Source organism: Heteronotia binoei, chromosome 6, assembly GCF_032191835.1.
Source record: "Heteronotia binoei isolate CCM8104 ecotype False Entrance Well chromosome 6, APGP_CSIRO_Hbin_v1, whole genome shotgun sequence".
NCBI classification, from domain to species: Eukaryota; Metazoa; Chordata; class Lepidosauria; order Squamata; family Gekkonidae; genus Heteronotia; species Heteronotia binoei.
The window spans coordinates 94,491,591-94,779,948 of NC_083228.1; the positions used below are offsets into that span (position 1 = coordinate 94,491,591).

A 288,358-nucleotide genomic window follows, 5' to 3' on the forward strand; every position below is an offset into this window, starting at 1 on the left:
AAATGTGGTAACATCTGTAGACCGAATATATAGATCTTTTACTTTTTAAAACAAGGCCTCTTCCTTAAGGACAGAGTTCAACTTGCAAAATCTAGCAGAAACCAATCTAGTAGCTGAAAGCATTCCTGGTTGCCTTAAAAAAAATTGAAGGACAGACCATCATGCTGTATCCTTACTCAACAGACATCAACACTGTCAATTTTAACAGCACTGATTGTCAGCTTAAAATAAGTTAATGGCTTCCCCCATTGCCTCTCTCCAGACTCAGGAGCTATGCAGTTAACTTTCAGTGAAATCCTAAACAGAATTCCACTCAAGAGGGACCTTATAGAGTGGAATTCTGTTTAGGATTTCACTGAAAGTGAAATAAGAGATTTGCGGGATTGCCGTCCCCCATGACAGTTTAATTCATCTGAACACAGTCTTCGCAGGTGCCAAACTTGCCAGTGGGCAAAATCAATTATTGCCTGTCCATGTGCTTTCTCTGTTGTGATTCCACCTTATAGAACGGCCTGCCCAAAGAGATCAGGAAGGTCCCCACTTTCCCACAATTGATGCAAAACTGATTCAAGAGGGACTTTTTGCACAAGTTACTGTGTTGCATTGTACAAAATGGTTTACATACTTAATTAGATGAATAATTAAGGACATGGGTCTATAATGCTATAACAGCTTGCTGTAATTATGTAATTTTGTACGACTTAATGTGTCATGTTAATACTTACCCTATGCTTCAGTTCTATCTTTTAGATTTCTGATGGTTCCTGACTTCTACAATCCTAGTGCATTGTTCATTGAATGTCCCTTTTGTTGACTGTACTGACTCACTCTGAGTAATCCACCTTGATTCCCTATGAGAAAGAAAGGGTATAAATAGTGTCAATACATAAATAAATACAATTAATTAATTAAAGTCAATAGGCTTAGAAGGGTGTGGCTATGTTTAGGCTCACATTGTTTGTATGATGGCTGCAGAGACCCTGTTGGCATCTGGTTCACAGAAAATGTCCACCCTTGTGGTTAATTCTCGGAGTCAAATAGCTAAGACAAATATCATGGATCTCCAAGTGTCTTTTAGATGTAAATTTTAGGCTATGCAGTCCCAATTTGAATTTGAAACAGACATGGAGAAGAGGAAAGAAGACATTTTTTCTCCTTTATACAGTTTGGCTATAAAAACTGCTGCAGGTAGATCTAGCTGGGGAAGATCACTCATCTGTCTTTTTTGTTTGATGATTAATAGAATGGAGGTCAGTTTCCATGAATGAAATCACATGAGGCATAGGATGTCCCACCCCCCTTCCCTCCTGAATGATCTAAATCGAAATAGGGCCCCAATGCATATTCTATTAACATTTTTAATACACTGAAAGCATATTGTTTGTTTCAACCTCAGTATCCAAATGAGGAGCTACATGGGATTCCATATTAATTAAAAGTATGAAAATCTGGTTTCCAAAATTTCACTAGATATGTCCATATAGTCTGCATAAGTATCTAACTCAGTATACTGCAAAAAAAAAAATCTAAAATCTAAAACATGAGTGTCAAACATACGGCCCGCGGGCCAGAACCATACCATGAAGGGCTTATATGTAGCTCGTGAGCACCTTCCTTCCTTCTCCAGAGCTGCTGCTGTCAGCTGTCTCCTCCACCTTCTTTGGGGAGGAAGGGAGAGGGGAGGGAAAGAGAGATGTACAGGCCTGGGAGGGAAAGAGAGACAGAGCAAAGCCCAATTAGTTCCAGAGCACCTTTAGGAGCCCAATGAAGTTTTCTGCCAGGTATGTGTTTGTATGCATGCACACTGCTTCTCTGGAGTAGCAGCTGAGTTGCAGTCTGCCTCTGTCAGCTGCTGAAGAGGGGGGAAACTATTTCCCTTTGCTCTTTCGACTGCCTCCTCCCTGAAGGGGAAAGGGAAAGAGAGACAGGATGTTTTTATGACAGAGCAAAGCCCAAGTCATCCTGGAGCATCTTTAGGAGCCAAATGAAGTTTTCTTCCAGTATAAGCATTTGTGTGCGCACACACTGCTTCTCTGGGGCGGCTGCTCTGTTGCAGGATGCCTCTCTCAGTCCTGAGGAGAGGAGGGAAGTTCCCTTTGCTCTGTTGGCTGTCTCTTTCCCCCACTTTAGGGAGGGGTAAAGGAAAGAAAGACAGAACAGGCATTAGATAGCAAAGCCCTAGTTTTCCCTGAGTCCAAGAAAGTTTTCTTCCAGGTTTAAGCATTTGTGAGCATGCACACTGCTTCTCTGGGGCAGCTGCTCCATTGCAGGCTGCCTCTCTCAGTCCCTGAGGAAAGAGGAGAAAAAAACAAGTCCTAACTGACTCTTCAATGCCTAGCCCAAACCCCTGGACCTAGAAACCCAAGATTTGGGGAATGCATTCCTTCCATGAGTAAGCACCCACTAAGAAGGGATTTTTAGAAATTCCACCCCTTGAATGTGTTTTTGCATAGAAGTAAAGCTGTGCTGTACGGCTGGCAGGCTACTGCCTAATTGCAACCGCCCCTCCCCAAATTGATCAATTATGGAGCTCGGTGTTCTGAGTAAAGATCAGTTAATGAAGATGGCAGACAGTTGAACAGGTGTCCTGACTGAGTCATCAAAGCCCAGCCCAAACCCCTAGACCTAGAAACCCAAAATGTGAGGAGTACATTCCTTCCATGGTTGGCTGGTTGTTGTTTTTTTAATTTATTTATTTATTCATTCATTCATTTAATTTATATCCCACCCTCCCCACCAAAGGCAGGCTCAGGGCGGCTCACAAACCAAGAGTCGACACAAACACATTAGTGTTACCAATACAATACACAACAATAAAAACATAAAACATAAAAACAATTTAAAACTTTGCATGTGCTACTATCATAATTTCAGGCAGCGATTTAAATTCTGGTGGTTAGCTATACCCAAAGGTCTCAGAATCGCCATAGCGTAGTGAAGTAGGACATTGGTGGTGTTCTTATGGATCAGTCCCATTGCTGCAGATGTTACCATTCATGTAAATGCCTGGTGGAAGAGTGCCGTTTTGCAGGCCATGCGGAACTTAAGAGCTCTTGCAAGGCCCTAACCTCCTCCGGCAACTCATTCCACCAGCTAGGGGCAGCAACGGAAAAGGCCCTGGCTCTCATTGTTTTGAGCTTCGCTTATGCTGGGAACTGTCAACAGGTTTTGAGACCCGGACTGAAGTGCTTGCTGGGGCATGTGCAGGGAAAGGCGGTCCCTAAGGTATGCCAGACCCTGGCCATATAGGACATTAAAGGTAATGACCAGAACCTTGAAGCGAATCCTGTACCCTATCGGTAGCCAGTGCAGCGCTTTCAGCACAGGCTGGATGTGTTCCTATAAAGGAACTCCCATTAACAGCCTGGCTGCAGTATTCTGCACTAGTTGAAATTGTCGAATTTGGGACAAGGGCAGCCCCATGTAGAGAGCATTGCAGTAATCCAGTCTCAAGGTGACCGTCGCATGGATCACTGTTGCCAAGTCGTCATGTTTGAGAAAGGGTACCAACTGCTTTGCCATCCACAGATGGTAAAAGGCTGACTTGGCAGTGGCAGCTACTTGGGCCTCCATTGTTAAAGAGGGATCCAAGAGCACCCCTAAGCTTTTAACTTTGGGCACCAGCATGAGCTGGGCTCTGTCGAAGGTTGGTAAATGGACCTCCAGTCCTGAACAGTGGCGACTCAGATACAGGACCTCTGTCTTCGTCAGATTTAATTTCAGCCTGCTCAGCCTGAGCCACCCCGCCACAGCTTGCAATGCTGCAGACAGATCTTCTGGGGTGAAGTCGGACTGGCCACCCATCAGCAGATAGAGCTGGATGTTATCCGCATACTGGTGACAACCCAGACCATACTTCGGGGCAACCTGGGCAAGGGGGCGCATATAGATGTTGAATAACATCGGAGAAAGAACCGCTCCCTGCGGCACACCCTTATAAGTGGGTATCATTGCGATAGTTCATCTCCTAGCTCCACCCTCTGTCCCCGACCCTGGAGGAAGGAGGAAAGCCAGTTCAAGGCCAACCCCTGAATCCCAGCGTCAGTGAGGCGACAGGTCAGTAGCTGATGGTCGACCGTGTCGAATGCCACTGACAGGTCTAACAACATCAGCACTGCTGAGCCACCTCTGTCCAGGTGCCTCTGGAGGTCATATGTGAGGGTGACCAGAACCATCTCCATCCCGTGACCCAGACGAAAACCAGATTGATGTGGGTTAAGCACGGAAGCATCATCCAGAAAACTCTGAAGTTGCACTGCCACAGCCCTTTCAATGATCTTGCCTAAGAATGGCAATTTAGACACTGGCCGGTAATTAGCCAATTCAGCCAGGTCCAAGGATGGTTTTTTAAAAAGGGGTGAACCACTGCCTCTTTTAGAGGCTGGGGGAAGATTCCTTCAAGAAGGGACCTGTTGACAATTTCCCTTAGGGGAACCCATAGCTTCTCTCAGCCAGCTTTTATTAGCCAAGAGGGGCACGGGTCCAGCCTACAGGTGGTTGGGCGCACAGTAAAGAGTACTCTATCAATTTCCTCTAGGCTGAGTGGAGTGAAAGAATCCAATACCTGACTGGAAGACGTACTCGGGGCCTCGAGTTCATTTACTGTTTCCAAGGTGGCAGGGAGGTCACAACGGAGTGACAAAACTTTATCAGCAAAGAAACTTGTAAATGCCTCACAGCCAATATCCATTTGGTATGCCCTGTGGTAGGGTAGTTAAAGACCGAATTGTCCTAAATAATTGTGCTGGGCGTGAGTTCGCAGATGCAATCATGGTCATAAGATATATTTTCTTAGTGGCCTTGACTGACACCTCATAGGTTCTCATATACAACCTATAAGCTGTTCTTCTCACTTCGTCGCGGGCTTGACACCGCTCTCTAGCCGTCTGAATCTCCGATTCATCTGCTGTAGCCCCGGCGTATACCAGGGCACCAGCTTTGTACGGGGGTGCAGAGGGCATCTGGGAGTGATTTCATTGATTGCCATGGTGAGCCTGCTATGCCAGGTCTCCACAAGTTCATCTAGAGAATCACCAGGGAGCCAAGGATCCCAAAGAGCCATCTGGAACTGCGTAGGGTCCATTTGGCTCCATGGGTGGGCTAAAATACACCCACCACCCAAACAGGGTTGGAGCGGGATATTCAAGCAGGCCTTCAGAGCATAGCGGTCCAACATGGCACTGCATCAGCAGTAATACGGTCCACTGTCATTCCCGCTGCAAAGATCAAATCTAGAATGTGTCCAGCCTGATGGGTGAGAGTTGTTACATATTGATAAAGTCCAAGTGCTGCCATGGATGACACCATGGTCCGACATCAATGTGGAGCCCATGTCATCAGCATGGACACTGAAGTCACCCAGGACCAGAAGTCTAGGGTACTCCAACGCCCAGCCTGCTATGGCCTCCACAAGGGCATTGGCCGGTGCAGAAGGCGGCCAGTACAGCAGCCAAATCGCCAAACTCTCTTGCGCCTCAGCCATCAGACCAGTACATTCAACACTGGTTGATGAGTGGCTGGGAAGGAGATAGGATTGCCAACTCCTAGTTGGAAAATTCCTAGAGATTTGGGGGGTGGAGCCTGGAGGTGTGGCCTTTGAGACCTCAGGCAGATACAATGAAGAAGATGAAGAAGATATTGGATTTATATCCCACCCTCCACTCCAAAGAGTCTCAGAGCGGCTCACAATCTCCTTTACCTTCCTCCCCCACAACAGACACTCTGTGAGGTGGGTGGGGCTGGAGAGGGCTCTCACAGCAGCTGCCCTTTCAAGGACAACCTCTGCCAGAGCTATGGCTGACCCAAGGCCATGCTAGCAAGTGCAAGTGGAGGAGTGGGGAATCAAACCCAGTTCTCCCAGATAGGAGTCCGCACACTTAACCACTACACCAAACTGGCTCTCCCCAATGCCATAGACTCCACCCTCCAAACCAACCACTTCCTCCTGGGGAACCATTGTGACCACTCTCCAGGTGAGGGCTGAAGATCACTCAAAATTACAACTGCTTTCCAGATGGCAGAGATCAGCTCCCCTGGAGAAAATGGTTGCTTTGCAGGTTGGATTCTCTGTCATTATACCCTACTAAGACTGGATCCCTCCTGCTTTGGTCCACATTGCGATTTCAGACCGCTCACAGACTTTCAGCCTTATCTGCCTCACAGGGTTGTTGTGCAGACCAAAAGGGGAAGTCAGCTCTAAACCAAAATAGGCATTTTTCATTACAATCTGTATGGTGATTGAGTTTATTAGTCTTCTAAAAACAAAACACCCTTCCTACCTAAAACATTTTAAAGGTGATTAAATATAGTGAGGCATGGATTTCAGGCTAGTTCTAAGATAAAGTTCTGATTCATCTGTTGAGCCATTTCCACATGCAAAATGATTATGTGATAGGAAAAGACTGGAAGTATGCAGTTTCCATGTATGCACAGATGAGTCTATAGGAAAAGTTCAAAGATTGCTGTTCTGGGACTCTAGTGCCTTCTTAATTAATGAGCCAATTCCATCTGATTTGTTTAATTAATCTATGGAATAATAAAGAGGCTTTCTTTTTCTGCTACCGTACCTTAGCACACTGGGAGGCAACTGGCTGAATGGTTTCTACACTGATGTAGATAGGCATGATTATGTAGTTGTGACACATCAGCTTGGCTTGCACCCAGAGATTATAGCTGACACCAGTGAGGAAAATTCTGTTTGGGTCCCTAACTATCCTTGCTATAAATGAAGCAGTGGATCTCTATCAGTGCAGCTGCATGCTTGATTTGGCACACAAAAAAATCTATTCCTGCTTGGCAATATGTTGAAATGGCAAGAAAAGGTCACGCTTCCCTTATGCTTTATTATATTTGTTTTTCTAACAAGGAAGCAGGAGTTGAAGGGGAACAACATCTATTGTACTTACATTGCCACCTGGTGCTCAAAACTTGCAAAGCATGCAGGTGCAATCCCAGATTAAAAATAACAAGGATGCTGTACAGGTGCAGCAAGGAAAGCAAACCAGATGGGTTCCACATCCCAAATTATACCAAATATAGAGAAACTGAAAAAAAGAGTAATTACAACATAGCTATCAACAGAGCTTGATTAAAATGGGAGCATGAGTGGGAAACTGATTAGATATTCTCATTTTCATTATCACAATTTCTTTAAGCATGTTTCTTACTGCACTAAATGAACACAAAGACTATACCCACAGAGTCACACACAAATTACACAAAGCACTGATCACCACTTTTCTTTGCAGAGTTACTCCAGTTAAAGCCTATTGATTTCAATGGCTTTAATCCTGAATAACTCTGCATAGGATCACTCTGCAACACTGTTAATTCAAACATGTGATCCCTCTGTCTGAGGCATGTTCTGCGATAACCTAGGCTCAAGCTTTTTCAGTGGTTGATCCATGCTTGTGGAACAGTCTCCTAGAAGAAGTCAAGGGAACTCCTAGCTTTCTGGCAAAGCTGTAAAACAGAATTGCTTTGGGGGCAGCTTTGGCCTGAGAAGAGGCCTATCATTATAGTGAGGGATTCTCTGTTTTCTGTTTGGTGCTTTAATTTAATTTAATTGAGTACTAGATCCACTTCAAGGAGGATCTAGTACTTTAAAGCCAGTTGTGGCCTGCGACCCACATATCTGATCCCCATATGTGCCCCAGAGACTTATGCTTGGCTAATTGACACCTGCTGGCTGTCCCTGGCCCAAAGTACATCCACTTAGCCTCAATTAGGGCCAGCCAGGGCATTTTCTGCCTTGGCCCCAGCCTGGTGGAACATGCTCCCATTTGAGATCAGGGCCCTGCCAGACCTGCTGTTTCACAAGATCTGTAAAATGAAGCTGTTCCACCTAGGGTTTCCAGGTCTGTGTTGGAAAATACCTGGAGACTTTGGAGGTGGAGCTTGGAGAGGGTGGGGTTTGAGGAGGGGAGGGACCTTAGCATAGTACAATGGCATAGAGGCCACCCTTCAAAGCAGCTATTTTCTCCAGGGGATATAATCATCACACCAAAGTGTGTACAGACATATGTTTTAGTGACAAAGACTTAACAACATTTAAACATACATTAATGCTTCCAGAATAGCAGCTAGTTACAAAACGCAATCACAGAAAAAGTCTAACAGTGAAAAAGGCCGCACAACTCCATATACAGGGCAATGCCCACTTCATGTACATGTCTCTATGTCCTGTCTTCTTCCATGCCGTTACCAAGGAATCCAAAAAATTCCACTGGAGAAATTCTGGTTTTGTTTCTTGTCCCTTCATCAGCCTGATCTCTCCACAACTATCATTCTACGGAGCCACAGAGCTTTTGGATCAACACATTTCTTTTTTTGCTCTGCACCTGGCTGGCAGGCATCCAATTAAGTCAGCTTCCCTTGCTGAAGTCTTCTATCTTGTGTGGCCCAGTTCAAGCAGTTTTAATGCTCAGTGGCCCTAATTTCGGAAGTTTGCACTTATTTATAGTGCTGCCTGTTTAATTTATACTGTTTTAAACTGTTTTTATTGTTGTATTTTGTTGTTGTGATCTGCCCTGAGCCCATTTGTGGGGAGGGAGGAAAAAATCAAAACAAACAATAAATACTGTAGGTCCAATGCATTTCGTATTTGTGGTTTTAAAGCCTGCTTTTATTCAATTGTCTCATATATTTATATTCAGATAGCTATCTTGGGTCCTGACTAAGGATAGGCATGAACCTCAACATGAACTTAAATTTGTCACAAAAATCATCCAGTTTGTGGTTCATGAGATGGGTCATGTGATCACATCTGCAACAAACCTCTCATGAATCTCCATGGTTTTCATAGTGTTGGCAGTTCATGCAACAGACATGCTGGCACTGATCATGTAATTGGGGATTGGACTTCTGCAGTCCTTCTGCAACCCTGGAAATATCAATAGTGACCTCCAAAGCTCAATAGACAGTGCTGGCTGCCAACAAGAGAGCTTTGATTCTGCTTTATGGGAGCAGAATGGATATATGTACCCCCAGCTCACACAGAGATGTTTTTACTTTGCAACAGGCAGTTAAGGCCGAGAGGGAGTTAAAGGCAGAGAGCAAAGAGAACCCGAAGTCATTCCTTAGTGTGAAAACAGTGGGGTTGGGGGTGTTTGGTGCTTACTCAGGGTGTATGTATTTGTATGTGTAAAGTGCTGTCGAGTCACAGCCACAGGGTTTTCAAGGCAAGAGATTAACAGAGGCAGTTTGCCATTGCCTGCCTCTGTGTAGCAATTGTAGCCTTCTTTGGTGGTCTCCTATCCAAGTCCTAACCAGGTCCAGTTCTGCTTAGCTTCTGATATCTAAGAAGCCATGCAGGTCAGGGGATAAGATGATGTATAAATAAAGTAAAAGAAATAAATACATGCATAGATGCTGTGCTTATGCACTTTAAGAGGAAGAAGAAGAGAAGCGGAGATTGGATTGATACCCCACCCTTCACTCAGAGTGGTTTACAATCTCCTTTCCCTTTCAGTCCCCACAACAGACACCCTGTGTGGTAGGTGGGGCTCAAGAGGAGCTCTTTCAAGAACTGTGACTGACCCAAGGTCACTTAGCAGGTGCATGTGGAGGAGTGGGGAATCAAACCCGGTTCACCCAGATTAGAGTCCATGCAATTAACCACTACACCAAATAGGCAAATTAGTGAGGTCAGTGCCCGTGTGGCCAGTTGCATACAGCAGTGGAGCCACTGTTATTTCTCCTCTTTCTGTACATGCATTGACCATGTAGGCAATATCTTGTGAGCACAGGGCTAGTGTCTACCGATCTTTCATCATATCCTCTTTCCTTATCCTTCCTTCTGTCTTTCTATAGCTGTCCATAGGCAAAGAAAGACAGAGTTCCTGCACCTTTAATAAGAGCACACAAAAGATAATATAATATGCAACCCATTTTCTCAACTTTGCATGGTTTGGCATCAGCAAGTGTAACATTATGCACATTGGGGTAAAAAGTCCTGCGGTAACTCACTTGGAAAGCAACACTTGAGTAACTTCAATAGTAATGAAATTTTAACTGATAAGAAGATAGGTTAAAATTGGTTAAATAATAGGAAGCAGAGAGAAGGAATAAATGGACTGTCCTTGAAATAGAAGGAAGTGAACCATGGTGTCCCACAAGTGCTATTTAAATTCCAGATCTGGAATTAGGCATGAGCAGTGTAGCTGCCAAGTTTGCAGATATCCCAAATTGTTCAGGATAATTATAAACAAGGTGGATTGTGAAAAGCTCCAGGATGCTCTCTCCAAATTGGGTGAGTGGGAAACAAGGCAAATTAAGTTCAATGTAGTCAGGTATATGGTGATAACACTAGAATAACAAATTGTAACTTCAAATACATGTTGTTGGGGTCTGAACTAGTCAAGACAGAGTGAAAGATCTGGTGCTATAATGGACAGCTCAGGTGATCCCTATCTTGTTAGATCTTGGAAATGAAACAAGGCCCTGGTCTGTGTTTGGATGGAGACTGCCAAGGAAGTTTAGAGTTGCTATGCAGAGGCAGACAATGGAAAACTACCTCTGAACATCTCTTGCCTGGAAATCCTTAAGCCATCACCATAAGTCAGCTGCAGCTTGATAACATTTTCCATTACCACCCATGGATAGCGTAATGAAAATGTTGGTTCAGTGTGTGGCAGTGTTTAAAAAAAGACATACTCCATGGGGATTATTAGGAAATAAACTGGAAATACAATGGGTGATATTAGACTTGTATTTTTTTTTATTGTTAATTACAATAGTTACAAGATGGAGTGTATGTAAGTATTGTCATCAATATGAAATGGGGGGGAGGGAAATCTAAATTGCCGATAACAAAATACTATTATGTTCTATTTCTTTCATTATTGTACCAGTTTGCTATAGTAGTTAAGAGCACAGACTCTAATCTGGGAGCACTGGGTTTGATTCCCCACTCTTTCACACACAGCCAGTTGGGTGGCCTTGGGCAAGCCACAGTTTTCTTAGAGCTGTACTCACAAGAGCAGTTCTTGAAGAGTTCTCAGCCCCATCTACCTCACAGGGTATCTGTTGTGGGGAGAGGAAGGGAAGGAGATTGTAAGCCACTCTGAGACTCCGAGTGAATGGCAGCATATAAATCCGATCTCCTCCTCCTCCTTTTACTCCTCCTCCTCCTCCTCTTCTTTTACCTCCCTAAATCTACTTTTCCAAGACAGCCAGAATTTTCCTGACAAGGGCATAAATTGTGCTCTTTAGGGGGACTGGGAGAGAGAGGCTCTGGGCTTTTATGATTGACTGAAAGCTGTAGCCATTATTATTATATTCATGTATGAGATATTTCAGCCTTGAAGGATATAGGGTGGGACTTTGCTTTCCACTCTCCTTCCCATGCCTGTCCTTCTGTGCCAAATTCCCCCTTTCAGTCTGTGCTCCCCTGCTTGCCTGTGGGAGGTCTTCAATTAAAATGAATAGGAAAAAATAATAAAATAGAGTTCTGATTGCTGTATATTAATGAAGATATTGCAGAAATAGAAAACTATGTAAGCAGGCAACTAAGATGATTAAGGGGTTGAAACATCATTCAAGTGTGCAAGACTCTGGGGCTTTTCATTTTAGGAAAAAAGACACTAAGGAGAGACATGATACAGGTTAATAAAATTATGCATGGGGTGGAGAAAATGGATTGAGAGATAATTTTTTTTCTTCCTGCCCAAAATATTAGAAGTTGGGGGCACTGAATGAATCATAGAATCATAGAGTTGGAAGATACCTCTAGGTCATCTAGTCCAACCCCTGCACAATGCAGGAAACTCACAAACACCTCCCCCTAAATTCACAGAATCTTCATTGCTGTCAGATGTCATCCAGCCTCTGTTTAAAAACCTCCAAGAAAGGAGAACCCACCACCTCCCGAGAAAGCCTGTTCCACTGAAGAACCACTTTAATGGTCAAGAAGTTCTTCCTAATGTTGAGCCAGAAACTCTTTTGATTTAATTTCAACCCACTGGTTTTGGTCCTACCTTCTGGGGCCACAGAAAACAATTCCACACCATCCTCTATATGACAGCCCTTCAAGTACTTGAAGATGGTGATCATATCACCTCTCAGCCGCCTCCTCTCCAGATTAAACATGCCCAGCTCCTTCAACCTTTCTTCATAGAACTTGGTCTCCAGACCCCTCACTATCTTCGTTGCCCTCCTCTGGACCCATTCCAGCTTGTCTATATCCTTCTTAAAATGTGGCGCCCCAAACTGAAGACAATACTCCAGGTCTTAGCAGAGCAGAGTAAAGCAATACCATCACTTCACGTGATCTGGATACTATACTTCTGTTGATACAGTCCAAAATTGCATTTGCCTTTTTAGCCACTGCATCACACTGTTGACTCATGTTCAGCGTATGATCCACTAAGACCCCTAGATCCTTTTCACACAGACTACTGCTAAGACAAGTCTCCCCCTTCCTATAACCATGCATTGGATTTTTCCTCCCTAAATGCAGAACTTTACATTTATCCCTGTTAAAATTCATTTTATTGGATTTAGCCCAGTTTTCCAGCCTGTCAAAGTCATCCTGTATCCTATTTCTTTCTTCTACTGTATTTGCAACCCCTCCCAATTTAGTATCGTAGGCAAATTTAATAAGCATTTCCTCTATTCCTTCATCCAAATCATTTATAAAGAAGTTGAACAAAACAGGCCCTAGGACAGATCCTTGAGGAACTCCAGTTGTCATTCCTCTTCAAGATGAGGAACCATTCACAAGCACTCTTTGGGTGCAATCTGTCAACCGGTTACAGATTCACCTAATGGTAACAGGATCCAAACCACATTTTACCAACTTGTCAACAAGAATAGTATGTGGAACCTTATCAAAAGCCTTACTGAAATCAAGATAAACGATGTCTGCAGCATTCCCCTGATCCAGCAAGGTAGTCATTTTCTCAAAAAAAGAGATCAGGTTAGTCTGACATGACTTGTTCTTGAGAAACCCATGCTGGCTCTTAGTAATCACAGCCATTCTTTCTAAATGTTCCAGAATCGAAATGTTCCAGACTATCTGATGATTTGTTCTAAAACTTTTCCAGGTATGGACATCAAACTGACGGGTCGGTAGTTACCCGGATCCTCCTTTTTCCCCTTCTTGAAGATGGGGACAACATTCATCCACCTCCAATCTTCCAGCACCTCTCCTGTTCTCCAAGAATTCTCAAAAATAATAGCCAGAGGCTCAGAAATAACATCTGCACGCTCTTTTAGAACCTTTGGATGCAGTTCATCTGGCCCTGAGGACTTAGTTTCATTTAAAGAAACTAGGTGTTTATGTACTACCCCTATGCTGATCCTAGGTTGGAACTCCATACCCTCATTGTATGTTCTGTTTTTGCCATGTTGAGCACTGTTTCCCTCAGAAGTGAAGACTGAGGAAAAGTAGGAATTGAGCAGTTCTGCCCTCTCTTTACTACCTGTTACAATTTCAGTTTTCTGCCCTCTCAATGAGTCTACCATGTCCTTGCTCTTTTTCTTACTCTGAACATTGAATGAATGCATACTCTGAAAGAAAAAAGAACCCTTTTTGTTGTTTTTAGCATCTTTGGCCAGCCTAAGCTCATATTGAGCTTTAGCTTTCCTAACTTTTTCTCTACAAGCACTGGTGATTTGTTTATGGAGAGCCAGTTTGGTGTAGTGGTTAAGTGTGCGGACTCTTATCTGGGAGAACTGGGTTTGATTCCCCACTCCTCCACTTGCACCTGTTGGAATGGCCTTGGGTCAGCCATAGCCCTGGCAGAGGTTGTCCTTGAAAGGGCAGCTGCTGTGAGAGCCCTCTCCAGCCCCACCCACCTCACAGGGTGTTTGTTGTGGGGGAGGAAGGTAAAGGAGATTGTGAGCTGCTCTGAGACTCTTCGGAGTGGAGGGCAGGATATAAATCCAATATCTTCTTCTTATATTCATCCTTAATCATAAGGCCTTCCTTCGATTTCCTAAAGGAGTCTTTTTTATTTCTCAAGTCTTTAAAGAGCTGTTGGATAATAGGTTCAGGCTGATTATAAGGAACAAACTTAATGTGTAATTATATTTTGGAATTCACTGCCAGATGACATAATGATGCTATCCTATTATCACCATGTACTATTGTATTCTATGGGCCATAGTTATATCAATTGGCAGAATGTGCCCAATTGAAATTGCTGCCTATGGTGAATATAGCAGTAGACAAGTGCACCTTTAAAACCAACTAAGTTTTAATGTAAGTCTGATGAAGTCTGCTTAAGAGCATATGAAAGCTTACATTCTAAATAAAACTTAGTTGATCTTAAAGATGCATTTGTCTACTACTTTGTTATAGTGCTTCAGACCAACACGGCTGCCTATTGGGATCTATATATATGGTGAATATTATTGTTTTATGGTTTTATTGTATAGTTATATGGTTTTTAATCTGTGAGTTTTAATTGTGACCTAATCTATGTTGTTATCCACCCTGAAACTGCTTGCAGGAAAGGGCAGAATACACCATCATAAATAAATAAATAGTGATGTCCACAAGTATAAATGTTTAAAAAGGGTCAAGGCCAGTCCTGCCACTAGGAAACTAGGCAATTGCCTAGGGTGCTGGCTTTCTGGGGTACTCCCATGTGACTCAGTTAAATTATCAGTGCAGAGGGGACACCAGAAGTTAGCCTTGCCTAGAGTGCCAGACAGTTTAGGGCCAGCCCTGAAAATAATTTAGACTAATTCATGGAGTACCAGTCCATCAAGTGCACTAGCATCAAAATCTGGATTCATCATCTAAACCCAGAATTAGGACACTTCAGATTTGGAAAATCTGGAATTTCTGAATATCTGGAATGCTATTAAAATCAGTAGGAATTGCCATTTTTTAGTTTCAAAAGGCAAACCACCTTTAAAAGGTTTCTCTCAGCCTTCCCACCCATTCCCAGTGCTTGTGCCCAAAAGTTGAGAATACAGCAACAGTTACTATTGCCCTGTCAAAAGTGCCAAGCATTTGAAATGATTGCGATCTGAGCATGTACCCTGAACAATGCTGATACCACCAGGGCAGCATTAGGCATGGCATAGATAAACAGAGGTCAGCTGATGTGGAGGAGTGGGCTAATACTTTGGGCAGCACTGACAGGCAGTTTGGAGCAACAGATGGATCAACAGACATACAGTGGTGTGTAGGTGGAAACTAATCCAACAGCATTGAGTACAGCACAGCTGAATGAGTCATCACAATCCTGTAATAACAACTGGAAGAAACGAAGGTGCATCAGCAGGAAGCAGCAGTATGGCATACCCTGTGCTGTGGATTGGAGTGTGCCATTCTGTCTTACACAAAGGAACCCCAGAAATGGGAGATTGACCTTAAGGGAAACCAGTTTTTCCCCCACAGATCCAGGTTCCAGTATGGCTTGAAAATATCCTCTGCCCAAGAGAACCCCTGCTTACTGAACAAACTGGTTAGTGGGCAAAACATTACTGCCACTGGCACCTCTGCCAGAACTTCTAAAACAGCCCCCTAAACCAAAGGTTCAGTCTTTTTTGGATTGCATGTCTTCCCTGTAGCAAAACCATGGCAACACCAAACAGGAGACAGCTCTCTGCTCTCTCCATCCTTGGTCCTGAGTTGCCTGGGCAATGTTTTGGTTTCCTTTCTCAAGCAACCAGGCTAAGTTGTCTGAGGAACAGGTTTATCTTCCTCATTCTGCAAGCAGTCTAGCCTGCTTTTTATAGGAGTCAGTGGGCCTCCACATGGTAGAGATTATTCTGAATATCCAGAACAATAAAATTTGGTTTCAGGAATATCTGCAACTATTCCAAATATAGTATTATTTGCCAACTTTCTGAACCCAAAACATTTATTTAAAAAAAAAATGCTCATATGTATACTCTCAGCACAACAGACTGAGTAAGGCATCCAAAGCAAAAGTATAAACACACAATTTCTCTATCCTTTCCTCTGAACATACCCTAACAGATGTCAATCTGAAGCCTGCTCCTTAGTAAAAGTTACACTGGTTCTAAAGTGCTCTCATTACCTTGAAGTCTCTGCTCAGACCTTTAGTCCTCCATATTGCAGTGACCACCTTCAGCAGGTCCCAGGTGCCAGTGGCAGTAATGTTTTGCTCCATTTGACCTGATGGAATCAGTACAAAATTCCTTCCTTCCTTTCTTGTCTCAAACTTTCATGTCTTGCAACTCCTACACTAAGCAAGTTTGGCTGCCCCTGTTAGAAGGACTGCATCCACTTGTCCCAGATGGAATGACATTGGATTTTTCAGAGCAAGTTAAGAGCTTGTGTGTGCTCATGGACCCTTCCTTGTTTTTTGAAAAATATGTTAGCATGGTGGCTAGGAGTGCCATCTATCAGCTGCATCTGATTTGCCAGCTTTCTCATTACCTAGATGCAGAGCATCTGGCCATGCTGATTGGTGTTTCTGTAGCCTCATGGGTGGATTACTGAAACACTGTCTATGTGGGTCTGCCTTTGAAGATAATCTGGAAAGTACAACTGGTCTAGAATGCAACAGACTGACTGCTCTCTCCATCCATCATCTATCTATCTATCTATCTATCTATCTATCTATCTATCTATCTATCTATCTATCTATCTATCTATCTATCTATCTATCATCTATCTATCTATCTATCTATCTATCTATCTATCTATCTATCTATCTATCTATCTATCTATCTATCTATCTATCTATCTATCTATCTATCTATCTATCTAAATTTCTAGCCCACCCTTCCCTGCATGGAATGGCTTAAGGCAGGTTACAACAGTAAAAAATATGCAGTAAGTTAAAACAGTTAAAATACAGTCTGCACAATATTTAAAAACCTATGCAGCATCGACTAATATATAAGATGGCAGTCAAGGACAGTTAGAAAGGACCCTCAGAGATGTATGCATGCCCAAAGATTGAACCAGGTATTGGGCAGGTGGCAGAAAAGAACAAACAGACAGCACCATATGGATGGCACACCACCTCAACCATAGGCCTGGTAGAATATCTCCATTTTACACGCCCTGATGAATTGTAACTAGTCCTGCAGAGCCCTGGTCTCGCTTGGCCAGAGCCAGAGTCAAAAAGGACCACCAGTAGATGTTGATCTGTGGAGTTCTTCAAAGGACATGTGGGAAGAGCAGTCCTGCAGAGATGTTGGTTGCAGACGACACAAGGCTTTAAAAGTTAATACTATAGCCCCAAACTTGATCCAATATTCTACTGGGATCCAATGCAGCTAGTGAAGTGCTGGTTGTATATGCATTCTTTATTGGGTTGGCAAGTCTAATTCAGAAAACGACCAGTGGTACTTACTGTGAGGGGTCATTCTCCTCTGAGGACAGGAGGACATCTTGAGTGTTTCCCACCTTCGTGTCAGTGAGGCAGGACTAAAATCTGCTTCTTCTTCCTGTGGCACTGGAACACCCATCGCTTCAGTTCTGGTAACTCTGAGAAGCAATTCAAAACTAATAACCTTACTCAGAAAAAACAAACAATAACAAAATTATTATTATTATTATTATTATTATTATTATTATTATTATTATTATTATTATTATTATTAATTTTATTTATATCCCGCCCTCCCCGCCTAGGCAGGCTCAGGGCGGCTAACAACATTCAGTAAAACATGGTATAAATACAGTAGTTAAATTACATTAAATACATTAAACATATAAACATATTAAAATTATAAAACAGCATAAAAACTGATAAACTCAAGTAAATACAAACAGATAGAACTGTACAGCAGCAGACAGAAAAGTATATCAGAAACAGCAAGTGAGATATAAGAGCGATACAGAGAGGCGGGCAAGATGTCCTCCTTTCCTCAGAGGAGATCACCCAAGAGGGTGATCCTTAGTGACGCAGGAATGAAGGTTGCACACAGTAGTTGTAAAACCACTATATACATTTATTTACACACCAATCACCCTCCACTCCGACAATATGCTCCGCTGCACTCCAACTTCATTAACCCCACACACACCAAAGTGTCTTTGTACATTTATACCTTGAGTAGCCAATCAGCATCTTGCTATGTCATGCTGACTGTGCTGGCTGATGCAATATCCCTGGCACCCAGCCACTTACTGTCATCTAGATGATCTAGCCTCCAGCATTAGTTTCACTCCAGCATGTGCTATAAGCTGTCACTTCTCTCATATACAAGCGACACCCCTCCTCAGATTATAGGCCCATGCTGCAATATAACACACAATATTCCATATTCATATTGTTCATATTACCATTAATACATTCAGTTACATTTCTTTCCATATTTACAATTGTCACAGTTCAATATTTCAGTCTTTGATTCTCTGTGCTAACACACACACATTTCGCTCTGCTTGCTAATTACCCTGCAAGCACATTCTTATCAGTTGGCTCACTTCCCAGACTGACCATATCTTATCAGTTGGCTCACTTCCCAGACTGAGCACTCCCCTTATCTCTGCTGGCTCAGTCTGTTAGAACGGTACCTTATGTCAGAACTTGTAACTTTCTCTCTGCCTGCTTTGGCCAAACCGACTCCATGCTGTAACCTAACACTAACACAGAGTCCATAGCCTGAGCAATTAACCCTGCCCTCATAGCTATTCCAAATATTTAGGGCTCCGAGATGGGCGACAGATAGTCTCTGTTCAACATCCACAGGTGCCCTTTTGAAGCCAGGCCGTTTGGCCTTCACCACAGGGAGGCATCCTCCCTTCTGATAACGAAGCCTGGGAAAAGAAACACTTGTCTGTAACCCGTGTGAATGATAGCTTTATTGTACTTTACTGATGGCATAAAATGTAACCAAATGCCAGGAACCGGCATTACTGTTATCTCGTTGCTCTAGCACTGTAGTTCTTTAATAAAGATCCTAACTTTGTAACAAGTATTGGAATCGTCTGAAGTTTGTTCCAGTTCTGACATTATAACAGTAATCTCTATTTTGGGACTTATCTGGACTGGCAACCTGGCCCAATGGCGGCAAAGGCTCCAGACAACGGAGAGCCCAACATTCCGCCGGAGGAGGAACCTTTAGACCCGAAGGTAACGGGGGTGAGAAGCAAACTCAAAGTCCCCGCACCCTTCTCCGTCGACGCCTTCCCCCCGCGGACCTGGAGCCCGAGGAAATCCACGGCCGCTATGGACGCCGCGGAGCAGCGATACCGGGTCCTAGCCACAGGCGGAGGGGAAGGAGAGGAGGACGAGGCCAGAGACGAGGGACTCGGCACCTACGGCGGTGGGGACCCGATCCGAACGCTGCGCAACAAGCTGTTCGATTGGGTGAAAGAGATCCACGACGAGGTCCACGCGTCCCGAGTGCTGATGGCCGAGGAGATGCAACAGAACATAGGCGCGATCCGCGACCAGATACAAGCGCTCCAGGGCGGCGTGCCCGCAGCGCCGGTTCTGCCACCCCCGGGCCCTGCAGGTGGAGGAGGGGGTGGTCCCACGGGGCCACCGCCGGCCGCTCCTCCGGCCCCGCCACCGGGCGGACTAGCACCCCCCGTGCCGCCCGCGGCTCCAGTGGCCCCGGCCGCCCCGGCAGCGCCGGCGCCGCCCACCCCCGCCGCCCCGGCGCCGCCCACCCCCGCCGCCCCGGCAGCCCCAGCCGCACCGGCGGCACCGGCTCCCGCCGCCCCGGCCGGGGCGGATGGCGGAGGGGCCAGAGAACTAAAGATTACATTCGACGGGGACAGGGACGAAGTCGAGTACTTCACCATTCAGTGCAACACGTTTTTTACGCACTGGGGAGCGGGCTACCCCACGGAGGCGAGCCGGGTCGACCACATTGCGTCCAAGTTGAGGGGGCCGGCGCGGAAATGGTACGTGGGGCTATACACGGGAAGGAAACCCGAGCTGGCCACAGTAGCCGACTTCCTGCAAGCGATGCTCCGTCAGTACGGGGATCCCTTGAGGGAAGAAAAAGCCATCGAAGCGCTGCAGAGGATCGAGCAAGGGAACCGGACAACGCGCGAGTACGCCACCGAGTTCATGGGCCACTGCGCGGCGGCCCGGGGTTGGAACGAGGTGATGAAGTACACCGCGTTCAAGAATGGACTGAACGCGAACATCCTTGACCAATGCTACCACCAAGGGAGGCCTGACACCCTGGTGGGATGGATCCAGCTGGCGGGGGAAGTGGAAACCGACCTCCAACACGTCGGGATGCGGCGTCAGCAGCAAGGGAAAAAGGGGGGAAAGCCGAGTCCTGCGTCTGGCAAACCCGAAGGGAAGCGAGTCCCCGCAACCTCGACCCCTACCGCCGCGGCCCGCAAGTGCTTTAGGTGTGGGGATCCGAACCACCTAGCCGCTAACTGTCCGGTGAGACAGACACCCACCCCTACTCAACCCAAGCCGGCACCCACCGCGCAGGAGAAGAAAGGCAGTCGTTCCAAGGAGCCCAGTCGGGGCGCCGTCGCCACCTCCTTGGCGATTGACGAGGATGTTACCACCATCGAGGAGTCCAGTGAGGAGTCCTGGGACCAGGAGTCGGCGGGAAACGACAGCGACCTGCTTTAATCGGTGCCGCAAAGCAGGTCCAGGAAACGCCGGCACTACTGACGGTGAGAATTACCGGGGGGCTATTGTTCATGGCGGTCACCCTCCTGAACCCCAACCTTAAACGGTTTATGCACGCCCGCGCCCTGATTGACTCAGGGTGCACCCAAGACATTATCACCCCGCGCCTAGTAGAGGCGTTAGGACTGGCCACGTCCCCCCTACCCCACCCCATCCAATTCGAACAGATGGATGGGTTGACCATGAGGGGGGAGCCGTGCACCTTGGAGACCCAGGCGACCCCTGTAGGGACGGAGGATCACTGGGGGATTGAGACTTTCGTGATAGCCCCGTCATCGTCTTTTGACATGGTGGTGGGGGCAGGGTGGCTCGCCCGACACCAACCGGACATTCGATGGGCTGAACAGATTGTACGATTCCCTGACTGGCGGTGTGAGCACCACCACTGGAGAACTGAGTGGGGCCCTAAAGCCCCTCCCCAGAAGGAAAGACTCTGCCTCACCCTTGAGGAAATAGGGGCGATCCCCAAGGAATACAGAGACTTGAAAAAAGCTTTTAGTGAGCGGGAGGCGGACGAACTTCCTCCGCACCGCCCCACTGATTGTGCCATCGAACTGATCCCAGGGCAGGAGCTGCCCAAGGCAAAACTTTACTCAATGGGTTGGGCGGAGAAAGCAGAACTGAGAAGATTCATTGACAAAAACTTGAAACGGGGGTTCATCCGACCGGCCACGGCCCCCCACGCAGCCCCGGTCCTATTCCGCAAGAAAAAGGACGGGAGCCTGAGGCTTTGCACAGATTTTCGTGGGATAAACGGGATTTCTATGTCAAATGCCTACCCGATCCCGTTGATAAAAGATCTGTTAAACACAGTGGCCGAGGGTAAAATCCTCACCAAACTCGACCTCCGCGACGCGTACTTTTGTGTGCGGATTAAAGAGGGGGATGAGTGGAAAACGGCATTCAACATGCCTATGGGTCAATTCGAATACTTAGTGATGCCCTTTGGGCTTCAGGGGGCGCCGGGGGTGTTCATGAATTTTATCAATGAAGTGTTGAGAGAATTTCTGTACAAGGGGGTGGTGGTGTATCTGGATGACATCATTATTTACTCAAAAGACCTTGAATCGCATGTACCATTAGTGAGAAAAGTGTTAGCAACCCTATGCCAAAACAAATTGTATGCTAAACTGTCTAAATGTGAGTTCCACAAGACGGAACTAGACTACCTGGGGTTCAGGGTGTCCGGGGAGGGACTAGCGATGGACCCCGCGAAAATCCAAGCGGTTCTAGACTGGGAACCCCCTCGAACCCGACGGCAGCTCCAATCATTTCTCGGGTTCGCAATTTTTTACCGCGGGTTCATTAAGGGGTTCGCCCGGGTAATGCTCCCCCTCACTGAGCTCCTCAAAACCAAGGGGAAAGGTGACGAGGCAAAAAAGCCCGGTGCGCGCCTAACATGGACGCCGGAGTGCCACCAAGCTTTCAAGGAGCTCAAACAACTTTTCACCTCCGAACCGATACTAGCTCACCCTAATGAATTGAAGCCCTTTGTTGTGCAATGTGACGCCTCCGACGTCACCGTAGGAGCCATATTAATGCAGAGAAATGACGGGGGGGAACTTCGTCCTTGCGCCTATATCTCCCACAAATTCTCCAATGAACAAAGGAACTGGTCGGTGTGGGACAAAGAGGCTTTTGCGGTCATGTTTGCTCTCAAAACATGGAGATCCTGGCTAGAGGGGGCTCGAGTCCCTTTCGAAATCTGGACCGATCACAAAAACCTGGAGGCCCTCACCGGCCGCCACAAACTGACCGCAAAACAAATCAGGTGGGCGGGATTCTTCGCCAAATTTGACTTTGTGCTAAATCACATCCCCGGCACCAAAAACTTTTTGGCCGACGCGCTATCGCGCATGCCCCAGCACGAGAGCCAGAGGGAGGAAGTAATCGACTCTCTCATTCCCCCCTCTGCCATCGCGGGGGGGGGGGGTGTGACCACCCGTTCGGGAAAGCAAACCGGGGGCCCCAACCCACAGCAGAAGGAACGCTTCGCGATAGAAGCGGAGTTAGAGGGACCAAAGCGACCCGATGGGCTCGAAAAGGGGGAAGGGGGGCTCTGGCTTCACAAAGGGAAAATTTATGTGCCCAAATCTCTGAGAAAAGAAGTCCTTGAACGGAGCCACTCCAGCCGCCTTGCTGGTCACTTCGGGTACGTAAAGACTCTCAATCTAATTACCCGACAGTTTTGGTGGCCCAAACTAAAGAGGGATGTCTCTGAATTCGTGCTCGCCTGCCCCACATGCATCATGTCCAAGCGCAGAGGGGGGAAACCACCTGGCCATTTAGTCCCCCTTCCAACAGCAAGCCGCCCCTGGGCAGTAGTCTCCATGGACTTCATTGTGGAGCTCCCTCCTTCCCAAGGGAAAACGGTGATATTAGTGGTAATGGACACGTTCTCCAAACAAGCCCACTTCATCCCTTGCAAAAAACTCCCCACTGCCAAAAAACTAGCCCAGCTGTTCTTTAATCACGTGGTCCGCCTTCACTTGTTCCCCGACAAGGTCATTAGTGACCGCGGGCCACAGTTCGTTGCCAACTTCTGGCGGGAGTTTTGCAAACTAGCCGGTATTGAACAGGGGCTTAGCTCCGCCTACCATCCGCAAACGGACGGACAGACGGAGAGGGTTAACGGGCTTCTTGAGCAATACCTAAGGTGCTATATCAACTACCAACAAACAAACTGGGTGGAATTGCTCCCCTTCGCAGAATATGGGTACAACAACAGCCTCCATAGCTCGACCAAAACCTCACCCTTCCAGATAGTCAACGGCTACGAAGGGAAACCCTTCCCCAACCTCCCCCTGCCATCCGGGTCTCCGGAACCCACTTCTTGTCAACAATGGTGGGAGGGGATACGGGGGGGGGGGGGGTGGAAGGTGTTCCAGGAAAACCTGGAAGAGGCGAAGGAGGAGTACAAACGCCACTTTGACAAAAAGCACGCCCCCCAATGGCAATTGAAAGAGGGGGAGATGGTCTTCCTGTCCACCAAGAACTTGCCCCTCCCGCAGGGGTGTCGCAAGCTCGCTTTGAAATACTTGGGATAAGATAAAAAAGGTTATTAATAAGGTGACCGTAGAGCTTGAGCTTCCTAAATCATTGGGCGTTTTCGCACTGACCTTCAAGTGGTGCGACCACCCTCCTCACGCCGGTGGATCTGCAGGGATTTCGCACCAGAAGCGCCGGCGCACCCAAAAGAGCCGGCGACTTCCGTCGCGAAACCAGCTCAAACGTTTTCCTGCTTCTTGGCGGTTTCCGTTTGAGCTGGTTTCGCGACGGAAGTCGCCGGCTCTTTTGGGTGCGCCGGCGCTTCTGGTGCGAAATCCCTGCAGATCCGCCGGCGTGAGGAGGGTGGTCGCACCACTTGAAGGTCTGTGCGAAAACGCCCATTGAGTAAGATCCACCCTGTTTTTCATTGCAGCCTTCTTCGCAAAGACCCTGGAGCTACGTCCTTTCACCCTCGCCCTCCGGAACCGCCTTCGACGCTAGTGAGGGGGCAGAGTCACCATGAGGTGCAGGAAATTTTGGATTCCAAAATCCAACGGGGTGTGTTGTACTACCTTATCAGGTGGAAATACTTCCCCCTGAGCTGTGATGAGTGGGTGAAGGCTAGCGATGTGTCCGCTCCGCAACTGCTGAAAAGGTTTCACCTACTGTACCCACACAAGCCCAAGGTGAAGAGCTAAGGGGGGGCAGTATGTCAGAACTTGTAACTTTCTCTCTGCCTGCTTTGGCCAAACCGACTCCATGCTGTAACCTAACACTAACACAGAGTCCATAGCCTGAGCAATCAACCCTGCCCTCATAACTATTCCAAATATTTAGGGCTCCGAGACGGTCTCTGTTCAACATCCACAGGTGCCCTTTTGAAGCCAGGCCGTTTGGCCTTCACCACAGGGAGGCATCCTCCCTTCTGATAACGAAGCCTGGGAAAAGAGACACTTGTCTGTAACCCGTGTGAATGATAGCTTTATTGTACTTTACTGATGGCATAAAATGTAACCAAATGCCAGGAACCGGCATTACTGTTATCTCGTTGCTCTAGCACTGTAGTTCTTCAATAAAGATCCTAACTTTGTAACAAGTATTGGAATCGTCTGAAGTTCGTTCCAGTTCTGACACCGTATAGTTTAGTACAGAGGCACATTCTTTTTCAATACACATTTTTACAACTTTCAGTTTTTACATTTAGTTTTAACAGTTACAGTTTGGAATTTCATTACATTTCAGCTTAGCAGTTACATTTTACAGTTACAGCTTAGTATATTCTGGAGCCACTTGTGTGTTGATGTTACATCATTCCTTTTTGCATTCCAGCACATATATTTGCTTACACATTGAACCCTTTTCATTTAGTTACTGTTTAAAGCCTCTCTTTCCAGGCTGTTGCTTATGTCTCTCCCTCTTCTTTAAGAGACTTGTCATACAGTAATTCTAGCACACTGGGATAATTTTTAGGCTCATCATCATATATATAACCTCCTTCCCCCACGTTGGGAGAGGTACCAAAGTTTAAATCCAGTGCACTCTGATAACACCTGGGCTCTCCATTAGGCAGATAACCCCCATTGCCCAGATAATGGATTTCATTATCATATCCATACCTCTTTGGCGGTACTCCTTTATTTCCTCTTGCAGAGACCCTGATTTTAGCTTGCTCACCCTTTACAGCCTCAGAGCTCTGCACTTTTACACTGGCTGAACCGCCAGCAGCCTCTTCCTCCTGTTTCAGTGAGGGAACCTGCTTACTTTCTGGCTTTTGCCCCTCCTCACTCTTCAGAGACAGCTGCACTTCAGCTTCCTTGGGCATTTTATTGGCATGTATCTCAGACCAATTATCATCCTCGCAAAATGAGGCAGATCTGCTCAGTTTTATTACATCCTGCCCGTCCACAAATCTGTAGGACTTCATGCCGTTTTGGTAGCCCACAAAGACTAGTTTCCTGGCTTTAGCACCACCCTTCCTCCTTTTGTCTAGAGGAATGTTTACCCATGCCTTAGACCCAAAGATTCTAAGGTAGTCCAGGGTTGGCTTTCTCCCATATAGGACCCTGTAGGGTATATCATTTAGAGCCTCAGTCCACAACCGATTAGAAATATAACAGGATGTTTTCAAGGCTTCTCCCCAATATGCCAGCCTCAAACCACTGTCTTCTAGTAAAGCGTGGCACATATTCTGGAGTACACCTGCTCTGCGTTCAACGACCCCGTTTTCCCATGGAGAGGAGACGTTGGCAACCCTGTGGGCTATGCCCTCTTGCCTCAGATAGCTGGCAAAGTCTTTGCTTAAGAATTCACCTCCCTGATCCGTTTGGATCGCAGCTATCTTGACATTCAGTTGCTTCTGTACTCTTTTAGCCCAGTACTTGAATGTAGCAAACACATCGCTTTTATGTTTAATAGCATACACCCACGCAAATCTGCTGTGGTCATCGACTAGAACCAAACCAAATCTATTTTTAGAAACACTGGGTGCATAAGGCCCCACAACGTCTGCATGTATTAATTGGAGCGGTCTCTCTGACACATGTTCACTCCTTTTAGATGCTGGAAATGATTTTGACTTGGCTTCCTTACAGACATTACAGTCTAGAAATACATTGCATTTATCAACCTTTTCCCCCTGCAATATCTCCAGGGTTTTATTTATGGTGTTGTAGCTGGCGTGACCGAGCCTTCTATGCAACCGGTGGATGCACCTGCTGTGTGGCTGTTTATTCCACACCGTCTGTGCCTTCCCCACTGTCTGCACAAGCTCATAAACATTTGCTTTTAATACACCCTTAGCCAGCCTTTTACCCTTCTTTAAGATTTCACAGCCCTTATCATCAAACATTACTGTGAACCCAGCTGTTGCCAGGACGGAGACACTCAACAAATTAGTCTCTAACTCTGGCACACACAGCACATTACAGAAAGTATGATTAAGTCCAGGAAAATGGACCATGCCTTGGCAAAGCACTTCTGCCTCCCGGCCATCAGCTAAGCTTACGGTTTTTTGGTTAGCTGGTTTGCTGTCCTGCAGTTGGTCTTGCTTGCAGCAAAAGATCTGTGTAGCCCCAGAGTCAACAATCCACGGCACACTCTGCAGCCCCGGGCCAGTTCTCACCAGAGTTGCCTGTGTCCTTGAAGACTGCTGGCGTCTCTTCCTCTGCTGCTGCTGAGGACACCTTCTTTGCAAATGCCCGAGTTGATTACACAAATAACAGCGCTTCCTCCGCACTTGCAAGGCTCTTTCCTCCTCCTTGGCTTGCCAGCTTCCCACAGACTTCTGCTTGTCTTCTTTGCGGTCAGTCTGCTTCTTCTTGCTTTCCAGCTGCCTTTGTTCCTCTGCTAGGAGTTTGCCGGTCACGTAACGCAAAGTCAGCTTGTCAGCATCTTGCCCTTCAAACGCTATCACCAGCTTATCATATCTCTCGTCCAGAGAGCTCAATATTATGTAGACTTTATCTTCCTCAGCCACCGCTTTCCCTCTCGCCTCTAGCTCTTGGAAACAAATAGACATACCGTCGAGGTGGTCCCTCATCGACTCCCCGGCCAGCATACGTTTCCTGTAGAGCCTTCGAGCAAGGGATATCAGCGAACCTGCTGACTTCTGCACATACACAGCCTTGAGAGCTTCCCAAGCCTCATTTGCTGTCTGGTGCCCCCGGACATGCACCTGCTGGTCATCTGAGACGCTTAGTATGATAGTGGCTAGAGCCTTTTGGTCCTGAACGGCCTCTGCCGGTGTGGGATCAGCAGGAGGAGCTGACACACAGTCCCAAAGCCCCTCTCTCTTCAGGAAATGCTCTAACCTTAACGACCAGACGTTGTAATTGGTAGTGGTGAGTTTCTCCACCAGCACGGTAGCTGCTGCTGTAGCCATCCTGCTCAGCCTCCTTCTTTCAGCCACTGCAGTTCTCACCTCCTAGGCAGCCTCTGGAGCAACTCAGCGTCCTTTCTTCACCACCTCTCTCAGGATTTCTAGGCGCAGCGGAAGCGTGCTGGGCCCATAACCCTGTCGATGCGCTTAGAGCCCAAGAGGGTGATCCTTAGTGACGCAGGAATGAAGGTTGCACACAGTAGTTGTAAAACCACTATATACATTTATTTACACACCAATCACCCTCCACTCCGACAATATGCTCCGCTGCACTCCAACTTCATTAACCCCACACACACCAAAGTGTCTTTGTACATTTATACCTTGAGCAGCCAATCAGCAGCTTGCTGTGTCATGCTGACTGTGCTGGCTGATGCAATATCCCTGGCACCCAGCCACCTACTGTCATCTAGATGATCTAGCCTCCAGCATTAGTTTCACTCCAGCATGTGCTATAAGCTGTCACTTCTTTCATATACAAGTGACACTCTCATGGTAAGTACCACTGGTCATTCTCCCTCTGAGATGGAGGACATCTTGGGTTTTCCTATAGCAGTAGCCTAATGGTTGGGTGGGAGATCGCTCTCTTCTGAAAACACATGCTGCAAGACTTTTCTGCCAAATGCTACTTCTGCCGAACTGTAGGTGTTAAGTTTGTAGTGGTGTACGAATGTTGATATAGAAGACCACGTTGCGGCTCTGCATACTTCGTCTATTGACGCGTGATTGTTGAGTGCTGCATTAGTTGCTGCGCTTCTAACCGAGTAAGCGGTGATTCCCATTGGAATCTCAATTTTCATTGCTTTATAAGCCTCAGAAATGCATTGCCTAATGGCATAACTAACAGCAGAGGTTGACATCTTTAAGCCCATCTTTGGAGGGGCAATGTTAATAAACATAGAGTCTGTTTTTCGGATTGCCTGAGTCCTAATCAGATAAGCTTTGAGATCAGCAGACATCCAATGTATGCCACGACTGTTGTCTGGGATGTTTTGGGTCTGGACAAAACAATGGTAAATGAATTTCCTGGGACTTATGGAATCTCGATGCTATCTTTGGTTGGAAGGTAGGGTCCATACGAAGCACGACTTTATCCTTGTGAAAAATGCAAAGTTCCTTTTTCACGGATAGTGCATTGATTTCGGGAACCCTTCTTGCTGAAGTTACAGCTATTAAAAATATAGTCTTTAAACGTAACCACTTCAGCGATATTTCAATAATGGGCTCAAGGGGCGGCTTAGTAAGGGTACAGGACTGTGATGACTCATTCAGCTGTGCTATACCCAATACTGTGTGCAGCCACCAAGTTGGAAACCTGTGCACCAGTGGGGGACACTTATGAGAAGCTCCCTGCAGAAATCTTTAGATGTGTGCATGTTTAGCAATGTCTACATCTTATATCAGACCGAACACTGATGACAATGCTGCAATCTGCCGTCGTAACGTTGCTGGTTTTAAACCAGACTGTAGACTGTCCTGTAAGAATTCCAAAATATAACTAATGGATGGAACCAACGGGTCTTTGGACTTTCTGCGACACCATCTGTGGTAAGCTTTCCAGGTGGTGTTATATATCCTGGTTATAGAAGCTTTCCTGGAAGCCAATAATGTGTTCGTAATCTCTGTAGAATAACCCATAATTAGGAAAGTCGATCGTTCAATCTCCACACAGTCAATTGAAGCCAATCTGGATGAGGATGCCAAATTGGGCCCTGTGACAGCATATCCGGAGAAATTTCTACGTGGAACGGTGGAGATATCGCTAGCCTCTGAATGGTAGAAAACCAAGGACGCCGAGGATACCAAGGAGCTCCTTGCAGAATTTGAGCACCCTGGTGCTGCACCTGTCGAAGAAACCTCATCAATACTGAAATTGGTGAAAAAGCATACAGTAGACCCTGAGGCCGCCCTACCGATAGGCCATCCACCGCTGCTGCTTCCCGATGGAAGAATCTGGTGCAAAACCTGGGAATCTGGAAATTGACCGGAGATGCAAACAGGCCCATGACTGCTTGCCCAAATCTGTTGACTATTTGTTGAAATAAGGATGTCTTTAATTTCCATTCTCCCGACTGGATGACCGTTCTGCTGAGCCAGTCTGCTTGAACATTGGTTGTGCTCTTGATGTGTTCTGCCCTGATGGACAACACGTGATGTTCCACCCAACTGAATAGTATCTTCGCTTCTTTGGATAGAGTGGAAGATTTCGATCCCGCCTGGTGATTCAAATATGTCTTGGCAGCTACATTGTCTGTTCGAATCAGAATGTGTTGCTTTCTCACCTGTTTGGTAAAGAACAGCAAGGCTAGATGTATGGCCCTCAATTCCAGAACATTGATCAGGAGTTGTGACTCCACCCGCGACCACCGGACCAGAGTCGGTATGTTGTCGAGAGTGGCTTCCCAGCCCATTAAACTGGCATCTGTGAAGATCTGAATTTCTCTGGGTAGATAATAGATTTTCCCTTGGAGAAGACTGGATTCCCTGGTCCACCATTTCAGAGAGTGTTTGACTGCAATGGGAACCCTGATGTGCAGGTTTTGCTTCTGCATAATTTGGAACTGATACGATCGAAGTAGGAGTTGCAGTGGTCTGGAGTGTAATCTGCCCCATTGGACTGTGTTGATGCATGAGACGAATAGACCCATTAATCTGACTAACGTCAAAAGGAGGGTGAGATGTTCCTGGATGACTATCCCTGCTTGGTGTTTGGTCTTCTGAATTTTCTCTGTAGTAAGAAAGAGAGAGTTCCTTCTGGTGTCTATGATCATCCCAAGATGTTCCAGCCGTTGAACTGGTTCTAGAGAACTCTTGGGCAGGTTGATGAGAAAACCGTGACTCTGAAAGACACGTGATCGTCCCATGAAAACCTGAATAGGATTTCTGCTTGGATGGGGACCGAATTAAGAGGTTGTCTAGATACGGGTGTATGTGAACTCCCTGTTGTCGGAGATGAGCTATGACATTGACCATTACTTTTGTGAAGACTCTCAGGGCTGTGGCTAACCCAAAAGGGAGTGCCCTGAACTGGTAATGTTTGTTTCCTACACAGAAGCAAAGGAACCGACAATGTGACAGAAGGATCAGGATATGTAGGTATGCTTCTGTTAGAGCCAATGACGTGAGGAACTCCCCTGGTTGAAGCGCCTCTGTAATCATCCTGAAAGTCTCCATGCGAAAGTGTCGTAGTTGTATGAACCTGTTGGGAAACTTGAGGTCGAGTATTGCTCTCCAGTCCCCGTTTTTCTTGGGGACCATGGAGAAGAAGGAGTATACCCCTTGACCCCTCTGGCTCACTGGGGCAGCTTCAATGGCCAAAATTTTAAGTAAATGTTTTATAGCTCTGTCCGTTATGGCTCTTTTGGTAGAACTGTGTCGGAGAGGGGACACTAAAAAATGTTCTGGTGGGATTCTTTTGAATTCTATGGCATAGCCTTGTGAGACTATTTCTAATGTCCAGCAATCTGCCTTGGATTCTATCCAGGCCTTTTGGAAATGATGTAGTTGTCCCCCCCACCGGAATTTAAAGGCAGTCACGCCTTGTTGGGCTTGGACTCTCTGTCCTGTTTGTCTGATCGGTTCATGTTTTGTCTGGAGAATCTGGAATTGTTGAATCCCTTTCTGAAAGGTTGTCTGGGTTGATTCCAGGTTGACTTTCTGTTGTCATGTCTAGATCTAGCCAATGTGTGTGAGGAACAAAAAGGCTGCTAGGAAAAACCCCTCCGATCTGAACGACGAATGTTTTTGGGCATGGCCTTTTTCTTATTTTTAGTTTCCACTAATATCTTTTCTAATGAGCTGCCAAATAATATATCTCCTTGGAATGGATAAGAAATCACTATATGTTTTGAGTGATTGTCTGCAGGCCATGCCCTGAGCCAAACCCCTCTTCTAGCTACAGCCCCAGAAGCCAAACTCCTGGAGCAGAAAGTGAGGGCATCTAGGGATGCATCAGCAGAGAATTCTGCAGCCTTAAGCAACCTAGTGGTCCCGTCCAGAAGTTTTTTATTATTTTCTGGTAATAACTGGGTAAGCCTTCTGGCCCAAGCTATCGCTGCTCTGGATACTATAGAAGAAGCTGCATAGGCCTTTATTGCCATGGCAACTGCCTCATGGGATCTTTTTAGTGCTAAGTCAATTTTTCTATCCCAATTGTCCTTGAGTGAACTGTGGCCATCTTCAGATACCAATCCTGGTGACTGAAGTGCTGTTACTGGGGCGTCCACCATTGGTACCTGCATCATTTCATTTGCAAGCCCGGGTAACATATAATTTGCAAAACCTGGAAATTGCCTATTAGAATAAGACTTCACCCATTCAGCCTTAAGCTGTCTTTCAAAGAACTGGGGAACAGGGTCGTCCACCTTTGCTGAGGTGGACGACCCTGTAAAAAATTCCCTATATCTGGTAGTCTTATTCCTAGGATTAGTCTCTGAGAGGCATCCTCCTCAGAAGAAGGATCTTGAAGGGCTAGGGCTGCCATAACTCTAGCTAATAGATACTGGTAATCATCAGATTTAAAGAAATGAACAAACTGTTCTGGAACACTGACATCCTCCACCTCCTCATCAGAGATAAAATCCCCCTGATCTTTGGACTGTGACTCAGAATCAGAGACCGCCTCATCTGATTCTTCCCCTGATTCTGGAGCCTGTTTTCTGGCTGCTTTAGTTGGCCAGTTGCCCTCTTTTGTATGCTGCTGTAAAAGGCAGCGTGGCAGAGGAGGAGGAGTAAGAAAAGGGGATCTGGACCCCACTGAACTTGCACCCATGGTCTCTGGCCAGCACATATTAAAAATCTCAGCCCTAATACACTGCTGCAGCATGTGCATAAATTCCCTAGGGAAGGGCCCTTTAATGCTCTGTACGTTACCGGACCATTGATTCTGCTCTGCATCATTTACGGAGGCTTGACCTGACAGGGGTTGCCCACCCGACACGTCTCCTACTCAGAGGTTGTCCACTGGAGCTGCCACCGTGGCTTGGGACTCATGGCATCTATCTGTCATAGTTCGCAGCAAAAAATCGCCCCTAAAATGGCTGCCATCATTAGCAATGCGCTGTGAAGGGAGGACTCTGTCATGCCCATTGGTGAGGCCGAAACGCTTCTGACTGCGGTGAACTGAGCCACTTTTGTGGGCTCCGTTGCCGGGAACCGAAACAAACTGGGAAGACATGTCGGTGCTGGTTTCTTCCTCCACGGCTTCAGCTTGAGAGCTGAGAGAAGGCGCGTCCTCCAGGAAGTCGTCCCTGAAACGATCCATTTGCGGCTTTGCGATAACGCGGCTACGTGGTTGTTTTAAAGAAGCCGTGGTAGCACTGTTCTCTCGTCCCCATTCAGGAAAGAAACTGAAGTGATGGGTGCCACAGGAAGATGAAGCAGATTTTAGTCCTGCCTCCCTGACACGAAGGTGGGGAACACCCAAGATGTCCTCCAACTCAGAGGGAGAATATGTGGGGACTTTGGGGGTGGAGCCAAGAGACTTTGGGGTGGAGCCAGAAGACTTTGGGGCAGAGCCTTTTCCATTCCCAAAATAAATACATAAAAATACAGCAGTGCAATTCACCTGAATAGTAATCATTTCCTCATCCCCTAATAGCTGCAATTCTAGTAAATGAAAGTGAACATAAGAACATAAGAGAAGCCATTTTGGATCAGGCCAATGGCCCATTCAGTCCAACACTCTGTGTCCAACAGTGGCCCAAAAAAAAATTATATACACACACACACACTGTGGCTAATAGCCACTGATGGACCTCTGCTCCTTATTTTTATCTAACCCCCTCTTGAAGGTGGCTATGCTTGTAGCCACCACCACCTCCTGTGGCAGTGAATTCCACATGTTAATCACCCTTTGGGTGAGGAAGTACTTCCTTTTATCCATTTTAACCTGACTGCTCAGCAATTTCATCGAATGCCCATGAGTTTTTGTATTGTGAGAAAGGGAGAAAAGTACTTCTTTCTCTACTTTCTCCATCCCATGTATTATCTTGTAAACATCTATCATGTCACCCCGCAGTCGACGTTTCTCCAAGCTAAAGAGCAACAAGCATTTTAATCTTTCTTTATAGGGAAAGTGTCCCAACCCTTTAATCATTCTAGTTGCCCTTTTCTGGACTTTTTCCAATGCTATAATATCCTTTTGAGGTGTGGTGACCAGAATTGCACACAGTATTCCAAATGAGACCACACCATCGATTTATACAGCGGCATTATGATACTGGCTGATTTGTTTTCAATTCCCTTCCTAATCGGGTGCCTGCAGTCCGCTGCACAGCGGCTGGGCTGCAAAGGCACAAGTTTGCCTCCCTGGACTGGGAGAGACAGAGGGCTCCCGTTCTGGCGAGCAGGCTGGGGAGCAAGTTCTGGTTATTTGACAGCCAGACCTGCGCTCCTCTCAGTCTGTGTCAGGCGTGTTTTCGGCCCTCCCTCCCACCCTGTATGTTATGTAGGCTTTTGCTGGTTGCTTCTTTGAGGAGCCGGGTAGGAATTTTTTCACACCCTGGCTGATTGGCACTGCTCAGGTTGTGTTTTTCGCCTACCCTACATAGCATTGCAGTGGACTGTGGATTTGGCTATTGGGAGGTGCTGTTAAATAGGCAGTCACTTTAGTGGTAGGTTTTTGGGGTTTAGGGCACTATGTGGCCAGGGGAGGACTGTGAAGCATCCCCCTTTCAGGGAATTTGGCATGATCAACCCTGGGGTTTGAAGACCCAGGTGGAAAATGCAGACTGCCAGGAGACTCGGCTAGAGGGTGCTTTCTGGCGAGACGTGCGTCTGGGTTTGGGCCCTCTGGTGCGGGCCTCCCTGCTGGGCCTGCCCGGAGGGAGCTGAGGCACTCAGCTCTAGCTGGGGGGCTGGGTCTCTCATCCGATATGGCAGGGAAGTGGTCGCGGTGACCCCTAGCCCTGGCCAGGCCGCCGCTGGTGGGGTACCCCTTGTTGTTTATGAAGTTAATTAATAAAGTGGCCCAATTTTATTCCAATACTTGGTGTCTGTCTCGTTAGTTCGTTCTTGGGGGGGCAATAATTCCCAGCATGGCGTTGGCCTTTTTTATTGCAATCGCACACTGTCTTGACATTTTCAGTGAGTTATCACAACCCCAAGATCTCTCTCTTCGTCAGTCTCTGCCAGTTCACACCCCATCAACTTGTATTTGTAGCTGGGGTTCTTGGCCCCAATGTGCATTACTTTGCACTCAGCCACATTGAACCTCGTCTGCCACGTTGACACCCACTCACCCAGCCTCAACAGATCCCTTTGGAGTGCCTCAGAATTCTCTCTGATTCTCCCCACCCTGAACAATTTAGTGTCAATTGCAAACTTGGCCACTTCACTGCTCACTCCCAACTCCAAATCATTTATGAACAAGTTAAAGAGCATGGGACCCAGTACTGAGCCCTGCGGCACCCCACTGCTTACTGTCCTCCACTGCGAAGACTGCCCATTTATACTCACCCTTTGCTTCCTATTAATTAGCCAGTTTTTGAACCACAAAAGGACCTGTCCTTTTACTCCATGACTCTCGAGCTTTCTAAGGAGCCTTTGATCAGGAACTTTATCAAAAGCTTTCTGGAAGCAGCTAAAATGCAGAGTTTTCAAGCACACATGTTTGTGATCTCACTGGGTCTTTACTCACAGGAACCGCTGTTGTTCAGGCTAACACTGGCAAATAAAAAGAGAGAGAGGTGGGACCTGGAGATTGGGAAGCCTAATTCTTAAAGGTGGCCTGGTAAAGACACATGTGGCTGCATTTTGGACCAGCTGAAATTTACAGGTCAAGGACAATCCTGCATAAAGTGAGTTAACTGGCTCAGACACAGGACCTCCACCTTTGATGAATTTAGTTTCAGTAGAGGGGCTAGCCACCAGAAACATGTCGCCCATTTTGAAACAGCTACATTGGTTGCCAGTCTGTTTCTAAGTTAAATTCAAGGTGACCTTTAAAGCCCTTCATAACGTGGGATCCACATAACTGAAGGACCCCATATGTCCCTATGCACCAGCTATGGGTGTCGGGCAGCCATTTGTTGGCTAACCCATTACTTAGGGTGGCCCATCTGGCACTGCCACAGTGCAGGCCTCTTCCATCTTGACTCCTTCCATCCATAGAACGGACTTCCTGATTGAGGTGAAAAGGGGGGGGGGGTGCTCCCTGGAGATTTTCAGGAGGCAGTGCATGAACAGCCTGTTTGGCAGGACTTTGGGAAAGGGGATTGAATTGGCAGGCATCTTTTAAAGGGGGAATGGGGCTTGCTATTTTATCTTTGGTTTTAGTTGGGGATGTTTTAACAATTATTGCAAGCCACCTTGAAGCAAGAGAAGGACAAGATTTATGTTTTAATTAATAAATGCAAACTAACAATACAAAAATACATTTTCATTAAATACTTTTACTTGCCATGCATTTAAAGGTTCTCGCCTGAGTATTCCTTGATTGTTTGTGTTTTTTTACAATCTAGGTCTTCTGAGTTTCTGAAATGAACACTAGATGGTGCCTTACGACATATTTTCATTTTGAAAAGAAATTTAAGCATTGCATTTGACGCCCATGCTCCTTCAGAACTTCAGAAGGAAAGTTGAGAGATACTTAGAAACCAAATGCTTTTTTTGTCTTTTGTAGCATTATTCTTCACACTTTCTGCTGCGCCTAGAAAATTTATGACAATCTGATGAGGTGAATGTTTTTAAGAATTACAATGTGCAGCTAATATTAGAAATGTTGGGTGTGCTTCTAGCAGTCAATTCTCTCATGTGAGAGATGTATGCAAAATGTTTTTTACTACTCAAATCCCACAGGCCTAGATGATCAGATTCCTTCTCACCTCATTCAAATTTCAGTTATCAGGAATGGTAACCCTGATTGTAAAGTCCATTCCAACTGCCACAGTCCACTCTAGAACTTCCACAATGTGAAACTTAAGTCATTTCATGCTGTGTCAGTACTTTTCAGAGTAGAACTATTATCAGTCAATAGTGTAGTCTGATAATATTGGACCAGGGACAACACCAACAAGGCCTTCTTTCCTTCTTCACAATTTTATCATATAGGCAATTTTTTTACATCTATGTGAAACCTCTGGGAGATGCCATTGAGAGATCTGAGTTGGGTTCCCACCAATATATGGAGGACACTCAGCTCTAACTTGCACTTCCAGCAGGCATCAGAGAGGGAGTAGAAACTGCACATCAGCAACACTGTGCAGCAGTGCTCTGCTTTTTGGGTAAAACTCTATGGTAAAATTGCCCTCTAACTATAGAGTTTTGCTCAAAAAGCGAAGCGTTACCACACAATGTTGCTGATGTGATTATGTCACTTCTGCGTGACATCAGCACATCCCATTTGGGCTGGGATTTCCCCCAGAAGCCTGAAAAAAATGGGGGATCCCCTGCCCCCAAGTGGGGAATGGCATCCCTAGAATAAAGGCTAACCAGCTGAAATTTAATCCTTACAAAATAGAGGTGCTACTGGTGGGGGGAAAGTTTAACCCAGGAAATGGGATGTCTCCTGTTCTGGATGAGATTGCATTCCCTCTAAAGGAGCAGGTTCATAGCTTGGGGTGCTAATGGCCCCGGCCGTCCAGTCGGATACATGGGTGGGAACAGTGACCAGGGACATCTTTCACTAGCTGTGAGTGATCTTGTCACTGTGAGTGTATGCCCTAGTAACATCTAGATTATACTAGTGCAGTGTGCTGTATGTAGGGTGCCTTTGAACACTGCCTGGAAGGTACAGTTGATGGAGAATTCTGAGTCCAGAACGTCGACTGTACTAGGTGGTAGGGACCATATTATTGCAATCTTTTCCCATCTACACTGGGACTCATTTTGCTTCTGGGACAATTCAGCTATTGGACTTTAAAGCCATATTGGTTGGGGCCATCATATCTTAAGGACTGCCTACATCCATATATACCTACCTGGCCACTCTGATCATCTTCAGAGGCCCAGTTTCAGGTGCCCCCACTGACTAAGGCTGGACAGGTGGTAACCCAAGAAAAGGCCAGAATTTTGGAACTTGTCTCCTGCCAGCATGTGAAGATTTTTTATTTGTTTGATGTCCCTTCACTAACGCTCATTAGCCCATCTCTATGTTTGTATGCCTATGTGCTTGTGTTTATGTCTAATTTAACTGTGTGTGTGTAAATGTTGCTTTAATTTTTGAAGTCTTTGTTGCCTTGGAGGCCATGAGTTGGGCAGAAAGGTGGCATTGAAATATTTACATAAATAATGAATAAATATAAGGAAGCTCTGGGAGTGGTACAAACATACACTTGCTCTGAACTCTATCGCCTCCTCTTACAGGCTGAGGAAGATGTGGCCAGGATGCTATGTGTTCTTTGTTTGGTGGGGCATCATGACAAGAGAGTTTGTCTGCTGGAAGCCATGCCGGATCCTCAAATTTCCTGTGGTAACAAAAACAGTGATGTGTGACCATAGCCTCTCCTAAGATCATGGGCAAGAAGTGAAGTAAATTAGTTTTTGTTTTCTCCCATGCCTACTAATGTTCTAAATCATAATTAAAATATTTCACTTTATAAATGTAATTGCTTTGAGATTATTCTAGAATAGTTAGCATTCTAACATGGCCCATAGCTTAGTCCAACCTCAGCTTGTCTGACCTGCTTAAGAAATTTAATAGAGTTTAGTGGTGGCAGTCCTAGCACAATTGTAGGGACTACGTGAGATGCAGGTTCGTAAAACATTTGGCTTTCAGTATATTATCTAAGCTACCTTTACCTTAACCCTGAACCTAAAAGTGTTGATAAGAAAAAGTTTTGGATGTTTTTCCATTCTCTATTATAGCCTGTGGGAATCCTTACAGTGAAAGGGCCCATAGGGTTGGGTTAAGGGTTAGGGTTATGGTTCAAGTAATAGGTTAGGGTTAGCGTTGCAATTTGGTTTAGGGTTAGGATAAAGGTAGCTTATATATCATCCTGAAAGTTATAGTGTTGATGAGAAGAAGTTTTGGATTTTTTTCTCATTCTCCGTTATAGCCTATGGGAATCATTACAGTGAATGGGCTCATAAGGTTAGGGTTACTGTTCAAATCACAGTTAAGTTAGGGTTAGAGGTACAGCTAGGTTTAGGGTTAGGTCATAAGTAGCTTACATATCATTCTAAAAGCTACAATGTTGATGGGAAATAGTTTTGGATGTTTTTCTGTTCTCCATTATAACCTATGGGAATCATTACAGTGAAAGGTTACATACTGTTAAGGCTAGGGTTCAAGTTCGAGTAATGGTTAGAATAGTGCTAGCATTACGGTTAGGTTTAGGGTGAGAGAAAAGGTAGCTTACATATGATCCTGAAAGGTATAGTATTGATGAGAAAAAGTTTTGGATGTTTTTCCATTCTCCGTTATAGCCTGTGGGAATCATTACAGTTAAAGGGCCCAGAGAGTTGGGTTTAAGGTTAGAGTTAGGCTTCGGGTTACGGTTTGAGTCACAGTTAGATTAGAGTTAGAGGTACGATTAGCTTTAGGGTTAGGTTAGAAGTAGCTTACTTCTAGTTTTGGATGTTTTTCCATTCTCCATTATAGCTGATGTAAATCTTTACAGTGAAGTTGCCCACAGGATTAGGGTTAGGGTAAGAGTTACAGTAAGAGTCACAGTTAGGTTAAGGTTAACGTTAGGGTTAGGGTTAGGGTTAGGGTAAAGGTAGCTTGCATATCATCCTGAAAGATATAGTGTGGATGGGAAAAGTTTCCCATTCTCCATTATAGCCTATGGGAATCATTATACTGAATGGGCCAATAGATTAGGGTAAGAGTCACCATTCGGTTACGGTTAGCGTTACGATTAAGTTTAGGGTTAGGGTGAAAATAGCTTACACATCATCCTGGAAGGTATAGCATTGATGAGAAAAAGTTTTGGCTGTTTTTTCATTCTCCATTATAGCCTATGGGAATCATTATTGTCAATGGGCCTGAAGCGTTAGGGTTATTGTTCTAGTCATAGTTACGTTTGGGTTAGAGGTACACTTAGGGTTAGGTTTAGTGTAGAAATAATTTACATATCATACTGAAAGGTATAGATGGGAAATAGTTTTGAATGTTTTTCCATTTTCCATTATAGCCTATGGGAATCATTATAGTGAATGGGCCCACAGGATTAAGGTTAGGGTTAGGGTTTGAGTCACAGTTAGGTTAGGGTTAGAGGTATTGTTAGGTTTAGGGTTAGGTTAGAAGTAGCTTACATATCATACTGAAAGGTATAGTGCTGATGAGAAAAAGTTTAGAATGCTTTTCCATTCTCCATTATAGCTTATGGGAGTCATTTAAATGAATGGGCCCATAGGGTTTGGGGTACAATTTGAGTCACAGTTAGGGGTACAGTTAGGTTTAAGATTAGGGTAAAGTTAGCTTACATGAGAAAAATTGCCCACCTAGCCCTCTAATGAAACACAACACAAGTTATGGGTTAAACCGGGAACTTTACACACAAAATTGTTGTAAGCCGCCCTGAGCCACTCGTGGGAAGGGCGGGATAGAAGTCACCAAATAAATAAATAAATAAATAAATAAATAAATAAATTATAAATAAAGGTCAGAGTATTTTATAATAAGTATGGGATATATTGTATTTGCACCACAACCAGATTTGGGGGCTGTTTTGGTGGGCTTCTGAGTCTGTTTTGAACATATGAATATATGAGAATGTTTCATGCCTAGAGGCTGCTTGTGTAGTGAAGAGGTCACTGCTTTTTTTAATGCAAACGGAGGATTGGCACATTTACGGATGTGCTCATGCAAAAGAATGGATCATAAATCTTCTTGGATCCCACAATCCATTTCTGAATTTGAGAAGATCAGAATGAATGTGTTCCATTCATTACCAAAACCTTTCATAGCACAACTAGGTAATTTTTCTTTCCCAGTTGTTATAGATGTATATCTTCCTGATCGTTATTGTATCCAGGCAATGTTACATTCTGGTTGCTTTAAACTTTTTATAGCCTAGTCCTATACATGTTTACTCAGAAACAAGTCAGTTAGGGTTTTTTTTCCCTGGTAAATGTGCATAGGGTTGCAACCTTAATCTCTCTAAACAGCAGTCTTCTATTTTCTGCCAAAACAAACAAACAAAACCATTATTTCTTTTTTCTTCTCTCAGCTACTCATCTTGATTAATTCTGCTTCTCATTTTCCCCCACTCGTTCCAATTTCCATCACATGTCAAAAGATTCCTTTTTTATTTCCCATATTTTCTCTTTTATTTTTCTTTAGAATTCTCTTTATCCCAACATTTGAACAACCTCTTCACTTTTAGTATTAAAACATGCTCTAAAATATCCCCATTTTCTCCCTGTGTTTTACTATCCTAGCCCCTTCTCCCCTACTCCCCTAGCCCCTCCCCCATTTTTAAAAGGAAGAGGCTGGGAAGCCTCTGGTTGGATGGTAAAGCATTGTAGGTGGGAATTGTCTTTCACACTACACTTGTAGGTGTTACACAAAGAACAACACCGTTAGTAATATTAATAACAACAATAATAGAGGCCCTTATTGTCTTAAAAGGGGGGCTGAAATGTTAAACAAAGAACAGCTTCTTACCCTAGCAGACAAGGCAAGTGAAGCCATGTTACGGCTATAGGGTTTGCTAGTTCCTGCCTGACTCACTGGAACCTTTAGGATTGAGCTTGGGGACTCAGAGACAATGGGAAGCAGGATCCAAGTCTTCACTTTTCTGGGCCAATAGCTAACGCCCTGCTGGTTCAAATGATCCAATGGTGTAGGAGCGTGGGGACTTGAATGGTATATAGTTGGCCTGGTTGGCCCAGTTGAGTAGTCTTAGTTTCAGTTTACCCTGCTGTAAACACAATAATGAATGCTGATCACTAAGCTGAATGTCTCCTCATGTATCAAACCCACAATTTAACAGCAAGCTGGCACAATTACCACACAGCAGGTCTTAAAATGAAATATTGTTTTCATATACTCAACATGTAGAGTGGACAATAGGCTGAAACTATGTCAAAAGAAGAAAGACAATAGCAGGTAAAATAATGAAAAATAAGAACATCAGATGCTTCTGCAGCAAGACTCAAAGTATGACCTGGAGACCATAACCCTATATTTGATTAGAAATAAGTCCATTGAATTCCATGGGAGTTACTTTCAAGTAAGCAGTCATAGGATCAAGGCGCAGTCATGCTTACTCAAAAGCAGTCAGTATTGAGACATACACCATTGTAGGCAGCGTGCTTTGGGTTGCAGCCTTAGTCAAGATAGTCTGGGCATCCCTATACCAATTGAATGAATGAAGCTTTGTATAGCAACAGTGCCCTACTGAGCCCCATAGCTTGTTAATAGTAAATTAGCAACACATTGCTATTAATAATTCAGTATCCCTAGTAAATGGCGAGGTTTCACTGATGAATAAAGGAGCTATTGTTCCACCAATTCATTTGTAAAAGTTAAGCAAACTAATATGTTAGTATAAATTGTGGTGCTATTTTTGTGCCATGCACTGCTATGTTCTTATTTATTATGTATCCAGTGGACGTACTATGGAAACTATAACTCACATATTATTAGCAATTAAACAGCTTAATATCTAGTTAAATGGTTATATAAAACTATGTTCTGCCAGCCCCGTATTTTGTTTTTGTTTATTTTTCCAGTAGGCAACCACCAATGAACAATGAACTAAATTATTTAACGGAGTATCACAGAGAATCTGTTAACTTATTAAAATGGTTCAGAAATATATATTAACACAATAAAATATTAATGGGAAGTTTGCATTTCTACAGCTGAAGTCAATTGATGTTTAAATAAGTCCTGGCAGTTGGGGTTCCATGCTTGGTAGAGGGGCTTGTTCAATCCCTGGCATTTCCAGTAAGGATCAAGTCATGGGTGATATGAAAGACCTCAGCCTGTGCTGCTGCCAGTCTGAGTAGCCAATACTGACTTTAAATGACCTATGGTCTGATTCAGTATGAAGTGCATTCATATGCTCAGCTGATAGGAAAAAATGGTCAGAAATCACTTTGCCTTCCTCAAAAATGTCTATGAAGATGTTCATCTCAGGAAACCAACCTTCACTTTTTATGGGTTTGATGTTTGTAGTCTGTTTGTTTTTTACTCCTTAGTCTCCTTACCATTCACAGACTATGGGTCTGAGCCAGCTCTAGTCACACTTTGCTGCATGTGCATCTTTATGTTAATCATAGCCATCATATTTAATGATAGATAAATGCACTTTGCAAATTTCATCCAGAGTTTAGATGAATACTTTGTCAACCATACATATGGTTTTACCTTGCTGGAATTATGTGTATGTGAATTTTTAAATGGATACATTAAATATAAATATGTACAGGTATGGGGAGGGTCTGCAAAAACTTTCAAAGAGCATTCAGAAAGTCAGACCAGAACCAATGGGTTAAAATTAAATCAAAAGAGTTTTTGGCTGAACATTAGAAAGAACTTCCTGCCAGTTAGAGTGGTTCCTCGGTGGAACAGGTTTCCTCAGGATGTGGTGGATGCTCCTTCTTTTGAATTTTTTTTTAAAAAGGCTAGATGGCCATTTGACAACAATGCTGATTCTGTGAACTTAGGCAGATCATGAGAAGAAAGGTAACATGGGTTGCATCAGTGCTTAGTTCTCATGGCCCATTTTTATACACCCAGGGAAATGCTGTTCGCCACTTTGGGGTCAGACAACAATTTTTCTCCAGGCCAGGGATCCTGGAGGCATCCCCACCTTTCCTCCCTCCTTTCCTCCCTTTCTTTCTTTCTTTCTTTCTTTCTTTCTTTCTTTCTTTCTTTCTTTCTTTCTTTCTTTCTTTCTGCCTGGACTTGGAGCAGGGGTCACTGGGTGTGTGTGTAGGGGAGAAGTACTTGTGAATTTCCTGTGTTCTCCAGGAGGTTGGACTGGATGACCACGGAGTCCCCTTCCAACTCTATTTCTATCTAATTCACTGCCACTATTTCCTCTTTCTGTTCCCCAAAAGCCCCTCTAGTTTCTCTTCTTTTCCTTCTTTTGTCATTCTTTCCCATTCACCAGTGAAATTACATGGTGGAAAGTGCCATCTAATCAAAGGGCTTTCAGAGGTGCAGAAATGTTCATAGGTGGTTTGCCATTGCCTGCTTTTTCATAGCAATCCTAGATGTCTTTGGTGGCCTTCCATCCCAGGACTAACCAGGGTCAACCCAGCTTAGCTTCCAAGATCTGATGAGATCAGGCTAGCCTGGGCCATCCAGGTCAGGGCAAACTAGCTTAAATTGCTCTGATGTCCAGCTTTCCTTTTTTTCCAACTGGGTCAGCGAAAACTATGGCCCATTTGTGTGGTGCCAGCCACCCAGCTCGTCCAAGTTGCATGGTGGGGAATACCCAAGATCTTGCGGGGAACCTCATTTTCCCATGTCCTCTTCCCTACACTATTTCTTCTTTCCTTCCTCTTGGTGACCCACTCTTGGTGACCTCACCCTTCTCTGTATTGATCTCTCCTTCCCACGCACCCACCCACCCACCCACCTGCCTTTTATCTGCCCCCCATCTTCAGCAATATATACTTCATTTATATCCCACATATCTCCCAAAGCAACTTATATTATGCTCATCTCCTCAATTTTGTCCTCACAAGAACACTGTGAGGCAGCATTAGAAAAGAGCAAGAATTCAGTTGCACCTTAAAGACTAAGAAAATTTGTATGAGCTTTCATGAGTCACTGCTCACTTCTTCAAATACTTCAGTGACTCATGAAAGCTCATATCTGGCTACAAATTTTCTTAGTCTTTAAGATGCAACTGGACTCTTCCTCTTTTCTACTGTTACAGGCAGACTAACCTGTGCAGTAGATTAGCCTGATAATGTGTCACAGGACCAAGGTCACCCAGCAAGATACCATCACAGAGCTGGGATTCAGTCCTGGGTCTCTCAGCTCATAGTCTGTAGCTGTATTCATTATATGACACTAGTGATTGCTGTTGAACAGTAGCAAACAGTCAGGCTTAGGTGATTTATGCAAGTCAGGTGGTAGCAAGTCACCTGGTAGTTCGTGGTGGGCCTGTCCCTAATGAAGCCCACCTCAAATGCTAAAAAAGACTTAGAAAGGTCCATCCCCTGCTTTTCACTACAGAAACCAAAGCTCAAAAGCTGACAATACTGTTGTGGTTGCCTCCAAATGGCCACTGAGAAGGCATTTCTTTTAGCTACTGGTGCTGCTTCTATTATTTGTGGTTCTAATGCTCCCAATGTTTTTAAGTTTAAGGGTTTTTTCAAGTTTTTAGAAAGATCTGTCTTGTCTGTCCATGCCTCCAGTCTCTGGATTTTAGGATGCACAGATTTGGCTATGTTAAGAACTAGATATGTTGACTATTATGGGTCATTTTGTAGAAAAATAAAAGATGGAGCTCATCCAGGGACTGTTATACAGCTGCACATACTATCCAATGGACAAGGAGGTGGAACTCTCAGAAGGAGGAGGTGGAACTCTCAGAAAGGTTCAAAAGCTGCGCTTCTGTGAGCTCCCACTGAATCTGAGGCCTGATTATATGTATGCATTAGATATGCACACATATAGATCCAATTCTTTGTAGACCTGTTATGCAATCTTTCAGGTTTTAATTGAAACCAAATTTTAGCCCTGATTAATGTTAATGTTTATAGAGAGTAACTTCTGTAAGGTGGATAGTAATGGTTGCTCTCTGTCCTTGGAAGAAGGTTTGATCTCTGATGCGGTAGGAATAATATAGTAACTTACACATATGTAACCGTTATATGTTTATGTAAATAATATTCTCAGACCAGAGATAAACTTTAGGAGATCCATATGCTAGTTATATGTAAAAAGCACATACACTGCAGCAAGTGATTGGATGGTCTGCTAAAGCTGACAGACATGGACAGACAAACCTATATATCTCAATGTAAGGAAAGTGTCACTGTTAAAGCAGCATGAACAGTGAAGGCTTTGCTGGGCACTGGGCTGTCTCATAATCCTCCCGCAAAACAACTATGTGCAATTACATCTATTTCCCACCTACTATTCCTACTCATATTTTCAGAATGTGAGCAAGGAAATGTGTGATCAAAGGGATGCATAGTGACCACATTTGGGGGGGTGAAGGTATTTTTTTGTTTGTTTATTTATATCCCACCCTCCCCCAAAGGGCTGAACAGTGAAGGCTTTGTTATGGACTGTTAAAGCAGCATGAACAGTGAAGGCTTTGCTGGGCCCATAATGGGCTGCATAAAAATCCATTCAGGTGCAATGACTTTGTGTAGTAAAAAATAAAATCAAATATCAAAATACTATCACTGGCAATCCTAAGAACATTAAAAAAAATAATAAATACAAAACAACACTTAAGCCTTCTTCCTATGTGACATTTTGTACTGAGGTGCAATAAACACACATTGCATTGGTTTGGAGGTACACAGATTACTGGTTTTCATTTTAACATACATACAAGTGGAAAAGATTCATGTGCACTTTGAAGGGAAATGTCATGAAGGCATCGTTGCTAACTTACTCAATATGTTCATATTCTGTATGCTTGTACATCTGATTTCTGGTAAGTTTCTTTTAAATTCTCCTGTTTCAGGGACTTTGGCAAATGAAAGCTTAGCCCATCTGTACAACAAGCTCATCTTTACATTCTCCTGCTTCAGCCCTTGACAGCTGGAGAAACATTCTTAAAGTACAGACACTGTATGGAGTGTGTTATGTTGTGGTTACAGTGGGATAGACTATAGTGTGGGAAATGTAATACTTCATATATTCTCACCCCATCAGGCTTGACAATGTTTTGACGGATCTTGGAGTTCAGTCTGGAAAACATTTCCATACTTGCAGCAAATATTTCAACACATGACTTTCTTACTAGAGCACCAACTATTCAATTTCTCTTTACTAATCCCTTGACAGAAACATCATGATATATTACTAATAACAAAGGCGCTTGGAATTCCAACTAAACATGCAAAGATGTTTATAATAATAAATGGCATCCAGGTATTTATCTGTTATTAGATCACAACAGATAAATATTGGCATAGTAAATATATTCTATGTACTGGCAAACAGAAGAAGAGTCACACTATGCCATGAAAACAATGCAGAAGGCAAGACCAAAACTGGGTACAAAAATGACTTAATATGCCATTATCTGGTTGGTTTTGAAATAGTACCTTTTTTTAGTGAACTGTTACAATATCCTATCTCCTTATTGGTTTAATTGTTGAGATATCCTCTGGGGAACTACAATAGATTGGAAATGCATCTGTAACTTGAACAGAGTTAAACATTGTTTAATTAACTTATGCCTGCCTTTCCCATCTTTTCTGTGTATATCAAACTATCTGGAATATACCTTTGTATCATATTTTGAGAGCTTTTCCTGATGAGTAAGATAGATACGACATTTTTCCACTTGTAGGTGTTATGTATTGTGGTATTTTTAACTATTGAAATTAATTCAGAGGATGTTTTTTGTAAATTGTTTAAACATTTCCAGACTGTAAAAACTAAACATTAGAATTACTATTTAACTTTGACTTGGTTGTCATTGCATTCCATAGAGCCAGTTTGGTGTAGTGGTTAAGTGTGCGGACTCTTATCTGGGAGAACCGGGTTTGATTCCCCACTCCTCCACTTGCACCTGCTGGAATGGCCTTGGGTCAGCCATAGCTCTGGCAGAGGTTGTCCTTGAAAGGGCAGCTGCTGTGAGAGCCCTCTCCAGCCCCACCCACCTCACAGGGTGTCTGTTGTGGGGGAGGAAGGTAAAGGAGATTGTGAGCCGCTCTGAGACTCTTCGGAGTGGAGGGCGGGATATAAATCCAATATCTTCTTCTTCTTCTTCTTCTTCATATCACATATGAGGCTCTTCATTTGGTGAAGGTTGGTAATAAAGTGCCTAGAGCACATATACATATATAGATGAGGCCCAATGATAGCATACCTGTTGCTCAGAACAGAGACCATGTCTTACTACAGTATCTGTTCTGGATTACTCCTGGTTCAAAGGTTTCTTTGGCCTGTGGAGCCCTACTCTGGCCAGAGTTTAGGGATGACACACAAGCTGATTTCCTATCAAGCAGGTGTCCCAAGGCTCCATGCTCCAGATCTTATGTGTGCCCAGTCTTTGCTTTATCATGTTCCTGACAATTACACAGCTGCTTTTACCATTTGCCAAATATCACACAGATCTATTCAATGCATTTTTTTTCATTGTGCTGACTTGGGCCTATTATGCACAGATGTTTTCCATCACTTTCACTGTGCATGTCCGTTGGGCTTTTTTTTTGTCATTCTGCATTGATTTTCCTCCCTTCAGTTTGCTTTCTGGTTGCTGTTTTCCTGAGCTTCCTAAGAGTGCTTTTGTACAGATTTTTCCCTTGTTTTGCTTCCAAGCTGAAGGCAATTCAAAAACGTGCAAATTCCCATGGATTCCCCCCACCCCACCTTTTGCCTCCTCGCCCACATCAAGGTTGTTCCACCCACTCTGCACCTTCTGCCATCCTCCCCTTCATCAGTGTACAAGCTCCATTTTCCCCTCATTTTATTTTTTTTACAAGCAGCATGAGTCTAGTGATATGAGACCATCACTAGTCTTGGGTTGCTGAATAAAAACCCTAAAATGACAAGAGGGAAATTTAAAAAGAGCTGTTTGAGGTCTAATTTCCTGTTGGTATTGACTTGAAAGGGAGATCATAGGCAAATGCCAGTGTTCCCACTGCAGGGGTGGGGGGAGATTTCAGTGCTGCATGCAAACAAAATAAAAGGGGGGGATTGTCAGCACAGAATGAAATGAGCATGTGATGTAAACAAAGAGAGAGAGAGACTAGGATGGGAAGACCAAAGCTTTGAAAACACTTTCCTTTTAATGATTTAGTAAATGCGGGGGGGGGGGGGTGTGCTTTGGATCAATCCATTTGGAGGAAGAATACAATCCACATAGGACAGGCTTTTAAAAACTGCCAAGATCCTCACCAGTGTGCAAGATCAAATTAGAGAATCACAAAGAGAAAACTACACAAATCTGCAAGGAAGGGCAGCAAATTAGCATTACTATGCAACTGTGCTAGGGTATCAGTGACAATACCCCTCCCCATTTTCTTTATTTTAGAAACATAGGACTAAAAATGCTCTTCAGAGCTTTTGTCAGAGGCTCCTGCCCCATCCAAATTGCTGTCATGTGCAAAGTGTGGTGGAGTTGCAGCTGTCTTCACACAGGTGTATGCATGCGTGCGCACACACATTGACAATAATCACAGCTTGCAATGCCAGTGTTAGTGGGTTCTACTGTGGATTCTGTACATTCAACATGTTCACCAGCATTATGAGATTGTGTGACTCTTCCTATTTTTCACAGTGGCCAATAACACAACAGAGAATCCCCTAGGCACTAGGGCTTGGCAATATGGAAAATGGGGCTTCATAGGTTCCTGTTAGTTTCAGAAAAATCTGTTCAGTTTCAACAGTTTGCTTGCATTCCGTTCTGTTCCCTTTCATTCAATGAACTAATACTAAAATGCATGTGCAAAACCTGTACCATGAGAATTTAAATGGAAGGATGTACTATGAAGCTGCAATAGGGCAATTGTGTAAATTTAAGTGATGCTCAACCTTAGATTAGAAAAGTGCATTTTTAAAAAATTAGCACTTCAGAATAAATACACAGAAGGAAAAAGAATGTGTGTAAGGTGGGCACAAGATCAAAGGCTTACTGAATCTTGATGAAATCAAGATTAAAGGCTTACTGTTCTGAAAATCTGCAGCAAGACATGTGTGCGTGTTATAGCCCCTGGTAGTATCAATTAGTTCTTAGTCCATAAAGAGGACAGCAGCAAGACTGAAGAAGATACCTAGGTTTGAAAGTTCTTATTAGTCACAAGACTGTGGTAGTTACAATTGTGTCCTCAACCTCTAGGGCTTGCAGGGTGTGCTAATCAATGAATTGCTAATACATTTAATACAAACAGCATACTACAAAAGGATATCACTTTAACACAGAAACCTTGACATATTTCCAATGTGAGATGCATCAGTGAGATCATTTTTAAATTTCTTCTAGCACACAAGTTCATCAGGTGAATGCCATAAGTATTAGAGGTGTACTTCACTTCTACAGATGCATGCTTCACTCATTTATCAGAACACTTTCTTTTATGGACTCAGTGCTCACAGTAGTAAGAATTCATGAACATTTGCCCTGCAGCATTTGATTTAGACAAAAAAGGTGAGCGTAGAATTCTAAAACTTATCGAGATCTCCTTATTTGATGCAGTCTGACATTATTCATACTTCATAAATGGTCACAAATTTATTCTAAAACATAACCAAAGCAACAGCATTTATCCCGCCCCCCAACTATAAGTCATCATGAAATTTAAAACAAAGATTTCCCAATATTCATATAGAGTACAAATTCTTCTCTCTCTCAGAGACACTACAGCCCACCATGTTGTCCTTAAGGGAAATGTACCATAACTATTCAAGCATGGAATCATACAGTTCTGGTATTTCAAACTGCAAGGGGGAAAACAAGATAAACTGATTTAAAAAAAAATCAATAAAGATTCTGAGTGAAATAGTCACCACCTTCAGTTGGGACAGAGTAGCAGGTAGAATCATAGAGTTGGAAGGGACCTCCAGGGTCATCTAGTCCAGGGGTCTCCAACCCCTGGGGCGGGCACCAATAACAGGCTGCGGCCTGTCTGCAAGTGGGCCATGAAGCCTGGTGGTCCCCCCCACCACCACAAAGTTTAGCTTCGTCACCCCCTGCCACTGCCCTCCCTTTTTCCCTGGTGCTGCAATGCAACGCGGTGCTGAATCGTTTCCTTCCCTCCCCCCTCTGATTGCGCTGAGCCTCACTGAAACGGGGCCTTACCAGTTTCAATGAGGCCAGAGCACTGTCTAACACTTTGAAGTACACGTGAAAAAAATGTTTCTCCCCCCCCCCTCCTTCCTGGAACCAGAAATGAGGGGAGAGAAGCATTCTCTTGCGTGTACTTCGAAGTGTTAGATGGCGTGCTGCCCCCATCAAAACTGGTAAGGCTCAGTTTTGACTCTGCTCTGCTCGATCTGAGGGAGGGGGGAGGGAGGGTGACGAGGCTATGCAGCGCTGTGAGGGGAGGGGGGCAGGGCAGTGAGGCTACACAGCACTGGGGGGGTGAGGCTGCGCAGCACCACAGGGGGTGGGGGAAAGTTCACTGCCTCCCACCCTGCCAGCCCTAGTGCTGGACTAGATCAGTGATCCCCACCCTGCCAGCCCTGGGGCCATGGTGGGTGGGTGGGCCAGCCCTAGTGCCGGTCCCCAGTACCATGAAGGTTGGGGATCACTGATCTAGTCCAACCCTCTGCACAATGCGGGAAACCCACAAATACCTACCCCAAATTCACAGGATCTTCATCGATGTCAGATGGCCATCTAGTCTCTGTTTAAAAACCTCCAAGGAAGGAGAGCCCACCACCACAGGGGCGGGGGGAAATTCAGTGCCCCCCACCCTGCCAGCCCTGGGTCTCCAGACCCCTCAACATCTTTGTCGCCCTCCTCTGGACCTATTCCAGCTTGTCTATATCTTTCTTAAAATGTGGTGCCCAAAACTGAACACAATACTCCAGGTGAGGTCTTACCAGAGCAGAGTAAAGCGATACCATCACATCAGATGATCTGGAGACTATACTTCTGTTGATACAGCCCAAAATTGCATTTGCCACCACATCACACTGTTGACTCATGTTCAGTGTATGATCCACTAAGACCCGTAGATTCTTTTTGCACATACTACTGCTAAGACAAGTCTCTACCATCCTGTAACTATGTATAGGATTTTTCATACTGAATTGCAGAACTTTACATTTATCCCTGTTAAAATTCATTTTATTGGGTTTAGCCCAGTTTTCCAGCCTATCAAGGTCATCCTGTATCCTGTTTCTGTCTTCTACTGTATTTGCAACCCCTCCTAATTTACTATCATCGGCAAATTTAATAAGCATTCCCTCTATTCCTTCATCCAAATCGTTTATAAAGATGTTGAACAAAGCAGGTCCCAGGACAGATCCTGGAGGCACTCCACTTGTCACTCCTCTCCAAGAGGATGAGGAACATTCACTAGCACTCTTTGGGTGCGATCTGTCAACCAGTTACAGATCCACCTAATGGTAACAGGATCCAAACACATTTTACCAACTTGTCAACAAGGATAGTATGTAGAACCTTATCAAATGCCTTACTGAAATCAAGATAAATGATGTCTAGAGCATTCTCCTGATCCAGCAAGGTAGTCACTTTCTCAAAAAAAAGAGTTCAGGTTAGTTTGACATGACTTGTTCTTGAGAAACCCATGCTGGTTCTTAGTAATCACATCCATTCTTTCTAAATGTTCCAAGACTGACTGTTTGATGATTTGTTCTAAAACTTTTCCAGGTATAGACGTCAAGCTGACGGGTCGGTAGTTACCCAGATCCTCTTTTTTCCCCTTCTTGAAGACAGGGATAGGTAGATTGAGGTGTTTGCCCCATGGGGATGGGCTTGTGTCACTTTCCAGTGCTGATGTGGTTTCCAACATGCCACACCAGAAAAACACAACTTCTGCAAGGTAGATTGCCCTGTATTTTCACTATCCAAGTCCCACACAGTAGCCATTTGGTCCTCCCCATATATATACTACCTGGAGCTGCTGAAGCTTTTAAAAATCAGCAATTGACATATCATTAAGTCATTATGATAGCACTACAACAATCTGGATGTCAGGTTCTTTGAACATCCAGCTTTTAATTTTTTAAAAAAATCCATAGCCTCTTTTGTGGAAGAGGTATAAAGGAAGAGGCATATTTCTACAGTAAAAAAATATCCTCTCTCTCTCTCCTTCCCTCTCTCTCTCTCTCCCTCCCTCCCTCTCTCTCTCTCTCTCAGAACTCAAAGAACCTGAAAGCCAGCCGGGTTGTTAATGGAGCTACCTGTATGGGAGCACATTCAACCTGTGCTGAAAGCATTACACTGGTTGCTTGTGGCGTTCCGGATTCGCTTCAAGGTGCTGGTTGTAATCATTAAAGCCCTATATGGCTGGGACCTGTCTACCTTTCAGACCGCCTTTCCCCATACGTACCCCAGAGAGCACTACTTTCAGAGTCTCAAAATCTCCTTAAGATCCCTGGATTGAAAGAAGCTCAACTGACCAGCACTAAAGCCAGAGCGTTCTCGGTAATAGCCCCCACTTTGTGGAATGCCCTCCCGGAAAACATCAAGGCCCTGTGGGACCTGCCACAGTTCCGCAGGGCCTTTAAGACCGAACTATTCAAACTCGCCTTTAATGGCTAGGGGTAGGTGGCTATTACCTTCAGCATCGACAATCTCACTGAACTAATATAATGGAAATCAGAAGCTTGCCATCTTGGATTTTTAATAGGTATGGAAATGTTTTTATATATTTAATTTTAATATGTTTGTAAATTGCTAATGTTTTTAAACTGTTGTTAGCTGCCCTGAGCCTGTCGGGGGAGGGCGGGATGTAAATCTGATAAATAAATAAACATTACAGCTCAACATGTGATACAGATCCTACATTTATCCAGGTACTGGTTCCTTATTTTCACTGCAAATTGAACACGTGATGGCTCTTTCTTACAAATGTGCATTCACTGTAACATGTTCATTCACTGCATCTAATCTAATCACTAGAATCCATACATTCCATGAGCTGAACATAAACTTATATATCTGCAAAGCATATCAGAAAAACAAATGGGACCCTGAGGAATGCTTTAGCAGTGCTTTTGGAATCTGATGCCTAGTGTCTTGTGTGTTTCTTGTTGTCTGCATTGGAAATGCATTTTAAGGGAACTTCTCCTGTGTTTGGTCTAGTGCTGATTCTGAAGTGTTGATTTGAGAATAGGAGAATTTCCACCACAGGCATACTCTTTGTGATTGGGAAATACATATGGTGCAGTAATTGCTTTGTTAAAAATTTAATAAAACATCTGTCTGCTTTCACAATTTTTTTTTGCTTCGTTTATTGGAAATAAGGCTATAATTTGAAAGAGATGGTGTATGTGAGGAGATCTGGAAATCTCAATTCCTGCCTTAAGACAGGCTAATCCTTTGCACCTGCTTTCCTGGATCATTTTCAAATTTGTTTCAGTTCTTCATTAAGCCTGGAAAATTTGTTAGCACTGGGGCACAAAGATGGTTTGCCTGAGTTCCTTTTCCAAGACTTTCAAAGGTTTGAATTCCACAAAGTTATATGAATGATTGATGAACAGGCAAAAAAACAGGGAGAACATTTATTTCCTATTGATTTTTCCACTCACAATTCCTTTAACCATGACCAACACAACTCTTATTTATTCTTCCCCAGCGGTTATTCTTCTGTCATAATCCCTCTGCTCTAAACATTGTGTATATATATATTATCCCATCACGAATTTTCTGAAACTGGCTGTTATCTACTTTACTCTTATAAAGAGGGAATACCATGCAGCATTAAACCAAAAGGGCAATCTGAAGTTATAATGCAAAAAGAACATGGTTTGAACATGCTAAGATCTATCATACCATTACAGCAAACTTTGGGAGAAGCTTTAGTCTTGCAATAAACTAAGCATACAGAAAGATCCATTAATAGAGATCTCTAGCATGAATTTTATTTCCACCCATAATACTTGATTGATCACCATAACTGTGGGACAGGCAGTTTCACACTCTTCTCTCTGTGTCATTTTCCTTACCTAAACTGCCCTTTGGAGCTATTTGCTCCACTGAAGGAAACATGAAGGCTGCATGTAGGTTGCCTGGATGTTTCCACCACATGGAGAAAATATTAGCCCACATGAGATGAAGAAGATTCCAATACTGGAGAAGATTCTAATACTACAGCCTCAGTCTGAGCTAAGACCTCCCAAAAACACACTTTCTGAAGGAACTATGAAGAATGGATGAAGGCCAATAAACTGAAGCTCAATCCCAGCAGCAGGGCCAGATCTACATATTTTTGAGAGGGGTGGGGCAAAAGTAAAAAATGGCGCCCCTTATATTTTTCTTTGTATATATGTATATGATCAATTTTTAGATATAGATATATAATAATTTTTTAAATATAGATATATAATAAACAACTCCAGAGGACATGAAATAACAAACTAATGAATTATTTGTTCTTTGGCTTTTTCAGTGATGATGGAATAACTGTATCAATTCTAAATGTATATATTTGTTATCTATTGTTGTACATTGCCCAGAGTCTGGCACTAGCTGAGATAGGGTGATTCATTAAGTTGAATCAATCAATCAACCAATAAATTAATGTAATGCTACTTATCCTTGTAAGTATGCACCGGACTATGTAATTAAACCACTGTAGAAAAATCTGTAGAAAAGCTCATGAATTGCTTCAGTTATGTAATGTGTTTCCTCCAAGCTGAGTTCGTGTGAGCTAGCTCACAGTTTTATAGCCTCCAGCTCAGACATTTTTCTGCTAGCTCAGGAAAAATGTCCCCAGAGCAAACTAATTTATGCAGTAGCTCACCACTTTATTGCTAGTAGTTTACAAAAATTGAATTTTTGCTCGCAAGACTCCACAGCTTAGAGGGAGTATTCTTCTGTTTGGGCAAGGCAGTTCTTTCAATGGGACCTTTGCAAAGAAATTGCCTGTCAGATGAGGGACAGGGTAAAAGTGGGAACTGGCCGGAACAGCCCAGAACGAGCATAAAACAATTATAGTTGCCACAAAAAACACTGGGATGCATCACAGACACTTGAGAACAATATTCTAGAACAGAAAAAGCGGAACTCACACGTTCTTATTACCCTGTTCCAGGCCAAAATCCCTCCAGAACACCCTGGAACTGGCCGGAACGGGCATCAAACAACCTGGGCTGCCACAAAAAAACACTGGCATGCATCACAGACACTTGAGAACAATATTCTAGAACAACAAAAGCAGAACTCACATGTCCTTACTACCCCTTTCCAGGCCAAAATGCCTCCGGAATAGGCTGGAACGGGCATCAAACAACCTGGGCTCCCACAAAAAACGCTGGGGTGCATCACAGACACTTGAGAAAGACAGGTTGCTTACCTGTAACTGTAGATCTTCGAGTGGTCATCTGTGCATTCACACTCATGGGATAGAATGCCTGCGCCGATCCCCGAATCGGTACCTAAAAAGTCTGGGATTTTTTTGCACTCTCTGGAAATATCTCTGGAATGTTCGTGCTGGTGGCCCCACCATGAACACTGCTTTGTGAACCACAAAGCGGCCAAAATTTGTCATGAACAAAAATTTGACATGAATCAGCTGGAGATTCTCTGTGAGTTTAGTCTATATAGCATGCTGGAGGGGATTCTACCACATCATGAACCTCATCAACTGATCTGGATTGTTTGTGTAAAAGTTCATTTATTTATTTATCAGATTTATATCCCGCCCTCCCCCAACAGGCTCAGGGCGGCTAACAGCAGTTTAAAAACATTAGCAATTTACAAACATATTAAAATTAAGTACATAAAAACATTTCCATACATATTAAAAATCCAAGATGGCAAAATTCTGATTTCCATCATATTAGTTCAGTGAGATTGTCGGTGCTGAAGGTAATAGCCACCTCCCCCTAATCATTAGAGGCGAGCTTGAATAGTTCAGTCTTACAGGCCCTGCGGAACTGTGGCAGGTCCTGCAGGGCCCTGATGTTTTCAGGGAGGGCATTCCACAATGTGGGAGCTATTACTAAGAACGCTCTGGCTCTAGTGCTGGTCATGACAGTTCCTGGTTTGTGAACTGGTCACACTATGGATCACAAACCAAATCACATTTTCCTGGTTCATGCCCATTTCTAATCTCTCTATCTAGAAAGATTTGTGAAAGGGGAATACTTTTATTAATACTTTTATTTAATACTTGAGGCTTTATGAGCACCAAATTAAAAAAAATGAGTTTAAGAATTGCTTCCTTTGGAATCAAGTCTGTCAAATAAACCATGTCTTTCCAGAAAGTTACACAATATTAATGAAAAGCAAAATCTACAGATAACAAATAAGTGGGATGAAGACTTAAACCACAAACAGCTAGCCGGTGAACATTTATCTGTAGTAAAAAAAAATCCGCAATATTGACCTTCCCCAAAAAAAGACTTTATAAAACCCTCCACTGAAGGCATGTTATGGATTATTCAGTTTGTAAACTGTGCATAGCATTTTCTCCTCTGCACCAGTCTTACACATGTACCTCTCAGTTATTTTTAAAATTATTTGTGGGATAGGATATAGATGTAGAGTTGCCAGGAACCCCTTCGGTGGGGAAGGGGGAGGTAAGGGTGCTAGATCCAGGTTGGGAAACTCCTGGAGATTTGAGCATGGAGCCTTGGGAGGACAAGGAACTCAGCAAGGTACAATGCCAAAGAGTTCACCCTCCAAAGCATCCATTTTCTCAGAGGGAACTGATCTTTGTGTTCTGGAGATGAGCTGTAATTCTGGGGGATTCCCAGAGCCTACATGGAAGCTGGCATCCCTATAGACTGGTTGTAGGCCTTGCTTGGGGAGTCCAAGTCACTTATCTGAAGTTGGTGCATCTAATATTCAAGGAATTTTTCCCCCCTCTAGAGCTGGGGAGATGGATAACAACATCAGAAGCAAAAACCCTGCTGGTTCACATGAGTGCCATAGCCCTAGTCAGTGTTTTACAACATCAATGCAATTGTTTGCCAGGAATGTATGACTGTGTGCCTGTGTGGGGTACTAAATTAAGTTTCCTATTCCCCATTAGGCAGATGCCTAATGTTGTTCTAACTTGACATGTTACTTATGCACAATCCTGATTGATGGATTTTATGCCTAGCAATTCATGTGGAAGTACAATTTTCATGAAACTAGGTTTCTGCACATGTAAACCTCTTGCTGGATGAAGTTATTGTGTAAGACACCAAATATCCCAAGGCAAGTTATTTGCCTATACATATGAACATTGTTTTATTAGCTCCAAAGTGTGAAGTAATAAACAGTTTAATCAATGAGGCATGACAGGGCATGAATAATACTGTCTGTTAAATTTATATAGTGTTGTGAAACATGAAGCCAAAGGAGAAGATGCTGAAAGGCTTATTATACAAGGAGTCTGTTCTTATTATAATGAAAAGTACTTGGTAGACTATTTTACTAGGTTGTCTAGATTTCTTACAGCTGAGGAGGTTCCAGATTTGATTGGTCTTCCCTTCTCCTATTAAATGAAGTTGTGGCCAGTTGCCAGACCACCTCAGGCTGTGATCACATAAGTCAAGCAGAAGCAATGTAGATGAGCATGGAATTATTTAAAATCAACTCAGCAGTCTACCGACAAAGAGTAACTGAAGAAGCCACTGTGAAATACTTTCAGAATTATGAGGGACTGGTATATTATAAATGGAACAAATCATACCTTGGATAGGACATCAAAGCTGCAGAGCATCAACTAGGGTAGCCAATTCCCAGCTGGGCAGAAGAAAAAAGGCATCACCTTTGTGTATATATCTTATAAGACCAAGCACAGTGTGGAACCATAGTTTAGAACCATATGGAAAGAATTGGAAGTTTTGGATCTGTGAGAAGTTTCTTTTGAATATGAAGCTTAGATGAAGCATTCAGCAAAAACGAGGTCCTAATTTTCCAGAGATGCTCATTTAGCTGCTTCTTGGAATCAAGTTGGACTTTCGTCCTTAGTGCAATCTTACTCTGCAGTTGGAAGTTTTGGATCTATGAGAAGTTTCTTTCTGAATATGAAGGTTAGATGAAGCTTTCAGAGAAAATGGGGTCCTAATATTCCAGAGATGCTCATTTAGCTGCTTCTTGGAATCAAGCTAGACTTTCATCCTTAGTGCAACCTTATTCTACAGTGGACAGAATGGAAGATGACCTCCTGGGGAGAAAAAGTGTGATTGTATCACAATTTTGAACTTTACCTGTTGGATTCTGTGGTTGGACTGTCTGTTCCATGCTGTACTTGTTCCATGTAATATTTCTATAACTTGTAAAGTTTTTGTATAGTCTTTAAATTTGATGTGTGAAGTGTCTGAAGTGTTGTTTATTCCTTGTAAGATAAGCGTTTGGACATATACACATGGAGGCAGTGCCTTTTTTCTTCTGTCTACTTATCTATGATTCTCACTTCTGTTGCCATAATCCCCGAAGGCCCTCCATCCCACTTCAGGGTCTCAGAAAGTGAGAAGGATGAAAATGTCCACTGAGCATTCCATTATACCCTATGGCCAGGCCCGGCGCTAGGCTTTTCTGGTCCCCAGGCTGAATAGCATTCTGCCGCCCCCCCCTCCATATCATATTCACACGTGTGAAGTGTGCGCACCCCGATGATGTCACTGATGATGTCACTGACAGGACGGGCAGCTCGCCCTCACCCCCCCCCCCCCTTCACCCAGGCTTCCTGAGGCTCAGGGAGCCTGGGCGAAGAGAGGATTTGGTGGCAGCAGCCAGGTGCCCGCCCTTGCCCCCCCACTTCACCCAGGCTTCCCAAGGCTCAGGGAGTCTGGGTGAAGAGAAGATGCGGTGGCAGCAGCTGGGCACTCACCCTCCCCCCCCCCACTTCGCCCAGGCTTCCTGAGGCTTGGGGAGCCTGGGCGAAGAGAGGACGCGGTGGCAGTGGCTGGGTGATTGCCCTCGCCACCCCCCACTTTGCCCAGGCTTCCCGAGGCTGCTGCCTAGTCAGCCTATTCCCATGCACCAGCCCTGCCTATGGGGACCGGTTCCCATAGGGTATAATGGAGAATAGATCCATGGGTATTTGAGGCTTAAGGAGGCTGTTTTTTGAGGTAGAGGCACCAAAGTTTCAGCATAGCATCTGATGCCTCTCCTCAAACCCCCCCCAATTTTTTTAGTCAAAAAGATTGGATCAGGGGGTCCAATTCTATGAGCCTCAAAGAAGCTGCCACCATCCTTCATTATTTCCAGTAGAAGGAAGGCATTTAAAAGGAACACAGTCACTTTAAATGTGATGGCCATAACTCCCTTCAGCATTCAATCATGCTTGCCACAGCCTTCCTCCTGGCTCCATCCCCGAAGTCTCCTGGCTCCACTTCCAAAGTCTCCAGATATTTTTTGAGTCAGACCTGGCAACCCTAGCACTAGCACTTCACAAAATTCTCCATCCTATATACATGTGTGTACATACACACTTTTAAAATATTATACTTAAAATCAATTTGGGGTGGGAGGAGGGTAGAATTTAACCAAATTCTCTCAGCTCAGTATTGGTCCATTTGTACCTTGCTAATTTGATTTTTCCTTAAAATTATTTATTATACATGCTGAGCACTCTAATCCACAAAGAAATTCTACATATAGAGAAGTAGGTTTCTACACATGTACAATCATAACAGATAAAAAGAAGCCATGTGCATGATTTCTTCCTATCCCATATGAATTACACCAATTGTTCAGTAAAGGAGGCTGAATGACATCTCCTATCCGCACCAGAGTTCCTAAAAACATGTACTCAGGACTTCAAAGTGTACCTGCAGCATCAGTATTTGCTGCATAAAGTTTGGAGTCAGTCATTCAGAATTATTTTTGATCACTCTGATTTATGCTGTGAGTACAGCATCTGTGATCTGATCCTATTTGTTGATTCAGCCTTCTTGGTATGGTGGTTAGAGTATCAAATTATGATCTGGGAGACTCAGGCTCAATCCAACTTTTGCCATGAAAACTTGCTGGGTGACCTTGGGCCAGACACACATTGTCTGCCTAACCTAATTTACAAAATTACTGTTAAGATAAAATGGAAGAGAGAAGAGCAATGTAAGCTTCTTTGGGTCCCCACTGAGAAGAAAAGAAGAATGAAGTAAATAAATATTTGTCCGAAGGCAACTTTTAAAAGACTGTATTCACCATCAAGTTGCATAAACTTTAGGGATGAATTCCTCATCTAGTTTAACAAAGAGACATGACCAAGAAAGAAAAGTTATAGCTAGATATTTTTAAAGCCAAAAACATAACCAACAGACTTTCTGTAAGACTTTAAAGCAGCACAAAATAAGGGAAATGCAGTAAAAATAATCCATTTAAAAAGAAAACAGCAATTGAATGAAGTTAAGATACAAAATTCCCTTGAAGAAACATCCACCTTGGATGTGTTATTTATTGCTTTAAAAATCCTTTTTCTAGAGTATTTCACTTTCTTAAACATACTGTACATGTAACTTTAAATGACCTTCCTTGGTATTTAAGATTCCAGCAGAAGTTGCTCATAATTTGGACAGCAAAAAGATCTGGCTTCTCATGTGTGGGATTACATTCCAAGAATATTTCCAGATAGGACAGTCAGTCTTTTTGAAAACTACAGACTTGCTCTGATTACATTTATGTTCTTATATTTTTCCAGACTGGATTTAGACAGTAACAGTATTAGCAAGGCAAAAGTATTTCATTGCAGTGAAGTTTTTTTAGGGGGGATTCACATTTATGGAGTCTGAATGTCTATGGTGTCCCATGGGTTTAGTAACCCAATGAAGATTTTTAAATACCTATCATCACCTGATCAACAAAAACCCAAAATAACATCTGTGACCTTGTAAAATCAGTAGATTTTACTGGCTACCTGCCCTGCTTCTGTTGTTTTAATGCAGACCAAGTGAGCACATTGGGTCAAGAGACACAAAAACCCTCAGTCAAAACAAGAACCTGGGCATTGCTCCAAGATGGCCATTGTCCTATCTAGAAGCAATATTTTTCTTAAGGAGGTGCTGAACGGATAGAAAGATGGTGCCAAACCATCTCAGACTGAGAACCACTGTGGTCAAATTCTACAAAAATGAATAGCATTAAAAAGCTTTCTGGATATTTGAGTGAGTTGAAGAAGCAGTCCACTAGGGGTGTGTATTTGGAAAAAAAATCAGTAAAAAGTCAGATTTGGATTGGGGGTAGGGCATTGAAATTGCAGTCCTCAATATTTGGGTATATTGGTACCAGCTTGGGTTTATTTTGGAGAAGAGATTTCTAGATTTTTGAGGTCACAGTATCCTGCTGGGGAATAGGGGATCTTTCCAGGGTGTTTTGAGAGTGGGCGTTTTGAGAAATCAGCAGCAAATCTGCAAGATTTGCAAACTAGAGAATTACAGAATCAAGGCAGCCACATCTACCAGGCCCAAATGAGCCAAAGTCAAACCACAAAATTCAAAGCCAGTCAGTTCTGGCAAGTCACACAGAACCAAGCAGCTAGACTCTTTATTTTAACTTTATTTTAAAATCTTCAGTCTAATTTAGCAGAGTGACTTCCAGTCCTGCCACAAGGAAAAGTACCCCGTAACTCAGACTGATCCTTCTAAGCTCCTTGATTTCAATGGGCTTAGAAGGATGCAGGAGGGAAAGCGACATGGTATAGCCCAATCTTGTCAGATCTTGAAAGCTAAGCAGGGTTGGTACTTGGAAGGGAGACTACAAAGGAAGACTTTGAGAGGAAGGCAATGGAAACCAGTCTCTGCTTCTCATTTGCCTTGATTTCCCTGTGCTGTGGTTGCTGTAAATTGGCTGTGGCTTGACCACAATTTACACACTTATGGATGGATGCAACTCTCTTTAGGATAATACTGTATGAGATTTATAAATTGCCACTGACCCTAAACTTCTCATGTAAATTATTTGTGTACAGATAAACTATATATAAATAATAATATCCTTAAACAAAAGTTCAGGATATATTATAGAATAAATTCAGGAACAAAATGTCAAAATAAATCCTACACAATGGTAAGTAATTGTAAAGTGTTAGTTTTACTGTTGTATAGGATTTCTTTTGTAATTTTAAGACTAACACTTTACAATTAGTTTCACAGCCACAAAATTAAAGCTCTCCTGTACAATCTATTCTACAGCCATTCTTCTGAATTCTAGCTCCTGCCCCACAAGATATCCTATGCATGCCAGGAGTCAGATGCAAAAGAAAGAGGTGGGTTTCAACTGCCGAATTTAAAATTATATCAGGAAGCAGTTTGTTTAGTGTGGATGAAAGAATGGATAACATTGTTAAACAAAAAACTTTTAGTGTTGGAAGGTCATGGAAATAAATTTGGCTGGCACGCGTATTTGTATTATGGAAAAAAGAAGATGGACGTTTTTTTCTCTCTCACCATTATATAAGAAATAATTTGCTGAATACATGGATTAAATACAAGAAATATGGAGATGAGAGAAGACCGTTATGGATAGTGCCAGCTGAAGTAATAAAAATAACGGCTGAGATAGGCAAAGAAAAGTGGTTGTCATATAATCAATTATTAAAAATACAAAGTGGCAAAATAGAACTGAAAACTGCTGAAGAGTTGAATCATAAATATGATTGGTTTCAAATGCAACAAATAAAGAGCTTGGTGGAGAATGATATTAAAACTGAAGGAATAAGGAAAGAGCAAACAGAATTGGAAAAAGTTCTGCTTGAAAACAATGATAAATTAATTTCAAAAGTATATAAATTACTTCTACAATGGTCTACAGAAGATGAAGTAGTGAAATCGCAAATGATTAAATGGGCAATTAATGTAAATAAAGAAATACAGATGGAAACTTGGGAATATTTGTGGAAGAACTCTATGAAACTTTCAACATGTCAAAATATTAAAGAAAACTGTTTTAAGATGATGTATAGATGGTATATAACTCCTAAAAAATTGGTAAAGATGAATAATAAGATGCCAGACAGATGTTGGAAATGTAAAAAGCATGAAGGTTCTTTCTACCATATGTGGTGGACTTGTGAAAGAGCTAAAATGTTTTGGCAGATGATTCAGCAAGAGATTTCTAAGATCTTGGGATATGAGTTTAACAAAGTTGCAGAGACTTTTCTGTTGGGACTACAAATGGAAAAATTTCCAAAAGAAGATAGAACTTTAATCTGGTACTTGCTCTCAGCCGCTAGGACATTGTATGCGCAGTTGTGGAAGCAAGAAAAAATATCAGAGAAATGGGATTGGATTATAAAAGTTATGACATGGAGTGAAATGGACAAATTAACAAGAATATTAAGAGATTATGATTTAGAAGTTTTTAAGACGGAATGGAAAAAGTTTAGAAGATATGTAGAAAAAGAGTGGAAAATAAAAGGACATTGGACAATCTTTGATAATGATTAAGTTTTAAAAAGAATATAAATTTTTGTTTTAATAGTTAAGGGTACCTTTAAATATTTGCATTTTAAGTAAATAACACCGGCGGGGGTCAAGGAGCGGGGGGAGGGTGGGTAGAAAGTAATATATGGGGTAGATAAAAGAAGGGGTTTTTTAAAAGATGTAAGATATAGACTTATTACCATATGTTACCAATAAAATTGTTTTAAACGTAAATAGCAAATACCCTGGGGTGTGACATGGAACTATACACACCAAGACTTTTGCTTGTTATTTCTGCTTGCACAAGAACTCTAGCAAAAGCAGTTTAGCATTAGATCCAACCCATTGTATTGTTCAAATAACCAATTTGCCAATTTAATCAGGCATCACTTAATCAGATGATGAAATTGGTTGTGAAAGATCTTGTTCAAGTGGAAATGCAAGAAGAGATATAATAAGTTTGAGTTACTGCAAGCATCACTTCTTGCACAAGAATTGTGGAACAAATGGAAGATTTTGCACTAGATCCAGCCCAAGATCTACACTTTCTTGTTGTAATTTATATTGTGAGTTCTTCTGTTTTCTTTTTTTCCTGCTTAGAAAGCAGTCCTACTGTTCAGAAGCTATCAAATCATCAATAGTTCATACCACCATGCCCCAAAGTGTTAGTAATACTTGAGTATTGTTCCTCAAAGTGAGAAATCTAAAATTTGCAAAGCTTGGCCTTTTTTCCTGCAAAATCTTGTCAAAAATGATGAGATGTAGTTTTTTTGCAAAATCACACAGAACCCACCTTTTTCCATCTTGCTGTCAGGTTTATGCATCCCTTGGAAGTTTCTTCTTCTTTTACTAACAAGCAAACATTACCAAAAAGCTCTACAAGAAACTGCTAGGCACCCATATGAAGATAAGGTTAATAGTTAAATGAATATCTTTTATGTCAGCTAGTGTATTTATTATTTTTATTTTTAAATGGTTATAAATGTATAAAAGTAAAGGTTAAAATTATCTGTAAAGTCCCATATTGCAACACCATAAAGCTAGAAGTAGATGGGGCTTTCTCAGGTTGCAGGCGCAAGTAACCCAGTGTTAAGAAATCAATACAAATAAACATTGTTAGCAATGGCTGATCTAACCTGGTAGTAAAAAAACTCCAGAGAAATGCATGGTGATTTATGGAGTTCAAAGGTAAGTGTACAAAACCTCACTGAGGAACCTATAGCACTATGCTTCTAAGCCATTAAGAGCCAGAGAGGCTCTAAAAAGTTTAAGAGAGCCACACTGACACATTAATCATTTCATTGGATCAATACATGTTGGTGCTGCATTTCTGCTAAGAGATGAAGCAGATCCTATATTCTGATCTCCATTTGTGGTTAGTAAGAGCAGATTCTGGCTTCCCTTTTAGGTATCTCTTCCCTCCTCCTTCCCCTCTCCAAGTTTGAGGGCACTACTGTAGCCAGAATCCACTACTAGCTATAGCTTATAGGCAGGACTTTTTTTGTGTTAAGGCCTGTATGCTTGCCCCCACAAGGCTGCAGGGACATTTTGATTCAGAAAAAGGCCACAGGAAAGTCTTAACTGTCCCTAAAAGCAGGGCTTTTTTTGTAGCAGGAACTCCTTTGCATATTAGGCCACACATCCCTGATGTAGCCAATCCTCCAAGAGCTTACAGGGCTCTTCTTACAGGGCCTACTGTAAGCTCCAGGAGAATTGGCTACATCAGGAGGGTGCTGCCGAATATGTAAAGGAGCTCCTGCTACAAAAAAAGCCCTGCTTTTAGGGACAGTTAAGACTTCCCTGTGGCCTTTTTCTGAATCAAAATGTCCCTGCAGCCTTGTGGAGGCAAGCATACAGGTCCTAACACACTTAGTATCCTTCTTTTTATTTTTTGTATTTTTGTATTGACGTGTGTGTGTGTGTGTGTGTGCATGTGTGTGTGCATCTGGAAGTCATGGTGATCTCTGATGACTGACTCCTACTGGGGACCTGGAGGGTATTCAGTGAGGAAGCTGAATAAAGCCTGCCTGGTTGTGGTAAAGACCTCCCAGCTGCAGGTAGAAGAAGAAGATATTAGATTTATATTCTACCCTTCACTCAAGAATCTCAGAGCGGCTCATAATCTCCTTTATCTCCCTCCCCCCCAACAGACACCCTGTGAGGTGGGTGGGGCTGAGAGGATTTTCACAGCAGCTGCCCTTTCAAGGATGACCTCTGCCAGAGTTATGGCTAATCCAAGGCCACTCAAGCAGTTGCAAGTGGCGGAGTGGGGAATCAAACCTGGTTCTCCCAGATAAGAGTCCACAGGCTTAACCACTACACCAAATTGACACATATATTGGTCACTGTATGACACAGAGTGTTGGACTGGATGGACCATTGTCCTGATCAAAAGGTAATGAGAACTGTTTGACAAATGCTTTGGCATTCTGGTGAAAATAACTATGACTGAGAAAGGGATCAATAAATAGAGAAGTAACACTGTTTAAGGTCTTATCAACATGTACATTGCCCTGAGCAATCAAGCTAGGAAGATTAGAATGGCTTCGAAAGTGAGCAATGAAAAAAGTAACTCACAGCAAGAAATTAAAAACTGCAAAATTAAAAATATAGCCAATCAAATTAGAGTCAATTTGGAGAGTGATACATGCACCAGGAAGTTGATGAATCAAATTTAATGCATATAAGGTGTCAACTATTAAGTTGAAAGACCTTTGTAAATAGAGCTGAAAGGCCATTCTTACAGCAGCAACTTCAGCCTGCTGCACTGAGCGCTTTTGCAAAGTAAAGTGTGTCTTTTACACTTTCCCCACAGCAAACTGGGTACTCATTTGACCAACCTAGGAAGGATGGAAGGCTGAGTAACCTTGAGGCAGCTACCTGAAATCAGCTTCCACCGGGATCAAACTCAGGCCGTAAGCAAAGCTCAAGACTGCAATACTGCAGCTTTAACACTCTGCGCCACGGGGCTCTTTTTGAATCCAAATTAGCATTTTCCTTGGCCAATTTCATCATCAATTCTCCTGCTGTGTCAGGATTATCAACCTGTCTTCTGATTGCTGCCTGAAGATGGTTGATAAAGTCTAAATAGGGCTCTTGTGGCTTTTGACAGACAGTTGCAAAACTATGGGCTGGCCGCCCTTTTGTAGGTACTTTGGCAAAGGCCTGTAAAGCACATTTAGATATTATAGCAAGGGTTGCAACAGGGAGCACAGCTTGTGCTTCAATAGTACTGAACTGTCCAGATCCATACAGTTGTTCAGCAGTATAAGTCCCATTGGGGCCGCACCCTTGAACATCAGCCAAATTACAATATTCACTGTCCCATATCTCATACATCATTCCCATCATATTTTTTCCAATCGCAGTGTATCCATTGGTGATTCCTTCTAAAAGAATTTGCACATCGGTTCCCCCTATGCCCGTGTCTCTGATAGTCTTTTGAATTTCACTCAAAACAGAGTGGGGCAACGCAGTATAGTTAACAACCTGTTGCCTGTTCTCATTCTGCGCATATGTTACTGGGCATACCGATAAAAGGTCAGGCAACTCTTCCCCTGTCAAATGTACAGGGCAAATAGACAACATTTCCGCCAATTCTGGAACATTTTCCAATTTAGCCTGACCAAGTTCCTTCTCCAAAACTTCACAGACCATGAGTCCCGGGGCGTTAGATGGTGGGCCCACGAGTGGATCCGTTGGTGGAGGAGGGGGAAAAGGAGGAGGAAGGAGAGGAGGGGCAGAGGGCACAAGTTGGACACCAGTGCATTTTAGGGGACAATCTTTGAAGAGCTGGCTTGTGTTAGAAACAGGCATAAATTTCTCTACTGCATACCTGCATTGATGCCAGGCCTGCAGCAGTTCAACAGAAGCTCGGGGCTCTGTATGAAAGGTCTTTTCCCAGTCCCGAAGTTTAAGAGAACCTCCCTCTGGGTACCAGGGGCATTGCTTACTAATCTCTTGTAACAGAGTCTTAAATTGGCCAGAAGTCACAGACCCGCCGGACTTTTGGATGAGGAACCGCAGCTCCTCCAAATGTTTGCTCTGGGTTTACGAGAACTGTCCTCCCATACTCACCAATGAAGGGGTCATTGAGAATGACGGAGTGCACTCAAGAGGCCTATGCCAGGCGTTGATGAGAGGGGTCCCTGTTTGCTGCGCCACTTGTAGGAATGTCACACAACTCAGGATTGAGGATCTCACACCAGTCTGTCTCTGCTTGTGTGACAGTGGTTGCGTTGCTTTATTTTTATACATTCTTCTTTACACAATCATTTACTAGAAGTATACAGAGTAAGGAAACAGATGTTTACCTTAACTGTTTATTCCAGGAATGAGGTGAAAGGGCAAAACATTCCGAGGCCCTCAGCATTTTTGCATAGGGCAAAGTACATAAAGGCTTAAGGCTGCCTTCTAAGTCTATAGATGAATTCAGGACAAGGTTGGTTTGCCAGACCTTTCTACCAACTTTCCCGGTATTGAAGTCAGACTGACTGGCCTGTAATTTCCCAGATCTCCTCTGGAACCCTTTTTAAAGATGGGGGTGACATTTGCTACCTTCCAGACCTCAGGAACGGAGGCAGATTTCAATGAAAGATTACAGATTTTTGTTAGAAGATCCACAAGTTCAACTTTGAGTTCTTTCAGAACTCTCAGATGTATGCCATCCGGACCCGGTGATTTATTAGTTTTTAATTTGTCTATCAGTTGTAGGACCTCCTGTTTTGTCACCTCAATCTGACTCAGGTCTTTCAACACCCCTTCCAAAATTAGTGATTCTGGGGCGGGCAAAAAGTTCTCATCTTCCACAATGAAGACGGAGGCAAAAAATGCATTCAGCTTCTCAGCCATTTCCCTATTCTCCTTCAGTAATCCTTTTACCCCATGGTCATCCAAGGGCCCCACTGCCTCCCTGGCTGGTTTCCTGCTTCTAATATATAATATATATTGAGATCATTTTTATTAGTTTTTAAGTTACTGCTGAATTCTTGTTTAATTGTATAGCAGCAGACCACCCCACTGGAATAATCACATCTTCTTGCTTTTTCATGAAAAGGTAAACTATTTAAATTGCATATAATCAAATTTACACTGTGTTAAAAACCAACAAGCATGTCATAAACCACAAAGTACACAAAAATTTGCAGGTACCAGGCCTGTAAGAAGAATATCCATTGCTCCTAATACTTCTTCATTACATGTTGAACATCCTTGCCTTGAAACTCATAATGACATGCATTTTGACCTGATAATCTGTCTCACAGCTGTGCAGTCAGCATTCAAGAACTGAGTCAGCTGAGGCTAGTTGCCATAATTGAGGTATGCTGAGGATCTTTATTAATTTAACCTCTTAACTCTGTCTTGATTATTAACTGTCCTTCCCTCCTAACAATTTTTTTAAATGTAATGCATAAAAAAGTAAATACAGAGATACAACAATATTTCTAGGAATAAAGTATGACAACCGTTCCTGTCAGGGATAAATACAGAAATGCTATAGGGAAAAGTTGGATACATAAATTAAAATAAAACTTAGTGATGAAATAATACATCAAGAGTTGAATTCACTCAGTCTTACCAATACTAGTAAACAGCATTAATCGCTTCTAATTGTGATGAAAATTGGCTGTGAGAGGCTAAGTACACCAGGAAGGGAACTGACAGTTGAAATTGACATGAGGGTTTTTCTTTTTTTTTTATGGTTCTGTAATTTATGGAACAATGGTCTGGATCCCTCTGCAATCTAATTATCAACACAAAAATTTCACAGACTTGCTTAGGCAATACACAGCTGTATGTTCCTTACAATTTCAAAGCAGCATTGCAAGAATGTGCATGTACCAAAACATTATAAACCACTTTTGAATTCTGGTGTGGGGGTGATCCTTTCCTCGATTGTTCAAAGACAGAGCTCATACTTAACGGCCTACATACCAATCAAACAAAATATGGGTTCATTTATATCACTATTATGTATTCTAGAATACTGAATGGTCTTTTTTGGTTTAAAGAATAGTACAACTTGTGCACAAATCTGATTCAAATTTGAATCCAAAAGTAGAATTATGGTTTGCATAATGCAATAATCCGTAAAGTGGTCCTCATGGGCACCAGAGTGCCCAGCAGTGCATTTCCTGGCATCAATGGCCTTCTTTCTCAATGAAAAGAGCAAATCCTGGTTATCTTTCATCTTAATGGTGCAGGAAATGCTGCAGAACAGCAAGGGGCACTGTTGTGTTTGCCTGGAGTATCCATTCTGAAAGAATCGTCTCCATCATGGGAGGTTAATTGGCTTGAAATTTTGAAATATTTTACAATTGGGTCCCATAGATGTTTTGCAGTTGGCCCTACCTTAAAAGGTACCCACAGGTTCCAAAAGGTTGGGACATGCAGGTAACATTTGACATCACTTCTCAACAAACAGGTGAATGTAGGTGCTATGCATCATTTGATCTAGAAACTTACAGATGAAATTCCTAAATTTCTGAATTCTGAACCTAATTCTTGTATGCAGAGTAATAGTACATAAATATTTGTTAATTGATAAATAATAGAATACCCCCCTTTCGGGCTGCAATTTAAACAAAAAAATCTCTTGAAATACATCCAAGCAAGTTATAATAAAATCCAGGCTCTGTGCTTTTAATGAAATCCATAATTTATCTCAATAAGGTTTTCATTTGCCTGTCTGAATCTTGAAGATGAAAGCTCCCTGACGTTAATACATGCATTCATTTCTTGCAGGTGTGTGAATGACAGAGTCATGCAACAGATTTCATTCACTGGAAGCATCTGAATTTTCATGTGAAACCTGACATTGGAACCATTTTTCTATCTAATACATCACCATTTCCCTTCTCATCCTTGCCCTTTGATGAAAAACTGTTTGATCCAGACAGATCATTGAACAGATGTTAACCCAAGCATAGGCTTCGATGACAAAGGTTCACAACAACTATTTGAAACAGACAGTGGAATTCATTGTACATTAATAATAATAAAAAAAACTTCGCACGTATTAGATCACTCTTTTCTTCTTAGCAGTGTAGATATCCTAGCACAATAGACTGACACTTCTTTTGTCTACAGAACATTTTCCACTTGGAACAGCTTGATCTTGTAAATGTAAGGCACCTTTGAAGTCTGTTAAAACGCACATAGAAAGTCTCAACAATACCACTGATCATTTTTAGCTTACGTATGAAAACCTAAATAGGTGGAAGCTGGATGTATTGCTGTAAAATTTACTTCAGTAAACACTGCCAGCATGCATCAAGAGTAAATCAATATAACAATTTATATGTGTGATCCAATGCCAAGGTCATGCTCAGATAAAATTAATTGTATGTGTGCTAGTTTTTCCAGCATAACCTTCACTATATCTTCTAAGCTCCTTTTTGCATGAAGCAGCACTTTAATCATCCCCCTTACATAATAATAATTTTTAAAAAGGTGATCAGCATCTCTTGCTCCACTGGGAATACAGTTTAACAAGTCAGCCACTCGGTGCCTGGGACCAGGGCTTTTTTTGAGCAGGAACGCAGTTCCAGCTGGCTTGGCGTCAGGGGGTGTGACCTAATATGCAAATGATTTCCTGCCAGGCCTTTTCTACAAAAAAAGCCCTGTGTGAAACAATGGTGGCAGAAGGGGTGTGTGGCCTAATATGCAATATTATTCCTCCTGGGCTTTTTCTACAAAAAAACCCCTCCTGGGACTAAGCTGCTTAAGTCTTTCCAACTGAAGGTGGACTACAGATTTACTTATATGCTAATTCATTGATCGGGACAAACATACTTTAAATTTAAATGGTCACAAAAGAGAAATGGGAGGATGATGTTTGAAGACATGTTGGATACCATAGTTAACCCTACAGTACGACAGCCATATGTTGCAATATAAGTTTATGTGGTTGTAGAACATAGCACTACATAAAACTATTAAATATTGAACAATTCAAGAATGGATGCTACCAGACATCACTGGGCACAAACACTATGTTGCTATGCTTGCATGCCCAACCCCGCTGTTCTATACATCTCTCATGCACAGAGGGATTTTCAATACAGGATGGCTTGTAAGGTAGATTCTATGGTTGTTAGTATTATAGTTGATGTTTGTTGGATTGTATTTTTGTTATTAATTAATAAAAAGTTTAAACTCCAAAAATAAATAAATAAATAAATGTCTTGAGGCCCCATGTCTGCAGCACATTATTTTTTCATGTATTCTAATTTAAGCATGTCCTGCTTCCATTTACTTGTGTCAGGAGTTATTTTTACTTTTTCAAACCAATACTATGCCTTTTACAGTCAACACAGCTGTTCAATGAAGTGCATTTTTTAGTAATTGTCTCACTCCCCAGAATACGACTTGGAACAAGTGCCTCAGAAGAGAAGCAGAAGTGTGTATTTTATAGAATTTGCCCCACTGATTTCTTGCCAGAGGTCAATTCTGAAATATGTGTTATATATGTTCCAGTAGTTTGCATCTTCAGCAGCACACACTGGCATCCATTTCCATTTTGGGAAATATTTTTTTTAATCTGATGCTCTCTTGGCATTGTCTTTTGTAAGATCAATATAAAGTGCAAGTCCAATGAGAATACAGAAATGGAAGAGAGAACCTTCTCATTGTTTGGGAAGAGTGTTTAAGTCAGATTCCATACTCCCATTTATTGTGGAAACAATATAAATCTAACTGGAAGACTTATTCAGTTGTGGGTACAAAAATGCTGAATACATTTAGAGCCTTTGCAAAAATGTTCATGACCAATAGCTTCTCCAAAGGAGCAAATCATGCCCAATTCATGTCTAACGAATATTTAAGTTTCTGATGATGAAACATACACAATCAGGTTTGAAATCCAAAGGAGAGATAAAATAAATTGCAGTCTTTATTAAAACAAGAGTTGAAATGCTAGATATCTCAACTAGAACTGGTATCTGGCTTTCTTAACTAGAAAACTGAAATGAAAGAAAAGAGTTGATATCTCAGGTTCAACATATATAAATTGCTGCATCCTACCCCTTTAGAAGATATTATATAGTATGATTATGGTGTATTATGATCATGATACAGCTCAACAATGTTTTATGGCCCTATTTTATTTAATTGATGGCTTAGTTTCTTTATTAATGCTTCTTTTTCACAGAATTGCTGACACTCAAAGCAGCTGTCCTCAGAAATTTAAATACCTAGAGGAGATTAAGTTAATAACAGATCGATCTAATCAGGAATCACACAGGAGTAGAAAGATGGGTTCTGCTTCTCTCTTGGATAAGTGGTCTTTTATAACTCATCATCATTTTCTATTTTTAAAGTTTTTTTTCTTTAAGGAGTACACGCAAAATATTATTATAAGTGTTGAAAGCAGCTACTTCAATGAACACTCTTCTGAGAATACCTTCAGTTAACACTTGGTTCTTATTCCCATTTGTACCCTGTCATACAAAAGTATATGAAGTTCAGGGACATACGAGATTATGAGATGCTGGGGACAAAGACGGACACACCTCCATTTTCATTTTCTGCTTTTGAACTGGCGGTTGTTGGAAGAATTCTTGATCTGATCTAAGAAGAAAGTTTTAATGCCCTTCAGTTGTGTGACCACATACAGTTAATATGAATGCCTCTTGAAAAGCAGTGTCCTAGAAAAAAATCCCAGATCACCAGAACACCTCATAGATACTATAGTGAAGATGTTGTTCCTGGCCTGCCTCTTGAGAACTGTATATAGAAACACCTAGTAAATAAAGTGGGGGGAGAAGCCTTGCTTGAGAAATCATTATAATCTTAGAGCTGCTTAGAATATTTATCAAATGCCAAGGGCAGAAAAAATATTCTGATAAGAGTAGGCAAATTATTCAGGGCAGTACATGTGCACAGTCATTATTCGGGCAAGATTATTTTTGTTTGCTAAAATTACTGTTACACTTAATGTCTCCTCCCAGATAAAGATTAGACAACAACAAAATGAAGTTGTATTATTAGCTTTGGGCTGTAATGGTAACAGTAAAACCAACCAACAAACAAAAAAAAATTGTTTTGTGGGGCAACTACATTTAACTAAGAAAAACAGGACATGAAGGTAAAAGCGCTCAATTTTGACACCATGTTGAAATAAGGACCTTGGTCGTAACTGGTTGACAAGAAACACTGCATAATGCAAGTTATTTGTATGAAGCCTGAAAAAAATACATTTTACCTTTTTGCTCATAACCAGCAAATCTCAGTACTGATTTTAAAAAATGTATATTCTAGAAAATGTTTCAACTTGATCATGTTATGGACTGAATATGGGCAGAACTTCAGGTTTCATGTGAAGCAATTTCAAACTTTAAATGGTCATTACACTTTTCTCTAACATTAATTAAATTACCAACATTACAGTGATTTGGGTTCCAAATAAAACTGCCATTTTTGCAGATGACTATGAACAACACTGAAACAAAACAGAGGCATTATATTTTTCCTAGCTAAAGACCTTTAAGCTTTATTTATACACCCAAGTGAATATTAACTTCTGTTGCTTTAGATTGCTATACACAAACCTATTGGTTTGGAAAGAACTAGTAGACAGAAGGTTAAATGGGTCATTTTGCAACCAGACAACAAGGCCCTTTTGAAATCTTGGGGAAAGAGAAACAGAAGATTCAATTAATGGTGAGGAATATGGATATTCATCTCACGCATATGTGTTTAAAAACATACATGCAAATCATTTCATTCCTACTAAGCACATCCTGAAGGATGGCAAGGTCATGCAGGTCTGGGGTTCAACTCCCAGCATCTCCAGTTAAAAGGATCAAGTAGGTGACATGAAAAACCTGAACTTGAGAAACCACTGCCAATCAGAATAAATAGTACTGACTCTGATAGACCAGTGTTCTGATTCAGTATAAGGCAGCTTCAGATATGCTCACAAGCATCCCTATAGCCTCTTCATTCCCTTGGACATTTCCTTCCATTTGCCATCTGTAACAGCAGAGCATCTGATTACAATATTGTCAGAATGGTACCTGAAAAATGCCAACCCCCTAGTTATTCGGTTAATGGGTAGCACTAAAAGAGAGTATTATTGATCTGAATCATTGCTGCTACTAATAATGGACACTGGTTTACACCGCAAAAAGCCATTATCTTTTGCATTAAAGCTAAAGAAGATTTGAGTGTGGGTTTATATGACTGAGAGAAAAGTATAAACAAAATTTGTCAAACAGAATGAATTCATGCCAAGGAGTCAATGGACTGACCCCATGGGTTCCCAGGGCAGTTGCACTCAAATAACCAGCCTAATGTTATTCTTAAATATATATATGTGTGTGTGTATATACTTTATTATGAAGACAGACAATTTAATGAAAATATAGCCAGCAGATTACCATAGATTGAACAACAAGCAAAGCAAAAGCTAGCTTTATCTAACACTTTTCAGGAGCTATGTTAGGTGGCACAAACTTACATCCAGATAAAGGTATCTAATAAGTGTGGTCTGCAATCTCAACAATTGAGAAGCATAGCAATAGGCCTGTAGTCCATGAACAGCTAGCTAACCTCTGGAGTCATATAGCAATTATAGTTTTTGGCACTCCAAGTCAGGTGCAGATGACATCCGGTCACGATGCATCTTTAGGAGAAAGTTCTGGAAAACACATCATTGCTCCTGGTCTTTCTCCTCCCATCACTGAAGATCTGCTCTAATAGGAAGTAAATGTGCACTTCCACTCTGATCTTGAAGATAATAATGTACCAGACAGGTGGAGAAACTAATCAGTAACACATGCAAGGAAGACCAAGTGTGTTATTCAACACATTAACCCCTGAGGGAAGGCAAGATGGCACTTTGTCTTACAATGTATATTAATAAATCAAAGGAAAAGTGAACATAAAGAATTTTCCTAAGTGTCACTGGTTCTATTTTTCTCAAATCACAAAGTTTCATTGTCATGTCTTGTGACAGGCAAATTAATGATTACTGTCACACACTCTGACATTTAAGTAACCTTGTATTTCCATTTTCCCCAAAACATACTATTCATTTTAGTATAAAATACTGATATAACTTCAGGAATTCTTTCTTGATGGTCATGAGAATGGTGAGCTTAGCTACTCCACCAAGAGATTTTGACCAACTACAAATTAATCATGTAAGTTTCAAGGCTGAAGTTCATGCCACAGACAAAACTTATTTTTTTTAGGGGGGGGGAGATTTTTTTTTTTTTAATGCAAGGGCAAAAAGTGCAATTTAGAGGACACAAGTCCCCAAGTGACAAGCAGAGCTTGGCACAAGATTTAAACATTAATCTTTCAAATAGGCAATTGACGTCTATGGAGGAAATGGTTCTCAATAGGGATTTGAGTTTTGTCCCAACTCCTAAATACAGTGCATTGAGAACTAGGGTTGATTTATGTTTCCTGATAAGACAACAGAAATTAACAACTATATTTGTTGACAAAGAAAAGCTTGTGTGGGCCTCCTTTAAATTCAAATCTGTGTTTAATCCTTCTGTAAATGAGCCCATGATTACAGCCTTTGAAAAACTTGTCATTAGGGACATTAAGACAGCAGAGTCCAAGGCCAAAATTTGGAAAAGGAACTTATCTAGAGAAGAGACTGATGTTATCAATGGTCTGGCTGGAGATAAGGAAATAGTTATTAACTCAGCAGATAAGGTGTTACCGCAACCAGCTTTTTATTGGGGAATATTACTTTTTCTTACCTCAAAATGGTAGGCTGCAAGAAGTGAGGTGACACAGGATCTCTGTCAGTGTTTATGGAGATAGACCACTGAAATCCTTTGGTTAAATTAAGGGATTTTATTATAGGAAATTTCAAATAGTTGCATCCCAATAAATGAATTTTCAAGCATACAAGAGGAATTACAGAGGTTAGCTGATAGGTAGGAAAGGTGGTGGTGGGGTTTGATACAATACCTAGTTCTTGCAGAGTAGGCTCAGTCAGAGAAGGCAAGAGACCTCTGGAGAGAGATTTCTCCTGAGAAGGGGTGGGTGGGAATGAAGGCAGGAAGGGATGGTTAGAGGGAAGGATGCAAGGATGGAGGGATGGATGGGAGGATACACACTCTTGACAGGTAGGGTGGCCTGTTACCTAGGGTAAGTTACATCACATCAAGAGATTCCAAATGTCCAATGAGAAAGCAGTGTGTCATACATGCAAACCCCCAAAGAGGAATTTTAATTACGTTGGGCAAATGGCTTTATGACTCTTTTATTACTGAGGCTGGTTCCCTTGAAGCTCACTGAGAGGTGATAGATCTCTCTCTATATGTCAGGATGGATGTCCATTAATCACGTGTTCAGGAGATGGCTTAACTTTGATAGCCTTTAGCAGTGATTAAGGAAAAATAGAGATTCTATAGAACCTAGATTCCCTGGTAGAAATGTGAGACCAGATTAGAGATATGCCACACATTCACACAAGATGGCATTTAGCTTTTAACCTTTGTGTTTCTGCTCTCTTTCCTGAAGGATAGCAGACCATACATATAGACCATTTGCTTAGAAGTTGCAAGAGGGTGTTTATGTCCCTCATGTTGTTTCTTCGTTTTGAAAACAGCACTTGAAAGAAGTTGCCACAAGTATGAAGGAATTTTTACAGTTTTGCCCACTATATCTTCTTATCTGGGCTTAAATTTCTCCATCTCCAGGATCAGAAAATGGATGCCTCTAGCCTTTCAGCACAGCCAAACGTTTGCCAAGCCTGTGAACCAGACTCAGTGCCATGTCAGCCTGCATAGGGGCCTAGAGATTGGACTGAGTTTGCCTCTCTTCTGTGCACATTGCAATATCACATTCCAGGGGTGCATTACTTGGGTGTCAGTCTGGGGCGTCTTGCTGGATATCAAAGGGGGGGTGCCCTAGTAATCATGAATAGAGCAGATTATGAAAAGATGATGCATCAATTACTGGAGAGTATTATAAACCTATACCCTACGATCCTACTTCACGTATTATGAATATTATTAAGGTAGCAGTGGAAGAGGCTCATATCCTGGGATACATTGATGATAATATCAAGAATTTCCTTATTAATAAATTTCCCAGGGTTCTGGTTATGCATGCCCTTCGTAAGATACATAAGGGTGGGATGCCACCTCCAGGCAGACCTATTTTATCTGGCAGTTCCTCCATTTTGGAACCTTTGTCCCAATATTTAGAATTTTTTCTGAAACTGGAGGCTATGAAGGTCCAGTCCTTCATCAGGGACACTAAACATTTTATCAATGTTATTGCAGATGAGATTACAGATCAGGCAATCTTAGTCACCATGGACATCAATGCCTTATATACAAACATCCCCATGGATGAGGCATGCCTAGTGATAAATGACGTTTTGGATCATAGGACAAATAGTAATCATTCCCCAACACACTTCTTATTAGATTTCCTTGACATTGTTCCAGAGCATAACCACTTCAGATATGACAATAATTTTTATTATCAGATCAGAGGAGTGGCCATCAGGAGGGGATCCCTGTGCGCCTGATATAGCAATTTTATTCATGGACAGTTTTGAACGTGTTTATATTTTCAATCAGGAGGTCAACCCCTTTTTTCAGGTTATAATTCATTATTATTGTTACATAGATAATTGTTTTCTGGTAATAAAAAAATCCTAATAAATGAGATGGTTTCAAACAATGGCTTAATCTCCTGCATCCTACTATCAAATTTACCATCAATGGGAATTCTGAGTATGTGAATTTTCTGGATGTTACTGACTATAGACACAATAATAAGTTAGCAGTAAGAGACTATAAGAAGCCTACCAACTGCAATTCACTTCTTCAGTTCCAATCATGTCACCCTAAGCATTTGAAACTCAACCTACCTAAGAGTCAGTTTATCAGATTAAAAAGAAACAACACAAGAGAGCAAGATTACAGGAAGGATGCCATAAGAAAGTGTGAATTAAAACTAAGACAGTATGCCATGGAACATGTGTATCATACATTTACAGAAGTAAATAATATTGAAAGATCCATGCTTCTGAAGGATCAACCCAAACGTTCCGGGGATAGATTAACTTGTTCTTTTGGTTTCTCACCGATGTCTAATAGCATCAAGAAGAGTATACACAGACATTGGCATTTGCTTAGAGAAGTTCCAGGTTGTAAGGAACTCCCAATAATAGGCTGGAAGAGGTCTAATATCACTGGAGAGTCTATCATTAGATCTGATATCAAGAACAAGATTTGCAGAATCAGTTCCCTTCCAGCTGGAGTCTACAGATGTGGCAGGTGCCAAGCTTGTGAGCTGTTGGTGGAAGGTGCCACCTTTGAGTGTAGGGAGCTCAATATTAAATGGACATCTACAATGTTTAATAATTGCAACTCCACTCACACTAGTTACTTGGCTTATTGTTCCTGCTTCAAACCCTACATTGGTTCCATGATTAGACCCATTAAAGCTAGAATACTGGAACACAAAAACAGCATTAAAATCAAATTCTTGAAGTCCCAATGGTTTCTCACTTTGTTGAAAAAGGCTACTAAGCAGATTAATTATGTTTTACTATTCTGAATAAGCTTCAGGCTGACCTCATGAACAGAGTGGATGTTCATAAGTTATTGCTTCAATTTTTTTTTTTTAATTTAAGACTTTGCATCCAAGAGGTCTTAATATGTCTTTGGACTTTTCAGTATTTTTATAATGGATAGTAAGCTTCTTTAAGAAATAATTTTCATATTCAGGATTTCACATCTAAATGGTTTCAATATGTCTTTGGACTATTTGCCATTGTTATTAATTTAATGTGTAAGTGTCTGTTGTAAACTATTGTGAAAACTGGAGGGCAAATTTGGAACATATATTGTTCTTAATATATTTTTGCATTATTTGGTGTAATACATGGTATGTTCCTTTAAGCAAGGGTCACCTGTAAGTAATTTGGAAGTCTGGAGGGCTATTTCAGTAGCACACAAGGAACATGCCACTCAGAGTTTAGCACACAAGGAACATGCCACTCAGAGTTTAGCACAGAGACATTTTGAATCTGACAAAGGGTAATCCTTAATGGAAGACTGTTGATCTCTGAGGGTAAGTGCTACTATTTGGAAGGGTTTTGAATGTATTTATTACATCAGAACATGAATACTAAGATTCAAGGGGTGAGAATATTTTCCAGTTTTCAGAATTGTGACCCTTCTGAGGGTTTTGATTCATATAATTGTTGTATTTTTTAATTTGCATATTTACAGCTTTACCTAGTGTACTGCAGCCTGGATAGTTAACTAGGCAATCCATTGCTGCTGACATTGCTATAACATCAACCCTGTATTGCAATTTTGCCAATGTTGTTAAAATCTGGCATCTAGTGTTTTTAGTTATCATGGATATAGCAAGAAATATAATTGCTAGGTTTGACCCAAAATAAAACAAACAAAAACAAAACAACCCCCCCACCCCACCCCTGATAATGCCAGAAGGGAAGTTTAGAGACCCAGAATCGAATAGTCTTGGAGAGGGACAAGAAACAAAGTAGTCATATGATTATATAGCTCTGTGTATGTTAGATATTGTTTGTTGAGGCCCAGGTGCAGAGAATGTCTAAGAATGACAGAAATGTCCAACTTAACAGAAGTGATCATTCAAAGATGGGCATGTTGGTTGAGTCATATGTATGAAAAACTTGTGATCGCTGCTTTTTGCATAGAGTTTCAAGATAAAAAGTAGCAAGAGTGAACTAAGTTTTTTATATTTTTTCAGAAAGCATTTAAAGTATAAATAACCTTATGTGATGTTTGAAATGACAAGCTAATGAGTTATCCAAGAATGTGTACCCTGAATCAAGTGGGACAGCTAACTACTGTTAGGAGAGGATGTTAAAATCCAGGAAGTAGGAAAAGTTGAATAGATCAAGAACTTCTTAAGTAGTTTTTTGCCTGTGACCTGCTTATTGGTGTGTGGTGGGGGGTGGTCCTTCCAAGAAATGTTTGAGCCTCCTTCAAGAAATATTTGTCTCATAGCTTGAGCACTGTTAGGCAAATTTTAATTTTAAACCATGTCATTATGAGCATTGATGCTCCTCTATGTATTAAGTACAAAGGTATTGATTAAAGATTTGGGGAAAAGCTCTTTTGGAACAAACATCATGCCTTAACAGGTTTCCATCTTTTCCCTCAAAAAGCTCCAGTAGTGGAATTCTGTGAAGACTTATTAGCAAGTGGAACATCCTCTCATCAGAAGTCTATAGGCTTTGATGTGACTGTGAACGCTGTTTCCTATGCACAATTCAAGGGCTTAAAGTACATGAACCACCAGACACTCAATGGGACAGTTGTTAAGTCCTTGAGATAAGAATCAGACATGAGTGGATTTGTGGTCTTCAGATTTACAGTGATATCTGAGCCCCTTTTACCATTCCCGCCCCCCCAGGGCAGCCATGTCTACTCTCATCAGCTGCCTCACCTTCCTACCCAGAAATTGCATGTGTCACAATGGTAAAAACAGGCTTGTCACACAATCCCAAGGGTGGTTGGTGACTTTAACACACAGCTAAGTTTCTGACAAAGGTAAAAAGAGAAACCAAATGTAGAGGTAGAAAAAGTGAGAAGATTAGACAGACCTGACCCAGAAGCTAAACTACAGTTATAATGGGAAACTACTGAAAAATCTAATATTAACTCACAGTCATTAAGACAAGGCATTGTTTAACGCAGATAAATTCTGCATGTTTCTTCCATGGCATCTTCATCAAAAACACTGGAATAGAAATGAGCAATAAAATAGAAGGTAAGGTAATGTATTAGTTGATTTAAAAATGAAATCGGTTCTGTTGCTACTAGGGGTGTGTGTTCGGCTAAATCTGAGTCCAAAAAAATCTGGAAAATACCTTATTGATATTTTCTGGATATTGTTTCACCCAAATACAGATTCCATTGTTTGCATAGTCACACTTAAAAGGCATTTAAAGGGAATGTAGACCCTTTAAAGGCTTTCTCCAAGCCGCACAACTCTATGGTGAGTGAACTCCAAAGGCATTTAAAGGGCTTGCAAGCCTTTTGAACGCCTTTGGAGTTCACTCATCAGAGAATTGCATGGCTTGAAGAAGGCATTAAAAGGAACCGCGATTCCTCTAAATGTCTTTTTTTCCTACCACTGAATGCATTGAAGGATGGGACATAGAATCACAGACTTGGAAGGGGCCATGTAGGCCATCTAGTCCAACACCTTGCTCAATGCAGGATCAACCTAGAGCATCCTTGACAAGTGTTTGTCCAGCCACTGCTTAAAGACTGCCAGTGAGGGGGAGCTCACCACCCTAGGATTCCAATGTTAAACAACTCTTACTGTTCTTCTTTGGGGGCTCAAGTCCAATATTTTTGAGACTTGCTGGGGGGTGGGTTAGTAGAGGCACCAGCAACTATGCTGCAAATTTGATGCCTCTACCTCAAAAAACAGCCCCCCTCATGGACCCATATACCCCCAAAGAAATTCTCCATTACACCTTATGGGGACCACTGCCTATAATGCCCCCATAGGCCATAATGGAGTAAAAAAAATCAGATTTCCTGAATATTTCCTAAATCCTATACCATACTGATATTGGGATTCAGGAGTAACAGGAAATATTGATTTTTCGGAGTTCAATATACCTGAAATTTAAAAAAAAAACTAGGGTTTTTTTTTGCATACCCCTGATTACTATAGTTTTGTGAAAATAATTCAGAAAGCAGACACCAGCAGCAAGTTGGACAGTAGACTTTATTAGAAACATTTTCTTCATTCTTTGATAAATTCACATTAAAATATGCCAAAGGCAGCTCAGTCTAAACATTTGACATCCTGCCATTACAACAACTTCCAGTTAAAAACTAGACAACTGATCAGGCAGATATCTTTGAACATGGTAAGAAACTTAAAAAAAAGCAGTGCTTTTAAAAAATAAATTCATCCTGAAGAATGAATACATCTTAAGCAGTGAAAGAGAACAACAGAAGGCCACCCTTCTCTGATGAGATAAAACAGATAAAAGGGAGACTCTTGGGGGGAAAGTAAATGCTGTTGTCACATACATGTTAAAAAAGAAAAACCAGTATTTGGAATTCATGGAGTAAAGATAATATTTGTTCAAAGTGAAAACACTGACATGATGTTTGGTCTTGGGAGGGAGTATTTGATAATACCCTCATAAATAATAAGCTAACTATAAATCAGTGATTTGAGCAAACCCAATCCCATTGAAGGAATAGGACAGAATTGAGCTAAAATTTAAGTATGCCAGCTCAGCTAGTTTATAGATTGGATTGAGTTGCTTCTGAAAAGAGGAAGCTTATGACACAGTGCTGCATAAAATAATTTAAAATATGGCAGGTGGTATACTACACCAACAGCATGGTTTTCTGAAAGGCAGGGCAACTAAAAAAAAAATAAAGGCCACAATTATAGCACTTCCAATGCAGCTTCAATGCTTCACATGTACAAGGGTTCCCTTGTACAGTGCACATGAGAATCTGGTTTGTACTGGACCATTTTTCTTCACAAGGAAGAACAAAAAAGCGCCTATGTGCAAAGGAGGTTTGGTTCACAGCTGATGTGTACATAATTGCAGTTAGCTTAATCTGTCCTCAGGAGCATTCAGGATTCTGACTTTTGAGAAACAGTGGTATTGATTTTACTAGCTGTGCAGTTGGTAACCTGTTTCTTTTGTGTACAGACTACACCTAGGCTTAGATCTTCATCTGGTGCATACTTGATGTCAGACCACATATACCCCACAATTTTGGAATTGACTAGTGAAGACATGCTTGGGATTCTGTGTTTCAATTACTTCACTGAAAGAACTAGACCAATTCAAAGAGTTTACATTCCTTAGTAGTCTCCACAATGTTCTGCCATGGATGATTAAAAAAAAAAGGTAAAAAATTAAATAACACTCAAAAAATCCATCACAAAGATTTATATTCTGATGTAAACAATTTCTACCATTTAGAGGTCTAGAATTTATCTTACTGATATTGTAAATAATTTTTCAGAGACTGAGGCAAAGGTAGAATTTCTATATCATGCAGGCGTTCTCTGCCCAGAGCAAAGCGGATTGATCTTCGGCACAGGTCCATTAAAGGCAGGGGTTCCGCTGAAAATGAAGAAGAAAATAACTGTCAACATTTTGTTTTCCTTTCTTCTTTAATTATAATTCTGTACATTAGGTTCCCTGGGCTAAGAGGAAATGCTTGACAAAGTTTTTAGAAATACATTTTGCAGGTTTCTTCAAAACCTGCATGAGAAAGAGAAACTGAATTTACCAACCAGAACACTAACATTAGCAGAAAATTTGTGTCACTATTCCTTCCTCTACACAACACAAAGTAATATTAACTATACATTTGATCAACATTTGTGTGACTCACTGTTCTTCTAATGTTCACCTCTGACTTCTTAAAAAAAGATTCTAAAATACTGAGAAATATCTTATGAGCTATCAGCTTTACTGTAAAATTTCTATGTAAGACCCAAGGCCCTTTAACTCAGTTTTATAACACAATATTCTTCACAGCTAAACTAGTAGATCCCTGACCTTTAAATGCCATAAGTTCTTCATTTTAAAAGATGAAAGAAATTGAAGAGTAATTGAACTTCTAAAGGAAGCCTTTCACTGTAGTGTGGCTTTCCCCTCAAAACATTGACGTAAACAAAAACAGGCAATTTCCCCTTTCCTTCTATGGCAATAAACAAGTTTTGGTCACTTCTCTGGAAAGGCAGTTTTCATTAAATAGCCTTAAAAATACATATCCAAGAATCTTGACTGCTGGAAGGGTCAAGGAATAAGATTAAAACACATGAATATGTTATCTCTCTCTCTCATACTGCTTCAACGCCTGTTCTCATAAGCTTCTTAATAAGTTTTACATTGTTTTACATTGACACAGTATTTGGACATGCAGAGACATTTCACCTGTTATAGTTTCTCAAAGTTTTTAAGGACTGTAGAAAAGTCTGCTTAAAAAAAGAGAAAATATATAGACTGCCTTCAGAAACATTACAGTTTTTTGTTTCTTTTTTTGGGGGGGGGGCATGGCTCTGTGGCATTCTACTCACAAGGAACTGGGAACACGATGTAGAAGAACAATTTGCTCAAATGTCAGAGAATGTTGGGCATAGTGAAACCCTTTTGTAATCACTGAGAGATCAGTACTGGAAGATCTGCAACTGTGTTCTGCTGATCATTGTTCTAAACACAGCACAGAAAACAAACAAATACAGACAGTGGTCAAAATTCCTGCTGGCCTCAGAATGTGCGTAAACCACTATTTCTTCAGGATTAGTAAACTTGTGTATGCATGAGCAATCTAGCAGGCAAACAACTCAGATACACACACAAAGTATGTTCCACAATTTAACATGCTAAAAACAAAAAAGGCAAAAAAAAAATTCAGTGAGATCTTGCAGCAGCTGGTAACCATCAATGCTTGAATATATTTTTCTAACTGAAATATTTTAAAAAATGTTTTCTTTTCTCCCTGACTCAGTCTCAGTCACTTTTTAAAAAGTGTTACAGCGTTAGCCATAATTAGGACCAAAATGTTAACCAGAAGACTGATATTGTTGGCAGTGGTGCACCTTTAAAAATAACTGAGATGAAAGCAGTACTTTAGCGGTGCAATTGGCCTATGCTGTTAATTGTCCCAGCTTAGCACAGTTTTAATGTAGCAGATATAAAATGCACCAAACTGTACATATTCACAGAGGAACCCTTTCATATACAGGGGAAAAAATGATTCTGCTTGCACTGAATATGACCTCTGCATGGAACAAATTGGATCTTCAACATTTCACTAAATCTCACCAATGGAATTATGCTGGGGGGGGGGGCATTATGTGCCAGTTTCATTTTGTTATAGGCTGTATTGGGTGTCTTGCAGGTTAAAAAGCATTCTAAAAGTTAAATACAAATAAATTAAATAAATAAAACCAGGGCTTTTTTTGTAGCAGGAACTCTTTTGCATATTAGGCAACACACCCCTGATGTAGCCAATCCTCCAAGAGCTTACAAGGCTCTTAGTACAGGGCCTACTGTAAGCTCCAGGAGGACTGGCTACATCAGGGGGTTGTGGCATAATATGCAAAGGAATTCCAGCTATAAAGAAAAGCCCTGAATAAAACTATCAGCACACAAAGAGGGAGCTGGTCCTCTATGAGGAAAAAGGGGTGTTTTTTAAAATTAAAAAGAGACATTGTATCTGGGTAGACAACTTTTTGGAGTCACAGTGCTGAGTCTTTTCTAATTTAACATTTCAGTTGCCAGTAATAAAGTAGCTTAGAATGAATACATTATAAAATTAAATTTAAATGCTGCCTTTTTATCATGTGTGAGCCCTGCTCGGTTCTGCTTCCTTCTCCTGTGTCCTCAGGAAAATGGTAAGACACCATCTGCTTCACCACTTCTGGCCAAATTTGACTACAAAGTTACCATTGCAAAGGCAACAATCCCTTCTGAAAGGTGGGTCTCTCTCTCTCTCTCTCCCCCTACAGTGCTATACAGCTGATGGTTGCAGCCAGTCTTTTCAGAGGGGGCTCTTGAATAGGGTTGCCAATCCTCAGGTGGGGGGCAAGGGATCCCCCAGTTTGGAGGCCCTCCCCCCGCTTCAGGGTCATCAGAAAGCGGGGGGAGGGGAGGGAAATGTCTGCTGGGAACTCTGTTATTCCCTATGGAGATTTATTCCCATAGAAAATCATGGAGAATTGATCCGCAGGTATCTGGGGCTCTGGATTGCTGTTTTTTGGGGTAGAGGCACCAAATTTTCAGTATAACAGCTAGTGTCTCTCCCAAAATACCTCCCAAGTTTCAAAAAGATTGGACCAGGGGGTCCAATTCCATGAGCCCCAAAAGAAGGTGCCCCTATCCTTCATTATTTCCTATGGAAGGAAGCCATTGAAAAGGTGATGGCCCTTTCAATGTGATGGCCAGAACTCCCTTTGGAGTTCAATGATGCTTGTCACAGCCTTGATCTTGGCTCCACCCCTAATGTCTCCTGGCTCCACCCCCAAAGTCCCCAGATATTTCTTAAATTGGACTTGGCAACCCTACTCTTGAATGCTACACAAAATCCACTCACATTCCACAGACCTAGCTAACCTACACATATGCTTATTTTTATTTATACCCCACTTTTCTCCCTGATGTGGACCCTAGTGGCTTAACTCATTATTCTTTCCTCTTCCACTTTATTCTCATAACATCCCTCCTGTAAGGTATGTCAGGTAGAGAGACTGTGATAGGCCCAGCATCACCTAGCAAGCTTCCATGGCAGAGCAGGAATTCAAATTTGGCTGTTCTAACATAACGCTTTGCTGTGAGCTGAAGGGAATGGGGGTGGGGTGCATCTTTCTTGATGGTAATTAAGACGAGAAGCTTAACTCTGTTCCTCTTGGAGTTCTACCAGTGTCAACAATGCTTTTGGCTGCACCTTCAGTGCAGGCACTAATTTACATTCCAGGTTTTGTCATCCACCTAGCAGTATTTGTGTGAAAAGTCTAGCTCCACAATAATGATGCTCATTTCTATTAAGTTGAAGGGGACAATTAGCGAAGTATACAAGAGAGAGTGCATTGTACAAATAGTGGCTGTCTATGGAGCTCATGATCCAAGACCAATAGCACCTTAAAGATCAACCAGATTTCCAGTTTATAAGCCTTCAGGAGTCAAAACTCCTCTTCTCAGATTATCCTACCCCACATTAAGACGTGATTAGTTTAAGAATTCTTACTGAAACAGCTACTCGTGGTGGGATTCGACTTTATGAGTTAGCCTCTTATAGGCAAGTTTTCATTCATGAAACCCTGGTCATGGGTCACACAATTCTCTTTCAGTTCCACTTTCTGGTATCACCAAGCAATTGTTACTTCATGACAGAGTGAACACAGAAACCTGATGTACCAGATCAAAGAGTGCGTTGGGACCCAGATAACCTGAGACAACTGTCATAGCAGCTATGAAGCTACCCCTGTCCCTGAGAAGTGACCCTTGGCATAAACGTTAAAGTTTCCAAAAACAAACCATCTCAAGCCAGCTCTAAGAGCCCAGGAAGGAGAACAGTACACGTGTGTATGGCTTTTGCTGCCTTGAGCCCATTTCTCAGAGAGCAATGCTAAAAGTATAATTAAGAGTTAGTTTAGAATTAGCATGATAGTCTCTATTTTTGTTTTTTAGTACTCTGCAACCATCTGAAGGCCAATCTCCTTTTTACAATTTTAATGAAATTAAATTTGTTCATGAATCACACCAACAGTTAAAATGTACTGACTGAACACTTCAGAAAATATGTAAGGTACTGAAATGCACATAATAAAGTGAATCACATATATAATTGTCAGGATCTATGGCCCTTGAACCCAGGATCCTGGGTCAAAGTTTCCAGGATCTTGCTCAAAAGATCACAGAGCTGCCTAGAAGTGTGCTGGTAAATGACCCCTGCTTTTATTTGACCCTGTGTCCTGCATTCTAGACTGATTTAGACTCTTGCCTGACTTCAAAATTACTCTCCCATGACAGGCTGGCATGTAGCCTGATGTGATCAGTGGTTCCTTGTGATCTTTGGTCCAGACTTAAGACTTCTGCACAATAATCCATTATTTCTAAGGATAGGCTGATATGGAGATATTTTAGAAGAATTCCCCATGACTGGAAAACACTACCATGACCCCACTTAAAAATACAGAAAAAACAATGCACACAATTGTTTCTACTTCATTACAGAAAGAAAAAAATATTTTATTTCTACCCTGCCTTTTTGATTCAAAAGGTTTCCACGAAACAGTTTACACAAAACAATGAAATGCAATTAACTTCAGTAATCAAACAGACTACAAGGTAGGACTTTTTGGATGATTCTGCTGACAGATAAATGTTGTGTCAATGCATTTCTACAGTTAACAAATGCTTAGTTAATTTTTGCAGTTGACTGAAAGACAGATTGTAGCAGAAAGACAGAGATGCTAGAACACATATCCAATCAACCAAATAAAATCGACCCAAATAAAATAATATATTAACATAATCTGCTGTGTTACTGGTATGGTAATGCTCAAGGTGCATTCTTAGTAATACTTGGGCCTTGGGGGGAAGTAAAAGGTGTAGTCAGGCTTTTCTGTTGCAGCAAAAATAAACAGGAGTCTTGTGATACTTCAAAAACTCACACATTTTTATTCTGACAAGCTCTGTGAAGTTATTGTAAAGCCTTCAGTTAAATTTTCTCCCAAGCTTATGGAAACTTTTGGGTGTACCAGCTAGGGCAATTCTTAGTTGGACAAAGCAGGAGTCAAGTCACGGCTGCCCACCTGGATCAATTCTTAGTTGGGTTAGAATTAGCTCTGAAAAGCTGAGTATAGCATAACAAGGAATGCTACTACCACTGCATTCACAGAAAAGTAATGCAAGTGACTACATTCAGAAATGGAAAGCATTTTTTTAGCCCCCTGGCATCTTCTTATTGTACTAGATTATTTACTAGACTGTGAGATAGTCCAGAAAGACAGACACTAGCACCAAATTACTTAGCCAGCATCATGGCAGAGATTTAAAGCTGGATCTCTATTTTGTACTGAAACTTGCCTGGAGTTGCGGGGGGGGGGGGAGCTATGCCCCCTGCTAGTGGCTGAGCCTTGTTTTGATTAGTCAAGCAGTTTTCTGGGAAACTTTTTAGAGGCCAACATCATACAGCATGACAAAGTTATCTTTATAATGGAAATTTGTCACAATGCAATATATGAGGTAAGGTGGGGCTGGATCTAACGGGGACAGAGGAGGCGCTTGCCCTGAGCGCTGCTGGAGGGAGGGGTGCCAAATTGGGTATGGGGTCCATTCTATTCTATGGGCCCATAATATAGGATGGGCCCATAAGGGGGTGTTATTTTTTAATTTTGCCTCCCCCTCAAAAAACATGTAGATCTGGTCCTGGGGTAAGGGGAGAGTTCTTACCCACTATTTATTTGGCAGCTAACACCGCCTCAGTTCCTTTCTGAACAAAAAGTGAGGTTCAGGGTCCTCCTGTTCCAGTTGCTGCCTGAAAATCTTAGGTCATGATACTCATGCTCATTCGCTTTTAAACCAATTGCTCTTTTACCTAAATTGGGGAGGGACAGTGGCTCAGTGTTAGAGCATCTGCTTGGTAAGCAGGTCCCAGGTTCAGTCCCCAGCATCTCCAACTAAAAAGGGTCCAGGCAAATAGGTGTGAAAAACCTCAGCTTGAGACCCTGGAGAGCCGCTGCCAGTCTGAGTAGACAATACTGACTTGGATGGACCGAGGGTCCGATTCAGTAAAAGGCAGCTTCATATGTTCATAAAATGGATAATCTGAGAAATGCTTCCAGTCAGGAGATCTGAGGGGGTTAGATTCTGTGAGGCTGTGGTGTAGACAAACAAGGTAAGGAAGGAGAAGCTGTTGCTAGGCTCATTAACTCCCAGGCTTCTGGAAGCTGCATCAGTAAGGGGGTTGTTTTGACCTGCTCAAGTGGAATCCAACTCCCATTCTTCAGCTACTACTTTTTTTATTCCTGTTAGCTACTTCCTCTGTTGTTTGAGTGTCCCTTCTATCTCTTTTGCTTCCCTCAGAAGTGCTGCTAGGGGGGCAAGATGGCAGGAAGGCAGCCAGTGCATTGGGTATTCAATGTCTCCTGCCTGGCCTTCCTTCACTGGACTGCTGGCATTCAAGGGGACTTGGATAGGGTTGCCATTCCCCAGGTGGGGGCAGGGGATCCCCTGGTTTGGAGGCCCTCCCCCCACTTCAGGGTCATCAGAAAGCAGGGGGAGGGGAGGGAAATGTCTGCTGGGAACTGTTATTATTTCCTTTGGAGACTTATTCCCATAGGAAATAACGGAAAATGGATCCACGGGTATCTGGGGCTCTGGGAGGGCTGTTTTTTGAGGTAGATGCACTAAATTTTCAGTATAGCATCCAGTGCCTCTCCCCAAAATACCCCCCAAGTTTCAAAAAGATTGGAACAGGTGGTCCAATTCTATGAGCCCCCCAAAAGGTGCCCCTATTCTTCATTATTTCCTAGGGAAGGAAGACATTTTAAAAGATGTGAGGTCCCTTTAAATGTGATGGCCAGAACTCCCTTTAGAGTTCAATTATGATTGTCACACCCTTGCTCCCAGCTCCACTTCCAAAGTCCCCAGATATTTCTTGAACTGGACTTGGCAACCCTAGACTTGGAACTGGTCATGCACTCTGTCCCCCTAGCAAGCAGAGGTCTCTGGCAGAGCTTTTTCATATCTACTCAACTGGAGATGCCAGGGACCTTACCTGGGACCTTCTGCGTGATTACATATCACATACCTTAGCCACATAGTGATTTGATAAAACTATTCCATTTAAAGAAAATAATGTTAGACAATAAATGTCTAAAGGAGCACTAACAAAATTGTGTTCACACCATGGAGGTAAAACAATTTCAGTGCTTTTCTTCACACAAGAAACTGCTTGCATTTTGCATGTAGTAGCAACACTCCATCATGAACACCCATGTGATACAGGTGTCTACTGTCATTTGTGACACCAAAAGGGTATCACTTTGTCATTATGGCCTGTACAGCAATGTATGGGAAGGGAATAAACCGACCCCCCCCCTTTTGGTTAAGTTGTTTCTTCTAACCACCCATTTGACATCACACCACTTGCTTCCCTAATTCTATGCATTGTCTATGCCTCAGATTTTTTTTTAACTTTCTTTTTTTCCTCCAATCTATTTTTTGGAAGGTGGGGGAAGTGGAATGGAGACATTACAAGCTTGCCAGTTACATTTGACTGTAGTCCATTCATCTGCTCTCAGTCTTTGGCAAGATCAAATTAATTGCTTGTCATGACCAGAACAATACTACCATCCTCCATTTACACTGCCCTGTCCCTAAACCCTATGCTCAGTCATACAGAGAAAGCTAGCTTAAAGCTAGTTTGCTTCCCTCTTTCCCCTTCCACGTTAATTATAGTTCAGTTTGTAATGTTTTTATAAATGCAGGAGTTTCTTTTCTCTTTATGCTCCTAATTCAGACTTGGAAGGAGTAACCTCACTGGGGAACTGATAATGTCAGTTTAGTAATCAGACAAGTCCAGAGCACTGAAAGCCAGACAAAGCAGCAAGTGCAATGTAAAGTTTACCATTCTGCTTAAGAAATTACAATAATATGCTCCACTGATATAAGGATACTTACATGCTATGTTATTGAAATTAGATTTCTACAAAGTGCACCACCATTAAATATTTTATTTGGCAAGTTTACTACTATTAAAAAACCCCTCTTGAATGAGAATCTTTTTCTTGTGTCAGAAGCAAACTTTAAAAATAGCACTATTCAGCAACATGACAGGATTAAAGGTAACTTTGACAGAATTTTTATTTGGTTTTTACAGAGATAGGATCACACCTATGGGCTAACAGGTTCTATGGATTGTAAATCTTGTTGGCTAATGGAGATTTTAGTTAAAAGGAAAAGCTATGTCATATGGTGGTAATGTGAAATTCTTTTAATCTAAAACTCCAATCTGACAGTCCATTTCTACTTCTATCTATAGCGTGGCCAGAACAGAAGCATTTCAGAAGTTGCTGGATGCAGACAAGCTGGCTGTGAACTCTATAGATAGCTAGTAGTCAGAGTGCCAAATTAGGGCCAGAGAGACCTGGGTTCAAATCCAAATTGAACCCTGGACTTCTCTGGATGTTCTTGGGACAGTCACTCTCATTAAGACTAGCCTACGCCAGGGGTTGTTGTGAGTATGAATAAGGGGCTTATCATTTACACAGGGTTACCAACATCCAGGTGGGGCCTGTAGCTCTCCCACTATTGTTTACCTGCAGACAACAGGTATCAGTTCCCTTGGAGAAAATGGTTGCTTTGGAATGGTGGACTCTCTGGCATTGCTCTCACCAGGATATACCACCCCCCCCTCTTGGTATTTCTCCACCCAGAGCCATCAACCCTCATATACAACACCCTAATGTACTTGGAAAAGGGGCAGGATTAAAATCAGCAGATTATAATAATAATAATAAACTTTTATTTATACCCCGCCCTCCCCGCCTAGGCAGGCTCAGGGCGGCTAACAGGACATGGTAAACCATAATACAGATAAATAACAGATAATATAATTAATAATTTAGACAATAAAACCAATAAAACAGTATGACATTAAAATACAATTGAATGGCGTATAAGATGACTTGGTATTACTGATCTTATCAGGAGTTCTGTCTTAAAAAGCTAGCTGGAAGAGGGCATTAGATAACTAATGGAAAAGTTTCATAACCTTATCCAAAAACTCAGCTGGAGAGGATACAAGTATTGGAAGCAGGCTCCTTCACATCCACATGCCTGTGTCCCCAAAAGCAGCAATCATCCTTTTTCTGATCATCACTGGTACAACTACATTTAGGAAAGCTGAAAATTCTACAGTGCAGGAAAAAACTCTCTCACAGTCATCCACTGCAGAAAGATGCAGCTAGAAGTTGCTCACCCTATAATAACATTAGTAATGATATAAGTTTGGCTACACAAGAACTTATTTTAGGTTAAATAATAATAATATATATAATAATAATAAATTTTATTTGTACCCCGCCCTCCCCTGCCGAAGCAGGCTCAGGGCGGCTAACAATACGGTGACCAATGGTGCACCAACAATAAAACAGTTACATTAGAAACATTAAACATTAATTGACCTTAAAAACCTGATTAAAACAATTAACTAAAACATATTATAACGCTATCCTTGACGCTCTTCTAGTTGATGCTGATGGCGGATTTTCTTCTTATCAGTATAATTTAGTTATTCATAAGCTAATTTAAAAGGGTGGTCTTGCAGGCCCTGCGGAACTGATCAAGGTTCCGCAGGGCCCGCACCTCCTCTGGAAGTTGGTTCCAGAGATATGGGGCTGCGGCCGAAAAGGCCCGAGAGCGAGTGTTCTGTAGTTTGATTTGTCTTGGCCCAGGGGTAGTCAGTCTGTTCTTTCCTACTGACCTCAGTGCTCTCTGGGGTTCATACGGGGAGAGACGGTCCTTCAGGTAGGCTGGTCCTCAGCCATATAGGGCTTTAAAGGTGATAACCAGCACTTTGTACTGGACCCGGTATACAATCGGTAACCAGTGCAGTTCGCGTAGCCCCGGCCGTACATGTTCCCATCTTGGGAGACCAAGCAACAGCCTGGCCGCCGCGTTCTGCACTAGCTGTAACTTCCGGGTCCGGCACAGAGGCAGCCCCATGTAGAGGGCGTTACAGTAGTCCAATCGTGAGGTGACCGTCGCATGGATCACCGTTGCTAGGTCCCGACGCTCCAGGAAAGGGGCCAACTGCTTTGCCCGCCTCAGATGGAAAAATGCTGACTTGGCAGTGGCTGTTATCTGGGCCTCCATTGATAATGAAGGCTCCAGTAAAACACCCAGACTCTTCACCTGCTGCGCCGCCTTTAGCTGCACACCATCGAAGGTCGGGAGGGATATTTCCCCCCCTGGAGCGCCGCGACCCACACAGAGAACCTCTGTCTTTGCCGGATTCAGCTTCAGCCCACTCAGTCTAAGCCACGTTGCGATAGCCTGTAACGCCCGATCCAGGCCTTCCGGGGGGGAGGCGGGCCGGCCGTCCATCAGCAGATAGAGCTGGGTGTCATCTGCATATTGGTGACAGCCCAGCCCAAACCTCCTGGCAATCTGGGCAAGGGGGCGCATATAGATGTTAAATAACATCGGGGAGAGGACTGCTCCCTGAGGCACCCCACAGTCTAGTGTGCGCCTCTGGGATCGTTCACCCCCGATCGCCACCCTTTGTCCCCGACCCGTGAGGAAAGAGGAGAGCCATTGTAAAGCAGACCCCTTAACCCCAATGTCGGCGAGGCGGTGGATCAGTAGCCGATGGTCGACCGTATCAAATGCAGCCGACAGATCTAATAACATCAGCACTGCTACACCGCCTCGATCCAGTTGCCGTTGGAGGTCATCTGCTAAGGCGACCAAGACCGTCTCCGTCCCGTGGCCCAGTCGGAAGCCAGACTGGCACGGGTCTAGGACAGAAGCGTCATCTAGAAATCTCTGTAGCTGCAACGCCACTGCCCTCTCGATGATTTTACCTAAAAATGGTAAATTAGACACCGGTCGATAGTTCGCCAATTCGGCCGGGTCTGCTGTTGATTTTTTCAAGAGGGGGCGGACCAAGGCCTCTTTCAGAGGCGTTGGAAAACGCCCCTCTAAGAGGGATCTATTTATGATGTCCCGTAAAGGACATCTAAGCTCCCTCTGGCAAGATTTAATCAGCCAGGAGGGGCAAGGGTCCAGATCGCATGTTGTTGGGCGAGCAGCGGAGAGAATTCCATCAACTTCTTCCAGGCTGAGTGGGTCGAAGTGGTCCAGCAGTAAATCCGAAGACAGGCGCGGAGCCTCAGTCTGACTTACTGTATCTAATGTGATAGGTAGGTCTTGGCGGAGTGATGAGATTAAACTTTATTTATTTATATTTAGAACACTACTATGCCATCTTTCTACCCAAATAGAGTTTCCAAACAGGAAACATTAAAACATTTCAATATTAAAACATTTGTAACATTAAAACAGCATTTAAAATAAAGTATGTCTAAAACTTTTCTTTGTGCAAACTTGTATCTTCCCCAAGGCAGCTAGTCCTGCTTTCCTCAACTTCACTAAAGCAGCAAGAGCTTTAAAAGAGCCCATCACCTGTGTGTCTGCCTGTGACAGGTTTCAATTCTACCCTCCAGAAGCTTCAGCCAGTCACTTTCAAACAATGGACTAGAATGTTGTAAAAGGGGGAGGGGGCTTTGACAGTATAACTGCTGACCAACTGAAAGAGATGGGGGTGGCTGGATTTAGGTGCAAGAATGGTTAGAACAGGGGTGTCAGACATAAGGCTTAGGGGCCAGAACTAAACCGTCCAGGGCTCTTATGCAACCCATGAGCAATTGCTGCAACAGAAGGAACAGAAAACTGCTCAGGGAGGGGAGTGGGTGAAACCACTCTGATTGTGGCTTCAGAGTGCAGCAGTCAAGCAATGTGGGAGCATCTACCCAGTGCTGCACTGCCGGATCTCCAGTCTGCCTGTATGGGTTTTTCTCCACACACCCTCCCAGCCCATAGGGCTTTGCAGTAACGATACACCAATTTTGAGCTTACGAGCTGCTGCCCTTTATACAGTTTATATTTCAGGTACCTGACAATACATTTTATGGCCTGGCATTTCCCTCACTGAAAATTAGAAGACTACGTAGTCCCTAAGGCCTCAATTATATATATATATAATTGCTTCCTTCCTTCTGCATCACAGTTTGCTTTGCCAGGCTTCCTCAATCACACAGGAACTACAGAACTACAGAACAAAGCCTCTATTTTCTTCATTAGCTGACCAGCACATGAACCAGCTTATGCACAAAAGCTCACAATGCCCAGCCATTTAATGTTTTCTCCCAGGTCCCAGGCTCAAAGCATTAACCGTGAGATTTCTATAATGATTGTTAATAAATCAAAAGCAGGTTTACAACTTACACACGCACACCTGAACAACACCTGAACAGCATTCTCAAGATTTATACAGCACATTGTCTCCAGATTTTGATGCAATAATTTAGAGCAAGAGGTGTAAGTTATCAAAGACTGTTAAATAAACAAAGTACTGCAAGACTGCTAGTGTTTTAAGCATATATTAAGTTTTTAAAAAAATCTTTAATTGTGTTTGTGTCTTTTATAAAGTTTGTATCTCTGCTATCTGGCATTACATTTTATGACACACATGGCCTGGCCCAACCAGGTCCCATTTAAGTCAGATCTGGCCCTCATAAAAATGAGTTTGACACCCCTGTTATAGTTGCTAGAGCTCACACCATAGTAGCAATTTCGTGTTGATGCTCACCACTCATTTTCAAAATGCAATTTATCTGCAGATTTAACAAGACTGGAATATTAATAAGAAATGGTTATCACATTTTCCAACTTTTTGCTATAAACCATGACAGCAACTAATAAAACACACACCATGACAAATCAAAGGCTACAAGAAAACTACAGCATCAGCTGATACAGCTGTGGCTGACATATGGCAACTAGATCACTGGATCTATGTATTCTTCTGCATGAAAGTTATATTCATGTTGATATTCTAGAGGCAATGCTCTCATTAACTTCACCAAAGAGCCAAGCTGTAATCCAAACAGTGTAACATAAGCTTCTGTTGCACAGACAGATACTTTGCCAGGTGGCACACACTTTCCCCTCCAGTTTCTCCCAATGTGGGTGTCTGGACACTATTGTAATATCTTCTTCAAAAGACTAGTGGGCAACAGATGGCAAGATTTTGTTATCAGCTGAGTCTGATAAACTGGCTGCTTCAGTGTCTCCAGAAGTTAGCTAATAAAATTTAAACAGTATCACAACCTTCACTTTGCAGTGGAAAGATTTAAACTTTAAGTTACTATTTTTTTAAAGAAAGGAATAGCTATCACCCAAGAAGAAATCTGATGAAACCAGCTGTTGGGAGGACCACTAGGGAATCCTTAAGGTATCAGTGCTTACCTTCGGTCCAATCCAGAGTTCCTAGTATATTCCAGTACACACATAGAACAAAAATTACAAGCTTTTAGCTGAGTTATTTATTTTTTTCATTTATGACCCATCTTTCTCCCTGGTGCAGATGCAAAGCAGCTTATGTCCTCCACCTCCATTTTATCCTCACAACAACCCTGTAAAACAGGTTAGGTTGAGAGTGTGTGAGTCACCTTACATCACTCAGCAAGCTTCCACAGCACAGAAGAGAACCTGGGTCTCCCAGATCCTAGCCTAAAACGCTAATTACTACAACACAATGGCTCTAAAAAGAGCTATATACAAAGTGAGAACTTATACACATAGCACCCCTCTCTAGGGGTCCCAACCCTCCCGCTCTAGCGGGGGACCCCAGGTTTCCGAGCCTCTTCCCCCGCTCCCCCAAAAAACGGAAGCGGGGGGAGAAGCAGCGTCCTCCTGCTGCTGCTGCTGCTGGCGGCGTCGGGGGCTGCCGGGGAGGATGCTGGGGGTGAACAGCATCACCAGTGGGGGTTGAGGGGGCCGCCTGCGCTCGCGCTCCATGTGCTCCTCATCGGCTGCTGTGCTGCTGGAGGCGGCTGACCACGCGGTCGGTGTAAAGGACGGGCTTGAGGGTGCGCGAGCGCTGCGGCCAGCCGTAGCAGGTCTCCACGCCCCGCCCGTAGCTCTCGCGCACCCTCAAGCCCGTCCTTTACACCAACCGCGTGGTCAGCTGCCTCTAGCAGCACAGCCGCCGCCGCCCCAAGTCCCAGCAACCCCAGGTGAGTAAGCGCCCTGCCCTGCCCCGCCGCGGCACGGGAGGGAGGGAGGCCGGGGGGATAGAGCTGCCGAGGCCCGGTGGGTTGTCCTTGCCGCCCTCCCTTCTCTGCTGCCTTCGCGGCTTCTCCAAGACGGGGCGGGCGGCTTCTGCGGCCCCACACCCTCCTCGGAGGCCCAGTTGCCCAGCGGTGTTTCCTGCAGAAACTGCCGGAAGAGCAGGGCCGCTTCTTCTCGGCTTCATTTTAGCTGCTCCTCCAAGATGGGCTCAGCCTGAGCCCATCTCGGAGGAGCAGCTACGGTGAGCGGAGAACAGGCGGCGGCGGCAGCCGCCGTCCTCCCCCTCCCCCTAGCTCCACCCCAGTGTCTCCTGGCTCCACCCCCAAAGTCTCCTGGCTCCACCCCCAAAGTCCCCAGATATTTCTGAAATTGGACTTGGCAACCCTACCCCTCTCCATTTCAGTTGATAGAAACATACACAGGTGCTTCTGGATCAGAGCTCTTGTCTTGGCCAAGGCAATACTTTTCATATAAAATCAAATTAGTAAGTAAAACAATTAAATGGAAAGATATTATATTCATTTAATCAGTGGGACATCCCTAAGAAGTTTATCACTCACAAATATTCCCAAAGGAACATTTTTATGTATAAAATATCAACAAAACAAGAAATGACATTGGGGCCCAAGTTGTTGTTAAGCCTGACATCAGTGTTCAGAGATGGTGTAATTTTCTCAAAGACATATGATGAGATCAGTTTCTTGATAAATGAATTCATAACGTGTTTTTTTTTAAAAAAATAAGTATTCCAAATATTTTTTTCAGCAACACTTTTTTAAAACTGACAATGTTACTACAAATTGCAACTGTATTATTGCAAGGATATTCTGTGAGTTTACAAAAGCTCACATCCTTTTGTTATTCCACAAACTATATAAAATTGAGCTGTTTCAGGACAGTTTTCCTATAAAAGCAAGAGGCCTATACTATAACAGAATGGTTCAGGAATGGGCTGTGAACTATGCCCTGAGCCTGCCTCGGCAGGGAGGGCGGGGTATAAATTTAATAAAACCTAAACCTACTGTATACCACTATATAAAGAATGTATTGGAGATTTGACTATTGATTTCACTCCTGATCATCTATTTTTAAATCGGGGTCTGGTCCCTAAATGTATACCACACAAAGCCTGCTGCTAGAACAGTAATGGTAGCTAGTTGGAAAGCAGATAAAACTCTAGATCTCGCCCTTTGGCACTAAAAAGCTATGGAGCTCTTATATTACAGCCAAGCTTACTGATAATATGGCACAGTTATCCTCTCTCTTCATGTAACTTTACAGTTGTCTGGTTACCTATTCTGGAATATCTCATATCACAAGAAATCATTCCTAATGCAATCAATGACCTGTCCCTATGGTAAAGTTTCTTAATACTACTACTATAAAAACTTCTTAATGTAGTTATGGTTTGTTCATGTGTTTTTATAATTTTCTATATAGTTTGTTTATATTACCTGCCTTAACTGTAATTTACAGCTCTAATCCTACATTGTATTTTGCACTATCCATTCTGCTAAAAGTATATTATGTTGTATATATATTGTTGTGAGAAAATTGCAATACAATGTATTTGAAAGAAAGAAAATGTACTGGAGTTTATCTTACCTTCCTCTAAGTAGTTTTCCTCCAACTTAAACATCTTTCCCTTCAGTTTAAGAGTCTCTTCCCCAAACAAAAGATATGCTTAAGATGGAGGAAGTGTCCTTAGACTGGAGGAAGCTTTCAAAATTGAGCCAAAAAGAACAGTGGATATAACAAAATTAATAAATGAATGAATACATGTATAAATATTGCTCAGTGAAGTGGTAGGATCCAGGGGTAGGATGCACCTCACTGACTGTTTGCTTCATGTATTACCTTTTTGTTGCTTAATTCTTTTCATCTGATGTAATACAATTTTTCTGCATTGTATTTATTTATTTATTTATTTATTTATTTATTTATTTATTTATTTATTTTATGATTTATATCCTGCCCTTCCCACAAAAGTGGCTCAGGGCGGCTCACAACAGATAATTGAACATAATTTAAACTAGCATTTAAAATATAAAGATTTAAAACATTCAAGAATTTAAAACCTAAAAACATTAAACAGTACAACAATGTGCATAACAGAGAACTGGTATAGCTACATATAATTTCCCGTATCAGTTAGATGTAGACTAGGTATAAGCTAGCCGGAAGAGGGTTGTCTTACAGGCCCTGCGGAACTGAATATTTGTAGCCAGTATAGTGCCTACTATGCTATACTTATTCAGATTTCCATAATTTGAGTTTTCGTACATTGTTTATTTGGTGTCTTTGAATATTGCTTGTATCCTTTGTGCCTCAGTGAGAAAGTCAGACTATAAATATAGTAAATAAATATTATACTCAAAATAAATTCCAGATTTGCTTCCATCAGCAATCTTTCATATTTTTGTTAGCATGAATTTTAGTTTCATACAGGTATGTCAACAGATGGTAACTGTTCCTCACAGCAACAGCAATATTCATTTCTGCTGTTGCTCAATATCATCCCACCAATTGGTTTTGAAATCTCCTCACCACCTCCACCGTTCTGTCTCTTTCATTTTCCTTGCGCCCTTAGTAAATTAACCTCCCTTCTCTTTCCTGATGAGTCATTTTTCTCTCTGTGGGAAGGAGGTCTGCAGACTGACTGGCTCAGTGCCTGCTCAGTGCAGCAGAGAAGACAGAGATTCTCTAATGCTCTCAGACAGTTTTGCATCCTTAAAACCAAAATGGTGCCAGCAGACTAAACAATATTTGAAGAACCACACCCCATTTAACCCATTAACTGTCTAGTACAGGGGGTGGGGGGGAGTATCAACAAAAATAGGCAGAAGATGCATGGGAATATCAGCTTGTATAGTTTAGATAAAAGAGGGCTCAGTAACAAATTCTGATGTGCTAAAACTGGATTCAAGGGAAGATCATGAGCATCCCTTTTCTAGCCGACATGCTCTTTCTTCTGTCTCATTTCATCCTTCAAAATCAAAGTTATATCTGCCTCAGCATTTTTGATACATATGCAAGAGGAGAGGGTGAACTTGTGCTTTTCATTCAACATTAGGAAACAGGTGCTCCAAACTAGTTCCTTTGCAAAGTACTTATTCCTCAGTTACAAAGGCTAACCAAGGCTCTCCAAATGTGTGTTCCTTAAGGCCCTTAAGGGAACATACAGTGATGGTAAAACTGGAAATCATCTTGGCTTAGACATTTACTTATTTTATGCTAGTTTTTTCTGCCCTTCCTCCAAGGAGTCCAGGACAGCCTACATAGGTTGAGAAAGAATAACCAGTTGTACCCAGGTCTCCCTCATCAAAACTTTGAGCCACATATCCAGATCTTGCTAGAAACTGTAGAATTTTCTGTGCCATGATGGTTATTGCTAGAGATAGGATGCTCAGAAGCCAAACATCTGATTCTTTGGAAAAAGGATTGTTTCACCTGGAACAGAATATAGCAGGGGTGGCCAACGGTAGCTCTCCAGATGTTTTTTGCCTACAACTCCCATCAGCCCCAGCCACTGGCCATGCTGGCTGGGAGTTGTAGGGAAGAAACATCTGGAGAGCTACCATTGGCCACCCCTGGAATATAGGTAGGCATGAGATGGGATTTGTTGTCTTCTGGTTACTTAAATTTGTAATTCTTAAGAGCTTTTTGAATCCCTTCTTAGAGCTAAATCTCTAGGATCTAGTTATCACTGAGATGTTAGTTTGTGTCTGAAGTGTACTGATTAAGACAGCAAGTGCAAATTCACATGACTGAATCCTCCTTTCCCTATAGAGAAAATTAATGTAGCTTAACTTTTTCCCTTGAGGCATTAGTTTTCCAGGTGGAGGAAATTCTTCATTCAGTCAATGGCAATCTGCAGTGATAAAATCCAGGCACAATATAACTATTACACAACTGCAGGAGTTAACAGGGAATCTAAACTTTATGGCAAGGGAATTGCAACCATTTTTGTCTTATTCCAAACATCTGCTGAATGTTCAAGGCCAGACTACAAAGGGAATGAAGTAAAAGGGAATTCTTAACTTGCCAATTCACTGCACATGAATGCTCAAATAGTGCCTAACATTCTGTGCTGCTCATGACTCACCAGTTCTTGTTTGAATGTGTTCAGCTTATGGAAAAGGTGCTCTTTTTCTCAGCCGCCAGCTGGTTAATGAGGCTGTACAGGTGCATAGAGGTAATACGGAGGCAACTTTACTACCAGCAATGATGAACGCACAGGAAAAAGAGATCCAAATTGGCTTATTAGAACAGGGGACTATGAATGTTGTATATCATAAATTTACTGTAGAACTGGATAAAATGTATGGGCTACACTGTACATAAATTCCTCCTTCCAAGCCCTTTGACAGAAAGGCTGATACAACCCACCCAAGGTACAGGGTACAAGAGATAGTACCAGCCAACTTCCCTGAAGTAAGACAGAGGAGACACAATGTGGCCCAGCTGACACTGTGCAAGAGGCAAGAAGGGGGAGCTCAGTTCACAAAGTGAGGCAAACAATGGCACCCAGCAAGACCACTCCTCTACACAATGTGAGGCAGACACTGATGTCCAGCATAGCTAAGCTCCATGCAAAGTCAAACAGACAGGGCACCTGAACCTAGCCACTAGCAAGGCAGCAGCTTCTGGCCTGGCCAAGCCTCACACAGAGCTTGGGAGCGCTCCTGGAGCCCTCTTTAGCTATGGAGGCCCTGGAAGCAGCCACTGCCAAATCTACCTTCTTTCATCTTTGGCAGGCACAGCAGCTGGCCCCTTTTCTGAACCATGATGACTTAGCAATGATGATCCATGCTACGGTCATCTTGAGAATAGATCATGCTCTCTACATGGGGCTGCCCTTGACTTTGACTCAGAAACTACAGCTAGTACAGAACACCGCAGCATGGCTGTTAATGGGTCTCCCTCGATGGGGACACATTCAACCAGTGCCGAAAGAGCTGCACTGCCTACCTACTATGTTCTGAGTCCACTTCAAGGTGCTGGTATTGAACTTTAAAACCCTATATGGTCGAAGACCTGACTACCTATAGGACAGCCTATCTCCATATGTTCCCCAGAGAGCACTGTGTTCAGGGACACGAAACCTGCTGTCCATCCCCGGACCAAGGGAGGCTAGATTATGCTCTATGCAGGCTAGGGCATTCTCAATGGCGGCACCAGCAATGCAGAACGCCCTCCCGGAGGCCATAAGGGCACTGAGGGATCTCTCCCAATTCTGCAGGGCCTGTAAAATCAAACTATTTCGGCAGGCCTTTAACATTTAAATGGGAGAGGACTGCCACTCTATACTGCTGAGCGATATTATTTATAAGGAATTACGACCATCACTGGATCACCATCAGAAAGAAAGTTACAATCCCGCCTACTGAAGTTGTTAACAGCACCATGAAATGTATGAAATGTATTTTATGTATTTTCTGTACTTAATTGTTGTTTTAATTGTTTTAAATTGTATTCTCGAATTGTTTAAAACTGACTGTTAGCTGCCCTGAGTCCGCTTGCAGAGAGGGCGGGATATAAAAGTAACAACAACAACAAGGCAAGGCAGATCCTAGCTGAGTCCCATACAAGGCAAGACAGAGGGTAGTGTGTGACTGTCTTCAAATGAGGCAATGGCAGCACCCTTCTGGCCCAAGGCATGGCAAGGCAGAGGGAGGTGAAAAAACAACATAGGATCACAGTTCAAACAAACACTGTGATATACTGACTAACACATTTAGTAAAAATGTTATCAAGTATCTTACAAATCTTCTGTCACCTTATAAAAAAGAACAACCTTACAATATTACAAAGAAAAGTAGAGAGCAGTTTGCCAGCAAAATTCAAAAGGCTTTTTCATCTTTTAAATAAGATTTTCAGAACTGGGTTGCTCCTAAAGTAAATACTTAAGAGGTAAAAAAAGAGCATTTTGCCAGCAAAAGAGCATTTTGTCACCTAAATTTAGAAGTCTTTTGTATCTAATTAGAGAAGAGGTTCAGGACTGGCTTGCTCCATATAAATTTAAACACTTAAGTGGCACTGAGAGAAGTTAATCTTGAAGGAAATAAAGAGGCTGCAGAGAGCATTTTGCCAGCCAAATGCAGAAAGCGTTTGTGTCTGTTTAGAGAAGTTAAGGACTTGCTTGCTCCCAATACACACAATGAATTGTAACAAGAGGCTGATAACTTTGAAGTAAATAAGAATACTCCTGAGGAAGACTTTGACAAACCAAGTTCAAGGTGAAGCAGAGGGCAGTGTCCAACTCAACCCAGCCAAGTCTCTTGTGAGATGATGAAGGCATCCCATATGAGATGAGGGAAGCAGTTCTTAGTAGGCTTGCCAATCCCCAGGTCTCAGCACGGGATTCCAGGTTTTGCAGGCTCCTTCCTGCCCCCATTCAGCTGGCCAGCGGGGAAGCCCCACCCCCATATCCACCATGTGCCTTTCCATCTCAGAAGACTTAGAAGACGTTTGGGAAGGGCTTGCTTTTTGAAAGGTGTGTGTGCCTTTAAATCTCCGGAACCAGGTTGAATGGGGGTGGGGTGAGCCTGCAGAACAACATGGCTGTTGTGAGAAAGGGAAGGGATGCAGCCCCCTCCCTCTGTTCGTTTTAGAGTCCCTTCAGAAGTTGTTTGCACAGTAAAATAAAGAGAACCTCTGGTTTCCCTGTGTTAGTCTGAAGAACTTGGTTGAGTAGACAGCATTCAACAACTCCCATGATGAGTATATTGCCCCAGTGAGACCACAAATTGTATGCTTCTAAACTGTGTTTATTTTGGCTGCTTTGTGTGTGTGAGAGGGGGGTGGGAAGGAGGAGAGGGAGAGAGGAAGTGCAGCCAGCTGCTGGGGGACTGAGGAAATGAAGACTGTATTCAGGGGAACTGCATTGCTGTATTTTTAGTTGTTTGTTTGTTTATGGAAATGGGAAAGTTTCCTGGCTCCACCCTCAAAGTGCCCAGGTATTTTCTTAGTTAGACTTGGCAACCCTAGTTCCTGGCCTGCTTGAGGCAAGGAAAGCAGCACTCACGACAGTTCCCTTCTTTTATTCCCACTTTGGTAAGGAGAAGCAGAGTCAGAGAGACTGCCTCGTCTCTCTCTCTCTCTCTCCTTGGAGGGGCATAAATGGCAGGGGTATAGTTTTTGCATAGTTTTTCACTCCCAATCTGCCCCTGGTCATAGGCTTATTCAAAGGATAAATTGAGGCAAGAAAAATGAAGGGACTTTGAGTTCCCATTGTGGAGAAAGGTTAATTGAAGCAAATAATAATTGAAGTAAATAAATAACGAATATAGTTGAAGATTGAGAGGCAGATATGAGGTTGCTGAGTAGGTGGGAAAGAGAGGAGGAAGCAGAGAAAGCTGAAGATACGGAGGTTGCCGGAAATAGTGTGGGAGAGTTGATATGGGGGAGGGAGAATGTGTGCCTTGCAGGTTCCCTGCTATGTAATTGGACCTGCCCTGGCAATCAGCACTGCGCAACTGGGCCATAGTTTTCCTGGGAAAAGGGTGCCAGGGATAGGGTAGGGCAGAAAACTGAAGCCAGAAGATAAAGGTAGACTGGCTGGTGGACAGGAAGGAGAGGAATCAAAAATAGAGGGAAAGGCTATAGGGTCTTTCAATGAAAGGACAGAGAAATTGGTGGGGAAGAGGAAAATTCACCCCACACATCTTTATTTTTGCAGGTTCCTGCTTGTGCAATCAAATTTTAGATACTTAGCTCCTTAATGCAGGGGAGTCTTTGTTGATTATGTTACTTGATAAAGTAAAATGTAAAAGATGGTCCAATTAATTTATATTTTACTTAGAAAATCTCTTCAAACCTGGTTCACAACAACAGACAATTTTAAAATCATTCTAATAAAATATTTCACTATAATATTTGAAAAATATTCAAAAAATGTAAAAAGCAGCACTGGCCTGATCTAATATAGTCTAGGTCAGTTTAAGCTAAACCCCTTCTATACCCTTTCAGTTTAAGCTAAACCCCTTCTATACCCTTTCAGTTTAAGCTAAACCCCTTAGTGTGTCAGGTTCTGGCACTTTCCCACAAACCCCATCCCACACCAATTACTTCCACTTGCTGTTTTCACTTTTTCGCTATGTTTGCTCCATAGAACTTCTCTAGCATCAAACAAATAAAGCAGGAAAATTAATACATGAATCTTACATTCCTTTTTAAAAGGGATATAGAAGTGTGAAGTTTCCTAATGAAAGGTCAGTTGGCTAAATACACTTCTTCATAAACCAAGCTTCAAAATAACATTAACTGAGGCATTAATGGTAATCAAGACACTGATGTTCAAGAATGAACTGACATTTGCAATTAAACTGACATCTGCAAAGCTCTACGTCTTATTCACTTCTGCATAGGAAAACTATCAAGTATATGTGTTCCAGGCTGAGAAGTCTGAATTATTCATTGAGCTCTCCTCTCCCTCTATCCTGAAAAAAGGTCAAGGTCTTCATACAATTTACTTTATTGATGTATGTTCTACATACAAAACAGAAATCATCAATTATTAATAATTGCCCTTCGCATGTTTGATAACATCAATTAAATCTAGGTTCCTCACCCCTCTGCTCTATTTATATGGTCAGAACTGACCCATTGCAGTGAAATAAAATGTCTAACAGTGCGACTCTACAGAGTTATACCATTTCAACTTCACTGAAATCAATGGGCACAGACCGTCGTTAACTCTGCATTGGTGAAGATTCACACAGTCCTTAATGTACATGTCCAGCTGATTGTCTTTTCTTGCCAGACTTACAGATTTGTTTCCGAATATGAATGATACAGTAATTGTACGAACATGCCATCAGGTACAATGAGGTACACTCCACCCACATTCCTATACATCTAGGTTCTCCATTAGAAAAGAAATGGTGAAATACGCATCTTCAGGGGCTGTGTGAAATGGGTCATTATACTACTATGACAAGAATGTAGAACTAGGAAACAAGTTTATGTGTAATATGTTATAAGCACTGTTGAATCACAGTGTTTTAAGTTCAGCATTCATACAAACAGAAAATTGCCCCCTTCCCCTGCAATAACGTCATATTTAATATTGGAAGGAAAAAAGCTTAGAAAGCTGAAGAGATAAGCCTAAAGGAAGGTGAAAAGCAGAGTGAAATTGGTTAAATCTCTTCAAGATTCTTGGAAAGAATTTAAATCCACAACAATTGAATCGCAAGTAGAATATTCAATATACATCTATTTCATTTGATGAATTCTAATGCCCTCTTTCTCCAAAGGACTAATGGTGGCATATATGGTTCTCTGCTTCTCCAGTTTATCTCACATAAGTGCTGTGAGGCAGGTTATAAGAAAGAATGACTGGCTTATAGTCACCCAATAAGTTTCATGGTAAGTGGAATTTAGAGACTTCCTAGTCCTAGCTGACCACTTCAACCAAAACAGCACATTGGCACTGAAATTAGTAAAGGTACTAACAGACAAAGATGAGTGTGTGTGTGTGTATATATATATGTGTGTGTGTGTATAAAAGATTGATTGGGCATAGCTTTTGTTCCACCTGTAGAAAAGAGGCCATGGAATATGACAGTGATGTTGGACTGAGAATCAGAACTTAATTTAATGATGTTGCAAATCAATAAACTATGCCCAATTTCCCACCTTGGGTTAGTTATAGCTTTCATAGGAGTTGTCCTTGAAAGGGCAGCTGCTGTGAAAGCCCTCTCAGTCCCACCCACCTCACAGAGTGTCTGTTGTGGGGGAATGAGATAAAGGAGATTGTAAGCCGCTCTGAGACAGATTCAGAGAGAAGGGTGGGGTATAAATCAATGGTCTTCTTCTTCTTCTAAGTATACTAAGTATGTTACTTGAGACCTAATTGTACTAAGGGAAACAAATGAATCTAAGTAAACCAAAGATGACCCACATCCAAACAACCTATGCAGAGTACACACATGAGCACACAAGCTCCATCCCAGTAGCCAATGTAGGAATAGGAGATCAATCCATTCCAGATGCCTGAAAAGTGATAAAGAGAAGGTGTTAAAAAAATGAGCTCCGAAGGAGTATGACCACAATAAATAGGTATATTTGTAGCGTCATTAACCAGCTGTACAAAGCCTATTTTGCCAGTCTAGCCTTGCCTCCCCCTCAAAAAACAAACAAAACAAAACTCATTTGCTCCTTTCCCTAAGGGACAGGCAAAGCATTCCTGCATTCTATGGACAGAAGGACACATGTCTCAGAGAACAGCACAGATGAAAGTTGGACTGGGCAGCAGAAAGTCATCTGTTTTCTGCTCAGGTATACTGCCTGTAAAGTATAGCTTGAGTTATGATACAGGCTATCTGCATTCAACATGCACAACACCTTGCTTTTCTGGTTTCAAAATAAACTAACTGACAATGAAACCCATGAGAAAAGGCCAGATAGTTAGAACTTCGTATGTTTAGTAAAGATGAAGCCCTGACAACAGTTTTGCATGACAGTGGGTGTCAGCATCAAATCTGCCTACTTTCACAGAAGACTGATGTATGATAATCTGCCTTTATTTTCTATAAGCCATGTGCCTTTAAAATTATTTGTATGTGTTCCTCTTTTTTTGAAGTATACGGTGACATGCAACAAAAATGTGTGGCCAGGAAGTCAGGAGAACATAAGAACATAAAAGAAGCCATGTTGGATCAGGCCAACGGCCCATCAAGTCCAACACTCTGTGTCACACAGTGGCAAAAAATTTTATATACACACACACACTGTGGCTAATAGCCACTGATGGACCTGTGCTCCATATTTTTATCTAAACCCTTCTTGAAGGTGGCTATACTTGTGGCTGCCACCACCTCCTGTGGCAGTGAATTCCACATGTTAATCACCCTTTGGGTGAAGAAGTACTTCCTTTTATCCGTTTTAACCTGTCTGCTCAGCAATTTCATCGAATGCCCACGAGTTCTTGTATTGTGAGAAAGGGAGAAAAGTACTTCTTTCTCTACTTTCTCTATCCCATGCATTATCTTGTAAACCTCTATTATGTCACCCCGCAGTCGACGTTTCTCCAAGCTAAAGAGTCCCAAGCGTTTCAACCTTTCTTCATAGGGAAAGTGCTCCAGCCCTTTAATCATTCTAGTTGCCCTTCTCTGGACTTTCTCCAATGCTATAATATCCTTTTTGAGGTGCGGCGACCAGAACAGCACACAGTACTCCAAATGAGACCGCACCATCGATTTATACAGGGGCATTATGATACTGGCTGATTTGTTTTCAATTCCCTTCCTAATAATTCCCAGCATGGCGTTGGCCTTTTTTATTGCAAACGCACACTGTCTTGACATTTTCAGTGAGTTATCTACCATGACCCCAAGATCTCTCTCTAACTAGTTAGTTAGGCTCCAGTAGTACCCCCAAGCTTTTGACTCTGGATGCCGGTATCAGTGGACGCCTGCCCAAGTATAACTGCTTTCCCGAGATCAGTTCCCCTGGAGAAAAAGACTGCTTTAGAGGGTGGACATTATGGCTTTATCCTCTGTCGAGGTCCCTTCTCTTCTGAAACCCCACCTTCCCCAGGCTCTACCCCCAAATTTCCAGGAATGTCCCAAGCAGCAGTTGACAACCCTACATTGAAGTAATGTAAAAATGTATCTATGAGTAAGGCCCATTGAATGAAAGGGGGACTTCATTCAAGGCCTCTGCCGTCCCCATCCATGTGACTATTTACAGCTCTACCTGTACCTGCTATCACATGGGCTGAAGAAAGAGGACCATGCCCTTGCTCAAGGACTACACAAGTCTTGGACCCTTAAAAATATATTTGAGGGACTTCCACCTAAACTTTATTTATTGTTTTGTTGCTTTCACTTGTTTAATTTTTTGTTTAATGCATTGTTTTAACTCTGAACTGTAGGGTTTTTTTTGTTGTACTGTATTGTGATCCACCCTGAGCCCGTTTACAGGAAAGGGCAGAATATAAGCTTACTAAATAAATAGGAATTAATAAATGCACCAAGGATGTGCATGAAAAACAGATCACAGATACTTATAAATACACAGAGGTTGCTGCTTCTTATTTTGACAACAAAAGTGAAACAGTAACAAAACAGACCATTTTGTCTCACTTCTAAGATTAGACATAGGAACTCCCACGATTAATTTCATCAACAGGTTCCTCCATATTCTGTTGCAAGGACACATTTTTTTTTTTAATAAAAACAATTGCTAAGTAGAACATATCCTCAAATGATCTTTGAGAAACATTTTGTACAGTTTATAAATATAAATCCTTTTGTACCTTGGCTCTTCAAGAGAGATGTAGGCATTTGCTATGGGAAAAATGCAATATTTCCCTGTTTTTGAATGACCAAATAGTCAAAAGGTTGCCTTCTCTTCCCTCCTCCTCCTTTGATCAGCAGTTTGAACGACACAGTTTGTGCAGCCTCTGGATTTTTGTTTCTTTATACAGCCCCTCGATTTGTAAAAGATGGGATTTTTTTTTGTTCCATTGTACTCCCTCCCCAGAAGGCAAGAAATAGGAATAGAAATGACATCAATCATAGTTGGCTGGTCCCAGGACTGCACCAATGAATAAGAATATAAGAACATAAGAGAATCCATGTTGGATCAGGCCAATGGCCCATCCAGTCCAACACTCTGTGTCACACAGTGACAAAAAAACCCAGGCGCCATCAGGAGGTCCACCAGTGTGGTCAGGACACTAGAAGCCCTCCCACCATTGCCCCTCCCCAAGCACCAAGAATACAGAACATCACTGCCGTAGATAGAGTTCCATCAATACGCTGCGGCTAATAGCCACTGATGGACCTCTGCTCCATATCCAATCCCCTCTTGAAGCTGCCTATGTTAGCAGCCATCACCACCTCCTGTGGCAGTGAATATAATAATCTCATTTGTAAATGGTAACTAATAAAGATGAAACAGTGAAACACATGCAGCATAGGTTCTAGTACTGGAATGGTACCAAGGAAATGTGCTGAGGTCACAGTAAGGTGCTCAGTGATGCTTTGCAGTCTGTCCAACCTTGGCTTACAAAACATAAAAAACACCTAAAACATAGGGTGTTTTCGCACTGACCTTAATCGGCAGCGACGTCCCTCTTCACCGCGCAGGATCTGCGCGGATTTCGCACCAATTGCCGCGGAGCACCCGGAAGAGCTGCGAAGTCCCGCGGCTTTTGTGGTGCAAATGGAAACCGCCAAAAAACAGTTTCCATTTGCACCGCAAAAGCCGCGGGACTTCGCGGCTCTTCCGGGTGCTCCGCAGCAATTGGTGCGAAATCCGCACAGATCCTGCGCGGTGAAGAGGGACGTCGCTGCCGATTAAGGTCAATGCGAAAACGCCCATAGCCTTGTTATCTGCTTCTTAATCTGTGGAGCCCAGAAAAGACCAAATCAGCTGGGATTCAAAACCTCCTGGTATATAGTGATGCCCTTAAGGCTGCAGTGTGGACAGATGCAGTACCCGTTAACTCTGATCTCAGTGTGGCTACACTCTCTGGATTCCCTACTGATCCTTCCTAACTTGATCTAACAATAAACTACAGATATGGCCAATCAATCAAAATTTCCCTAGGTGTGTTCCCGGTATCTGTAAGATGTCTTCCTTCCTTCCTGCCAGTTTTTCTGAACTTTTTTCTTTACTTGCTTCAAAGCCTGTATCCCTGTTTAGGCTCTACAGATTGATGTATTGAGTCACACATAGTTTCCATACTCTGCCTTTAAACTAACTTTCCTGTAGACCTACCCCACTGCTCCATCCAAGTCTGCCATGAATCATACCAGATTTGCCATACTTGGCTCTCTGTAGCCCACAAGACTGAGTGCAATGACAACATCCTTTCCGTTTTGTAATGCTACCCTCTGTATTGTTAATTAATATTTTTATTACTCAATTACACTAAGACAAAGAGAAAAGCCTATATCATTGACAAAACATATATCCTAAGTAGCAATACATCCAGGAGTTGTCAACCCTGGGTGTCAACAGTCAGTAATTTATCATCGCTATCTACCTCTCCCAAATGAAAATAAAATTTCTTTTCAAAAGCACGTATGTTAAAATCCAATAACTCAAGACAACCAGCTTCTCATACTGTGCAATTGCCATCTATTGCCAAGAATATAAAGGTAAAAAGCAAGTCATTAAAAAGAAGGTGACCTCTATGCTACAGTGGATCCCATTAAAGCTGTTTTCTCAAGATGGGGAAATCTTTAAGTTGCTACAGAATGAATGTTCAGAGTTTGATTGAAAGTAAATTTGTTCTTTTAAAGCAATGTGTCAGTGGCAGAAAGGATTTCATAGGAAATCCAAGCACTTAACGCTCATTTCTACAATATGCTCCAAGCTAAGAATAGAACTGTATAAAACAAACAATCCAGATGTCTTTCCTTCACCACACAACTCTTCTCTTCCTCCCCTCAATAAATATTTTGACATTAAAAAGAAATGAGAAGGTAGAAATATATTCTGTTAGACTGTGGACTGAAATCAAGAAAACACTGCAGGGTCTCACAGAAGAGTATATTAAAAGATCACTGTTAACAACAATTACTTGATTCTTCTAGATCAAGGGAATCAGACCTTACGGCCCCTGCAGGCCAGAACTAACCCACACAGGGCTTTAATCCGTCCCACAGCTCTCTTCTCCCTTGCCCCCTCCTGTTTGTCCTCATCCTTCTGAGCTCAAGCTAGAGCTGCCACTAAATGCAGAGGGAGCAGAGGGCGGGGCTGCCAAACTTCCCAGCTCATTTTTGCTGGCTTCTCCTCCTACCAGAAGCTCCTCTGGGCTCCATTGAAATACACTTCAGCAGCAAAAAGTTGCAAAGAAAATGTGCAACGGATTTTCCATTTTCAGAGTAGTCTATCTGGGCTCATCGACCTTAATGGAAAATCCATTCCTCATTTTCTTTGCAATTTTGCATGTGTGTGTGTGCTGCAATGTATTTCATTGTATTTCTGCTGGACTGGGGCTGGAACTCTGCTGGGCAGCCTGGTTTAAACTGGGCTGCCCAGCAGAGCCCCAGCCAAGCCAGCAGAGAGCATTCTCCCCACAGGATTCACTGCTTAATGAGCTCTGCTAGGCAGTCCATTTCAAATCAGGTTCCCAACAGAGGCCTAGACCAGCCTGTGGGAAGTGTTTCCCCCACAGGACCAGCTCCTTGGTAGGTTCTGTTGGGCAGTCAGTTTAAACTGGGCTGCCCAGCAGAACCCCAGCACAGCTTCTGGCAAGAGTTGTCCCCACCAGATCTGTTCCATTGAGAGCTCTTTTGGGCAGTCTAGTTTAAAGGGACTGTCCAAAAGAGCTGCAGCTGAGCTGCCTCCAAGCTGTTTTTGTGGCTTTGCTGCTGCTTCCTCTCTCCTCCAATACCCACAGCAGCCATCTGTTTTTCTACACAGGGCTGGCTAACACAGTGACTGCTGTGTTAGCCAGCCCTCCCAAGCTGCTAACCTGGCTTTTCAAGACAGGGGAGATCTGAAGTTCTTGGTCTGCTTTTCTACTAACCCAGAAAACCTCTGCCTTGTCAGGATTAAGTTTCAGCTTGTTCACTCTCATCCAGCCCATTATTGACACCATATGTCAGAACATCAATGGCATCCTTGGAATTAGGTGGCAAAGAAAGGCAAAGCTGGGTATCATTCAAATTTTGGTCACATCACAGCCCATACCTCCTGATGACCTCTCCCAGTGGCTTAATAAAGATATTAAAGAGCATGGGAGACAGAACCATGTCGCACCTCATAGGTCAATAACCATGGGGCAGAGAAGGAATCCCACTACTACCTTCTGAAGCTGACCCCCCAGACAGAACTCAAACCACTGTAACATAGTGCCTCTTAGTCTCAGTGCTGAGACGGGGCTCAGTATAATACTGTGGTAGATAGTATCAAAGGCTGCTGAGAGAGCCAGCAGAACTAGCAAGGTCATATTCCCCCTGTTTAATTCTTCATAGAGGCTATCAACCAAGGTGACCAGAACAGTCTCTGTCCTAAAGCCTAGCCTGAAGCTGAAGGATATGAACAATCTAGTATACCACTCTGGTATCACTACTAAAAACGCTTTGTCAAACTAAAGATTATTAAGCAAAAATCCAGAAAAGCAACAAGGGAAAACAGCCTCTTCTCGGTCAACTAGCAAGCAGAACAATAAAGGTGAAAGATTAAGACTGAATGTATGGAGTCAAACTTCGTTTTAGCACTGACTGTGCTAATGATACATGAACTGTCACAGAGGCTAACTATGCACAGTTATCATCTGAGAAAGGAAACTCCAGGGTCCTGTTTCTCTTCTTCATAGTTCTGCCTACAAAAGTGGCATTGGCAGAGTTATTACATTTGCTACGGGGATGGCATTTCATGTAATCTGTATTTTAAAAGCAACCCCCCTCCCATGACTGCACTATCAAATGATGATTCAAATCTATGAAACAGTCAACAAAGAACACACACCAGTGATTTTGTCCAACAACACTTCAAATGCAATATTTTTCAGCAAATATCATTCAGATGTGCATTCGAAAGCCCAAGTGAAATGAAATTAAGCAACATACGTGCATATATAAATTGACTCTAACACAGACATTTGAAGTTGGGAAACAAATTAAGAAGTGGCTGCCTTGTAACAGGTAGCCAGAACAGAGACCAGAGAAATTACATTAAGACACTGCTGTAACTGTAAATGAAAAGTTGGTTTGAAATTAGAAGATGCAACCAAAAAAAATGCTTTCAGTTGCTCCTTCTGCTACCAATAATACCACCTGCCAGTAATATCACACCCACAGCAAGTTCCTTTCCAGATACTTTGATCAGTTATCGTTATCACAACTGCTTAATTTTAAATGAAACATCATGGATGCTATTGGACCAGAATGCTGTAGAATCCACAGTGACTCTAGGGTTGCCAGCTGTCTGTCAGCACTTCAGAAGCTTTTGGAGATGGGGCATGGTGATGTGCAATGGTACTGTTAATTAGTGGGAAATTAATATAGTTACAACAAACTATTTTTAAAAAGAGTGCCTATCACCCACTGGGTTTTCCTCATATCTAATGGCTGATATGTAAAAGATACGGCCTTTGTGGTTGATCATCCTGCTTTTTTCACAGCCTCAGAAGCTGGTTGGATCCAACCCTCTATTTCAGTTTTTCATTCCAGTGCACTTTATTATGCTATTAAGATTGGAAAGGAGCCACACAGTATGCTTGGGACCCATCACCTCATAACCTTGCATTTAGGATCCCTTGCTTAAAGCACAGCATATAGAAACTAAATCCAGCTTTCAATTAGTGAATTCTTCTGCCCTTTAAGTAGAAAAGCTCAGTAGGATGCTAAATGGGAAAGAGTTAAGCTTATTTAGGATTAAATCCACCATTAATTTAAGAAGAGGTGTACATCCAGTGCAGCAGTTAGGCTCCTTCCCCAAAGCAAGTTGAACACTATGCAGTTCCACTGATTTTTCACATAGCATGCCCCTAGGTGCTTGAGTCACTGAGGGTCACGCCAAAGCATACTCTACTGCCTTAGCCTAGACTTGAAGATCACAGTGCTGGAACAAACTACATCTCCCCCTTGGCTATGTTTTGACAGCACACCTATTTCTTGTATATGAGCTGCATGGGGCGGAGTGGTAAGCTGCAGTACTACAGTTCAAGCTCTGCTCATGACCTGAGTTCGATCCCGGCAGAAGCTGGGTTCAGATAGCTGGCTCAAGGTTGACTCAGCCTTCCATCCTTCCGAGGTTGGTAAAATGAATACCCAGCTTGCTGGGAGTAAATTGTAGATGACTGGGGAAGGCAATAACAAACCACCCAGTAAAAAGTCCGCCATGAAAATGTCATGATGCGATGTCACCTCCGAGTCAGAAATGACTGATGCTTGCACAGGGGACTACCTTTACCTTTAGACGAAGAAGAAGATATTGGATTTATATCCCACCCTCCACTCTGAATCTCAGAGTCTCAGAATGGCTCACAATCTCCTTTACCTTCCTCCCCCACAACAGACACCCTGTGAGGTGGGTGGGGCTGAGAGGAATCTCACAGCAGCTGCCCTTTCAAGGACAATCTCTGCCCCTGGTTTGGAGGCCCTCCCCCCATTTCAGGATTATCAGAAAGCGGTGGGGGGGGAGGGAAATGTCAGCTAGGCACTCCATTATACCCAATGGAGACCAATTCCCAAAGGGTATAATGGAAAATAGATCTGTGTGTATCTGAGGCTCTGGGGAGGCTGTTCCTTTGAGGTAAAAGCATCAAATTTTCAGCATAGTGTCCACTGCCTCTCCTCAAAAGATCCAAGTTGTAAGGAAAAGCCCCCTTACAGAACATCGTGATTGCCAGCTTGGTTGCCAGAGCAACTGGAGAAGTGACTTGCACACGTCTGGCCAGAGAGTGTGTGTAAACCTATCCAGGGGCAAAAGGGACTTACGCAGTACAAGCTGCCATAATGCCACGAAAAGCACTCTAGACCGGTACAGGAGTGCTTACCAGAAGAACGGACGGCTTTCCGTCGTTCCGTATACCAGCCATGGAGCGGAAGAGACTGCGCCGCCAGGAGCTATCCAGGCGAACGGTTATGAAGTTCTGACCATGGAATCCACCGCGGAGGGCTAACACCACGCAGCTATCTTCCTACCAGGCTCGACTCCATTCCAGCAAAGCGGACAGCTCACGTACACACCAGATGTCACCTTTGGCCTACAAACAACCTACCCACCCCAGGAGTGGTTAATCGTTCAACCGCCACTTTCTTTGTTTAATGGAACTTTAGACAAAGACTGGTGCCCAGGAGAAGACAGAAGAAGGGGAAGACCATTTTCAGCCAGAGCCAAGCTCCTTTGTGTAAACTGGGTGTTACCTAGGCCATGATTTGGTCCTCTATTGTCACCCTTTTAGATAAGTTTAATAGTCTTAAGCATCTCCCCACCCAGTAATCACTTCTATTATTCTCCCCAACTGTCACTTTGGAGCCTCCCCCTGGTCCGTTTCAACCTGAAAATTCTTTCAGGTATCCAGGATCCAGGCAAGTCCATTGGTCAAGAGTAAGCACCCAATTAGGTGCCACCAATGAACTTTCTAATGGTTGTCGCAGTAGTCACTGCGAAACCTCCCCTTATGGTCACTGCGAAACCTCCCCTTTTCATGAGGTCACGTACTAGCTGACCACCTTTCTCCTCCCTCGTACCTCCCATCCCCTAAGGGCTCAAGAGAGTCCTTATAATCTGTGGACTAGCTATCCACATGTGTGCTTCTAGCAGTATCCCAACTTCCGCTGCATAGATCCATCCCCGATTCCTGATCAGTTTCGGGTCCCTTTCCCATTTCCTCGTTTGTCGCCATTGGAGCCTTCCTTGAAGACTACTATAGGTAAATATCGCCCTGCTTGTCAACCCATGAGTTCCTCTATCTATCTATCTATCTATCTATCTATCTATCTATCTATCTATCTATCTATCTATCTATCTATCTATCTATCTATCTATCTATCTATCTATCTATCCATCCATCCATCCATCCATCCATCCATCCATCCATCCATCCATCCATCCATCCATCCAAGGACTGAATGTGTGATTTTATGAGTATTTTATCTTGTATGGAAGCCTATATTTTTCTTAATAAATTTTAACTGATTTTACTTAATTAGACTCCCTATATTCTTAAGCATTACTTTTCTGGAAGGTTAATCTTGTATACACAGGTAAAAGATCCTGAGTGAGCCAGGTGCCCACCTGACTATTCCCCAACCTCGTTTTGAGGGCATTTTGGCTTACAAAGTTTCAAAAGATTAGACCAGGGGGTCCAATTCCATGAGCCCCAAAAGAAGGTGCTCCTATCCTTCATTACTTCCAAATGGAGAGAAGGCATTTAAAAGGAGCACAGTCCCTTTAAATGTGATGATCGGAACTCCCTTTGGAGTTCAGTCATGCTTGTCATACCCTTGCTCCTGGCTCCACCCCCAAAATCCCCAGATATTTCTTGAGTTGGACCTGGCAACTTTATCCTAGATAGTATTTGATGTGATAAACAAATACCTTAACAAAGATGAATTATATCTAACCACATGAGAGCTCCATTTTGATATAGCTCTCATGACACAAATTCCATCTTAGCTATATTAAGTTGTATGCTTGTGTGAACCATTCCACCTTTATAAACTGAAGCAGCCTTAGGAACTGAGAAGTCTATTTAGGATATGATAAAAACCAGGTCTCAGATTCAGCAGGAGCTCACAGGAGTGCAGTTCCTGAACCTTTCTGAGGGTTCCCCTCTTCCTCCCCATCTACTTTGTCCATTGTATAGTAGGTGCAGCTGCAGGCCTTGCTCACCCAGCTCTCCTTTCTTGCATTTGGTTGCTTTTGGCTGGGGGGAAGGGCAGCATATTCTAATGAGTTATGCTAATGAGCTCCACCACTTATTTTTCTACAAAACGACCCTTGATGAAGACAGTTAGATTCAAGCCCAGTAACATCTTAGAGGCCAGTAAGATTTTCAGGAAGAGTTAAACGTCCTTTCATCATGGCCACAAGGTCAGTCAGTTATCCTTATTTTAATACCTTTTCAAAGGACACTCTGTGTCTAATGGTGCTTCAAAACCTTATTTGTGATGTCTGAAAAACTGCTGCTGAAGATTTAGGCACTTTCTGGAGCTGCCTACATTGGGAAAATGCAATTAGAAGAAAAAAGTGGAAATGCTCCAGTATCCATCCCTTCCTTCCTTCCTTCCTTCCTTCCTGTGCATGAGATTCTTCAGATCCCAGACTAAAACTGCTAATGCGACTAACAGCCAACAAACAAGCAGCAATACTAGTAATATTAATCAATAGATCTAATTTGCAATGTGGGCAAACCTTTCAATACTTAAATCTAGAGTCTGGAGCAGTTAACAAACAAGACAGATCTTTCAATTAATCTGAGTAAAGTTCTGGGCTTGCAGAAAAATCTGAAATCTTAAAACAACCACATCAACAACACCACCAGGAGGGGAAACTCCCCAGAACAACAGAAACAGCACCTATATCTTTAAGAAATTAATAGCTTCTGCATTGGCTATTGTTGTGGTTGCTAAGCAACCACAACAGTAATAGCAGCTTTCAAGCCTTGCTTTGGAAGGTGGATTCTATAGCATTATGAACCTTCTAAAGTCTCTCCCCACCAACCCTTCCCCCAAGACTCCACCCCCAAATATTTAGGAATTTTCCAGTCCAGTAGATAACCCTACGGCTACCAGAAGAAAGAAAAAAGTGTAGGGAGGGGGATACAGGGGAAAGTAAGGTGCAGATTCTTCAATATGGTAATGCACAGATGGCTAGTAACATAAAATGGGGGACCAACCTAGTAACTTGTACTACCAACTCAGCCACAGTTTTCCCAGGAAGAGGCTGTCAGGGATAGGGAAGAGGGACAGCTGAAGATAGCAGAGCAGATAAAGGTAGGTTGGCCAGTGGGTGGGAGGTAGAGAAATAAAAGGTCTGAACATGGGGTTGCCCAGGAGGTAGGAAAGAGAAATATCATGGGGAATGAAAAAATACGGCAAAGTGAGAGGCTGCGCATAAGAATCCAGTGAAGGGGAAGAGGAAATGGTAGGGAAGGGTTAAGAGATTTGAAAGTCACTTGCAATAATAATTTTATATAGTCTTGTGAATGAAGCAACATAAGAAAAAACAGCCATATCATTGCCTCCAGATTTCACTAGGACACATACTGCTCCATAATTCACTTCCTTTGGCCTAAAGAAAATGGTTACCAAATTCAGAATACCATTCCTGCAAGATTTTTTTTTAAATGCTAACTTCATTTGTAGCATTTAATTTGCAACATTAAATTTAGTTTAAGGTCAAAATGTAAGTAATTGATTGTTACTGGTTCCCTAACTGGAGCCTACAGCACAAGAGAGGAAACTCTTGCAGAGGCTGAATATTTAAGCCTGATGAGAAACCACCCACTCTTTCTTCTGACAGCTCAAGGACACTCCATTGCAGGGATAGCACTTCAAACACAACAACTGTCAGTTCAATTGCCTAACAGCAAGTGATGCAGGTTCATGTGCTTCTTTTCCTGACTGTTCTGCATATTAATCAGTCTAGACATATTTCATCGATGATTCTTTTACAAAACTGAAAAGGAGATCACCTTCCTTCTTTCTCTGTGTGCGTGGGGATTACAAAGAGTAGACCTTGGCCTGAACAGCTAAACAGATGATGTCAATAGCAGCCAACATGATCTGTGCTGAAAGTCTACATTCTCTGTCCTCAAAGGTGTGGCTATAAATTGTAAGTACAACCAGCATGTCAAAAGAAATAAGCATTTTTCCATCCCCTGGTGAGATCTGTATATCTGTCTACTTGTCTCTAGCTCCAACCTAGGGTAACAGAGAACATGGGGAGACCGAGAACACAGTCACATGATTTATCCAACCAAAGAAGCCATTTAATAACACAATCTCTGATATGGTGAAGTGTTCTTGTATAACTGAACCACCTCAGATTTCAAACAGGGAGTATGGTTGTTTTCTAGCCCTGTAAGGGAAAAATAGGTTCACACTGAGACTTATTCATGAGAAAGAGTGGAGTGTGGGAGTCCTTATTTTTGGGAGCCTAAACACACAACTGGGGAGTGACAGGAAGAATCTTTGTTTTTGTGGTATTATGTAGGTTTTTTCTGAACCTGTCCCATCTTCATATAGTTAAAACAGCAATCCTCAGAGAACACCTTGCCTGAAGGATATCACAAGGCCTCTAAGGGTATCCCATGTGATGAATACAAATAACACAGTGCAATTTGCCCCAGCTTGAGTTCATATACTCTCAGCTTACATATGATCTGAATTATTACCTTGCCAAGCACAGCCATAATCATGGTTAGAGTTTTGGGACTAACCCTCTGTGCATCATACAACATCCTTGGATTCTGCACTGAAAAGGAATGCACCATCATCCTTCTCCTTTAACTTAACCATGAAGATGGTCCACAAGCATGCTGATCTCGTAAAATTCTTCATCATCATGTTTTCTACACTGCTAAACAGTACTACTACGGGACTTGCCAGCATAACATCTGTCTTCCCACTTGGGATGTCTGTGTTCCTCCCACATCTCTGAACGCTCTCAAAATACCAAGGTTGAGCCCAGTGAGGGGGAATACATTGCCAAAGTTCCTTGAACCAAAGAATGCAGCTTTTATCCTGCTGAATCTGGGGTGCCACTGTTCTCCCATTATTTGATATTTGAGGGTGGAGAGGGTTAAAGCCACCCCACTGAAGAGCAATATGGTTCTCAATCTGCCTGACCTGCTCTCCAGCAGGATGGCCAGGAGACTCTTCCCATCTTTCAGTCCTGCCAAAATATGCCCTTTTGCCTGAACATCATGTTGATGTTATGGTTCCAAGTTACTGTGTGTGCATGAACAGCAATGCAAGGCAGGAAATACCTGCCTACTGAAAGCCATGTCAAATCATTGAGACAATAAGAATGCTCTCTTCCAATAAGTGCATATTATAGAGGGGAGGTTTTAAAATAGGTGCAATATATCTGCAGGACAATGTTCTTTTGCCTAAAATCTTAGCCATTTTAAGCCAAGAAAGGAAAGCTGTGATTTCCTTCATTTTCCAAATATCTCATGACTGCTACTTCAAAGTTCAAAAAACACCATCTATCTGTCAATCCCTCGCTTTTGACTGGTGGCAAAAGTAAAGGTAGTACCTTGCACAAGCACAAAGTCATTACTGACCCATGGGGTAACATCACACCATGACATTTTCTTAGCAGACATTTTGTTATGGGGAGATTTGCCATTGCCTTCTCCAGTCATCTACACTTTATCACCAGCAAGCTGATGGACAGAGCCCTATTCTCAACCTGATTGACTTCACTCCTGGTTATCATTATAAAGTTAATAATTAAGCACCTTCTGTCACCCTGCTTTTAATTTAAATTGGAAGTCTGCTATTACTGTAGATCTCCAATTTCAAAGGTGTAAACGATTAACAATACTACTTGCAGTATAGTTGCTTCTTACTAGTGAGTTACCACTTTCCAGTACCGCACACCTGTAAAACTTTACCTCATTGAGAGCTCCCAAATGATGGAACCTCTGCCTCTCCCTCAGATACTTCCCCATAAAACTACAGAGTATTGCAATAATGGAAGGTAGGTCTCAAGTCAGGAGATTAATCAAGACTGATAGTTTAGAAAGGGCATGACATGCTACTGTTCAGAGTTTCCATCTCAATTTCTGTTTTTTAAAAAACTGGACTACTAAATGGGCACTTCAGCTGAAGGCTTCCATTCATCAGTGTTTCATACCTGGTGTAGAATGAAATTTAAGTTCAGTGGCACCTTTAAGACCAACAAAGGAGGCATTTCTTTAGCATGTATTCATCAGTGATAGTTTTCCAAAATGAATAAGCAAGTCTCCCCCTGCCGTCCCTTGCTTGGATAGAAGTCCACAAATCTAGGTTAGCATAGCATATATGTGGATGCTTTGAAGCCCTACTCTGCTTCAGAAATTTTTGGGGCTGACTTTGGGCTACATATTCTCAGTCTGTCCTACCTCACAGGCTTGTTATAAGGGTAAGATTGAAAACGAATGGGTTTTGCAAGCCACTTTTTTATCAAAAAGGGGGGAAATTGTGGGATGTGAATAAAGAAATTAATGTAAAATAAACTTCTTCAAAGCTCAGATCTCAACAGGCAGTCAAATACCATATGTGCTATAGTCTCAATCCTTCTCACAGAGCATGAGCAAATTCTGTCAGAACAGGAAATCCTTGCATATTGTCTAACTAACACAGTTGATGGTAAAGAATCCATTCAGGCCATCATAAATGCACGTCGTAACTCAGAGGACTCTCAACATGTATAAATATCTTGGTATTTTATGTTTAAAAAAGTAGTCCTATCGCAATAGGAGAGGAAACTACCGTAGTCAGGCATGAGAACACGTCCTATTATAGTCCAGTTTTAAAATATTGTACTTGATTATTTTATAGCGCTTGTTGGCAGGTGAACTGGCAATCATATCCTTTGACAAATTCAAAGCAGACAACTTAGAATTCATAAGTTTTCTCATGATGATGTAAATAAATCTTTACGAATAAGTGGCAACAACCTATAACCTATTTCAGATTCAAGTATCCTGGCAAAATACTTCCAAGGCCATTGCCTTGAAAGAATTTTGGCCTAGCTCTGCTTTTAGGACAATTCCAATTGAAAAAAATACACTGCATCCAGGCACAAGAAGAAACAATTTAGTAATTACCAGTCATTTGTGTACAAATATATATATGTGTGTGTTTTTGTTGTTGAATTAAAAACAACCATACTTTGAAAAGATTATCTCATGTGCATGTTGAATTTTGAACCTTTTTTCAATGGTCTCGTTCTGTTTCTGTTCAAGACCCCATATTTCAGAAGATATGTCTGGTACTTTTTATTGTAATATAATATATGGCAACAGTTAAGTTACACTCCAAAAATCCCAGTTAAGTTACACTCCAAAAATCCCAACTTTCAAGCAAAGCCAGTTAACCTAAATTCCTAAATATTCACAGGACCATGGTGTTACTCAGATTTTAAGGGCTATTTTGTGAATTAATGTCTGATTGTTACAGTTTTTCCCCTCCCCATTCTCTGCTCTCTCCTCCACTGTTTATATTTAGATTGTAAGTTCCTTGAGACAGAAACCTGGCTTTAAACTTTTCTTCTAAATTTTACAGATAAAAATACCACATAATTTATTTATGGTGCAACAATAAAAAATATTCATCTGCCTATGACTTGGAGGCTTCTTTAAACAAACATAAAAGCAGGAAGATGTAAGCAAAAATACACAATCGGCTAAGATTTTTTTTTTTTAAAGAAAGCCATTTTCTTTGGCTAGGACATTGATATTATCCTTACAGTGTATTCCTATGCAGCACTGCTCCACTCAAAATTCACTGAAGCTAATGGGTTTAGACTCAAGTAACTCTACATAGGATTGCACTGTCAGAAAAGGTTCCCCCCCCCCTCCAGTCTTTGTTTGACATATCAGGCCAGTAATATACTTGTTTATTTGGAAGTAACTAAGCCCAGAAGTTTTTGTTCTCAAGTAAACATGCTCAGAATAGCAGACTAAAGCTTTTAATTAGCAAAGTTTATTCATATTAAGTACAAAATTGAGGGAAAAGACTAACAGTATTTCTCCTCCTATCACAATCCCATCTTCCTAGATTGAAGGAAGATTTACAAACTCACAGGCCTTAGCATTTCCAGAAACTACTTTTACCACCTGATACAGGGTGGGAGCGAGTCATGTTGGGGAAGAGATCTGGTGGTGTCTTTGTGTTGCTGAAAAATGGGGCTTGTTCCTAGATCTGAAAAAAAAAGTTGTCATGGTCGTTATATTAATGTTTAATAGAGAAACCTCTCTGGTAAACTGGGTTGCCAACTTCAAACATGTGGCTAACAGGACAGAACCAGCCCAGCACTTTAATCTGTGGATCTCTCCACACACCCCGTCCCCCGCTCTGCCCCCGTACTCTGAGCTGCAGGGAACAGAAGGCAGGGCTACCGAGCTTTCCAGTTCCCAGCCATGTGAGTTTTACTAGACTGCAGAGCTGTTTATTTCTTTAAATTTGCTGTGTGAGGGTGAGGGAGCTTAGTCCTTAACATTGTATGGCTTCCGAGTGATTTTCTTTTGCGTTTACTGAACTTGAAACTGTAGTGTTATTCCGCTAGACATTTTTATTTGTTAAGTTTTCCAGCGTCCAGGTCTGGGCCAGTTTTGCAGACTCCCCCTTCGCAGCCAATAGGCTGGCGGGAAAAACCCCACCCCAACAGCCATTAAATATCTTTAAATCTTGGCAGGTTTAGAAAGACCCTGCAAACTGCTTGTGTTTTGGAATGTGTGTATGCCTTTAAATCTCAGCAGGAGGAAGGCTGTGGGAGGGGGTCAAGCAGACAGAGTCATGTGATTCTTCCCAGTGAATGTGTGAAGCATGTGAAAGAGGAACAGAGCACAGTCCCTCTGTTTGTTTTGCATTCCTTTCAGAAGTTGTTTGTATAGTAAAATGGATAGTATAGAGTTAACTAGAGACTAGTGTTGCCATTTCCAACTCAGGAAATATCTGGGGGTTTGGGGGGTGAAGACAGGAGCAAGGATGTGACAAGCACAATTGAAGGGAGTTCTGGCAATCACATTTAAAGGTGTCATGCTTTTTTAAAATGCCTTCCCTTCATTGTAAATAATGGAGGATGGGGGCAACTCCTTTCAGAGCTCAAAGAATTGGACCCCCTGGTCCAATCTCTTGGAACATAGGCAGTTTTTTGTGGAGGCACCAGATATTATACTAAAAATTTGATGTCTCTACCTCAAAAAACAGCCCCCCCCCGAGCCCCAGATACCCACAGATCACCTTATGGGATCCAGTCTACATAAGGCATAATGGAGTGCCCAGCTGACATTCAAATCCCTCACTTCCTGATAATCCTGAAGCGGGGGAAGGGCCTCCAAACCAGGTCTCATGATCTGAGGCCTAGTGTGGTCTAGAGGGCAGGGAGAAGCATGCCTAGGAGTTGTTACTGAACCTACATCTCCCACGATTTCTTCAGTCCCTCTGATTGGGTGGTAGAGTTTTGGAGGGAAAACTAGCCCAGAGGGGGTGGGACTGGGGAGGAAAGCATTAAAAGGCCTGGCTATAAATGGGAGTTTTCTCTCTGCTGAGGCTTGACTGGAGGAGGCTGCAAATGTAGAGAGATCCCTCATCCAGGGAGGGTGAGTGAATTGGTTTGACTTAGAGAAGGGAAGTTCAAGTCAGACATGTCAGGGCCTTTATTTATTTACACCAACCTTTACTGTTTCTTATTTCAGTGTTTTACTACCCACTTGTTGTTCTAGAGCAGGAGTGTCAAATGTCTGTCCTATGGGCCATACCCAGCTTGCCCAGGGCTTTAATCAGGCCTGTGTGGCTCTTTTCTCCCCCTCCTGCTCTTTCAGTTCCTGGCTCTTTCTGCCTTGTATTTGCTGGTTGCAGCATTAACAAAGCTGCAAGGAAAACGTGGAATGGCTTTTCTATTAAGGGCCCAGAGACCTTAATAGGAAATCCATTCCGTGTTTTCCTTACTTTGTGCTGCAATGTGTTTCAATGGAGTGGAGATAGTTTCACTTTCAGCATTCCTATAGCCAGCTAAAAAACTCACGCTTCCTGGAGTTGTGTCCTGGCAAATAAAGGGTTGATGCTTTGAGCCAGCTTGCCTCTGCAGAATGGACCTGACCTAGTGAATAGTCTACCTGGGAACCCAAAGAGGGATATTACACTGGAGAGCCACTGCTAATCTGAGTAGACCCCCAGGGAAGAAGCTTGCAATGTTCATTCCATTGTATTCCCAGGCTCAGAGCATTGTATATTTTTAGTTTCTGCTGTGATCCTTGAGCTTTTTCTTGATTATAAAAATTGCATTGCCAAATCCCACTATTCCCTCACCTTTCAATTTTAAACAAAATGTTGCAAGAGTTTTAAGCATGTTTGTATTGTAAGTTAAAAAAATATTATCTTTAATTGTGTTTGTGACCTTTATAAAGGTCTCCACTATCTCACATTACATTTTAAGATACACATGGCCTGGACCCAGGAAGTCCCATTTATGTCAGATCTAGCCCTCCTAAGAAATGAGTTCTCTAGCACCCCTATGCTAGAGCACTTATATTAAACTTCTTGTTGTTAAACTGCCTGGGTCCTCATGGATCTTCGATCATGGTTAAAAGGTACTTTCTAATAGGGAAGATATAGGGGTTGGGTGGGTGCTCTGGGCCCTCCCAGACAGACCCTTACCAGAATGGTGGCAGCCAGTAGAAGGCCCTTCCTGGTCCCCTGCTGTGTGACACCAGGGGATCCCCTGCCCCCAACTGGAACCTGATTATGAACCTAGACCTCTGGCTTCCTTACTTTTGTCCTCCTGTGTTAGTCTGAATAAATTGGTTAAAATGCAGCAGTTTGTTATATTCCATGACTCCTGTGAGTAAGTCAATCTATATATCACTGTCCCAGTGAGATCACAGAAGTGTGGGCTTACAAACTGTGTATTTATTTTGCTGCTTTGTGCGTCCCTTAAGTCATGCTTAGAAATGCTACTAACTTGTGGGGGTATGACAAATTACACTTTCATTTAGTAAAAATGCAGCTGCTGGGAAACCCTTTAAAAGCAAAACAGAGGATAAGGAAATGAAGACTGTATTTAGGGTAACTGCACTGCTGTACTTGTATTTATTTAATTTTTCTGGGGAAAGGCAAAGTCTCCAGGCTCCACCCCCAAAGTCCCAAGGTATTTCCTGAGTTGGACCTGGCAACCCTAGTTGAAATTTGCTGTGTGAAGGGGAGAGAGCTTGGTCCTTAATGTTGTTGTGTTTCCAGGTGGTTTTCTTTTGTGTTTACTGAGCTTGAGACAGCAGCAACCTGAGTCTGTTAATTTCTTTTAAGTCTGCTGTCTGAGGGGGAAGGAACTTGGTTGCAAACATTGTTGTGCATCTGGCTGGAGGCTTTCCTCTCATGTATACTGAATTTGAGATAGCAGCCTGTAAAGTTCTGGGTTATCAATGAACCCTGTTGCTCCATTCTTCTTGGGGTAGTGTTTGTTAAGTTAGCATTATTTTTTTTCCTGGATTATCCTAGTCATGGCTCAGCTGAACAGCCTCTGCTTGGCATGTAGGGTTCTATCCCTGGCACCTCCAGTAAACAGAACCAAGCTATGGCTTAGAATGCCCAGCCATTTTATGTTTTCCTCTGGGTCTTAGGCTCAAAGTATTCACTATGAGACAGGCTGGAGAAAGTAGTGTTCTCTGCACAAGCCAGGGCCAAATCTAGGGGGGGCAGAGGGGGTGCTTGCCCCGGGCACCGACCGGGGGGGGGGGGGAGGCGCCAAATTGGATATGGAGCACATTGTATTCTATGGGACCATAAAACAGAATGACCATAAGGGGGCACCATTTTTTGATTTTGCCCACCCTCAAAAAACATGTAGATCCGGTCCTGGCACAAGCTGATACACCGGTTCAGTATGGATGCCTTGTCTGTGAGGAGCACTTGGCCGTCTGCACTACGCAAGGGACTCTGAGCCTGATATGATGGGCCATATACTGCCTTCAGGGCTTCGTAGAACCCTCTTAAATCACCAGTGTCTGCACACAGCTGGGTTCTCTCTGCAAGCTTGGTCCACCACTCGTTCTGAATGTCTCGAAGCTTGCGCTGGAGGTTGCTACATGCAGCGCGAAAGATTGCTTTTTTCCCGGGACAGGAGGGCTGAGCAAGATGTGCTTGGTAGGCAGATCTCTTTTTCGCTAGTAATTCTTGGATCTCTTGATTGTTCTCGTCAATCCAGTCCTTGTTCTTCCTTGTGGAGAATCCGAGGACTTCTTCAGAGATCAACAGGATGGTAGTTTTTAGGTGTTCCCAGAGTGCTTCTGGAGAAGGGTCTTTGGGGCAACTGGGGTCCTCAATTCTTGACTGGAGTTTTGCCTGGAAGGCAGCTTTAACTTCGGCTGACTGAAGGCTGCCAACCTGAAGCTTCCTCCGAGGGATACCTCCTCTCCTGGGTGTGGGTTTAAAGTGAAGACGGAGATTGCAGCGTACAAGACGATGATCCATATGACATTCCGCACTGGGCATTACTCGGGTGTGTAAGACATCTCGAAGGTGTCTCTGGCACACCAGAATTTAGTCGATAAGGTGCCAGTGCTTGGACCGTGGGTGCATCCAGGTTGTCTTCAGGCTGTTCTTCTGCTGAAAGATAGTGTTGGAACTGGTGCTCCGTGCAGAATTCTAGCAGGAGGCACCCATTATCATTGCAGTTGCCAATGCCGTGTTTGCCAAGTACTCCTTTCCAGGCTTCCGAGTCTTTACCTACTCTGGCATTGAAGTCTCGAAGGATGATCACCTTGTCCTCTGTAGGGGTCTTCCGTACAAGGTTGCGTAGATCAGCATAGAACTTGTTCTTTTCTGCAGGATCTGCTTGAAGGGTTGGGGCATACACACTGAAGAGTGTTGCATGCTGCTTGTTTTGAAGTGGGAGGCGCATGGACATGATGCGATCTGAGTGACCTGTTGGCAGGTTTTCGAGTTTGGAGGCAATGGAGTTCCTGACCATGAAGCCAACGCCAGAAAGGCAGCTCTCAGCCTTTGACTTACCCGACCAGTAGAGGGTATAGCCAGCACCATGTTCTTGAAGACTACCTTCCTCAGGGAAACGGACCTCACTGAGAGCTGCTATGTCAATATTCAACCTGAGAAGTTCGTGGGCAACTAGAGCAGAGCGTCGTTCAGGGCGACCACTGTCTACTGTGTCAAGCATGGTTCTGATGTTCCAACATGCAAGCTTTAGTCTTTGCACACTTTGTGAGGCAGGTGCATGCCTTTTCTTTGTTGTTATTTTTTGACCGCAAGTAAGGATGCCCGTTGACCGTGGCTAGCCAACTGGGGTGGGGGAGACGAGTGTCATGGGTGCTGGGGACCCTGCAGAGGAAGACGAGTCTGCCAAGGAAACTGTACCCCTGCCACCTGCACCAGTACCCCTGCCTCCTGCTGAAGAAGATCCCAGCCCCCCTGCCTCGCCCTCTCGGGTGGCTCGTGTGCGTGACCGCCTCCGTCAGGACCTCAGGGATCGGAGGAGGGCGGCACGCTCACAAGCAAGACGCTCCCTGAGTCCTGAGTTTTGAGAGGATTCTGGCCCTCCTAAGAGCAAGGATGCTTGAGTTGTAACAGGATCCTGGCTGCCTCCCAGAGCCAGCAATTAGCCCAAATGGGCAACAGCCAGCAGAGGGCTATATAGCTGTGGGCTTTGGGAGGAGGCTTTGTGGAAGCAACTAGTCATCTCCCTGACGTTCTAGCATCCACTCCGGCTTGACTTTGGTTCCTGAATCCCTGACTTTGGCTTTTGACTTCTGGACTCCCTGACCTCGGCTTCTGGACCTCGGACCTGCGATACTTGCACAGCGATTTGGATTTGGCACCTCGGACACTCCTGCTTGCTGGCTACAGACCTCGGACTGCCTCTGGACTTTGCCTGACCCGGCCCCAGCCGTGACAGATTGCTTCCACCCGACAAACACCCACTCCACAGGATGGAGGCTGAAGCAAGTGAAACCACCGAACTACTGGCTGCGCTCCAAGCCCAGGTACAGCAGCTAACACAGGCAGTAGTGCACTTGCAGCAACAACCTGTGGCCAGTGCTCCAGCCAAGTGCCCAGTTCCCCCACCTGACAGATTTGGGGGTGCTGTGGAAGAATTTCCTGCTTTCCTGGCACAGTGTCAGCTGTACTTTGAACTAAGAGCACGGGACTTCCCCAATGACAAGACGAAGGTGTGTTTTATCATTAGTCTGTTAAAGGGGCAGGCGGCCAAGTGGGCCACACCCCTACTGGTTGGGTCCTCTCCCCTACTGACTGATTACCAGGGGTTTGAGGCCCACCTGTCTGCTGCCTTCTCCAACCCAGTCCAAGCAGCCACAGCCAACCGGAAAATCAGGGCCCTGAAACAAGGCCAGTCCTCGGTGGCTCAGTATGCCACCGAATTCAAGCTCCTGGCCCAAGACTTGGCGTGGAATGAGGCTGCTCAGATGGACCAGTTTACCGAGGGGTTGGCAGAGGAAGTCCTGGACGAACTGGCCAGGGTGGAGCGGCCCCCCACGCTCCAGGAACTTATCACCCTCTGCCTCCGCATCGATGGCCGCCTGGAAAGTCGCCGCCAAGCCAAGACCCGAGGGCGCCAGCTCCCTGCGCCATGCCACTTGGCTCCTCTCCCATCCCCAGCTAGTACCAGAGACGAGGGTGAGCCTATGCAGCTTGGAGCTGCTCGACCCCGCCTGACTTCAGAAGAAAAGGCCAGACGCCGCACGCAGAACCTGTGCCTCTACTGCGGCACGGCAGGCCACTATGCCTCTGGCTGCCCTGCTAAACATCGGATACCCGGACCTACATTGCCACCGCCGCCAAAAGGCCAGCCCCAGGCGTAAGTGGACCCTCCAGCCTGGGGCGACTAGCTGGGTCCTCCGAACAACAGGCTGATACCCCGGGCCCGTTCCTGCTACCAGTCAAACTCCGTCTGCCCGATGGACGCTGGCTGTTCGTGTATGCCATGCTGGACTCGGGAGCAGCCCACTGTTTCGTAGATGCCGCCTTTGTAAAGCAGCACCAGATTCCAGTGCAGCCAAAAGAGACTCCAACGCTGGTGGAGGCTATTGACGGGCGCCTCCTCCGTTCTGGCCCCGTCACCCAGGAGACCTGTCCCATCACCTTCCACGTCCAGCAGCACCAAGAACAGCTACAGTTTGATGTCGCCCGCATGCCTCGCTTCCCGCTGATTCTAGGCCTTTCCTGGCTGAAGCTGCACAACCCCATCGTGGACTGGGCCCAGCAGGAACTACGCTTCCGAGACCCATGCCCCCATCTGACTCCTCCCACCACTCTAGCAGCCGGCATCCCGAGTGGTGGTCCTCAGCTCCCTCAGAAGTATGCGGATTTCGCCGATGTCTTTGAGGAGACAGGAGCAGATCAGCTTCCCCCTCACCGACCCTATGACTGTGCCATTGATTTGGTACCTGGGGCACCACTCCCGGTGGGGCGTCTGTACCCAATGTCGGAGCCTGAGTTGGCAGCTTTGCGAGACTACCTGGACAAGAACCTGAAACGCGGATTCATCCGACCCTCAACTTCTCCCCTGTCTGCTCCAGTCCTCTTCGTGAAGAAGAAAAGTGGGGAGCTCCGGCTGTGCAATGACTACCGGGCCCTGAACAAGATCACCATCCGCGACCGGTACCCTCTGCCACTGATCCCTGAACTCTTGGATCGTTTAAAGGGGGCCCAAATCTACACCAAGCTGGACCTCCGCGGAGCGTACAATTTGGTGCGCATACGGCCCGGAGACGAATGGAAGACCGCGTTTGGGACCCGATACGGGCAGTACGAGCACCTGGTGATGCCCTTCGGATTGACCAACGCCCCCGCTGTCTTCCAGAGGTTCATGAATGATGTATTCCGGGACCTGCTCGACCGCTTTGCAATCATATACCTGGATGACATCCTAATCTACTCCCGCAATCCTGCCCAGCACGCCGAGCACGTCCGCCAGGTCCTGCAGCGCCTACGAGCCCATGGCCTCTACGCCAAGCTGGAGAAGTGCGACTTTGACCTGCGCTCCGTCGAGTTCCTTGGTCACATTGTGTCACCACAGGGAATCCTCATGGACCCGAAAAAAGTGGAAGCGGTCCTGACCTGGCAGGCCCCTCAGAATCGCAAAGACCTGCAGCGGTTCCTTGGTTTCGCCAATTACTATCGGCAATTCATCCCAGCCTATGCATCTCTGACCACGCCCCTGACTCAACTACTCCGCCCCAAAGAACCTTTCCACTGGTCCCCAGAGGCCGATAACGCCTTCTCCACTCTGAAGACCCGTTTTGCCACCGGGCCACTCCTGAGATACCCTGACCCCCAGCTTCCCTTTACGGTGGAAGCTGATGCCTCCAACGTGGCCCTGGGAGCAGTGCTGTCCCAGCGCGAGAAGCCGTCTCAGCCACTCCAGCCCTGCGCCTATTACTCGCGCCAGCTCACCGCTGCGGAGAAGAACTACACCATCTGGGAGAGAGAGTTGCTCGCAATCAAGGCGGCTTTTGAGGTTTGGAGGCATTACCTCGAAGGGGCTCGCCACCCTGTTCAAGTGCTCACCGACCACCGGAACTTAGAGCACCTCCAGACCACCCGCCGTCTCAACCAGCGCCAGATCCGGTGGTCCCTATTCTTCTCTCGCTTTGACTTCCAGATCTCCTACATCCCCCATACCCAGAACCGGAAAGCAGATGCACTCTCCCGGAAACTGGAATACGCCCCTGCTTCAACTGAGGCCGCGCCCGCTGCTCCCATCCTGCCGCCCTCAGTGTTTGCAGCCACCACCACTACACCCACACTGGTGGAGGACATTCGTGCTAGCCAGGCCAACGATCCCTGGGTCCAGCAACACCTCCAGGCCCTCCAAGATGACTCGGCAGGCGAGTTCACGACTCGAGGCGGTCTCTTGCTACACCGCGAACGCCTCTATGTGCCGCCCGGGCCCTTACGGGCAGAAGTGCTATGCCTGACCCACGACTCGTTGCCCGCTGGGCACTTCGGACAGCATAAGACCACCCACTTGCTGACGCGAGAATTCTGGTGGCCACGAGTTCGCTCCGATGTTGCCCGTTATGTCAGCTCCTGTGACGTCTGTCGGCGGGCCAAAGACGTCCCGGCCAAACCCTCGGGGTTGTTACAGCCCTTGCCCGCACCCTCAGGACCCTGGGATACCATCTCGATGGACTTCATCACGGAACTCCTACGATCCAAAGGTCAGACTTGCATCTTGGTGGTCGTCGACCTATTTACCAAGATGGCCCACTTCATTCCGTGCCCGAAACTTCCCACAGCTCAGGAGACAGCTCAGCTCTACCTGCGACACATCTTTCGTCTGCACGGACTCCCAGCCCACCTGATCTCAGACCGGGGGCCCCAGTTCTCCTCTCGGTTTTGGCAAGCCCTCCATTCCAGCCTGGGTACTCGAGTGCACCTGTCCTCAGCCTACCACCCGCAGACAGATGGTCAGACAGAGCGCACCAATGCCACGCTAGAGCAATATCTCCGCTGCTACACCTGCTACCAGCAGGATGACTGGACCACTCTGTTGCCTCTAGCGGAGTTTGCATACAACAACGCGGTCCACTCGTCTACCCAAATGACCCCGTTTGCTGCAACCTACGGCTACCACCCTCGGTTCTTCCCGGCGATCCTGCCACCCACGAATGTCCCCGCCGTCGAGGCCTACCTGCAAGAACTCCGCGCCAGCCAAGACTTGCTCCGAGAGCAGCTACAGCGGGCCAAGGAAGCCTATAAACTGGCTGCGGACCGGAAGAGGCAGGAAGGCCCACCAGTCCAGCCGGGGGACCAGGTGTGGCTCTCGACTCGCTACCTGCGCCGGCCTGGTCGGTCTCACAAGCTGGATGCACGGTTCATCGGACCCTACCCCGTCATGGACCAAATAAACCCCGTCGCTTTCAGGCTCCAGTTGCCACCTCACCTCCGCATTCACCCTGTGTTCCATCGCTCCCTCCTTGTTCCAGCTGCACCCCCTGACCCAGCTCGGCCTCCTTGCCCACCGCCGCCACCACCGGTGTTGGTGGATGACGAGGAAGAATACAAGGTGCACCAGATCCTGGACTCCCGGTACCATCGCGGAGGCCTCCAGTACCTTGTGGACTGGGAGGGATATGGCCCAGAAGACCGGTCTTGGGAGCCCGTGGACAATCTTCATGCCCCGGACTTGGTGCAACAGTTCCACAACGACCACCCCGACCTCCCAAGTCCCTCGACGGAGGGGGGCCCTGGGGGGGGGATAGTGTCATGGGTGCTGGGGACCCTGCAGAGGAAGACGAGTCTGCCAAGGAAACTGTACCCCTGCCACCTGCACCAGTACCCCTGCCTCCTGCTGAAGAAGATCCCAGCCCCCCTGCCTCGCCCTCTCGGGTGGCTCGTGTGCGTGACCGCCTCCGTCAGGACCTCAGGGATCGGAGGAGGGCGGCACGCTCACAAGCAAGACGCTCCCTGAGTCCTGAGTTTTGAGAGGATTCTGGCCCTCCTAAGAGCAAGGATGCTTGAGTTGTAACAGGATCCTGGCTGCCTCCCAGAGCCAGCAATTAGCCCAAATGGGCAACAGCCAGCAGAGGGCTATATAGCTGTGGGCTTTGGGAGGAGGCTTTGTGGAAGCAACTAGTCATCTCCCTGACGTTCTAGCATCCACTCCGGCTTGACTTTGGTTCCTGAATCCCTGACTTTGGCTTTTGACTTCTGGACTCCCTGACCTCGGCTTCTGGACCTCGGACCTGCGATACTTGCACAGCGATTTGGATTTGGCACCTCGGACACTCCTGCTTGCTGGCTACAGACCTCGGACTGCCTCTGGACTTTGCCTGACCTGGCCCCAGCCGTGACAACGAGCTTTGTTTAGGCCACCTTTACTAGGCCCCTCTCCGTGTGGAGCAAGCCGTGCTGTCCCTAGATAAGGCTGCTTGGTCGTTCAGGGTGCTGCCGAAAAATCCTTTCGTCTCCGGGTCAGCATCAGGCGACCAATACCCTGAACCACCTACATGCAGGATCGGGACTGCGGCTTCCAGTGGCATCTTCCACCTGCCGTTTCGCCCCTTGCCCATCGCTGCAGGACTTGGTGTGTTGTGGGTTGTGGATGTGGATATGCCCTTCAGGCCTGCGCAGAGGAATTTTTAGGTGAAGCACAGTGTGTGCAGTACTGGCTCCACCCTTTCACCTTGGGGTTATCTGCCATGGCCCAGTAAGCCGGGACGCCGGTAGCGAGTCCTCCAGGTGGTAGGTGTTACATTAACGAGCTCTATCTGCCCGGGTTTGATGTTAGAGTTTTCCTTCTCTTGGCTGGCGAGGTTGGTGAGCTCAACCTCCCCATCCGGTTATACCGCTGGACATTCGGTCGCACCATGATGTGGCAAACTGTGAGAAACGGGGGGGACCAGCGGGAAGGTGTTGCCACGGATGCAGCAATGCAGGAGAGGCCATTGCAGTGACCATCTGCCAGGCATAGCCGGACAGTGACCACGCGGTGTTCACTACTTTGGGAAAGGAGAGGCTATGTATTGCGCATTCACTTTCCCTGGGGGGGGCAGGATACCCAAGAGGGAGCCCACCCCTCCCCCCCCAATGCCCCAGTGATGAAAGGTATATTACTAAAGTAGTGGCAGTAAATGATTTTCATGAACAATTGTTGAAGTGCCTTCAATTTGCTGTTAGAAAAATATCAGATTATGATAAAATTTGTTTTTTGGCACAATGTCAAGGTCAGAGAGGTATGTAACAATAGGAAACCATAGCTTCATGAAGGCTTCCTGGGATTTGGGTGTGTGTGCTGGAGAACTGTAAGAGGATATTTTTCCAAGTATAAAAATAATTTGACATTTTTCTAAAAGCAGTGACACTCCTTTACTATTGATTTTGTCCTTACTGTATATACCTTTGTTTGTTTTCCCCCTTTCCTTTTCTGGGAAGTTAGTTCACCTTGTGCATTCCATGCATTCTATAAGCTGAGCCTCTTTTGAATTTGTCAGTATGTATTCTCTATGTAGGGAGTTTATTTTGCAGCTTTTTATATCGATCATATTGTATTTGCTTCTTGAAATTTTCCTGTCTGAATCTGATCTTAGTATAATGGTATAGATGTGATTACTGTTTTTTGTCCGGGGGGGGGATTTAAAGGGTTCAGATTTTTTGAATATTTGAATGCACTTGTTGTATATTGGTTTTTTTTAAGTTTAATTAAAAAAGAATTTTAAAAATGCTGTCTTGGCTTGGGTCTGGGATAAAATGTATCATCCAAATAGACAATTATCTCTGTGCTAGAATCTCTCTCTTTCTCTCTCTCATTTCACACATGATAGATTCAGGATCTTTTCTATGACTTAAGATCTTCACCACCACCCCCTTTCATAGTCATCTCAAAGAATGCAATTGAAGCCAATCCAAGCAGTTCAACTAGTGAAAAGATTTTAATTCCAATAGGAAGGTGGAAAAGCTCAACAGTAAACAGTTTAAATTCCAGTGTGTAACCCTGAACTTTTTACAGCATTATCTTATAGGAAATCTGAGACCTTCCAATAACCTCTCTTGGAACCAATGCAGAAGCTACTGCAGTTGGCTTATCCATATAAACAGCTGCTCAATATATAGGATATAAGCATAAGTGGAATATGAGAAGACCAGGGAATATGTCAAGGAAGCCTGCTCCTTTTCAACCAAAACCAAATCTTAATCATGAATTAAGACATATTAAAGACTAAATAAATGGTTACTGTGGCCAGAAGCAAACCCAATCAGTATGGAATATAGTAGGCCAGTAGGTGACAATATAAGGCACTGTGGAAAACAGAGGTAAAATTGATGTATCTGGAATGACAACAAAGCAACTGGGACAGAGGCTGGAATCCCTCTGTTTGGCTTGTAGGGAGTTTTTCATTTCAGACAGCATTCAACCATGCAATTATGTGGACTTGGAAGTGAACCAAATGCCTTTTCAGACCATTTAATGTGCTTTCACTTCTTCATACATATCGCATATCAACAATTGTAGAAAAGGAAACATACATCTAGCTGGAGTAATCACGATTTGTGGTGTTCTTTCAGGATGGTATTTTGAGTTATCATTTGTGATGTCAGCAGTTATTTTAGACCAATTACTGGAATCAGATCTCCAGACAGGATATATTTACAACAGTGTCTGTAGTGTCCTACAATAAAATGAAGGATGATTTATTTTGTTTTTGTTAGCTGAAATTGTTAGAATTAATCTGGAGCCACAGGGACAGCATAACTAGGTACAATTCTACACAACTAGAAACTTAAAAAAGAGAGGGGGTAGGTCTGGAAGTGGAAAATGGAAAACTTCTTTCTCTTGAACAATATCAGCACATATTTGGACAAAGTGCATGTTGACTCCTGAACATCAAACCAGAATTTTTTTATGCACTCTTCTGTTTAAAACAATTGGTAACATATGGTAGCAAATCTATATCTATATCTTACAACTTAAAAAAAGGAAAGATTTACCTACACCATATCTTACTTTTCCCCCCACCCCTCCCCCTGTTACTTGACCCCCGCCAGTGTTATTTACTTAAAGAAAAACAAATATTAAAGGTACCCTTAACTATTAAAAAACCAAAAGTTATATTCTTGTTTTAAAAAACTTAATCATTATCAAAGATTGTCCAATGTCTTCTTATTTTCCACTCTTTTTCTACGTATCTTCTGAACTTTTTCCACTCCATCTTAAAAACTTCTAAATCATAGTCTCTTAATTCTTGTTAATTTGTCCATTTCACGCCATGACATGACTTTTATAATCCAATCCCATTTCTCTGGTATTTTTTCTTGCTTCCACAACTGCGCATACAATGTCCTAGCAGCTGAGAGCAAGTACCAGATTAAAGTTCTATCTTCTTTTGGAAATTTTTCCATTTGTAGTCCCAACAGAAAAGTCTCTGCAACTTTGTTAAACTCATATCCCAAGATATTAGACATCTCTTGCTGAATCATTTGCCAAAACATTTTAGCTCTTTCACAAGTCCACCACATATGGTAGAAAGAACCTTCATGCTTTTTACATTTCCAACACCTGTCTGGCATCTTGTTATTCATCTTTGCTAATTTTTTAGGAGTCATATACCATCTATACATCATCTTAAAACAGTTTCCCCTAATACTTTGACATGTTGCGAGTTTCATAGAGTTCTTCCACAAATATTCCCAAGATTCCATTTTTATTTCTTTATTTACATTAATTGCCCATTTTATCATTTGAGATTTCACTACTTCATCTTCTGTAGACCATTGTAAAAGTAATTTGTATACTTTTGAAATTAATTTCTCATTGTCTCCAAGCAGAACTTTTTCCATTTCTGTTTGTTCTTTCCTTATTCCTTCAGTTTTGATATCATTCTCCACCAAGCTTTTTATTTGTTGCATTTGAAACCAATCATATTTATGACTCAATTCTTCAGCAGTTTTCAGTTCTATTTTCCCATTTTGTATTTTTAATAATTGATTATATGACAGCCACTTTTCTTCACCTGTTTTAGCCGTTATCTTTATCACTTCAGCTGGCACTATCCATAAAGGTCTTCTCTCATCACCATATTTCTTATATTTTATCCATGTATTTAATAGATTGCTTCTTATGTAATGGTGAGAGAAAAGACCATCCATCCTCTTTTTTCCATAATACAAATATGCGTGCCAGCCAAATTTATTTCCGTGACCTTCCAACACTAAAAGTTTTTTGTTTAACAATGTTATCCATTCTTTCATCCATACTAAACAAACTGCTTCATGATACAATTTTAGATCTGGTAGTTGGAATCCGCCTCTCTCTTTTGCATCTGACAGAATTTTCATTTTAATCCTTGGCTTCTTCCCAGCCCACACAAATTCTGAAATCTTCCTATGCCTTTATCAAATTGTTTGGCATCTTTCACAATAGGAATAGTTTGAAACAAATACATTATCCTTGGTAGAATATTCATTTTTATTGCAGCTATTCTGCCCAGCAATGACAAATTAAGCTTGTTCCATTTTAGCATATCTTCATCCATTTTATGCCATAACTTCTCATAATTATTTTTAAACATCAATGTTTTTCATTGTTATCTCCACCCCTAGGTACTTTACCTTGGAGGTGACTTCACAGCCCATTAGTCTTTGTAATTCTTGTTGTCTATTCATCTGCATATTCTTACACAGAATTTTAGATTTCTCTCAATTTATAGAAAGTCCCGCCAACTCCCCATACTCTTGTATTTTTGTTAACAACAAAGGTGTAACTTGTATGGGGTTTTCATTTATAAACATTATATCATCAGCAAATGCTCTATATTTGTAAGTACATCCTTTTATTTGTAAGCCTTCTATATCTTTTTCTTCTTGAATCTGCATCAATAAAATTTCAAGAGTCATTATAAACAACAATGGTGAAAGCGAACAACCTTGTCTAGTACCTTTGCTAATTTTCATTTCTTCTGTGAGGTCTGCATTAACACACAGCCTTGCCCTTTGTTCAGAGTATATTGCTTTTATCATTCTTATAAAACTTTCTCCCAGCTCCATCTTATCCATTACCGCAAATATAAAGTCCCAGCTTAAATTGTCAAATGCTTTCTCTGCATCTGCAAAGAATAATGCTACTTTTTTTTTCTGGATGTCTTTCATAATATTCTAGAATATTTACAACAGTCCTAATATTGTCTCTTATTTGTCTTTTGGGAAGAAATCCTGCTTGATCTTCCTTTATAAAGTTTATCAAATGTTGTTTAAGTCGTTCTGCCAAGATTCTTATAAATATTTTATAGTCATTATTTAATAAAGTAAATTGGTCTGTAATTTTTTACATTCGTGGCATCTCTATCTTCTTTAGGTATCAAGGAAATAACAGCTTCTTTCCATGTTTTTGGTAAATTCCCTTTTATTCTTAGTATATTCATCAACTTCTGCAATTTTGGTATTAATTCGTCCGTAAAAGTTTTAAAATATTTAGCTGTATATCCATCTGGCCCGGGAGCTTTCCCATTTTTCATTGCGTTGATTGCTACTTCAATTTCTATCTTTTCAATTGGATCATTCAAAACTTTTCGCATATTTTCAGTTAGGGGCTCTATTTTTAACTTTTGTAAATATTCATCCATCTTCTCTTTCTTTACTTTAACACCTTTAAACAGTTTGGCATAGTACTTAAAAAATTCTCTTTTTATTCCCTCTTGAGTAACCACTCCTCTTCCATCTATCACAATTCTATTAATAATTTAATTTTCTCTCTTTTTCTTCAGTTGCCAAGCCAAATACTTTCCCGTTTTATTTGCCCCTTCAAATGATTTCTGCTGAAGTCTTTTCAAATTCCATTCCACTTCTTTATTTAGCAAATGTCTCAATTGAGTTTGTAATATTGAAATTTCCCTTAGAATTTTCTTTTTCCCTGGTCTTTTTCTCAGCTCCCCTTCTTTTTTCTTTATTTCATTTTGAATGTCCAATGTTTTTCTTTTTTTCTTTTGTCTTTATTATTCAAAGTAACCAACACCCCTCTCATTACTACTTTATAAGCATCCCAGACCGTCTGAAAATCAATATCTTCTTTATCAGTCACTTGGAAAAAAGCTTTAGTTTCCTTTTCTAGGAATGTCACTGTTTCTTTATTCTGTAGCAAATCTTCATTCAATCTCCATCTTCTCAATTTCTTGGACAGTTTTGTAATCCACATTATTGGGTTATGGTCAGCCCCAATTTTAGGTAAAATCTCTATCTTCCTTGTTATAAGGTTTAAGTCTTTAGTTCCCCACAGCATGTCAATTCTAGAAAAAGTTTTATGTCTTGCTGAAAAAAAAGTGTAATCCCGTACTTCTGGATTAAATTTCCTCCATATATCTTCTAAATTTTCTTGTTTAGCCAATTCAAAGAAAGACTTTGGCAATTTCCCTTCTTTCCCATCATTTTTCCCCCTCCAGATCTATCCAATGAGTTCTTAACTGTTCCATTAAAGTCTCCCATTAACAATATGCACTCTTCTCAAGTAGTCCAGCACTGGAGGGTGTATGTGTTCAAGGTGACAAAGTCTAACAAAAACAGCAAGTCATTGGTGCTTCTCTGAGTTTTAAACAAGGGAATGCTTCCTTCTGTTCCACTTTGAAGTCATCTTGTGGGACAGAATTAGCTGCTTTGCCACCACAGCCAACATACAACATTTTAGATGGAACATAACTGCTTTCATATATGCAGGAGTTAGATGTTAGTCTGTTGCTGCAAAATAGTAAAGAATATGCTTCTTTAAAATTTGTTAGTCTTAAAGGTGCCACTGGACTCTTTACTATTTAACGTATGCAGAGCTTGTGGGGAGTTCAATGCCAGTTGTACCTGGCTGCTGGTGGGAGAAATGTCCTCACGCGTGCAGCACAATGACATCACTCAGAAGTGAGGTAATCATGCTTGGCACATTGAGTGGGAACACTTTAGCATTCTGGTGTTTAAAAATTGTTTTTTTACTGAAATGCTAGAGCATCCCCACATTATGTGCCCGGTGTGATTATGTCACTTCTGGGTGCCATCATTGCACTGGGCACACTGGGAACCACTGTAGCTCTTTGGGGCCAGGGCTCCCCGCTAGCCAATCCTGTGCCAGCATTTGGGAGGCCCTGAAATCAGGGGGAAACCCGCCCCCAATGGGAGGCTGGGAACCCTAGAGATGCCCCAGTAGTAGAAGTCACCCAGTCTTACTTAGTAGCTGAATAAGTTATTTGTATCAGAAAATTTTCTGCAAATTGTCAGAAGGAATCTTCATGATGACAACAATGACCAAAGGCTTCAGCCTCGTCCCTTTGCTTATCACACTATATGTCTACATCCACTTGAGTGAACACACTCACATTTTATCAAGACTGCACACAATATAAATTTGGGACTTTGTTTCTGCTGACCACCTTTCTAAAAAGATATAGATATGCAGTTCCAAAAAGATTAACCATCACCAAATAGACAATAATTAGGAATGATGTTAAACTTGAATTATCACAAATCTCTTGTGACCAAATACTTAAATTCTGCTTTTTGCTGCTCTCCTTGAACAGGAAAATCAATTTCTCAAGAGGCTCACACTGCATTATTGATGTGCATATGGCAAACAATATCTATAATTCCATTAGCTGACCTCTAAAAGAAATGTTAGCAAGTATCTGATATTTAATGGCCAGGGGTGGGTAGGAATCCTTCAGTGTCCTTCCCTAAACTTATGAGTAGTTAGTAAGCTTAAGATTTACCCTGAATCACAGCCTATTAAAACAGCTGCCAGTCATGTATTATTCAGAGTGTTCACAGGCTTTGTGGGCCAGAACTCCATTGATGTCTCTTGTGTGTTATTTATTTGACCTTGCAAGTCATTCAGCATTCCAGTTACCTTGAATCTAACCTTAAAATGCACAGCTTTAATGTTTAAGGAACCTGAGTTTCTCAGGTACTTTCATCTAACTGTAGTTGTTATTCTGCAATATATTCTGATCTATTCTTGCTAGTGCAAGAGTTCAGTTTGGCACCTGCATGTTCATGCCCCTGCCAGAATCTACTGACTGGTTTCTCTCCTGACAGACAGTGCAGTCACATATAAACACCAGAAGGGCTAGTGAGACTCTCTGAGTGTGCATGTATGAATGTTGATAGTGCAAGGCTGAAAGCTGAAGAGTAACTGAGACCTAACCAATGCAGTTGAGTGGTTAGAGTGTTGGATTAGGATATAGAAGACTTCCCACTCTACTATGGAAGCTTGCTATGTGACACTGAGCCAGTCATACCCTCTCAGCCTAACATACCTCACAACTCTGAGGGATTTTGTCAAGACAAAATGGAGGAGAGAACATTATAAGCTGCTTTCGATTCCCAGTGGGGGGAAAGATAGCTGTTACACCAGCATCCCTATAAAGGTATGGTAAAGCCTTCCTTTGCGCTCATATGGGGTGCTTATCACATTTGTTTGTGCCCTCTCCCAGCTTTTTCAATTCTTGCAAAATTTATATTTTATATTTTCTAAAACTATAGCTTTCCCCCCTTCTTTGGAGTCCCATCATGGCAGCTTAAGACCAACAACATTTTATTCTAGATATAAGCTTTGGTATGCAGGCACACCTTTTCTTGGGTTGGGTGGGAGGGATGGTGGATAGATTCTTCTGACAAGCACAATGTACACTGAGAAAATTATTTTGGCTTATTCTGAAAAGTAAAAAAAAATGGATCTCTCTTCCTATTTAGATTCATTTTTTTTTTCAAAAAGATACTGATTAGGAATTAGAACACTTTTAATTGGTCCAGTGTGCAGTGATTTCAGATAGCAAATTGGCAATGAGACAGGAAAACTATCTCTCTGTTCAGTCCAGAAGAATGCATTGTCTTGAGCCTCATTATCAGATGCAATTCAGCAGTTTCTATCTCCCCTTTGAAATTCCTTTGCAAGAGCACTGCTATTCTTAGGTCAGCAACTGAATGTTGTGCTTTTTAATGTCAGACTTATGTCCATTTATTCTTTGCATCCTCCTGAATGGAATCCTCCTGGATGGAACTGAAACCTAGGTTTCCTGTCTCATTACCAATGCTGGTATCTTCACGCCTACTACCCCTTTGCATATCACACCTAATCCAATCAAGCCTGCTACTGTCATTTTCCTGCTATTGCCATCTAACATCTGAAATCACCTTTATAAAGTTTATATCTCTGGTACCTCATGTTATATTTTATGGCATGCATGGCCTGGCCCAACAAAGTGACATTACTGTCAGATCTGGCCCTAATAACAAATGAATTTGATAACTTTGCAGTAAACAGTTCCATAGCCTGCAGTCTTCAGTACCAGGCCTGGTGCTGGAGTTTCCAGTGCCCCAGGCTAGATGTTGCTCCTCTGCCCCCACGGCCCCACCTAATTAAATTGCTCCTCTGCAAAGCCTTCCCTCCCCCCCCCCCCGCCCGACCTTCCAAAAGCTGCCCGAGCATCAGGCAGCCTCTGGAAAGCCCTCCCTCCCCCCGCCCGACATTCTGAAGGCTGCCTGAGCATTGGGCAGCCTTCTCAAGCGCTCCCTCCCCCCACGCCCAACTTTCTGAAGGCTGCCCGAGCAGGCAATCGCACCAAAAGGGAGGGAGGCAGCAGAGGAAGGGCCGAGGCGCAGCTGATCGCGCTGGGTGGGGGGAGGTGGGATTGGAGGGGCAGCTGCCGATTGTGCCAGGAGGGAGGGAGGCACCCCTGTGGGAGCTGGCGCCCTAGGCCATCGCCTAGTTGGCCGACTCCCATGCTCCAGCTCTGTTCAGTACTCTGAAAAGTACTGTATCCAATAGTTGGTATGTCCTTCATTAGTATAATCCTCTAATTCTGAAACTGTCAACATAAATATGCAAATACATAGATGCATGAAAAAAAATATGAAAGGACAATATCAACTGAAGACAAAATATAATTCCAAGTGTTTTGTCCACATAGCATTGCTCAGGGTGTTTTTCTTTTCTTTTTTAAGTTGAGAAGAAATGGAAGGAATTTCATTTTCAACAACTAAAACAGAGGCATGTATGCTATAAAACTAAAGTCAATTTTGTTTAGTTTGGCTGTATCCCAACTTTTTGGCTAAAAAAGCCTATACATTTTTCCTCACAGTAAAATATTTTTAAGAATACTTGGCCAGTTAGTTTTACGAGCAGCTCAGCCAAACTAGAGTAAACAAATCAAAAACATTCCCACAAAAAGGGTTTTCACATAACATACACAAAAAGCCCCATCGAGACTGGAATATATGCAACAGAGTAATCCAGGGAGCTGCAAACTCACAAGGCAGCTGTTGCATAGGAATTGCTTGGAAGAAATTTCCACCAACTCCTTTGTACTATATAGTGTTTTGATGAACAAGGATTTTATTTCCTAATGAGTCAACCCCAGACTGAAAGAGATTCTGTAGTTCCAAGACCAAAACCCGTTTTGTAAAAAAAAAAAAAAGCCTATCTTTCCCAACATCAAAGATGGACAATGTTAGTAAAACTTCTGACTTTGCAACCTACACAGTAAGGGTTAATATAAGGTGCAACACCAATCCTTTCATTATGTGTAAACTAAGAATGATACATAGAGAGAGGGAGGGAAGGAAGGAGGGAGGGAGGGGAGAGAGCGAGAGAGAACAGAAACAATAAGAGGAAGAAAAGTAAAGGGAAAAAGAAACAAAGAAGTCACCGATTTTTTCCTCCTTTTGCTCAAAATAATCCCCAATAATGATATACAATTTCACGAGTATTACTATCTCTAGACATTTCTTGCCTTGACCTGAATAGCCCAGACTAGCCCAATGTCATCAAATCTTGGAGACTAAGCAGGGTCAGCCCTGGTCAGCATTTGGATGGGGGAATACCATGGTCATTATACAGAGGCAGGCAATGGCAAACCACCTCTGAAATATCTTGCCTTGAAAACCCTACGAAAACACCATACGTTGGAGGAGGCAGTGAAGTAGTAGTATTTTAGGATTGCAGGTTTCTTTGGAGAACAGGGTAGCTATTTGGGGTATTACTTTTATACTGTATGTTAGATAACAAACAATAAAAATGTAAACTCTCAAAAACAGATTCCCTCACTTTGTTTAATACAGAATTTCTGTTGGAATGGAAAAGCGGTACCAAAATATTCTGGGTGGGATTCAAAAGGTGTTCTTGAGGAAGAGTAAACTAGTAGGAGCTATTATGGCATCATTGCTAGAATGTCAGAGTATTATTTATTTATTTATTTAATGGACTTATATCCCGCCCTTCTCACCGAAGTGTCTCAGGGCGGCTCACAACACAATAATTCACATAATTCAGTTTAAAACATTTACAAGTACAGTTAAAACCACAATTGATGAAACAAGATAAAATAAAGCCAGCGGTCTATAAAAGCATTTTGTTCCATCCAAGATGTTCTCCTCTTCAGTTAGGTGTTGTAGGCCTGCCGGAAGAGGGCTGTCTTACAGGCCCTGCGGAACTGCCCTAGGTCCCGCAGGGCCCGCACCTCCTCCGGCAGCTGGTTCCACCAGCAAGGTGCCGCTATTGAGAAGGCCCGATCCCTGGTGGATTTTAGACGGGCCTCCTTTGGCCCGGGGACTACCAACAGGTTTTGTGAACTAGGAGTCACTCAAATACCCCCTTCTCAGTTACAAAGGTCTGAAGGACCTTAACCTAGTCACTTCTCCCCCACTCCACCCTGCATCGAAACCTACCTCTCTCAGAATTATTGCAAGGACAAAACTATTAGGAGAGCATTGCCTGCTTTGCAACAAGGCAGAAAAGTGCAAGAAAAGAAATATAGTTTTTCTTTCATGGATCTGCTTACTGAAAAGGTTAGCAGAGCAGTCAAACTTTTTTTAACATGGAATAATCCCTTAAATTTCATGTGCACTATACAAGGCAAATCCATTTAGTAGTTGACAAGACAAAAGTTGCAGGTCTCATTTCTCAGACATAATTGGATGAAAATTATCTTCCTAACCCATCGTGTAGGGGTGCTGAGAGACATTTAAATTTATCTTCTAACTCAGTAGGCCTGACGAAAGTGAGACCACATGGCTATAAAAATCTGGAAGCAATATAAACATGCAAAGCTATCTTATGAGTAGTCAGATCCTCTTGCTAATGATTATCTGCTCTCAATGGCAGTGAGTTTCCGGGTCTCATGTGGAAAAATCTTCTAACACTGAGGAACCACTGTGTCAGGAAGTTCATCCTAATGTTTAGTTAAAAACTCTTCTGATTTAATTTCAACCCACTGGTTCTGGTCCAACCTTCTGGGGCCACAGAAAATAACTCCACATCATCCATATGACAGCCCTTCGAATATCTGAATATGGCGCTCATGTCACCTCTCAATTATCTCCTCTCCAGGCTAAACATACCCAGCTCCTTCAACCTTTCTTCATAGAACTATCTCCATACTCCTCGCCATCTTCGTTGCCCTCCTCTGGATACATTCCAGCTTGTCTATATCCTTCTTAAATTGTGGAGCCCAAACCTGAACACAATACTCTAGGTAGGTGAAGTCTAACCAGAGCACAGTAAAATGAAACCATCATTTGGTGTGATCTGGACACTATATTTCTGTTGACCCAGCCCAAAATCACACTGGCCTTTTTAAGCTACCCCATCACGCTACTGACTCATGTTCAGTGTATGGTCCACTAAGACCCCTAGATCTTTTTTGCACATACTATATCAAAGTACAATGAACTATAAGTCTCCCCCATCTTATAATTATGCATTGGATTTGTCCTGCCTAAATGCAGAACTCTACATTTATCCCTGTCAAAATTCATTGTATTTGTTTTAGCCCAGTTTCCCAACCCGTCAAGATCATCCTGTATCCTGACTCTGTCTTCTACTGTATTTGCAACCCCTCCCAATTTAGTATAACTGCAAATTTAAAAAGCATTCCCTCTGTTCCTTCATCCAAATCATTTATAAAGATGTTGAACAAAACAGGTCCCAACTTCCAGGACAGATCCTTGGGGCAGTCCACTTGTCACTCCTCTCCAAGAGGATGAGGAAACCATTCACAAGCACTCTTTGGTTGTGATCTGTCAACCAATTACAGATCTACCTAACAATAATAGCACCCAAACCACATTTTACCAACTTTTCAACAAAAATATTATGCAGAATCAAGGCCGAGTGCAGAAGAATAGATGCTTTTGAGCTGTGGTGCTGGAGAAGAATCTTGAGTCCCTTGGACTGAAAGAAGATCAAATCAGTCAGTCCTAAGGGAAATCAACCCTGACTGTTCCCTGAAGGTCAGATGCTGAAGCTGAAGCTCAAATACTTTGGCCACCAAATTAGAAGGGAGCACTCACTGGAGAAGATCCTGATGCCGGGAAAGACAGAAGGCAAAAGAAGAAGGGGACGGCAAAAGATGAGATGGCTGGACAGCATTACTGATGTAACAAATACAAATTTGAGCAGACTTCGGAGGATGGTGGAAGACAGGAGGACCTGGCGTGACTTTGTCCATAGGGTTGCAATGAGTCGGACTTGATTGTGCGACTGAACAACAAAAATCAAAAGCCTTACTGAGATCAAGATAAACAATTTCTACATAATTCCCCTGATCTAGCAAGGTAGTAACTTTTTCAAAAAAAGAGAAATGAGGTTAGTCTGACATGACTTGTTCTTGAGAAATCCATATTGACTCTTAGTAATCACAGACAACCTTTCTAAATGCTCAAGGACTGACTTATTATTTGTTCTAAAACTTTTTCATGTATAGACATGAAGCTGATGGGTAAGTAGTCACCCGGATCCAGCAGTCCAACACTGTGCCACACAGTAACAAAAACTCAAGTGTCAACAGGAAATGGAATTAGATAATATATTAATAACTCATTTATATGATATACTTCTCTTACTTCTGAAAGATTGGTTAGATTTGTTTCTATCTGTCATGGCATTACCAGAACTTTGACTCAACCATGGTATTACCACATTGATATATATTATAAACCTAACCTCAGAAGGTTTTAAAAATTATTTTAGAGAAACATGCTACATTAAGAACTTTTAAATTTCAATAGACATCAGTTTATTTACAACATTATACCCTGGGATTCTTCCCTCAGAATGGCCAACATCACATGAAGCTGACAGATTAAAGGTATATGTAATAAAATTACATCTCAAAACATTCAAAATCAACAAAAGATACACCATTAAAACAATTTAAACTAGAGTTAAAATATATCAAACATAAACAAAACATAAATTGCGTTAATTAACATTCTACATTCTTTCTGTCTCTGAGCCTAAAAACAATGTATTATTTATGCATACATATATGCTTCCTTTAGGGTTAGGAATTATACTCATGACACCGTAAATAGACTTGTATCTAGAAATATCTAGAAATTTCACATTTCCATTGTCTTTTTTCCCCTTATATCAGGGGTGGCCAACGGTAGCTCTCCAGATGTTTTTTGCCTACAACTCCTATCAGCCCCAGCCATTGGCTATGCTGGCTGGGGCTGATGGGAGTTGTAGGCAAAAAACATCTGCAGAGCTACCATTGGCCACCCCTGCCTTACATCATGCAGGTTACTTCATCTCTTATATTTACATATCAGTAATATTGTGTACATTGGAGGAAAGGCAAGCACAGTATAGTCTGATTTCAGAAGCTAAGCAGGGCCAGTACCTGGAAGGGAGATCACCAAGGATGTCTCTGCAGAGGAATGCAATGGCAAACCACCTCCACTTCTTACTTGCCTTGAAAGCCCCTTGCTGGAGTTGCTATAAATTGCATGTGACCTGGCAACACTTTAACCCACACACACCCCCAAACACTATAGAGTACAAGTAGGAACCTGCAAGGACTTCAGGGAGGCATCACATTTTCCCCTCTACCAACTATTTCCTCTTTCCCTTTCCTGAAAGCTCACATAGTTTCTCTCTCTTTCCTGCTTCCTTCTTAGCTTCTAGGGTTGCTAACCAATAGGTGAGACGTGGAGATTTCTTGGAATTGAAACAGATGTCCCAATTACACTAAAGGCCAGCTCCAGATTGGGAAATTCTTGGAGATTATTCTTGGAGATTTGAGGGTGGAGCTTTGGGAGGCTGAGGTCTGGGGAGGAAAGCAACCTCAGTAGGGTATAATGCCACAGAGACCACCCTCCAAAGCAGCCATTTTCTCCAGGGAAACTGATTTCAGTCATCTGGACAGGTGACCTCCAGCTCCCACCTGGAGTTTGGCAACCCTAGTCCCCCTGGAGGAAACGGGCTACGTTGGAGAGGGTGGGCTCTGTGGCATTTTACCTTTTTGAGTGCCCTCCCCACCTCAAACCCCACCATCCCCAGGCCCCACACCCAAATCTCCAGGAATTTCTTAACCTGGCAATAGTAACCCAACAGTCAACCTACCTTTGTCTGTCCTACCTAGGAAAACTGCAGCCCAGTTATATGGTGCCACAGTTCCCTGTCCCATTCTCTCCTTCTGAGGCATTCACCAACCTACAATTTATCTGCCTCCAATCTTCAACTACATTTATTATTTATTTATTTACTTCATTTATGCCCCACCATTTTTACATGGAGGGAACAAAAGCAGCTTACGTTATTTTTCTTGCCTCCTTTTTATCTAGAAGATGAAGAAGATATTGGATTTATATCCCGCCCTCCACTTTGAAGAGTTTCAGAGCGGCTCACAATCTCCTTTACCTCCCTCCCCCACAACAGACACCCTGTGAGGTGGGTGGGGCTGGAGAGGGCTCTCACAGCAGCTGCCCTTTCAAGGACAACCTCTGTCAGAGCTATGGCTAACCCAAGGCCATGCTAGCAGGTGCAAGCGGAGGAGTGGGGAATCAAACCCAGTTCTCCCAGATAAGAGTCCGCCCACTTAACCACTACACCAAACTGGCTCTACACAACAACTCTGTGAGGTAGATTAGCCCAAAAGTATATGACTGGTCTAAAATCACCCAGAGAGATTCCACAGCAATATGGGGATTCAAACCCGGTCTGCTACACCATACTGGGTCTAGCTGCTATACCACATTAGCTTTCATAGGATGGCTGCTGTGGAACAGTAGCAAGTAACCAGGCCTATTTGATACAAGTTGTTTGGTATCAAGTCATTCAGAGGCTAGTGCCAGACCGAAGATTGCCAGCCTCCAAGTGAGACCTGGAGATGGCCCAGAATTACAACTGAACACCAGACAATAGAGATCTCTCCCTCTGGAGAAAATAGCTGCTTTGGAGAGCAGATTCTATGGCATTATAGCATTCAGAGGTCCCTCCTCTCCCCAAACCTTGTCCTCCCCAAGCTTCCCACTAAATCTCACCAGTGGAGTGAATCCCATATCTCCGCCCCTGATTGCTGAGCTGGCGAGGCTCCAGCCGCCCCCCCCCCCCAATCTAACACTAAGTCTAGCAGCCAGCATCTGCTGCCACCATCATAATGCCAGCAGAGACTGCTGGAATCTACCATGGCAGCCCTCAGGCCTGGAGTAGCAGCTGGCATGCACCACTATCATGTTTGTGTCATGCTCAGCCAGAGGGGCTCTTAGGCTATACTGCCACCACTGCTCCCAGGCTGTTCCCAGGCTGAGCAGCTGTGACTCCTGGGCCCAGTGTGGCTCCCAGGCTGTGTAACTGCTGCCAGGCCCAAAGTGATTCCTGGACTGTGCCACAACTGGCTCCAGCACAGCTCCCAGTCTTCTCTTACAAATGCTGAAGGTAGGTGTGTTCTCTGAACTTCTGGGAGAATTAATGTATTTTTTTAAAGCTGTCAGATTTTCCTGCACACTTGGGGGAGTGGGTACCCAAAATAGCAAAAACATTTGTTTTGTGTAAGTGTGACCCCAATCCACAAATTTAGGTATCTGCAGACATGGCCACACTTGGAAAATAGATACTGGTGTTGCTTGGCTACCTCATGAGTAACCCAAAGAGGTTACTGATTCAAATTCCAGTACATTCTTTGCTGGGAGGAAAAGGAACTATATTTGGCTTTGAATAGCTCAGAGAAAGTCCATATGAAAGGCCCAAGGTTCAGTCCTTGACTCTTCCAGCAAAAAGATAGGTCATCTTTCCCACACCAATCAAGATCCAGTAAAACCAACCACAATATATAATATCAGGCTAATAGTGAAGTCCTGTGCAAAGTTACTCCATTCTAAATCCATTGAAACCAGTGGGTTTAGACCAGATTAACTCTGCATAGAATTGCACACTCTAAATGCACTAAATGGTAATACATAATACAGTTTCACATATTCAGTCGATATGCACAACAAAGTAAACTACTGTTTGTAAATGCTCATGTTATAACTGACCAGTTGTTCTCAAAGATGTTACAGCTTCTCCAGTGTAGTCAGATTGTCCTTCTCATTGCCCTTCCAGCAATGTTTGCAAAGCTGGTTTTGCAAGACATGTGATTTGATTATAGGCTGCCCGGTGGTCACCACCTTCTTCTCCTACTGGCTTCATTTTTAGTGCAAAGTAAGCTCTTGTAAAATAATTCAAAGCAACACCAAATCAATTTCTCATACCCAGAGGATTATTATACATATTGTTTACACACACTAACAAAACCCCCCATAAAAATTCTTTATGGCTCCTATTCCCTTGGACAAGGACAGCACAGCGTTTTTTCCATTCCTCATGGTACTAAACCTTATAAACCAACATCTAAGAGCAGACCCAAAGTGCATTATCTCTATCCCACTCTTTCCCATTTGGAACATTAGTCTGTCACAATCTGAATATATTGTTCACTATTCTCTACAGAACATTTCTGCATGTCATTATTTTTAATGACAAACTGTAACAGTCCAGGAAAAAAAAAATGCTACTGAATGTTCTTCAGCTTCCTAGAGAACTGAGATGTAATAATCAAATCAGCATTTAAAAATATTTACTATCTAGCTTTTTGGAGGAAATGGTATAGAACTAGTAGATTATATAAAAGGTCTTCATTGAACTTTACATAAGGCTGACAACATCAAGTTGTCTCCAAAATCATTAACTACATTTAATACTGATAAATTCTTTTGCACTTTCAGAGTGCTGAATAGCCAACTTAAGTTGTCGTATTGTGTTAAAAAGAGTTACTTGCTATTGGATATCTCTGATAATTTCATCACTACATATCTATTTTGGCAAAGGTCTATCAAAATATTCCAGTTTATTATAGCAGTAGCAAAGTGTATTAAAAAGAGATTAAACATACTTAGTAGTAGCTTTGGAATCTGTACTTTGTCCATCCACATGCATCACATTAAAACAGCAGTTTCAGTAGAAAAACAGCTATAACGATAATTGATACAGGGATAAGCAAGTTATCACGTGTTTAAGTCCACAAGAGAGATGCCAAAATAGTAAGGCTTTCAGTCTAAAATGAGTTGCTTGTTAATGTAGCTTTGTTCTGGGTCAAAAGTGGAAATACATTGACTTTAAATCACTTGAACATTCTAGCCAGTGTAGGCTTAACATTCAAAGTTGTATGTTATAGTAAATATAGAGACAGATTTAATCATAAGAACATAAGAGAAGCCATGTTGGATCAGGCCAGTGGCCCATCTAATCCAACACTCTGTGTCACACAGTGGCCAAAAAACCCCAAGTGCCATCAGAAGGTCCACCAAGTGGGGCCAGGACACTATAAGCCCTCCCACTGTGCCCCCCCAAGCACCAAGAATACAGAGCGTCACTGCCCCAGAGAGTTCCAACCATAAGCTGTGGTTATTAGCCACTGATGGACCTCTGCTCCATATGCTTATCCAATCCCCTCTTGAAGCTGTCTATGCTTGTAGCCATCACCTCTTGTGGCAGTGAATTCCATGTGTTAATCACCCTTTGGTAAAAAAGTACTTCCTTTTATCAGTTCTAACCTGACTGCTCAGCAATTTCATTGAATGTCCACGAGTTCTCGTATTGTGAGAAAGGGGGGAAAGAATTTCTTTCTCTACCTTCTCTATCCCATGCATAACCTTGTAAACCTCTATCATGTCACCCCTCGGTCGATGTTTCTCCAAGAGAAAGAGCCCCAGGCGTTTTAACCTTTTTTCATAGGGAAAGTGTTCCAACCCCTTAATCATTCTAGCTGCCCTTTTCTGCACTTTTTCCAATGCTATAATATCTTTTTTGAGGTGCAGTGACCAGAATTGTACACAGCACTCCAAATGAGGCCGCACCATCGATTTATACAGGGGCATTATGACACTGGCTGATTTGTTTTCAATTCCCTTCCTAATAATTCCCAGCATGGTGCTGGCCTTTTTTATTGCCATCGCACACTGTCTTGACATTTTCAGTGAGTTATCTACCATAACCCCAAGATCTCTCTCTTCATCACATGCGAAAGCAGCCAATTATAAAGTACAGGAGTGGTAGAGACTAGGGATGTGCAAGAACCAGGAAAATATTGGTTCATGGTTTGTTGTGAGTTAGAGGCACCAAACTTGCAGCCTTCTTGCGAGTTAAAGACACTAAACTCACAGGGAGTCTTCAGCAAGCTCTCCTCTACCTGCCCTCCAAGTTTGGAGAATATCGGATTTGAGATCTCTGAGTTATAGCCCCTCCCCTCAAGCAGGTACTCTAGCTTCAAGTTTAGTCCATGAAACGACAGAAAGGAACGACTTCCTAGCCAGGAGAGGTGTTTTAAAAAATTGTCCACAGTGTAGGGGGGGAAAGGAGTCTCTCAAAGCCTCCCGTAAATCAACCACACAGCAAACAATTATTCTTCTGCTCTTGTGACAACTAACTCTTCTCTCTTTGTGCTGCAAAGCAAAAGCGGCAGAGTCAGTGCGTGGTATTATACTGATATATAAACTGCTGCCATAGAACAGAATGGGAGCGCTGTGGCTGGCTCCCAGAGCTGCTAATCAAGCTATGGACAACTACTTCAGGTGTTTCTAGGGCTCTCCACAAGTCCACCCCAGGGTTGACTAGAAATTTATTGAATTGGTGCCAGGCTGTCTGGAGAACAAACCACAAAAATGAACCACCCAAACCTCCATAGAAAAAAGGCAGTTCATTTTTAAGTACAGGAATGACACAGTTCATTTTTCAGTTTGTGCCCATCCCCAGTAGAGACACACCATTCTATCACTTCCCCTCCTTGTTAGGAAGTAAGAACTACCCTGTGGATTCATATGCTGCTCCTCCCTTCACCTTTAATTTTCAGAGTAAACTGTGACTATTTGCATATATACCAGGGTGTTTTCACTAGCTACAGACCAGTTATTGAAAATTGATTTTCATCATTACTTGAAAAAAAGCTACCAAAATAAGTGAACACTACATTGCATATGCAATATGGTCATCTTTGAAGTCTGTGCGCAGGAAAGCACAAGAAAATGAGCTACTGCTGGGCAATGTTAAGATGTATTTTCTCACCCTTAAGTACATTCTTTTCCAAATCAAAGAGTTGCACATAATTTCCTTGTCAAATCAGACCCTAGGAGTCATCTAGTTAGCATCCTGTTTTCACAAGTGACACACAGATGTTTCTAGAAAACTTGCAAGCAGAGTATGAAAAGCTTCCCCCTCACTTATACTCCACTGTTCTCACTAATGAGATCCAAAGCAGCTTATTACATTATTCCACCGATTCTCTACGATCACAATAGCTCTGTATGGTAAATTAGGCTGTGCAATTGTAATGGCCCAAAGTCACCTGGCTAGCTTCTATGGCAGGGTATAGATTCCAATCCAGTTGCCCCTGGTCCCCGTGTGACACCAACCAATACGCTATGCTAAAAAGCTCCAACTCATTGGATGTTCCCAGCATATGGTATTCTAAGACACCCCTCTTATGAGCTTGTCTCAGAGCCTTTAACACTGTAGTTTGCTATAAATATGTCCGATGGCCATCTAAGCCAATGGTTATCACCATGTTTTGCAGTAGCATATTTGATAACTTAAGTTATGAATTATAGGGAAAATATTATCTTGGTTCCTCCTTAATCGGTCAATTTGTATCTGCTATGTATCTGCTTTCTCTACTTTGTTTATATTTTTACAAATCTTTATCATGTCACCTATTAGTTTTGGATACTAAATATAGTTTAGTCCATTACTTTTATAAACCACCTTGGACAGGTTCTTGGAGAAGCAGCATAACATTTTCTCACGTCAACACAACAAAACAACCCTGCTCTAAAGAACTGTCAGTCTTTCCCCACAGGGAATATGCCAACATTATTCATTGTGAAATATAAAGCAAAAAACATTCATTCAGCCTTTCTGCAACCATCTGTTCCTGTTTAGCATTCCTTTCCCTTCACCTACTGGTTCAGTTATCTGTTCATATGTATGTAAAACAAAATGCTGACTGATTGATGAAGGCATCAAAAGGAACTGACCAAACTCTTGATTTGTTTTAGGCATTTTTTTTTTGCTTTCAGTACTGTATTAAATATTGTGTTGATCAGTGTTCAAGAGGTCTGGGAACAAGTTTTCAGCTTTCAAGCATGACTTACTGTTATTTATTCCATGTTAACATATCTCTTACATTTCTTCTCAATATGACATTTCTTGTCACAGCCCATTGTAGTTTTTCCTGTGTGAGGCTAACATGTTTTATGCTTCCAAACCAGCCAAAATTGATCAACACCAAGCCAGTTGACTGACCTCAATTCTTAGCTAGCTGACCAATTTATTAAAGACTTTGGAAGTACTCTTCTTTATGAAGAGCAATCTATCCATTTTCTTCTTTTCTATACACAGACTTGTAGCTATGATTTGACAATTAATGAGTAGATAATTTTGTGTAGACTTTCTTCAGCTCATATGAAAATACAATATCCATCTACTCTTTTCCAGTCATAGGCTTCCTTCTGTTCAATTCATTTCTCTAAACCTGAAATGGTCTTACAATCACTTCTACAGCCCAGGGTACAGTTTGACTAGAGTTTTCCGCACTTTCTTAATTGTTCCTTCAAAATGAACAGTCTTGATTTCTCTTTTCCTCTGGAGATCAGGGCTTGATCTTTTGATCTGATTTCCATGGGTAAATATTTACATATTCATGTATGGTTAACTATGGTTGTTGCCCTTTGAATGTTGTTACTGTAGTAAACTTTGCATGAACTATTTCTGTATCTTCTTGCAGTTTTAAACCTAAATCTGGATTTCAATTGGATAACCTAAATTCATGGATGAGCAGTATTCCATCCGCCAGTCTATTGCCCTCTACGTACTTCAGTGAGTCAAACCTTGATTAGCACTTAAATAGTTCTCAGAGACTGAAATGCCACTGATAACAATAACGTAGCTCTGTAAGCATTTTTACTTAGTAGAAGCTTGGAAAAAACTGCATCATTAAATAATTTTTATGGATTATGAAAATTCAGCATCATGGGGCCAAATCACTTGACAGAGTAGGACTCTGCAGTGCATTGACAGTTATGAGATATCATATCTACATAACTGACAATCGTATCACTTATACAACTTGAAGGAATAAAAGGCAAAGTACCTACATGGCCACCTGCAGCTCATTCAATCAATCATAACAGACAGGGCAGCTATGACATTAATACATCTGAGATATTATAGTGAAGATATCTAACATACCTATACACAATCATCTTGAAAAGCAAAATAATGGCAATATCAATTGCTGGACAATGAAAATTATTGATTATTAGTTATCCAGACAAGATAAGAGTGGGAGCCATAAGAACATAAGAGAAGCCATGTTGGATCAGGCCAATGGCCCATCCAGTCCAACACTCTGTGTCACACAGTGGCCAAAAAAATTATATATACATACACACACACATATATATACACACATATATACACACTGTGGCTAATAGCCACTGATGGACCTTTGCTCCATATTTTTATCTAACCCCCTCTTGAAGCTGGCTATGCTTGTAGCCACCACCACCTCCTGTGGCAGTGAATTCCACATGTTAATCACCCTTTGGGTGAAGAAGTACTTCCTTTTATCCGTTTTAACCTGACTGCTCAGCAATTTCATCGAATGCCCACGAGTTCTTGTATTGTGAGAAAGGGAGAAAAGTACTTCTTTCTCTACTTTCTCCATCCCATCTTGTAAACCTCTATCATGTCACCCTGCAGTCGACGTTTCTCCAACTTAAAGAGCCCCAAATGTTTCAACCTTTCTTCATAGGAAAAGTGTTCCAACCCTTTAATCATTCTAGTTGCCCTTTTCTGCACTTTTTCCAATGCTATAATATCCTTTTTGAAGTGTGGTGACCAGAATTGTACACAGTATTCCAAATGAGACCGCACCATCAATTTATACAGGGGCATTATGATACTGGTTGATTTGTTTTCAGTTCCCTTCCTAATAATACCCAGCATGGTGTTGGCCTTTTTTATTGCAATCGCATACTGTCTTGAGATTTTCAGTGAGTTATCTACCACGACCCCGAGATCTCTCTCTTGGTCAGTCTCTGCCAGTTCACACCCCATCAACTGGTATTTGCAGCTGGGATTTTTGGCCCCAATGTGCATTACTTTGCACTTGGCCACATTGAACCTCATCTGCCACGTTGACGCCCACTCACCCAGCCTCAAAAGATCCCTTTGGAGTGCCTCACAATCCTCTCTGGTTCTCACCACCCTGAACAAATTAGTGTCATCTGCAAACTTGGCCACTTCACTGCTTACTAATTTATGAACAAGTTAAAGAGCATGGGACCCAGTACTGAGCCCTGCGGCACCCCACTGCTTACCGTCCACCACTGCAAAGACTGCCCATTTATACTCTCTGTCTGCTTCTTATTAATTAGCCAGTTTTTGATCCACAAGAGGACCTGTCCTTTTACTCCATGACTCTCGAGCTTACTAAGGAGCCTTTGTTGAGGAACTTTATCAAAAGCTTTCTGGAAGTCAAGGTAAACAACATCTGTTGGGTCTCCTTTGTCCACATGTTTGTTCACCCCCTCAAAGAACTGTAACAGGTTAGTGAGGCAAGATCTTCCCTTACAGAACCCATGCTGAGTCTTCCTCAATAACTCATGTTCATCAATGTGCCTACTCATTCTGTCCTTGATAATGCTCTCTACCAACTTTCCCAGTATTGAAGTCAGACTGACTGGTCTGTAATTTCCCGGATCTCCTCCGGAACCCTTTTTAAAGATGGGGGTGACATTTGCTATCTTCCAGTCCTCAGGAACGGAGGCAGATTTCAATGAAAGATTACAGATTTTTGTCAGAAGATCCACAAGTTCAACTTTTGAGTTCTTTCAGAACTCTTGGATGTATGCCATCCGGACCTGGTGACTTATTAGTTTTTAATTTGTCAATCAGTTGTAGGACCTCCTCTCGTCACCTCAATCTGACTCAGGTCTTTCAACACCCCTTCCAAAATAAGTGGTTTAGGAGCAGGCAAACACTTCTCATCTTCCACAGTGAAGACGGAGGCAAAAAAATGCATTCAGCTTCTCAGTCATTTTCCTATCATCCTTCAGTAATCCTTTGACCCCTAGGTCATCCAAGGGCCCCACTGCCTCCCTGGCTGGTTTCCTGCTTCTAATATATTTGAAGAAATTTTTATTTATGTTTTTATGTTGGTCGTTATGTTTTTTGCAATATGCTCCTCATAGTCCCTTTTTGCCTGCCTGATCACAGTCTTGCATTTGATTTGCCACAGCCTGTGTTCCCATTTATCAATCTCACTTGGACTAGCTTTCCACCGCTTAAAGGAGTCCTTCTTACCTTTTACAGCTTTCATTACTTTGTTTGTTAACCATGCAGGCCTTTTCTTATACCTGTTTGTGCCTTTCCTAACTTGTGGTATATATTTTATCTGAGCTTCTAGGATTATAGTTTTAAATAGCCTCCAAGCTTCCCCAAGGGTTTTGACTGTATTTACCTTTCCTTTCAGTTTCCTCTTCACATGCCTCCTCATCTCAGAGAATTTACCCCTTTTAAAGTTAAACGTGGTTGTGCTGGTCTTTTGGGGCAACTCTCTATTTATACAAATGGTGAAATCAATAACGTTATGGTCACTGCTCCCAAGCGATGCAATCACTTTACATCTCTCACCAAGTCTTGGGCATTACTTAGGACCAAATCCAGGATTGCCCCACCCTTGGTAGGTTCTGTTACCATCTGCTGTATAGCACAGTCATTGAGAGCATCTAGAAACTCAATCTCTTTCTCTCGACCTGAACACATATTGACCCAATCAATCTGCGGGTAGTTAAAATCACCTATTATGACACAGTTTTTACGTTTAGCTGCTATCTTTAATCCTTCCATTATAATCATCCTCTATCTTTTGATTTGGGGGGTGGTAACAAACTCCCATAGTTTAATTTCCTTTTGGGCCCTCTATTTCAACCCAAAGCATTTCTAGAAGGGAATCTAATTCTTTGACCTCGGTCTTACTGGACTGTATACCCTCTCTGACATACAGAGCCACCCCACCTCCAACCTTTCCCTCCCTATCCATCCGATATAACTTATATCCAGGAATCACCGTGTCCCACTGATTCTCCTCATTCCACCAAGTTTCTGAAATTCCCACGATGTCTATGTTTTCCCCCAACACTAAACATTCCAACTCACCAGTTTTACTTCGAACACTTCTAGCATTTGTATCCAACATTTATAATTTCCCAGGCAAGTTAGGCCCGCAACCTTCCTCCTGCTGCCTCAAGACTTTGGCAGACACTCCATACTGTTTGTCACCATCTCAGTGGACAACTCTGATTCATTACCTGGTAGAAAAGTAACAGCTAACTCTTCATCCCTTTGAGATGAGTCCTCCTGAACCAGAGACATTTCATCTCCTGTCGGCTTTCCCCCAAGATTTAGTTTAAAAACTGCTCTGCCACCTTTTTGATTTTAAGCGCCAGCAGCCTGGTTCCATCTGGGGACAAGTGGAGACCGTCTCTTTTGTACAGCTCCCGCTTGTTCCAGAGAGCATCCCAGTGCCTAACGAACTTAAACCCTTCCTCCTTACACCATTGTCTCATCCACACATTGAGACTTCTAATTTGTGCCTGTCTCTCCTGCCTTGCACGTGGAACAGGTAGCACTTCTGAGAACGCTACCTTGGAGGTCCTGGCCTTAAGTCTCCCGCCTAGCAGCCTAAATTTTTCCTCCAGGACCTCACGACTGCATTTCCCCACATCGTTGGTGCCAACATGCACCACGACCACAGGCTCCTCCCTAGCACTGTCTATCAGCCTATCTACTACATGCGTAATGTCTGCTACCTTCGCACCAGGTAGGCAAGTCACCATACGGTCGGTACATGGTTTTGCCACTCAGCTGTCTACTAGGGATGTGCAAAAAAAAAAAATTCGGAATTACACGGATTCGGAAGTGCACAGGGAAAAAAATTTCGGATTCCCCATGCACTACTGAATACCGTATTCGGAATAGCCGCATATACGGTAGATGCACGGCTATTACCGAATATACGGCCCTATTATACCCTATGGGCCATTGAAATCAATGGCAAATAGGGTATATTTGAAGCCGCCTGGAGGGGGGGGGTTGAGGGAGAGCCCCCAAATTTGCTGGGGACCTGAAGGGGACTCTCCCCTCCAACCCCCCCAAGTCCCAAAAAGATTGGGCCAGGGGATCCCATTCCAGGGGCACCCAAAGAGGGTGCCCCTATTCCATCATTATACCCTATGGGCCATTAAAATCAATGGCAAATAGGATATAATTGAAGCCGCCTGGAGGGGAGGGGGTTTGAGGGAGAGCCCCCAAATTTGCAGGAGACCTGAAGGGGACTCTCCCCTCCAACCCCCCCAAGTCCCAAAAAAATTGGACCATGGGGTCCAATTCCTGGGGCACCCAAAGCCAAACCTAACTTCACACCAGAGAATCTCTATAGGCCCCAAATGCACTACATCCCTCTATCTAATCTATGAACCCTGGGCCTGCAGGCCTGGCACCAACATAAACCCAGTTGCCAACCTCACTGCCACACAAAACACAATCTGCTCAAGGTCTGCTCTGCAGACCTGCTTGCAGCAAACCCAGATGCCAGCTCTCCAGCCCTGCCCCAAACAACACGGGGAGAGCTTGTCAACCACAAAAAGCCTGCTGGTTCTGGGTCTCTCACCCAGGTGCCAGCTTCCCTGCCACAGAACACACAATCTACAGATGCCAGCTCTCCAGCCCTGCCCCAAATAACACGGGGAGAGCTTGTCAACCACAAAAAGCCTGCTGGTTCTGGGTCTCTCACCCAGGTGCCAGCTTCCCTGCCACAGAACACACAATCTACAGATGCCAGCTCTCCAGCCCTGCCCCAAATAACACGGGGAGAGCTTGTCAACCACAAAAAGCCTGCTGGTTCTGGGTCTCTCACCCAGGTGCCAGCTTCCCTGCCACAGAACACACAATCTACAGATGCCAGCTCTCCAGCCCTGCCCCAAATAACAAGGGGAGAGCTGGCAAACCACAAAAAGCCCGCTGGTTCTGGGTCTCTCACCCAGGTGCCAGCTTCCCTGCCACAGAACACACAACCTACTCTATAAAAACAAGAAAGTGACCCAGCCCACACACACCCTCACCAACCCCCACACCAACCAGAGGCAATTTAAAAAACCAAAACAAAACCAGCAGAATCACAAAAGGCCAAGTGTTAAAAAAAAGTGGCCTTTTCACCAACAAGAAAAGGGGGACAAAAGTGGCCTTTTAAACAATGGAAATTAGGCCAAACAGCACCCGCCCCAAGAACCCAAAGAAAAGAGTAACAGCAGCAGCACAACACAGCACAGCAGCAACAAATCAAACACTGAATACTTTTAAAACAGTAAAAAATTAACTTTTAACAATACAGGAACTTTGCCACCCCCTCCCCCCCAAAAAACCCTTCACCCTAACCCCAAGAAATTAAAGCCACCCAAATCAGGAGAAGTAAAAGGACACTGCACTTTTAAAAGTCCTCTCACTAAATTAAGATATGGGCAGATTGTCAAACCCCCCCACCCCAGGCCCCCTCCCCAAGCAGAAACCCCAAATAAGCTACCCCACCACCACCCAAATCTGGATAAGTAAAGGGACTCTAAGTCTTTAAAAAAAGTCCTTTTACCAACAATAAATAAAAACAAGAACCCTTTTTACCTTGTCTTCCAGGGAAGTCTGAGTGAGAGAGCTGCTGCCGCAGCAGCTTAAGCAATCTCTTACACACAGCATGGAGGAGTCAGCCAGGAAGTGAAGACTCCTTAGAAAGCCCTTCAAAGCATGCATTTCCAATGTATTTTACAAATGCATGCTTTGGATTGGCTGTTGGGGCTCCTCTTCCCCCTCCCCCCTCCCTGATCCCAGGGATGTTAAGGCAGAGGCGGGAAGGTGCCAAAGGAGCTCCTTTGAAGCTCCAGAAGCTAATTGCCGCCTTTTGTTTTGAATTGACAGCTGTTTGCTTATGAATAGCTATTCGTAACTACACAGCGAGCCTATTCGGCTGCCGTGTAATGGGCGCTTATGGAAGTCGGCTGCAGGCTATTCCGTATGCGGCCGAATCAACACTGGTTCGGCTGTAAATATGGCTCGGCCGAGCCGAATGCACATCCCTACTGTCTACTTGCTTAAGGAGCGAATCACCAACTACCAAGACCCCCCTCTCTCCCTGCCCAGGAATGGTTCCTTGGTACGAAAGGATTCCCGCTCACCAACTGAAGAAGAGGTCCCTTCTGAGGGCGCATTCCCCTTATCCTCAGTACGGTGCCATGTATTTTCATGTTGCCACAGTATGCACCCCAATTTCAATGTGCTAGTTGCAAATGCTAGTCAGCTAAGCCACTTTTTAAGAACTCTTCTATGGCATGAGCTGCCGCAGCAAAATCAGAAATGAAATTCTAGGCAATGTATCTGATCTTTCCTTCACAGAAATTTCTTTTGTATACCAGCCAAGAGATTCTCTTTTATACACCTTTATCAATTTAATCTGAAACAATGACTGGAACCCAAAGAAATATTTCAGGCAGGTTCCAAGGATTTGCACATTATTTTTGCCTTCCAAAACCACATTCCACAGAACAAAATGTTTTCAACACCCTCAGTTTAAAAACCAAGTTACTTCTTAGTGTATGTTCACTAAATGGAGACAGATGGGGGGGTGGGGGCTTGCAGGAATCTCCCTCCCACAAAAATAAAGAAGGCATTCAGCAAATACCCCTCTTTCAAATCTGCTGATATAACACTAAGTTTAAAAAAGTCAAGTTATTTCCTTTTCCAGGATGCTTAACCAAGAATGTGAAAAATTCAAAAGGAACTGAACCAGCAAAATGTGTAGGGATGGTGTTATTAAACATTTACAGTGGCTCTACAAATATGTTATAAGGAAACATCGAGGCCCTCTGACTCTCACAAACATACATGAGAAATTTGACCCAGAAGACGGCATAAAAGCCAAGACAACAATTTCAAAGCATGCACACAAACACAGACTTATTCAAGTGACAGATAAAGTTTAAATCCAGTTAGCCTATTCATATTTCATTTGTAGAAGTCGAATGTATTCATATATAGTTTCTCAAAGATGTACATAAGAACTGCAAGTAGAATCTCAAAACATCCAGACCCTAGAAGATACAGTCTCATTTCTCCACTTCCTTGTTCCAAACATTATGCTCATTTGCTTCTTGTAATGTCAGACAACAACTGGGTAACATCTCACCTCATCTGCAGCAATGTTTTATCAGTGTTTAAGTGCCATCAAGTTGCTTCTGACTTATGGAGATCCCATGAATAAATGACCTTCAAAAGTGCCTTGCTTCATTCATTGAGTCAATCTATCTCATGTTGAGTCTTCCTCTTTTCCTGCGGCCTTCCACTTTTCCTAGCATCTTTGTCTTTTCATAATATGACAAAAGTATGATAGCCCCAGTTTGGTTATCTTTATTTATTAAGCTTTATTTGATCTTGAACCCACTTATTTCTTTAAGCCAACATTTTTTTCTAATTCATATTTTGTGATTATTATCACTGGAATAATTGATATACCTGCAGATCGCCACAACAACCTTGTAAAATAGAAAACATCTGAGTTCATTTTGAGGGAGGGAGGTGCATTTGTTCCCATTCTGATGAAAATATTAAACCAAACCCCACACTCGTCAAGTTAACAAAAATGGCTGCGGACATCAAAAATTCTTATATAGAAATATTAAGTATCAGGATTAGTTTTGTTCATTTTCTTGGTGCGCAGCACTATGTTTTAAAGTTAAAGAGTTAAGGTCAGAGAGAGGGAGAGGGGAAAGTCAGGAGATATGGAACCAATTCTTCTACAAAGTTTCCACTGTTGGTTCAATAGTTTGGGAAGAGCTTTCCTAAAACTTTTTGTAAGCATTCTTTCCCAATAATGCTATATGTTGGAGCTAATTATATTCTCTTTAGGATTGCCATCTAATGGTTGGCAACCAGTGGGAGTCAGGAGCGGGGACATAGGGGATGCTGGCATCTGATGGTACTGCATTACTTGTTGGAGGTGCTATCTGTCCACTCAAGGAATCACTGGAAATGCTTTGGCTTTACCATAAAGCAGACTACTGCCATTTCTGGGTTTATCCCAGAAGTGACATAATGTCCTTGGCCAATGGCTTAATTTTTTAAATCCTTCCAGCAGCTGGAGTGATGGCAGGAAATGGAAGCTGGAGGGAGGAAATTACTTATCATCATCATTTTATTTATTTATTATTTGAATTTATATTCCACCTCCCTAAAATGGCCTCAAGGCAGATTACAGGCAAGTTACACCATGCAATGAATACTATTAAATAAAACCACATTAAAACAGCAAAATTAAAATGTATATCAGCATGGTTTCTACCTGGCACCACTGGGTTGAATTTAAGTAAATTTGGACCTTAAATGATGGTAGCTTCAGCTGCAGCAGGTGATCCCATCATCAAACTGAATTTTTAACCACCCTTCCTGATAGCCGGGGTCAGAGAGGTTCCCAACAAAGTTATAATTATAGACAAGATAAATCCAAAATTAAATAAGCAGGAAAAAAAATTGCATTCCCTGTCTCTGCAGCAATCTGACAGACCTAATTCTTTTAGACTCTGAATGGTCAGATACTGGTGCTTAGCTATTTAGCTAGTAGGAGAGTTTGTTAAAGACTGTGCATTACTGATTGCAGTGCCCACATAGATGCGAATGCTAACTTTCTGTCTTAATACCCACTTTCCTGGGTATACTGAATGAAAGCTACACACTGACTACCGTCATGGGGTGGCAAAAAGAGCCTTTCTGCCCAGAGTGTACAGCAGCTACATTCCAAAATTTCCAAATGTCTGCCTCTGCCCTGCCACTCATGAATCCCTTCAGAAATATTGACGTTTCCTCACATTCCATGACAACTGGGGAAATAAATTTAATAATAAAATTACATTGGGAGGTAAAGAAATTGTGGACCAAGCAGGAATTAAAAGGAGAATTAAGCCTGTCCCTGAATATAAAGTGAGTTTTTTAAGACTAGAGTGGTTAAAAAGTATTCATTAGCACCAGCATAACAGAGGTGTTGGCCTTCACAGAATATATAATAAAGGATGTACCAACAGTGCATTCACATAGTTGCAGCAGCTTATTTGTCTGCTGCCCACAAGGACAATGATCTTATCTGTCCTCTGCTATAGTGCATGGGAAATTTAGAACAAATAGATTTTTTACCATATGTTATGTCTATTTTCATTTTTCTTTATCTGCAAACATGAACATCTCAACACAACACAAAGCTGGAGAACTTTTTATTCCAAATGGGATAATCTCAAGACTTTCTGTTACAATTACTGCTTGTAAGGTTATTTTCCACTTAACTTTTACTTATTTTCCACATACTGTTTCCATTTTTATGCCTAAAATAAGTGCAAGAACATTGCTCTTATTTTTGTTCAAAGTGTATTCCCAAATACTATGTTTAACTTAAAACAAACAAGAGCTACTTGAGCTGTGGCCTTTACCCATCTTAATTCAAAAATGGCAAAACTAAAACATGTCAATGGGTAGTTTCATTTTGAGCAATTAAAATTCATAAATATAAATGTTGGGTTCATGTAATAGAGTAAAACTGAGGAAAATAGTAGGATGAGAAGGAGTAACCACTATGGCTAAAAAGGAACACAATGTTTCAAGTTTCACAGATCTTAGGAAGGAAAAAGGAACACTGGCACTTAATGTGAGGGTTCCTTCTACTCTAAGGAAGGGCATTTTAGCATGGGTGATTCCCACCAATCAGTTATGGAGGCAGGTCTCAATTTCAGAGCTCCTGCCCCAGTGTGGGTGGGGGTCTTCTTACTTCTCAGTTCAGGTGCTCCCCAAGCCGTATAATAGCTTCTCCTAGAACTCAGAGAAAAAAAATATAAAGACAAACATGCCAGATAAATACTGCACAGCACTGAACAAAAGAGACAGTAAATGAGAAGACAGAGAAACAACAATGTAATGGAAACATATATATCTAGAGGGGGGGTATATGGTCAGCACACTTTGTCGCCTCCCCTACTTTGGGTGGGATAAGGTGTCCTGCTTTCCTCAGAGTAGAAGGAAGCCTCAAGTTAAGTCCCAATTTTCCTCTCTCATTTTAAGGGGGAAGGCATCTTTGCATGGGATGTCCAAAAGCAGTTACTCCTGTGTTCGGTGGGAATGGCTGACCTTCTTTGAAACACCTAATGAAGTAGCCATCTGTCAAGACTGGAGTTAGTTGATGAAGAATGTTTATGTACTGGTATATGGAAAACCCTCAGGCAGCGATCCTACTGATAACCTGAACTGAGATGTTGGTGACAAGGAACCACAATGCCTACTGATCCTTTTAAGTCCAAGGTTCACTTGGATGAATGAGGATGACATGAGCTGTTTGGTCAGTGCTGCACTGCAGACTTTCTACCTGTCTGGGTAGGTGGAAGGAACTAGGGAGAATTACTTACACAATCTTTCTCTCAAGGAGAAAAATAAAGTTCCACCTGAAACCAACATGCATCTTATCTTCAGTCTGTGTGGAAGTTAACAGAACGGGAGCAGAAATGAAAACTCTTTGGTCAATAAATTGGAATTACCCTTGTACTAATGTAAGGTCTATTCCAAGGGCATCTTGTCACAAAGAAGACACAAGGACTAGTGAGATCAAGGTTCCCTACTCTGAAATTCTACCTGCTGAATTCACAGCTGAGAGGAGAGAGCTTAAAAAGAAAAATAATTTTTGAGAGAGACCCCATTACAGATTTGAAGTGAAGGTCACTGGGGCCAATAGTATTGTTTGCAGTCACTTAGTACACTGAGTATCAGAAGATGAATCCATACTACTCCTTGATAAGGAAAAAAAATGGACATCTAGACATAGACATCTTGTCTACCGGGTAGAAGACTGGGTGACTGTTCACACCTGCCTGCATAGGGCACCATCTGTTAACTTAATCAGATTCCCACATCAGGAAACGGAGAACTTGGTGTATATAAAAGGGGTTTTTATCTATGTCCCAACAGGCAAACTTGAGGTCATCATAATCTTGGAGATGAGCACCTGCAGGTGCTGTGAAGCCCTTAGGCTCTCTCGTGTGCGTATGCATATGTACCTCTGGGAAGCAGTAGTAGATGCAGTCGATCCAGTGCTATTGCACACTCCCTCATTAAGGGAATACCAAAATTCATCCCCTTCTAAGCTATGTTGATGCCTTGGCATCCTGCACCACTCTCACTCAGCCTGCAAATTCTATCATAAATCCAGGGCTTGCGTTCAAGGTACATGCCTAACTACTTCTGGTTGTCTGCGGCTGTACATGCTTTTCCAGGGTTCACTAGCCTGACTGCACTGTCCCTGCCTCCCTGTTTGGATAGGAAGAGAGTGTCCTCATCCTCCAGGCACACTGGTCATTCTGTTCAGAGCAAGAGTCTCTGCCTCCCTGTTTGGGGAGGTGTCCCTGTTCTCAGTTGGAGTAAGACTGTCCATGGCTTCCTCAGTGTCTTTTGTCAATCCATTGGCACAGCTACACCTCGCCAGTTTGGTGTAGAGCCAGTTTGGTGTAGTGGTTAAGTGTGCGGACTCTTATCTGGGAGAACCGGGTTTGATTCCCCACTCCTCCACTTGCACCTGCTGGAATGGCCTTGGGTCAGCTATAGCTCTGGCAGAGGTTGTCCTTGAAAGGGCAGCTGCTGTGAGAGTCCTCTCAGCCCCACCCACTTCACAGGGTGTCTGTTGTGGGGGAGGAAGATAAAGGAGATTGTGAGCCATTCTGAGATTCTGAGTGGACGGCGGGATATAAATCCAGTATCATCATCTTCATCATCTTCTTCCTTGAAATGGAGGAGGAACATAAGGGAAGGTAGAATTCAAGAAAACCTGATGTAGAAGAGAAGGCTGGGGAAGCCCAGCTCAGGAGCTCCCATAGAAACCTTGCACCACTGAAGTCAAGAAGTTTGAAACTATGGTCTGCTTCCTTAAGATCAAGATTCTCACTTTAACCCCAAAACTAAATGAATGAACATCTTAGATTTGATTACTCTTTTTACACTGCATACTGAATAACTCTACCCGAGGTCTGTAGGATACGTAATTTAATACTAATATATGGCCACCAGCTTGGAGGGCTTTAAAAGGGATGTGGATAGATTCATGGAGGGCTGGGTTATCAATGGCTACTAATCATGAAGGATATCCATTCTGTCAGTAAAATGCAACTAACCTTAGATCTGGCAGTTACTGGCTTCTCCTATTCTCCCCCATTGGCTGAGCCACCTGTCGCACTGATTCACAGAGGAAAGAAAAAAAACCTTCCTTCGACTGGCTGAGGGAAGGAGAGGGAGGGAGACAGCCAGAGAGACTGTTGGTCTGAAAGGTGTCACTAAAAGCCTCTGAGGCAGAACTTATTGGGGCCAGGCCTGACTGCCGCTGCCAGTTCCAGGTTGGTGGGAAATTCCTGGAGATTCTGTGGTGGAGTTTGAGGAGGGCATAGGAGTTAGGGCATGAAAGCTGGCTGGGTGATTTCGGACCAGTCACAGACTTCCAGCCTAACCTGCCTCACAGGGTTGTGAGAGGAGAATGATGTAAGCTGCCTTGGTTCCCCCCCCACACACACACACCGTGGAGAAAGAATGTCCTTTGCATATGTAGAGGCTGCAGGGAGGGGGCTGATGGAAAGGTGAAGTCGGAGGGGCAGATAAGGGGAAGGAGATAGGGTTGCCAACTCCAGGTTAGGAAATTCCTGGATATTTAAGGGATGGAGCCTGGGGAGAGGGTGGGGTTTGAGGAAGTGTGGGACAGACAGGTACAATGCCATTTTCCCCTGGGGAACCATCATTGCCAATCTTCAGGTCTCAGCTGGAGATCACTCAGAATTACAACTGGCAGAGATCAGCTCCCCCTGAGGTGGAGGGGGTGAATGCCTTCACTTGGGTGGATGTAAGAAAAATCCCCCTACTTTTCATACACATGGACATCGTGATCACCAATATGGTTGCCAGGGTGCCTGGAGTTTTAACTCGCACACATCTGCTCTAAGAAGTGGACTTTGCCCATGGTTTCTAAGGCTTATGTGGATACTATAAGCCTCAGCTTTGCAGCAGAATTCTACATCTCTGGATGGGTGTTAGCCAGAACTACAGATGAGCTTCCAGCTGCTCCTTGCGTGCCCAGTCTTGGCCGCTGCAGTGGAAGAAGCCACGCCAGCATAAACTGTACAGGCAAACAGTTTCCAGCCTATTTCCATGAACCAAAGCCTAACACCACCAGAATCCATCTTGTTTTCCTGACTCCATATCCAACAGCTGCTTCAACGTCTGCATAAAGCAATCAAGCTTATCTTAGGCGTGGATCCTGCCAGACCGCCTAAGCCTTTGTCTAACGGAACTCAAGACAAAGACTGGTGCCAAGAAGAAGACTGAACAAGAGGAAGACCATCTTCAGCCAGAGCCAAGTTCCTTTGTGTAAACCAGGTAGCAATTTGGCCATCTATTGTCACCAGGTAGCAATTTGGCCATCTATTGTCACCTTTTTAGATAAGTTTGGTAAACTCAAGCACACCTCCACCCAGTAATTTCCCCCATTCTTTTCCCCATTTTGGAGCCTCACCCTGGTCCATTGCAACCTGAAAGTCCAACCAGGTACCCCTGGACCAAGCTTGTTCATTGATTCTACAAACCCTAATCACCCTGTTCGTCTACCCAAGTGTTTCTCTCTCTCTCTCTCTATTTTTCTTAGGACCGTGTGTATGATTTTATGAGTATTTTATCTTGTATGGAAGCCTATATTTTTCTGAAATAAATTTTAATTGTTTTACTTAATTAGAGTCCCTAATATTTTTAAGCATTAATTTCTGGACGTGGCATCCTGTATACACAGGTAAAAGATCCTGATGAAGCCAAGTGCCCCCCTGACAATTCCCCAACCTCGTTTTGAGGGCATTTTGGCTTACATGGGAAGATGGCAAGGGTGGGGAGAGGCACTTGCCCAGAGCCTCTTTCTAGAGCCCATTATATTTTTCTTCACAACGGGCCTTATTTCTAGTATAATATATTAAAAAGCCCTCAAAAACTTATATACTAACCCATCTGCCACCACTTCTTGACATGGTAGTAGCCAGCATCAGGCCCATGCATGTCATGGCACACATCATTGTGTTTCCTGGGATCCACTTTCTTCTTTCCCATGGTGGAGAGTCAATTCAGGCTTCCTCCACCACAGTGGTGTCTTTAGGAAATACACATTTGAAAATAGCTGCCTCCATCATAAGATGATACTTGATGTGGAACCTTCTAACATTCTATAGAACCTTGAGATTTGACCTAGCCCCAATGGCAGCCATTTTTCCTTGAATCCACTTCCTCTTCTCAAAAATGTTCCCAATCTCAAAAGAACTTTGATTTAACACAGAAAACTAAGCATACCTGGGTTGCTGAAGTGGGAAGAGAAAGAATAGCTAAATTTCAGTGGATTACAAAACCCTGTATAGTGGGGTGGGGAGAGAAAGGACATTCTGTTCTTCAAAGAGTACAATTTAGTTTTGCAAAATGCAGCTTTTGTTGGAACTGAAGGAGCTATCTACACAAACATGTCCAATTAGCATAATCATTTCCACTAATTAAGGGAGCGGGAAGGAAACTTCACACCTACATGCATCTTAGAGTGTCTGGCTTCAACAATGTTTTATGCACAGAATGGAAAAGAGCACATACACTCATGACAATCTGTAGCTGGACAAGTCTGCAAACCAGAGCAATGACTTCAGCTGTTCTCAATGTTCCTGCTTCTAAGTAGGGTACGATTTTGATAATTCACTTTTGTCTGACAAGGCAAAAAAGCTTAGATCCTATACCTTGTTTTCCCTTGCACACCTCTTTGTCCAGGACAGAAGTGGTCCTCCAAGCACATATTCCTCTGATACCAGACATTTTCTTCACACCCAAGCAATGCCTTTGAACAAGCCAAAAAGTAGCTAGCGCTACAGGAACATGACAGACAGTGGAAGATCTCCTCTAGAACAATCAAAGAGGACCAAAAGCAGACACAAAGTACATGATCAAAGCCAACATACCTCTACATGAAACAAGGACATTTGGTTTTCAATATGAAACAATGTGAAGCAGATTGCAGCCAGCCTCCTACCATTAAAAAATAAAAACCTGTAGTATTTCAAAATGCACAAGCTTCCCCTGCTCCCTGCCACAGTCAACACACACCCTCCACTGAGTCTAAACAAGTGCCCCAAGGCTCTCTACACTAGAATATAAGGATCCACTTGGGGGAGGAAATACTCCCACAAGATGTGTCATCTAATTCTAAACAGATTTGTTGACTAGAAGAATAAAAGCAAATCTAAAGTACATGACAAAGTTAATCAGGTTTTCTGATTCCAGGCTTTGGAGAGTTCATTGTCTTAAGCATTTCACAATAAGAGAATCCTAAATAGCAACAAGGCAACATACAAAACATTGATGGACAAGGAATGAATGGAAGGATGAAGCACAGGGAGGGGGAAGAGATTAATAATGTGCCTGACTTAAAAAATAAGTTAGAATAAACAGCCAAAAGCCAAAAATACTTTTGGTTGTGTGCTGTAATGATAATTTAAAATGTAGCCTAAAGCTATGCGGAAACTAGATTAGAAAAATGTCAACAACTGGATTACAGGAGAAAATTATTTACTAGAGAAGAATTCTAATTAATGTTCCAGCATAGAGAGAAAGTGTATTCAAAAACTATGGCTTAAAATTACACTAAAGAGACAAATTATTCTGATGGTACTGTTACAGAGGAAAACTTTACTAAGATGCCGCAAAAGGGAAATACCACCTGAGTTCCTTTCCAAGTTTATGTTTGACACTACTGCAATGCAGAGAAGTCACAGCAAATCACTGTGTGGTATAAAACTATGCCAAAAGGGGCATGACAAACCAAGCTCATCTATAACAGGTAAAGGTAGTCCCCTGTGCAAGCACTGGGTCATTACCAACAGGGTGATGTCATATCAAGACATTTTCATGGCAGACTTTTTTATGGGTTGGTTTGCATCTACACCAGTGGTCCCCAACCTTTGTGGTGCCGGGAAACGGTACCAGGGCCAGCCCACCCACCATGGGCCCAGGGCTGGCAGGATGGGGGCACCAAATTTGGCCCCACCCCTGAAGTGCCATGCAGCCTCTCTGCCACCCCCCCGGGTCCTGCAGCCTCCCCGCCATCCCCTGCGGCCGTGTAGCCTCTCCGCCCCCTCCCTGGTGGATGTGCAGCCTTCCTGCCCCGTCTCTCATTGCAGCGCCTCCTCCACCACCCTCCATTTCTACTATTTTAAGGCAAAAGAAATCTTCCTCGGCCCCTTAAGGGCTGACCACCCCCCCCCCCCCGATCTTGGTGGGAAAAACCTTTGTAACAGCGGACGGCAACCCGCTGAAGAAGTGGCACCGCCTTGTCTCCACCCCACTTCCTTCCCACACCCAGGAGCGGGGATCAGCCCTTAAGGAGTTGGGAAAGGCGGCGCTTCACTGCCCTTTCTTCTGCCTTAAAACGGAGAGTGGTGGTGGAGGTGCGCAAGGAGAGACGAGGGTGGCGAGGCTGCAGACCGGTTCCAGACAGGCCACAGACCAGTACCGGTCTGCGGACCGGAGGTTGGGGACTCCTGATCTACACTTTACCCCTAGCAAGCCGAGTACTGATTTTACTGACCTTGGAAGGATGGAAGGCTGAGTCAACCTCATCTATGCCATATTTCTAAAACGCTCACCACATAGCCAGCTCCACACACACCTAATATCTGGCTCTACTTTTCACAAATTAATTCAATTAAAAGGCAGAACAACACCAAGCCACCTTTGCTTGTATAATTACATTGCTGACATACCATATATTGATTAAAATAATCCTGTCTTGCTGTCACAACTCCAAATATTTATAGGTTGAAAGTCAGGGCCACTGACACTGGGCCAGTGACATGGACTCAGCCTAGCATGCTGCAGAGGGTTGTTGCAAGGATAAAACTCAGACAAGGAGGATAATCTGAACTGCACAGTGTATAAATGATGTAAATACATAAGTTCAGCCATTTTCTTCCCATTGCTAGAAAATTTTGGCAAACTTTGAAATAAATTACATAAAAACACACAAACTAATCTGATCATTCCTGTGCTGCTTCTCTATTAATACCTCTTTGGTCAGGAGATTAAAGCACAATGGTCAGAAGAAATTATGTATACTTCCAAGCAAGTTGAGACTTCATTTTGGAGAGGTGACCCATTCCAATCAATTGTAAAATAAAGTGCAATAGCACTGTCAACTTGCATATTGTGAGTAAGGTTGCCAAGTCCAATCCCAGAAATATCTGGGGACTTTGGGGGTGGAGCCAGGAGACTTTGGGGGTGGAGCCAGGAGACACTGGGGTGGAGCTAAGGGGGAGGGGGGGAAACGGCGCCGGGGAGCGTGGCCAGCCGCCCCGTCTCAGAGCGGGCGACACCGCTGCGCAGCTGCCGCCTCTTCTTCGCTCGCCGTGGCTGCTCCTCCGAGATGGGCTCAGCCTGAGCCCATCTCAGAGGAGCAGCCAAGGTGAGCAGAGAAGAGGCGGCAGCGGCGCGGCGGACTCGCCCGCTCCGCCTCTGGGGTCCCCCGCCAGGGCGGGAGGGTTCGGAAGCCTAATTGTGAGCCTATTAAGAGAGAAACCTGCATCTTCAGCTCTTCATTTTATTGGTAGCTTTATCTAAGAAAGAAAGAAGCATATTTTAAATTTGAAGAAAATATTTATTTATCTGAAGATGATAAATCAAAATGTCCTGCTGGCAGCTGTAATATATGCTATTTGTTAGACTTTGTGGCTAACTTTCAATGATGTCATTCAGTTCTTTTGCATTTTTTCTTAGCAAGTAGCTATTATTTATACCCTGGTATATATATTTCTCTTATGTAATTGTACATTTTTTCTAAATATTTCTATTTATTTGTAATCATTAGTGGGTAGTTGCTTCTCACCCCCATTTTGTGATTTTATACTTTATTACAGGTGGTTTTGATGAACTGCCTTCTCCTTTATTTTTATTTATTTATTTATTTTAAATTTATATCCCGTCCTCTCCATGAATGGACTCAAGAGTGGCTAACAACAGTCAAATTTACATATTAAATCAGTAAAACATTAAAACCATAAAATTATAAATAGAGGATTTATCCCAATCCAGTCTTGGACATAATGCTACAAAAGCAATGCCCACATCCTTTCAAGAAACAAGAAAATTCCAGGAACAAACAGGAGCCCAAAGCTTGCACCAGTGAAAATGATATCCATGATGCTCATTACCAAGGCTAATTATGGAAATTCTGTGAACACTTTATTATATTAGTCCTTCCCACAGAAAGTGGATATTTATTACAAAACATACATAACTTTTCAAAGTGAGTGGGATGGGAAAGCAGAAGACCAGTAAATCTCCTCTAAGTAGAAGTGCTACAGGGCTGATTTCTGTAAAAAACTGAGGGGATGAATTATGCTTACAACTGTTTTTATTGTATATTATAGGCCATATATGAATGAACACACCTATTGGAAAAGCTACATTGCTACTTTTAATATCACTAGACAACTATGCACACTGTAATCTAAGAACATAGTTCTATTCAGCTCATCTAGTTCTACAATAATTGAATTATCACCTGATCTGTGTTCAACATACTGCTATCATGAATCATTTCAGTGAGCTGAGAACAAATAAATTTCAGACAGCAGGAGAAAAAGCTTATCAGTACAAGTCATTCAATTAAAATTATGGCTGCTTCTATAACACCTCCTCGCCTGCAAAAAAAGATTCCATTCTTAATCAGATGTATTGGATCTATTTTTTCAAAAGCAATAACTATCCAGGAGGTACAGACACAACTAAAAGTTGAACTTTGACCAGTATAGTAATACAACTTTTCCAACCAGAGAACGCACATACAAATATCAACACCCAAGCTTGCAAATAAGTGAACGCAATCATCAACCAGCAGCATCACCAGGTGCTATGGTCACTCTGTCTTCATGGTATGGCAAGGCCCCATCTACTACCCCTTTCAATTGGTGACTCACCAATTGCCCTGCCATTTTGGAGCAAATAATGTCCACTTTTGTCCCAAGGGTTATTTGCCAGAAAAATTAGGGGACCCTCAGTCAGAAGGTATCTGTACACATGAAATAAAGGTGTTAAGAAAGGCTGGAAGAAAATCAGGAACAGACTATATCTACAATGATGCATGTATCTGGCTTATCATTTATGCATTAAAGCTTTATTTCTTTCAGTGGACAACATATCTGATCACTGCACAACACAATTCAAATGCAAACAGACATGGTGTGCTCCATAGTTCCTATTCTAATAGTTTTCCATCCAATCAAAGAATCATGGTCTGCTGTCCAGTCTCACTTTGAGAAGTCTTCTCTACCTCAAGTCTTCCCCTTTCCTCTGCTCCTAAACAGTCCAGAGGCTTCCTACAGATGCCTCTGCCTGCCTCCAACCCCACAAAAACTTTCATTCCTATTATAAAAATATTTGCCTTCACCATTCAAACTCATATTCTGCTCCAGAAGTGTATTTGTGTACTTGGGGTCTACACTTGTTTACCCTCCCTCAGTTCTCTTCCATAAACTCAGCTCAATGCTACTTGTTTAATCTGGATCCTTCCCCTGCTTGTTATTTCCTGTCTCACTCCACAGCTCTATCTTCTAGACTTTTCTTAGCGTACTGCCTGAAACTCAGTCTGGATTCCTGCTTGGCAACCTTGCCAAGCAACCTGTTTTGGAATTTTTGTATTAACCCAGTCTTTGGCTTGATGCAGTTCTGAAAGCTTCCTGTTTCTTTAGACCTTCAGATGCTGTAAGACATCTCTGAAAGAATAGGTAGTATCTCCTTTCACTCACGTTGCTGACACTTTATCCCTCCACCCTTAATGCTTTATTTCCTGAGATGTGCATTAATCAATGTTGTAAAATGTTGGGTGAGTGCTGGAACTAAGGATAAGTATGCACGAACTATTCAGTATTTTTATATTGCAAAATACTGGCACATTATTTTCCCTGTATATGCGGATACCTGGATTTCACTTTCTATCTATAAACTTGTCCTAATTATTTTGATAAATTCTTAGTCTTCATTCTAATCATACATGAGAACTCCAACACATGAAACAGATACCATATGTAAAAACAGAATATAGTAGTTAAGGTTCAGGGCATATTCCTTTCTAAAATGGGGGAGGGGAGAGTTTTCTTTGTCCATTTATTTCATACCATGTATACTTTTAAAGCTTAATTTAATTCCCCTCCCACACACCAAGAAATCTTTAATCCAAGTTAAAATATCCCGACCACTTCAGCCTTTCTAAGTAAGCAAAATAATCTATAAAGTCTTGCTTATTCTGATTAACCTTTTCTTTATTTGTTCTATTTCCTAAACATACTTTTGGAGAAAAGGTGAGCAAAACTGCTTATAACATTCCAAATGAGGTGTGGCTACAGATTTATACAAAGATATTAGTCTTTTTTCCTCATCATAACAATATGGAATTTGACTTTTTACTACTATTTATAAATTGAACATTTTTCATTGAACCATCCACCATATCTCCAGGATGTCTTTCCTGGCTAGGTTTCCTCGCAGCACCAGGTCTGTACAATCTCAGTCAGATCTAGGAACCACCTCAGCACCACCTGCCTTTCTCCCTTGCTCTGGTCTCTCCATTTGCCCCCCCCAAGTCAGAATGAAGAGTCAGACACAATGAATTGCTATAAATAATGAGCCACTTTATTAATCATCATAATAAAATGGCAAGGGCACCTAAACTGCGGCCTGGTCAGGGCTAGGGGTCTCAACAGATCGCTCCCCTGCCATTCGCGGGCAAGAGACCCACCCCCCAACCGGAGCTGTATGACACAGCTCCCGCCAGGCCAGCCCAGCTGGGAGGCACGCCCCAGAGGGCCCAACCACCAGGTGCACGTCTCAATTGAAGGCACCCTCTGGCCTCCAGGACAGTCTGCATTTTTTCCACCCTGGGTCATCAAACCCAAAGGTTGATTATGTCAGACCCCTAACTCCTCAAAAAGGGGATGCTTCATGGTCCTCCCCTAGCTGCAAAGTACCCTAAACCCAGTAAAACCTGCCACCACTAAGACTAAGTCTCTACTTAGGGCTTAGCACCTACCGGGAGATCTCTCAAGAAAAGCATATTACCCTTTTCTGAGAGATGTACCCCATCCCCTCGGTAGAGGTCCGGAAATTCCTTAGAAATACCTGGATGGGGCAGATAGTGGCCCAACCCCCTTTCCAATGCCTTCCTAATTTCCTTGTTAGCTTTGTATCTGGCCCTCTCAATAGCTGCAGGATCCCAAGCACTGCGCCAAACAAGGCGGGGCAGCATGGCTGACCAAATTATAGTGGTCCCAGGCCATTGCTCCCTAATGTACTGAAAATCCTCACGGGCTTGCCAGACTAACGTCTTGCCTTTTACTAGCCCAAGACCATTTCCTCCCAGGTGAATAATTAAAACCTGAGGAGGAAGACCCATACTCCCTCGAAATAACAAAGGCAGCAGGCTCGGTCACTGAAGGCCTCGGCGCCCATGCCAATCGATACAAACATGTCAGCTGAGTCCCAGCTGAGAGCCAACCAAAGTTCTCTGAGCCTGATGTGCGGCCCAAAACACATGGATGTGGCCACAGACGAGAACTCAGCTCCTCTGGCCAGGAACAAGAGCATCTAAAAAGAAAAAACAGTCAAACAAGAAACAGCAACCAGTAACATTTCAACCAAACGAACAAAGCTAGGAACTGAGCAAAAGTCGACATAAGATTTGTAGGCCGATGAGCACCAACGGCCCAGGTGCCGAATGGAGGAAGAAGGGTATCCCAGGGCAGCAGCTGTAGAGGCTGCCCCGATTCTAAAGGAGTGGGTCCTGAACTGCACCCCAGACAACCCCAACTCACCTAAAGCCCATGACGTAACAGCCCCAAACTGATGCTTCGTCAACGGTCTACCATTATTGTGACAGAACAAAAACCTTTCCTTGGGCCCCCGAGCTGCTAAATAAGCAGCCAAAGCTGAAACTGGGCACATCTCCAGCTCGGAACAGGTGCCAAGCTCAAGCACAGTACCTCTCTGAGACTGGTCAGTCTTAGAGCGACGGACAGTAATGACCGCTTTGCCCTCAGATCCTGTAGCAACAAAGCATCACCAGAAATGTCATTCCTGGACCGTGCCACTAGCTCACTGACTCTAAGAGCCCTGAAAAAAGCTACCAAGGACACAACATGAAATAAAGAGGCCTCAAAATATGAAGCACACACCATGCCCCAAACTCGCTTTAGACCCCTAAGAATCAATGAGGAAATAGGTTTTCGTGTGTCAAGCCTAGGACCTGCTTCTGTTGCCCACCCCTCCAGCATTGTTCGGAGACGAAAATCAGCTGTTTCCTCCTTATAACCCAGTGCCTTACTGGCAAAAGCCAGTGCAGACAAGCACCCCCTAATAGATCGCACGGCCAATCCCCTACCTCACAGAGAAAAACAGTAGGGGAGCAACTGCTCCACCGGAAGGGGCCAAACAATGCGATACCCTACCTCAGCCCTAAAGTCCTCAAACTGCCGCACGGCACGTTCATAAGACTTCCTGGTGCTAGGCGCAATGGCTAGGCCTATTGCTCTGCTAGCCTCGGCTCTCCAATCAACCATAGGTCCTGGGGCATTGGCACCGCCTCTCAATTGGCATCTGGGGCCAGCTGACAAAACCTCTCCATCTGTTTACGAGAGAGAGCATTGGCCACCCTGTTATTCACCCCAGGAACATGCTTGGCTAAAAACAATATGTTAAGCCGCAGACAACGCAGAGTGAAGGCCCTCACCAACCTCATAACCTGCTGGGATTTGGATGAAAGGGAATTAATGACATGGACTACTGCCATATTATCGCACCAAAAATGAACAGTGCAATTAGCCATATCCATCCCCCACAGCCAAACTGCAACCAGAATGGGAAAGAACTCGAGAAACATAAGATCTCGGTTCATTCCTACCTGCATCCAGGATTCTGGCCAACTATCAGCGCACTAATGTTCACGGAAATAGACTCCAAAACCCAAAGATCCAGCAGCATCAGACATGACCTGGAGCTTAGCTTCAAGCCTCATGTCATCTCTCCAGAAGGAGATCCCATTAAAGGATTCCAAAAATTCTTGCCAAACCCCCAAATCTTTCCTCATGCTACTGGTAACGCGTGTTCTATGCTGTAGCAAGCGTAGGCCTGCCATAGCATCACAAAGCCTACGGAGAAAGGCTCGCCCAGGGGCAACCACTTTGCAAGCAAAGTTAAGATGCCTAACCAGCTGCTGCAATTTGATCAAGGAGACCTTCCGCTTAAGAAGAAAGGAATGAATCCTGTTCCTTAAATCTACAAGTTTTTGGTAAGATATCCTGGACAACTGCCCCAGGGTATCCAACTCAATCCCCCAAAATATCAGATTTTGGACTGGACCCTCTGTTTTTTTCTGAGTCAAAGGAATCCCCAGTTCTGCGGCCAGCTCCATAAAGCCTGACAGCAGCTGCTCACAACACCCCATCCCCACGGGACCCACAAAACGATAGTCATCCAAATAATGAAGGACCTCCTGCAAACTCACTTTTTCACGAACAGCCCACTCCAAGAATGTGCTGAAATGCTCAAAAGCAGAACACGATACAGAGCAGCCCATTGGCAATGCTCTGTCCATGTAAAATTGGCCCTCGAAAGAGAAGCCCAAGAGCTCAAAAGTCAGCAGGATAAACTGGTAAAAGGCGAAATGCAGATTTAATATCACATTTTGCCAACTCTGCACCCACCTCACAGCGTCGTACCACGGCAACGGCCTGGTCGAAGCTGGTATATCTGATGGAGCATAAATACTCGGGAATCCCATCATTAACAGATTTCCTTTTGGGGAAGGAAAGATGGTGAATCAAATGAAATTCACCAGAAACCTTTTTAGGTACCACGCCCAAGGGGAAAACCCTAAGGTTGTCCAAAGGGGGGTGAGGAAATGGGCCCAAAACCCTGCCCTCAGCCAACTCCTTGGCAATCTTATCTTTAACTACCTGCTCCAAACCTTTAACAGAACTAAGATTCCCAAACATAAATGGGACCCGAGGCCCCTGAAAAGTGACCCTAAAACTGAACTTAAAACCTTTTAGCAGGTAAATGCTGTCATCCCTCCGTGGATACCTGGACAGCCAGTATTCAAGAGGTCCCACCTTTATCAGACTGGGCCCCCTTTTCCAGCCTGATAAATGCCTCCCCCTCCTCCTGGTTTCTTCTGATTCTTACGCACCCGGGCTTTTGGGCAGTTATTGAAGGAGTGAGGCCCGCCACACATGGGGCATTCGTGCTTGAACTGACAAGCCTTTCTTCTGCATACTCCCTGAGAACCGAACTCCCAGCAAAGCAGGCGGGTTTGAACCGCCTGCCCCGCAGAACTGCGGGAAGAGGCTGTCAAAGCTGAGGAAGTTGCAGGTGACTTGGCCACCAAATGACCACTGTCAGAGTGGTCCCCCAAATTTGACCGCACAGGATACATGACCTGCAGCCATAGCTGCTGGTGAATCCGGTCCCACTGAAGGGAAGGGTACAAAGCAGCCCTCATCCTGAATTCCTCATCGTATTGCATCCAAGAAGGCCCGCTAAACATTGTGTACGCCTTATAAATTATGTCCATGTACTGGATGAGGGCGGCCGCCCTCCAAGGCTGAGCTCGTACAATCACCCCAGTGAAGATTAAAAAACCCAGGCAGCCAATTAGCCCAAGTCCAATCTACTTTGCGCTTCTTTAACTTTTCCTTTTCTTTTTTGTCTAAGTCCTTCTTGTCCTTTTTTCTCCAACTCCTGGAAAAGGAGGGAGAAAATATCCACATACTCCCCCTTTAATTTTTTTTCTTTTGTTGCTGACAACAAATGATCCCCCAAGAGCAAGGCTACATCCCCAAAAGGTGAAGCAGTAAAAGGGACCGCCCCATAAGAAGGGACGCCCCAACCCCACATACAAGAACCCAGAAGACCTTGCTGCCCCACACCCAGCCAAACTCCGCCCAACCGATACTGTCCAGTTGGCCAAGCCCAATATGACGATAAACCCATACCTGTGTGGAAAGAAAACCCAGGACTCACCGCAGGAAAGCCTTGTCCAGCAGGTGAGGCATGACCCCAAGGCCCCCAAGGCCAAGCTGGCCCAGCATACACCTGCAAATTATTCCCAGCCTTACCAACAGATCTCACAGGCATCAGTGTTGACCCAGTTCCAGCAGCTCCTGACAATGACACCGCTCCCCCATCTGGACCGCCGAGACCTGTGGCACTGCCAGTGATGAATGCACCAGACCTGCCCTCAAGAATAGACAACCTGGTTAAAACATTCACTTGGAGCGCCCTTTTAGATGCCTTTTCCACTCCAGCCCTTTCGGAAGGAGGAAAACCCAACGCTTCCTCCAGCGGCAGCAGCCTTTGCAGTATGCTAGCATTAACTGCCTACTCACCTTCTTCATCAGAGGAAGACAAAGGGGGTGGAGGCCTCTTGGCCGGGGCCTTAGGGGACTTTGGTGCGGGCGGTTTGCCCTTGGTTTTTCCAGACCCTTTCCTACCCGACATCTCTGCAGTGCCCACTAAGCAGCAGCCCCAATGAGCAATGACAAAGAGCAACTAACGCCTTCTAGGGCAGACCTGCAAAATGGCTTCCCCACTAAACTCCTTAAAATGGCCACCCTCCCTTGAGGAAGAAAGGAAGGCCAGTATGGCTGCCGCCCCCCACAGCTAGCAGGGTAAGCCCAGTATGGCTGACCCAGCCTGAACAACACTCCCTCCGACCCTTAAAGGGTGTACAAGCACCAAAAGGCGAAGACCCCCTGCTTTAGGATGAATGCAGGGAGAGGAACAAAGAAGGACGAGGATACACCAGCCTTAAGAAGCTGCCACAGCAGGCCCCCGGAACACTCCAGTCTTCCATACGTCCTTCCACACCGCTACCGCAGCTCATGAGGAACACGCTGCATCACACAACGAAGCCGATGCCAGCACCAACACGGAGAAGGGCCTCAAGAAAGGAGCACCCCCCCACGCCTTGAAGAGCAGCAAAGAACAACCAGCCTGATCGTCATCGAGACTGAAAACAGGGAGTGGAGGTCTGGCCGTTACAATGGCCTGGCCCCACCCCCTCAAATACGCGCCCAAACGGGATGAAGATCCCCTCCCAGGGTGGCAAACTTTGCTAGTGCAGCCTAGCAGCGTTGCTGCAGGCTGCACACATCGAATTTTGTTCAACAGTGGGTGAAACAGCAGCAACTGATGTCATCATTGCCAGCCTCTTTATAATTGTGTTCCAGCTCCAGTCAATCACTGGGTGCTGAAAAACTCACATTATGTTCCCTTCTAATTTCTCATGTTTATGTGAATCAGTACTCCTCTCCCTGCCCCCTTGCAATGAGCATCACCTTACACTGAGACTCAGTTGCCATGTCACTGCTCATTCACTCAGTTTGGAAAGAGAAATCAGAGCTTGGGGTATTCATCATCCTGAGCAACAAAGAAGAGCAGGAGGGGAAAAGCCCACACTCTCTGAAACATTTTCCCCTTCCAGAGTCTATCAGGTCTCTTACACTTCTGACTTCTGCAACACATAGGAATAGGGTTGCCAAGTCCCCCATAGCCTCTGGCAGGGAACTTTTTCTGTGCGTGCACTGCACGCATGATGACTGTGTGTGCATTGCACTTGCAAGAGACGTTATCGTGCCGGCAACGTCGGGAGGAAATCCCCCCTCCAGCCCACTGTGGGCTGGTGGGTTGGGGACCTCCAAAGCAGGAGAACCCCTGCCCTGCCTGGGAGCTTGGCAGCCCTACATAGGAAAGCCAGCTCTTTTTCAGTTCTCTCCCCCCCCCCCCCCCACATGTGTAGAAGGTCCTAGCCAATGTTGGCTCTGGCTGCAGAGCACAGCAACCAACCACCAGGTTCTTGCACATCAGAGAGATTTCTTACACAGAATACTGAAGCATACAGATCTGGAAGAAATAAGCTTTGCCAAGCCAAACCAACTCTGCACAAGTCCATCTCCATAAATGTGCTTTCCTAAGATTAAGTGGTTTGATCTCACTCTCATCCATGACAGCCTCTACCTGTCTGTCTTACACAAAAAAAGCACCCCCATTCTCCAGGGATCCAAGAACTAAATTAATTCAGAAACATAAGAGGGTCAAATGAAAGGTTCTACACCTAAAAAGGATGTAACCTGCGTGAATGTAGACTTTGAACAGCACTCTTTCCAACCAGTAGCTTTATTTTGCTAGTCTGATCTTATGAATTTGTAGCCATGGCAAAAATGACCCAAATCACATCTACTTATCAATTCTGTGTTTTACCAAGAATATTTGGGCAAAACTAACTAATGCAAGCAACAAAACATTTACTTCAGCTTGTTTTTTTTTACCACAGCTCCCCCTGTACCCTTCAGAGGAAATCAGCACAGGCTCCTGCCAGGAAAGAGTGTGTATAATACAGAATCGCATTGCTATAAAAACTTTTGTAAAGCAGCCATAAAGCATGACACTGAAATATATAGTCATAAACCACAGGCTTATCTGCAAAGCTCATAGGATAATCACATTATTTAAAAAAAAAAAACTGGGTTAAAGGAAGTGTTTTAACAAATTCTGCTTAGTTTTTGTTGCCCTCCAAGGGGGTCTTCTTCTCCCCACAATGAAACCCATAACATGAGCACCTCAAGATACTTTGGCCTTCAGATGCTGGAGATGCGGGGGACATCCATTGAAGCTGACATTAAAATTGGGCTTCCAAATCAAGGAAAGTAATCCCCCAGGCACTCTCAAAAGGGAGTAGCCTGACAACTATTCTAGAGTTACATCTTTCTGACCATCCAGAAAACCTCACATTCACAGCCATAATCAGTGACACAGGTCTGCAGGACAAAGAACCAAACGTCTCAGGGTTCTCTCTCACAATGTCATCTTCCTTGATAAATTAATCATGGCCAGAGAAGGACCACCAAGCCACTTCCTTACCAGTCTGCCACCCAAGCAATTTGATGAACCCACCTAGATCATTCTACTGCCCCCTACTACTATCATTCTACTGCCCTACTACTACTATCATTCTCCAACTATTGCTTATGACTGTATTTGGACTCTCACTGCTCACCAAATTTTCAAAGCCACTAATATGGAACAGGATTCCACACTTTTGTCCAAATAACATCCCAGATCCTAGTTCTTCATTGTGCAGAATTCCCTCATTTGGCACTAAGGTATATGAAAGGACACTCTGTGATAGCCAAGGACAGCCTCATCAAATCTCAGAAGCTAAACAAAGTCAGCCCTGGTTAGTCTTAGGATGGAAGACCACCAAGATATACCAGGTTCACTACACAGAGGCAGGCAATGTCAAACCACCTCTGAATGTCTCTTTCCTTGAAAACCCTACAGGGTTGCCATAAGCTGGCTGCAACTTGGCAGACAGAGAGATGACATTTCAAGGCCTCTGTCCCTGCTTTCATTGGTTTTCTACTAGAACTTTCTTCCAGCACCATGAGCACAAAATCTCTGAATCCCCACTCTTCCAAGACAGGTTTTTTGTTTCCCATATTTTTTTTATCTACCTCCTGTGACCTTCCCCTCATTCCCCATTCCTTAGCTATTTTGTTTCCTTTTCATCTGGCCCTGAGGACTTAATTTCAATATTGTGATGATATGGAAAATTTTCTGAGTGCTGTTGAGTTGTTCATTTATAAAACGTTTTTATTGTGTTTTATTGTTTTGTTATATGTTTTACTCCACCCTGAGCCCTACGGGGAATGGGTGGAATAGAAATATGCTAAATAAATAAATACATTTAAAGAAACTAGGTGTTTATGTACTAGCCCCATGCTGATCCTAGGCTGCAACTCAGCTGCAGTACTGCAGTCCAAGCCCTCTGCTCACAACCTGAGTTCGATCCCAGAGGAAGCTGGGTTCAGGTAGCCAGCTCAATGTTGACTCAGCCTTCCAGCCTTCCGAGGTTGTTGACTCAGCCTTCCGAGCTTGTTGGGGGGAAAGTTTGGATGACTGGAGAAGGCAATGGCAAACCACCCCGTAAAAAGTCTGCTGTGAAAACATTGTGATGTGACACCACCCCAGAGTCGGAAACGACTGATGCTTGCACAGGGGACTACCTTTATCTTTGACCTTTATGTTTTTGCCATGTAGCACTGTTTCCCTCACAATAGTAGACTAATAAAAGTAGGAATTCAACAGTCTTGCCCTCTCTTCATCACCTATTACAATCACTTTCCTGTCCCCTGCAATGGGCCTACCATATCCTTGCTTTTTCTTACTATGAACATAAGAAAACAACTCTTTTATTGTTGTTGTTTTTAGTATCTCTTGCTTGCCTAAGCTCATACTGAGCTTTATATTTTTCAAACTCTCTCTCTACAAGCACTGATTGTTTATATTCATCCTTGGTTATAAGGCCCTCCTTCCATTTCCTAAATGAATCATTTGTTTGTTTGTTTGTTTCTAATTTCTCAAGTCTTTGGAAAGCTGTTTATGGAGCCACCTTAGCTTCTTTAGGCTGCTCCCATTTTTTTCCTTCTCATAGGAATCATTTGTGATTGTGCCTTCGATATTTCACTTTTAAGGAACTCCCATCCCTCTTCAACTTCCTTCTCCAACTCACCTTCCTACTGGGCCCCCACACTAAACACCACGAGCCAAGAGCCCTTGAGCTTATGCCTCTGGTGAGGAGAAGCTGTCCACAATTGAAGCCTCACCCAGTAGATGGCAGGACCAGCAGTTAACCCCAGGCAAAACTGCTAAAAGCTACAATTAGTTGCACCCAAGGAAAAGAGACAAACCCACACCACACTTACTCAAACAGGCACCACTCTCCAACAGGCTATACACACCCACATACCCCCAAACACTGTCCTCCCACATAGTCACCTCAGCTAATTCTTCTCAGAAGTTAAGGAAAGGCAAATTAAAAAAAACTCACCATTCCAGCAGCTCTCTATTCTGCTCTGTCTGGCTGTCATGTGCTCTCAACTTGATTCCCCACCTTGTCTATAACTTCCCTAGTGCAATAAAGTTACTTGCTGGTTATGTGCTTGTCTCTCTTCCATTCTATTCTTCTCAAAGATTTATTGTGCCAAACTGGAACCCAGTGAATATAACAAAAGATCCTGTTTTTACTCCAGAACACATGTTGGGGACACTCTTCGCATGACAGGCCTGACGCAGGGACTGATTTGGGTAGCACGTTACACAACAGAACTAGAACTTCCTACATACAGAGTGGCCTCTCCTTTCAAACATGTGGGCAAAACTCCCTGTTGAAATCTTTTTGCGCCGGTGACCACATTCAAGGTTCAAACACACTTAAATCACAGCAGCTTGCTCTCTCATTTACTGGGGGAAAGAAAGCTTTCTGGCATAAATAAAATCTGCTTGAGCCATCCTCACACAACCTACTTTATATGCATAGCTCTTTCCCTGTGGCTGTATTAGGAGCAGTCAGCCATGTAGATGGGTGACTTCCTAAAGCCTTAAACCACACTTTGACAGACGGATAAAGTGAAGACTTTCAGGGGCAGGGGAATCTATTGCACTTAAGACTTTTGTGCAATACAATGGATTCTTCCAAAGCAGCAGCAAGACAACAACCTCACAAAGCAGGTCATCTCCCTCTTCCTTCTCACTTCCTTCTCTACACATACTGTAACTGTGATAATTATTTCATGTAAAAAGCTCCAGCAACAGGATAAGCCACAGCCTACAATTTCTGAAGTCTGCTTTTATTAGAAAAGAAATACCATTTCCTTGCCAGTTACTTAAAGAGTCCATAGTGAACCTTCATGAAAAGCTAACATACTGCTATCTCATTTTAAGTGTCATATTACTTCAGAACACCAGCTAAATTTTTTATTTTTTTCTCTACAAAGATTCTCTGGGCAGGACTTCCAGGTGCCTTCTATTATAATCTAAACACTTCTTGCTTTCCTGCATTATTCATTAATATAGCACCAGCCATATGAATGCCATGACTTAAAGAAATGTAATCCTAGAAGGCTCACAACAGATGCAAGCCTATCCAAGAATGATGCACAACCAGTGTTTGGCTGCAATCATAGATTTGGTCCATTAGTGTAGTGGGGGACACATAAGACAAGAAATTCAGTTGTGACACAGAGTTAAACATGTGCTTATGCTCTCCCCCACATTCCTCATGAAACTAAACACTGGTGTGTGTGTTTTTCTGAACCTACAGGAGTTTCTGAAGAGCAAGCCATCAGAAATTGGGGCATAGAAGAGAAAAAATAACAAACCAGTTTCCAAAAAAATCATTCTGAAAACTTATTAAGGACTGCAATAAGTTATTTGTTCCCAAAACTTTTAAGTTCTGTAGTTCCAAAATTAGAAGTTTCAGTCTTAATTCAGATTGCTGACTATCCGTTTTTCAGAAAACAAAGCTTTAACTGTATCAAAGAGAGAGAGAGAGAATGAGAGATTAACATATGTTCAAGCCCACTTCTGAACTCAGGTTAGAAATGCAGTACATGATTTAATAAAAATTCTTTTTAAAACAGGCACAGATGCCAGTAGTACAGGTTACTGTGTTCATGCTACACCTTGGGACATTTGTATGACCACCCCCCTCCCCCCCACACACAGCCATATTCCTGAAACTACTAATTGCAGCTATCAGCCATACTATTACCACCATCTCAGGTGGGCACATTTAACAGAAAAGATTACCAAGGGAAAGAAAAAAAGAGGCAGCTACACTTTATCCCTCGAAGTCCATGCAAGAAGAAGGAAGGAAGCTGAGACAACTGCAAATAAGGAACAAAAATTCTGAAAAATCACAAGACACTTACGATCAAGTCCGTTGATGTATCTCATTGTAATTTCACAGTGCCCCCAAACTGCACTGACTATAGGATAAAGTTTTTTCCCTTTTAGTCCCCTGAAGGCAACTCCAAGGTACTGTCCATCTACAATGAAGCTAAGTGTCCCTTCATCCATATCCAAAACCACCAGTAAGGAGTCTGGTAGTACAAAAGACTCATCTGGTTCCAAAAATACAGGATACGTCACCCCAGGCTGATTTTTACAGTTATGATAAAGTTTGTTTCGTCCAAGGTCCCAGCCCCATGACTCACTATTGCTACCAACCAACGACGTATATCCCACAGAATGCAAGGGAGCTTCTGCTGTTGACACTCCAACCACAGCATGTGTCCCCCGTTGCCTGGTAGGCCAGTGAATCTGCCAGACATGTAGGCCCCTTGTATAGCCAACTTTGCCCCGGATACAGTCTGTGCTTTGGGCAACAGGATGTCTATGAAATGTCAGTTTGTCATCTTCCTTCACAAATATATTTAAGGATCGATCTTCATTATTCCAAGCATGTTTATACTGAACCTCCAAATGGGCTGGGGGCATATCCAACAACATATCCAGACGTGCAGGCTTGCAGAAATCCGGACCCCTCAGTTCTCGTTTGACAGGTCTGTAAGGGGGTTCCCTCACATCAACAGACTTTATGCTCCCTGAGATTTTTTGGCCCATTGCTTGGCTGCAGAACACCTGGCTGCAGGGAATGGAGGGTGGATCTAGGTCCAGTGTTAACTCATTAAAACACTTTCAACTGAGCCAATGACTGGATCTGTAGACTGGACTTACTTCTTCATGGATCCTCTTAAAATCGCTGTTTTCAGAATATACCCACCTGAAAAAAAGCAGAGAACCTCCAGTTAAAAAGTAGCCAACTCATAACCCACATATGCATTCTTGAAGCATTTTTCCCCCCTGATCTGTGCCAAGTTACTTTAAATCAAGATTCCACAATTCTCTTCTTTGTGGCCTTTGTACTAGTGTTCACTAGTCAAACTGTCAGCTGGATATATGAAGCTCACAGCGTTCAGAGTACAGACAGCAATTTCCTTCTTTTCATAACAGACACAGACATTCCACTCTTTTTGCCCTTCCACCCAGATAGTCTAGTCAAGGCAGTCATTGCACAGAGTTTTTCCTCCATTATCAGGTATGCCTACAGCTGCACACATTTTGACTCACGTTTTCTTTTTTTAAAAAATGCCTTAAAAGAATTCATTACTTTTTTCCTAGCATTTTCTTCCTAAATATGCCTTTCCAATCCAAGAATGTCCTGTAAGAGAAGCTTGACTAGCATGGCTGGAATGAATGGCCTGATGATAGCAAACAGCTGTGAAATGTGATACTTCACCTTTAAACAGCACCATGCCCCTTAAATAAATAGTACAGGGCAAAACTCATTTCATGATTCATGATGGGCTTGTGGGAAACAGCAGACAGAAACATAAGCATTCCTAAGAGGGGTCCTTTGACCAGCCAAACTTGTGAAGTGTTTGGTTTAAAATATAAATTGTTAAGTAGTGATGCTGAACTACTTGGGGTAGGATACTGTTCACAATTTATTTACTTTTACTACTTACCATGCCAGAAACCAAGGGTTTTGACATAAAACAATTTCCCTCCAATGCATTTTCAGGGGTACATAATGCATGAACCATGTTACTGAAATAAAGCACTTATCCTAAAAGTAGTGAGTGTTGTGCATCATAAACCATAGATTTGTAGGTTTGGGCATCTTTGCACACATACTTAAATATTTTCATATATCAGTGGTATTTTGAAAATTAAGCTAAGCTTCCAAATAATATTTATTCACTTAGCAGCTGTGAAAGGAATGCACATACACTATTAGCCTTCTGTACAGGGCGTGTGTGGAATTCCTCCAAGTGAGTTTCAGCAGGTACATGTTGCAAAGTGGACATCTTGCATGGAGTACTTGGTAAAAAAAAAGAATTTGCACAGCTATTCCAGAATATAAGACAAGTGGTTTCTTCCACCCTTCCCCCCCCCCCTTCACTGAAAGGAACAGGAAAGTGGTTGGTGCTTGGGAGGGGCACAGTGAGAGGGCTTCTAGTGTCCTGGCCTCACTGATGGACCTCCTGATGATGCCTGGTTTTTTTGGCCACTGTGTGACACAGAGTGTTGGACTGGCCACTGGCCTGATCCAACATGGCTTCTCTTATGAAGGAGTGTGCCAACATACACATGCACAGGTGCTCTCTGTCTTGGACTGCTATCTGCGTTAACTTACCTAGGATGAAGTACAAGCCCGTCCAGCAATCAGGACTTTCTCTACCTTTCAGTGCAGAAGTCAAGAATTTGCCAATGCACAGGTATCACAAGCACTGTTTAATTAACAATGCGTCCTTCCTGATTTTACTGCACCTAGGATTAAGTAAGCTTTCAAAATCTTGATGACACTATGTACCATAATGTCTATGCACACAAGCCTGTGCACATAATACCTGTGCCCATACTAAAACCAAATACTGTGGCAATTCATTTGTGTCATGTCTAAATACCTTATTTCTTTGCTAAAACATTTTTGAGCAAAGGATAATTAGTATTTCCAGAATGCAATAATGTGACATTTTCATACACATACCAGAAAGTTGGGGAAGGGAGGGAGATGGTGATGAAGATACCTTAATATTCCAGCTAGCTCTTTTTGCAATTGTTGAGGACTTTGTTCTTTTGAGAAAAACCTCACTAACTGCATGCAGAAGTATTTCTGCTGTTTTATGGTTTCACAAGCAAGACTGCCCATGTAGTTGGGAAATGATCAGATTAAGAGCTCTACATGCACACAGCAGAGAGTAAGCCAAATCGAAGCCGGAAAAAGAGTGTCAGTTTCACTTTTCAGTGCTTTCAATGGAACTGCCAAGATATTAAGGAATGTTATTCTCAGCACTAACAGTGAAATTGGAGACTTTCAAAAACCAAGCCAAAGGGATGTTATTTCACTATCAAAATGCAACTCGATGTGTGACAAAATAAGCACACCAGTGTTAGTGAACAACATAATGTGGACAGATATTTATACAACTACTGATTACTAGTAATCACGGATTTAAGGTATCCTGTTGTTAATTTAAAAATACAAGATGCACAGCAAATGGCCCTCACAATTACCCATCAGAATATCAGGGCTAGAAGCATTACTTTTTTATTGTTAATACTTGCAAACAACTTTGTTGATCAAGAAAAATAATTTCATCTCTTAATTAATTTCAGCTAGAGAGTATATCTGCTTTTGCCAAGTCTATTTGCTAACCAAAGGGTGGAGAAGGCTGATTTGCCTCTTGGATGGAGAGAAATATGCAATCCCAGTGTTTAGTTTAGCAAGAACATGCATTTAAGCATTTCCTGTATTCTGTAGTTTTCACTTTTGTAGATTTGTCTTAATATCTGTTTAGACTGTGTGGGCGAGTGTAGGTGGGTGAGTGCGCATACAGAATACAACATTTGATATTTTGACTGGGAGGAGCATTCTGAATGATCTTCTTCACAAACCAGCCACTCTGTAAAATCTTACTGTCATACAGACACAACAAAGGAAGATAGGCAACCTCGCCTTTTTCTAACATACACACAGACATATGCTCAAGAGTTCATCTATATAATATGGGTCTAACAGCACCTGTGGGCTCTGTGGCACCCGCTTACACCTTTCCTGATACCCACCAAGTGCTTTTAGAAAGTGAGCAAGGCTTCTAATTGGCTGTGCAGATTATTAAAAATGTTGCTTTGACAGCATTCGCCACTATAGCAAAAGGATCTTCACTGAGTGACTTAATGAATGCTGTGTTTATGCAGGAAAATATTTTAAAACACCATGTTCATATAAAAATGTATCCTGTTAAACAGAGATTCTGCCTGAAATGTTGAAGTTACTATTAGAATTATGCATAAGCTCACTCCCTGACTATTTGTGGTTGGCTCTGCCCCCAGCAGCTGCCATTTTGTGGCTGGACCCTCCATCCTGTGTCAGAATTCCAAAGGCGCCCACAAACTTTTGAAGGCTGGAAATTCCTGATATGTAGGGTAACCTGGCCCATAAAGTACTTTTTCCAGGTGGTAGCAAGCAAGCTACCGAGTTTGTATCTCTGGGGTCTAATAGAGCTGGCACATGTATAGAGTACACAGCTGGGTTAGAGAAAACCAAGTATCACAGTGGAGAAGGTAACTATCAACTTGATGGAGTGGTATCAGCTACATGCATAGACAACTTCAAAAGGGTATTAGATAAACATAGAGCAGAGGCCCATCAGTGACTATTAGCCACAAAGTATAGATGGAACACTATGTCTGAGACAGTGATGCTCTATAACCTTGGTGCTTGAGGGTGCAACAGTGAGAGAGCTTCTGGAGTTCTGGCTCTGCCAGTGGACCTCCTGATGGCATCTCAGTTTTGACCACTGTGTGACACAGAGTGTTGGATGGGCCACCGGTCTGATCCAACATGGCTTCTCTTATGTTATTATGTGTAATTCAGTGCATCTGAGGAAGTGAGCACTAACTCATGAAAATGTAATATGAAAATGACTCATGAAAATATAATACACAATAAATTTTATTAAGCCTTTAAGGCGCCACTGGTCTCCTGTTTTAGTTTACTATTAAATCACTGTAAACTGTCTGAAGACAGTTCTGGGAGTTGATCACCTAATTTGAACATCACAAATGTGTGGCTGGGCCCAGCTGCTTAGGGGCCAGTTCTTCAGAATTAGATAGAGTGGTAAACCACTTACAAAAGTTACTTTTGGACTCAAGTATAAATTCAAGTCAATATGGTTCTCTTAATTCATTTACAGCACTGGAAAATCCAAACAGCAACACAGGAATCTCTTGGGTGGTGTATGCTGTCCTCCTCAGACTCCTTTTCTCTCTCATGACAGGGAAGGCAGCATGGTGTAGCCTGATCTTGTCAAATTTTTGAAACTAACTAGGGTCAATACTTGGGATATGGCCAAGAAAGAATCTACAAAGGAAGACACTGGCAAGCCACTTCTAATTTGCACTTGCCATCAAAGCCCTTTGTTAAGGTTGCCATAAGTCAGCTGTGACTTGATGGCACTTACTTACATAAATCTCCCTCAAGTAATGGGGTTTGGAATCAAGAGAGTCCTGTGAAGAACTAAGACTGTGATCAAGTCACTTCATTAGTCAACTTAGCTAAGGAGAGGGTCTTCATTATTTCAGTTTGTATAACCTCTCAGCAGTGAAAAAATGGAATTATTTCTCTTTCCCAAACTATAATGGATATATCTTGTTTCGTACAAAACTGAACAAGACATTGAATGCTGATTGATATGCTGGTTTAAAAAACTCTAAAAACAACAACACAGCATCAAAAGCATCAGAAATATTAGCACTGTGATACACCTAATACAAACATTATTTCTACCTTAGCCCTGTTAAAAAGCTTATATTCTGAAAATAATCTTGCAATATTTAAAGCATCCTCAAAAATGCTGCATTCACTTTGTTCTCAATATCTTGACTACCACAAGGCTGCTTAAACAGTCACATGTTTATTTAATATATTTTGTATACTATGCTCTAGGGGTGGTTTTTTTTTTTTTAATTAAACCATTTGAAGCAGGAAAACTACATATTGTTTACAATCTGCAAAACTCCATACAGAACCATGTGTAAAAGGAAAGTTACAGTGTAAAAGGAAAGAAGAGACAAGTCTTCTGACTTACCAAGCCTTCCCTGTCTGGTAAATAGAAGCATTTTTTATTTTCCTTAAGCAACCAGGTTAGTGGACACAGAAACTCACAAGATGTTTACATGCCTTAGGCAACCAGGTTACAGTAAACAAATAAACTTGGAAGATGTTTGCAATCAAATCTGTTTTATCAAATTTATCTCCCAGCATATCTATTGTTCAATGATAAAACAGGCAACTATGCTACATGAAAATAAGCCTGTGGTGGTGGCATGGAACATTACCCTATTTATCCCTGCCACATACCTTACACCAAGTTTCATATAGTAAAGCGCTTGAAACTAGGATCTGCCTTTTCATATTCTCCAAAGCGTCGGCGCATTAATGGTGCTATAAATGCATAATATAATCCTGAAATAGCAAAATATCCGTATTTATAAATGCCCATGATTTCTCTCATCGTTGCTTCACAAAAGTCTCTCTGGTATTTTCAATAAGAGCCATCTCTGGTACAATTCAAGATACAGCAGTAAAATAAACTACCACAAAATGTTTTCCAGGAACTCACATTAGAAGGAATGAAGACATCTGGAATTCTATTCCAACTCAGTTGTGAGTAATTTACTGAGAATCTGTCCAGAAGGTCACAACCTTGCCTTGTAAAAACAAACAAGATTTCATTAGAAAGCCAGTGCTACAGCTTTCATATCCTACTTTGGATCAATATGGCCTGAAGGGAAAAGAGGAAAAAACTGCAATCATTCCACAGCGATTACAATATTTTGCATATGATTAAAGATTCATTCACCTCAATCACATGAGATCTCAATACACCAAATGTTTCTTGATAAAAGGCATGCCATAATGCTACATACATTCATTTAGAGTTCCATGTGGCAACAGGTCATAAGAATTATGCTTGATAGTATGGACAGGCTTGTAGGTCTCCTGCTAGGCTATTTCCACCATTATAGTTCCAGAGGAATAGGCATGTCAGCCTGCTGTAACCAAGTAAAACAGAAATCCAGCAGCACCTTAAAGGCAGCAAGGAAATTTTCCTTGCAATTTGCATCTCAAAAAGTGAGCTCTGGATAGGTAAAGCTAATTGTGAAATAAAGGTTGTAAAGACTTTAAGGTAGCCTTGACCTGGATAGCCCAGGCTAGCCCAATCTCATTAAATCTCGGAAGCTAAGAAGAGTCAACCCTGGCTAGTATTTGGATGGGATAACTCCAAGGAATATCAGGGTCATGATGTGGATGCAGACAATTAGCAAACCACCCTCTGAATGCCTCTTGCCTTTGAAAAATCCATAGGGTTGCCATAAAACAGCTGTGACTTATAATCATAGAGTTGGAAGGGACCTCCAGGGTCATCTCATCCAACCCCCTGCTCAATGCAGGAAACTCACAAACACCTCCCCCTAAATTCACAGGATCGTCATTGCTAGTTGATGGCCATCAAACCTCTGTTTAAAAACCACCAAGGAAGGAGAGCCCACCACCTCCCGAGGAAGCCTGTTCCACTGAAGAATCGCTCTAACGGTCAGGAAGTTCTTCCTAATGTTGAACCGGACACTCTTTTGATTTAATTTCAACCAACTGGTTCTGGTCCTACCTTCTGGGGCTACAGAAAACAATTCCACACCGTCCTCTAGATGACAGCCCTTCAAGTACTTGAAGATGGTGATCATATCACCTCTCAGCCGCCTCCTCTCCAGGCTAAACATCTCCAGCTCCTTCAACCTTTCCTCATAGGACCTGGTCTCCAGACCCCTCACCACCTTTGTTGCCCTCCTCTGATCCCTACAATTTTTTCACCTTTTAAAAACATCCAAGGTCCACACAAACAATATGACCAATAGTATTTATCTTCTTACCCTCTTCTCATTTAACTCCAACAATTTTTAATGTCCCAAATTCTTTAAAAACATTGTTTTTATTTTGACCTCCCAGCAATGGCTGCCGATGTTTCTCAATGGTAGTAAATTCCTAGAGTAGGTTTTCCTTCCGCTACTTCCTGCTTTTGTTGCCACAAAGTCTCATTCACACTGGTAAGGAGATCTCACGATACTTGACGTACTTCCCGTCTTGCTTGAATGTGCTGCAGGACTGTGACGATGTGACAATGGTGCTCTTTTTTCAAAACCGCAAATAGACTAAACAATAAATTCCTTTCCACTTTTTAGCTCTTTTTAACACTGTCCTTTATATTTATAAAATCCAAATTTCATCTCTTCTTCCCCTCTTCTTCCAGACTTTCTAGATTTTCCTTTCCCACCTTTTAAATTTATTCCATTAAGCTGTAAAAAGTTCCAGAACATAAGAAAAGAACCCTTTTTTGTTGTTTTTTAGCATCTTTGGCCAGCCTAAGCTCATACTGAGCTTTAGCTTTTCTAACTTTTTCTCTACAAGCACTGGTGATTTGTTTATATTCATCCTTGGTTATAAGACCCTCCTTCCAATTCCTAAAGGAGTCTTTTTTATTTCTCAAGTTTTTATTTTATTTATTTATTTATTCTCAAAGGAATCGTCTGTGATTGCGCTTTCAGTATTTCGCTTTTAAGAAACTTCCACCGCTCCTGAACCCCCTTCCTCTTAAGTATTTCTGACCATGGAATTTTACCCAGCATAGTTCTAAGTTTATCAAAATTTGCCTTTCTGAAGTCCAACCTGTAAGTCTGACTATGTATAGCTTTTCCCTTCCCTAAGACTGTAAATTCCAAAATCACATGGTCACTACTGCCCAGGGTGCCCTCTATTTCCACTTCTTCAATCAATTCTTCCTTGTTGGTGAGAATCAAATCCAAAATAGCAGATCCCCTTGTTTCCTTCTTCACTTTCTGGAAAAAGGAAGTTGTCAGCAAGACAAGTCAGGAATCTATTTGACTTTTCATTTTTAGCAGAGTTGGACTTCCAACAGATGTCCGGGTAATTGAAATCTCCCATGATCACTGTATCCTTTCTCTTGGAGAACTTTTCAATCTGCTGTAGAAGTATCTCATCCAAGTCCTCTGCCTGACTTGGTGGTCTATAGCAGACCCCCACAATAATATCACTGTTATTTCTTACTCCTTTTTTTTTTACCCAGAGACTTTCAACTGAGCTGCCATGCTCAGATTCACATATTTCCTCACAAGTATATACCTCCTTCACATATACTGCTACGCCTCTGCCCTTTCTCATTTGCCTGTCCCTTTTAAATTGTACCCCTGAATCCTAATATTCCCATTTTGAGTGTCATCCCACCAAGTTTCAGTAAGGCCTATTATGTCATAGTCTTCTTCCTTTATTAGGATTTCCAGTTCCTCCTGTTTGTTTCCCATACTCTGTGCATTAGTGTAGAGACATCAGAATCCACGTTTTATGCATCCCGAGGGTTTAGTTTCCATACAAGCCTGCAAGTTAACATTACCTAGCGTATGCACCACTCTTTGCAAATCTTTAATGTTCTTATCCCCAGTTTCTGGCATCATACAAGGCTTTGAATTATTGTCTCGTTCCCCCATACAATTTAATTCAAAGCCCTCCTTATTAGGTTGGCAAGGCTGTTACCAAACACCCTTTTTCCTACCTCTGTAAGGTGCAAACCATCTCCTGATAGAAGACTACCATCTCGAAAGCGTAAGCCATGGTCCAGAAATCCGAATCTTTCCTGATGACACCATCAACGTAACCAATCGTTTATTTGAAGTATTCTTGTTTCTTGTCCTAAGCCATGGCCTTCAACAGGAAGCACTGACGAGAACACAACCTGTGCGCCCAACTCCCTCACCTTCTGACCCAGAGCCACATAGTCTTTTCTAATATGTTCAGGGCTATGATGGGCAGTATCATTCATTCCCACGTGGATCAGCATGAAAGGATAGTAATCCGTTGGCTTGATAAGTCTTCCAATCCTTTCTGTCATGTGCTGGATGCATGCACCCGGCAGACAGCAGACCTTTTAGGATGACAAGTCCGGTCGGCACACTTTGGCTGCACCCCTCTGAGCAAGGAGACTCCAATCACCACCACCTTCCTCTTCCTATATTGGGGAGCAGAAGCGCCAGGCTTCTTATCCACAGGATCCTGAGAAACTTTCTTCAAGCTTCGTGGAGGCTGGGGAAGTAGCCCTTGTTCCAATGGTTCAAAATCAGTTACTGTGGGGAGATCCTGGAACCTATTGCTGAGCAGCAAGGGCTCAGAACATCTCCTGATTTTCTTTCTCCTTCGGGTTATATTTTTCCAGGAACCCTCTTCCCATGTTTGGTTCTCTTCTAATTGCTGAGATACCATTTCCTCTCCCTCCTCTTGTCATTTCAAGAGTGCCTCATGCCTTTTGTCAAGAAAATTCCCACCTTCCTTTACACACTGCAGTGTGGACAATTGTGCCTCCAGTCCCTGTATCTTCTCCTACAGCAAGACCACTAACTTACACTTGTTGCAAGTGTAATTCTTGCTACTCTCAGGTAGAAATACAAACATCCCACAGTCTTTACACGTCACTGCCTCTGCTCCCTCACCAGCCATACTGCTGCAATCCATTTCAAAATTTTCTTTATCTTCACTTCTCTTTAAATCTCACTACCAACTGCCAGTTGAAACTACTTGTGAGTAACTACCCACCTTTCTACAGAACCCCTAGGCAGGATCCCCAGGCTAAGAGCACAGGCCAAGAGCCCTTCGGCATGCGCCTCTGGCAAGGATGAGCCTTGCAAATTAAAGGCTCAAGCCCCCTCCCACCTCTGACTCAACAGCCGGAGCAAGAGCAGAGAATGGAGCCAGCAATTACCCCCAGGCAAGCAAGCTCTTCTCATTCAGCAACAGCTACACAAAAGACATACAAAAGCAATCAGAAACCCCTCTCCAGCAGGCACCAAGTGCTCACACAGTTACTTAATAGTAAAAAAAAAAAAAAAAAGATGCCTATTGATTTTGGTTTTATTTAATTCTAACATTGTCAAAAGTTGCTGAACTGGAGACTCATCCAGGTGGGTAGCCATGTTGGTCTGAAGCAACAGAATAAAGTAAGAATCCAGTAGCACTTTTAAGATCAACAAGGTTTTATTAAAGGCAGTGGCGTAGCTAGGGCTTTGGGGGCCCGGAGCCCAAGATTTATGTGGGCCCCCCATGTGTGTGCACGCCTCCAGAAACAGGATATGATGTCACTTCCGGTGATGTCACTTCCGCAAGATGGCCACCACTTGCGAGGGAGCCCTGCTGGAAACAGGAAGTGATGTAACTTCCCCAAAATGGCCACCACTTGTGGGGGGGAACAGGAAGTGGTGTCACTTTGGGGGCGGCACCCCCCCCCCAAGATGGCACTGCTGGTGCGATCTAGGTCATGTGATTGATAACCTGATTACCCCACCACACCATGTGACAGGGAGAAATGCTACAAGCAGCCTGCTGGCCCAGCTGTTCCCCTTGTGCCCTGAACTTGTGGGACTTCTATATTAAGCAAGCTTACAAGAAAAACAAGGAAAACAAAAACAGGCATACTGATGGAAGATGGGTCAGGAACCTCTGAGATGAGAAATGTGAAGGTTATAGAGAATCATTGTTGAATTCTGTATGGGCGCTGACTCCCATGAGTTAGGGTCTTTAACTGAGATTGCCCATTTGTATACTGCTATTGAACTTTTTAAGGGAAGAAACACCCATAGTCTGGAGCATTGTTTATGTACGCTTACAGTCTGTACTGTTCCATACTCGGTCTTTGACAACAGGCCGTTTATGATATTATATACTATAATAATACAGTATATGTTTGCAGTTTATTGGGTAGCTCAGAGATGTCTGTAATGAGTACTTGGTTGATGGCCTATTGGTCAGTGTAATTTCTTGCATTGTTCCTTGAACGCTGAACCCCCACAGTTGTTGTTCCCTTACTGGAGTGTCCCAGAGGGCCCAAGGGAGGCAGGTGGGGCATAAGAACATAAGAGAAGCCCTGTTGGATCAGGCCAATGGCCCATCCAGTCCAACACTCTGCGTCACATAAGAACATAAGAGAAGCCATGTTGGATCAGGCTGGTGACCCCTCCAGTCCAACACTCTGTGTCACATAAGAACATAACAGAAGCCATGTTGGATCAGGCTGGTGACCCCTCCAGTCCAACACTCTGTGTCACATAAGAACATAACAGAAGCCATGTTGGATCAGGCCAATGGGCCATCTAGTCCAAAACTCTGTGTCACATATAAGAACATAAGAGAAGCCATGTTGGATCAGGCCATTGGGCCCTCCAGTCCAACACTCTGAGTCACATAAGAGAAGCCTTGTTGGATCAGGCCAATGGCCCATCCAGTCCAACACTCTGTGTCACATAAGAGAAGCCATGTTGGATCAGGCCAATGGCCCATCCAGTCCAACACTCTGTGTCACTTAAGAACATAAGAGAAGCCCTGTTGGATCAGGCCAGTGGCCCATCCAGTCCAACACTATGTCACCCAGTGGCCATAAAACCAGGTGCCATCAGGAGGTCCATCAATGGGGCTAGAAGCACTCCCACTGCGCCCCCCCACCAAGCACCAAGTTAGTCTTTAAGCTGCTGCTGCTGGACTCTGACTCATTTCTCCTGCTAGTAATGGTAAAGGTAGTCCCCTGTGCAAGCACCAGTCGTTTCTGACTCTGGGGTGATGTTGCTTTCACAAGGTTTTCACGGCAGACTTTTTACAGGGTGGTTTGCCACTGCCTTTCCCAGACATCTACGCTTTCCCACCAGCAAGCTGGGGACTCCTTTGACCTACCTCGGAAGGATGGAAGGCTGAGTCAACCTGGAGCCGGCTACCTGAACCAGCTTCCGCTGGGATCGAACTCAGGTCGTGAGCAGAGGGCTCTGACTGCAGTACTGCAGCTTTACCACTCTGTGCCACGGGGCTCTTATTTCTCCTGCTACAGACAGACTAACTGGGCAACCCATCTATGCACCAAAATTCCCTCAGCCTCCAATTTGCCACTGGAGTCGATTTCAGCAGGATGAGCTCTGAAAGGCCTTCTCTGGGAATGCTCCCACGAGGGCTCTCTGGACATCGAAGAATAACACAGAAGGTGGACCGAAAAGAGTCATGCTGGAAGTCAGACCTTCTTCCAGAGTTGTCAAAGCTTAACTATTCCCCCCACCTCACCCCCAGTCTTCTCAGGGCCCTTCTGAAGACCTCCTCTCTCTGCTGGGGTTGCCACCTCCAGTTAGGGTAAATCCTGAAACTTTGGGGGGTGGAGCTTTGGGAAGGATGGGGTTTGGGGAACGGGTCGGCACTAGTAGGCAGTGTTCCTTCTAAGCTGAGTTAGAATCATAGAGTTGGAAGGGACCTCTGGCGGTCATAGAATCCTAGAGTTGGAAGGGATCTCCAGGGTCATCTAGTCCAACCCCCTGCACAATGCAGGAAACTCACAAACACCTCCCCCTAAATTCACAGGATCCTCATTGCTGTCAGATGGCCATCTAGCCTCAGCTTAAAAACCTAGAATCCTAGAGTTGAAAAGGACCTCTAGGGTCATCTAGTCCAACCCCCTGCACAATGCAGGAAACTCACAACACCTCCCCCTAAATTCACAGGATCTCCATTGCTGTCAGGTGGCCATCTAGTTTCTGTTTAAAAACCTAGAATCATAGAGTTGGAAGGGACCTCTAGGGTCATCTAGTCCAACCCCCTGCACAATGCAGGAAACTCACAACACCTCCCCCTAAATTCACAGGATCTCCATTGCTGTCAGATGGCCATCTAGCCCCTGTTTAAAAACCTCCAAGGAAGGAGAGCCCACCACCTCCCAAGAAGGAAGCCTGTTCCTCTGAGGAGCCGCTCTAACGGTCAGGAATCCTAGAGTTGGAAGGGAGCTCCAGGGTCATCTAGTCCAACCCCCTGCACAATGCAGGAAACTCACAAACACCTCCCCCAAAATTCACAGGATCTCCATTGCTGTCAGAGGGCCATCCAGCCTCTGTTGAAAAACCTCCAAGGAAGGAGTTAGCATGAGCGAGCTCACGGATTTTTCGCCTCCAGCTCACACATTTTTGTCTTAGCTCAGGAAAAATGTCCCCAGAGCACAATCACTTATGCAGGGGCTCACAAAGTTGAATTTTTGCTCACAAGACTCTGAAGCTTAGAGGGAACATTGCTAGTAGGGATATCGATGCACCTTGAGTCCCCCCCTAGAAGCGACTTTCTCAGAGGCCTTGACCAAAGCCGTAAGCGGCAAGGCAGGAAACGAGCTGGGGGTAAGAGGGCCGGAAACCAGCAGCAACTGGGCTGTGCCGATGGCTAAAACAAGGAGCTAAAAGAGAATGTCCAAGTATGAAATACTTAGGGGAGGGACGGTGGCTCAGTGGTAGAGCATCTGCTTGGTAAGCAGAAGGTCGCAGGTTCAATCCCCGGCATCTCCAACTAAAAAGGGTCCAGGCAAGTAGGTATGGAAAACCTCAGCCTGAGATCCTGGAGAGCCGCTGCCAGTCTGAGAAGCAAGACTGACTTTGATGGACCCTGGGTCTGATTCAGTATAAGGCAGCTTCATATGTTCATATGTTCAAACAGGAAACGTTCAGTTCAAATCTTCAGTGGCTCCTTAACATTGAACCGAGAAACCCTGAAACCTCTTCACCTCCTTTCTATATGACCGGCAGCACAATTGTAAGCAGAGTTTCCCCCGCACCCCCATCTCTCACCGGGGGAAGTCTCCCGGGAGGGAGGTCTCCCGGCCGGAGCCCCGGCGGCAGCTTGGAGGGTCCCGCCAGGCCAGCCTCCCCCTTTCCCCCGGCTGATGCCACCTGAACCAGCCCCAGCAGCGCCTCCCCCGGCCCAGGCGGCAGCCCCCAGCCCCAAGGACAAGACCCTCCCCCCGCCACGAAAGAAGCCCGAGGAGGCTGGTGCGCATGCTGCCGCATGCGCGCCTTCTGAGGCGAGGGAGCGAGCGACGACTCCGAGCGAGAGAGGAGAAAAGCGACGGACGCGGCGCGCCTTTCCCGCTTTGCTTTTCAATTGTGTGAGGGGGAAAAAAGGGGGAGGGGGGAAGGGAAGGGAACGAGGAGGAGCCCTGCGTGCGCGCGCCGCTCCCCACCCCCTTCTTCCGCTGTGCGCGCGCGCTCCCCCTCGCGCTGTCGGGCGCCGCGGGCGCCTCCATTCTTTTTCTCCCCCCCCCTTTCAGCGCAGGCGCGCAGCAACGTCACAGCCATTGTTTTGGGGGCCCCCTTGCCAACGCGGGGACCCCAGACCTGGGGCGAGCCGCCCTCCCCGCCCCCCCCCCTCCCGACGCGTCTGATTAAAGGTATAAGCTTTCATGTGTTAACAGACACATGAAAGCTTATACCTTGAATAAAACTTTGCTGGTCTTAAAGGTGCTACTGGATTCTTACTTTATTCTGAACTGGAGACTCTTGCTCATACAATATGCTAGCATTAGTGAGTTATGGGAAAGGGTGGAGAAATACACAACTAGATATAAACAGATACACAAAAATAAAGGGTGCCCAGGCTGCGTTGTCGTGGGGAGACAGGCTCCCATGGCCTTCCTTCCACTCCTCTGTCAAACACACAAGTATGCACACACCCCTGCCTCTCCTCGACAGTGCTAGCCATGGCAAGCCCATATAGGGCACCTGGGCCACCTTATCATGAGAAGATGAGCTCCCATGGCCTTCCCTCCACCTCCCCCCATCAAACATGCACACACATACACCTGCCTCCCCTTGATAGCACTGGCCATGACAAGGCCATAAAGGGCACCTGGGCCATGTTGTCATGGAGAGAGGAGCTCTCGTGGCCTTCCCTCCACTCCCCATCTAACACGTGTGCGCACACCCACCTTCCCTCGACAGTGCTGGCCAAAGCAAACCCATAAAGGGTGCAGGGAGATGGAAGCTAACTCTTTTCAACTAACTCTGTTCTATTTCAGCTCTCCATTTTCACTCTGCACAGCTATTTGTTTCTGCCACTTTAGGTTGCAGCCACTTTCTCAATCAAGACTGCAGTTCCATGCACACTTACCTAGGTGTAAGCCCCACCAAGAACAAAAGAAAAGAATTCTGAATAAATATATGTACAATAGTACTATACAGGAATGATCCACTAGCCCAGGGGCAGCCAAACTGCAGCTCTTGGAGCCCTCCCATGTGGCTCATGAAGCTTCCTAGCCCCTCCCTCCTGGTCTGAGAAGGCCTCAGCTTGCTTCTTCATTCAAAGGCAGATGAAGGATGATTCCATCCCAGCAGCCTATGGAAGAGGAGGACCCAGGGGGATGGGGTGGAGGGAAAGCCACAAGCACCATCTCCTTGCAACAACACGGCCCATTGCTGTTGGGGGAAGTGGTGTGTGTTTGATTGGGGAGATGGGGTGGGGGTGGAGGGAAGGCCATGGGACCCCATCTCCCTTTATGGGCTTGCCATGGCCAGCACTGTTTATTTTGCATAAACAGAGAGCAGAGTCACAATTCATATAAAAACAGAGAATGCAATCCTAATGTCCATTCCAATGGCAACTGCTCCACTGGTTCAAGTCGGCTGATTTTCAACTCTATCTGTGTTTCTCAATTTGCTACTAACCACCTGGAGGTTGGCAGCCCTACTAATAACATTTATTCCAGAATGATCTTTCATGAATCAGAGCTATTCTTTACATACAGTGTCTGAAGAAGTGAGCTCTAACTCACAAAACCTCATAATGGAATAAATGTTTTGAGCCTTTCAGGTGCTGTGGACTTCTGTTTTGTTTCACAGGAAGGAAGTGTAAGAAAGCCAAGTTACAATGATGTCTTGACATTCTCCATCAGCAGAGCGCCCTTTTCCAAGTGGATGTTGGGGGGGGGGGGGGGCGGGTGGAGAAAGAGAGAGGCTAGAGGATCTCAGCACCACTTCTGAGGCCAACTTGTCAGGAGACTTTTCTGCACTGCAGGGTGACCAGCTAAACAGAACAGCAACCACACTATGAAGGTTGATTTTTTTTCCTGAGACCACCAAAGGTTTTTTCCTGTTTTCCTTACCAAACCTCCACGAAGAAAATGTAAAGTATGTTGCTTAGCTTATAAATATAGATCTCCTTTCTTCTAAAGAGACTTGATACTGAACAGGAATTGTACTGAAGCACTATTAATCATTTTTGTTTGGATTTCAATGTGTCTTAACTGTGGGTGGGTAGAGCAGGTAGTATGGTATAGCCTGATCTCATCAGATCTTGGAAACTAAGCAGGCTCAGTACTTGGAAGGTTGACTACCAAGGAAAACTGCAGATGAAGGCAATGGCAAAACACCTATGCTTCTCATTTACCTTGAAATCCCCTTGCTGGGACTGGCATAGGTTGGTTATGACCAGAGTTCCCCCTAAGCTGAGCTAGAGCTCACTATCCCACAGATTTCCTGCCCCCCGAGCAAGGATTTTCTCCCCAGTGCAGGCCCAGTGGTCGGCGGGGGGGGGGGGGGGGGGAGGTGCTTCTTTTCCCAGCACATTCTGGGTGATGTAGCCTCTGAGGCCTTCAACATGTGCTGAGATTGCTTTCACAGTGGCGAGGGCTCAAACTACAATTCCCACATGTCTGTGCTAATACGAGGGTGACTGTATATGTCCCTCTTGGACAGGCTGCCCTGGGGAGTGTGAATGATCTTTAGTGTCAGGCACCTACTAGGACTGATCTGCAGGAGGAACAGGGGACCAACTCAGGATAGAGGCTCTAGCAGGCCCCTGACCACCTTTGCTGCTGGGGGTCAAGCAGTGGGGGGAAAGCTCCAGCCTTGTAGCCTCACCTGTGCCTCATTCTAGGAGGAAGAAAAATTGGTGGATAATGGCCATAGCCCTTCTTGCTCTTTTCTGGTGAGGCGGGGGGAGTACAGTCAAGAAAGCTGGCTTTGATGGCTCAGGGCTATAGCTCCTTGGAGGCTGGGTGGGGTGCCTGGAAAGGTTTTCCCAGAGGTGCTCTACTAGGACTAGAACTTTTTTGGTCCTGGCCCCGAACTGGTGGAATCAGCTCCCTATGGAGCTCTGGGCCCTACCTGGCTTGTTAGCCTTTCGTAGGGCCTGTAAAATGGAGCTGTTCTGCCAGGCTTTTGGATGAGGCAGCAGGCGTCCGTTTGTTAGATCGGTTGGCCTCCCCTGCTGTACCATCACATTGTACCATCATCAATGCCGAAAAAATTATGCTATTAATATAGCATTGCTATTTAATCATTATTCAGACTGTTGTTACTGACAGGGGCCAGTAGGTTATGAAACATCATAATACATGGTATGTAAAGTGCTGATTAGTGCTGTGCTTAATGCTGTAACTGATTTTGCCTGTTTTAATTGTTTTATTATCATATATTTGATGTACTCTGCTCTGAGCCCCCATGGGGGAATGGGTGGAATAATAATAATAATAATAATAATAGGTGTGCTGCATTCTAGAGGAATAGCTATGTTAGTGTGCTGCCAAGGAGAAGCTTTGAGACAACTTAAACAATTTCATTCTCTAGAATAAAGTTTTGTAGGTCAGAGACCCCTTCTCCAGATACCATGAAAGCCGGTTCATTCCTTGTACCTGAAGGTGTGGGCTCTTACCTAGGAAAGAATATGCTGGAATAAAACTGAGCTAGCCTTTATGGTATCATGAAACTCCTGTTAATTTCTATTATATTTTGTCCTTTGTGGAGCGCTGTTGTTACACACTCCAGTTTAGTCTGAACCACTATTTTATTGAGATTTGTACTCCATCTTTCTTCCAAAGTTTGCACCCAAGGCAGCTTACAAAGTTATAAAGCTAATTTACAGTTATCGTCTGGCTTGTCCTTGAAGGAATGCCTAATCAAAGGTAACCCTTCAAAGTCCAGTGGATTTAGAAGGGGTAAACTCTGTTTAGGATCACATTTTTAAGTCCTGAAATCAGAAGTTGTGAAAATTAGCTACATTTGCAAACAGATTTGTTTACTGAGCATAATGGGGTTTTTTGCTAGTTGTAAGATGATGGAAAGTGCCATCACAACTTACTTATGGTGACCCCATGGGGTTTTCAAGGCAAGAGAATCACAGCCATGGTCCTGGAGAGCCTCTGCCAGTCTGAGTAAACAATTCTGACCTTGATGAACAGATGGTTCAATTCAGTATAAGTCAGCTTCATGTGCTTTTGTACTCGGACTGTGTTCCCTCTCCAGGGGTTTTCCCAGAGGTGCATACAAATAGATATTTGTCCTGCTTCTGTTTAACAGCAACTTGCTGTCTAAGCACTTATGGGCAATATGGCTTATTCCCATGCCACCTTAAGTGTTACCAGCTGATTTCTTCAGATCAAGCTACTGTTAAAGGCAGAAGAGAAGACAGGACTCTGTTTTTTCTGATCATCTGGCAATCCTGTATTGGAGCAACAGGTTAATCAGAAAGCTAAAGAGGCTTTTAAAAAGTTGGGGACCACAGCATTTAAAAGAAAGACACTTCTGTTTCCATAAGAGGGGTGGGAGATAATTTCTACTGATTCTTCCAGCTGCCCATGCCATATCCCCAAAGGTCCTCCCTCTGGTTTTTGAAGGAAGCAGGGAAGTGGAAGAGGGAGGGTGAGGTGCAAAAACCAAGGGCAATTTCACACTAGTCCTTTAATTCTGGTTTAGCTCTTTCCTCAAACTGACATTCTACACTAGAATCCGATAAACCAACTCTGTGGCCCTGTTCACATAACTTGTTGAGTCTGTGTTAAACTGACTCGGTTCTGTTCCGAATATCTTTGTTCCGGATATTATTGATCAGATTGCCATACTGCAATTCGAATCACTCTGCAGTGAAACTGTCTTCTGCTGGCCACACGATGGCAAAATGCAGTTCTTTTTTTGTTTCCTCCAATATTATGCGCATGTGTGCATAATGCGCATAAGCACATTGTGCATATGTTCACATGCACATAGGTCAGAAAACATGTGGTTATGGAGTTATGCTCATATCGCTAAGTAGTAAAAAAAATGCTGGCTGTAAACCGGATGTCTGAGGTTTCTTTTGCTCTGGGACAGCCTTCAGACATCCGGAAGCTGGTTAATATTGCAGCAGAACTATCCAGATGGAAAAAACTACAAGGTGAAACCGGACAACTCAAAAAACACCACAAAGGAACAGGTAACAAAATAATCCGGTTCGGAGAAGGATTTTTTTTTGGGGGGGTGGGGTGCTACAACGACTACCGGGAGGCAAATGTTCCTGTCTGATCAACCACTTTTAATCCGGTAAGAAACAGCAGCGACAACTGATTAAACTGTGCATCTGAACAGGCCCTCAGATCCTATGATTTTAGTGTAGAACATCATCTTAGGAAGAGGGCTAAACCAGGATTAAAGTTCTAGTGTGAAATTGGTCTTTTTTCATGGCTAATTAGAACTAAGCAATGGAGCAGGGGCCTCTAATCTTATTGACACTATGAACATTTTGGGAATGACTATCATGAAATGGCTGACATGAAGTAGAAGGAAAAATCACAAGTTTAGAAGGTTACAAACACGTACACTCATGTAGATTTACCCAACATTATATTCTGATTGTTCTTCCCTTGTGGATTTGTTTTTCAGAAATTGGTTGTTTCTGGGAATTGTTCTCACTCTATATATACTAGATGGGAATTACTCTGTATCACAGAGCTGTAAGCTTTCACTGGTTTAAGCAGCTACAAATTTTGTTGGTCAATCAATGAGGGCTAATTTTTTAAAAGGAACTTTGAGGCACTGAATCCATGAATTCCAAGCACAGAGGAGGATTTGGGAGGCTGTTTGAGTTCTGATGTGTTACTATTGGAAGAAAGTGTTAAATATATTAATGATATATCTTTTCCTTATACTAATAAACCCTGTATTAATTTATCCATTATTCTGCCCTTCCTTCAGTATCTCAGAAAAGCACATATACTGAGGGTTTGGCAACATGTGAGTTTATCTAAATATGCAGCCCGAACATTCACTCAGAAACTAATCCCATTGACTTCAATAAGAGTAAACTACTCAAGAAAACGTTCATAACTTCACACTCTTCGCACCCTTTCTCAAATAATTAGTTTAAAAGATTTTTTTAAAATTGGGGAACAAAAGAAACACAAGGAACCCTTCTGTTATTGGCTGACAGAGCATATATACTGTATAGAATTTAATTTTAATTGTATTGCCTTTTACTAAATCAGACTGTTAGCCTATCAAGGTCAATATCTCAGCAGGGGCTCAGGATTATTTCCTTCACATCACATGCTATTTGAGTCTTCCATTTGGAGATGCCAGAAACTGAGCCTGGTACCTTCTACATGTAAATTAGGTGCTCTACCACTAAGACACAATGCTTCCCCTTGAGAATGAAGCCGCATTATACAAAGTGTTGTGTACTCTGATGGGTGTGGCTCTCCAGGGTTAAAGGCAGAGGTTGTTCACATCACCTACTGCTGCTTCCTTTTGACTGAAGGTGAAGATAATCTATAATAATAATTTCCCAAGTGACGGTGGCCAAATGGAGCTCTCCCATTGGCTTATGGGTGCATTCCATGCACTCAACAAATAATTGACCCATCATGGCTCACTCAGTGTCTTTGGCCTCCCATTGGCTGACTCCCCTGTCCCCACCTACTGCAGGCCCAGGATTGTTGAACAAACCACCAAAACAGTCTAAGAGATAGCGATATCTCCAATACTTCTCTATGTCCTCTGTTAACCAGCCTCACAAAAAGCATTGCTAGCAACAGACCTCTGCCACTCCATCAGTGGCCCACACAGATGGCCTCCCAGCACACATAGCCTCCGAAGGCTGCAGAAATAGCCAGGGAGCCACTGCCACCATAATGCAACTAGGCGGCAAGACTTGGACCTGCTGGGAGCGTTTCCTCAGAAGCTATAGCTGTCACCATTCCTGTCACTCCCTCTCTCCCTCCTTCCCTCAGTCTTGCCTCTAGCCAGGGGCTGTTGCTAGAAGTAGACAACCTACTTCTGACAGTAAAGAAAAAAGCCTCAGGTGAATAAAATGGCATAAAGTCCACCCTCCAAAGCAGTTCTTTCCTCCAGGATGGGGAACAAGATCTGTTGTCTGGAGTTCAGTTGTGATTCCACGAAATCTTCAGACTCCACCTGGAGGTTGGCTACCTTAGGCCTGGCAGCACCCTCTGCGTAACTTGATGCCACCTGACCGGCATGACTTAACTAGGCCTGGCTGTTTACTCCTGTTCAGCAGCAGCCCCCCCTGGGACAGACAGTGTGACTTAGCAGTTGTCAACTCCAGGTTGGAAAATTCCTGGAGATTTGAAGAGTGGAACCTGGAGAGGGTGGGTGGGACCTCAGACAGGTATAATGCCATAGACTCCACCCTCCAAACCAGCCATTTCCTCCTGGGGAACCACTGTTACCAATCTCCAGGTAAGGGTTGGAGATAATCAGAATTACAACTGTTCTCCAGCTGGCAGAGATCAGCTCCCCGTGAGGTGGGGGGGGGGAATGAATGCCATCACTTGGGTGGGTGGGTGGGAAGACAGCAAGGATGGGGGGCACTTGCCCAGAGCCTCTTTCTACAGCCTGCTGTATTTTCTCTCACAATGGGTCTTATTCCCAGTAGTATATATTTCATGTTTGTATGTTTGTAAACTTAATTAAAAAAAAAAAAAGTAGTCTCACTCACAACTTTAATCCAAGTAGATCTTTTGGCTCACAAGACTCCACAGCTTAGAGGGAACATTGGTTGTGACTTGGCAGGACTTGTTTATGTATGTAATTGTGAATGACTTGTGAGTAAGTGACTGTGACAGCATTTAGACGTTACAGTAAAATGTGGTTCGTTGTGCAAATCTTGGTTAGTCTATCAGACATACATAATAGATCCTCAATTCTATTTAAGTCTGCTGCTCACTTTCAGAGCTCCTTTGGCTTGCACAGCTGCTAGCAAAGCTTCACTGTGTATACAGTCCACTTGAATTGGTCAGCTGCGATAAACAGGAAGGAAATTGGGAAAGGGGGAGCTCGGATGAGCCATGCCTCTGCTTCTTTCTCTCTGGTGCTGCCAAACAATCTTGTATTTCTGCATTCAGATATCACAACAAACCAGATACAAACCATCAAGCCCTGACCTGAATATCCCAGTCTAGCCTGATCTCATCAGATCTTAAATGCTTAGCAGGGTTTGCCCTGATTAGTATTTGGATGGATCACCAAGGAAGTCCAGGGTCTTGACATGGAAACAGGAGACAGCAAAACATCTCTTGCCTTGAAAACCCTATGGGGTTGCCATAAGTCAGCTGTGCCTTGATGACACTTTCCACAACCACCACACAAATCATTAAGCCTTCACCATAATTTTGACAGTATATTCACACATCACACTAAACAAGAGCTTAATCAAATCATGGGTTATACACTACTTTGACACCTGAATGCAGACTTGGGTAAGTTATCAGTACTTCCTGCAACTGAAGAGATTCTGTCACTTTTCAGAAACTGTATGAGAGGTTGGCCATATAAAAACTATAAATCTAAAAACTCCAAAGCATGAGGAGACATTTAGTTCAGTGTAAAGAATTCTTAAATTGATGAGATTATGCTCCTGTGTGCATATAAATCTGAATATCAGAATGGAACTATGAGAGAGAGTATGTAAGAGCTGGAAATAGTGAATAATAGGTTGGGCACACATAGACAAAGACCTACAGCAAACCAAGCAAAGAATCCAATTATCCAGTTATGCTTTTCTGTACAATTCTGGAGTCACCACAGGGAAAGTTAAAGAAAAAAGATTAGTATTAGCTCATAGATGCTTATCTAAAATGTCTAGTTCCTTTATAATATTTCCTACATACTTGTGAAAAGTGTGCTATTGTCGCTCAACTCTTGAAAAACAAAGATAATGTCTGACTCATCCGATCTCCGAATACCTTCTATTTGCACTGGCAGAAGATACTGTTAGGTCTCTGACCTGCTTACAGTCTGCAGACTCAACTTCCTCAAATAGACACATGCAAATTACAACCAGGCAACTAAACTCAGATATTAGCCTTTAGTAAAAACTATACCTCTAGCCAACAAAATGTGTAGAAACCAATGAATACTTCTACTTTCTTGAAAAGAGTGATACCATAACACTGAAGAGAGTTACCAACTGTATGAGAGATTAAGGGATTGCCCAGCATCCCCTGGGGATGGGGCTTGCTGGTAGAATTTGGAAGAAGTATTATAGTTCAACCAAGCACTCAAAATGAGGTTGATTAGTTTGCCAATGACAAAAGGAAAGTACACTCCCCACCAAGAACAAGCATTCTTCACTTTCAAACTTTTACCATCATCTGCTGATCATGTGACAATAGCCTTCAGCAACACAATGACTGAAAGACTTTGATAGTAAAGGAGGCTGGGTGGAGTACAGATCTCTTTAAACTATGTGGCAATGCCACTGGAGAATTTCAATTATAAGAACATGAATGGAGTCTGAATGGATTCTACACATTAGCTGCTGCTGAGGATTTACAGCTTAGTATCACGTTTCTCAGAAGATTCATACTCTCAAATTGTTTCCAAAAAGCGATGAAATTCACTAAGAGATTATGATTTGGAAGTGTTTAAAAGGGAGTGGAAGAAATTTAGATGTTATGTAGAGAAAGAATGGAATGTAAAAAGACATTGGACAATTTTTTAATAATGATTAAGTATTAGAAAAAGGTAGAATATGAATTTAGATTTTTATAGTTAAGGGTACCTTTATAAATTAACTTTAAGTATATAACTTCGGTGGGAGTCTAGTAATGGAGGGAGGGAGGATTAGAAAATATCATATGGGTTAGAGAGAGACGATATAAATGGATATTGTTACCATATGTTATCAATAAAATTGTTTAAAACAAAAAGCAATGAAATTCAAAGGGGGGAGTTTCAGGAAACAAGATGCACGGTTAAAAAAAAAATAGAATGTTCTCACCAAAAGCTCTGGAGATGTTTACCAAAATTTTAAAGCCAAGAGCAAGTAGCATCATATTAATATCACCTAAGCCTGTCACATTCATGCCAGCATAACCATTCCAGAGAAGGCAGACTGAAGAACAATAATACTTTTGCCAAAGGTGTACTTTTTTACAAATAAAACATATGAACACCCTAACTAATCCTAGTACAAGGCAACAATCCTATGCATTCTTACATAGATTTCATCCAATTCAACTTAGGGTCAAAACAGACGTGCCAGTTTTTAAAGAGTTGGGTCTAGACAGCTCAACAGCACTAGCAAGGAGTAGCTGCTCAAAAATAAAGGATTGCAAATGTAGGGAGAAGAATGGCTCCCCACCCCCCTCCTGTGCCAAAACAGAACTGGAAGGGGAGTCATTTCACCATTGTTACTGTTCTACACGCGCAGAATATTTCATGTGGAACACCATAAATGGGAAAATAACTTTCGTCCCAGCACTGTTTCAGCACAGGAAAATAGCTGAGGGGGGGGGGGGGGAGCAGGAGTCTGAACTGAGACCAAATGAACTCTTTTCAACGGGTTGTGCAACTGTGGGGGTACCTGAGTTGGGCCCAGCTCTTAAAAAACTACAACACTTGACTAGTTTGGTTCTTAGACTTCAAACCAAGCTTCTCTGTCAAACTTAAATGCTATTAAAATTATTAACAATTTCTTGTATCTTAAGCAAAGTAATGAACAGCATCGGAATTGATGTTTTTAAAGTCCTTCAAACTTTATTTTACATTTAATGTAGTTAGGTCAGAATTTATAGCATTTAAGTTGCTTGCCCACATAGCACACCCAGCCACAATTTAGAAGGCAAAATCATCTTATAAACTAACCTAGGCTATTCACACAGCATGTTGAGTCCATGTTAAACTGACCCGGTTTTGTTCTGAATATCTTTGTTCCGGATATTATTGAACAGACTGCCATACTGCAATTCAAATCACTCCGCAGTGAAACCATCTTCTGCTGTCCACATGACAGCACCATGCAGTTCTTTTTTTTTTGTTTCCCCCAATATTACGTGCATAAGCACATTATGCACATAAGCACATTGTGTGCATATTCATAAGCGCATGTGCATAGGTCAGAAAACATTATGTGGTTATGCGCATATTGCTTAGTAGTAAAATTTTTAAAATGATGACCGTAAACCAGATGTCTGAGGCTCCTTTTGCTCTGGAACAGCCTTCAGATATCAGGAAGTTGGTTAATATCGCAGCAGAACTATCCAGATGGAGAAAACTATGAGGTGAAACTGGACAACTCAAAAAATACCTCAGAGGAGCAGGTAACAAAATAATCCGGTTTGGAGAAGGATTGGGCCGGGGGGGGGGGTGGGCAACGATTGACTGCCAAGAGGCAGATGTTGCTGCCTGATAGGCCACTTTTAATCTGGTAGGAAACAGCAGCAACAACCGATTAAACTGTGCGTCTGAACAGGCCCCTAGTGTAGCAATTTCCAGCACTACAACAAAGCTCAGTTCACATCATACATCTTTAATATGAGGACATAAGCTCTACACTTAGCTAGATCTCCTACAACTAGATAGGAGGGGTAATCTTATCTCCTTCTTATCATAAAAGGAGGAGCACAAAAGCCTTACTCTAACAAATGCCAGCCACAGCAGCAACCGTTAGTAGAGACTGAGCATTCCAGGATAGCCCTGAAAGCTTACCATGGAAAGCAGGCCTTCCCCTGTAATCCTTTTATGTTTTGAATATCCCCCCCCCAAAAAAAAAAAAATTCTGGGGGTATTTATTGAACACTGAGGCAAACACTGTGGCTGCAATGTATTAGCCAGGAAGCAATCCCAATGAATTCAGTTAAGCTTGCTTTCAAGTAAGTCTGCTTTGGATTTGCTGCATATCAATTGAACTGATTCTGAAGAAAAGAGAGACAAGTTCTGGTCATTAGGGTAGTAAACCAAACAGTTCTAATTAATACCATATGTAAGAACACTAGGATACTGTCACACATTCCAAGAAGCTTATTTGTAACTTTCTACAAAAACTTTGGTTTTATGGCTGATATTTAACTGATAACTATTAATTACTCTGGTCTAGTAATATGAATTAAAACATAGCAGGATTCCTGGAAGACTTCACTGTTCACTGGCTTCAGTGAACAAAAGCAGACTGATGAATCTGTGTTAATACTAAAAAGGTATAAACAGTATTAAGCAGCCAGATCCTAAGCCAATCTACAAATACTGGGAAGAGACCAGTATATAAAGAGAAAACCAAACACTTTAGATGGCTTAAGCAGCCCAACATTATTCATAATCACTGCAGTTATCACCACTCACATGAATTCTCTAGGAAACGAAGTAAATTCAGGGGAGGTGCTGCATTGACATTTCACACATAGTGGACTTTGAAAACACACTGAAGCAGCAAAACAGATTCTTAATGCTTCAAAGTATCTAGAGTTTCAGGTAGAAACTGACCCTGGCCACCAGTTCCTGGTATTTGCTACAGAATACAGGATAAATTATTTGCAATACAAAGAGCAGGGAGGAGAAAGGTGAATGGTATCTTGCTTTCTGCTGGGTATCCAAGGATAGCTAGTCCCCAGGCAGAGATTTATAGAAGCTACTCATTACCTGGACTAGAATAGGGGCTACAGTAGGCTTGAGAAAAATGTCCTAACCCTTTAACAGAATATTATTGCATGTGTATTTATTTATATCCTGCCCTCCCATGCAAGCAGGCTCAGGGCAGCTCACAACATAAATGTAACAATATAACAACAATTTAAAATTATAATATTACCAGGTGATGTTATTTATCTTCAGTCAATGAAAACCTTAAAACATCCATTTTCTACACATTTTAGCCTAGGCTAGCCCAATCTCATCAGATCTTGGAAGCTAAACAGGGTTATAATAATAATAATAATAATAATTTTTTATTTATATCCCGCCCTCCCCACCAAGGCAGGGTCAGGGCGGCTTACAAGACATGATAGATATACCATGATATAACAATCAAATACAATTAATACAATAAAATACAGTTAAATACAGGTTTGTAAATTTAAGTTAAATAAATAATTTAAAACCGATATAAATTAATGGTGCTATAGTTTCAGTACATATATAAAGATGACTAGGTATCATTGCCAAGATTCCATCTTAGAAGGCAAGTTGGAAGAGGGCGGTTTTACAAGCCCTACGGAACTGATTAAGATCCCGCAGGGCCCACACCTCCTCTGGCAGCTGGTTCCACTACTGGGGAGCCATTATCGAAAAGGCCTGCTCCCTGGGTTGGAAGGGAAACCTCCAGGGAATACCAGGGTCTGGACAAGGAGGCAGGCAGTGGCAAACCACCTCTGAACATCTCTTGCCTTGAGAACTCTACAGGGGTCTCTATGAGTCAGCTGTGACTTGAAGGTAAAAAAGAAAAGAAACCATGAGGCAGGACATGTTCTCCCTAGGTTTTCAGGCATCGCTTCACACATTTCTGAGACTTATGATCTTCAAAAAATAATTCCTGGAATTTAAATTAAGCCCTGGGTAAGAGCCCCGTGACACAGAGTGGTAAAGCTGCAGTACTGCTGTCAGAGCCCTCAGCTCACGACCTGAGTTCGATCCCAGCGGAAGCTGGTTCAGGTAGCCGGCTCCAGGTTGACTCAGCCTTCCATCCTTCTGAGGTTGGTAAAATGAGTACCTAGCTTGCTGGGGGGAAAGCGTAGATGACTAGGGAAGGCAATGGCAAACCACCCGTAAAAAGTCTGCCGTGAAAACGCTGTGAAAGCAACATCACCCCATAGTCGAAAACGACCGGTGCTTGCACAGGGGACTACCTTTACCTTTAGGACCACAAAACTGTGGAATTTCAAATAACCAGTGCTGCCCTTTACACACAGAGAACAGCAACAAATCTCTGTTGGTGTCTGGGATGAAGAGGTTTAGAAACTGAAACTGACGCAACTCTTTAGGATTGCCTTGCAAAGTGAGAAAGAGCTTACCTAGACTGGAGTCACTCTGTAGATAGCTGGACTGGTGAGTTTTCCCCCACCACTTTCCCCCCTCCCGTAAGCAGTGTTCCCTCTAAGATGAGTTAGCGTGAGCTAGCTCAGTTTTTTAGCCCCCAGCTCACATATTTTTGTCTTTGCTCAGGAAAAATGGCCCCACAGCAAACTAATTTATTTGAAGTAGCTCACCACTTTAATGTCAGTAGCTCACAAAGCAGAATTTTTGCTCACAAGACTCTTGCAGCTTCGAGGGAACAGCAGCTTAGAGGCCGTAAGAGATGTTTACTTGATGCACCTCCATAGAACAATTATTTAATTCCAGAATGTTAAACGACCTGGAAGCATTAAGGCCAATAACTAGATGCAAATTTTTTTAGAGCCAAACCCAGGATGCAGGTGGTAGATGGGAAATCCCAAGGACTTGGGGGGGGGGGGACGAAGACTTTGAAGGCAGCAAGGAACAAGCCTGGGAGATGCAGCGGCGACCAGCCCAGCGTCGCCCAAGGGGGCGAGGGTTTCCCTTTCTGCAAAGTTTCCCCTTTTGCAAACTCCCCCCCCCCCAAGACTTTGAAGAAACATCATCCCCACCCACCGTGTGCCAAGCAGTTGCCGGCAAAGGGGCGAATAGGCGGCAAGCAGCAGCGAGGCCGGCAGCAGAGAAGGCATCACTGTGGGAAAAAGAAGCCCGCCAGGCTCCACACCGTCTGGCAGAGCGGGAGGCAACTCAGCTCTCGTCTGCCCTCACAGCCTTCCTCCACCCCATCCTGCAGGCCGGGCGTGGTTCCCTCAGAGCTCCTCCTCTGCCACTCGCTGCCTGCCTCTCTCCAGTGGCCAACTCACCAAGGCTGAGGGGGGCAGGCTGCGGAGTTGCTTGTTTCTTCCCCCCCACCCCAGCACCCAATCTCTCATTTTACCTCAGAGGCGGAACGGGCGACGCCGCTGCACTGCTTCCGCCTTTTCACCGCTTCACCATAGCTGCTTCTCCAAGATGGGCTCAGCCTGAGCCCATCTCGGAGGAGCAGCTACGGTGAAGCGGAGAAGAGGCGGCAGCGCAGCGGCATCGCCCGCTCCGCCTCTGAGGTAAAATAAGAGAAGGGGAGGGTGGAGGCAGGCCAGGAGCGTGGCAAGCCGCGAGTCCAGGTCCTTCTGAGGCTCAGAAGGACCCGGACTCGCGGCTCGCCACGCTCCTTGGCACCATTTCCCCCCTCCCCCTGCTTCCGTTTTTTTGGAGAGCGGGGGAAGAGGCTGTAAATCCTGGGGTTCCCCGCCAGGGCAGGAGGGCTGGGAAGCCTAGCTCACAACCTGAGTTCAATCCCAGCAGAAGCTGGGTTCAGGTAGCCGGCTCCAGGCTGACTCAGCTTTCCATCCTTCCGAGTTCTGTAAAAGGGGTACCCAGCTTGCTGGAGGTAAAGTGTAGATGACAGGGGAAGGCAATGGCAAACCACCCCGTAAAAAGTCTGCCGTGAAAACGTCGTGATGCTACATAACCCTAGAGTCAGAAACGACTGGTGCTTGCACAGGGGACTACGTTTACCTTTAAAGGGAGAGAGGGCATGTGTCCCTTCAGCCAGCTGGCAACTCTAGATTGGTCTACAACGTCTTACAACAACTCTAGATTGGCCCACAACATGTCTGAATTACCAAGTAGTTCAGTATATGTACAGAGCCTTGTGCCACATTCTACATTTCAAGGCTTCCTCCAAGTCTTTGCAGGATTTTCTTCTTCATCATCAACCCCTGAGTAAAAAGGCCAGCTCCTTGGAAGAAATGATCTGCAGGATTCCTGCAGCTAGTTACTGTTTTTGTAGTAGTTATTCCATCTAAGAATACTGGCCAAGTTGAAATTCTGGGAGAAAGACTGGACAACTTAAATCAATGTAAAATCAGCTGGAGTGAATTCAACTAGAAGTTCCTTAGGAATGACTCAAATGTTACAGATAGAGGAAGCTAGAAGGAAAAGAAAGCTTGGAGGCAGCAGCATTCCAAACAGCAGTTAAAACATTTCTAATGGGCTTATCCCATAAATGAGTCCAATCACATGAAGCATGAATCCACATCAAAGATGCTGCTGCCAAGAACTGTATCACGGGGTATGTGATTCAACTAATTTATATAGTAAATCTAATACAACAATCACTTCTTGAGAGAAATCAAGAGATAACAGCTATATACTGGGAATATCACTTACACTGGTCTCTATTAACCTGATTTTAAGATTTTTTAATTTATTTATTTACCTTGAATTTCTATCTCGCCCTCTCCAGAAGCGGACTCAGGGCGGCTAACTATTTATATTTACAATTTAAAACCCAATAAAATACAGTTACAATTTTAAAACCATTATGTGATCTTGTACCATGTCAATATAGGCTGAGATTTCCAAGTCAAGTTGTCTTAAAACAAGACTAGAGGATATGTTGAGCTTTCAGTGGTACAATGTGTGTGTGGGGGGGGAGGGATCTAGTGGACAGCCGAACTGCACAAACCTTGGCAATATTTCCAGTTACAACACACTAAAGCAATTGTTTACTTCAATATGTCTTGCTGTTATTTAACCTTTTGCACTGATGATTGGCTTGTATTTCGTTCATTTACCACTGTTATCCATGCTCTCCTGCAATATTTTTGTGTTCCCTTCCTTAGTGTTTTAACTCCAGGGTACTTGCCAGAAAGTCTATCGTATGTTACATTTCTAAACCAACCTTCTTTTAACAAAGCCAAAGCTGGTTCTGCTCTTCTCCATATTTCTCTTCTCAGTATCCATATGGGTGCATTACAGAGACTGATTAACCCAAGAATACTCAGTGCATTTCACAGATAAATGGAGACTTAAAACATTGATCTTTCAGGTGTTAATCTAACACTCTAAACTCATTTGTTATAAGGACCGAATCTGACACAAATTGCACCTTGTTGGGCCAGGCCATACCGGGACGGACCATGTGTGTACCTATTTAAGATTAGGTAGCAGAGATATAAAAGTTATAAAGGACACAAACACAATTAAAGATTTTTTAAAAAAAACTTAAAACTTTAACACTTGTTGGTCTTAAAGGTGCATCTCTCTCATGGGATCCAGGGAACTGGGCAAAGGAATCTCTAGCTCTTTCCTTCCTTCCCTAGGGGGCCAGGAGGGGGAGGAGCTTCAGCCAATAGGAAGAGAGGCTTGGCTCAATAGCTCTGCTGTGCAATTGAGAGAGCCTGGCAAAACAAGCTCTGCCTCCCTCCCTTCCTCCCCAAGGAAAGAGCCTCAACCACTGGAGAAAATAGAGGTTTTGCTCTGGAGCTCCTGTGCTATTGAGCAAGCCTGCCAAAGCAAGCTGTGATGCAGAAGGAAGCAAGAGAGAGAGAAGGAAGCAGATAACAGCCAGTTGTTCGAGGGTCAGATAGGAGCCCTCCGGGGGCCTGATTCGGTCCCTGGGCCACATGCTTGACACCCCTGCTCTAAACACTGTAGCACACTGGTTCCAGCATACATAATGGAAAGTGTTTGGAGAAATAATTTGTACAAGTGTTATATATTGCTCATTTTGTATTTGTCCTTAATTTGTGTGCTTTTAAGTTTGGTGAGTGGAAGAATGTGCACTGAAGGTTGTGTTTAAAGACTCATGAGGGGAAAATGCAGGTGAGATACAGATTCTGGATCTGCCAGTAGGATACTATTATACTATCATCAGCTTTGCTTCCATTCATTTAAAAATTCACCAGAAACTGGCATAGTTCATCTGCCTTAAAGCAGTACAAGAGAAAAAATCTTGCTTCATCACAGCAAAAGAAACCTAGTATCCTCACATCTGTGTAAAGCCACTTAGATAGAATCAAGCTGCCAGAGATAAATAATATTTGAGAGAATTCATTGCAGCAATTATATTTTAAATTAAAGGAGGGTCTTGAGGTCAGCATATCACAAAGTCTCCTGTCTGTATGAATGTAACTGTGCAATAGTCACCATGTGTTATCAACCATCCTCAGCCAGTGTCAATAGAACACAAATTATTGAAATGTGTAGTCGGATCTGATTTTTCACAAGGACCTCAGGGAGAGTTATTATGACTGATAACACACAATACATTCGTATAAAGTTTTGCAAGTCCTGTTTGTATTGTTTAATATGTGTATCTAAAAGATATAAAATTACCCTAGTGAATTAGATACCACTCTTCAGGGTGGGGATGGGGGGATAGATTCCAAACCTAAAAACGAATTGTTACGTATAAAGCTGCTTTTTGCAGAGTGTGCCCTTATAGACAAGTGCAGTCTCTTCTGAGGGGTAACAGTAGAACCTTCTGCATGTAAGGGGTGTACACAACATTATATTACAAGTGTACTTTATGCCTACATATGCTGCAATAAGCTTTTTGAGAAGCCACAAGAGAGTAATACTAAATTGGACTGTTCTGTTGCCCTTCATGAATCAGGAGGATACTTTATCTTTCCTCTGCCCTGTATGCCTTTGTGAATGTCACAGAATAAGCCTTCAATAAGGGTAGAATTTTAAGAAATCTCTATCTCCTTAATAAAAATGAAAAGAATTCATATGAAAGCTGGTTAGCCTAGTGTTGTAAAAGGTTACTTCAGATGACACATCCTGAAACGGGAATTGTCTGCCAACTGAACAGACTCTGGAACACTGCCTGGCAGGACACCAAGGAATGACACTGCATTTACAGCAATCTTCTTCTTTTATATCCAGTTAAAATGGGGGCTTTATTTGTTAGGAGCTGGCATCACTTAACTCAGGGTACAGCAGGAAATCAGGAGGCTGAGACAATTCAACGTGGGAGGTGTGGATTCACACAACTGCTCTTGTTGAAATTTGGAAAACAGAACTTGTGGACTCCCTGTTGACTATAATTTCCTATTTTTTTCTATGTAGCTTTCCTCTTACCTTCTAAGGAAAGCAAAGAAGAAATCAGGTCAGCAGGCTGGTGAACCAACCATGCAATAATCCACAACATCCTGAATTAGAAGAGGACTATGGGTTGAATCCAGCCAATTTGTTCATTCAATTTGATCTAATTCCCCACCATACTACAGCCCCCTGAACCACATGCCTTTGTCCATGCAGTTCTCATGATCCCAAACATAGTCAAAGGATACACACTCTTCCATTTTCCATTAGTGGAAAAGGCGGATCCAACCATGTGATATGGCTGAACTGAGGAGGGTTGCTAATGGTTCAATAACTTAATTTGGTGTAGAAAATCATTAGATCAGAAAAGGAATTTTATCTGCAAACCCACAAACAACATGATTAAAGGAACTGAGAATGAGAACAGCAGACTTAACCCCAGAACTTTTACAGGCAGGGAAAAACAATTTGTGGTTGAGGCATGAGAGATTAGAAGACAACACCAAGTTGTTCCTCGAGGTCAAGTTGAAGAACAGACATATGTGGGGGTGACCTTGGGATCCTATATCTGGTATTTGTTTTAGTTGAATTTTCAGCTACAAGCTGCTTTGGTTAACTGCTACTTTGCATCATCTAGTCCCAAAAGCATATGTGCAGATATCCATTTATTTTATGATGCCTAACTTTTGTCTGTAATGTCGGTACATGAGAACATAAAAATATAAGTAGAGTCTGATGGATCAAACCAGTGGTCCATTTAGTCCAGCATACACATTACCATGCATCTACATTCAATGAAAACCCAGAAAAATAAGAGAGTGTAAAGATATTAATGTACAGCCCAGTCCCACGCACTGTCCTTTTAACAGTATCTCATGTACACAGTGAACAACCAGTTGCTCAGTTTGCAAGCTAATTTTTTTTTCTAATGACATAACAAAATGCATAAGAACATGAATTCTGGATTGAAGCCATTACAGCTTTTGACTTATGGCTTCAGTTTCTTTGTACCTTCCCCTAGCTGTCCTTTTTTCTGGTCGGTCAAAATGAAATCTTGCAAATGTAAGAAGGAGACTGTTTTCCCTTTCCCAATTCATAATGGGTTCTCCTGGTTTCTTTCCTGTGCAATTGCACAGTAATAACTTGAAGGGTGATTGTGATTGTCAAGTAAACTTATAGAAAATGAGAGACAGAAAAAAAAATTGAAAGCCAGAGCTGATCTCACATCCCTTAGGGATAAACTGTTTACCTTGGGAAAAGCTCATGCACACAAATCATGAGGAAAAAAAATAGGTATATAAAATACATGAATGAAATAGGCAACTTCAGTCAGAACAACACAATGAGAAACTCTGGTAGCAAGATACCCTGAAGGGCACCTTCATAACTGGAATTGCTCTTATCACATACATAATGCAGATCACTGAAGTCAGTTTAACGAGGAAGGTTCATCTAGTGATCTCACCATCTCCTGAGAAAATGCCCCAAGACTGTACTGTTTTATATGCAAGTCAGCTAGGCCATTTAACATTGCTTGGATAAATAATGTTGCTATATATTGACTTCTGTAACTGTAGCAGCTTTTGTACAAAATATATTGTGTGTGCATTCCTGTTTATTAATTCTAATGAAGTTTGCTTTTTCATTCACAAAACGAGGACACACATCTCCACGGAATATCAGGCACTTGTGTTTCTGTTGGCCTGAGGCCTAGATTTTCTAGTTCCACTAATATTTGAACATTCCAAGTGAAGCTGACAAAACTCCAGCGACATTTCCCCCCTTGCAGCAAATATCTAAAGAAGTATTTCATCCTCAGAAGCTAAGACTGGAGGCTGGGGAAGACCCATAGTTCAAGTTGGGATTTATGAATGAAGAGTTCTCTTACTGAACTGACATTGCATTAACTCGAGAAGTTTGTATATAAAGAGCATCAGCACAACTAGCTGGTGGCAACATTTTCAAAGCTAAATATAGCAATGTCATATGAAAACATGTCATTAAAAGGGTTCTGCAAGACCATAACTTTGGAAAAAGAAAGATTAAACTTTAAATGGCTCTCAGAGGAAGCAAGAAACATCAGTAACCCAAGGAAAACAACACAACAGAAACCCCAGACAATGTCTTGGCCTCATGGTTTACCTGCACCCTCAGTTCCCTTTCTTAAGTCCATCTAAGGGTACAAGGGAAATCCCAACTCAACTGTAACAGCCAGGAACCCTACAGAGTTTATTAATGCTTCAAGCAGGCTAACTATGCCATAAAATTGTTTCTGAGGTGTTGTTCCTTAAAACATTTTAAGGAAACACTAGCAAACATGACATGGGAGATTGACTCTGACAAGCATTCCCCTTGGAAACACACTTGCCTGCACAGAGAAGTGGTAGAAGTAATATCTGGGGAAAGAAGAGGAGACAGAAATAGTTGGCTGCTCTCATACATGGAAAATCCATTACACTAGGCTTAACATGTCACAAGAAATCTGCAGAGCTAATGAGTAGTGTCATTGACCAGCACCAGTTTGTAACCAAGCAAGGTTATGAGACAGGAGGCTATTTATTTTTGAAGTAGTGTAGACTAGAATTTGTTTTTAGAAACTTTCCTCTAAAGTCAAAGATGTTCATTTCCTTATACACCCAAACGGAAGTCAGTCTCCTCCCTGACACCCATGATCTACATTGTAATTCTCCAAATTCTCATGCCTTTTCATATTTATACTTCTGAGGATTACGTTACTAAGACAGAAATCCAAAGCAGGTATTTTCAGAATCCTACTCAGGTATATGAAGTGTGGTCCTGTAACGTCACTTGTAATGGATGTTGTGGAAAACTGAAAGTTATGGATGTGTCCCAAACAAGCGTTTAACTAGTTTTATCTTTACATCTCTGTGCAAATGACCTTGCACAAATCATTGTTAAAACCACAAAGAACTTTGTGGAACCTTAAAGACAGAACATTTGTCATCGCAAAAAGCTTTGTTACTTTTTCCAAGAGTATCTTTCCACAAAGCAGAAGGAAAATACTAAGGGCCCAAATTCATTAGAAGTAACTGCACTAAGGCAGTGAAGGCCCCCACTCTAATCCATGGAAACATAAACAGTTAATGCAGAAATATGATTTTTTTTGTTTCACAACTATATGTTTCTTCAGCACTATCTGAAAATGTCAACATGCCTCAAATGGATTAATAAATTAAGCCTCATTGCCTTTGCCAGAGAGAGAAGTATTATTTTTCTCCTAAATTCAGATGGGTAGCCATGTTGATTTGAAGCAAAAGAACAAAGTTTGTCCAGTGACACCTTTAAGACCAACAAAGCTTAATTCTGCATCAGTGTTCCCTCTAAACTGAGTTAGAGTGAACTAGTTCACATATTTTTAGCCTCCAGCTCACATATTTTTGTCTTAAATAAGGAAGGATGACCACAGAGTACACCAATTTATGCAGTAGCTCACAACTTTAATGCCAGTAGCCAGCTGGATCTGGAGGGGGGGGGAGCAGAGAGGGGTGCTTGCCCCGGGTGCCAACAGAGGAGGGGGGTGCCAACTTGGACATGGAGTCCATTGTATTCTATGGGACCATAAGACAAAATGGCCCAAAAGGGGGCATCATTTTTTAATTTCGCCCCCCCCCCAAAAAAAACCATGTAGATCCGGTCCTGTCAGTAGCTCACAAAGTAGAATTTTTGCTCACAAGACTCTGCAGCTGAGAGGGAACACTGTTCTGCATATAAGCTTTTCTGTGTGTGCATACTTAAGTATCTGAAGTGTGCATGCACACGAAAGCTTAACCCAGAATTAAACTTTGTTGGTCGTAAAGGTGCCATTGGACTCAAACTTCGTTCTGTTTTCTCCTAGGTGTAAGTGATGAAAGTGACAAAAGAGGGGTTGTGCAGGGTCAACAAGATGGGGCAGACACAAAATTATAAGACAGATTTGCTGGCTTCCAGTCTTGTGTTCTAGATCTGACAAACACTGTCACTGTGGGCATTGTGATACTGACAGCACTTTCAACTCTGTGATGAATATTCATTTTGTCATTAACAAAGGTAAATAAACTATATTGCAGTTGTAGCCTTTTAGTGACAGAAATGGAACAATTTGGCATACAGCATGTTTGCACACAAACAAATGTAAACAGTTGCATGCTTGAAAAGTAGCCCTTTGGGAGCTACATCCTTCCTTCTCCTTGGATAAGTGATTTCACAATGCAGTGTTATCTTGTTATGAATGGCTTCTGTCACCAAGGCCAGAGGATTGCTGTTTAAAGGGTAGGAGGAGGAGTCAAAGTTGATTGCTAGTTGCAATCCTGGTGCCAATTAAATGGGTGATTAAAACAATAGGCAAGCATCCCAGACGTAGAACTCTTTTGGTGCCATAATGCCAGTATCAATTGCTTTCTCTCTCTTAAGTGCATATACACATCTCCAACCACAGAAACATTATTTGCCTCTTCTAAAATGAGATATTTGGTGGTAGAGAAATGCAATAAACTCTGCATGAAACACTGTGCAGTAGTACTTGAAAAACTGTTCTAAATGGCATCTCAGAAATTCTGGAGAACATCTTTATGAAGAACATGAACCAATTATATTTCTTGCAGAGTTTTTCAGTGCAACTAGTTTGGCTTTGATTTCTTGAAAATTGTCCCCAGATCCTTTTGATAGGGTTAACAAATGAAGCTATTAAACAAGTCAAATTTGTTACGATCCGAGATCAGAATTCGGAATATTAAACAAATATTAAACAGACTAAATAATCTTCCCAACTCGCTCATTGTATAAAGTTCTAAAAACACTGGTTCCTTCAGTGACTGATTGGGGACAATAAACTTAATTTTCACAAAGCATTTTTTTAATTTCGGTATACACTTAAAATCTTAAGAAGTTCTAAATTGTTTCTTAGCCATAGATATTTAGGTAAATAAACTATCCCTCCTCCCCCCTCCCCGCCAGCCTTCCTGAAATATATTACCACTCTAAAAACGAATCACCGTTGATAACTGAGAGTCCGTCCAAACAAAATAGTCTAGATTCGCGCTCGCTCATTCAAGAACTTACCATAAAAATAAGAAAGCATCTCTCTACTTATTCTTTATATTTTGGAGTCGATGCTTCAGGGACGTAACAAAAACCCAGAGGCCGGGGAAGGAGCGGAAGACGAGACCTTCCGTAAACCGCACAAAAACCTTCTCAGGACTTTGCAAGTATTTCCTCGAATGAGAGCAGCTTCTGAAATCCAGTGAAGGCTGCAGCAGATCCCGCCAGGTTTCCCCTCCAAAAACACTTAGGGCAAAGTTAACGAGTTCGATCACTTCGGGAGAGCCGTTGTCAATGGAAGAGGGGATTACTACCGGCCCCCCGGCTCGCCAAACTCCGACGAGAAGCAGCCAATCCCCCCTTACTCCGAGGGATCCACGCGTTTGCAACAGACAATCGAGGCAAGCAGCAGAGACAGGAAACTCCCTGCCGTAAACTCCACAGAAGGAAAAGTGGCCTCTGGGCAGGCTGCCCTTTGCAGCCCCGGCTGCTTTGCTGCTGTTGTTCCTTCAAAGACTCCTCCGGTTGCTTTTGTGCCTCCGCTTTCTTCCCTTCCCTGGTCACCCCTCCTCCACTTCTTCATGACAGAGACAGCCCAGATGGGAAGAGCCTACAGCCGAAGCCAGTACAGTGCCCCATCCTGAAAGCTGATCCTGCTGATCTCATCACCGAAGGCTACTAATCCAATGACCGGAGAATTAACAACAGATGGTGACGCCCCTTCTGTACCCCCCACCTTCGCCCCACAACATCACCCATTGAGCAGAGAGAGCGGCATGAAAGCTGGCGCGCACCGACCCACCCTCTCTCTCTCTCACACACACACACACACACACGGGCGCGCGCGCACCCCCCCCCCCCCCAGAAGTGCAATAGATCTTTTCTTGCGGTGGCACAAGCCTCCATTTCCTGCTCGGTTTCCAGAGTTCTCCTGCTACCGAGGCGGGAACTGCATTATTTAACCCGTTCGGACAAAGTGGTGTGCGACAACCTTACAGTTCATTAAAAAAAAAAAAAAGAATACGAAGGGTTCGTATTATGGATCTGTTAAGCAGGGAGACCAAACAACATTTCCTTGGGACAAGTTCAAACTTGCAAAGGGACCTTACACACACACGCGATCCCAACCAGAGCTGGATTTTAAGCCTGTGTGAACTACAGTTTAGGACCTCACTTAGACAGGAGATCTAATTACAAAAAGTAATTGGATCAAGATGCGTAGTCGTGTTGGTCTCTGTGTGGCAGTAGAAAAGTCCAAGAGGCCAGTAGCACCTTAAAGACAAACAACAATAGTTCTTTTAATATTTCTAGTCTCTCTCGGCTTGGCTTCGCGAACGAAGATTTAAGAAGGGTGCAATAGCCCACGTTTGCTGCAGGCTCGCTGGTGGCTGACAAGACCAATGTGGGACAGGCAGGTCCGGCCACAGCGGCTGCAGGGAAAAGTCTGATTTGGAATATTTCTAGTAACACTTTTTGAAGGGGCAGCCTCTTAAACTTGACATATTTTAGCATTTCATTCCCTCAGGGAAAAATCCAAACTATGGTAAAATCATAATAATATACTGCAGCCTCAACCCCCCCCCCCTTTAAGAGCTCTGGTAAAATGTATTCTTTTTCTTCTCCATTGTGTCCTGGATCTTAAAGATATTCTGTTACCCATTCAAAACCTAAATAATTTCTTCTGAAAGTGATGACTCGTAGGAGTGTTCTCCACTAGCTTGTACTGTGTGCTGTATAAAAAGAGAATTTTGCTTTTGCTGAGCTCAGAAAATGGGATAGCAATTCTTTATAAAAAATGAAAATACTTGCAATTGTTATACTTTGCTTTCAGAGGAACCAGATGTCTTTCCTCAAAGTAGTACTTTCATTACCAGGGATATCACATTTTATCAGCATTGAAACAGCAACTTTTTCCCACTGTGTGGGGGGAACTGTTCAGTCATCAGAGTAATTTGGCAAAGATAGAGTAGAAACACTTTACATTAATAAAAGTGCAATTAAGGGCAAACATCTTAACATTGATCCTCTAGGAATCAATCTGCCTGTTTGAAAAGAAGTGCCAGCTTACACATCAGGAAGAGTATTTTGAAAAATGAAAGCTTCCCTATGGCTTTTAATTGTATATGGAAGCTTGTAATTCCTGCTACCAATCTATTTGGATTTGTTTGTTGTAGAGATGGCCTCAAAGTTATTTAGCCAATCTTAACGGTATTCAGTTTGAAATGGAAAATTATTAAAATAACAGCACTGGTTTGTTCATTTAACTTTTAAAAATATCAGTCTAAGGAAGTGAGTTCTTGTTTTGAGGACTCTTGTTATTGCTGGATAGCCCTAAAACTAGCAACAGGTTTAAAAAAAAGAAAAACCTTCTAGAAATGTAGAAGATCATGGGAAATTATGAGAAAAGTCCAATGTAGAGCCCCCAATACCGGAATAAAAGTGGATGCTTGTAACAAAGGACACTCAAATCAAGGATTGTGTCATCAACATGCTATATTAGAGTAACAGTAAAATCTTAAACAGGGTTATGCCGCTGCTGCCGTCTTTCCACTTACTTCCCAATCCAGGAAGAAAGTGGGGAAGAGGCAGTGGCAGCTGATTTTTCAGCGGCTCGCTGGTCCTTCCCACTGCTGCTGGCCTGCCCCCTCAACTTGGCACTGACAGTGAGCGTGTGGGAGGGCCGGCATAGAAGCCAGGAGCCTCTGGCGCAGTTTTACATACTGATCAGCTGATTAGCTATATCATATCCATATTGTAACCGTGGATACTTTTGAAAGCTGGAAATGGCAACAAAGAATGCTAAAAAATAAATTAAAAATAACCTACAGTTATCTCACTATTGGCCTGTTGGATAAATGCACATTTATCTCAAGGAACACATGGATTTCCCCAAACAGCACCCCCCAAATGCAGGGAGGAAGGCTGGAGCCCTTCCCCTATGTACACCATGGTTGTGCTCCTAATCAGGTACCACTTAGGAATGAATTGAGGGGACCCACAACTCACATGCAATGTCATGGGTGCTGGGGACCCTGCAGAAGAAACTGTGCCCCTGCCACCTGCACCAGTGCCCCTGCCTCCTGCTGGAGAAGATCCAAGCCCCCCTGCCTCGCCCTCTCGGGTGGCTCGTGTGCGTGATCGCCTTCGTCAGGACCTCAGGGATCGGAGGAGGGCGGCACGCTCACAAGCAAGACGCTCCCTGAGCCCTGAGTTTTGAAAGGATTCTGGCCCTTCTAGGAGTGAGGATGCTTGAGTCTCAGCAGGATCCTGGCTGCCTCTCTGAGCCAGCAATTAGCCCAAATGGGCAACAGACAGCAGAGGGCTATATAGCTGTGGGCTGTGGGAGGAGGCTTTGTGGAAGCAACTAGTCACTTACCTGACATTCTAGCATCCACTTCGGCTTTTGACTTTGGCTTCTGGACCTCCTGACTTTGGCTTTGACTTCTGGACTCCCTGACTTTGGCTTCTGAACCTCTGACCTGCGATACCTGGACTGTGATTTGGTTTTGGTGCCTTGGACCCTCCTTGCTCACCAGCTACAGACCTTGGACTGCCCCTGGACTTTGCCTGACCCGGTCCCAGCCCGTGACATGCAATTGTGATAAGGTGGGGACTCTAGATACAACCTCTGCACTCTGTAAAGTTAATCTTCATTTACTTCAGCTGATTACACTTTCACCACACTGTAAATACTCAAAAATCCATACAATCATTGAAAGCAAATGAAGTTCCAAAAATAGCACATGTGGAGAAACGCCATCTTGGTTAGTGTTGGTGCTTGGTTGGAGGGGAACATGAAACTACTAGGAAGGCTGTGTGGCCTAGCCTTCCCTTCACTCCCCCCTCCCTTCTGGAGTTAAACCATCAACTCTAGGGGGAAAGCCTCCTAGAGGGGCAGGAAGTTCTTTAGCCTTCCCCTCATTCCCTCCTCCCTTCTGGAGTTAAACCAGCAACTCTAGGGGGAAAGCCTCCTAGAGGGGCAGGAAGTTCTTGTGGGGTTTTTTTATTTGAATTAGGCGGGAAAAGGCCAGTCCTCGGCTGGCGCTGAGGGAGAGAGGTTGCCAGACTGTGGGCTCCTGCCTGTGGGACCCCAGGCAGTCATTCACAAGGTAGATCAAGTTTACACCAGGGATGAGAGGATGCGTTTAAATCCACCTTTTATTTGTCCTGCTTGTTGCTGTTCAAGTGCTGTGCTAAACTTTTACATGTAACTGTTTTTGTTTTTATTTTTCTTTCTCTTCTTATTAAATATTTTTACTGTTTTGAATGCTGGCAGTCAAACTTTGTACCACATAGATCCCCAACCGCTTTAGACCACGCTTTATGAAGGGGACCCCGGGAAAAGGTGGAAGGCCTGTGGTTGGATAAGGTGCCAATCCTCCAGGGGTTCCCCGAAGAAGTGATGTGGTCTCTGTGATACCCAAGTACAGGGTGGCAGAGGACCTTGAGGCCTGGCCTCAGAGCTGGAGAGGGGGATTGGGAGTCCTGTTCCTCTCAATCCGAACCCCTAGACTGAGCAGGTGGTGGCAGCGAGCCCAAGTGGCCGAAGGAGAAATAGCTCCCTCCAGGAGTTGGCGACTCAATAGGGAGTTGACGGGACCGGGTCTGAAGGCAGAATCGGGCCGGTTCTGTCACAGCACACACAAAAAAACTTCTGCAAACATATACATTCATTCAGGTTTATCCACACTATGTTAAAAATAACCACTGTCTGTGCTATAACTATTATATCATTATGGAAGAAGGTCTATGCTTCACATAAAGTGGAAAGATGTTATGACAGCCTACACAAGATCTGAAAGCTTCCGCTGACAACTTGTATAATGCTCCTTAAAAGAGGATTGATGGTACTCAGCAACATTTTAGATTTTCAACTTATTCAGAACTTGATCTTTCTCAAACATACTACAAGGTGTCAAAGCGCCTCCTTCTGAGAGGGGGGGGTTGGGAATGAGTCTGAAATATACATGAAAAAGACAAAACTTGCTAAAATCACTCCCAGAAGCTCTGCCTTCTGAAATCAAGTATTTAGCTACAATTGATGGAGCCAGGTCTGCTGTAGCACATCACCTCTAGCATTCTCAGAACCCTCCATATATAGGTGGAATACCATCTGATCCTGGAGCCTTCCCATTTTTTGTCTTGTAATATGTGCTTTTATTTCCTGTGAGGTAACTGGAGGTCATGAGGGGATAGTTTCCAAGGCTTCAGGTATCTTATTTTGGATATGGTCCACATACAACTTCTGAAAGAAAGAGGACCATATTCTGGAGAAATATGCAGATCTAAAGGTGAGGAAAATTTAGGTTTTCTGTCATGAATAAGTCTCCAGAAAAGGGTAGAGGGGTTTTTTTGTCTATCTGAATAAGAGTCTTATTAGCAGTCTAATTTTTTTAAAAATGTTAAATTACTAACACTTTAAGGGTAGCCCAACTAAAGCACATGCCAACAAAAAAATGTGGAGGGAGATAAATGTTTTAAGCTGGCAACAGAAATTGAAAAGGCTTGGAGTCAGGGGTGTGTGTGTGTGTGTGTGTGTATATATATATATATATATATATATATATATGTATGTATACACACACACCTGACTGCAAGCCTTTTCAATTTCTGTTGCCAGCTTAAAACATTTCTCTCCCCCCACATTTTTTGTTGGCATGTGCTTTAGTTAGGCTACCCTTAAAGTGTTAATAATTTAACATTTTTTTAAAAAAAAATTAGACTGCTAATAAGACTCTTATTCAGATAGTGAGACAAAAAAAACCCTCTGCCCTTTTCTGGAGGCTTATTCATGACAGAAAACCTAAATTTTCCTCACCTTTAGATCTGCACATTTCTCCAGAATATGGTCCTCTTTCTTTCAGAAGTTGTATGTGGACCATATCCAAAATAAGATTCCTGAAACCTTGGAAACTATCCCCTCACGACCTCCAGTTACCTCACAGGAAATAAAAGCACATATTACAAGACAAAAAATGGGAAGGCTCCAGGATCAGATGGTATTCCACCTGAAACCTTGAAAGAAAACTCAGAGTGGTAGGGACAGTTTTGTTTACACATATTGATAATTCTGGTCATATTCCTAAACAATGGAGAACTGCAATTGTGGCCCCTATTTATAAAAAGGGCTTTAAAAAGTGACCCTGCTAATTATACACCCATTAGGTTTTTTTTAAAATATAATCAGTAAATTATATACAGACTTTTATTAGATGTTGGAAATATGGCTGATGCAAGAAGAAATTATACCAAAAGAAAAAGCATTGTTTGATTTTTCAACAAATCTAATAGGATCTCTGGCAGAATATTTTTTTTCTATCTGTTTTTATATGCTGCCTATAGATTTAAAGGCAGCTTTTGGCTGTATATCAAGACAAATATTACTGGAAAAACTAGGGAGTACTAATATAGATAGACATCTACTTTTCCTTATTCATGCCCTACATGGTTATTCTATCCTAAGGGTGAAATACAGCCCATTAGAACTTCTTACAGAACCTATTAAACCTTTCAAGAGAATAAGACAGGGCTACCTCCTAGCCCCTATTTTATTCAATTTTTATTTGAGTTATGTGGTTAAGCACATGACAAATTCTGGTTCTTATCCTCCAAAACTTGGCTCATGTCACACACCAATTTTATTATATGCAGATGACACACGTCTTTTATCAAGAACACCTCTGGGACTCTTAGGGCACTTGACAACTTTGCCACATATTGTGACAAAGAACATTTTACCATCAATTATGATAAGATCAAAGTATAGGTGCCCCAAAAGAAGAGTATGTTCAATGAAGTGAAATAAAACTGAGTAGGTCAATACATTCATTTATCTTGAGATGTATTCCAGGAGACCCACTCTACTGCTGCACATTGTAAGTTGAGAGCAGAGTGTGCTGAGAGAACTACATATGCAATATTAAGATTTTTTCATTCTAAGTGGGGGCCTTATGTACCTGTCGCATTGAAGCTTTTTCAGGCTAAAGTAACAGTACAACTTCTGTATGGTACTCTCACTGGTGTTAAAAGATATAATCCAAAATCTTTTGTACCATTTTATAGGTCCCTCCAGCTGTTCCTAATTCTCTTTTCTGTCTAGAAATGGGTCAAATGAGGATTGAGGTGAGGATTCTGCTGACATCTGCTTCCCAATGGCTTAAAATACATGTTAATACAAAAGGGCATTTTCCTGTCATAACACAAAATTCTTATGGACAAAGCCAGCTTCACGGGGTTGAGGAAAGCCTTGAAAGAATGGTCCTTTCACCTAACACCTTTTTGTCACAGGCCACTGAGCAGGCCAAATTCACATTTAGGCAAAGGATCTGTGACATGGAACGCCAGCAAGACTTAATGAAGTCTCCTGGCTTCAGGGCCCCTGAGAAGACGAAACACATAATTGCAATGGCCCAATATCTTAAAACTCTAAATCTCCCCCCCTCCCTTTCAGGAGGGCTTTTACATTGGCCAGAGATGATGCCATGCCATCCATGATTTTGGAAGGGAGATTCAAGAAGATCACATACTCTGAGAGGAATTGCCCTGCCCTCTAGCAGAGGTCGAAACTACTGGACATGTTTTTCTCCTGCTGCCCCCTCTATAAACAAATTCAAAATCAGACAATTCTTTCTCTTGTACGAAGTCCTGTGGTGGGGCAGACCAGATATTCTTAGATAAATTAACAGGTGAAATCTCAGTTATTACCAAGCTAGCTGCTAAATTCTGTGCTCAGGCAATCAAAGTGTGCAATAAATTTCAGTCCTGCCCTTTTGAGCTATGATTCAGGTTCTTCATCAGGGTTATTACTATATAGTTTCTGGTGGGGTTTTAAAAAAAATTCTAGGTTCAAATTTTAAAATGGTTATCTGTTATTATGTATTTTATTTATTATCTTTCAATAATTTAATTTTATCTAGTTTTTGATAATTTTATTATTACATTTTAACTGGAATTCTTTTACTTGTATACTAGTGTACTTGATAATGTTTTGTTTTATCAGTTGGATCTGGTTGTGGGCTGTAATAAAACTGAAACTGCCTCCTAATAACATTTTTTAAAAAATACTTTACCTTCTTATGTGTTTCTGTTGTGATTTTAAGTCTATTTCATCTTGATAATGTTTAAAACTGTAATAAATAGCCAATGAACGATCATTCTGCAAAGCCAGAATCCCATATCTGAGCCATCATGAATGCAACTTAATGCTATCAGAGACACTAAAATAACACAGGTCAATTGATTATATGAATATTTCCAAAGAAATAAATGAGTTATAATTCTATATAATTCTACTATCACAAATATTAAATAACAGGAAAACATACTGATAATTTAATAGATGTTGGCCAGATTTCTTTTTGACATTAGTACATTTGACATGAGTACATTAGTTGTTCTTTCAGGCCTGCAGCCAGTTCTATAATGTGTGAAAGCTATAACTAAGTTGTATTTAGGGCTGCCAACTCCAGGAGGGGACAAGGGATTCCCCAGTTTGGAGGCCCTCCCCCCACTTCAGGGTCATCAGAAAGTGTAGGGGGAATGCCTGCTGGACACTTTGTTATTCCCTGTGGAGACCGACTCCCATAGGGTATAATGGATAATTGATCCATGAGTATCTGGAGCTTTATGGGGGGGGTGTTTTTTGAGGTAGAGGCACCGCATTCTCAGCATAGAATCCAGCGCCTCTCCCTGAAATATCTTCCAAATTTCAAAAGGATTGGACCAGGGGGTCCAATTTGATGAGCCTCAAAAGAAGGTGCCCCTATCCTTCATTATTTCTAATGAAGGGAAGGCATTTAAAAGGTATGCGATCCCTTTAAATGTGATGGCCAGAACTCCCTTTGGAGTTCTGTTATGCTTGTCACAACCCTGCTCCTGGCTCCACCCCCAAAGTCCCCAGATATTTCTTGAATTGGACTTGGCAACCCTAGTTGTGTTCTTTTCTAAGGTCATAAATGTCTCAAGAAAAGATCTGTGATAATAGTAAACTTTTTAGAGGTCAGTTTAAGACAGTCTTTTAAAAAAACACTTATTGTCCAAGAAAACAGCCTTCTTTAATGTGTGAGACATACTCCAGTTATCGAGATGCCTGAAAACCTTCACACAAAATGCACTGCTTTGAACCCTGGTGATTGAATAGGCTTATATAATACAATACAAATGTTTCTGCTTCCAGACTGTTTACATGAAACATCTAATAGCAAGAGATGGGAAAAACATCTTAAGTTGTTTTGCATTTTGCTCAGGTCTCATCTCCATCAAATTTCCTAGTCCTTTGGGTTATATCAGGTTTAGCTTGTCTAGTTGATTTCTCTGTGGATCTGGCATTTTGGTATAAAACATTTTCTTCATGAAGAAAGGTTAGGGAAACCAACACATACACTTTTATTTCACTCATCTAAAATATAAAATGTTGCTGAGTATGTTGCCTAGAGGAAAATACTGAATTTCCAGTGTGTTTGAAGTGTAAATAGGTTTAAGTATACTGGAAGTGTACTGAGCAAACCAACAAGTCTAATAAAAAGTAGACTGAATTCATTTGATGCTGATTCAAAGATTCTTCACTAACATTAGGATCCAAAAGATTAGCTAAGTTCTAATCAAAGATTTCTCACAAAAGGAGTTATCCCAGAAGGAAACTACCCAGTAAAAGATGAATAGGAAACCCCTAGCCCAAATGCTAAATAGTTGTACAGTGCTCAAGGTCAGACCAGTTCTTCACCAAAGGGGCTGAGAGGAATCTCTTGAGACACTGGCAACACTACTAGGGCCTGACTTGCTCCCAGTGTGTCTGACCAAATACAGTCTTTATCTCTCCTATTTTCTTTTCTTTTTTGGTCCATCAGAAACTGCAAGGCTGAGAACTCTGACCCTCTCTGTTGCACTCCTTTGCAGGCCTGGACAGAAGTAGACTGCAACACAAGTAAATACTTGGGTAAGTCTATAACCTAATGAAAGAACACATAGCTTACTGGGATAGCCAGAGCCAACTTGTAGCCTCTTGTTGACTATAAGGGAGGACCAAACAATTTTATTTTGAAATTATATCATGTGAAAGAAGGGCACAGGATATACAACAGCATATATGCTTGTTCTATTCCTGTAATATGGGTTTATGAATAAGAGCCATATTATTTTATGTTCTGCTGGTAGATACCTTGCTCAGCAGGGTGTACCTGCCTGCATATTTAATAAACACATTGCAGCAAGTAACTCTGCTGTGTATTTAGAGAGTCAACAGTTAGAGCCAAAGGACCATGAGCTTAGTTTTCTACATACTGAAGGACTATGGGCATCCACTATTATTTCAGTATTATCTGAAGTCTGTCACACACCTGTAAAGGCTACCTCCAAGATGATTTTTTACCAACATGATTTGTGAAATGCAGGCAAACATTGTGAAACATTAGCATTGTTTCATACATGACAGTTTTCCTTCCTGAGCTCTCACCCAGAAAAACTAAAAGCCTTCAGCCATATGTGTTTGGATACTGAAACTAATTCAAAATACTCCCCTCCAAGGATTTAGTAGACATATTTCCCACTGGATTAGCTGGGTTATAACTCAGAGTAACAGCCAGCCAACTCTTTCAATTACAATACTGAATAAACCACAACAATTCACTACCATTTCCTCTCCTGCTTGTTCCCATGCATAGTTGCCAGGGCTTTTTTGTAGCAGGAGTTCCTTTGCATATTAGGCCACACCCACTTGATGTAGCCAATCCTCCTGGAGTTTACAGTAGGCCCTGCACTAAGAGCCCTGTAAGCTTTTGGAGGATTGGCTATATCAGGGGTGTGTGGCCTAATATGCATAGGCGTTCCTGCTACAAAAAAAACCTTGATAGCAGCTATCATACAAGTAAAGCTAAAGTTTTACCTTTACCTTTCACATTCAATATTCATTTATGATATTTAGTCTATTCTTCAAAGAATTTAGGGAACATTTGCTATAGTTTTCCCATATCCAGTGGAAGTGATCTCCCATCTTGGCAGCTTACAGGGCTAAATATGCTTAGCTATCTGATGATTTTTTCAAGATAATAGTACATCTGAAGGTCTGGTCTCTCTGACTCTCTGGAACCATGTAAACCTTCCATTTATAACATTTGTTGCACAGGGTATTGTCTCTCCCCTCCAACCATGAAGTCTCACTGCTAACTTGAATATGTGGTACTGTGAAAAAATGAATACAGCCTAGTGAAAATTGGACATACCAAGGTACCATTCAAGAACTCTCTCGGCTTGACTTTGCGAACGAAGATTCAAGAAGGGTGCAATAGTCCACGTCTGCTGCAAGCTCGCTGGTGGCTGACAAGACCAACGCGGGACAGGCAGATCCAGCCACAGCGGCCGCAGGGAAAAGTCCGATCTGGTGCTGGTGCTGCAGCAGTGCGATTCTTCCTCAATCTCCTTTTGTCCTCAAGACCAGCTATGCGTGCGTTCTCAAAGGAAGAGACAGCCTGGTGGATGGTGTGCCTCCATGCCTTGCGATCTGAGGCTAGGTCAGACCACTGGTGATGGTTGATGCGACAGGTGCCAAGGGATTTCTTCAAGGAGTCCTTGTACCTCTTCTTTGGTGCCCCTCTATTTCGATGGCCGGTGGAAAGTTCGCCATACAGAGCAATCTTGGGAAGACGGTGGTTTTCCATCCTAGAAATATGCCCTGCCCAGCACAGCTGCGTCTTCAACAGCAGTGCTTCGATGCTTGTAACCTCCGCCCTCTTGAGGACTTCAGTGTTGGTCACAAAGTCACTCCAGTGGATGTTGAGGATGGTGCGAAGGCAGCGCTCATGAAAGCGCTCAAGGAGTTGCAGGTGATGACGGTATAAAACCCACGAGATTCAAGAACTAGATCACAAGCATTTATTTGCACTCTGCTGTTCCACTTTTTTCACTATAAGTTACAATATAGTACCAATGAGAGTTACACCCATCTAAGTTCATTGGACTATTGTGCCAACCAAGATTTTTTGATTAATTTTTCTCCCACTGGCCAATGGAACAGCAGTGGGAAGGAGGGATATTGATAGGAAATCTTCCACCATCTTGGGAGACCTGGCAGCTTTGGAGAGAATGATGTTGTAAGCTGTTTTGGGAGCCCACTGGGAAGAGAATCAGGAAATAATCTTCAAATATATATATATATATATATATATAAATTATTATTTTTTCAAAAAAAATCTGTATATGCTAACTCCTTGTTAGGCTATTCTTTGCAATCTAATCACTATTCTTTCCTGGGATCCTCTGAAAAATGTGAAATGTTAGGACAACAGATGTTTCAATTCAGGAAGTGAGGCATTACTAAGTTTGGTTTTTATGTTTCGCGTGTTCCATCTGATAACAAAATTCCATTAATATTTTGTCAATATTTCCTTTCACACTTAGTATTTTGGTAGTTATTCTTTCCTTGAATATATTTTATGTATATATATTAATGAATGTAAACAAAGTTCTGCAAATGACTCCCATCAGTGCTTTTTCAAAATGGCCCATATCCAAGGCTTACTCAGCTTCCCATACATCCTTCCAATGACTTTGGTAGAATTTAGATGCTTCTCAGAGTTCATCCTCTTTATTTAATTATTGTCTGCCAAAATATCTGAAGCATAAGTGCTATTATCTGACTTGGATTAATATGGTTTGATTTTGTTTTATTTATACTGAGGGGTTCAAAAATGAGAGAATGTAGTTTTATTACCAGTAAATCAATCTTCCCTGGCACTGTTTTACTTCCCAGAACCAAATGAGTACACAAAGATGATGAACAATGATCGCCAAATTAAAACAGCATTGGGGATACATGGAGACAAATTGTTTTAAAGTTTGCTTCATGCAAACAAACAAATAATCTAGATATTTTTGGGAAATAATAAATAAGGCAGGCCAAGTTGTTTTCTTTAAAATGCCTGCCCTATCCAAATGCATTTCCTGAACAACAGATGATTTTATTATTTCAAGCCCTTTTGTATTTTCAACAAAAGGCCTTCGCTTGGATTTAATAATGTCCTTGAACTTTTCTTAAAAAAAGAGTTGTTTTACTAAGATTTATCCAAATATGAACATTTTGTGCACTTTTCCCACTTTAAAAATTTGGAATTGTTCATTTAGTTTAAAAGATCAGCCCAATATGACCATACGAAAGATTTGGCTACAGACAACCATCTGGGGGCTGCATATACAAAAGGCTGCTAGTAAGGGTGCAAACACAAGGGTCCCTTAGGGATATGGACGTGTGTTCAACACAAAGACTCCTCATTGTTTTTTATACTGTGCAGTATCTCTTCCCCCCCCCACACAAAAGAATGCATGAGCATCTAATCAAAAAGCATACATCAGGGAGACACTCCTCAGATGGCAGCCATCAGTTTTAGATAGGACAGATGGTGAACAAAGGTGAAAGGCAAACAATACATATGAACCAACAAGCGAGCAATTCTAAACTTGTATTAAAATTTGTTACTGAAGTTCAGACAACATATGTTGGGAAGCAGAATGGAGGTTTTGGCAGTACAAAACTAACACATCAACAATTCACAACTCTGGTAATTTACAATAACTTCTAATATAATCATTCATGGTAGGTTAAAGAATAGGTCGCTCATGTCTCCCAGAAAGTCCTTTACTATAGCAAAACAGTTATTACTAAAGAAGAACTGAAAAAGCAGTAAAGTAACTGACTGTTTGTATATTTTAACATTATTGCTCTCTTCAGGAACTCATCCCATGTAAAGGAAAAGACAAATAGTCAAAAAGTTTTATTGGAACAAGAAACTGAAGCTTTGAACAACTTAAGAAACAGATTATGTTCTTTTCTGTTTTTTCTGTATTTTGTGTGGTCTTTTCCCTTTATGCAGATTTTAACTTACTGTATAGTGGAACTATGGGGGTCTGTTGTGGGTTTGTAGCTGTTTTGTTTTGTTTGTGAGCAGAGGGGTTTCTCTTGATATCTGCTAGGCTTGCCAATCCCCAGGTCCTAGCGAGGGTTCTTCTGCTTTCCCAGGCTCCTTCCTGCCCCCAGTCAGCTGGCTGGTGGGGGGAAGCCCTGCCCCCAGAGGACCATGTACCTATCTACATCCGGAGGCTTCAGTCTCCGATTGAAAGGCTTCCTCTTGGGATGGTGTGTCTGTGTTACTTTGAAGAAGTTGGCAGCAACTTGTGAGTAGAGAGGCCAGTCCCTCGCTTCAGAGTCGCCAGAAATGGGGGGACGGGGGTGAGGGAAACGTTTGCTGAGCACTTCATTATTCCCTATGTGGAAATCGATTCTCATAGGGTATAGTGGGGAATTGAGCTGGAGGTTTTGGGGGCTCTGGGGGAGCTGTTTTTTGAGTTAGAGGCACCAGTTTTTTAGTATAGTATCTAGTGCCTCTCCCCAAAGTACCCCCCAAGTTTCAAAATGATTGGACCAGGGGGTCCAATTCTATGAGCCCCAAAAGAAGGTACCCCTATCCTTCATTATTTCCTATGGAAGGAAGACATTTAAAAAGGTGTGCTGTCCCTTTAAATGTGATGGCCAGAACTCCCTTGGAGTTCAATTATGCTTGTCACACCCTTGTTCCTGGCTCCACCCCCAATGTCTCCTGGCTCCACCCCCAGAGTCCCCAGATATTTCTTGAATTGGACTTGGCAACCCTAATATCTGCTCACAGAGTTATGAATGCCACATCTGACAGAACCAAGTGATCTGAGAACGGTGAGATCAAATACACACAGCAGAGAAAATATAGAGTGGCTGGACTGATTCATTATTTAAAAGAGAAAACAGTCATTACATATCATAAGTAAAGTGGCTGGTCCAGACCAATTAGGAAAACAGCAAAACCAAGCAACTTACAAACAAGCTAAGGAGCTTTATATACCTGGAAGAACTTTCAAGCCATACAGAAATATCATTTTGTAAATTAATAAAAATAATCTTATGAAGACTGATGAATAAGCTTCAAGCACATGAAATACTTGAAAACAGTTTGAGTCTTGCTCACTGATCATGATCGGAAATCTGACTGTTTACCAGTCTGTAGGGATGTATCTGAATGAAGTTATATGTGCCAATTTGTACTACTTTCTCACAACCACCTTTACCTGTCTGATACAGTCACCACTTCCAATTGATAACAAACACACATTTAAAAGCAGAAGATCTGCTTGAGATTTTATAGTTCAAAACTATTATTTAGGTTTCTCTGCGTGCCTTTGATCACTGCCAGTGAACCTTTGACAACCATTACCTTTGTACAAAGGAATTATGCAGCAAATAATTTGTCCCATAATTGGTAATTCACAATAAACTCATATAAAGCAAATACTGATTACTCAGAGGTTCAGTTTAAAGAAAAGCTCTGAGTAGTAAGCGTTAAAAAAAAAGAATTAGAGATTAGTGGTAGGGTACAGCAGGGGTCCTCAACCCCCAGTCCGTGGGCCTGTACTGGTCTGTGGCCTGTTAGCAACCTTTGACTACTCCTCATTTAAAGACCCCCATGGAGGGCAGGGATGGGGTGTGGGTGTCAGGGCAGCCTGAGGCAGCAAAAAACCCAGTACCCCCACCAGTCCATGGAAAAATTGTCTTCCACAAAACCAGTCCTTGGTGCCAAAAAGGTTGGAGGCCACTGGAGTAGAGGGTTAGTGGAAAATTTTAAATCATAGGTAAAACAGGCAGTAGCAGAGTGATATGCCACTGACTTGTTTCACTGCAGCAGATACTCAGTGTGGTACTTAAGACAGATTCCAACACAAAGTAAATTAAGGAGTTCGGTCAGTGTAAATTCACCTGGTGATTGTGTTCATATGAATATTCACAGTATACCAAACCAGAAGAGATTTAAGAAATTCCATAGTCAGCTCCCCCCAGGGTCAGCTATGCCACTAGGAAAGCTAGGCGGTTGCCTAGGGGGCCGGGAGGTAGGGGACACCGAATTAAGCTCCCCTCACCTCCCTAGGCAAACACCTAATTTGCCTCCTTCCCCACTTCCCTACCAAGTCAATTGCAGTGCTGGGGAACTGGCACTGGAGTGCCACACTCCCCGGCAGGCCATCTAAATCCACCCCCCGCCAATCATCTGGATGGGAAGGAAGTGGGAGGAGGGAGCAGCATGAGCCCTTTCCTTCCTGCTGCCACCAGCCGGCCTGGCAGCGCCAACCATGAGTGAGTTTTTTCTCACTGCTCAGGTGACTGGTGGTGGGGGGGGCGACTTTAGATGGCCCGCCAGGGAGTGTGGCACTTGAGTGCCAGTTACCCGGCTCTGAAATTGTCCTGGTGGGGAAGGGAAGGCAAGCTAGCGGGGCATGGCGGCGGTGGGAGGGTGAGCGAAGCACAATGGTGGGGGTGAGCGGAGTGCAGCAGCAGCAGGGGGCAAGCAGAGAACACTGGGGGAGTGTCAAGGGGGCACCTGGCTAGGGCGCTATTTGCCCAAGAGCTAGCACTGGCTCCCCCTCTCCCATGCTTAACATTCTTTTTTAAAAAATGCAGCTATCAAAATCATAAGGACAAACAACCCTGACCTAGATAGAGCAGGCAAGCCAAAACTCATCAGATCTCAGAAGCTAAGTAGGGTTATAATAAAAACATTGTAGGGACATTTGTTTTGATAAGGATCACAGTGTAAGGGGTGGGGAATCTTTCTGCCTAATATCATTTTCCACATCTGGAACATACCCAGCAAGCCCGTTTGTCTCACTTGAGAAACATATAGGTAAAGATACCTGTATGCTTGTCCCAACACTACAAATAGAAACTCCCTGGGGCTAATTAATATCTGAAAAATAGCCCTGGGAAGGTTTGAACTTCCATTCCATCAGACCATTGTCCTAATGGAACTGGTCTTCAAGCATTTGTTAACTGCATTTTTTGAAAATCTGGAAATGCTGATCATGAAACTCCCTGTACGGTTTGGTCCAAAGAGCAACTTTAAAGGTAGTGGTGGTGGGGAATAACATAGGGAAAAGGAAATTAGACCGATGAAGCCCATGAGAGTTTATAAAATCCTGCGGGATGAGGGGGAGATTTTCATATTGTTCCTCTTCCCATGATTCTTTGCAAACTCTCAGTGTGCACTTCTGTACAAGTCTCATTAATATTCCCATATCACAGAGACTGTCAGGAAGTAAAATATTAAATAATAATTATAGAAATTCAGTCATATTGACTCTAGTAGAACTTCCCTCAAGGAAGATCATTATTATTATACTTTACAAGTATCTTCCTCAAGGTTATTCCATAAGTATATTGCTGATGAAGTTTGAGCAATGTCTAACAGGTTGCATATGTAAGCAGAGTCACCAGTACTCAGATCTTTTTCAGACATTCCAATTGTGTATACTGTAAGACCATGTGGAAGTGTGGTTGTCAGAATGCGTGTCAGGTCTCATGTTTAATGCTTTCCTATATTACAATCTGCTAAATCCCCAGGTGTGATTAGAAGGCAGCCTTCATAAAGCTAAACAGATATTAGCTTCTGACAGGAGCTGGTCTCTTTAAGGGGTTTGTGCTGCAGGGAAGGAGTGAGGCTCCTTTAGCCCACCCTTTTCTGCTCCCTGCCAGTGATGGATGCTTGACATGGCCCGCTTCACTCATGGCTCCAATTGGTCCTGTCTACTATGTTGATCACACTGCCCCCACTCAGCAACAATGCCGGGTCTGAATGCTGTAGTGGAAATGTCATGGATGCCATTGCGGCAGCACCCACTGATGGAACACACACACACCCTGATTTGGCGGTCATGTACCTTTCCCCTTAGAGAGGCAACTAGCGGTACCAGTGCTTTGCTGCAGCCAGATGCCACAATGCCAGCATAGCAGAGGATTGCTGTTGTGTCTTGCATTTCAGTCCCGGAATTACAACACAGCGGACGCTACGGAGGTGACCAGTGGAAGTCCACTGGTCCCCGGATGTAGCGCCACAAATGCGCTCCGCCAATCAAGATCTGTGGCGGGAAGTTTAACTGGCCAGGATTGGACCTGGCCAGATGGAGGGTTGTTCCGGGGTATGTATATAATTGGGACCCGGCCCGTGTTGCCTTCTCTTGTGATGTACTCGCTAATAAAGCATGTTGCCGTCAACACGTCTCGTCACTCAGTACATTACAATTGCTCTGCCCATTACTCTAGCCTTAACTAATTAAAATCAGTTGGTTTATCCTGGAGTAACTCTTCCCAGGATCACTCTGTTAATTTCACAGGAAGAACAGCATAATTATATAAAACGACCAAGAATTAAGGTAATTGATATGTACTGAAAGACCCTTTAAAGTTCAGTCTAATGACAATGCAACAGTACAAACCAAATGTTCAACATTAGTACTTTCCAGGAACTCCACCCCTTCTGTAACACATTAGCAGGTAAGAGAAACAGAAAGAAACAGAGAATACAATTAGGAGGGGGGGGGGCGGGAAGAGACAGACAGACAGACAAAAAGCAGAGGAAATTATGATTCCAGATGCTCCAGAAATTCAGAACAAATTCTAAAGAATTTTGAGATAGTCTTTAAATGTGCTCATTCTTTGATAGCTAATACTACAGAGCACAGACCAAGCTTCTTTTTAGAGGCATCAATGAATGACAGAGCTCAGTCTATGAACTTTGACATCAGTCTTCATGCTCCTCCCTATTTGAAGGACCCATCCTGCATATGCTGTCACCTAGTATAGATGCTGTTTTCTCTGGACATCACTGTCCTGTTCTTTGACAAGGCATAGACTAGCATTACTTTCATTCAGAGCTCATGTTTTGTGAAGGGAGGGGGAGTGCTGCCATTTCCACTCTCCTATGACTTTCTGTGAGCAGCTGCTTCTCTTCTGCTACCTCTTTTCCCATATGGGAAGGCAGATGGGCTAATCCATAAGAGGCTAGCATATGTCCATACATCAGCTTCCTTCCTCAGTGGGGAGAATCGAACAATAGACAACTTTCCACAAAAGGTTCTGAACATATCTGTGGGTCAAAGTACACATGATATTTTTAGAGTTGTGAAGCTTCATCCTTCCCATATGAAATTCAAAAGTACTTATTCCTCTGTGAGACTGAGCTGTTGCAAAGCAAACAAACCAATCAGTTCTGCATATTTCAAGAAGGAGCCAGCTGTGCATGGTGCTTCTTTACTGGGCCTCATAATATCACCAAAAAGCTCCACCCCAAGCCCCAAGGCAGGCGGGCCATCTAGTTTTTGCATTAATATGGAGAGAAAGAAAAAGATAAATACATGAATGTTCATGTAGCAATAACTTTTTTTCAAAAAAAGAGACAAGCATTGCTGAAGCATGGAAGAGGAAGACAAATAACTGACAATTCACTGGTGTTCACATCTGTCATTTCAGTTGCAGAGCAAGGCAAAAGCCAAATTCAGTGTAGAATTTGAGAGTTTGAAGATGGGTACATGTGTGAGTGCTGTTGTTAAATATACTACAATGCTCTAAGAATGGCCAGAAACTCCCCTTCCTGCCCCATCCTGAATGCTTCTTTCATGTCCATCACCAGACAGGAAGGGGCCACAGGCACTGAGTACTGAGCTCATAAGAGAAGCCAAGGGAGTATGTAATGGGGAGCAGGCACTGGAAGCATGGATGAAAGTGGCCCTGGCCACCCTTTCACCATTGCCAGTGCTGCCCTCTCTTTCTGCAGGGCCAGGTCAGCTGCAGATTCTACCCTTGCCACCTGTGTTAGGGGTTCATGACATCCACTTGCTACCAGCACTGTATGTCTGGGTAGCACAGCAATGATGGAAGATGCAGCATGCCCACTGGTACCAATCTCACATCAACACCCTTTGTCTGTTGTACAGCACATGTCTCTGTGGATTTCTCCTAGACAGAGCCACCATCCAGGCCATGTGCAAGGACTTGAGACCTGTCCTCTGAGGTCAAGCTCCTGCTCCTTGTGCCATCCCAATCTTCTAGAAGGTCCTGATCTCCCTGAGGTTTCTGGCCACTGGATCTTTCCAGGGGTTGTGGTGAGGATCGGCATGACCTGGCTGACAAACTGAAGTTTGTCGTGAATTTTGGCCAGTTCATGGTTTGTGAAGTGATGTACACAAACTAAAGAACCACCACAAATTTTCACTGCTTGTCCACCAGGATCTCAAGGGGCAGCCACACACAAACAGGTAAGCAAGGTACCCATTCCCCAACCCCTATTCCACCCATTTATTTATTTATTACATTTATACAGGGGTCGTTTTGTAGAAAAATAGGTGGTGGAGCTCATCCAGGATTGTTATGCAGATACACTTCCTATTCAGTGAAAAGGAGGAGGTGGAACTCTCAGAAAGGTTAAGGAGCTGTGCTCCTGTGAGCTCCTGCTAAATCCGAGGCCTGGATTTATATCTCACACATTCTACAAAGACTCAAGGTGGCTTGAGCCAACAATAGTGGTAATAAGCCACACGCAACATGGTGTCTCCCATTCCCAAACCTGGCAGCTGGGGGATGAGCAAAACTCCCCCAAATATACATAGACCCTATGCACCAGATGGATAGGTGCATCAGGGGTCATCCAAGGCAGCTGCTGGGGGAGGGAGAAAATGTGGTGCTATTGCATTAGCCTGCTTTTCCCACCAGTTGGCAGCACTCAATCTGCACAAAACATGGTGTGTGGAAAGCCCTACCAACCTGAGTGCTGAGTGATCCCACATGAGGCCAAACCCTTCTCTTGCAGGCATAAAATGCCTTGATGCTACTGACAAGTGTGCCTTCAGCTACACAGAGATTCTGACAGGACTTTGACTCAGGTGTGGATGGTCTGGATTTTGCTACCTGGGGAGTCCCCCTTGTGGCACTGCAGTGCCAGATGGGGTGGGCAGATCACTGCATGGCAGCCCCTGCACAACTGCCAAATGCCCTACAAGTTGCCAACAAGGAACATGGGTGGCTGCTCCACCATGTTTTCCCCCCATACACAGATGCCAATCCAACAGGGACAACCTCACTCCATCTGGGAAGCCGAAACTCCACCATGAGCCCGCTCTGCAGCAGAAACTAGTCCTTCAGAGCATCAGAACATAAAAGAAGCCATGTTGGACGAGGCCAATGGGCCATCCAATCCAACACTTTGTCACACAGTGGCCAAAAAAAACAGGTGCCATCAGGAGGTACACCAGTGGGGCAAGGACACTAGAAGCCTTCTCACTGCCCCCTCCCCCCGCACAAGCACCAAAAATACAGAACATCACTTGCCCCAGACAGCTCCATCTATATTATAGATTGCCAAACTGTGGCTTGGGAGCCATTCGTAGCTCTTTCACACATATTGTGTGGCTCTCAAAGCCCCCACCATCCCATCAGTCAGTGTGGAGAAGGCATCTGTCTTTTTCAATCACTTCCCCAAGCCAAGCCAGCTGGTAGCTTGGAGAATGCATTTAAAGTTAAAGTTGCTTTCTTTCCACTTCTCCATCCCCTCTGTCCCACCATCTATTTGCCTTCCTTCCTTCCTTCCTTCCTTCCTTCCTTCCTTCCTTCCTTCCTTCCTTCCTTCCTTCCTTCCTTCCTTCCTTCCTTCCTTCCTTCCAACATATGACGATCATGTCTTGCAGCTTTCAAACATCTGATGTTTATTCTATGTGGCTCTCACATTAAGCAAATTTGGAGGTTTCGGTGGCTTGCTGTTGACAGTAGCTCAGATCGTCGCCTCCCGAGCTGCTCTCAAATTGGGGTGTTGAGGGGTCGACCACAAAGGTTGACTCTACTCTAAGATCCAGGGAGGGTCTTAGAAGGCAGGAGGATCGAAGTGGTCGATTGGGAAGGCCAGTGGAGGCGGCTGCTTCCCGATCCCGTTCTCCCCGAGCCTCAGCGTCTAAATTGCCATTTTTAAATGGCCAAAAATCAGCTACCAGTGCATCTTTCTCTTTTCAACACTCTGCATTCTGATCTTCAATCTTCAATCAATCTAAACAACTTGGATCTTTCTACCCTTGTAAGTTTCCACTAGTATACTTTTTTTTCCTTTGGATGTTTCTTAGAGATGTCAGAGATGCAGGAACAAAGAAGTGGCAGACTGTGAGTGAGGCAATAGACTGAGATGGGGGGGGGACTCTCCCCCTTTCTCCTTCAAGGCTTCTAAAAGACTCTGCCTTTGTTGAATATTGAAATTATCTGCAAAAGTCTACACTAATTTGTATTATTTACTGGACTTGGTGTCTAAACCCAATTGACTTATTGTATTTGGTGGAAGGAAAAAGTGTTGATTTTGGAGAAACTTTCCCATTGATAGGTGCCTATGAACACTAAGAGGCTTGACTGGAAGATGTTTCCTTGCAACAGAAGCTGAAGTTTTGAGGTGCTAATTATGCTTGCAAGTTGGTGGCTATCTGATACGATACTTTAGCTTTTGGAGTTTTAAGAAGATGTTTTATTTTTATTTTAATCCTTATTTCAATCTGTGGATTCTAAAGTTTTAATTTTTCCCCTTTTGGATATAGATCTGTCACTTCTTTCCTATTTTTTTCTTTTGCTCTAGGTTTACTGGTGTTTTTAGCTGTGGGGTGCTTTTTCTCTTTTTTTGCATTCATCATACTGGTTGGATTACTTTTGGGGTTTTTTTTGTTTTGTTCCTTTTTTGGTTCTGCTGGTGTTTTCCTTTTTTCCTTGTTTGCTTGTTGGGATTATCGGGTTTTTTTAGTTTGGATCATTGGCTTGCAATTAATTTTTGGGATTATAAACAGGGTATTCAGCCCTGGATTATAAATTTACACCTGCCTATTGTACTGCATAGAAGATATTCAAAAGCCGATGTGATGAGCTGGCTTGTTTTTGAACCAATGTAGATGGAAATTCTTGGACAGTGAGCTGTGGTCTGTTGTTTTGTCTATTGAATATCTACTGGGCTGAACGTTGTGCTTCTTAGCAGTTTCAGTGCTGTTTTGACTATTACAAACCACTGAGAGTAGCTAGCAACCTGGGTATTTTTCTCTTAGAAGTATTTGGCAGCAAGAGATATATTTGGAGAAGATTCTTTCCCAAAAGCAGAACACAGAAACCTAAAAAAACCCCAGAGACTTTTTTTTTTTTGAATTGCTGATCGGGAGTGTGTCTATACTAATAGCAATGGATAGTAAAGCAGGGGCCATTCCCAAGGAACAGGCCAAGAAAAAAGAAATTAAAGAAGGGAAACCACCTTATTCATCTGATTGGCAACCGGGTCCAGGGAAATTTACACCAATCCAAGGTGACCTGAAAGACTGGCAAACTACCTTAATGACTACTATAACACGGATGGCAAACAAAATTGACAAGATTGATGAACAAATGACAGAGATTAAACAAGAGCTCAAAGAAAATAGTAGACAGACAGCGGAAATCAACAAGGCCTTAAAAGCATTAGAGGGTCAGGTATCAGAGAACATTCAAAAAGTGGATCTGTTGGGAAAAGAACAGACCCTACAAGATTCTAGACTTCTGCAGTTGGAAGTAGACAAAGTGGCCTACATGTTGAGGTTTCAAAACATACCAGAAGAGAAAAATGAAGATTTACAGAGAATATTAAGTGAAGCCTTGGCTGAAATTCTACAGGTGACTCCCCAGAGGATGGAGGATGAGTTTGACCAAGTCAGAAGGGTGCCATCGAGCTACACAAGATGGAACAAACTTCCTAGTGAAGTTCACTTGAGGCTGGCAAGAAAAAAGATTAAAAATGACATTCTGAAACAAGAAGAGATAGACATATGGTGATAGCTGGAAATACGGTAAAAATTTTAAGAGAGGTTCCTTGGCCAGTGAGACAAAAAAGGAGAGAATATCAAGAGTTAAAAGAGTTTCTAAGAGAAAGAGAGATACCCTACATGTGGCTGATGCCAGAAGGCCTTCTCTTCACCTACCAGGAGAATAGATATAGGATCAACTCCATCTTCAAAGCCCAGAATTTTTTGGAAAATATAAAGAAGAAAGAAAACAAAGAAAAGGAGGAGGAGGAGCAAGAAGGAGAAGGTTCAGGTGACGAAGACCCAAACCAGATACGGAGATATCATACAAGGCTACAATTTTAAAAAGATAAGAAAGATAGTGATAAACAAAACCTATAATGGTTTCAATTCTTTCAGTTAATGTAAATGGACTTAATTCTCCTGCCAAACGAAGGTAGACATTTAGATATTTGGCAAAAATGGAAATGGATATAATTTGTTTACAAGAAACTCATATCCTTACTAAAGATCAAAATTTATTGAAGAACAAAAAACTTGGCGATTTGTTTACAGCTACGGATCTACATAAAAAGAAAAGGGGAGTGGCAGTTCATGTTACAGCAATTGAAAAGTGGGGAAAAAATTTTGAGAACTGTAGAAGCAATACACTTCCTATAAAAGTCTAGGGTGACAGTGAATGGCGTATTAACAGAAACAATTAACATACAAAAAGGTACAAGACAAGGTTGCCCACTGTTACCTTTACTTTTCATTTTATCACTAGAGATATTGAACAGTCAAATAAAAGATAATACAAGCATAAAGGGAGCTGTGATAAAAAATGAACAATAAAAACTTAGAGCCTTTGCTGACGACTTAGTTTTTATACTAGAACAACTAATGGACTTTATAGAATGTCTTATAAACAAGATTAAAAAATTTGGTTGCTGGGCAGGACTAAAGATTAACTATTATAAAACAAAATTTCTGACAGCAGAACAAATTCAGGCTTTTCAGCAAAAATCAGGATTTCTTTATGAAAAAAGAATTAAATATTTAGGTGTGGTGATCTCAAATAGAGATTTGAGCAATTTAAAAGCAGACAATTATGATAAACTTCTCAAAGAAATTCAAAAAGACCTGGAAAAATGGCATGATCTGAACTTATCCTTTATGAGAAGAATTGCCCTGATAAAAATGAATGTCTTACCAAGACTTTTATTTCTCTTTCAAACTATTCCAATATTTCTAAACAGTGGATTTTTTCAAGAGTTAAATAAGATGGTTGTTAAATATGTGTGGCAAGGCAAAAAAGCCAGAATTAAATTAAAGACTTTACAGGATTCCAAATTAAGAGCAGGTATGGGTCTCCCAGACTGGCAATTGTACTACAAAGCATCTGTACTGGTGTGGATAAGAAATTGGATGCTGTTGAAATATAAGAGACAATTGTTATTAGAAGGACATGATTTGACTATGGGTTGGCATGCTTATTTGTGGTATCAAAGACTTGAAGGCCACTCTTATTTCAAGGATCATTGGTTTAGGAACTCTCTATACCATACCTGGGCATGGTTGAAACCTAAAATTTACTCAAAAGTTCCAAGATGGGTCTCGCCAGTAGAAGCATTTACTCGCCCAAATCTTTTAAAAGCAAACCAGAATTATAGGTATGAGAATTTGTTGGGAAAAGAAAATCAACTGAAAACTATAGAAGAACTAGAAAGTATGGATATTAAAATGAACTGGTGAATGAGAATGCAAGTTGAATCTAGATATGTCAAAGCCAAGGTGATAGGCTTCACTAGTGAACAATACTTATTTGATAAAATCCTTTTGGGACCACAAGACAAGTTAATTTCTAAACTGTATGCATATCTACTCCAAATGAAAACACAAGATGAAGTTGTAAAGGATTGTATGGTCCAATGGGCGAAAAACTTTGGTTATAACATTACATTAGAACAGTGGGAAAGACTGTGGAAACTTAATGTTAAACTAACCAGGTCGGTGACTTTTAAAGAAAACCTCTATAAAATGTTTTACAGATGGTACTTGACTCCACAGAAATTGTGCAAGATTTATTCTAACACGTCAAATAAATGTTGGAAGTGCACCAAACAAATTGGTACTTTTTACCATATGTGGTAGGCGTGTGAAATGGTGAAAGGCTATTGGAAAATGGTACATGAAATGTTACAGAAGATCATGAAAACCCAGATACATTTTAAACCAGAACTTTTTAAATTACATATATTTCCAGAGGATTATTCTAAAGAAATGAGACATATGCTGGCACACTTCAACACTGCAGCTAGAATCCTTTTGGCACAGAGATGGAAATGACAGGAAATCCCTTCGAAAATGGACTTGGTGCAGAAAATTTTGGAGACCGCAGAACCTGACTTTCTATCCCAACTGATAGCTGGGAAATCTAAAAGAAGATGCGAGAAAAAATTGGATGAAATTTTATGTTTGCTTAGAAACTCAAGACTCTTAAGATTCTCTGGTGTGATCTGATTTCTCTTTCTTTTTTCCTGTGTTTATAACATAATATGTACTTGTAAGCAAACTTTTAAATTTAATCCGGAAAAAATTGGTAAATTATCAAATTTAACTAAGGATTTATATTATACAACTTTAAAATGGAATATATATATATATATATATATATATATATATATATATATATATATATATATATATATATATATATATATATATATATATATATATATATATATATATATTCTATACATATATTTTCTAGATTAAAATAATGAGAGAGAATATTTTTAAGAAAATATGGTAGAAATATCTTTTGGACTCTGGAAAGTATTTACACAATAATACCAGAATGTATGGTGTCTTCACCCTTCCCTTCTTTTCTGTTTCCTATTTCTCAAACTTTTTTGAAAATAATAAAAACTTTTGAAAACAGCAAATTTGGCTACCCCTGATCTATACCTTGTGGCTAATAGTCACTGATGGACCTCTCCTCCATATGTTTCTCCAATCCTCTCTTCAAGCTGTAACTGCCACCACCTCCTGTGGCAGCAAATTCCATGTGTTAATCATCCTTTGGGTGAAAAAGTACTTCCTTTTATCCGTTATAACCTGAATGTTCAGCAATTTCATTGAGTGCCCACAAGTTCTTTATAGTCAAGATTTTTGGCCCCAATGTGCATTACTTTGTACTTGGCCATGTTGAATCTCATTTGCTACATTAATATCCATCCTCAACAGAGTTGGAAGGGACCTCCAGGGTCATCCCTGCACAATGCAGGAAACTCACAAATACCTCCCCCTGAATCCACAGGATTCTCATTGCCATCAAATGGCCATCTAACCTCTGTTTAAAAACCTCCAACGAAAGAGAGCCCACCACCTCCTGAGGATGCCTGTTCCACTGAGGAACCACTCTGTCAGGAAGTTCTTCATAATGTTGAGCCAGAAAGTATTTTGATTTAATTTCAACCCATTGGTTCTGGTCCTACCTTCTGGGGCCACCCAAAATAATTCCGCACCATCCTCTATATGACAGTCCTTCAAGTACCTGAAGATGGTGATCATATCACCTCTTAGCCGCCTCCTCTCCAGGCTAAACATCCCCAGCTCCTTCAACCTTTCCTCATAGGAATTGGTCTCCAGACCCCTCACCATCTTTGTCACCCTCTCTGGACCCATTCCAGCTTGTCTATATCCTTCTTAAAATGTGGTGCCCCAGTCTGAACACAATACTCCAGGTGAAGTCTTACCAGAGCAGAGTAAAGCAATACCATCACTTCACATGATCTGGACACTATATTTCTGTTGATACAGTCCAAAATTGCATTTGCCTTTTTAGCCACCACATCCCACTGCTGACTCATGTTCAGTGTATGGTCCACTAAAGATCCCTAGATCCTTTTTGCACATAGTACTGCCCCTTTTGCACATACAAGTCTCCCCCATCCTATAACCATGCATTAGATTTTTCCTCCCTAAATGCAGAACTTTACATATATCCCTGTTAAAATTCATTTTATTGATTTTAGCCCAGTTCTCCAGCTGTCAAGATCATCCTGGATCCTGTTTCTGTCTTCTACTGCATTTGTAACCCCTTCTAATTTAGTATCATTGGCAAATTTAAGAATTCCTTCATCCATTTATAAAGATCATTTATAAAGATGTTGAACAAAACAGGTTCCAGGACAGATCCTTGAGGCACTTCACTTGTCACTCCTCTCCAAGAGGATGAGGAACCATTCACAAGTACTCTTTGGGTGCAATCTGTCAACCAGTTAGATCCACCTAATGGTAACAGGATCCAAACCACATTTTACCAACTTGTCAACAAGGATAGTATGTGGAACCTTATCAGAAATCTTACTGAAATCAAGATAAATGATGTCTACAGCATTCCCCTGATCCAGCAAGATAGTCACTTTCTCAAAAAAAAAGAGATCAGGTTAGTATGACATGACTTGTTCTTGAGAAAACCATACTGGCTCTTAGTAATCACAGCCACCCTTTCTTAAAGTTCCAGGACTGACTGATGATTTGTTCTAAAACTTTTCCAGGTACAGATGTCAAGCTAATAGGTCGGTGCTGCATATATAATATAACAACAACAACACAAAAAAATCTCCAGTTCTGATATTCAGAATCTATATCTACATTTAATTAGACTCATTCCAATTCAGTACACCATTACATGTGCCATTTCTCACTGCTTTCAGCTTGATTTAAGTCTTTCTGCCTCTTGGTTGGATTTCAGCCCAAGTATCTTGGGAATTTTAACTCCAATTTTCCCCTTTCCTGTCCAAGTTATCTCATGGATCTCTAGCGTTATCACTTTGAATATCTAGTTTGTTTATATTTCTCTCTGTTTTCTCACCGGATTGGGAAGGCATTGGAAATCTTTAAATGAAACTAAGTCCTCAGGGCCAGATGAACTGCATCCAAGGATTTTAAAAGAGCTTCTGGATGTAATTTCTGAGCCTCTGGCTTTCATTTTTGAGAATTCTTGGAGAACAGGAGAGGTGCCAGAAGATTGGAGGCAGGTGGAAGCACTGAGACAATTGCACAAACTTCTCTGACGAGTTCCAGCCTGCAGCTTTCTCCTCACAAGTTTTTCTGCAGAGCATCAAGCGTCTTACAGTTCTCTGGTTACCAGGTGGTCGCTTCTGTTGATTTCAGTCAACTGCAGAGTATATAATTTTTATTGATTTTAACTACAAAAAGAAGAGGGACAAGCATAGATACATTAAAGAGGGGAAGGGGTGGATACAAAGTGAGAAAGCAGAAACAAAGAAAAATGCAAATATATCAGTTACATTTCTACCTCCAAATGAAATACCCAATTCTTTCCACCTGCAAGTATGAAGTTCTCTCCTTATATTTTACCATCTTTATCTTTCATTATAGATTTTTTTTACTAAACTATTACTTAAAATACAAGTCTAAACAATTCTTCTTCAGCACATATAAGTATAAAAAGGTCAGAGAAGTCTCAACACAGAACTGACTGGCTGAGCTTAATCATATTGAAAATAAAGACTAACTTGTTAATTTAACAATATCGTCATTAAAATGAACATAAGAAACAATATCTTTATCCTTCTAACTAACTTAATTCAAGCGGAAAGAAAAAAAACAGATTTAAAATATCATAAAACATTGAGAGAAGAAACATAATAAGCTAAAAATAAAACATAGTAGTTTATCTGTCTCAGTATAAACAATTTCTCCAAACAAACATACTGAGCAGATCTACCAGATTACAGAATAATTGTGCTGTCTGCCTTCTTAAAAATTGATTCAAGTTAACTATTTATTTATATAACATTCTTTGCAAAACTTTTCAATCTTTAAAATCTCACTTGACCTTTTAAAATCGTGTATAAGTTCTTATTGAGAGTTCCATATCCGATTACCCACAGAGAGGCAATTCAAAGACCCTTCTTCCAGAAAGATTTCTACGTCTTGATTTTTTGCTGCCAAACTCAACCATATTGAAAATACAGACTAGCTTGTTAGTTTAACAATATCGTCATTAAAATGAGAGCCAGTTTGGTGTAGTGGTTAAGTGCACGGACTCTTATCCGGGAGAACCGGGTTTGATTCCCCACTCCTCCGCTTGCAGCTGCTGAGATGGCCTTGGGTCAGCCATAGCTTTCGTAGAAGCTGTCCTTGAAAGGGCGGCTGCTGTAAAAGCACTCTCAGCCCCACTACCTCACAGGGTGTTTGTTGTGGGGGGGGGGGAGGTAGAGGAGATTGTGACCGCTCTGAGACTCTGAGATTCAGAGTATAGGGCAGGATATAAATCCAAAATCTTCTTCTTCTTCTTCCAAAATGAGCATAAGAAACAAATATCTTTATCAAGAGTGGATCTACCTGATTACAAAATAATTGTGTTGTCTGTCTTCTTAAAAGTTGATCCAAGTTAACTATTTACATAAATTTATTTTCAAAACTTTTCAATCCTTTAGCTCTCATATCCATATTACTCTAGGAGAAACAACTTAATATGACCCCAAAATCTCACTTAGCCTTTTAAGATCGCATATCAGTTCTTATTGAGAGTTCCATATCCGATTACCCAGAGAGAGAGAGGCAATTCAAAGACCCTTCTTCCTGAAAGATTTCCACATCTTGATTTTTTGGCTGAAATGTACCTTCACTCTCCTTAATGCAGTCATCCCTCTCGGTAAAAGAAGAAAGGATTCCACGCCATTTGTTCCTCTCGAAAAAACTTCAATCAGTCTCGATTTCCAGTTCTTCTTTTTAACTGCACCATAAGGTTCCATTTTGGTTTTCTTTTGTTCACTTCCCAGCGGACCACTCTCCATTTCCAATTTCGCAGACATCACCAAGATCTCTTTAACACTCTGGTCATGTAGATTTGAGATTTCACTAGCTTTCAGCATAAAAGCTCCCATTTGCTTTTTAATCAACTCTGTTAATGAACCAAGATCTTGCGTTAGAGAAATTATGATAACCATTATATCTTTTTAATAAAACATTTCACTTGGTAATGCCATTTTTCTCTATCAAAAAACCCAGTCTATTAATCCAAGTTGAAAAGTAGCTCAGAGACCCAGTTAGTCTGCCTCTCCAAATCTTCTCCAGCCGTGTTTTTTGATGTTACCATTTCAGTTGCATTCAGACGACAAACACAAATCTCTCTAGAATATATCTCGTTTTTGTTCAGACCATACTGCAGTCAAATAATAGTCTCTTTAACACATATCCAATTATAATCCGGGTCGATTTGAGTATCTATATTCAGTCTAATTCAGATTGTTGCCAATGCTCAAAGTTGTTCTTTATCTTTTTGAAGCCTCATTCATAGGAAAGGGGGGGGGGGATCCACCTCTTTCCCTTTTTTTGAACTGTCCCGCTTATTGTTATGTAAAACAACCCATTAGCCAGTGGTTTTGAAAGCAAATTTACTTGCCAAGTAGCATTGTCATGCTTGAGGTAGGAAAGCGATGTATCAGAAGCCTATTAAGAGAAGAGAGAGCAAGCGGTCGGGTGTTCACCTCTTACTGCCATGGTAGCGATCATGGTGGCGGAGCTTCAGGGCATACAAGAAGGACAGGAACAGCCGCCGCTATTCCCCTGGCTTCTTGCAAAAGTCCCATGCCGAAAGGAAACCCCTTCAGGGTCTCCCTGGAGATGTCATGTCTGTGGCACCTCTCCAACCACCTGATTCAGGGGGGCCACTGGAGAGACGGTCCGCGGACCCCCGCTGAGCTCAAGGTGACATAACCCAGAAGTCAATTTCAGCCAACTGTAATGCCCCAGACACAAGAGTGTCTTCTGTAGGGGCAGTGCATGGGAGTAGGCAGGGTAGACACAATCTCGCTAGCCAGCAGGCAAGTCGAGAGCCCCAGGCGGCGCTGCTGCTTTTCTTTGCAGGGCAAACGTTGCTTGTGCTTGTCGGAAGCTTCCAAGGAGGCCTCCAAAGAGAGCCCCATTTTACCACTTCCTGCTGCTTTCGGGTTGGAAGTGGCTGGGCAGCAGCACCTTCCCATTGTGCTAGTCAGAGCTGATGTGCACAATGGGAAGGTGCCACCCACCCAGCCGCTTTCAAACAGTAAAACGGGATGCTCTTCAGAGGCTTCCTTTGAAGCCTCTGAGAAGCACAGACAATGTTTGCCCTGTGAAGAAAAGTGGGGGTGCGGCAGCACTTGTGTGCATGGCTCGGAGCTCTTGGCTTGCCTGCTGGCTGGAGTGATGATGTCATCAACAGTGCGCAAAGAATATCCCCCCCTTAGGAGCACACAGAGAGGCACGCCTAGGGCGGCAGAATCCCTAGCGTCAGCATTGATCTTCTGCTCCTTTTATTGAGTTTTGATATTTTACTAATCCACTTATATCCCTGACTGGGTGTCAAAGTGCCAGAATTGTGCAACCAATCACTGGTACAAAACAACAAATTTAGCTGGGCCCATCTAGATCTTCTCCAGTCAAATTCCTGTCAAACTAGATGGCTTGCTGTCAGTTGGAATTGACAGTTCACAGGTGTTTACTATTTTACAAGTGTTTACCATTAAGAACATGGTCTCTAGGCTTACTTACGCTGATAGCAACCCACATAAACACTTAGAACTTAGGTATTGTCATTTTCCAGGTAATCATGCAGACAAACACACACATGGTTGGTGAAACGCTCAATTTCTTGACAGGAGAATTCTGTGACTTGTGGATGAGGCACCATGGCAGTCTAGTCTGCCCTGGGAACTCAATCCTGTAGCTATGACACAGTCATAAAAAACTAAGCAATAACCAACTGGCATTACATCAAAGAAGTCTCTCTCTCTCTCTCTCTCTCTCTCTCCATAGCAGTAAAGCCTCTTCAAAGAAATGTCCTTATATTTTCATACGAACATAAGAACATAAGAGAAGCCATGTTGGATCAGGCCAATGGCCCATCCAGTCCAACACTCTGTGTCACACAGTGGCAAAAAAAAATGTCATTCCGGAAGCCATTAAGTGTTTCCTGAATTGCCTGAAGCCAGGAGCCCACTAGGGGCTGGCTGCTTCATTCATGTTTCCCACGCTCTGACTTTACTTCCCACAGAGCTGACTGAGATAAACAGCTGCTGCTTCAAATACTACTCTAATCTCTGTACTGCTGATGGTAAGGAATGATTTCAAAATTAAAAAAACTGCAAAGGTGGCTTTTCCCCAACTATTCATGTGGGGGCAGAGTTCCCAAGTCTGACTCAATAAATATCTGGAGATTTTGGGGGTAGAGCCAGGAGACCTAGGGGTGGAGCCAGGAGCAAGGTTGTGAAGGGAGTTCTGGCAATCACATTTAAAGTGACTGCACATTGTTTAAATACCTTCCTTCCATTTGAAACAATGAAGGATAGGGGTTCCTTCTTTGGGGCCTCATAGATATGGACCCCCTCTGGTCCAACTGTTTTGAAACTTGCTGTTTTGAGTAGCAGCACTGGATGCTATGCTGAACATTTGGTGCCTCTATCTCAAATTTTAGAATTTCAAGCTTCAAACTACCTTCTTTACAACATCCTTGTTTACCTTGTGTACAAATATGTCACCGCATCTTTTAGTCCACTTCTTGAAGGTCGATTTCCAGGGGGACACTGAATTTTTTTTTTCTGAAAAGGGGGCATTAGACCAAATAAATCTGGGAACCTCTGTGTTGAACATATGAAGCTGTCTTATACTGAATCAGACCTTTGGTCCATCAAAGTCAGTATTGTCTTCTCAGACTGGCAGCGGCTCTCCAGGATCTCAAGCTGAGGTTTTTCACACTTATTTGCCTGGACCGTTGTTTTGGAAATGCCAGGAATTGAACCTGGGACCTTCTGCTTCCCAAGCAGATGCTCTACCATTGAGCCACCATCCCTCCCCCAAACCAAAGGCTTCATGGAAATGGTGTTTTGCACACTGTATTCTGTACAATGTATTGCATTTTGCATGTTTATATTTACTGATGTGTTACATATATTTTGACATATACTGTATGTGTTCTACATTTTGGTGTTCAGACTAGTTTGAACTGTTCAATATATTTTACATACAGGCTGCCCTACTACAGTTTTGTTTGTTTGTTTATTCCAAGGAGACCTGTCTCATTTTGTCTGTTTGGAATTATACAGGCACCATGAGGATATCTGTATTTCTCTTCATTGGGAAAACAGCTCCAAGGGACCAAATGAAGTCAGGAATACTGCAGAAGAAAAGAGTTACCTCCCTTTCCTTCCCTACACTACAGGTCCAATTTGAGACACCCATACTAGCTGCTAAAAAAAACAAGCTCTATTCATGGTTCTTGCAATATGATGTCAAACTTGTCTTATTATAATAGATTATTTTTTAAGAAAAACCTACAATTTATAAGCTCCTCTTAAAAGATACACAGATATTGTTGGTTTTCCAGTGGGACTCTATGCACATTTACTCGGAAATAAGCCCCATTCAGTTTAAGGGTGCTTTCCCCCAGTTAAGAGTGAATAGGAAAACAGCTGTAAAACCCAGTCCTGTATGAAATTATTTATTTGTGATATTTACAGGCAATCACAAGGTAGAGCGTACACAATTTTAAAAATTTCAATATAAACACTACACAGAAATTAGGAAAGCAATATAAGAATGTACATGTACAAAAACCAGTGAAAATGTCTAACAATTCCCAAACAACTGATGGTATAAAGGTATTTTTTCACATATCTCTAAAAATATACCATAGTAGTATAGACTTCAAGAGGAGGGCATTCCATCACAGAAAAACCCCACCTCTTGGCAAATAACAAGCTTATTTTCCTAAAAGAAGGTATCTGAAACAGAACCTCAGCAGAAGATATTAAAGCTCTGGCAATTTGCATGGGAGAAAACATTCTTCAAGGTATCTGAAACACATTATGCATTGGTTTAAAAATAAGACCTGCACTTTGAACTGGACCCAGAAACATACCAGGAGGTGAAGATGTTTGAAAATCAGAGTAAGGTGTTCTCATAAACAGCAGCATTGTGCTGTTTCTAAACTATCTTTAATGTATTTCCATGTAAATGTATCACAGTAATCTAATCTAGAAGTTGGCAAGGCATGAATGACACTCTAAAGCTGCAAACCCAGGAACATTTCCTTAAGCCTTATTGACATCATTGTCAACCATTATTAATATGCATGGTTGGACTATTAATGGTTGTAACCACCATTCTTATCAATATTATTAATATGTATGGTTGGACTATTAATGGTTGTAACCCCATTCTTATCAATAGGAAAGTTTTTTTGTTTGCAGCTTTACTTTCCGAGCCCCCCACCCCCGCCGCATCGGATTTCCATTGCTGCATTCACAAATGTTTCCTAAACTCAGCGCCAGATCCCTCACTTTTTTACAAATTGCAATTGTGTTTATGGTACCTTTTTTTTGAAGGAGTTGTGAAAGGCTCTCCACCCGCTGGATCCAGGCTGCTGGGTCGAATTCTAGGGCTGAAGCATACGATCCCGAGCAGCCAGGCTTACCCGGAAGTACATTTCAGCGATGCCTGGCAGCAGAACAAGGAGTAACAAATGGAGGCCTGCAAAAAATGCCTGCTTTGCAAAAGAAACATCTGGGTAATCAGGCTGGGTTCCAGCAGGAGACAAAGACCCGTGGCAGCGGCCTGGCGTGGCGTCTTTGCTAAGGTTTTCTCCTGCAATCCAAATTAAGGTCTGTTGATCTCAGCGGGAGTTAGTTCCGCCCAGGGGTGCAGGGGATCGGGTTTCAAAGCCGCAGAAACCTTTGCAGGAGATAGAGTGTGCAGAGCTGGGATCTTACGTGCGCTCGCTAGAGAGTAAGCGCCTCTGAACTCAGACGGTTGCCAAGTCCCGCCTGGCCATAAGTCGGGGATGGGGGGAGGGCGTATTTCCCCCCTCCCCCTGCTTCCATTTTTGGGGGGAGCGGGGGAAGAGGCCTCAAATCCTGGGGTCCCCCGCCAGGGCGGGAGGGTTGGGAAGCCTAGTTCAGTGGCTTGGCTAAAAATGATACTGCTTAGCAACATCTTTTATATAATGGAATGAAAATTTAAATGGGACATGAAAATTAAGCCATGTTTTAGGTATAATTTTCAAAAGACTCCTATAGATTACAGACTGTATTTAAGCTTGGGCCAGGGTATTTGAAGGACCATCTCCTCCCACACCATCCAACCTGCCAGTTAAGATCCACCTCCAAGCCTTCCTCTCTGTGTGCTGGCCTAAAGAGGTGAGTTCAGTGGAGATTGGAGACATGACATTTTCTGTGATGGCACCTCACCCTTGGAATATCCTCCCTGTCAAGACTCACTTGCCACCTTCTTTATTATCTTTTAAATGCTAGGCCAAAACATTTCTTTTCCCCAAGATTTTAATTAAGGAATTTGCCTGTTTTTAGCTGCTTTATGATCTTTCTGCTTCAAGGCCTGTACTATGGCCTTTTAATGCTGTTTTTAATGTCTCTGGCTTGTTATTATTTTTGTTTTATGATTTATTTATATCGGGACTATGGAGAGGCAGTGTAAAACTCTAATACAAATAGACAAATGTGTCAATTGCAGTCAAAACAAACACTTCAAAAAGACCTTGTAGACTTAAGTACAACCCTGTGCAATCTATACCTATTGCACGCAGTGGGCTTAGACTAGACTAACTCTGAATACGATTGCATTGTGAATTTTCATATATGGTGGTGCCCTGACAAAATGTCAGAGGAAGGAGCTAACAACAAATTATTTTTTTCTTAAACTGTTTGGCCAAGAGCTGTTGAAACTGACAGGTAATTTAAGTCTTGCAGCTCTCTTAAATCTTTGATTCACTCCTTCAGTTACTGAACAAATTGGAGGTGTGAATAAATGCAGTTGTTACTGCAGGACCATCAGATCCTTCAGGATTGCTATGTATTTAAATGGATCTAATACGTGAGAGAATGTAAGTAATTGCATGGATGAAATAAAATACTTCCATACCAACTTCAACATTTTAGAACATTTAACCGCTAAAATGAATTATAGTTAGTTAAATCACAGCCATATTGCTGAATAAGATAGTGGTTGCATGTGTGAATACAACAGTATCCCAATTGTAATAAGGAAAGGTCCTCTGTGCAAGCACCAGTCGTTTCTGACTCTGGAGTGGCGTTGCTTTCACAACGTTTTCACAGCAGACTTTTTACGGGGTAGTACTCATTTTACCGACCTTGGAAGGATGGAAGGCTGAGTCAACCTTGAGCCGGCTACCTGAAAACCCAGCTTCTGCTGGGTTTCAAACTCACGAACTCAGGTCGTGAGCAGAGCTTAAGACTGCAGTACTGCAGCTTTAACACTCTGCACCACGGGGGTTGTAATAAGACAATGAATAAATAAATAATACCACAGGCAAATTTGTACCTTGGTGCTTCCTTCAGCATTCAGTAGCTCAAGGCACTTGGACTTCAGCCTCCTTTTTCCTGTACATTGTAGAATAATTTCCCCCCTCTTATTCCCCAAAAAAGGATTCTCTGTCACATTTTATTACTCAAATACTGAAAAGCTGATAAATGTCCTACTTAAAGAGACAGGGCTTAATCTGTAATCACTTCAAAGACCTCTCAAACTCATCTGCCTTCTGTTTAACGGCACCTTTGATGTTCTCACTAATCTTCATCTAACCCTCTGCTCAAGAAAACATAATCACAACCAGTTTTAAGAATATGCCAAATATAAGCCACAAGTAGGCTCAACCTAGTGATTGAACATATTATAAGACTGAAAAGAAAATGCTCAGTTAAAGTGTTAGCTACTAAGCACTGATGACTGCAGACAGGACAATAATTTTAGTATCCTGAAGTGAAGCTTGTTGTACATAGAATTGAAGGTGCCATTAAGCTGTAACTGACTTATGGCACCTCTCATGGGATTTTCAAGACAAGAGACATTCAGAGGTGGTTTGCCATTGCTAGCCTCTGCATAGCAAACTTGGACTTCCTTGGTGGTCTCCCATGCAAATACTGACCACAGCCAACTCTGCTTAGCTTGTGAGATCTGATGAGATTTGACTAGCCTGGGACATCCAGGTCAGGGCTATTGTATGTAATGACTAGCATTCCAGGGCATCAGCAAGTTCAAAGTGGCTTCATTTGGAAGTAGAGCGTTCTCAGATTGTCTGGCTTTTAGTTCAGCCTCCTGAATGGCCAGATAAACTTCCTGGATCAGGTCAATGTATTTTAGGCATAATACCTCAGAACCATATTAGCTATTCAGTTAGTTTCAGTTCTGACCAATACTTAACATTTTCTAGAAAAAATAGGTAGTGAAACTCATTAGCATAACTCATTAGCATATGCCACACACCACTCTAACATCACCGGAAGTACGTCATAAGGCACCGCCCACCACACAGGCTTCACCACAAAAGAATCTCCAATCCAGAACTTGCAAGCCTACCTGGGGAGAAATTGTTTTAAGAGCACAAAGAAAACAGTCAAGATGTTAAATAGTTTCATTATAACAAACATTTATTATAAAATCAACCTCTAAAATTAATGATAACACTTTGGTCCTGTTCACACAGCGTGTTGAGTCCGTGTTAAACTGACCTGGTTCTGTTCCGAATATCTTTGTTCTGGATATTATCGATCAGACTGCCATAATGCAATTCGAATCACTCCATGGTGAAACCGTTTTCTGCCATCCACACGACGGCACCATGCAGTTCTTTTTTTCTCCACTTTTATGTGCATTATGCGCATGCACTAATTATGCACATGCATGCACGTGTGCATATGCACACACGCATAGGTTAAAACATTATGTGGTTATGCAGTTATGTAAAATATCGCTAAGTAGTTAAAAAAATGGCGACCGTAAACTGGATGTCTGAGGCTCCTTTTGCTTCAGGACAGCCTTCAGACATCTGGAAGCTGGTCGAGAACTATCCAGACAGGGAAATTACGAGGTGAAACTGGAGAAATCAAAAAACATCGCAAAGGAGCAAGTAACAAAATACTCTGGTTCCAAGAAGGATTTTTTTTTGGGGGGGGGGCTACACCCAGAGTCGGAAACGACTGGTGCTTGCAGAGGGAACTATGAGTAAATACCGGGAGGCAGATGTTGCTGTCTGATCAGCCACTTTTAATCCGCTATGAAACAGCAGTGACAACTGATTATACTGTGCGTCTGAACAGATTATGAGACAGGATCTTCAGTGCCCCTCAGGATGGGCACTCAGTACAAAGGCAATTTTGGCAACAGCATCCATTGTCACAAAGAAGAAAGATAAGAAAGTCCCGAATGTTAAAGACTTTTCCTCTGAAAAATGTTAAAGACTTTTCCTCTGAAAAGCCAGGGATTATGCAGCTGCACTGGTTTATTCAATGGTCAGACAAAGGAAAGGCAGGTGAGGGGGAGTAGGAGGGGGAGGTGGAACCCTCCAGAAAGGTTCAGGAGCTGCGCTTAGGTGAGCTCCTGCTGAATCTGAGGCCTGCTTAACTGTTTTGGATACTATTGTCATGTCACCTGACCCATGCAGTGATTCCTTGCTACTTAAACTGAAGTTTGTGGTTGAGACACCCAGACCCAATCATTTCATTCTGTAACAATATTAATGCCTCAGGATTTTGACATTGGCCAAGTATATGTCCTCCCTCCATTGATGATCTAATATTGTATGAAAATTCAATGAAAGCCTTATATAGGATGACTCCAATGCCGCACAAATTTCATAATTAGCACAGTAAGGCAGAGAAATAATTGTAGTTAAATATGCAAGTTCAAGTTCAATAACCTTCATTGGCATGAATAGTTAAATATTTATAATCATTCTTCAAATTAGGAAACTATAGAAAGGGAAGTTAAAGGATAAGTTATCTACATATAAACTGCTAATGAGTTTTTTCCCAAAACAAAATGTCATCTTAAATACATTTTACCACTAAAGTGAGCTATCACAATCCAAATCTATGAGATACTGATACTAAATAAGGTATAATGTGAAGCCAACAGTGTAAGACAAATACATAAGACATGCTCAGCAGAGAATGCTGATTAGAAGCATTATATTTGGGCATGACTGCTAAGAAGGGGGGAAAGAGTAACAAAAGTCCAGGGACCATTCCTGGATGGCCTTTCAATGTGAACAAGTCAGGTGTTTCCATGAGGTCTGATGGTATGAGAGAAAGCCAGGGGGAAGTTTTGTTTGGAAACTCTAAGTGGCTCTCAGCAATCCATTTGAGGTAAATGGAGAAGTTCTTTTTTTTTTTTAGATTACAAATTAATATTTTCTGCTTTCCTTGGGGGGGGGGGGGATCCTTGTCTTTGTAGAAAAACTGACTTTGCCTCATTTTGCTGCTTCCCCATTTTGCTACTTCCCAACAAGCACAAGAACATCAAGTTTGTAATTAGGAAGTCACTTTTTTATTGTAGCTAGCTAAAAAGAACATCTACATGTTTGAAGAAGAAGATATTGGATTTATATCCCGCCCTCCACTCCGAAGAGTCTCAGAGCGGCTCACAGTCTCCTTTACCTTCCTCCCCCACAACAGACACCCTGTGAGGTGGGTGGGGCTGGAGAGGGCTCTCACAGCAGCTGCCCTTTCAAGGACAACCTCTGACAGAGCTATGGCTGACCCAAGGCCATGCCAGCAGATGCACAAGTGGAGGAGTGGGGAATCAAACCCGGTTCTCCCAGATAAGAGTCTGCACACTTAACCACTACACCAAACTGGCTCTCCAGAGGGATTTGAGTTTGAGGGATTAGAGATCAGTAACTTATATTTGAAGTGGTTTGTAGTAACGTATATCTGCACAAATACATCTGAGGAAATGAACTTTCTGTTAAACTTCTTATTTCAAGTGCAGGCTGCATTATTTCTGCATTGGAGGATTGTCTGAACCTTGAGTTGTCAGTGCTGGAGAAAACAAATGAATGAAAGCTAATGTCTTAAAGCAGATAGACTCTATCCCTCCCTCGAGTGCTGAAACTGGAAAAGTACTCAACTCTATACAAAAATTGTGGAATTCCTTCCATGGGAAGATTAATCTATCCTCCTCCATCATTGTCTTCTGCCAGAGCAAGAGGTGGAAGAAGAAGAGATTATTGGATTTATACCCTGGGTCCCTGCCCTTCACCTGGAGTCTCAAAACAGCTTACAATCTCTTTCTCTTTCTCTCCCCACAACAGATACCCTGTAAGGTAGAGCTCTTTTGAGAAACTGTTCTTGAGAGAGCAGCTCTTTCAAGAACTGTGACTGGCCCAAGGTTACTTAGTAGGTGCCTGTAGAGGAGTGGGGAATCAAACCCAGCTCTCCCAGATTACAGTCTACACACTTAACCACTAAACCAAACTGGCAAATTGTTGGACAAGGTGATTTAATTAGATTATTTAATTAAATAATAAATACATAAGTGACACGGAGATTAATTTGTTGCCATGACAGCATTTAGATTCACCTCAACTGCATGTGTAGAGAATCAGCCCTAACTTTCAAAAGTGAAATCCTATACATTCTTACTTGGTTTGAGAAAGAAAGATAATTGAATTCACTGACACATGTCTGAATAAACAAACCAGAAGATTAGGTAGCTCACATACGGTTCCATATCTCAGTCACATTAAGTAGCCTTATATTTCGCTCAGAGAATCTTTAATTTTTCAGGAACTGAATCTAGGACCTTCTACCTGCAATGTATTTCCTCTGCCTTCACATATCCCCAACTGTCTTAACTTTAACTTCCTCCAAATTGGCCTATAATTTGATAATAAAAGCTATGCGTATTAACAATGCTATCTAATTAAATTAGCAATTTGAACTGAAATTTTGTTTTGGAAATAAATTGCCCTCAACCTTCCAGCCAATGTGGTATTTATCTTTTGTCAGCTATTGCTCATTTACATGCATTTGCTAATTTCCATGGTTCTTTTTTTCATTGGTTTCAATTGCACAGTGAAGTCCGACTCTTAGTGACCCCATGGACCGAGTCATGCCAGGCCCTCCTGTCTTCCACCATCCTCTGAAGTCTGCTCAAATTCATGTTAGTCACATCAGTAACGCTATCCAGCCATCTCATCTTTTCCCGTCTCCTCCCTTTGCCTTCTGTCTTTCCCAGCATCAGGATCTTCTCCAGTGAGTGCTCCTTTCTCATTTGGTGACCAAAGTATTTGAGCTTCAGCATCTGACCTTCCAGGGAACAGGCAGGGTTGATTTCCCTTCGGACTGCCTGATCTGATCTTCTTGTAGTCCAAGGGACACTCAGGAGTCTTCTCCAGCACCACAACTCAAAAGCATCTATTCTCTCATGCTTGGCCTTCCTTATGGTCCAACTCTCACAGCCATACATTACTACTGGGAATACCATCGCTTTGACTATATGGACTTTTGTTGGCAGGGTGATGTCTCTACTTTTTATTATACTGCCTAGGTTCACCATAGCTGTCCTCCCAAGGAGCAAACATCTTTTAATTTCATGGCTACAGTCACCATCTGCAGTGATCTTTGATCCCAGGAATGTGAAGTCTGTCACTACTTGCACGTCTTCCCCTTCTAGTTGCCAAGGAGTGATGGGGCTGCATGCCATGGTCTTATTTTTTTATGTTGAGTTTCAAAGCTACTTTTGTGCTCTCCTCTTTCAACCTCAACAAGAGGTTCTTTAGATCTTCTTCACTTTCTCCCATGGAGTGATGTTATCTGTATATCTGAGGTTGTTGACATTTTTCCCTGCAATCTTAATTCCAGTTTGTGCTTCATCCAGGCCGGCATTCCGTATGATGTACTCTGCATATAAATTAAATAAGTAGGGCAACAATATACATCCTTGTTGAACTCCTTTTCCTATTCTTAAACCAATCAGTTGTTCCATATCCTGTTCTGACAGCTGCTTCTTGACCCTTATACAGGTTTCTCAGGAGACATGTGAGGTGGGCTAGTACTCCTATCTCTTTAAGGACTTGCCACAGTTTGTTGTGATCCACACAGTCAAGGACTTTAACATAGTTAATGAAGCAGAAATAGACATTTTTCGGGTACTCCCATGCTTTCTCCATAATCCAGTGAATGTTGGCAATTTGATCTCTAGTTCCTCTACCTCTCTGAAACCCAGCTTGAACTTCTGCTAGTTCCCGATCTACATACTGCTGAAGCCTAGCTTGTAGGATCTTTAACATGACCTTGCTGGCATGTGAAATGAGTGCAATGATGAGATAGTTTGAACATTCCTTGGCATTACCCTTATTTGTGATTGGAATGGACCTTTTCCAATCCTGTGGCCACTGTTGCATTTTCCAAATTTGCTGACATAATGAGTGCATCACTTTAACAGCATCATCTTTTAGGACTTTGAATAGCTCAACTGGGATATCATCATCTCTGCTCGCTTTGCTGTTAGTAATGCTTTCTGCGACCCAATTGATTTCGCACTTCAGGATGTCTGGCTCAAGATCAGCGATTTCACCATTGTGGTTGTCAAGGACACTGAGATCCTTCTTGTATAATTCTTATGTGTATTCCTGCCACCTCTTCCTAATCTCTTCAGCTTCTGTTAGGTCCATACCGTTTTTGTCCTTTAACATGGCCATCTTTGCACGAAACGTACCCTTAATTTCTCCAATTTTCTTGAAAAGATCTCTTTTCTTTCCCATTCTATTATTTTCCTCTATTGCTTTGCATTGTTCCTTCAAGAAAGCCTCCTTATCTCTCCTTGCTGTTCTCTGGAAATCTGCATTCAGTTGAGTGAATCTTTCCTTTTCACCTTTGTCTTTCACTTTCCTTCTTTCCTCAGTTATTTGTAAAGCCTCATCAGATAGCCACTTCGCTTTCTTCCAATTCTTCTTCGGGATGGTGCTGATTGCTGCTTTCTGTACAATGTCATGAACCTGCGCCCATAGTTCTTCCGGCACTCTATCAACTCTAGTTCCTTAAACCTATTCTTCACCTCCACTGTATATTCATAAGGGATGTGATCAAGGTTAAACCTGAATGGCCTAATGTGTTACCCAGTTTTCTTCAGTTTAAGCCTGAATTTTGCAATGAGTAGCTCATGACCTGATCCACAGTCAGCTCCAGGTCTTGTTTTTGCTGACTGTAAGGAGCTTCTCCATCCCTGACTGCAGAGTATATAATCAATCTGATTTCTGTGTTGCCTATCAGGTGATGTCCATGTGTAAAGTCACCTTTTAGGTTGTTGGAAGAGGATGTTTGCTATGACCAGTTTGTTCTCTTGACAAAACTCTATTAGCCTTTGCCTGGCTTCATTTTGTTTTCCAAGGCCAAACTTCTGGTTACCTTTTGACTTCCTACTTCGGCATTCCAGTTCCCTAGGATGAGGAGGACATCTTTTTTGGTGTTAATTCTAGAAGATGTTGCAGATCTTCATAGAACTGGTCCACTTCAGCCTCTTCTATGTCAGTGGATGGGGCATAGACTTGGATTACTGTGATACTGAATGGTTTGCTTTGGATACAGATCGAGATCATTCTGTCATTTTTGAGATTATATCCAATTACTGTCTTCCTCACTCTCTTGTTAACTATAAAGGCCACACCATTTCTTCTACAGGACTCTTCCCCACAGTAATAGATGTAATGATCCTCTGAGTTAAATTCACCCATTCCCATCCATTTTAGTTCACTGATTCCCAAGATGTCAATATTCAGTCTTGCCATCTCTTGTTTGATCACATCCACTTTACCTTGATTCATAGATCTTACATTCCACATTCCAATGCAGTATGGTTCTTTGCAGCATTAGACTTTCCTTTCACCATCAGACACATCCACAGCTGCACATCCTTTCAGCTTTGGCCCAGCCGCTTCATTCATAGAATCAAAGAGTTGGAAGGTACCTCCAGGGTCATCTAGTCCAACCCCCTGCACAATGCAGGAAACTCACAAACACCTCCCCCTAAATTCACAGGATCTTCATTGCTGAAGATTCTAAATGGATTCTTTCTGTGGTTACTTATACTTGCCCTATGCTCAGTAGCATATTGGGCACCTTCTGACCTGAGGGGATCATCTTCCAGCGCCATATCTTTTAGCCTTTTGTTACTGTCCATGGGGTTTTTTTGGCAAGGATACTGGAGTGGTTTGCCATTTCCTTCTCCAGTGGATTGCATTTTGTCTGAGTTCTCAGCTGCGACCTGTCCATCTTGGGTGGCCCTGCATGGCTTAGTCCGCAGCCTCACTGAACCGTGCAAGCGCTCTTGCCATGGCAAGGCAGCAATCCATAAGTTCTTTAGGTATGTGTTAATATATTTCTGAACTCTCTGCTCACGACCTGAGTTCGATCCCGGCGGAAGCTGGTTTCAGGTAGCCGGCTCAGGTTGACTCAGCCTTCCATCCTTCCAAGGTCAGTAAAATGAGTACCCAGCTTGCTGGGGGAAAAGCGTAAAAGACTGGGGAAGGCAATGGCAAACCACCCCGTAAAAAGTCTGCCGTGAAAACGTTGTGAAAGCAACATCACCCCAGATTCAGAAACGACTGGTGCTTGCACAGAGGACTACCTTTTTAAATATATTTCTCTCAGTTTCCTAAGAGTCATTGGGTTTAATTGTTACTGGGAAAAACATACTGAGTCAAAATTGAATTTTTACAATATTATTTGTTACAAAAGGTAGAAAAAAGTATTGCAGACACTTCAGTCTATTACAGTAATTGCTGGTTATAGCTATCCTGCTTTCCTTCAACAAAATTTCAGTGTTGTGCAAAAGTTTCCTATAAATTTAAGGAGGTGGAAATGAATTAACCATAAAGCATGGTTCATCTTGATTCTAAATGCATTCATTTAGCAATTTTCGGGCAGATGGGATGATCTGTGCCATCTGCTTTGAGAGGAAACCTATAGATTCTAAATGGAATAATAAACATACATTGTTACTGTCATTATTTGGACAACTGTATGCTTGGCAAGGGTCTTGAAAAGAAAAAACAGATGAGAGGCTGTATTTAGTTGTACCCTTTTTCTATGGCTACTCTCACAGCAAAGGCAAACTGGTGTTCATATTTTCAGCATCTGCAGAATGTCATTGCACACACCTAAATTATATAGGTTCAAAACATTGTTGTTTTCATGGCCGTAGAAATTCCATGTTAACAAATTCCAGTTCCTTTCTCCCTCAAATAACAGAATTGGCTGCATGCTGAAACAGAAGGCTTTTTTTATCAATGTAACAGAAAGAATAAAAACTGCCACCATGGAAAATTTTGAAGGTTACCATGGAGATAGTAACAACACTGACAAATGCTGTTATGATTACAATATGAACCCAACATAAATTAAAACAAAGTTTGAGTCCAGTGGTACCTTTAAGATCAACAAAGTTTTATTTTAGGTATAAATTTTTGCATGCATGCCCACTTCTTCAGTTCTCTTTCACAAGTACTGGGGGGCAAACCTTTTCTTGCCCACAGACAACCCTCCCACCACCAAATCTTAAACAAATCACCCACAACAATACAACATCTAAATTGATACAACATCTAAATTGAGTTACAATACACAGGACAATGGAGCCCCCAGGACTTAATACAGATATTGGTTTCTTATCTCACTACACTTGCTAACATCATTCGGTTCTTCCATCTGTTCGTAAACTCTTTTATTATGCTATAGGCTAATTTGCTCCTATTCACGGGTCTTAACAATTCCCTTAATCCAGTCTTAGCTAAATTTATTGGTCAGTTACTTATGCATCTTGAGTTTAATTACCCCTTCACGGACACACCCTTCCCACCCTCTACCAATATGCAATGGTTAATGATGTCTGTTTCCATGTATTTGGAAGAAGTGGGCATGCAGATGAAAGCTTATACCCAGTGGGGACCCAGGGAGTGGGGAGAAGACTTCATTGTTTTTAAAGGTGTTACTGGACTCAAACTTTGTTCTGCTGCTTCAGACCAACACACCTACCCATCTGAATTCAATATAAATTGGTAAAGCTCAGTGTTCAGGAGGCCTCATTTACTCCTAGCCCTCTTTAAGATGGGGATGAGGAGTGCAATGAATTTACAACCAAACGTATTAGATTAGCAAACATACCATATTCAACAACCACAATTACTCATGAACAAAACCTCAGCTCTGTTCACCTGTCTGTGTGAAACACCTGCTGAATAGTTTTGCAGCTGCACAGTATTTGTGATGGTGGAGTGTTGTTTCCATGTGGTGGTAAAGTTCATTTCCTTGACTTGTGAGGGGTTTTGCATCTGCAAAGTAGAAGATTTATATCCCACCCTACGCTCTGAATCTCAGAGTCTCAAGAGTGGTTTACAATCTCCTTTACCTTCTCCCCCACAACAGACACCCTGTGAGGTAGGTGGGGCTGAGAGAGCTTTCCCAGAAGCTGCCCTATCAAGGACAACTCTGCGAGAGCTATGGCTGACCCAAGGCTGTTCCAGCAGCTGCAGGTGGAAGAGTGGGGAATCAAACCCGGTTCTCCCAGATAAGAGTCCATGCACTTAACTACTACACCAAGCTGGCTCTCAGGTAGGTGAAATCAGTTAGAATCATAGAGTTGGAAGGGACCTCTAGGGTCATCTAGTCCAACCCCTTGCAAAATGCAGGAAACTCACAAATACCTCCCCCCAAATTCACAGGATCTTCATTGCTGTCAGATGGCTATCTAGCCTCTATTTAAAAATCTCCAACAAAGGAGAGCTCACCACCTCCCGAGGAAGCCTGTTCTACTGAGGAATCACTCTAACTGACAGGAAGTTCTTTCAATGTTGAGCTGGAAACTCTTTTGATTTAATTTCAACCCATTGGTTCTGGTCCTACCTTCCGGGGCTACAGAAAACAATTTCACACCATCCTCTATATGACAGCCCTTCAAGTACTTGAAGATGGTGATCATATCACCTCTCAGCCACCTCCTCTGCAGGCTAAACATGCCCAGCTCCTTCAACCTTTCTTCATAAGCTTGGTCTCTAGACCCCTCACCATCTTCGTCGCTATCCTCTGGACCCATTCCAGCTTGTCTATACCCTTATTAAAATGTGGTGCCCAAAAATGAACACAATACTCCAGGTGAGGTCTTACCAGAGCAGAGTAAAGCAATACCATCACTTCACGTGATCTGGACCTATACTTCTGCTGATACAGCCCATAATTGCATTTGCCTTTTTAGCCACCGCATCACACTGTTGACTCATGTTCAGCGTATGATCCACTAAGATTGCTAGATCCTTTTCACACATACTACTGCTAAGACAAGTCTCCCCCATCCTATAACCATGCACTGGATTTTTCCTATTTAAATGCAGAACTTTTAGGGTTGCCAAGTCCAATTCAAGAAATATCTGGGGACTTTGGGGGTGGAGCCAGGAGACTTTGGAGGTGGAGCCAAGATCAAGGCTGTGACAAGCATAATTGAACTCCAAAGGGAGTTCTGGCCATCACATTTAAAGGGACAGCACACCTATTCAATTCCTACCTTCCATAGGAAATAATGAAGGATAGGGGCACATAAGAACATAAGAGAAGCCATGTTGGATCAGGCCAATGGCCCATCCAGTCCAACACTCTGCGTCACACAGTAGCCACAAAAACCAGGTGCCATCAGGAGGTCCACAAGGCACCTTCTTTTGGGGCTCATAAAATTGGATCCCCTGATCCAATCTTTATGAAACTTGGGGGGTATTTTGGGGAGAGGCACTTGATGCTATACTGAAAATTTGGTGCATCTACCTCAAAAAACAGCCTCCCACCCCCCCTCCCACATCTCCAGGAATTCCCCTCGCCCAGCTGGCAACCCCCTCCCCCCAAGAGGGAATATTCTCCTCCGAGCCCTTCCCCCCCCCCCGCCCAACTGTAGAAATCTCTGTCGTGTCCCACAGGCCAGCCAGTGAGCAACAAGCAAAAAAGGAGCGCCATCCAACCCCATGAAGAGTTCTAGAGAACTAGAACACATGTCTACTTCCCATCCCAACGGTGGTAGGTAGTGGGACCAAGAGGAAATGCTCGTCTCCGTCACTGGTGTTATGCAACGCCAGGTCCATCAACAACAAGACCTCGACCCTCAAGGAGTTCCTACTCCAACAGGATGTGGACCTGGCTTGCGTGACCGAGACCTGGGTGCGGGACGGAGAGACAGTAGCTCTCTCCCAGATGACCCCCCCCCCCCAGGCTACTCGGTCTTTCACCAGTCACGGAGTAATGGGCGGGGGGGAGGGGTAGCATTGTTCATACAGGAGGGTTACACCTTTCGGGCTCTCCCGGCCCCAAAGATCGATGGCATTGAATGTGCCGGCCTGACGTGGGATGTTGGAGAGGGGTTGGCGATCTGGCTGGTGTACCGTCCGCCCAATGCACCAGCCAGCGCCTTACCATCACTATTGGAGGCAGTGGCGGGCTGGGCATTGGAGTTCCCGGGGCTTATGGTCCTGGGTGACTTCAATGTCCATGCCGACGACATGGCCTCCACTCAGGCGATGGACCTAGTGTCTACCATGGTGACACTGGGGCTCTCTCAATTTGTCACAACTCCCACGCATCAGGCCGGGCACACATTAGACCTGATCTTTGCATCCGGGATTTTGGTGAACGATATCGCAGCTGAAGCGGTTCCATGGTCGGATCACCTAGCCCTTAAGGCCCGTGTGAAGACGTCGCCCCAACCCTGTAAGGGCGGACAGCCTATTTTGGCTCGCCCCCGGGGCTTGATGGACTCAGAACGGTTCCAAACAGCCCTGGGGGATCCCTGGCCCACTGGCAATTCCCTTGATGACCTGGTGGAAGTCTGGCAGGACCAGCTTTCCAGGGCTATCGATGAAATTGCACCTCGGCGCCCTCGGCGCCCTCGTAAGAGGCTGGCCCCATGGTATACCTTGGAATTACGCCAGCTGAAACAAGGGCTCAGACGACTAGAGAGACGGTGGAGGCATACTCGGGACGAAGCGACGAGAACATCCTACAGAACGCTTATGAGGTCTTATGAGATGGCAGTCAAGGCTGCAAAGAAAGAATACTTTGCAGCCAAGATTGCATCTGCAAAATCGTGCCCAGCACAATTGTTTAGAGTAATTGGAGATCTTATAACACTGCCACAAGGCAAACCAAATATTAGAGAATCAGAGATAGGCTGTGAGGCATTTGCGAAATATTTTGCAGATAAAATCTCGTCGCTCCGCCAAGACCTGCCTATCACATTAGATACAGTAAGTGAAACTGAGGCTCCGCGCCTGTCTTCAGATTTAATACTGGACCACTTTGACCCGCTCAGCCTGGAGGAAGTCGATGGAATTCTCTCTGCTGCTCGCCCAACAACGTGTGATTTGGACCCTTGCCCCTCTTGGCTGATTAAATCCTGCCAGAGGGAGCTTAGATGTCCTCTACGGGACATCATAAATAGATCCCTCCTAGAGGGGCACTTCCCAACGCCTCTGAAAGAGGCCTTGGTCCGCCCCCTCTTGAAAAAATCTACAGCAGACCCGGCCGAATTGGCAAACTACCGACCGGTGTCCAATTTACGATTTTTAGGTAAAATTATCGAGAGGGCAGTGGCACTGCAGCTACAGAGATTTCTAGATGACGCTTCTGTCCTGGACCCGTGCCAGTCTGGCTTCCGACCGGGTCACGGGACGGAGACGGTCCTGGTCACCTTGGTGGATGACCTCCAGCGGCAACTGGATCGAGGCGGTGTGGCAGTGCTGATGTTATTAGATTTGTCGGCTGCATTTGATACAGTCGACCATCAGTTACTGATCCGCCGCCTCGCCGACATAGGGGTAGAGGGGCTGGCCTTACAATGGCTTTCCTCCTTCCTCATGGGTCGGGGACAGAGGGTGGCGATTGGGGGTGAGCGATCCCAGAGGCGCACACTAGACTGTGGGGTGCCCCAGGGAGCAGTTCTCTCCCCAATGTTATTCAACATCTATATGCGTCCCCTCGCCCAGATTGCCCGGAGATTTGGGCTGGGTTGCCATCAATATGCAGATGACACCCAGCTCTATTTACTAATGGACGGCCGGCCCGCCTCCGCCCCGGGGAACCTGGACCGGGCTTTGCAGGCTGTTGCAACGTGGCTTAGACTGAGCAGGCTGAAGTTGAACCCAGCAAAGACAGAGGTTCTCCATGTGGGTCGTGGCACTCTGGGAAAGGAAATATCTCTCCCGGCCTTTGACGGGGCGCCACTGAAGACGGCGCAACGGGTAAAGAGCCTGGGTGTTTTACTGGAGCCTTCATTATCAATGGAGGCCCAGATAACAGCCACTGCCAAGTCAGCATTTTTTCATCTGAGGCGGGCGAGGCAGTTGGCCCCTTTCCTAGAGCGGCAGGACCAAGCAATGGTGATCCATGTGACGGTCACCTCAAGACTGGACTACTGTAACGCTCTCTACATGGGGCTGCCTCTGTACCGGACCCGGGAACTGCAGCTAGTGCAGAATGCGGCGGCCAGGCTGCTACTTGGTCTCCCAAGATGGGAGCATATACGGCCGGGGCTACGCGAACTGCACTGGCTGCCGATTGTATACCGGATCCGGTACAAAGTGCTGGTCATAACCTTTAAAGCCCTATATGGCCAAGGACCAACCTACCTGAGGGACCGTCTCTCCCCATATGAGCCCCAGAGAGCACTGAGGTCAGTAGGCAAAAACAGACTGAATATCCCTGGGCCAAAAGAAGTTAAACTTCAAAGCACCCGCACTCGGGCCTTTTCAGCCGCGGCCCCACAACTCTGGAACCAGCTCCCAGAGGAGGTGCGGGCCCTGCGGAGCTTAGACCAGTTCCGCAGGGCCTGCAAGACCGCCCTCTTCAAACAGGCATTCACCAATGACTGAGCTAATGTTACTGCTAAATTAATAATGTTTACCGCCAATGTTAGTTTTAGGAATGTTTTGATTATTGATTGACTGGTTTTAATGTGAACTTAATGTTTTATTATTGTACTGTTTCACTTTTAAATGTTGTTAGCCGCCCTGAGCCTGCCCCAGCGGGGGAGGGCGGGATATAAATAAAATTTTACATTACATTACATTACATAATAAAACGTACTATCTAATACAAAGTACTACCTGGTAATAGTAATATCTGCTTGGAGTTTCTTAATAAAAGAAATATTCAAGGGGGCTGAGATCCACCTCCAAGAGTACGAAGGTGAATACAGCACTCCATTTTCCCCCTTCCCCAGAAGCCTGCACGACCCCGCTCTTCAGTCAGGGCTTGTCTGAAGTCCCCACCTCGCAACATAAGCCCCTAGGGCCTAGAGAGAAACCGGCGGCTCCTGAGCTGGTGTCGTGCGCACGACACTCACTCCCCACTTGCCTGGGTGCCGCAGCATCCTCCTGGGGGTCGGCGTCGGGCGCGCCCTCCTCCCCAATGTCGGGCAAGGTGAAGAAAAGTAGCTGCTTCCCCGTCGGCGCAGCCCAAGCCCCTGGCTCTCTGGGCAAAGGCGGCTCAGCCATGCGTGGGGAGCTGGTGGCTGGGGTGCCGGAGGGCTTGGCCCCGGGGATAGATGAGCCCCCTGCAGGCGCCAAGGCAGCGCTGCAGCCGGGCAAAGGAGGGCACAGAGAGGGAGACAGGAGCAGCAACAACTTGGGCGGCAGCATGCTGGTGGTGGGCGAGAAAGTGGTGCCGGGGATAGACGAGCCCCCTGCGGGCGCCAAGGCAGCACTGCGGCTGGGCAAAGGAGGGCGCAGAGAGGGAGGCAGGAGCAGCAGCGACTTGGTCGGCGGGGCGCTGGCGGCGGGCGAGAAAGGGGGTGAGAAGGACGAAGCAGGGGGCTTGAAGAGTTTGGCGAACATGGTGCCAAGGTCCAGCACGGTCACTTTCATGGTGTCGCCGGCCCCCAGGAGGCTGCTGCTGCCACTGCCACGGGGTCTTTTTCTGGCCGCTCTCTGGCAAAGCGCCTTTTTTCTGCTGTGGCGCAAGAGGCGACCGACAGCCGGCCGCAGGGAGAATGTGGCAGCCTGGGTGGGAAGGGCCGCCATTCCCCCGCTTTCCAGATTTTTGGTGAGCGGGGGTAGAAGGCTCCAAATCGGGGGTCCCCCGCGCAGGAGGGGATTTGGGAAGCCTAAGAACTTTATATTTATCCCTGTTAAAATTTATTTTATTGGTTTTAGTCCAGTTTTCCAGCCTGTCAAGGTCATCCTGTATCCTGTTTCTGTCTTCTACTGTATTTACAACTCCTCCCAATTTAATATCACCAACAAATTTAATAAGCATTCCCTCTATTCCTTCATCCAAATTGTTTATAAAGATGTTATAAAGAGGTCCCAGGACAGATCCTTGAGGCACTCCACTTGCCACTCCTCTCCAAGAGGATGAGGAACCATTCACAAGCACTCTTTGTGTGCGATCTTTCAACCACTTCATGGATGATGTGGTCAGAAAACTAAATGATTTGCAGGCGGGAATTCCCATAAGATTGGTCCACTGAGCCACACCTTGTGTGTGCTGTTTTGTACCTACAGGCCATATTAAGCAGGGGTCCTGGAACCATTTTAGATGTTCAGTCCTGCTGTGAAGAAAGCTGAACAGAATTGGAGCACTGAGGCTGGGTGGACCTGTTGTTTTAACTCATATTTAGGAAACAGAGGCCCTCTGTGCCATTTTAAGTACTTAACATATGTTGTGTTAAACTTTGCTCTTCCAGTTCTAAGGAGAACTAGAGCTGAATATTGACTATACAGAGTACTCAGTGTGTTTGCATGTGGAGCTAGGATTGCCAGTAGCCATATTACATGAACGAGAAAGATTTTTTTTTTCTGGAAGGAGAGTTAAGATAGGCTACCAACCGTGCATGTCAACAGTTCCTCCCTGTAAGTAAACAAAAAATTGCACTATTGGGAGAACTTTTATCACTACTTGTGCAGGACCTTTTTATCCAGCAATCTCTCACAGCAGGCTCCAGATACAAAAATTTAGATTGCATTAAATTAAAAAAAAATACAGGGGATGCTCTCAGGAACCCATGCTGAGTTTTACTGATAGGTTAAGAAGAGGTGTGTGTGTGTGTGTTTTTTTTTTTATTGTGCTAGCTTTTTCTCTCTGTTGAAATACTTCCCAAAAAAGAACTCAAGCAGCATACTTTATCTCTCAGCCAGTCAACTGGTTCCAAATGATGAAAAGAGGATCACACATCTCAAGTTAATCCAGAAACTACAAATAGCAGATTTAGGCAGCCTCAGTTTGCCTTACAGCCATACAGGGAAAGTGGGGAGACAGAAGGTTAGCCCTCCAACCTCAACTGGGCATTTTTTAAAGAAAGAAAGATGTGTCTTTTCTCCTTTAAAATACTAATAGCAGCATGAGGAATTGATTTTGCATAGGAAAAGCAATTGGAGGTTAAAGAATAAGCCTATAAGAGTAAGGACAGCAAGATGTCCTGGATACAAAACTAATTTCAAAAACAGTCATGCTGGACACCATGAGGGAATTAGAGAAGAGTTTCTTCAATAGGGAGTAGGGTGAGAGATTAATCCTGATTCTAAATCCCCAAAATAGGGTTGTCAGACCCCCAAGTCCATTTTAAAACATTTAAAATCACAATTCAGGACTGTTGATAAACTTAACCAAATGTGATCCTAAATAGAATCACCTTCGTCTGCCTCCTAAAGATTGGAACTGAGGTAGCCAGGCACACATCCCTGGGGAATCACAGAATAACAGAGTTGGAAGGGACCACCAGGGTTATCTAGTCCAACCCCCTGCTCAATGCAGGAAATTCACTAGTACCTTCCCCCCCACACATCCTGTGGCTCCTGTTCCATACCAAGTATGTGACTGTACTTCCATACCCATAAGATGGCAAAAAACCCTCCAAGTATCCCTGGCAAAACTGTCCAGGAGAAATATTGCTGCCTGGCCCTAAATTGGTGATCAGCAGGCCCGGCGCTATGGGTTCTGCCACCCCAGGCAGAACCCCACTCCCCTTCCTAACCAAAAGTGATGTCATCGCTCAGCCCGCCCTCTCCCTTCCTTCAGAGGGAGCTGGCTGGAAAGGGAATGGCCGCCCATGTGCTTTTCCCTGTGTTCCTCGGAGCACAGGAAGAAGCGTGCAGACGGCCACTCCCAACCAGCTCCTTCTGAAGTGGGGGCGGGGGGAGACCTGGCCGTGCTAGAAAAAGCTAGCATGGGATGAGGAACCATTAACAAGTGCTCTTTGGGTAACTGAAGTAGTGGATTTTCTGTTTCTCAACACTTGCAAATGACCTGTAAAGCAGCTTTAGAAGCTGTTGGTTCTTTCCCTGTTTTCCCCTTGTTTATTCATTATTTAAGAGAATGTAAGATTTCTGATGTTTACAAGAGGTGATAGAAGAAGAAGAAGATATTGGATTTATATCCCGCCCTCCACTCTGAAGAGTCTCAGAGCAGCTCACAATCTCCTTTACCTTCCCCCCCCACAACAGACACCCTGTGAGGTGGGTGGGGCTGGAGAGGGCTCTCACAGCAGCTGCCCTTTCAAGGACAACCTCTGCCAGAGCTATGGCTGACCCAAGGCCATGCTAGCAGGTGCAAGTGGAGGAGTGGGGAATCAAACCCGGTTCTCCCAGATATGAGTCTGCACACTTAACCACTACACCAAACTGGCTCTCCATGAATAGAATAGAAAACAAGTAACAATCTCCTCCACATATGCTAAGGTCTGAGCTGATTCCTCTGCTTCACAATGTGTGCCTAGTAATATTTAATGCATCCAATTAGATGTTTCTATTAATGACAGAACAAGTTAAAGAACTGCTGAATGTTTTAATTATTCTGAAAAGCTATCCAAGTCAGTCACCAGGAAATAACTACTCAGGCTAAGTAATCAGTAGAGGTTCCAGGTTGTTGCACAGACATCCTGTCTGCCTTTTCAAAGTTCTGGAACAACAAGAGAGGATATCTCCCACAATGTTGTCCTAATGTTATTTTCTCTTGCCATCATAATATAGCAAGCAGAACTACACAGGGAATGGGAAAGTTAAAAAAAAAGGTCTGAATGTATGTATATGAATGAAAATCCATATATTGTATAAGGAAAATTCAGTGCAAGGATACAGAAAAAAAACCCACAGGTTTGGTTCCTACAAGAGCAAGGGAGCAATGAGATTTTCAGGTCAAAGCGTTAGGGAAAAGAAATTCAAAACTAAGCCTATATGTTAGGTCTTCTTCCTTTTCCATTATCTTATTTTATTAATAATTAATAAAAAGAGTAGAAAATAGAAAAGTGATGGAATCACATTGCCAAAATATCAAATTATGAGTTGTGATAATCAACACAGTAGTAATGGCACTGCTGAAAAAAGCATCTAATGTTAAAATGATTCTTAAATGATATGGTCAAAGATACTGACCAAATGGTTTACCAGACTTGCTAACAAAATGCAGCAGCCCTTCTTTTGTCAGAGGCAAGGTGGAGAGATCACATTATATCTATTTTGCAAAACTGCATTAATTTTCAAGGTCAATTCAGAGTGCCAGTGCTTACTTTAAAAGCCCTTCATGACCCAAAAACCACATACTTAAAGGACCATTTCTTCCAGTATGAACTTGTGGCAGCTTTGCTTAGCATAACAATGCCTTTTAGTAGTTCCAATCCTTGTCATAATAAATTCTGCAAATACCCAACTTAAAGGCTTTTTCTGTAACTGCCTCCCATGCTGTTTACCTTCCAGAGTAAACAGAAAATCTATATTTCCCCTGGAGTTTTGGTAGGCTTGTAAAACAGAATTCTTCAAAAGATTCCTTGATTCCTCAATATGATTGCTCTGTGGGTATGTTGAAAGAAAGCTGCCTCTGTTGGGCATTTTAAAAAACAACAGCAACAACTTTTTTCCCTTGCTGGTTATTTTAATTTTATTGTCTTGTGAATTATGTTATGTATATGAATGTCTTCTGAATTATGTTACTTTATGCCCCTTGGTGCAGAGTGGTAAGCTGCAGTACTGTAGTCCAAGCTCTGCTCATGACCTGAGTTCGATCCCGGTGGAAGCTGGGTTCAAGTCGGTGCTTGCACAGAGGACTACCTTTACCTTTTTTATGATGATTTTATTATATCCGAATTGGATCCTAAACTATCTGGGAGAAAGGCAAGCTTTCAAATGTTTTAAATAACTGAATCAAAATTATTCAAAGCCATCTGGTGTAACGTACTCGAAACGGAGACGAGAGTAGGGCAACATGGTTTATTGGGAGCACGTAACAAGAGAGCGAACACGCGGGCCGGGTCCCGCTTATATACAATCCCGGGTACAACCTACTGGGTTGGTCGGGCCAATCCTGCCCCGTTGAACTTCCCGCCACAGCTGGAGATAGGCGGGGAACTGGCTCCCGGCGCTGGGGCTCCTGGGATTGCCCAGTTGCCCCCCCCGTCTGGTCGCATGACATTTCTTGATACACTACACCCCTCCCCCCCTGGTTAATGTACAAAGTCCTGTAAATATGCGGGGGGCCGGCGCTCCCGGGTGGACCGTCTGGGGGTTTCGGATGGAGGCGGCGCGGCCGCCGGGGATGGTGCTTCGGGGGGTCCTGGAGTGGACGGGGGCGGCCCGTTCGGTTCTGCGGATCCCTCGGGCTCGGTCGGCCCCGGTACCTCTGGCGCCCGCATCCCGGATGTTGGGATCGCGTCTTCTAGGCGGCCTCCATTTGGCTCCTCGCGGGATATAGCCTCGTCTGTGTCTGCGGGTGCCTCCGGGAGAGTGCGGCGCCTCAACTGGTCAATGTGCCGCCGTAGCACCTGGCCCCCCTCAGTCGATATGTCGTAGTGGCGGGACCCGGTTACCCTCAGTACCCGCCCCGCCACCCAATCGGGGCCCCTTGCATAGTTTCGGGCGTAGACTGGGTCGCCCGCGAAGAAGCCCCGGACGGTGTCTCGGACTTCGGGACTCCCGCGGGTGTCAGAAGCTCGGTCGGGATGCAGCCGGTCCAGCCTGGTTATGAGTTTGCGTCCCATGAGGAGCTCAGCCGGGCTGACTCCTGTGACCGGGTTGGGTGTGATCCGATTATCGAAGAGGAACGCGGCCAGCCTGTGGTCCCAGTCCCCTTGTACAATTCGGCCGAGGGCCTCCTTTGTTGTGCGGACCATCCGCTCTGCCTGGCCGTTGGTGGCCGGGTGGAAGGGAGCCGACCTTATGTGCCTGATCAGATATCTTTGCAGGAACGCCTGGAAGTCGGCTGAGGTGAAGGCGGCCCCGTTATCAGAGACTATGGTGTCCGGGATGCCGTGTGTGCATAGGACCCTGTGCAGAGCTCTGACCGCGGCTGTGGACGAGGGGGACCCTACGGGGATGACCTCCAGCCATTTGGTGTAGGAGTCCACTATTATGATGAAGGTTTGCCCCTGGAAAGGGCCCGCAAAGTCGATGTGGAGTCTCGACCATGGTTTCCGGGTGGACTCCCACCTAGTGACGGGGGCGCTGGGCGGCTCGGGCCGCGATTCCTGGCAGGTCTGGCATCTGCGGACCCAGCCCTCGATCTCCCCGTCCATTCCCGGCCACCAGACGTAGCTCCTGGCCAGAGCCTTCATTCGCACTATGCCGGGGTGAGTCTCGTGTAGGGATTCTAAAACACGCCTTTGGAGCGGGGGCGGAATCACTACCCTACTGCCCCATAGTATGCAGCCCTTGTGTGCGGCTAATTCCTCCCTCCTCGCCTTGTAAGGCCTGAATTCCTCACCCATGTTTCCCTCTGGCCACCCCCTCACCACCCAGTCGAGCACCCATGCCAGTGTCTTGTGTTTCTGAGTGGCCTTGGCCACCTCCGCGGCGTGGAGTGGCGGCTCCGGGAGGCTCTCTATCATCATGACTTGGTGTGCGGGTGCGGGGTCCGGACCCGTCTCCGGGAGCGGCAAGCGGCTGAGCGCATCCGCGTGACCCATAGCCTTGCCGGCCCTATGAACCAGTGTGTACGTGTATGAGTTGAGGAATTGGTTCCACCTCAACACGCGCTGTGAGAGTATTTGGGGGGTCTGTCTGTCTGGGGCTAGTAGACCTAAAAGGGGCTTGTGGTCCGTGGCAATTGTGAACCGTCTCCCATATAGGTACTCATGGAACTTGCGGACCCCCGCCACGATTGCCAAGGCCTCTTTGTCGATCTGCGCGTAGTTGCGCTCGGCTGGGGTGAGTGTGCGGGAGTAGTATGCGACCGGTACCTCCCTCCCATCTGGCAGCTGATGCCCCAGGACTTCCCCCACCCCATACGGCGACGCATCGCATGCCAGGATGACGGGGAGGGCCTCGTCAAAATGGTGGAGCACCGCATTGGACACCAGGACGTCCTTGACCGCCTGAAACGCGGCGGCCTGTCGTTTGCCCCAAACCCAAGGGGCTTTCTTGTCCAGCAGCCGGTGAAGGGGCTCCGCGAGGGCAGCCTTGTGGGGGAGGAAGGAATGGTAAAAGTTGAGCACCCCCAAGAAGCTTTGTAGCTCCGCTTTGCTCGTGGGGGCCGGGGCTTGTACGATGGCTCGGGTCTTTTCTTCCGTGGGGTGGATTCCAGTTGCGTCTACGGCGAACCCTAGGAACTCCACCCGTGGAACCCCCAGCAAACATTTCTCCCTCTTGACCTTGAGCCCCGCGGTCTGGAACCGGCGGAGCACCTCTCGGAGGCGGTTGCCAAATTCTTCGGGGTCCGGGGCGGCGACTAAAACGTCGTCGAAGAACGGCTGGACTCCGGGAATTCCTTTAAGGAGAGAGTCCATTATGCTCTGGAAAATCCCCGGAGCGACGCTCACCCCAAACTGCAGCCTCTTTACGCGGAAGGCCCCTCTGTGCGTCACGATCGTTTGGGCCTCTGCCGTCTTGCTGTCTACGGGGAGCTGCTGGTAGGCTTGGGCTAGGTCTAGCTTCCCGAATATCCTAGCCCCCGCTAGGGCGGCTAGGACGTGGCTCACTACCGGCACCGGATAGGGGTTGTCCTGTAGAGCCTTATTTATGGTGCATTTATAATCGGCACATATCCGCACCTCCCCGGTTGGTTTGATGGGGGTAACGATGGGGGTTTCCCAAGTGGCGTAGTCCACCGGCTCAAGGACGCCTTGTGCCGTGAGGCGGTCTAGCTCCGCCTCAATCTTAGGTTTCAAGGCGAACGGGACCCTCCTGGCCTTGAACCGAATCGGCCTGACTGTGGGGTCTAGGGGCAGGGAGATGGCCGGCCCCCGGTAGCTTCCTAGGGACCCATCGAATACCTCGGGGAATTCCTTGCAAATCTCCCCGAACCCACGGGGCGTTAAGGTCTGCCCCACCCCCTCCACGCGGATTCCCATGGGTTTGAACCAGGCCAGACCTAGCAGGGTAGCCAGCTGGCGCTTTACCACCAGGATGTCCAGCGGGCCGTGGAAGGACCCCCGCTCGACTTGTACCCGCGCCCACCCTGCAATTTGCACCGGGTTCTTCTGGAAGTCCCGGAGTATGAAGTCTGCCGGCCGAAGTTGCAGCCGCTGGCGGGGACACAGTTCTCTTAGGGTTTCCTCCGCTATGAGGGAAATGGAGGACCCTGAGTCCACCTCCATTTGGCAGGGGTTCCCCTCGATAAGGACCGTCACTTTGATTTTATCGGGGGAATCGTGGGGCAAGTTCAGTACCTGTAGGGACGTAGAGTCTATCGCGTGGGACTCCGCGGACTCGTGGTACGTGGTCGGCTTCCTGCGGTTGGGCTTGGCTCGGCAAGCCCTGGCGATGTGGCCGGTCTTCCCGCAGCTCCTGCAGTCCCAGGTCCGGTACTGGCAGTCTCTCCTCTCGTGGGGGCCGCCGCAGCTGGCGCACTTGGTGGCCGGGGCTCTCTCCGACGCTGGTGGTCGGTCGGTCGCTCGGGGGCGTTGGGTCGCTCTGTTGGGTGGCCCGGCTGGGCGGCGTAGCTGATGGGCTTCCTCCTCCTCGGGGCCGTCGTGGTCCAGCTCTTCGTGGTGGGCGGCTTCCATCTTGGCCCGGGGAAACGTTCGGGCGGTTCGTTCCCACGCCACCGCCTCGCTGAAGGCGGCCTGGAGGGTAAGCTCTTCTTTGGCGAAGAGCTTTTGCTGGAGCCTTTCGTCGCGGAGGCCCCACGTGAATCTGTCCGCCAGGGCTTCCTCCAGTTGGGGGAGGTTGCAATTCCCGGCGAGTTTGCGGAGGGCCGCCAGGTAGTCCGCGGCGGACTCGCCCGCGATCTGGTCCCGTTTGTGGAACAGGAACCTGCGAGCCACCCGCGAGGGCTGTGGTGAGAAGTGTCCCGTGAGGAGTCGGATGATCTCGTCATAGGATTTCTCCGCCAGACGGGCGGGTGCCGAGAGACCCTTGGCGATCTCGAACGTGGCAGGCCCGCAGACGCTCATGAGAACGTCCCTCTTTGCTCCGGCGTCGGTGATCTTGTTGGCCCGGAGGTAGAACTCGACCCGCTCCGCGTAGGACTCCCATCCCTCTGGCTTTGTAGGGTCGAAGGGCTCGAGGTAGCCGGTGATTCCTCCTTGGTTGGCCATGATGGCGGCGGTGGTCGCTTGTTACCCGGATATCCGTCGTAGCCGCTGAGGCTAGAATCCCATCCTCGTCGCCAGTGTAACGTACTCGAAACGGAGACGAGAGTAGGGCAACATGGTTTATTGGGAGCACGTAACAAGAGAGCGAACACGCGGGCCGGGTCCCGCTTATATACAATCCCGGGTACAACCTACTGGGTTGGTCGGGCCAATCCTGCCCCGTTGAACTTCCCGCCACAGCTGGAGATAGGCGGGGAACTGGCTCCCGGCGCTGGGGCTCCTGGGATTGCCCAGTTGCCCCCCCCGTCTGGTCGCATGACATTTCT

At 43.2% G+C, this 288,358-nt stretch overlaps 1 protein-coding gene across 3 annotated transcripts; it reads right to left on the reverse strand.

The window, feature by feature from the left end:
• Positions 1-82,160: 82,160 nt before the first annotated feature.
• On the reverse strand, positions 82,161-227,852 carry SPSB4 (splA/ryanodine receptor domain and SOCS box containing 4). Of its 3 annotated transcripts, none has more exons than XM_060242175.1 (3): positions 227,133-227,852; positions 188,681-189,534; positions 82,161-83,546 (listed from the first exon to the last, which is right to left on the reverse strand). In XM_060242175.1, exons 2-3 carry the CDS (start codon positions 189,372-189,374, stop codon positions 83,419-83,421), a joined length of 822 nt encoding a protein of 273 aa, XP_060098158.1. In that variant the 5' UTR covers positions 189,375-189,534; positions 227,133-227,852; the 3' UTR covers positions 82,161-83,418. The 3 variants fall into 3 exon arrangements, with proteins under 3 accessions (XP_060098158.1, XP_060098159.1, XP_060098160.1); XM_060242176.1 differs by lacking the exon at positions 227,133-227,852 and adding an exon at positions 189,922-190,020; XM_060242177.1 differs by lacking the exon at positions 227,133-227,852 and adding an exon at positions 189,882-190,020.
• Positions 227,853-288,358: the final 60,506 nt, after the last annotated feature.

What these genes read in the sequence shown, in the direction of transcription:
- SPSB4 (XM_060242175.1), bottom strand. Translation starts at nt 189,374, where the DNA reads ATGGGCCAAAAAATCTCAGGGAGCATAAAGTCTGTTGATGTGAGGGAA. An exon ending in ATACATCAACGGACTTGATC is followed by an intron (nt 83,547 to 188,680) that starts GTAAGTGTCTTG and finishes CTTCATTTTCAG; the next exon opens with CGGAACCCCTGCCTTTAATG.